Source organism: Xiphophorus couchianus, chromosome 4, assembly GCF_001444195.1.
Source record: "Xiphophorus couchianus chromosome 4, X_couchianus-1.0, whole genome shotgun sequence".
In the NCBI taxonomy this organism is placed as follows: Eukaryota; Metazoa; Chordata; class Actinopteri; order Cyprinodontiformes; family Poeciliidae; genus Xiphophorus; species Xiphophorus couchianus.
Window position 1 is genome coordinate 2,909,317 of NC_040231.1, and position 282,776 is coordinate 3,192,092.

At 38.2% G+C, this 282,776-nt stretch overlaps 19 protein-coding genes and 1 pseudogene across 28 annotated transcripts; 11 read left to right on the plus strand and 9 right to left on the minus strand.

Annotated features, from left to right (window-relative positions):
- Positions 1-9,908: 9,908 nt before the first annotated feature.
- Positions 9,909-47,791, plus strand: adamtsl5 (ADAMTS like 5). Of its 2 annotated transcripts, none has more exons than XM_028015027.1 (13): positions 9,909-10,029; positions 24,670-24,745; positions 29,753-29,925; positions 30,108-30,168; positions 30,879-30,984; positions 32,082-32,209; positions 35,299-35,422; positions 36,781-36,867; positions 37,269-37,432; positions 39,168-39,375; positions 42,896-43,024; positions 43,538-43,609; positions 43,966-47,791. In XM_028015027.1, exons 1-13 carry the CDS (start codon positions 10,010-10,012, stop codon positions 44,304-44,306), a joined length of 1,689 nt encoding a protein of 562 aa, XP_027870828.1. In that variant the 5' UTR covers positions 9,909-10,009; the 3' UTR covers positions 44,307-47,791. The 2 variants fall into 2 exon arrangements, with proteins under 2 accessions (XP_027870828.1, XP_027870827.1); XM_028015026.1 differs by lacking the exon at positions 9,909-10,029 and adding an exon at positions 11,453-12,183.
- A 1,271-nt stretch (positions 47,792-49,062) lies between these two features.
- serinc4 (serine incorporator 4) lies at positions 49,063-78,901 on the minus strand. Of its 2 annotated transcripts, none has more exons than XM_028015029.1 (11): positions 78,747-78,901; positions 62,865-63,032; positions 61,635-61,813; positions 59,501-59,580; positions 59,173-59,266; positions 58,183-58,394; positions 57,773-57,868; positions 52,775-52,901; positions 52,568-52,680; positions 51,482-51,635; positions 49,063-50,162 (listed from the first exon to the last, which is right to left on the minus strand). In XM_028015029.1, exons 1-11 carry the CDS (start codon positions 78,828-78,830, stop codon positions 49,955-49,957), a joined length of 1,515 nt encoding a protein of 504 aa, XP_027870830.1. In that variant the 5' UTR covers positions 78,831-78,901; the 3' UTR covers positions 49,063-49,954. The 2 variants fall into 2 exon arrangements, with proteins under 2 accessions (XP_027870830.1, XP_027870829.1); XM_028015028.1 differs by lacking the exon at positions 78,747-78,901 and adding an exon at positions 70,580-70,699.
- A 988-nt stretch (positions 78,902-79,889) lies between these two features.
- Positions 79,890-82,679, plus strand: LOC114142453 (THAP domain-containing protein 6-like). 2 transcript variants are annotated; one of them, XM_028013743.1, is made up of 5 exons: positions 79,890-80,060; positions 81,012-81,204; positions 81,290-81,400; positions 81,506-81,989; positions 82,371-82,679. In XM_028013743.1, the coding sequence occupies exons 1-4, from the start codon at positions 79,981-79,983 to the stop codon at positions 81,713-81,715; spliced, it is 594 nt and encodes a 197-aa protein (XP_027869544.1). In that variant the 5' UTR covers positions 79,890-79,980; the 3' UTR covers positions 81,716-81,989; positions 82,371-82,679. The 2 variants fall into 2 exon arrangements, with proteins under 2 accessions (XP_027869544.1, XP_027869545.1); XM_028013744.1 differs by lacking the exon at positions 82,371-82,679 and adding an exon at positions 82,094-82,364.
- A 570-nt stretch (positions 82,680-83,249) lies between these two features.
- Positions 83,250-86,146, plus strand: hypk (huntingtin interacting protein K). The gene is made up of 4 exons (XM_028014277.1): positions 83,250-83,482; positions 84,117-84,172; positions 84,282-84,333; positions 85,926-86,146. The coding sequence occupies exons 1-4, from the start codon at positions 83,321-83,323 to the stop codon at positions 86,019-86,021; spliced, it is 366 nt and encodes a 121-aa protein (XP_027870078.1). The 5' UTR covers positions 83,250-83,320; the 3' UTR covers positions 86,022-86,146.
- Positions 86,141-91,361, minus strand: mfap1 (microfibril associated protein 1). Its single transcript, XM_028014265.1, has 8 exons — positions 91,158-91,361; positions 89,568-89,784; positions 89,348-89,486; positions 89,076-89,263; positions 87,927-88,196; positions 87,701-87,860; positions 86,610-86,699; positions 86,141-86,532 (listed from the first exon to the last, which is right to left on the minus strand). Exons 1-8 carry the CDS (start codon positions 91,237-91,239, stop codon positions 86,353-86,355), a joined length of 1,326 nt encoding a protein of 441 aa, XP_027870066.1. The 5' UTR covers positions 91,240-91,361; the 3' UTR covers positions 86,141-86,352.
- Positions 91,362-92,188: 827 nt separating this feature from the next.
- hddc3 (HD domain containing 3) lies at positions 92,189-94,500 on the minus strand. The gene is made up of 4 exons (XM_028014276.1): positions 94,327-94,500; positions 93,528-93,583; positions 93,211-93,451; positions 92,189-92,779 (listed from the first exon to the last, which is right to left on the minus strand). The coding sequence occupies exons 1-4, from the start codon at positions 94,436-94,438 to the stop codon at positions 92,649-92,651; spliced, it is 540 nt and encodes a 179-aa protein (XP_027870077.1). The 5' UTR covers positions 94,439-94,500; the 3' UTR covers positions 92,189-92,648.
- A 185-nt stretch (positions 94,501-94,685) lies between these two features.
- On the plus strand, positions 94,686-103,311 carry vps33b (VPS33B late endosome and lysosome associated). The gene is made up of 24 exons (XM_028014261.1): positions 94,686-94,822; positions 94,891-94,992; positions 95,391-95,471; positions 95,563-95,624; positions 95,715-95,764; positions 95,960-96,027; positions 96,338-96,383; positions 96,465-96,559; positions 97,028-97,132; positions 97,223-97,313; positions 97,390-97,467; positions 98,168-98,241; positions 98,315-98,401; positions 98,489-98,579; positions 98,670-98,744; positions 99,799-99,863; positions 99,959-100,013; positions 100,099-100,145; positions 101,696-101,828; positions 102,155-102,228; positions 102,315-102,416; positions 102,499-102,574; positions 102,708-102,818; positions 103,073-103,311. The coding sequence occupies exons 2-24, from the start codon at positions 94,897-94,899 to the stop codon at positions 103,150-103,152; spliced, it is 1,842 nt and encodes a 613-aa protein (XP_027870062.1). The 5' UTR covers positions 94,686-94,822; positions 94,891-94,896; the 3' UTR covers positions 103,153-103,311.
- A 221-nt stretch (positions 103,312-103,532) lies between these two features.
- prc1b (protein regulator of cytokinesis 1b) lies at positions 103,533-113,770 on the plus strand. 2 transcript variants are annotated; one of them, XM_028014262.1, is made up of 14 exons: positions 103,533-103,693; positions 103,925-104,057; positions 105,312-105,434; positions 105,634-105,867; positions 106,704-106,874; positions 106,996-107,145; positions 107,805-107,952; positions 108,027-108,163; positions 109,216-109,311; positions 109,393-109,539; positions 109,617-109,727; positions 109,797-109,910; positions 110,947-111,117; positions 112,769-113,770. In XM_028014262.1, the coding sequence occupies exons 1-14, from the start codon at positions 103,683-103,685 to the stop codon at positions 112,838-112,840; spliced, it is 1,818 nt and encodes a 605-aa protein (XP_027870063.1). In that variant the 5' UTR covers positions 103,533-103,682; the 3' UTR covers positions 112,841-113,770. The 2 variants fall into 2 exon arrangements, with proteins under 2 accessions (XP_027870063.1, XP_027870065.1); XM_028014264.1 differs by having other exon boundaries at positions 110,947-111,049.
- Positions 113,771-114,699: 929 nt separating this feature from the next.
- On the plus strand, positions 114,700-117,665 carry ptpmt1 (protein tyrosine phosphatase mitochondrial 1). 2 transcript variants are annotated; one of them, XM_028014274.1, is made up of 5 exons: positions 114,700-114,993; positions 115,144-115,224; positions 115,389-115,580; positions 115,788-115,866; positions 115,958-116,210. In XM_028014274.1, the coding sequence occupies exons 1-4, from the start codon at positions 114,847-114,849 to the stop codon at positions 115,815-115,817; spliced, it is 450 nt and encodes a 149-aa protein (XP_027870075.1). In that variant the 5' UTR covers positions 114,700-114,846; the 3' UTR covers positions 115,818-115,866; positions 115,958-116,210. The 2 variants fall into 2 exon arrangements, with proteins under 2 accessions (XP_027870075.1, XP_027870074.1); XM_028014273.1 differs by lacking the exons at positions 115,788-115,866; positions 115,958-116,210 and adding an exon at positions 117,162-117,665 and having other exon boundaries at positions 114,701-114,993.
- Positions 117,666-118,408: 743 nt separating this feature from the next.
- Positions 118,409-123,628, plus strand: ndufs3 (NADH:ubiquinone oxidoreductase core subunit S3). The gene is made up of 7 exons (XM_028014268.1): positions 118,409-118,547; positions 118,822-118,887; positions 119,846-119,943; positions 120,089-120,238; positions 121,867-121,992; positions 122,071-122,190; positions 123,362-123,628. Exons 1-7 carry the CDS (start codon positions 118,493-118,495, stop codon positions 123,524-123,526), a joined length of 780 nt encoding a protein of 259 aa, XP_027870069.1. The 5' UTR covers positions 118,409-118,492; the 3' UTR covers positions 123,527-123,628.
- A 1,079-nt stretch (positions 123,629-124,707) lies between these two features.
- On the minus strand, positions 124,708-150,933 carry c1qtnf4 (C1q and TNF related 4). The gene is given in 5 exon segments (XM_028014278.1): positions 124,708-129,357; positions 129,464-129,495; positions 129,498-129,636; positions 130,809-131,170; positions 150,677-150,933. Coding segments are annotated over 4 exon segments (1,014 nt in total). The 5' UTR covers positions 131,166-131,170; positions 150,677-150,933; the 3' UTR covers positions 124,708-128,871.
- Positions 150,934-180,221: 29,288 nt separating this feature from the next.
- Positions 180,222-185,261, plus strand: LOC114142688 (low choriolytic enzyme-like). The gene is made up of 10 exons (XM_028014081.1): positions 180,222-180,295; positions 181,601-181,649; positions 181,808-181,873; positions 182,020-182,050; positions 182,663-182,803; positions 182,898-183,018; positions 184,120-184,298; positions 184,489-184,570; positions 184,661-184,785; positions 184,870-185,261. The coding sequence occupies exons 1-10, from the start codon at positions 180,222-180,224 to the stop codon at positions 184,890-184,892; spliced, it is 891 nt and encodes a 296-aa protein (XP_027869882.1). The 3' UTR covers positions 184,893-185,261.
- Positions 185,262-186,272: 1,011 nt separating this feature from the next.
- Positions 186,273-189,986, minus strand: LOC114142803 (high choriolytic enzyme 2-like). Its single transcript, XM_028014272.1, has 9 exons — positions 189,889-189,986; positions 189,665-189,730; positions 189,330-189,360; positions 188,621-188,761; positions 188,388-188,508; positions 187,547-187,725; positions 186,943-187,024; positions 186,729-186,857; positions 186,273-186,629 (listed from the first exon to the last, which is right to left on the minus strand). Coding segments are annotated over exons 2-9 (738 nt in total). The 5' UTR covers positions 189,719-189,730; positions 189,889-189,986; the 3' UTR covers positions 186,273-186,628.
- Positions 189,987-192,002: 2,016 nt separating this feature from the next.
- LOC114142799 (low choriolytic enzyme-like) lies at positions 192,003-194,737 on the plus strand. Of its 2 annotated transcripts, none has more exons than XM_028014270.1 (9): positions 192,003-192,217; positions 192,353-192,380; positions 192,462-192,512; positions 192,737-192,874; positions 192,983-193,103; positions 193,763-193,941; positions 194,033-194,114; positions 194,290-194,414; positions 194,538-194,737. In XM_028014270.1, exons 1-9 carry the CDS (start codon positions 192,164-192,166, stop codon positions 194,603-194,605), a joined length of 846 nt encoding a protein of 281 aa, XP_027870071.1. In that variant the 5' UTR covers positions 192,003-192,163; the 3' UTR covers positions 194,606-194,737. The 2 variants fall into 2 exon arrangements, with proteins under 2 accessions (XP_027870071.1, XP_027870070.1); XM_028014269.1 differs by having other exon boundaries at positions 192,005-192,217; positions 194,535-194,737.
- Positions 194,738-194,955: 218 nt separating this feature from the next.
- LOC114142800 (high choriolytic enzyme 2-like) lies at positions 194,956-199,392 on the minus strand. Its single transcript, XM_028014271.1, has 9 exons — positions 199,254-199,392; positions 199,025-199,055; positions 198,907-198,948; positions 197,885-198,022; positions 197,655-197,781; positions 196,917-197,095; positions 196,735-196,816; positions 195,491-195,615; positions 194,956-195,393 (listed from the first exon to the last, which is right to left on the minus strand). The coding sequence occupies exons 1-9, from the start codon at positions 199,305-199,307 to the stop codon at positions 195,365-195,367; spliced, it is 807 nt and encodes a 268-aa protein (XP_027870072.1). The 5' UTR covers positions 199,308-199,392; the 3' UTR covers positions 194,956-195,364.
- Positions 199,393-202,785: 3,393 nt separating this feature from the next.
- On the minus strand, positions 202,786-207,273 carry LOC114142802 (low choriolytic enzyme-like; annotated as a pseudogene).
- A 1,882-nt stretch (positions 207,274-209,155) lies between these two features.
- LOC114142689 (uncharacterized) lies at positions 209,156-224,922 on the minus strand. Its single transcript, XM_028014082.1, has 28 exons — positions 224,796-224,922; positions 224,576-224,683; positions 224,379-224,406; positions 224,243-224,293; positions 223,458-223,586; positions 223,149-223,269; positions 222,888-223,066; positions 222,447-222,528; positions 222,206-222,330; positions 220,013-220,067; positions 219,832-219,901; positions 219,575-219,605; positions 219,440-219,487; positions 219,126-219,260; positions 217,767-217,893; positions 215,773-215,951; positions 215,546-215,627; positions 215,321-215,453; positions 214,311-214,326; positions 212,766-212,819; positions 212,603-212,682; positions 212,120-212,150; positions 211,987-212,037; positions 211,400-211,537; positions 210,893-211,013; positions 209,869-210,047; positions 209,542-209,623; positions 209,156-209,335 (listed from the first exon to the last, which is right to left on the minus strand). Exons 2-28 carry the CDS (start codon positions 224,636-224,638, stop codon positions 209,200-209,202), a joined length of 2,526 nt encoding a protein of 841 aa, XP_027869883.1. The 5' UTR covers positions 224,639-224,683; positions 224,796-224,922; the 3' UTR covers positions 209,156-209,199.
- Positions 224,923-246,933: 22,011 nt separating this feature from the next.
- On the minus strand, positions 246,934-259,973 carry LOC114142792 (NLR family CARD domain-containing protein 3-like). 3 transcript variants are annotated; one of them, XM_028014258.1, is made up of 13 exons: positions 259,767-259,973; positions 259,574-259,669; positions 259,365-259,475; positions 258,504-258,617; positions 257,947-258,054; positions 257,554-257,679; positions 256,659-256,740; positions 254,405-254,618; positions 252,463-254,242; positions 252,203-252,376; positions 249,544-249,717; positions 249,372-249,418; positions 246,934-248,298 (listed from the first exon to the last, which is right to left on the minus strand). In XM_028014258.1, the coding sequence occupies exons 2-13, from the start codon at positions 259,660-259,662 to the stop codon at positions 247,730-247,732; spliced, it is 3,588 nt and encodes a 1,195-aa protein (XP_027870059.1). In that variant the 5' UTR covers positions 259,663-259,669; positions 259,767-259,973; the 3' UTR covers positions 246,934-247,729. The 3 variants fall into 3 exon arrangements, with proteins under 3 accessions (XP_027870059.1, XP_027870060.1, XP_027870061.1); XM_028014259.1 differs by lacking the exon at positions 258,504-258,617 and having other exon boundaries at positions 259,767-259,972; XM_028014260.1 differs by lacking the exons at positions 258,504-258,617; positions 259,365-259,475 and having other exon boundaries at positions 259,767-259,971.
- Positions 259,974-261,422: 1,449 nt separating this feature from the next.
- Positions 261,423-268,023, plus strand: atp6v0d1 (ATPase H+ transporting V0 subunit d1). The gene is made up of 8 exons (XM_028014266.1): positions 261,423-261,630; positions 263,015-263,186; positions 263,940-264,118; positions 264,204-264,283; positions 264,417-264,494; positions 264,611-264,787; positions 265,798-265,875; positions 267,639-268,023. The coding sequence occupies exons 1-8, from the start codon at positions 261,504-261,506 to the stop codon at positions 267,798-267,800; spliced, it is 1,053 nt and encodes a 350-aa protein (XP_027870067.1). The 5' UTR covers positions 261,423-261,503; the 3' UTR covers positions 267,801-268,023.
- A 2,252-nt stretch (positions 268,024-270,275) lies between these two features.
- On the plus strand, positions 270,276-275,015 carry foxr1 (forkhead box R1). 2 transcript variants are annotated; one of them, XM_028013846.1, is made up of 7 exons: positions 270,276-270,517; positions 270,716-270,808; positions 271,036-271,259; positions 272,645-272,707; positions 273,505-273,632; positions 273,928-274,160; positions 274,310-275,015. In XM_028013846.1, exons 1-7 carry the CDS (start codon positions 270,397-270,399, stop codon positions 274,336-274,338), a joined length of 891 nt encoding a protein of 296 aa, XP_027869647.1. In that variant the 5' UTR covers positions 270,276-270,396; the 3' UTR covers positions 274,339-275,015. The 2 variants fall into 2 exon arrangements, with proteins under 2 accessions (XP_027869647.1, XP_027869646.1); XM_028013845.1 differs by having other exon boundaries at positions 270,277-270,517; positions 274,244-274,395.
- The last annotated feature ends 7,761 nt before the right edge of the window (positions 275,016-282,776 follow it).

The following is a 282,776-nucleotide window of genomic DNA, read 5'->3' on the forward strand; positions in this document are numbered from 1 at the left end:
TTTTTTTTTAAAAAAAAGGTTACATACTGTAGCTTTAGAGAGGAGAGGCAAAAGCAAATGAGGTGGATTAGCAGTGGTTGCTAACAATGGCTGTTGTCATCCCGGGCATATTTCTGTGAAATATCTTCTCTGCTGCCCAGATATTGAGCTGCTAGCATGTCCTACAGTCTTCAGTCAGAGGCCTTTTCAGATTTGTTGTGAGACTGACTGCTACTGCCGGCTGAATAAACGGGACAATGGACCCAAAACGCAGCAGAAATCTTACAAAGAAACAAATCTGGTCAAAAAAAATGTGACGAAGCATGTTAATGCTGTGAAATAACGGTAAAAGAGAGAAAGTTTCAGTAATCTCAGGTTGGTTTGTGCGATGGAAGCGTATCCATAGATACCGGTGCTTTGTGTAACCTGGACTTTATTTAGCAGGAACTTCTCTGACCCGTTCCTGAGTCTGGAAGTGGTGAATGCAGCGGAGCTGTCGCAGCGCTAAAATTAGAGTCAGATGGCATCAATCTGGTGATGGATTCCTTCTTTCTTCCACCTGGAGGGCAAAATCAGACTCTTACTGTTAAGAAATAAGTAAAGTTTTATTTAATCACTTCTTACAACACAGGAATGCTCATCTATCATATAACCATTTCAAAACGTGCTAATTATTTATAAATCACAGATTGGGTTTTCCAGGAATCTGCTGTGAAACATTTGTTTTAGTTTTGTCATGAAGAAGACATTTGGTTCCCAGTAACCGTACATTCTCAGCGTGACCGGAGTAAAGCCAGGCAGATGGCCAGTGTGGGCTCCTGGAAATCAGCCAGAACTCGTTTATCAAATGGAGTCTGGAAGCCAGTTCCCAAAACAACAAAAAAAAACATCGCTCAGAGAAACCAGAGCGAGGGAGAGGAGGGCAGGCCATGATGGCGCAGAGCTGGAGGCAGATCAGGATGCCAGGCTGGATAATTTGAAGGTTGTGTTGGTGTGAGCGCTCTCCTCCAGGTTCCCACCGGCTGGGGGTGGGCGGCGCTGCCCACCCGGCAGACACTAATGAGGCTCGGGAAGCTGGTCCCGGTCTCACAGAGCGCCGCTTTCAGTCCGTTTCACTGGTTTTTAAGACAGTTAGGCAGAAAATGTAAAGGAGTGAGGAGGGGAGTTTTACCATGAAATACACATATGGAGAGTTTATTGAATAAAATAAAATGGACTCTACACTTTTATTTTTCTTAACAATACACAATAAAAAATCTAGAATAATTTCAGAAGGGCTCTTCTTCAATCCAGATGGAAAAAAGTGGGTGCTGTAGCACTACCTAGTGGCCAACTGTGCCGCTACAGTATGGAAAATATGGTGTAAAGTCAAAAAAGTCAATTTTACATAATATTGCCCCTTTAAGCATATTTTTATTTAATAGATTTATTATATAAAGATATAATATTTTAATATTAAATGTTGTGTTTTCATCAGGGAGAAAATAATTATTAGCAGAAATAAAAGTTTGAAAACTTCAGTTTGGGTGTAATTGTTACATTTATTGTGTTAGTTTCAACTGAACTAAATTCCCTTTTAAAATATATTCAGATTTTCTGTCTAGCACTCTAGTCCTTTAATCCTTTAAATGTTCTTCAGGTGATAGAAGGCCGACTTTGTAACTGTCTTCATGTTACTCTGAAGGTTAGGGTCAGAGTTCATCATGACGCTCAGCCTGATCTCTGGTAGGTAGCTGTAATAACTGAAGATTGTTCCTCTTTAGGTCCAAACATAATAACTTCAGTTTTGTTTCTGTTCAGCTGGAGAAACCTCTGACTCCTGAAATGATTTGTTCTAAGCATCTGTTCAGTGATTGGATGGATTCTGAGTCACCTGGTGACATCATAATGTAGAGCTGGGTATCATCTGCATAGCTTTGGAAACTTATAACCTGAGCTTGTGGGAGCATACAGATGTACATCGTTCTCATGAGACTTCTGGGAACGTTGTAGCTGGCAGCCATCTTGGTAGGCAGTTGCTATGACAACAGTAAACAAGTCATAAGCTTAGAAGTAGCTCTCATCACAACTATTACTCAGTTACAATATTTGAGTACTCTATCCACCTCAGTGTAATACCAAGATAAATATTTGTGATATTTACTGTAGTACTTACTGCCGAACTAGCAAAGTTAGCTTAGCTAATATAGCTTTTATCTGCTGGATAAGACGGACATGTAGCCCTCATGTTTGTAACTACATGTACTTACTCTGCCAGCCACCAGAACTTTGTTGTTCACACGAAGAGTTTGTACGTCTTTTATAAATCTGTTTAAACATTGATTGTATGCAGCCATAGATTTCACATTTCGTGTTCACCAAGTAGTAAATTATGTTATAGTAGCAAATCAGAGGCAGCTTGTCCGCATTGTCTGACATGTTTCCATTTGGGTCAGTCCTGACGGCGGCCATTTTATTGATGTTTTTCTCTTGCTCATCTGGAGTGGCCATATATTTTCTTTTAGTTGGTTTTGAAGTCATTGTTCCACTATGCATTGCACATGCCTACCAAGATGGCGCAGATCACTTCAGTTTCAGACTTGTGGGATCAATGTACTGAATAAGAGAAGTCCCAGGACTGAGCCTTGGGGAACCTTGATGGTATTTTTATTGTTGTATAGAGGTCTTCACAACGATTCTTTTTTTAGCTACATTTTTAAGCCGCGAGTTTCCTCGGCCACCATGCTCCGTCTTTCTCAGATGCCCACAGAACTACCCTCTGCTCTTCTGGTGCTTTATGACTTAAATAGATAAATTCTTCAGAACAGCAGCAGGATCAGAGCAGAAATGACTAAAAACAAACATTGTTCCCAGAACAGCAGGAGCTGAAGCCTCTGATCTGCGGTCTGCTTTGTGAAGGGACTTCGGATGTGGTTCATGGCTTTGGCTTTTGTTTACATGCTTTTGTGCCCTCCTCATCCGACCGCTGTGAGGCCCGATTCTGCTCAGTGGGAACATCTGACAGTAATAAGTGGGTCAGAGAGAGGATCTTGTTTGCAGAGAGATTTTCATTCAGTAAACGTGAAGCTTTGGTGCTGTAAACTTTCTGCTGCAGCTGTTGGTGTTTGCGCTGCGACGCGTTTCTGTCTCTCCTGCGTCTGTGCAGGTCGACTGTTTATCTGTGTTTGATTTGTTTTGCTTGGAGTCGAGTCGCACTAAAGCAGGGAGACGTCCAAACGGTTTCTCACGTGTGCCAAAACTGTTGACTCAAAAGTTGCAGTTGGCCAAAAAAAAAGAAGAAACCCAATTTTTTTATTTTGTCAAAATGGATATTTATTGGAGATCCAAAACATGAAAGGGATTTTTATGATAATGTTTTAGGGCCATTGCAAATAAAAAGAACATAAAATAATTTTATTTACAATAAATTAATTGTAAATAAAAACAATAATGTTACTGTTTTTATAAAACACAAAAATTAAATAATTTTAATTATTTAGTTAAATTATTAATTATTTAAATAATTATGTTTTTAGATTGACATTAAAAAAATCTAAATAAATTAGTAAAAATTGGTGGAGTACATTTCCACCAAAAACTAAAGAAAAGAAATTTAGTGATTGATCTCAGAAATTGAAAAAAAAAATAAAAAAATGGGAAATTTTCTGAGTTTTAAAAGTAAAAAAATGTTCAATGTTTTAGTCAGAAATGTTTAAGTTTTTTGTGACCAGAATGTTGTAGATTTTGAACGTTTGTTGTATTCAAAAAGGTAGGCGTCGGTTTTAGTTGCATTCGGTTCTTAATCTCCAAGCTGAATTCTTCTTTGCAAAATAACTCAAACTCAGTCAGATGGGGTGAGCCTCAACTTTCAAATTTTGCCAAAAATTCTCAAAAACATTTAGGTCTGGACTTTGACTAGGCCGTTGAAACTCATAGGAACGCTCTGATCCAATAGCATAATTACAAAACAGTTGGGAAAAAAAAAATCCAAATCAATTCAATATAAAACCTATGAACTTATAAGACCAGCTTGTCCTTCTTCGTGTTGATCTGTCACATGTTGCCGTACCTTCACAAAATGTGGAAAAGTCAAGGGGTCCGAATACTCATCCAAGGCTACAACAAATCTATTTCTCTTATGAATTTTTTTTAAAAACTTTGTTACAGTTTGCATCAAATTTTTAAGTTAACTTTTCATCCCAGCAAACATTTCCTGACAGCATGATGTATTTGTTTGAGGAACAGACATGATTCCTGCTACTTAAACAAAGTTTAAGCAATATTTAGAAAAAAAGCAAACAATGTTTTGCCGTGGAAAACATTTGCTCCCGATCTAAAGCCCAGTTTTCTGCTGATAGATTCCCTCAGGCTGTTTGGTTTCTATACATAAACTCCTGCTGCAGATGCTTGTCCTGCTGAACCGATTCCAAACGGCTCTGTTAGTGTAATGGATGGTATTTACTGGAGGTTTTAAGTGGCTTTTATTTCTCTTGTGGGAAAGCTGTTGGTAGTTTTCATTGCCGGTTGTGTGTAATGAACTGTGGGTGTTATGATGAATTGGGGAAAGCATCTAACTTCATGTCTGATGTGATGGACAAATTTGACTGCTGCACACACATCATCTGGAAAGAAACATGTTTGTTGAGGATTTCCCTGCAGACGTCGCCCTCCTCCCTCTGCCAGCCGTAAATTTAATGTTGGTGATTTCTTCGTTCAACCTTCATTTATTAACTTTGAACACTCTAATGCAGATTTAAACAGTGTCATCAGTTTTTTGTAATTCTGTAATTGTGGAAATTCACGCAAAACTAAGTAAGTAGCTATTCGCGCAATGCAATTATTTGTGAGTTTATTTTAAAATGTCCTGCTAAAGTAGTGAAAAACATTGGTGATTACTAACTCCCATCTGCAGGTGGCAGTATTTCTTACTTCTGCTACACTGCTGCCTCAGCTTTACTGGATGTCTAAAGTCCTTGATCAGTTTGGCGAATAGCAGAAAAGTCACATTTACTGTCATACATAAGAGGAGAGCAGAAACTTATGAAAATATCACAAAATTCCTTCCTAATATTTCTAAATTTGCAACACAAAATCACTAATCGTGTTTCCATTGACCATAAAAACTATGAAAATAAATTTGCTGAATGGAAACCTGCCAGTTTTGAAAAAAACTCACGTTTTGTGATGTTTCGTTAGATGACATGGTTTTTCAGCCATATTGAAATTAGTTTTTTCCACAAAACTGCAATGGAAACTTTTTTTTCTAGTCACATGATCAAATAACCAGACGTTTCTGCTGGCGGAAATGACAAAGAAGTTGACAGGAAGTAGAAGGAGGATGATGGTTTGTTTTTGGGGTTTTTTCAGACACTGTGCAGCTCACAGCATCACACGGTTCATAAATGGTTGTGCATCATTCCAACGTGTTGAATCCATAACTAATCTGTACAATGGCCGACTATAATTCCCCGCATACGTAGCCGCTCCCAAGTAGGCGGGACTTGTCGCTATGATGCCTCAATAAGACACCGATGTCTCCTCTGATTGGCTGACAGATTATGAGCGCCAGCCAATGGCTGCCATTGAGATTAAAGGATTTCTCAAACATGCAAGAAAGAATCAAGGCAACACTCCAGGTAAGCTTTTGATGAGTTAATAACATATAAATGGCTTATATGTTAGATTTCATTGCCTGTTTGTGTTTAATGAACTGTGTGTTGTGATGAATTGGAAAAAACACAAATTCATATCTGACTCAAAATCTGATGGACAAATGTGACTGCTGCGCACACACCATCTGGAAAGAAACGTGTTTGTTGAGGATTCCCCCCATGCCGCTCTGCTGGCCGTAAATTTAAAGCTGCTGATTTCTTTTTTCAACTTCCTTCATTTATGAACCTTATGAACCTCATAAATCCCGACCTGGGGAGTGTGAGCTCCCTTCCTAATCCTGCTGGAGCCATTAAAGCCACGCCACATCCAGATCATGTCAGAACATCACAGGGGATGTGCTTTCAGGTGACGGTACGGCAGGTTGGGATAAAAGCAGGAGGAGTTTTAACTGGATCATTTTTCATGTTAAAACAGACAAAATTGTACAGGCCTCCACCATCATATTTAGGTAATTCTAAATTATCTGTAAAGGAACATGTAAACTTTTTGTCCTTGTTTGTCCTTCCGATAGAGGACAAACAAACGTTTTGTGCTAAAGGACAAAAAGTTGTTAACTTTTGCCCAAGTTTGCTAAACTGTTCATGTTTTTGGTGCTACTTTAGAAATATTAGTGACTGTCAAACGAAGTCGCCAAGCAGCTGAGTAGGGAATCATTGTTGACACACCAGCTGATCAAAACTTAAATCCAAGTTGCACTTAAGATGGTTTTATTTTTATCAATATCTTCAAAAATCCAAGGCAGAACATCAGTGGATAACAGACACCCAAAAGCAGCATAAAACTGATCCGCAGGTTTAAATGGTGATCAAAGACGAAAATCAATCAAACTTAAAGCGGTCAGCAAAAGTAGACTTACCTGGTCACTAAAGTCCAGGTATCAAAAACAGCAATTACTATCCACAAGTAATTGCTGTGGATAGGCCACAGCAATTACTGGTTGTGGCTTATCCACCACAACAAGTAATTGCAAACATGTGCTTTTATCTTGATTTGTGACAGAACTGGTGAATTTCTTTTAAACAGATTGGTTTTCTGCCACAAACCTGAGTTATAAACACCATCCTTCATCTTTAAGTTGAGCTTAAATGTTTGGTACATTTCAGCAAAAGGCAGTTTAAAGTACTTCACACCAAAAAACCAAAACGTAATAAAGTAACTTCTCATGAAACAAGCAATAAACATTGCATTTTCTCAAATGCCATAATCAAAATCATCAAATAAATACAAATCAAATATATTGATCAATGTTCCAGTTACTACTAAACACAGCAACTCTTAACAGGTGAGTTTTAACTCTGATTTAAAGGGACATTATTATGTAAAATCTACTTTTGTGAGTTTTATATCATGTTATAAAGTTATTCCCTCATCAAAAACATACCTGGAGTGTTGCCTTGATTCCTTCATGCACGTTTTAAAGATCCTTTAATCTCCATGGCAACCATTCAGCTACAAAATGTATGGGTGGACCTAGCTCCGCCTTCAAGGCACAGCTCCTCCTCTGAGCTTTCGTCTCCAAGCTTTACTAGCGCTCATCACCTGTCAGCCAATCAGAGGAGACGTTGACGTCCCAATCAGGCGTCGGAGGGACAAGCCCCGCCTACTTGGGAGCGGCTACTTATGCAACGTTTTGGGGAAACTGGGTTAGCAATCACTTAAACCCAATGTTTTTGGAGAGAAAAAAAAACAGGTGGAATAAATTCACAAATATCTGGATTAACGTGAAAAAAACAAAGCAGGAATCGGTTGATTTTTTTTTGTGTGAATTTACACAATTAGAGTCACAAAAAAGCTGGAGGACTGGTTTTTGGTTTGCCATAAGAAGGCTGAGAGTTTGAATCTCGGAATAGTCTTTCTGCATGGAGTTTGTATATTCTCCCTGTGCATTCTGGGTACTCTGGCGTCTTCCCAAAGTCCAAAAACTTGACCGCTGGGTTATGTGGTTACTGTAAACTTGCCTTTAGGTGTGTGATGGGCGTAGACAACAGCAGGATGGAAAGTGTCTGTATATGTTTTACTGCGTTGCGCCACAGTTGAGCCCACAATTAATCGGTTTTCTTTGTGGTGGGATCGCTCCCAATCCACACCGCTCCCTAACATCATCCTAAAGACGCCCTTTAGCACAGAGGCAGACATGGAAAACCTGCAGGCTGTCGCACACAAAGGCGGCCCTGATGGCCTCGCATGCTAGGCGCACAAACATGAGGATTACTGTAAACACTCAGCTATCAGTGAGGAGGCTCAGCGGAGATGAAGTGTGTGTTGGGGGAACCTTAAGGAGGGCAGAGGAGAGGCTGGCTGACGGGCCGGGACATGTTCACCCAGCCCACAGCTACAAACTAATCGTTATTTATGGCAAGAAAGAACCTGGGAGGGAAGCAATTTGTAAGTTAAGCTGAGGGCTTCATTTGAGTTAACAACACAAAACTCAAACAGAACTCAAAAACACAAAAAGATTTAAAGGGACAGTATCGGGTAAAATCTGCTTTTTCAGTTTTACATGATGTTATAACGTTTTTCCCTCATCTAAACATACCTGGAGTGTTGCTTTCATTCTATCATGCATGTTTGAAAAAATCCTCTGATCTCCATGGCAACCATTCAGCTCCAAACACCTGGATGGACTTGCTCCGCCTTTGATTTGCAGCTCCTCCCCCTCTCAGCTCCTTCAGACTAGCCAGCAGCAATTAGCAAACACCTGATGGAACTGCTTAGCTCATTATGGGAGCTGCTTCTCAGTGCAACCCTGGTAAAAACATTGCTAAAGGGTTAATAGAGGAGCCATGTTGGAAGGCAGAGTGTCAGAAAGAGCAGGAATTTCTTAAAGAGACAGAGGCCTGATTTTAAGGCATTGAGTTAGGAAGTAAATTTAGTTTTAAGTCATATTTGATATATACAACATTTTTATAAAGGTAGCATAGTTTGCTGATTCTGCTATGAAATGCCACTATGTGCCTGGAAAACACATAATACTGCCCCTTCAATGTTTTTTGGTGTCCGGAAAGTTAGCCGTTTCAAAAACCTCCAGAACATAACTTCACCAATCAGCACGCCAAGCCCATTACCTAGCAACCAAAGATGAGCCGTGCCCGTTTGGTCAGCGGGTTTTACCGCTGTGTGTCTGTACAATGGCTGCTGGAAAAGACAAGTGTCCAGTTGATGATTTACTATCCAGAAACCACTTGCTGCATTCTTATTGGTTGCACAGAAGGCTCCACTTCTGCTTTTCAAAGATGTATACCTGTGCATCTGTTTGTGTAAACGTAGAGTTGAGGGGTCATGGCCAGCAGCATCTAATTTGGATTTAAAGTGACAGAGAGGAGGGAATTCTCTGCTGTCACATCTGGATCAGGTACCTGCCGTCTAACTGGTGTGAAATGGCGGCGAAGAATAAAACAAAATGAGAATCTGACCATGAACCGTGACACATTAGGTCCAATAAGCAGCTGCTAATGCAGGACTCATGTTCAGCTAAACCTGTTAATGTGCTGCTGATCCTCCAACCCGTCTGATGAAGCCAGTGGAGAGAACGCGGAGCTTTTTGGAGCCGAACTTTGTTAATCTCAGTCAGACTCAGACCGGATGGCAGCTGATGATTCACTGCCTCTCCGACTCCCGCAGCGAGAATGTCGGCCTTCGCTGCTTTGTCATGTTTCTGGTATTTTGGATCTTCAGATCTGTGCAGCCTGCTTTCATTAGCCCAACATGCTAAAGCTCTCCTCCACGCTGGAAGGTAGGAAATGTTGCTTGAATCTAACTCTTGGCCACTGAGTTTAGCATCCCTGTGGTTCTGTTTGGAGATACAAACCCGATCTGGTTTCCTCTGTTGTGTCTGTAAATCTCAAGGTTGCATGTTGAAACCTCCCGACTGAGGTGTGTCTCAGCTGCAGCTTTGCATGAAGGGAATGAGGCAGACTGAGGAGCAGACGGAGGTCGCAGAGAGGCCAGGTGGTTTCTTTCTGCACCGACAGATACCTGCGTTGGTCGGCTGCCGGAGCTCGGTGGAAGATACCCAGCTCTAACTACACTTACTGTAGAAAACCTTTCGACTTTCCAAACTCAGAAAATTCCCCCCCAAAAAATCTAAACTAAAGTAAAAAAAGTACTTTAATTTCTGGGATTAATCTAAAATTTTTGACTTTTCAAACTCTGAAATGTCCAAATATTTTTCTAGAAAATTTCTGCGATAAATCCAAATATTTCTGACATTTTTTTCTAGCAAATTTTAAACTTTTCAATCACAGAAATTTCCAAAAGTTTTGTAGAAAGTTTGGGTCTGGACACCCTGCAGCGACGCCGCGCGTCACAGCCGCGTCGTTTCACATCATGATGCTGCATCAGAACCGAACCCGTCCATTCTAACCCAAACGGATCCAGCATGACCCCAGCGCAGACCAGGTGAGACAAACTGGCAGAGTTGGGTAGTAACTAGTTACATTTGCTGCGCTGTACTTTTTACTCTTACCTGAGTACAGTTTTGGGTTCCCTGCCGCCTCAGACGGCCGCTGAGGGAAACCGGAGAAGCTGGCTTCGTTCACCGCCGCAGTAGAAACGTCTGCGGCTCGTCAGAAATGAAACGCAGGCAGAGAAAAAGCAGATTCAGTGAGACACAGGCAAGAAGAACGACACAGAGGAAGAGGTGATTAACCTGGAGCGGCGTCTGGACACTCAGATGTTTGTTTTCCTGAAAATCAGCTGTCGCAGACGCTATGTTCATGGGTTTTTCCACCCAATTTACAAAAAAAAAGAATCTCCTGAGTCAAAATTCAAACTTTTATGCGAACCCCCTGAGAGTTTGGCACCACTAAGCAGCGGATTAGTTTGCTTATGCTTTGGGCCGGCTCTGTACGTCATATAACAGTCTTCAGTCAGAGGTCTCTTCAGATTCGCTGCAAGACTGACTGCTACTGGAGATCCCTTGTTCAATTCTCCTTTGGGATAAATAAAGTACTTTGACACTTAAAATATTAAGTTGCATGAACATAATTCAGTTTCTTGTTACCAATTTCAGCAATTTATCTAATCAACTATTTACCTTTTTTTCAATGCAAATCAGACTCTGATGGACTTTCTTGACTTTTTAGTTATTACTAAATGTAAAATATCTGCTAATCGTGTCCATTTTACATGTCTCCTGTCTTGAGAAATTTCTAGAAAAATCTTTTAGAAACTTTTTCAAAACGTTTTGACTTTAGAAAATTTTTCTGAGTTTCAAGAAGTCAAAAAAGAAATTTCCAAGTTGCATCTAGAAAAATTCTGATGTCAACATTTCAGCTTTTTTCTCAGATTTTCAACTTTTGAAACTTAGGAATTTTCTAGAAATTTTCTGTTTTTTTCTGGCAAATGTTTGACTTTTGAAATCTCAAAGTCTTTTCTAGAAAAAAATTTGGAGTAATTTTAAAATGTTCTGTTTCTTTTCTTCCACATTTTCGAATTGTGAAAGTCAAAATCTTCTAGACATTTTCTGAGATTAATCTCAAAATTTGATTGAAAAAGTTTTTTAGGCAAATTGTCGAGTTCAGAAAACACCAACTTATATTTTAGCTTATTTAATTAATTTTAGAAAATTTCTTATTATTCTCAATATTTTTTAATTTTATGGCAGAAATTTACTCCTTTTTTTGCCATTTACAATTGCCCAAATGCGCCGTAATAAAAACATGTTCATCACATTTTGATTAGATGAAAATTTGTGAAAATCTGGTCAATCTGCCTTTTTTAACTGCTGGTCCAGCGCCGCACAGCTGCGCAGTGGAGACGCTCCTCTGCGTTGTGCGCAGCTGCTGCGCTCTGATTGGCGCAGAGAGGCGTGTTCCCCGCAGGAATGCGGCGCTCAGGTGGAGGGAGAATCACCGACTCAGAGCTCTGCGCCCCACAGCTCGCAGGACGCTCCGCGCTGCGCACCGCTGCTCTTCTTTGCGCACTTTGAGCGGACAGATCAGCCGCAACCTGCTGCTGATTTGACTTGGAAACTGAGTTTCAGTTTATTTCTAATTCGGACGGATTTTCTCATGACTAACAGCTGGAAAACTTAAAAGTCACTTCTTGCACCAGGACTGTCCTCAGGAAGATGCGTTCATGTTTTCCGCGCTCAGCTTTTCCCAGAAGGACCGAAGGGATGTGAGGCGCTTTGGGAGCCGAGAGCGCAGCTGCTTGGATGGATCTTCCCTCCAGCTGAAGGAGAATCAGCAGAAATAATAGAAACTATTCCCTACAGGGTGTTTCTAAAGGCGGGCAGGACCGGGGCAGGACCGGAGCAGGACCGGAGCAGGACCGGGGCAGGACCGGAGCAGGACCGGAGCAGAACCGGAGCAGAACCGGGGCAGGACCGGAGCAGAACCGGGGCAGGACCGGAGCAGGACCGGAGCAGGACCGGAGCAGGACGCCCACAGCCAGCAGACCGGACATGGGTTCCGTTTTTGGGTCTGGACACTCTGCAGCGGGGCCGCGCCGCGCGTCACAGCCGAGTCGTTTCACGTCATGATGCTCCATCAGAACCGAACCCGTCCATTCTAACCCAAAAGGATCCAGCATGACCCCAGCGCAGACCAGGTGAGACAAACTGGCAGAGTTGGGTAGTAACTAGTTACATTTACTTTAGTAGAAGTACTTTTAGGAATATTTTTAAGACGCTGATAACGTCATAATGTTATGATGCTTTTCTACTCATACTTGAGTAAAATTGGTGGATTTTCCACCTACTGAATGAAAAACAAACGCACCTGCAGTTTCTGTTAAAGTTTCAAAAGTTTTACTTTGAAGGAAACTGATTCAAAATATATTAAATATAATATATTTTTGCCTGATTTTGTTATTTTATGTTACTTATTATCATTTTAGTCCTTAAAATACAAAAATGTCCACTTAAGTTTATATTTTGGTCGGTTTGATGATGCAATTTTTAAATCTTAAATGATTGATAATTTGATCAGTTACTCAGTATTTAGTAGACTTTTTAAAAATACTTTTATTACTCTTAGTTGAGTAAAAATATGTTGAAGTGCTTTTACTCTCTCCTGCTTTGGGAAGTGACACATTCCTCCGACTGCATGTGCAGCGACTTTAAATATTTACCTTGAGTTACTTTTTTTCTTGCAAGGAACTGCAAAGGCTTGAAGATTTGTTGAAGAGGGAGGCGACAGATTCCAGACAGTTTGACTTTCTTCCTTAGCTTGCTTCATTTTCTGCAGAGATTTTATTGATTCATATTTACTAAAGTTCTCAATTCATCATTTTCTTTCTATTCCTTCACAAAATGCTCATAGCAACACCACAGCATGATGCTGCTACCACCATGTTTCATATGCAGCATTTTGGAAAAAGAAACAATGAATTTAATCTTTAATCTCAAAATAATGTCAGAGCTTTATGTCAGAATTCTGACTATTTTCTCAAAATTCTGACTTTAATCTCATAATTATGACTTTTATATTTAATTTCATATAAAAGACTCAAATTTACCAGGAAAAAATCTGAAAAGTTGAAAATGTTCAACTTTTGAAAGTCAGAAATGAAAAGAAAAGTAGAAAATATCTTGGAATAATTGAAAAATTTCAGATTTTATTTTTCAATTTTTGACTTTCGATAATCAAAAATTTCCTAATTTTTTCTAGAAAATGTCGGATTCATTTCAACATTTCAGAGTTTTTTCTAGAATTTTTTTCACTCTTCAAACTCTGAGTTTAAAAAAATCTGGAAAACTTCTATGGTTAATCAAATTTGTTTTGGTTTTTTTTCTATAATTTTTTTCCAACTTATTAAATTAAGAAATTTTCATGTTTTTTCTAGAAAATTTCTGGGATTAATCTCAACATTTCTGAATTTTTCTTGAAAATTTCAAACTTTTCCAACTCAGAAATGTCCATGTTTTTTTCTCAAAATGTAAGAGATTTTTGGTGGAAATTTACTCCATTTTTTATTTGTTTGAAGTGGCCCTGGTATGCCGTCGTAGTTTGGAGGTAATCCTGCTTCCGTATCAGGAACGTTGCCACACGTCGCTCTGCTGTTATCTCCTCTGTCACCAGCTATAAATACGCTGCTCATATTTTGTCTGATCTGTCGCCGCTGCAGAGAAATCCGGGCTTCTCCTATTCTTCCTCCTGAATGCAAACCTTTGCATTAAAACCTGTTTCTGAAACTCTTTTACAGCGGAGAGTAAAATGTTTTCAGTTGGTTTGGAGTGAGATGTGACTCCTGACTCTGGAGACGTTTGGCCCCTGGCGCTTCTTTTCTGATGACTCTCAGGAGGAATGTGTGTCAGATCCAGCCGTCAGACTCATGAACACATTTAATCTGCTTACCTTTGGAAGACTGAGCAGATAGCTACAGAACGAGCGCTCTGATTGGTTCTTACACATAGTGATTTCATTCCTACAGGGAGGAATTTGGATGCACCAGGTATCAACACGAGTTTCTCTGGGAAGAAATTTGTTGTTAGCAAGATAACGTAGCTCAGAACAGCGAAAGGTTTAATCCAGCTCCGGTTTTTGGATGAAAACATCTTAAAGTTTTACAGAGTTGCAGTGAGGAAGTTCATTATTCTACAGCAGGAGTCTCAAACTCCAGTCCTGGAGGGCCGCTGTCCTGCAACTTTTAGATGTACCTCTCCTGCAGCACACCTGAATAGAATAATTAGGTCATTAGCAGGGCTCTGGAGAACTGATCTACACAAGGAGGAGGTCATTAAGCTATTTCATTCCAGGGATTTGGAATGAAATGGCTAAAAACTGCAGGACAGCGGCCCTCGAGGGCTGGAGTTTCAGACCCCTGGTCTACAGCCATGCACTGTAATGGACGCCAGAAGGAGGGTAGACATAATACTACCAGAGATTTAGCCTAAGGAAGCACAAAGTGAACCATAAACTTCATGAACTCTGATTTTTGCTATAAATAAAACATCATTTACACCTCAGAAGTGTTGGAGAAGTAATACTGACATTCACACCAGCCCCGTTTAGTCAAATTTAATCCAGTCCGTTTGTCTAAAAAGTCCAGTTCGGTTGAAGATGTCTGAACTCAAACTCTGGTCCGCCTACAAACCTCAGTCTGGGTTCGGTTGCAGAGGACAAAAGCACCGGGCATTCTGGGTAAATACAACCAAAACAAACATGCTAGCCTAGCAATAGAAGGAAACATAGCTTGTGGTTTTTAGCTAAAGGCAAAAGAGAAATCTTAAAACCGCTAAAATCTCATGCCACTGCATTTTTGTTAACATTTTGTGAAGAAGGAAGTTGTGCTTTGTGTCTTCAGACGTTTTTGTGTCGTTTCCTTCAGTGGTTCTGGGTTTTCTAGAAAAAAACTCAAAAAAATAACTTGAAAAGTCCAAATTTCTAGAAAACACTTATACTTTTTAGATAAATTTCAGAAATATTTCAAAAAATAATAAAATTTCTGAGTTTGAAAAGTTGAAAATTTGTAAGAAAAAACTTGGAAATTTATCAGTTTCAAAAGTAAAAAAAAAAAAAAAAAAATCCACTTTTGAAACCAATAAACTTTCTAAAAGTCACAAACTTCTCAGTTCTTTCATACAAATTCTGGAGCTCAGACATTTTCATGATTTTTCCAGAAAATTTCACAGATTAATCTGAAAATGTCTGAGTTTTTTTTTGACAGAAATGTGCTCCTCCATTCTAATTTTTTATGTATAATTGTAACGTTAAAGCAAAATCAGCCAGAACCCAAAGCGCAGCCAAAACAAATGTACGGTTCACCAAAAGTTTTATTACAAAAATGATGCAGTAGAAGGGGATCCACAGGGTGTGGTCACACTGGTAGGTCAGGAATGGGGGATCCACAGGGGTCGGGAATCCAGCCTGGGGAGGGTACGGCGAATGGACAGTGGGAGGGCTTGGGGGCTGAGGGGACAAACAGACGACAAAAACAAAATCCACCAATCAGAGGCTGAGTCGTTGAATCCATCCAGGGTCATGAATGGCAGGGTCTCATGCAATGAAAGTCCAGTAATCAGAAGACTGGAGGCAGGCAGGGGTCAGCAACAGGAGGTCAGAACTTTTCCTACAGCAGAAGGACTCGGCAAAAATCTGTGGTCAAAAACCAGGCAGGATCAGAAACCAGAAAACTCCTAAAAACAGAACAAGGTTTGAAAGCTGTGACTGGGGCAACAGAGGATCTGGTGATGAGCAGCTGTTTAAATGGGGAGCAGCACAGAGCAGGTGAGGGTAATGAGTAATCAGCACAGTCAAGGCAGAACTGAAGAGCTGAAATCATGACCATAACGGCCATAACGTCACATCTTAGTGCCTGGAAATCAGTTGATTTTAATCTAATTTTCCAATTCTGAAAGAAAAAGAATGGTTTCCATTCATGCCCAGGAAGAAACTCCTGATGCTTTCATGTATCATCAAACAGACCAGAAACACTTAATTGTCTAATCTCTGGACTCGTTTATTATATTTACATTTGGCTTTCTGGTTTAAACCTGAGCTGGGCCTTTTGGATCAGGTTTCCACATTCTTGTTTCGCATGCAGCTTTGGTTAGCTTGCGGTTTAAACAAATAAGATAAGCTTTGAGTTAAGAGACCTTTAAGCTCTCTTTTTATTGGTCCACTTCTCCTGCAAACTCTTTTCCACTTGCAGTTATTAAATGTATTTGAGTAACTTGTATTTTTAACTGTCTCAGCTGTAAAATGTATCGTTCTTGAATAAAAAAGCTTTTTCCATCTTTGAATCGAAGGGGAATATTTTGTTCTCCAATTTAGCAAAAAAAAAAAAAAAAAAAAAATGCAACAAAGAATCAGTTTGTGTTCCTTAAAAAATGACAAACATGCAGCGACTTTCTGCTCCCAATTTTAAATGTAATGTATTCCTGGCAGCTGCAGTTTTATTGTTAGAAAACAAGAGTCTTTAAAGGCAAAAATGGAAAGTTAATTAACTAACTTCAGTGATTCTGAAGGTTCAGACGGGGACAACCGGGTCCGACCTGACAGCAAAACGTACAAGTGTTCAGGTGACTCCAGCTAACTCTACAAAATAATATCAGTTAGTGATTATAATAGTAAAACTCCTGTTTCAAGGTTCACTCAGATAAAATTTTACAGCTCTGTGTTCGTGTTTCGTTGCACAACTCTAACAAGTCGCTGATTTTACAAATCCAGCCTGGTAGTTTTTCAGTGCGACGTTTCTTTTTGACGCCTTCTTGAGTTTTTTTTTTTTACGCTGGTATTTGTATGTCTCGCCGTGTCTCATGTTTCAGAGCCTGATTGCAGATGACCTTGGAGGCTCTGATTCAGTCAGAGGCTGTGAGAAGATAATCTCATAATCCCTGAGGTATGATGGTGCACCAAGTCTCTCTGTCATGAAAGAAGCAAATTAGCCAAAGCGAAGGAACAAAAAAGGGGAACAAATCAGAGTTTGATCTCGACATTTTGAAAACAGGGAATCTACATTTGTTTCCTTCAAGTTTTTTATTCCAAATTGAAAGTTTCTTCTCAATCTAGAGTTCCTTTCTGGAGATCCTTTAAAGTTTTTCTCTAGACTTTAACTGAATTTCACCTCAGTGTCTGGTGCAGCGCCCCTACAGGCGAGGAGGGGAACAGGTTGGCTTGTGTGACTCAGTGCAGTTCTGTGAACCACAGCAGCTGAAAATGTAACAAATGTCTATCAGTTTTGAGTTAATAATTCCTTAATATTGATTCAGGTTATTTCACTTATATTTAGTACTTTTTAATCAATATTAAAAAATTATTTATTTAAAACAAGCTGCTACATTTAGCTGAAAAGCTACTTGTAAGTTAGTTGTCTTATTTCAAATGAACTAAGATATTTGCAGTAGAAACTAGACCAAAAATACTTAGTAAGATTTTGCGTTTTTGCATCAAGTTACAAGTGTGTGACCCATTTTCAGACTTTTATCACAAAAAATCTTTAATTTCTTCAGAAAACTCACGTTTTTAAATGTAGCAGACAGTAGTTGTTGTTTAAAAGTCGTCTCTCTGCTGTTTGTCAGTAAAGCAGCTGCGAAGGCACAAAGCTTCTCCTCTGAGAGCTTGTTTTGTTTTGTTAGCAGGACCTGAGCAAGGCCACGGCGCCTCGTCAACACAAACAAGGGGTCAGAGTTCAGCGCCGACCTCAGACTCAACATCTGCTCCCATTCAGCAGCGCGCTGTGCGTCGCCCGCAGGACGAATCCCAAACACGGACAGACCTCTGATGGGGTCGCAGGTCAAAGCCAGGTCCTGCTTCTCTGGGTCACCATGTAGAAACACTCCAGTCAAGGTGTCTCCCACCTTCTCTGGGGTCAAAGGGCACATGGGTGTGCGTTCACAGCAGAGAAGTGGATTGCAGTTTGTTTGTGCAGGGTGTGAATGTGAGCCTAACTGTCGCTCAGGGTGTTTGAGTTCAGCTGCAACACAGAGACTCTCCTCTGCATTATGACGCTGCAGATGCAGGAGCGCCACCTGCAGGTGGCGCTGTTTGGGGAAAGACAGCACAGATTATTAAATTAAACCCTGACTGATATCACCGGCTGAATCACGATTACTTTATTGTGCTTTTAGAAGCATGAAGCACACATCTGACTGAGGGACCTTTGGGAGTAAATATGTCTAAATGTGTTTTCATACCTGATAGTCCAATAGATTTGGCTTGATTGGGAACAAAAGTTCAATTCACCAACAAACCAAGCCATTAGAGCAACCTGTTCCCCTCCTCGCCTGTGGGGGCGCTGTACCAAGAACTACAGAAGGAAACAATACAAAGACACTGAGCGCAACTTACTTCTTCATGAAATGTAAACTAAAATGAAGTGGCATCAGATTTTAGAGGTTGGAGGATTTCTCTTTTATCTTGGCGAGGCTAGCATGTCGGTTTGGGTTGTATTTACCCAGAATGCCTTGCACTATAGTCCACTTCCTAGTTATGGAGCGGTTTCCGGTCTGCTTGGTGTTTACATTACATATGCATTCAAACCGAACCAGAGTTCATTTCAAGAGGCAGAGGATTTGTATTCGGACCAGAGTTCACTTTATTGGTCTGATTCACACGTCTCCAAACAAACCGGACTTTCAGATCTCCAAATGGACTGGAGATCTGTTCTGTTTAGTCTGCTGTAGTCAAACTCCAGTCCGTTTGTGTAGAAAGTCCGGTTTGTTTACGGAGGTGTGAATGCGTAATCAGACCAATAAAGCAAACTCGGTCTCGGTTTGGTTGGAGTGAATTCTGACGAAGTTCAAATGCATTTTTTAAAATTTACTTATAAAGTAAAGACTTACAGAGACATTTTGTTCATTTGCAAACAAAAAGGTAAATGATAGAAGACAAGTTCAAGTGTGTGAAAGAATTCAAAAATATAAGGCATAAATAAAAAGCTATGGCTTGGCTTTTAAATCATTCTTCAGTTAAAGAAATAAGTTTGAGGACATTTTTATCATAACAGTCATAACGTTGGTGAAATTTAAGGTATTTGGAGATATGAATGAAAAATGTCCCAGTAGTATTTATAAGAAAGTTTATTTGAAAGGAAGCAGAACAGAGAGCGCTCCAAAAGCAGGAAGTGATGTAAACACTATCACAACACTAAAAATGATCCAAAGTATGAAAGAACTAAAACTACTACCATAACTAATGCAAACTAAACTAAAACTAAACAACATTTAACTAATATTAACTACTAAAATTAGCAAAACGCACTAAAAACTAATTAAAACTAACTGAATTAGACAAAATGTCTCAAAATAAAACTAAACTATAACGAAAAACCCAAAACTATCTTAGACAGACAGACAGAATAACAACCAGACACACAAATCCAGAACATCCAAAAAAAAAAAGTACACAAACTTTGAGTCTGAAATGTTTGCATTTTTAAAATATCTTTCCAAACTTGCTGGTTTCCGTCTGGCTGCTGGTTCTGTGCTTCGCAGACAGAGTTTGGTTTCAAACGGCCGTCAGTCCAAACAAACAGGCAGTCTTGTGTTGATTAAAGACATTTTGCTCCCCTGTGCCCTGGAGTTATTCACTAATGTGCAGCTATAGTCTTAATGAGAGCAAGACGAGGCAGGCTGACCCCTGCTGACCTCTGGACGGGCCCCTCAGCGAGGGGGGCCGAGCAGTCGGAGTCCAAACATGAGCAGAAACTGATGAATTACTTAAATATGTGCATTTCATTAAGTTATGGTGGGGAACTGTCTGTGCTGAGAGGCTGAAGTGAGGACCCCTCGTTAAGAATGCCTCCATTAGTTTTACGGCTGTTCTGGGTTCTGGGACGCGGTTTGAGCTCCGAGGTCGTAAAACTCTGAAGAAAAGTCGGGATAAAAAAAGAAATTAGGAGTTTTGATGTGGTTTCTGCTCTTCTTTTTTTTTTTTTTTAAATTAAGAAACAATCACGGTTGACGGCGACTTCATTAAATTCACCAGATATTCACACACGCTGTGAAAAAGGACATAAACTTTCATTTAAACTACACCTTTCCTGTTTTAGGTTTAGGGTGGGGTCTTTGCCAAATAACGTATTAAAGCGCAACATCATAAACACAACGATGTGACATCATGGGAAAATTGCTGAGAGATTTGTTTTCCTATGTGAAACGCATGATTTTAGATTATTCTGTTATAATCTAAAATCAAATGCAGCAGATTTTGCCCATAAAAGGAGAAATCCAGTGCAGGTTCGCTGGTGGAGGTCTAACTGGAGGGATTACCGGATTATCTCCACTAAAGCACCAACGCAGATGTTCCCTCTTTATCTGATTTCCACCAAACCTTAAACAAAACCAGGATCAGAGGACAGGCAGCCTATTGATGCATTTACAGGCCAATAAACAAGTGAATGAAAAGAGAAAAAAAATCAGATTTTTCTCTACTTAGTCTCCTTCATCAATGTTATCACTTCAGCTAATCAGTAACGTCTATTATTACAATAACAACCAGCAGGGTCTTGTAGGTTTTATGTCTGTTTTTAATGGATGACATACAGAAAACATAGATTTTGTTTGTTAGTATATTGTTTCTTTTATGAAAACCTGTAAAAGTCACCAAAAGGTCACGGAAAACCCCGAGATACTGAAGATCGAATAAACGTGTGTGAGAATAAAAAAGGCCTTTTAAGTCCTTATTTATGTTCTGTTAGCCTCTTTCAGTCAGTGTGACCCTCTTTGTTCCCCTGATAAGACCTCCCCCATGTAAGGCCGGGACGGCGGCGCAGCGCGGCGCGGCGCTCTGCTCAGCCGAGTGTGAGGGAGATGTGCATCGTTTAATTGGACAGGGCAACTTACTGACCTGGGACCGAGCCAAAAGCCAACTCCAAAAGCTCAGCGTCAGCTCAGGGTTTACGGCCCTGGAGAGAGATAAAAGACACAAAAGAGGCTGAGAGAGATGGATGGCAGAGAGGCGGGATGGAGGGTGAAATGAGGACAGCAAAAGAAAAAGGGATGACCGGGTTGCTCTAATGTTTCCTCCAGAAAACTCTTAAATTTTCTTGAAAGAACAAGAAAACTTCTGAGCTCTGAAAGAAAAACATTGCTTGGAAAAAGAAACAATGAAATTTCACAGTTTGGAAAGTTAAACATTTCTAAAAAACAAATTGTAAAAAAAAAAAAGTGGAATTTTACAGCTCCAAAAGTGGAAAATTTGCAAGACAAAACTTTTGAATGTAATTTCAGAAATTTTCTGGAAAAAAAGGAAATTTCAAATGTTGAACATTTTTGACTTCTGAAACTCAGAAAGTATTCAGAAGTTGAAGATTTTCAACTTTTCAAACACAAAAATTTCCAAATATTTCCTAGAAAAATTTCTGTGATCAATCTCAGACTTTCTGAGTCTCTTAGTGGAAATTGAGCTCGTCTTTGGTTGCTAGGTAACGGGCGCCGGTGAGGTTGCTAGGTGACGGACAGTGCCTGTTATTTTGTGACGTTACATTCTGGAGGTTTTGAAACGGCTCATTTTCCAGACACCAAAAGAAATCTTTAGTTTACTGCCAAAAAAACCCACTGAGCAGTTCAGACCCAAATGGAAGAACAAAAGCCTGCAAATAGGACATTTTGCTCAATAGGTCTCCTTTAAAATGCAATCAGTTCCGGCAGGGTTGCCAGATAAGTGGTAACAAAAAGCAAAGCAGCGTCTCAGCGGAGTCCCATAAAGCCTTGACGCACTGCAGCTGTCACCAGAGAGAGGGGCTTTCCAAGAAAAGCCACTCGTCCCTCCGTGAGTCAGACGGAGAATCTGTTGCCTCGCATCAATCCCCTGGAGAAACAGAGGAGATGAGGCCGTTTGTAGAGCAAACACACACACACACACACACACTCAGAGCTCCACGGAGATGGCAGCTGTGATTCAGAGTGTTGGTGCAACAGTAAGTGCATTTGAGTCAGGATTGATGCAGGAAGATGAAAACACATCCAGAAAAAACGAGTTATTTATCTTACAGTCTGGCGTTTACACAGAAACCAGGTTCTCCTCTGTTGCCCCGTCCAGAGCAAAGCCAATAATTAGATGACTAACTTTGCTTCCACAGATAACTTTACCTCCTGACATCGATGTGATGGACTGAAGCGACTGAAGGTCGCAGAGATCTGCACTGTTTTTAACTTTACATCCATTCAAATGTTTTTGCATCAAACTAAGACTTCAATGATTAATAAAGATTTTTTAATTTAGCATTTTGCAGAAAAACTTATCAATTGCCTCGCTGAATATTCATGTTTTACACCAATTATTTGAAATCATCATATTTCTGCAACAACCACATTAATATAGGTTCAGTTTTATTTCTTGTACATTTTAAATACAAATTCAATACTTTATTCATCAAAAAGATGAATTAAATGCTGTTTAACTCATATTACACACATTATTATTATGTTTTATTCCTACAGACGTCTTTCTCAGGCAGTTCAGCCTCTTTAAGTACTTGGTTCTGATTCTGCTCCGTCTCTTTTTGTAAACATTTCACCTGCTGCGTTTCTGTTCATTAGGCAATTGAACAAATTGATAAGAAATATTCATTTCCTGATGCAGTTTTAACATTTTAACTCAGACTTTATGCATTAATTTAAAGAAAAACGTCACCATTAATATATATTTTCATAAATCATTGCCACCATACGATGCCTGTAGTTGTCAAAGATGAGAACTTTTTGCATTGTGTAGAAGACTGTATAAATAAACTATACCGTCTGCTGAAAGAAATTTTGTTTTCTTACAAGTTCTTGATCCATCCATCCATTTTCTAACACCCTGGTCCCTACTGGGGTCAGGAGGTGTAAGCTAAAGTTTTATATGTTTAAAAGTTAAAAATTCTTCAAGTTAAATCACCATGTAGCATCACTGCCTGTGTTTCCATTGATGACAATTGAATTATGAAAATAAATTCACTTAATGGAAAAATGCCAATTTCTACAAAACTCACATTTTTTGATAAAACAATTGTGCGCTGAGATTGGGTGGATCTCGGACGTATTAAAATAGATGTATTTCACAAAACTGCAATGGAAAGTTTTTTTTCTCGCATCACGAGTCACGTGATCAAAAACCAGATGTTACTGCTGGCAGAAACGCCGAAGAAGACCACAGGAAGTGGTCTTCTTCGTGGTTTGTTTTGTTTTTATGGACAATAGGCAGCTGGCTCCATCAGAGCTGTCACAGCATCACAGTTCATAGAAAGTTGTGTCGTTCCAACGTGTTAAATCCAGAGCTCTTCTGTAAAATGACTGACAGGAAACGCTGCATATGCAGCCGCAACATCAGGTTTGTCGCGCCAAAGCCTGAATAAGACACCGACGTCTCTTCTGATTGGCTGATAGATGATGAGCGATAGCACTATGACCGAATTATGAACACATCTCATGCATTTATATTCACGCTGACATGATTTTGAATGACTTGTTGTGTGATCAAGCTTATTCATGTGTGATTTTAACACTGCAGTTTTGAAATTCTGCTTCTTTGACTTTAGACAAAGATTTGCGTAAATTTGTAACGAAAGCGCAGCTTGTGATTGATTTGATGCCTCACCAGCTCAGGTTTTCCCTCCATTTCTAATGACTTTCCTGCTTCTGCTGTGTTTGCAGCTGACAAGATGGCAATTAATTACAAATGCATGTAAAAACAGGTGCAAATAGCTCCTGATTGCAGGACTTGGTGGGTTTGTGTTTATGAATGCATGGATTTATTACAATCTATTTGGTGAAGGTGGTGCAGAAAAAATCCAAAGGTTTATTTTGCAACATCAAATATGTTCCAGTCCAGTTTTAATTTTGGGAATGAGGAGGAAAAACATTCATGTAAATTCATGCAGGTGCTTCTTTGTACACTAAAAAACAACAACAGGTGATCCAACTTAAAAAAAATGTAGTTATTTTGTTAAAAATAAGTTTATTCAGGTAAATACATTAAGCTGTCACATGAAACAACATAAATAAATGAAGTTTTACTAACTGAATTTGTTCACATGTAACAAATTAACTAAACTAAAGCTGTAGCTTCGTTCTCTCTCTCTTTTTAATGAATTGTTACATTTTTATTCACCGGTTAATGTATACAGAACAACCACTGAGGTATTGATCTACAAAATAAATAACTGCATAAGAGAACGAATAACAGCAACAAAAATAAAATCAACAAAAAACCATGGAGGTATGTATCAACAGACAAAACACAAAACAAACAATAAAACTGTTTAGCGTATCTGGGTCAGGATACACTTTTTTTCACTTTATAATTTTCTGATTTGAATTATTATCATTATTTTCTTCCATTTTCTGTGTAGCATCCTCTTGTATGCCAGGGTCAAGGTTGGGTCAGAGGTCAGGAGTTCAGTCCAGCAGGAGGGTTCCAGTTCCAGGAGTTATAAGCGTCCTGAACTCTTCTTCTCTTTTCAGTCGAGTCATAACAACGTTTTCAAAGTCCTCCAAGCTGCTATCACAGCTTCAACTTTAAGCTGTGATAGCAGCAACAATCCAGAAGCAACAAAATGTGTTTACACTTCTCTCTCTCCTCCTCTCTCTCTCTCTCCTCCTCTCTCTCTCTCTCTCTCCTCCTCTCTCTCTCTCTCTCTCTCCTCCTCTCTCTCTCTCTCTCTCTGCAGGAGGCTGACTCTGAACCGGGTCGTGACCTTTGTTTTGCTGCTGTTCTCTCCCGGCTCCCTCGCCTCCCTGCAGAGCGTAAGTCCTCCTGCTCCCACGTCTCCATAAATCACAGCCTCGGCCTGAAATAGCCGCTGCTCAGCTGAGAATAGCCTGTCACCTCAGCTTCCTTTGAAATGAACAGAGTTTCCATCCAACAAAAAGGCTTTTAAAGTGAAACTAACTGGAACCACAACTAACGTCTGGTTTAATTATTAGCAGCAACAGTTTGGGTTATTTTTTAGAAACAAAGAAAATAAGATTCATTTTACAAAGTCATATTTTTATCATGTTATTCATTCATTTATAAATATCACAATTTCAAAGTGTAGTTTTAATTAGCAAGCTAAATGTGTAACTTACAAACTAAGGTAAATATTTAGACTACTAACTAAATATTTAGTTCAGCCAACTCAAGGTTTAATTTGTAGATAAATATTTAGCTTAACTTAATTTAATTAACTTAGATTAATTCAGCTGTCATAATAAATGTTAATATTTTTAGTTTTAAGGTAAGTAATTAGCTTCAAACTAAACATTTAGCTAAACTTGTTTAGTTTAGATAACTTAATATTTAGTTTGTAAACTAAATATTACAAACTAAAGATAAATATTGAATCAGTACACTAAATATTTAGCTTGGAAATATGACATTTCTAAATTAATCACTAACATGGTGAAAATCTGGCTTTGAAAAATGAATTGAAGTAAATTTGCTTGATGTAAACAGGGCAGTTTCTGTTTTCCGATAAAAGGTTTTGCCGATCGGGTGAGGTGGGTTTTTTTTCCGAATGAAAATTGGTTTAGCTCTCCAAACTGCAACCGAAACACTTTTTCTGCATCACGAGTCACATGATCAAGAACTGGACCTGGCAGAGACAATGAAGAAGAAGACGACAGGAAGTGGTTGGAGGATGATGGCACAGCGTGTTTTTAATCACTTACAAACAGACATTTTAATTAATAGAAACACCATAATTGTGTTTTTTTTTGACGTTAGCAAAACATTGACAAGGTTTTGCGCTCATTTGTGATGGACTGTTGGTTACTGTTGGGTCCCGTCGCTGAATAAACTATGAAATGGATCCATAAGCGATGGCGGCCATTTTTAAACAGAGCGCTGCTGTGATGTCAGCGTTCTTCTTCTGCAGGTTGTAAGCTGTTCACACAGAAGTCTGACTGCAGTCACATCATTTAGTAGTATGAACAACCACTAAAAAATAAGAAAATAAAAACTGATCAAGACCTGGTGTGTGAGCGTAACCTTGGTGACCCCAACATGCCTTTCTTTGCTGCAGTTCTTGAACGGTTAGCCCAGTGTTTTTACACACTTTGCCATTTTCTTCATTGTTTGGGAAGATAACCTGAATCCTCCTTCAGCTCTGTTTGTCACAGTTTCAGTTGTTTTAAATGTTCTAGTTATTCCTCAGACTACATATGGGCAAGTTTAGGTCAGTAGCTGCTCTCTTCATTTCTATATCAACACCTGTCTGCATAATGTAAGGGAATGTTTTGTTGTTTTTCTGATTTTGAAGTGTTTGCCCTTTCAGTGCCATGTTTATTCTAATAGTATTTGTGAAAAGATGAGTCTGGTTCAGCTGTTTGATCTGAAGCATTTACCTTTGCTCTCGTTTTTTGCCCTCCGCTTCGCTTCCTATATGAAGTTTCTCTCTTCAAGCTGAGGAGGAGGGAGAAGGAGTGTACTGCTAAGGTCAAAGGTTGATTTCACTAATCTAGCAGGCCAGCTCCCCCGCATCTCCAACTGTTATCAACGCTAATTTGAACGGGAGAACACTAATGAGGGCAACCTCAAGAGACCCTGCCAAGAAATTATGGGGAGTCGCGGCACAAGTTGGGTCTCAGTGTGTTTGTGCAGAATGAGTCACAAAGTCAAAGAGACTCAATTAGTTTGCTTCTTTCTTCTGCCTGTAGCTTTAATTTCAAAGGTCAGATGAAGTAACTTTTTGTTCTGCACAGATATGTGGAAATTAGTGTTTTAATACATGTGGGGCACGATGACTTAAAGGGGACCTGCAATGCAAACGTCACATTTTGGATTATTTTTTACTTCCATTTGGGTTTCTGTTGATTCAATAAAAAAATAAAAAAAACACCCAGACGGTTTTAGCAACAAGTTCATGTTTTTTGGTGCCCGGAAATTAAACCGTTTCAAAACAACTCAGGAATGTCATGTCACAAATCAGCAGCCACTGCCTGTTACCTAGCAACCCCAGCAGAGTTCTGCCCATTACCTAGCAACCCCAGCAGAGTTCTGCCCATTACCTAGCAACCCCAGCAGAGTTCTGCCCATTACCTAGCAACCGCAGCAGAGTTCAGCCTGTTACCTAGCAACCCCAGCAGAGTTCTGCCCATTACCTAGCAACCCCAGCAGAGTTCTGCCCGTTACCTAGCAACGAAAGCAAAGCTCCAGCATGTTTGGTCAGCTGGTTTTACCGCTGTTCAATGGCTGCTGGAAAAGACAGGTGTTTTGTTATCGACTTACCATCCAGAAACCACTCACTGGATTCTGGTTGGTTGTGCAGGAGGCTCCACTTCTGCTTTTCAAAGAAGTATGGTTGTATAATTGTGCATCTGTTAGCAGGCATTTTTACATGTGACAGTAAACGTTGAATTGGGGGCGTGGTCAGCAGCAGCTTATTTGAATTTTAAGTGGCAAAACAGCTCATTCTGAAAGGAGTTCAAAAAAGACCAGAAAATCTCATGATCTAAGAATGATTTAGTGCGAAAATGTAATGGACATGTTTTGTAGCCTGTATGCATCTCCTGACCTGTTGAAGGAAGTCTAACAGGTCACATTTAAAGCTGAAAGATGTTTTAAGGTTTTCTGAAGTTCAGTGGTGGTGGAGGAATCCAGAATCAACAGTTGGTTTTTCAGTAAAAGTCTCTGTCGTATTTAACTTTTTCCACTGTAAGAAAACCACATCATGTATAACTTTACCCTGGTTACAAATAAAAAGACTCCATCAGCATTTTGGGGCCGCAAAAAATCAGTTCAAGGGCCACAAATGGCCCACAGGTCGCACTTTGGACACCCCTACTTTAGTTTCTACCTTTCAAATGAGGAAATTCAACTTGCTGGGGCGAACGTGGAGTGGATTCAGTCCGTAGCTGCATACTGTTACAAGTGTGTGCAAAACTTTGGCAATTTTCTGATAATGTCGATAAAACACAATTATGGTGTTTGTTTTAAATAAGAAGTGCAATTAAAATCACGTGAATATGTTTGTTCACATGATAAGTTGTTAAATAACATCATCCTCCTATCACTTCCTGTTGTCTTCTTCTTCATTTCTGCCAGTAGTAACATCCAGTTGTAGAAAACCGCCTCATCCTGGTGCAAAAACATTTGACCAAAAATTCTGACTTCTTTTCTTTTTTTCCAAAAGTGGCATTTCTATTAAGTGAATCAAAATGTAGATTTCATTCATAATTTCAATTTCATAATTCCAATTTGTGCAGTTTTATGGTCATGGAAACGGAGCTACTGTTGAGTTTTGCACTTTGTGCTGAAATGCTGTTGTACTTTGCATTATTTTTGGCATTTCCTCTTTCAGGAAACAACATACTTTTTATTTAGTTCATCAAAGGGCGTGTTTAAATGGATTTACCCAGCATTCAGTGCAACATACACTTTTATAGTTGGGGTCTGCAGGAGTTTATAAACTGTTTGCTACTTTTCACTGGTGTGGAGGGAATTAGAGGTTTGGATGAACTGCATAGCCTTTTTATCAGTTAGCACCCTGCTGGTTTTGTTGATTCCTGGCCTGGTTTTCATTGTTTGGATTCCTCTTTTGACTCCAGCTCCTCCTGCAGCAGTCTTTGCTCACGCAGTGAGCAAAGAGTTAAATGTGTGTGTTCGTAGCGCAGCTCCTGTGTGAGGATCTGGTGGGACGGCTGCCAGTTTCACTCCTCCTCCAGGGCACAAACTCTGGAATGTGTTTGAGGAGAACCACAGAGATTTCTCTAATCACTTTTATTGTTTTGCTCTGCTGATCCTGATCCATCAGCCTCACAGGGCCGCTTTGTTATTTTTAGTCCCATCCACCATTTGAATAGATTTATATTCCCGTCAGATTCCTGGAGAAATATAAAGAAGGCTTTGTTGGAGCTCCATCCATACCATTTCTCTTTGACAGAATGACATCCCATCAATCTGTGCCTGGTGTTTTCTGAGCAGTCGTTACAGGCTGATGACAATAGCTATTTGCGTCATGACAGCTTTAAACATGCAGGATGTCTCTGCAGATTGATGCTGCTGAGAGACTGCAGCTGTTAGCATGCACAGAACAGAAAGCAGGAAGTAAGACATGAAAATGTAGCTGTTGTTGACTTTTGACAACGATTGTCTTCCATAAATGCCAACTTTGTAACATGTCAATACTTTCCTCCACCTGAGCTGAAAATATCTGCAGCTCCTCCAGATGAGGAGGAAATTCTTAAGATAGTTGGATGTGAAGCGTCAAATATCGTATTTGAGAAATTTTATAGAAAAACCTCAGAAGCCTTTGAGTCTGAAGAGATTTTCTTTCAATAATCGATCATTTTTGACTTATGAAATGTCCAAGTTTTTTCCTGGAAAATGTCTGAGATTCATTTCAAAATGTGAGTTTTTTTCTAGCAATTTTTTCTTTACTTTTTAAGCTTATAAATTTTGTTGTTTTTTTTCTAGAAACTCTGAGATTAATTTCCAAATTTGTCTGAATTGTTTAGTGAAAATTTACTCCTCATCTTTTTTTCTTTCTTTAATTATCTTTCCCTTAATATGCCATCATAGTTGAATGGCATTTTATATTATAATGTGTAAAATATATTCTGCAAACCTGGTGATAATCTGAGAGAAAGTAGACAACTAGCAACATGCTGGATGATTTTAATATTTTAATATAGTAAAATATCAAAATTGGGCAGAACTGACTCACCTTTTCTCTAAATTGTCGATTCAGACTAAATAGCGTAAATGTTTCAACATTTGTCTCATGCTTTATTTACCGTCAGTGTTGTGTTTGGGCTCTCTGACTGCTTCAGGCCTCTTGGGGTTCAGAGTGGGGTCCATCCAGTGACGCCTCGTCGGGGCGTCCACCGCGCGCCCGACGGCAGCTGCATTTCAGGAACGAATGGGCGGCGTGGAGCGGCTGGTCTGTTTGCTCCCGCAGCTGTGGGGGCGGAGCCTCAGTGCGAACTCGCACCTGCATCACCAGGTAATGATCTGTCATCTGGTCTTCAGGGAATTTTCTGTTGGCATTTTTAGTAAATATAAATTATTATTATCTTTGACAACAGAACTGATCAGACTAAAATCTCATTATCCAAGAAGAAGTTTGTGCAAAAACATGTAACCAAAAGTGCAATATTTTTGTTAATAAGTAGTTTTTGTGTGCAGGAACCCGGTGGGCGGACCGTGTGCTGGAGATCCCAGACAGTACAAGATCTGCAACATCAAGGTCACTGCAGAGAAACACTGTCGTTTTACAACAATGGCCGATGTTTGCTTTACAAATTGGTCTTATGGGCGTGTCTGAGAGGTTTGTCAGGGTGTGAAGTTTCACTGCTGCATCAGCCCGAGTTTTCACTGCACTGAGATTTCACACAATCAGACAGTCAGATGTGTTTTAGTTGTCTGAGGAGGCCGCGGTGTGTGTGTGTGTGTGTGTGTGTGTGTGTGTGTTTGGACAGCCGATCCTGATAAGGAAAAACTAACAGATGAGTTGAAACAGCTCAGAGAGTTTTTCTCTGATATTACAGAAAAAACACATCAAGACTCAGAAGAGTCAGAAGAATAAAAACAAAACTGGTCAAAGGTCAGATGAAGGTCAGGATGGATGGATTTTTGTCTCTGGTTATGTTTTATGTTTAAAATCAGAAGTCATATTTTTTCTTCTCTGTCGTACTTAGATGTAAAACTTCTGAACCTTTCAGGAATTTTTCACACAATCAATCAGTCAGATGTGTTTTATTTCTCTACTTTAGTCTAAAGTCATTATTGCTCATCTAGAAACTAAACTGAAACATTAAAACACGAGGAAACTTTTAACCAGCTGTAATCAGAAGTTCATCCACATCCTCTAAATATGACCTCAGCGTTTTATAAAATATATTTTTCTTGTCTGCAGGTTAATTCTGAAGATGGTGTTGCATGTCTGTGTTTGTGCAGGGGTGCCCTCCTGGCTCGGAGGACTTCAGAGACATGCAGTGTGCTGCGTTCAATGACCGGCCGTTGGTGTCCGGAAACTCCTTCAGATGGACAACGTTTCACGGAGGTCAGCAGAAAAATAACGACCTGAGCAGCCATCTTGGTTTCCATCGAAATTCTATAACTTCTGCAACCTAAAACTAGAATACAGCAACTTAAACTGTCTTCTGATTGGTCCTTAGATTTGTTACCGTCCAATCACTTGAAAGCATAAAGATTGATGTTATACACTGCAAAAATGCAAAATCTTACAGAATATTTTTGGTCTAGTGCCAAGTGGAAATGTCTTAGTACACTTGAAATAAGACAAAACTAAATTAAAAGTAACTTTTCAGCAAGAAATCAGATCTTGTTTGAAGTTAATAATTTCTTAATATTGATGAAAAGTATTTGCTCCATATACAGATTATTTCACTTATGGAAAAAAATGTCTTAAGTGAAATAATGTGACATTGCACTGGAAAAACTGAGTTAATTTTTTACATGTAATCAAAAATTAACAAATTACAAAATTTGGAACTCAATTTTGGAATTGAGTTACAAAATTAACTAAATATTTTTAAGATGTATCACCTGTTTCCCCGTTTCAGTGTGGAACTAGTACTTTTTCATCAATGTGTTTTTAAATTTGTGGTTTTTTTAATGATTCGTTGAAGTGGTTTGCACTTCAGAGCCTCCGTAGGATTCAGATTTTCCCAAGTTGAACAAAACTGAACTGTTTCTGCAGATATAAACATCTTTTTTAAATTTCCAATGCGCATATGAATAATTTCTACATGTACAATCCTTCATTTCACAACTGTTTAGTCCCACTTTACCAGCTTGATTTACAAGTACAAATTAAATTTAGCACAAACCGTTCTGTCTGATACCATCAGTCAGCGATAAAACGATGCCTCAGCGCTGACTTCAGATTTGTGAAACATATTTCTGCGTTTTGCTGCCTTTTATTGCAGCTGAGAAGTCTTGAAAGCTCACAGGTGTCTCCTGCTGCAGGTGTTATTGTGATTTTCTACCATGTCTGCCAGTTTCTTCCAGATCTTCCCCACTTCTCATTCCTATTTCCTGCATTTTATGTGTCTCTCTCCCCCAGTCCTGTTTCCTTTTATCATGTCTTGTTCCATAAAGACGAATGATTTACTGACTGCAGCTTTTCCCCGCCAGGCTCCAGCCCCTGTGATCTCAGCTGCCTGGCGCTGGGACACAACTTCTACTACAACTTTGGTCACGTTCTGGACGGTACGGCCTGCGACCCGGAGGCCGGAGCTGTGTGTGTCAACGGACGCTGTCTGGTAAATGACAACAACACCTGGATGCGTGTGTTAGTCACAGTTTAAAACGCATCATCAGTGTGGAAAGTTTCACACGTTATTTATCAAAATAAGCATCATATAAACCAGTCAAAAGTGCTCTGGGCTAAGAAAATAAAAATAAAACTAAAATCAAGCATAAAAAGTAAAATATATTTTTTTGTTTTTTATAGGAATAAGGACCTTGCATGTTTCCTATTTAAAAAATATATATATAAAAGGATTTGGGTCACATTGTTCTAAAATGCTTTTTACATTTGGCCAAGTTTCTATTAAATTAAATTATTTAGGTGCAGCAAACGCAGCTTTCCTGTAAAAATCTTTGAATAAAAACAAAAATATTTAGTTTTTTTACTTAACATTTTCCATTCTAGGATAATAGTATTTATAATTTTACCTAAAATAAAAATAAAAAGTCTCCATATGCATAAACCATCTGCACAGGACAGAGAATCTTTGCTTTTGTCCTGAAGCTCTGCACTGCAAAAACACAAAATATTACCTTTTCTTTTTCTTCTAGTTTCTAATGCAAATATCGGACACTGGAGAAAAGACAAAACTAACTTAGAAGTAACTTTTCAGCAAGAAGTAAGAGCTTGAACTAACACTTCGTTAATCAATATTTTGGAACATTTGGGGCCCTTTAAATATTTGTCATATTTAAAGTTTAATTAAGATATTTGTACTAGAAACTAGACCCAAATTGCTTGATAAGGTTCTGTGCTTTTGCAGTGTGTTTTATTTTAGCATCAGTTTATTCTTTGCTTTAGGTTTTATTTAAATATTTATTGATTTTATAACTCAGATTGTTCGCTTTAGAAATAAACTGCAACTTGACCGGTTAAGAAAACCATCAGCTACATTCAGTTTTATTTGATTTTTCTCAGCATTTCATGCCTTTGTCTGATCTGGAAAGGCTCCATCTGTGACTCACCTGAGTGAAAAATAAACAGCTCTTCTCCTTCTGGAGTTAAATGCAGGTTAAGTTTGGGAAACGCTGGCCTTCGCTGCTGTAAAGGTATAACTGATGCTGACCGCTCTGGCCGGAGCTCTCAGGAGAAGCGAGTCCCACGCTGAGCGTTTGGGCCAGAGTTCACTCATCAGTGTGGACTGCAGCCTTCAGGAAGCATTACAGCTCAGCTGAGTCTGCAGCAGGTTATTCTCACACAGATGGAGGAGGCTGGAGATGAACACGCATCTGCTGCACAATATGTAATACTCAGGAGAGACGTCTGCTAGTAGAGGGGTCACTCAGCTGAGCGCCGGGATTATGGAGTCTCTGTGTTTACGTATGTCGACGTGTGTGTTTCTGGGCATGCTCTCTATGGCGTTTGGTGTAAATAAGCGGATTTATGGGTCGTGGTGTCGGGCAGGGAGAGGTCAGAGCAGCAGAGGCTGAAACGGGAAGCAGATGCAGCCTGCAGCTGGTGTTGAGGAGCACAGGTCAAAACGTGAGATCAGCCTGAAGAACACATGGCTGCTTCAGAACGGCTGCAGTTCATCCTCAGCAGGGCAGCCGAAAAAATGTCACCTTACGTCCTCCAACAAGGACAAACTTCAGTGTATTTTATTGAGATTTTGTTTTGTGAAAATCATATATTTTGCGATTAAAAACATGAAAATAATGTGTTTTATTGAGCTCATTTTCAGTCTCTAGAAGTTCAAAGCATTTAGAGGAGCATCGTATATTGGATATACTGTCCAATATACAGTATATTGGTCAGTTAAGTTTATCAATTTTGCCTGATAAACCTAACAAGCAAAACAGTTTTCTTCTCAATTCAAAGAGTTTATTCCACACTTTCAGCTTTATCAGCCCAGATAATGAACGTATGCTCACCTCTTAGATGAGTTATTTTCTGGTTTGGTCGCTGTTTTTCTGAGGCCCAGTCTGCTACTCTGCTACTGTGTCACAAGGAGCTCATTTCCTGTTGTCTGTGTGAGACTCTCAGGGTGTTTTGTATCTTCAAAGCGGCTTTCTGAGGATGATTACAGGTTCTCTAGATTGTTGCTCTCTGGCCTGCGAACCTCCCCTTTGATTAACAGAGATGAAGGCGAACAGGGAAAGCAATCATCGCTCCTGCTGCAGGATGCTCCACAGGCTATAAACCATCCAGCTCATCCTCTTTGTCTTTAGCTTTGACATTTTTTATGTTTTAAAAAACAACCTCTCCAAACTCTTGTTCCCCTATGAGCCCCAGAGACGCTGTTTTCCCCCAAATGTTAGCTGGAGACGAGGAAATACAATATCAGAGAGGCAAATAAACCGAGCCTGAGGGGAGGATTACTTGGCAGAATCAAAGCTGAGTGCACTGTAAAAACACAACATCCTACCAAATATCTGCTGTAGTTTCTAGTGTAAACATATAGTGCACTTAAAATAAGACTAAACTAACTTTCTAGTAACTTTTCAGCAAGATATACGAGCTTGTTTTCACTAATAACTATTGAATATTGATTTAAAAGTACGAGTTCCACTAGTAGATTATTTTCGCTCATAACAAGACATTTTCCCGTGTTTAAGTGATAAAATCTGCCGGTGTAACTAGTAATTTTTATTAATATTTAAGAATCATTGACTTAAAATACGCTAGTATACAAAAACACAAAATCTCACCAAGAATTTTTGGTCTAGTTTCTTCTATAAATATCTTAATACACTTGAAATAAGACAAAACCAACTTGGAAGAAATTTTCAGCAAGATTTACAAGTTTGTTTTAAGTCAGTAATTCCTTAATATTGATTTAAAAAGTGTTAGTTTTCTCTTATAACAAGACATTGGTCTACCTTTTAGTGGAAGTATCTTTGTACATTTGAAATATGATAAACTTAACAAGTAAACTCAGTTTGTTTTACGACCAAAATTCCTTAATTTTGATCTAAAAGTATTTACACTGGCGGATATATTAAGGAATTGTTGCCTTAAAACAAGCTCCTCTCTCACTAAAAAGTTATTTTTGTAAGTTAGTTTAGTCTCACCTCAAGTGTACTAAAACATTTACAGTAAAAACTAGACAAGACTTTGTGTTTTTGCAGTGATAAAAAGGTTTCCCATTTGTGTATCCTGCAGAAGCCCGGCTGCGACTCCATCTTGGGTTCGACGCAGCGGGAAGATGCCTGCATGGTGTGTGGAGGGCACAACACCACCTGTCTGCTCCACAAGAGTGTGTACCAGAGCAGCGGGCTGGAGGCAGGTAGGACACACACACACACACACACGCCTGCACACACACGCCTTCTTACCACTCGCCATCATGCCTTTCTGTCTCAGGAATTCGGTGAAGTGGTTTCAGAAAGCCGGTGTGAGGATAATTCCTGCTTCTAGTCTTCCTTTCACACCCAACAGCTATTAGTCATTCAGGCTTATTTAGCAGAGTGTTATTACCCGACTGAGTGAATATTAACCATGGAAACAGCTTTGCAACACAAAGGTGATTGGCTGCTTTCCCAGAAGGGCTCCAGCTAACAGCAGATTTAAAATGACTGTGGTTAAGATTTCAGGGAGGAGGAGCAGAAAAATCTCCCAGCAGTTCTGGCTTATTGCCACAGAAACATTTTTACCTCCACTGGCACCTGCAGGTTCATAGATAATATAGGGTCTGACTGCATGCAGTGGAGAAAACTAAATGTTTTTCTTTCCTTGTATCCATCTGCAACAAGCTTTGTACAGGAAATAATAGCAGCTTCAGGCAAATACTGACGAGTGATTGGAGTGTTATCTTTTACAAGCTGAACGCTGTAAATGTTGTAGCGCCTTGTAAACCGAGAGAAATCATTGTCAACATGACAACATTGTGTGATGATTATGTATTAACTTATTACAATATTAGGATTATTTTTCTTTTTTAAGTTGCAGTGATAAGAACCTGCAGGGTTTTGCATCTAGAAGCTGCATAAGTTTTAGGTTTTTGGGGATATTTAGAACGGTGTCATCTGCATAGAAGTGATTGTCTTTGCCTAACTGAGTCATGTTGATGCGTTTGTGAAGAATCAGAGGCAAAAATATTCCAACTTTCATTCTGTAGCTAAGTTTCTACAAACACCATTATCTGCTGGTATGTTTTTATTAACTTCACATTTGTCCCAACAACCTCAAGTTTATTAAATCTGGTTAATGTTTAGATCATCCATCAGTTTGCAACTATAGGGAAATAATTTCTTCTCTATTCCAGAAGCAAACAGGGATTTGAGAAGCTGCCAGTGGATGTCCTAAATTTACTAAAGCAATTAATAAACAGTTAAACCAAATATTAATATGAAGGTGCATAAAAATTTGGTTTTAGGTATATAGAAGGGTCAACAGTATAGAAATGACTGTTTGTCTGTAAACATATAACTGGTAAGATTTAGTCACACATGATGTTTGCGATGCTTCAACGGCAAAAATAAAAAAAGTCAAAGTTAAACGTTTCACAGAAGCGTTTAACTTCCAGATCTGGGAAGCACAAACAGGAGCCGTATGTTGTTAAAATGATAAAGCTTATCATCATAATGAAGCATTGCTTCTGCTTCAGTTTTGTGAATTACTAAAGCTTGTGCTTTGATTTGCCAGGCGGGCCGTTTGGATACAACGAAGTGACGATGATCCCGGCTGGAGCCACTCACATCCGAGTCACCGACAACAGCAGGAATTATCTGGGTAAGAGATATCTCTGCTCCCTTCACACGCTTTAAAACTTATTATTACATCTGTTCCCCAGAGACCGGCGAGCGGCTCACTGTCCGTCTGCTTTCTGCACCATGCTGCTTCTTTCCGAGTAACATAATCGCTAAGGTTATCTATTCTCATCGCTGTGTTGGCGACGCAAATAAAACAGACCCAGAATGGCACACACTGTGGTTTGGTAGGGATGCAGAGCAGGTGGAGGTGCCTGTTTTCATCTGCTGCTATGGAAACCACCTTAAATAACCACAGGATCATTTGTTCCTCTGTCACCCTGAAATCTTTAACAGTTTAGCCTGAAAAATCCAACATCAGAAGCATTTGAATCGATTTGTACGAATACTCAGTAACTCCATTCACTGTTATTGATCGCACAGCGCTGCAGAACGGTCGATCCCAGTTTGTGATCAACGGAAACTGGAAGATCAGCGTTCCCGGTGAGTACAGCGTAGCTGGGACCAAGCTGCTGTACCGGCGCTCTGCAGACACCTGGGAGAGCTTTGAGGTGCCAGGACCGACCCAGGAAGACCTGCATCTGATGGTTAGAGCTGTTTCACTAAGCAAGGCATTAGTAAACATAAAAATCAGGGATGCACTGATTTATCAGTACCAATTTCCTTAATTTTAGGAGATCAGTGATATTTAGATTCACTGATAATGAAGCCGATCTTATCTACCTCAGCAAAGGTATTTGGTGTGAAAATAAAAACACTGTTAAACCAAACTACAGAACACAAACAGTTAACGGATTAAATGTAACTATAACTATTATTATTAATAACAGTATTTATTTCTTAGGTAATTTACTTAATTCTGAATGAAACAGCTCTATATTCTTGCTAACAATAGAACAGAAAATACAACGTAAGAAAAAAATTGTCCTTGTTGTCCCTTTGTGGGGAAGTTCAGGATTATCAGCAGTGAAGTAACAGGAAGAATGGAAACATGCCGATTCACACGAAGCTAAAATATAAATACAATAAGACTCTGTACACCAGGAACAAATTTACAACATCACAAAAAAACTGCTTAGTCTTTGAAGTTGGCATATTCAGATTAAAAACAATTACTGTCATAATTATTGGTTTGCTGTTTGGTTTCACTGATTGGTTGGTTGGTTGGTTAGCATCATCTGCTGAAGTATCAGGTCCCATAAAGCGCCACCAGAACAAAGAGCTGATTTTATCCGGGGGATTACAGCAGGCTTATGGGAATTAAGGAGAATCTGTGGTGAGCAGCAGGTTTAAAACTCCAAAGTTAGCGTAAAGTTTAGTCTGCTTAATTCTAGAACAATGAAAACGCTGAGCTTCCTTCTTCTCTCATCTCCCTGCTGGTTTTTGTGAAATTTAACACACCAGTTTAGCTCAAAACTGTCAGTTTCTCCCATTTGTTGTGGTTTTTATAAACACAAAACGGAGGTCAGCTATACCAGCATTTATACACTATACTGTCTATATTAAGACATTTGTTTGCAGATGATTTGAAGAGAGAAAGCCATTTCCATGCACCGCTGTCCTCTATGGAAACCATTACTGGAATTGCTTTGGAGGAAAAAAATCATACAAATGCGAACAACATTAAAGTAACTTTTATGAAAAAAATATTTTTTTTTACATATTTGTTAAAACTGTCACTGTAGTAACAGTTTAGTATGAGACAAATAATCTCTGAAAAAATCTAACTCTACCTTCCCCCAGTGCTAAACAGAAATAACCAATCAGAGCTTGGAGGTGGGTCTTAGTGCTGTCAATCATTCCTGTGTGCGTGCTGCTCATGATACAGCTTTTCCTCGTTTCTGCTCAGGCTAGTTAGCGTAGCCACAGATGATGGCGTATAACCAGGTTTCTTGTAATAGTAAGTTGTTTTTCTGGCAATAGCACATTTAGCAGCATGTTCACAGGATTGATTAACAGCGATAAGATCCTCCTGCTGGCTCTGATTGGTTGTTTCTGGTCAGGAGTGATGTATTTCTTTATCTTCGCTCAGTCTTTTCGCAGATTATCTGTCTCATACTGTCACAACATAGCGACAGTTTTAACAAATATGCAAAAATATATTTTTTATAAAAGTTACATAATTAAACCCTTTAATTTGAATCCATTTCAATCCATTATACGAAACCAGAAACACCAATGTAAACACTACCAAAGATCTAAGCTCTTAAGAAAAAGTTATTGGTTAGTTGTTTGGTTGGTTAACTAATATATTTACTAACTAGTAACTGATTTGTTGATTGTTTTTTTTTTTTAAACATAATTCTGTTTTCTTGTGTCCAGGTTCTGGCGACAGACAGAAACCCAGGAATCGAGTACGAGTACTGGCTTCCACCGGACCGGTACGCCCTGCACCACGGCAGGAGGAGCCCTCTGCGACAGGCACACCACACAGCCAGCTACTTCCCCAGAGGCCAACCCACCACTCCAACCACGACCTCTGCCACGACCTCCAGAGCACCGCCCAACACCGCCCGGAAACCCCACTGGTGTGAGTTAAGATAAAGACATGCATGCTCTCACTAAAGTAGAAAAAATGTATTAAAAACTGAAAAATAAGAATAAGATACGATACAGTGAGGGCAAATTTACAAAGTAAAGAAGTATTTTACAGTTATTAAAAAGGTATTTTCTAAAGAAATGTGCAGAAATGTAATTTAAAGCTGACCTACTATGCAAAATGCAGGTTTTGCATGTCTTTATACTTCAATTTGGGCCTTTACTGCTTCAAAACACAACCCAGCTGCTTAAACAAACCATCTGACTGGTTTTTGGTGTCTGGAAAATGAGATGTTTCAAAAACTTTCCGTCACAAATCAGTATGTACTGCCCCTCAACTAGCAACCCCAGTGAAACCTAGCCCGTTAGTGTTAAGAAAAAATGAGTATTTTAGTGCTTAATACAGCTAATCATGCGGCATAGGTAAATGTTAGATTAAAAACTCTTATTTAAAACAGGTTTTGTGTGACCCATTGGGGAGGGGCCCGAAGGAGACAAGCAGGCGCCTCTACAAAAGCCATAAAATTAGCATTTCCATGGAAACGGCGCTGGCGTGGGGGAAGAGACGTCAAGACTCCAGGGGAATCTGCGAGATTTATATCAGGACTTCGGTGCTGGGGACATTCGTACCCAGTACGCCCAAGATTAAGTGTTCCACCCTTCTTTGCTTGGACAGAAACCAGACACTTTGCCGTGAATGGGGGAGTTTCCGAGTTTCTCTGGAGGCCGAGGCAGGTCTCTGATTGGTTGAACAACAGAAACGCCTCTTGAGTATAAAGTCTCGCGTAGCGCAAAAATATACAGAGAGTTTCCATTTTTCCAGCAAACTTTCTCCAAGGGCGCGCCTTTGTCATTTCTGTCTGTCTTTGTGTTCGTGTTTGTCTGTCTTTATTTTATGAAAATGCATATCTTTGTACCTCTGCATCTTTGTTAACTGATACATGCGTTGCTTTGTATGGATTAAACTCTGTGATCTGTGACGTCAACGCGCAGCGTTGTGGTTTTCACTTTAGCTGCAGCTTCCGCCTGCTGAGAGAATCCGGGGTTTTAAGGAAGAGACGAGCCAAACGTTTCGTTCAAAGTTAAAATAATTAATCTTCCTTTTCATTAGCTAGCAACCCAAGCTGAGTTCTAGCATGTTTGGTCAGTTGGTTTTACCAATGTATGTTCTGAACAATGGCTGCTGGAAAAGACAAGTGTTTTGTTCTTGACCTGCCATCTAGAAACCACTTGCTTCATTCTTATTGGTTGTGCAGGAAGCTCCATTTTTGCTTTTCAAAGTTGTATGCTTGTATAATTGTACATCTGTTTGCAGCCATTTTCTTTATCCTTATCTAAAAGCACAACAATGTATTTTTACATGGGCTAAGGACCACAGCTGCCAGCAGACAGATGAGATCCACAGATTTTCGAGGCCACCACTAGAAACACTAGAAACGGCAAAATATAACAGTTAAAAGACCAAATGTACCTGAATGTGCATTAACACGGACCACGGAAACTGTTGTAGCGCTACAACAGAAGGTAACATCCAGAAATCTGCCTTATTTCCACTGGCTGTTAGGGTTACAGCCAATCAGCACTAAGGAAAATGAATGCCGCTCCTGGATTGGCTGCTTTGCAAACGCCAGTGCCCAGTAGCATTGCACCAAACTTCCCAGGCTAAATTTCATGATACTTCAGCAATGCTCTATGTAAAAAGCTATGAATTGGCTAATTTTACACAAATAATTTGTGGTTAAGTTCCACAGAAAAACACTTTTCTTTTCCAGCAGCCATTGTACAGCGCATACAGCAGTAAAACCAACTGACCAAAAGGGCTAGAGCTCCACTTGGGTTGCTAGGTAACGGATTAATCTTTGCTGGGGTTGCTAGGTGACGGGGACAGCGCCTGCTGATTTCTGACATTAAATTTTGGATGTTTTTCAATCGGCTCATTTTTCAGACACCACAGAGCATCAGCTTATAGTCAAACATCGACTGGATGTTTGTTTTTTTAAGCGCTTGTGTTGTTTTTAGAGGCAGTTGAGACCCAAATTGAAGTATAAAAACTTGCAAAATGTGAATTTTGACTAATACATCCCTCTGTAAGAGCCATTCTTTGATGTCCACAGAGCAACTTTCAGCTCCGGAGCTGCAGGTTGATCTTTCTCAGAGGAAACCACAGAGCCAAGATTAAATTGGTTCCAATTATTGTAATTGCACAAATTAGAGCGAGCCCATTTGGGTTCAGTGAGTGAAAACATCTGTGGTGATTCACCTTTACCCCGCTGCTGATCGGCACACTGACCTCCCTGATTCAGAGGAACACAGCTGCTTTATCTGGATTACAAACACGTTGTTCACCTCCCTAATGTTCCTGAACCACATGGAAATCTGCTCCCAATCCAAAGACTTTCGATCCATCCGATGAGGCCATGAATCTAAGTAGCTTCTTGGAAAATCCTTTTCAGCTGGTGGATCCCAGCCAAACTGAACCCATCTCAAAATGTTGCCAGAAAACGTAGAAAAAGGTGAGATTGGAGGCGGATTTATGATGTTGGATGGTGCAGTCATCCTAAAGTATAACTCTGAGTTGAGAAAGCTCTGCGAATCCCTAAAAACAATCAACACTAAGAGCTTTTGATTTTTAATGTTTCTGAAATGCCCATGTCTTCTTCAGTAATACTTTTCTTTTGTTCTTTATTTCTTGCTTAAAAACATCTGCAGTTAAACTCTGTTTTCAAAACGTGTCCGGCCATATTAGCTTGTGACGCTGCTGTCATAAAACCTGCCAGTTGGATAAATTCCCTCTGCTGCTGCTCCTTAAAGCATGTTATTTCAGGACAGTCCATATATTTTATGAATTCTCCACAGATGAATTACTTTTATTTATTATGTGTTCTTTCTGTATTAACCATTTATATCTGTGCAGAATGGTTCACAGCGACACAAAAACAAAAGTATTCCTATTTGTCCTACAGAACTTCAGACTTTAATGCTTTATATTGGGATTTCTTGTGAAAGACCAAAAAAAAAAAAACATACTAACAAAGTGGAAGGAAAATATAAAATTTGTAACTTTTTTCATGGGAAGATTGGTGTCAACAACAAAACACTTGTCTTTTCCAGCAGCCATTGTACAGTGCATGCAGCAGTAAAACCAGCTGACCAAAGTGCTGATGTTCTTGGGTTGCTAGGTAACGGGCTGATCTTCGCTGAGGTTGCTAGGTAACGGGGCAGTGCCTGCTGATTTGTGAAGTTACATTCCGGACTCGGAGGTTTTTGAATCGATTCATTTTCCAAAAACCAATGGATAGAAAAAAGTTGGGTGTTTTTTTTAAGCGCTTTCATTGTTTTTAGAAGCAGCTGAGATCCAAATGGAAGAATTAAAACCTATATAAAGTATGAGAAATTTTTGCTCCTTTGTTACCTAAAATTCCAATAAATTGCATTAGTATTTGTCTGTGACAAACTTTAAGAAGATCTGCAGTCTGTAGTTCACACAAAACTGTTTGTTTTCTGTCTTCCAGTTTTAAATGATCTAAATCCTCACCGTCACCCGGCTCCCGGCCGCCACCCGCAGCGTCTTCAGCAGCCAATCAGCCGCCTGGAGCGCGAGGAAAGCCACAGAAACCTCCTTCCTCAGGCTCCACCCGGAAGTACGAGCACCGCTTCCACAGCAACTCTTCAAAATGTTCTGCAGAAACTCCTATGAAGCTCAAACATGGGCTACACAGTGTAAAGCTACACAGTCAAAAATGAACAATATTTGGGTTATTCAGCCTGTCATAAGAGAAGAAAACATCATTTTAACCAGGGGATTTATTTTAAATGTCAGCTTCAAACTAAATATTTTTCTCCAAAGTCAAAATTTAATAAATTCATGAATAACATGATGATAATATGACTTTGAAAAATGAATCCCCATTTTTTCCTTATTACAGACTAAATAAGCCAAATTATAGCTGTTGATTTTTACTGTGTAACTTTATAAACAACATCCCACATCAAACACTCAAATGCATTTAAAGAGAGGAAATACTGATGTAATCTTTCATTGTAGACATGTTAGTTTATGAATGTTCAGGCAAACAGCCCTGAAGATATTCTTATCAACGTTCCTTATGGCCTTCTGACTTTCTAACTTTACTTCTTCTTGGTTTATTCTTTAGAGAATTGTGGAAAATGTCAGAGAGTTAAAGGACGAAGGGAACGCCAGAGACAGTATTGCAAAAAGGACTTTGGTAAGGACTTTTGGTTTGGAGTTTATGAATTATTTAAAACATTTCTCAGTAAAAACATCAGACAGATGATTCCTTCAGTAAGAAAAGCCTTAAAAACATTTAGAGGCAACAGCTTCGTTTGGTTAATGGAATGGAAAAGTGAAAAGATTTCTTTCCAAGTTCAGTTCCGTGTTTAAGCACCGAAATTAAAAATAAGTCCTCAGTTTATTTAGATGCTAAAAGTTCCTCTAACTGACATCCATCAGCTGTTCTCTTTCGGTAAGATACTGACTGAGGCAGCTACTCCACACAACCCCACTCTGTATGAACGGAACTATCCAATAGAAGTCGCCGTTTCTTGTTTATTTCTGTGGCAGTGTTTCGTGGCAGAGTTCTGGGGAAGCTGTACCGGGGCGAGGAGACGCGCTACGACGTCCAGATCATCCACACGTACCGAAACCGCTTCCGGCTGGAGCACCGCGAGTTCCTGTGGGTCCCGAACCTGTGCGACTGCCCCGACCTGCAGCCGGGGAAGCAGTACGTCCTGATGTTACGGCGCCACATCAACTACGAGCGCACGCTGAACCGCATCCTGCTGGAGGAGGACAGCTACGTGGTTCCGTACCGACCCAGAGAGGACGAGCTGCTGCGGCCGCTCCAGAGGCTCTGCAGCAACAGAGGGACGAAAAGTCCTGCAGAAATAGACGAGGCGGTGTGAGGCTGTGAGCGCCAGGTGCAGACTGATGAGTCATATTTCATGTGTGAACTTTAAAACTGAAGACCTGTTGAGCATCACTGGAGCAGGAAACGGGAACTTTTCAGGTTTTAGTCTGAAATCTGCAGGGCTGGTCCAAAGCAATGCGAGTTGAGGGCTGATTGGGGCCCGCACACCACCAGGGGCTGCCAAGAGCACCAAGATAGCATCATTAAAAATATATATATTTAAAATAATACAAACTAAACTTTATTACATGTGGAAAAAAAATTTTTTGGGTCAATATTGTCCTGTTTTCTGCTGCCTCTGTTGGGGAAATATAAAGTTCAGTTTGTCAACTTGTTTGCTGTAAATTTAGTGTTTGTCAGCTGGAGTTTCTTTTAAATAGTTAAAATTTAAGACACACCTAAATACACTGCAAAAACAAAAAAATCTTACCAAGTATTTTTGATTTAGTTTCTTGTGCAAATATCTTAGAACACTTGAAATGAAGCAAAATTAACTTTTCGGCAACATATCGGAGATTGTTTTAAGTCAATAATGCCTTAATATCGATGAAAAACTACTTGTTCCATTGGCTGATTGTGTCATTTGTAAAATGGGAAAAAAGTAAAATAATCTGCCAGTGGTACTCAAACTTTTTCATCAATATTTAAGAATTATTCACTTGCTGAAAAGTTAGTTTTGTTTTATTCCAAGTGTACTAAGATATTTGCACAGAAACTAAACAAAAATTACTTGATAAGATTTTGTGTTTTGCAGTGTACAACTATGCATTTCAAAGTCCATGTAATTTTTTAGTTTGCTCCTCCTGTAAGGTTCAAATCAACAACCATAGTGACACTGGTATGATTTAAGCTAATTACAAATGATGCTAATGTTAGCAGCACAGGAGTAAAGAATCATCTGATGCTGACATGTTAGGTACGGGAACTTCCCAAAAGAAAAATCTGTTTAGGACCCTGAAAAGTCTTGGACTGGCCCTGGAAATCTGACACATTCTGAATGCAGAGAACGAACGCCATGGTTATTTAAGAGACTATTTAAAGCACTTTAGGTGGGTGCGACGCCACGCCCACCTTAAACAAAAACCAAAGAGCAGGACGGTTGTGACTGAAAACAACCTTTTTCTCACCAGTGTTTTTCCACAGCAACCTCTTAGTTTCCGTTCTGTACAGTATTTGTCTCGTTATCCACTTTTAGATTCAGCTGCAGTTAATTTCACTGAGTTTCCTTCCTGTGACACATTACAGATGTTTTTCTTTCTCACTTTTTTTGCAGCAAATATTTGTAGAATAAGGATAAGTCTGGACGTTTTAGACAGTTTTTACAATTCAGCATTTTTTGGCTAATTCAAACCAAACAACAGATTTAAGATTTATGGAAAAGGTTTCTGCTGACATTCATGAGGCTGAAGATACTTTAATATGGCAGAAATGCACTTTGTTCCACTCTGATGGATGTTAGTTTGCAAACTGATCTCACTTTTAAAAAGGCTAACGAGACCCAGATGACGTCCACTCGTCCTCTTCGGGCTTCTATTGATGTATTTGTGGAATGATTATAAAGAATTGAGCTGCCATTACTTTAAAAAAAAAAGAACTTGTGCAGAAATTAGATTTTATTGCAGTTTTTTTGTAATCCCACACAGGCTCAGCTGCGCCTTGTCCTGGCTGGTGCCAGCGGTTATAAAATGTCTTTTAATTTGACGAGGTGAGACGTTTTAACTTCAGGTTAACAATCACAATTGAGTGTACTTGATTTTTATTTTCTTTGCAGCATAAAACTGATGGAAAAGTTCAATTCAAACAGTTAAGCTGCTGGGGGGGGAAAAAAAAAACAAGCATCCAAGAAGATGCAAAACACCAAAAAATCCAGATTGAAATCTGCAGCTGCATAAATGGAGAAACTAAATATCTTTATTTCACTTAGAACAAAATATTTCCCCCACATTTTAAGTGAAATAATCTACCAGTTAATCAATTTTAAGGAATTATTGACAGAAAAATTCTTGTTGTAAACATTCAACGTTCATGATGATGTCAGATATGGACTGTTAATAACCTCTCATTATAACTGAGTTTTCTCTTTAAGAATCAGGAAAGTGACCTGGGAGTTTCTCAAGAAAATAACTTTCATTGCACCTTATTAAGGTTCTTTATGAAAGCAAACAGATTCATTTATTGCATCTTTTACCAAAGATTTCACTAATTCTCAACTCGACTTCCTTTTTCCAACAGATTTCATCTCAAACATTCCTCATTGAGAGAATGATTGTCTAAAAGACTGAATCCATTAATCCTGATTTTTACAGTCTAGCCAGAGGAACCTGCAGTTAAAACTTTTTCTCATTGTGGCCTTAAGAGTTTCCATCATTGCTTCACTTTTTTTACATGTTCAAGAAAGGCGACAAAACAGGAAACAACCATTTAGTGAAATGTGAGCGTGGCTTGTTGTGGCTGCAGCAGTGTTGGCTGCAGCAGTGCGGCGCTGGCTGCAGCAGCGCGGTGCGACTCATTCTGGAACAGTTCTGTTAAAAACAAAAAGTGTATTATTGAAGAGATTTACCACAAATTAAAATTTGTTTATGTTTTTCTGGTACACAGTGTATTTTTGTATGAATCTGAACACATTATTTCTACGTCACTTATGTAACGGTGTTCATACTGTATTTTGCTTATTTGTGATATTATTTTATGCAGTAATATTTTCTGTGTTGCATTGAATAAGTTGAGCTATGTGATGTTTTACATGAGATATATATTTAATTATACAGTATTTTTAATGTGTGGCACTGATTAGCTGCAGTTTTAATCAGATAATTAATTAATTATCTTAAATTGGGGTGTAACGTTGGGCCTTGTTTTATAGATCTGTAGCGACTTAAAACAGTGCTAAGTGTTTCTTTCTCTGCATTACTATGTTACTGAAATAGCAAAAACAAATATTGAGTGCCAATGTAAATAGTCTTTCAGAAAATCCAACATGTGTTAATGTTCTTGTGTTGTAAATTTGAGATTTTGGACCTGCAGCATAACTCCCACCAGCAAATCAGAAACAACAATCATAAGAAAACATTTTATTTACAAAAATGCTTTGCATCTACAACAAATAAAAGACTAAAATCAACCTGTATGATTCCTGCTCATCAGCAGTAAAATAAAAAAGTCATTGCAGACATTCGGTTCAGTTTCCTTTCAGGAACGGAGAAATGACGGAAACCAGTTGACTGTAACTTCTGTGTGAACGTTTCTATGAAGAAGCTGTTTCTGCTTTGTTAATAAGACAAATTCAGGAGGCAAAACAACAAAAGTGTAATCTACCTCTGGAGCTCATTTTTATTTCTTAAAAAACTGTTTTTCAATTCATTCTGTTCATAAAGTTTTTCATTTACAGTTGTAAAAATATATGTAAACACGAAGTTTTCCCGTCTGTATAATGAATAAAACTGAAATATACACTATAACGCAATATTAACGCAAACATGACTTTTATTTTACCGTTTCTTTCATTGTATGTTTCCGTTTAGCTGCCTCTCTGTCGATCGGGTAAATCTCTGAAGCTTTTACTAAATGCAGGCCAGTGATGCTGAACATTTTAAGGTTTCATTTAAAAATATGAGCTTTCTTTGGCTTAAAGTCAAAGATGTTAGAAAACGTTATGTTTTTGACCAGGAGCTGCATGAATGAATTTGTATTCAGTTTCTATTCAAAAGCTGAAATTTCTGATGGGAATTTATTGTATGAGGGGAAAAAAGTCGCAGGTTATGCGTCGTCCATATCCTGCAATTGATCATGAAAATTTGAATAAAAGCATAAAAATAAATGTGTCTAGATCTTTAACAGTTCTGGAAAACAAAAACAGTTTCAGTGTAAGGGCTGGGCGATGAATTGATTTTATCAATTAATTGAATATTTGTTTTTTTTAGATTTAATTGAATTTTTCAGCACGTCCATTTCTACAACTCTACAGTCAGGCTAAGATGTTTTTCTTTTTTCATTACAATTACAAGAATACAGTTGTAGTAATACAAGAATAAAGTCAAATGACAATAAAGTCAAAATAATATTAGAATAAAAATTTTATATTACCAGAAAAAAGTTGTAATATTAGGAGATTGAGTTATTTTATAAGAACAAATAAAAACAAAACGTTTTTTCTCCTTAAAGTCACTTTTTTCAAATAATTTTCAGATATTTTCTAGTAAAATTGCATCTTTATTCTCCTAATATTTTAACTGTTTTCTAGTAATTAATCAGAAATGATTGTAGCCCGGCCTAAATACTCCATCGTACAGCTCAAAGAAGAGATGATTGAAATAAAATCTACTTTCTTAAAATGTTTTCTGTCCTGTGAAATTTCTTCTGCAGAAAATAATGTGATAAAAAATTTTTTATTTAAAATTGGATCTAGTATAAAAAAAAATTTAGATTTTAATTTTAAGCAGAGTCGCTCAGCCTGGTGTTAGTGTTGACATCATCGTTCATTTTCGATTGAAGCGCAGTCTTCCACCAGAGTGACGGGATTTTCAAATGAAGCAGCTTATCCTCACAATATCCTGCACAGGTTCCAGTTCTCACATTTTTAAAAACTCTTTCTCTGCTGTCTTTCTCGTTTAAAAGCTCATTACGTTTGATACAGTGACATCTAGTGACAAAAACTGGGATTGCAACAGTCATACCACAGTAAAAAGAAGCGCACACGTCCCAAAATTGTTCAGAAACGGTTTGCTGGAATGCAAAGTGGATACAAACAGAAACACGTTGTTGTATTTACTGATGATGTCTTAACAGATGTCTTAATGTAAGGGACTAAAAATACATTTCTGATGACTGTGAAGTGTGTGGCATGAGGTGGAATGAGTTTTCACAAGATTTCTACATTATCAGATGATCAGAGGACAAAAAGGCTGAATAAAATCGGCTCAGTGTCAGAGTTTCTTCCTCGGCTGTCATGTTACAGCAAACAGACACTGCCTGTCTAAATATTGGAAAAAATGATCATAAAAAAGTACTATCACATTTCAACAGTAAAGATATAAAACGTGCACATTTTTTCAGATCCTTAATGTCATCCTTAATGTCATACACTGCAAAAAAACAACTAAATCTTACTAAGCATTTTTGTCTACTGCAAATATCTCAATACACTTACACTAACTTACAAGTAACTTTTCAGCAAGATATAGGACTTTGCTATAAGTTAATAATTCCTTATTATTGATGAAAAAAACTAGTTGTATTCTCAGAAGACATTTTTCCCCTGGTCTTAGTGAACTAGCAGTCTTTCATCAATATTACATTTAGTTATTAACTTTAAACAAGCTCCTATTTTTGTCTTATTTCAAGAGTTCTAAGATATTTTCACTAGAAAGTAAACAAAAATACTTGGTAAGATTTTTTGTTTTTTCAGTGTACGGTCCTTTCCTCCGGCTCCCTTTGGCAATTCATTCTGCGAGTTTGAAAGTCACAATCACGTCCCTGATTGTGGTTGAGTGTAGCTCCGGTCCCTCTGGCCCGGCGCTCGGCTCTCACTCTCACTCTGTGAGTCTTTGACCCCAGCGGCCTCCAGAGCGCCGTGGCCGACCCGCTTCGCTCCGCCCTAGTACGGCCACGTTGGGGCGTCGCTGACGCTGTCACACGCTGACGCTGTCACACGCTGACGCTGACGTGGCGGCAGGATGCGGAGCGGCGTTTGATGCGGGAGCGGCGCGGCCTGGACTCGTTCTGGCAGCTGCACAGCGGGCCCAGCAGCAGCCACAGGTAGAGGATGACGCACGCCCAACAGGACGACATCTTCACCCAGAAGGTGGACCAGCAGCCGTGGGTGAAGGTGGTCTCCAACACCGCCGACTCGTAGCTGCAATAGGACGCCAATATTCAGAACAGGAAGTCATGACACAATCAGGTTAAAGGCGACCTGTTTTACTTTCTTGAACAGGTAAAGATGGGCGATATAAAACATGTTATTGCCTTTTTTGGACAAAATCATTCTGAGATTATTTTGACATTATTTTGAGCTCCTTTCAGAGTGAGCAGTTTTAGTACAACAGTGTATTAGGGCCACTGTAAATTGAAAATGAAATGGAGTAAACTTCTGCCAAAAAGCTCAGAAATTCTGAGACTAATTATTGAAATTTGCTAGAAAAAAAATTGGAAATCTCTGAGCTCTAAAAGTGGAAAATTTGAAAGAAAGAAATCTAAAATTTTCAGATTGATAGCAGAAATTCTCTTGAAAACAGGAAAACGTCTGAGCTCTGAAAGTTTAAATTTAGCTAGAAAAACATTTTGAGTTCAACCTCAGAAATGTTCTAGAAATGACATTTAAAGTTCTGAGCTCAATGAGTCGAAAATTTGTGAGAACATTTTTTTGAGATTTTTAGATTAACATCAGAAATTTTCTACAAAAAAAAAAGAAATTTCTGAGTTTGAAAAGTCAAACATTTATGAGAAAAAACCCTCAAATTTTGAGAAGAATCTACAGAAAACTTGGAAACTTATAAGGTTGAAAGGTTCCACATTTTCGACTTGGAAATTTCCAAATTCAAAAATTTTTACACTTTTTGAGTTCAGACAAGTTCTGAGTTTTGTCTAGAAGATTTCTGAGCTGGATCTCAAATTTCTTTTGGAGGAAATTTACTCTTATTTTTTTTTCTTCTATTTATGGTGGTTCTAAATTGTTGTTGTATTTTTAGAGTGTCCTGTCAATTTAAATCCAAATAAATTGCTGCTGGCCGCGCCCCTAACTCAACACTTACGCCTACATGAGAACATTTCTGCAAACAGATGTACAATTATACAACCATACATCTTTGAAGAACATAAGTTGAGCCTCCTGCACAACCAACAAGAATGCAGCAAATGGTTTCTGGATGGTGAGTCAACAACAAAACACCTGTCTTTTCCAGCAGCCATTATACAGCGCATACAGCAGATAAGCCAGCTGACCAAAAGTGCTGGAGCTCAGCTTGCGTTACAGGTTGCAGGGCAGCTGGTTTCTGATGTTACATTTGGGAGGTTTTGAAAAAAAGCATTAGCTTATTGTCAAGAAATGTTTCTTCTTGGTGCTTGGACTGTTTTTAGAAGCAGTTGATACACAAATGGAAGTAAGAAAACATGCAAAGTGTGAATTTGTGCACAACACGACCCCTTTAAAAACAAAACGGTTCCCTGTCTTACCTGAACCAGTTAGTAAGGGTCATCATGACATACAGCGATGCCAAGAAGAAGACGAAATGGAAGAAGAAGTAGCTGTACGCCACCCGCTGCGTCTCGTTATGAATAACCTTCTGACAGCCTTTGTTGTCATCATCAACCACAAACTCATCTTCAACTGGAAAAAAAAGACAAAAATATCAAAATTGTAAAACCTCTGCAATAAAATATTGAAACTGCATTAAATCTAATCATTGAATATGTTTTAAATGTGACCTAATGGTGCAACAGATTAGATTCTGGCTGAAACAAAGACACGGTGAAACCTCAGGCTGTTAGCATTTAGGCTGATTTCACACATTTTTCAACAAAATATGCATCGATGTTTATGAATCTGTATCTCAATAATAGAGTTTTTTAATGAGCAGCTTGACAGGTTCACTAGAGACCAGATCAGAAATGGATCAAACACGTTTCATGTTTGCAAATATTCGGTGTGAAAACGGTTGTTGGTCATTCATCAGTTTTTTTTTGTTTTTGAAGCTTTTCTCTGTTTGTACTCGACTTAATCAGGTAAGTAAATAATCTGCCTTACAAACAAAATGTTTAGTTAGCAAGTTAAACAGTTTGCCAGAAAACTAAATATTTAATTATCAAGCTAAGTATTTAGCATATTTAGCATATTTGTACTATAAATATGTAAATACAAACAATATATTTTGTTTGTATTTACTATACAAACAAAATATGTTATTAGCAGGCAAAATATTTGTTATACAAAACTATGTATTTTATAACCAAACTAAAAATTTAGTTAGAAAACTAAACATTTGCCTAGTAAGCTAAATATTTAGTTGGAAAGGTAAGTATTTGGCATATGTTTTATTACTAAGTTAAATATTTAGTCTAAATAAGAACTAAATATTCAGTCAACAAGCTAAATATTTAGACTGACATTTATAAATGAATCAGTTTTTTTCTCTTATGACCCAAATTTTTGCTGTTAGTTTTTGACTGTGTAACTTTACAAACGGCAGCTGAGAGTTAGTTATAATTAAACTAAAACTGGCTCGGGGTTTTAGTTCCATTGAGGACGACAGTAAATCCGACCTGCTTCTTCCTCTGGGCAGCAGAAGCAACACGTCGCTTTCTGGAACTCATAACGATAAACTTTGATCATCCAGAACGGACCAAACACCTCGGCCAGATACGAAGCTTCATTACTGCAAAAAAATAAAAATTAAAAAATGAAATTAAATAATGATTATGTGACAAGGAAAACTCAGATGTTCTCTGAGGTGTAAAGTTTGGACTCACCAGGCAAACAGAACGCAGCAGTACATGATGGCGGCGCCGATGATGGCCACAGCGTTGCCCTCGTTCTTCACTCCATCTTGCCCCACACTGGGGTAACAGACGGTCATGTTCATGCCCTGGTACACCACTGACACACAGAACAACAACACAGCAGGGTTAAGTGCAGGGATGTTCAAATTGCGGCCCGAGGGCCATTTACGGCCCTCTGAAAGATTCCGTGTGGCCCCCTTGATTCTAGACTGGAATAAATCTGGTATGCAAGTGGGTGTGGTTGCTGCCTTTTCCATCCTTTAGGGAAATATTTTTTACAGACAAATTACATTAAAAAATGAGGTACAAAAATAGATTCCCAATAAGTAACAATGTTTTTACTTTCGTTTAAGCTTTAGAGAAACAAGAACCAAACATTTCAACACACTTTTACTGAAATCTACAAATAATAACACAATCAATCCCAAAATGCTTGAAACTGTTGGGGTATAAAACCTTTTTATGTTTTGCATCGACAAGAATGTTTTCAACAAAAAATCTGACTATGTTATTGATTTAAATCCAATTTTACATTTAGTTTATTATAGAGCAGCTAAAATTTGAAAAGGCAGAAAAAAATAGTTTTATGTTACTATTTATGTTGTGGTGACTTCCTGAAGGAAGAGCAGGAGTTTCTTAAAGAGACGGAGGCGTTACATTTCTTTTAAGTCATGTATGATGTATGTAGCATTTTTATAACAGCTGAAGGTAAAATAATTACTGTATGCGCTACAAAATGACACAATGGAGATGGAAAACATAATCATTTTTGTGGCTCTGAAGTGCCTTCAACTTAATAATTTCGTCCATCATGGCAAAAAGTTTGGACACCCTGGTTTAGCAGGAAAAAGGTTGTAAGATGGTAGCAAATGTGTTTTTTATCGTAGCTTAATTGAAGAGCAGACAAACTGCAGCACAGGGTGGCTTTATCGATTCGTTCTCCGTTTAATTCGGGTGAAATTCCTTTCTTTCTTGTAAAAGGGGCCTCAGCTGTAGCTTCCCCGTCACACACGCCCTCTGACACTCGTAAACATGCTTACACACACACACACACACACACACACACACGCACCCACACACACGGTTGGGCACAACCCAAACTCACAAATACTCCGACACTAAAATCCAGAGATCCCATTGAGTTTCACACAGATTCCCCAGGGAAACGAGAAACGTAGCTAACACCGAATGTTTGTTCAAAATTCAATCTTTGCCTGATTTTCAGCCGAGCATCAATAATTGCTTATATCATCTAATGATTTATTTTCATAAAGTTTATTAGAAGACCAGGATGAATCATTCGCAATTAACAGCAAAGCCCTGAAAGTATCAGCGAAGTACAGAGGAAGAATCCCCACAATCAGCATTTAGAAAAAAACATATAGAGGTGAAAAACTGACACAAGAACTCACCTGGAAAGTGCAATAATGTGTGTACACTGTAAAAACACAAAATCTTACCAAGTATTTTTGGTCTAAGTATAGTGCAAATATCTTAGTAAAATGGAAAAAACACAAAATTACAAGTACATTTTCAGCAACAACTATGAGCTTGTTTTAAGTAAATAATTACTTAATACTGATTGAAAAGTTCTAGTCCACTGGCAGATTATTTTACTTGTAACATGGAAAAATGTTTTGTTGTGAGTGAAATAATTTGCCAGTGAAACCTGAAGTTTTTTAGCAATATTAAGATTTTTTTTTTTTACCTAAAACAAGCTCCCAAGTGGCTGAAAAGTTACTTTTGTCTCATTTCAAGTGTAACAAGGCATTTGCACAAGAAACTGAACTAAAAAAACTTGGTAAGATTTTATGTTTTTGCAGTGTTGGGCCAAATTTCACCCAGTGAAAGCAACTACTGAGAGTGGCTGTACTTTCTTCTTACTTTGATTTTAATGCTCTGGCGCTCTTAGATGATATTTGGCACAACATTTATAAGATATTTGTAAATTAGAAACCAGACCAAAACTACCTGGTAAGGTTTAGTGTTTTTTAGTGTGTGTTAGTAGCTTTGTGAGCAGCTTTAGAAAAATGTTTTTTAAAAGGCCTGGAGCGTACATATTTTCCCCAACATGTTGCTGCAACGCCCTGCGCTGCTGACACACACACACACACACACACTCACCTACTGTACGTACAGTCACTGATTTCCAACATGGCTCAGTGTGTGGGAGTGGAGGTGAAATGGTTAAATTTGACCCCAATTTCAGCTAAAATGAGTCTGCTAAGATATTTGAACTAGAAACTGGACTGAAATATTTGGTAAAATGATGTGTTTTTGAAGTGAATGAGTAAAATTATTTAGTAGTTGACTAGCATGATAAAACTACTTCCTCTTTCAATTTATGGATCTGAATCTCTAAAAATAATAACGTTATTATTTGATTTTTTCTTGGGATTAGTGTAGGTTTTAGTGGAAATGTCTTAGTACACTTGAAATAAAACAAAAATACCTTGAAAGTGATTTTTCATTAAGATAGAGGAGTTTTGTTTTAAGTTAATAATTCCTTAATATTGATGAAAAAGTTCTAGTTCCACTGACACCGTTACCTAGCAACGCCAGCCAAGCCTGTCACCTAGCAACCCAGTTCTAGTTCCACCTGCAGATTACTTCACTTGTAACAAGGGAAAATGTCTAACAAAGAAACAACATTTTTACCATGTTATAAGTGAAATAATCTGCCAGTAGAACTAATACTTTTTAATCAATATTAAGTAGTCGTTACCTTAAAATAAACTCAAATATTTGCACTTGAAACTAGAGAAAAAATATTTGGTAAGATTTTGAGTTTTTGCAGGGTAAGTATAATATTACTACTGATTTTTATGCACAGTCTGGTCATATTAATGATTTTGCTTATCTTGTTATGTAAGTGACACAAAATCTGTTTCTGCTGAGTGAATCAAAGCTTGATTATATTTATTTTGGTACTTATGTACAAAACATTGTAAGTCACATTAATATGTTTATTACTTAAGCTCTGTAAAAAACAGATCTTAAGTCTGTTTATTACCAAACTCAGAACCAGGGATGAACAAATATAACAAGCAGCAGATTCAGCAGCTTTAAAACACTAAATTTATTAAGCATTTTTCTCCTGTAATCCACACGATGTTTATCACTCTCCTCTTCATCGTGACACGCTGTGTAAGAACGCGTGTAATGACACTGCTGGATGTTTTCCTCTGCTATTACCCTGTCAGTGGTTTGTCAGAGGAATGTGAAACAAACATCTTTCCGTCTGCGCCGCTCACAGAAAGCCTGCATGTCGCAGCACATCTCAGCCCGGTTATCTGTGCTGGTGTCTGTATGTTTGCATGTGATGAAAGTCCAGATAAGATGGGCGGGGGGGCCTGTAACCGGCGGCTGCACTTACGTCGTCATCATTAAAGAGCTCTTTGTCTCTCCTGAGGCCAGCAGGTGAGAAGAAAGAGAAAACAATGGCGGATAACTGGGTCTTTATGTGTTGGTTGTGTTTTTTTAATGCTGAAGTAAAATATTAGATCTCAAGAAACAACTGAGAATGAAATTAGGAATTAAAAGTAAAACTGTTTGACATGCAGCAATGTGGAAAATCCTCACATGTAAAGTTTGGTAGAGAAAGTGTGATGCTGTGGGCCTGTTTGTTTGTTGAAATGACTGTTTAAAAGTGACTCGTTATGCTTCCTTGAACAGGTTAAGATAAATCTATGACGGATACAAAACACGGTCATTACAATTTTTCTATAAAATGGTGAAAATGGCTGCAAACAGATGTGCAACTAAACAACCACACATCTTTGAAAAGCAGAAATGGAGCCTCCTGCACAACTAACAAAAATGCAGCAAGTGGTTTCTAGTCAACAACAAAACGCTTGTCTTTTCCAGTAGGCGTTGTACAAAAACAGCAGTAAAACCAGCTGACCAACTCCATTTTGGTTGCTAGGTAATGGGCGGAACTCTGCTGGGGTTGCTAGGTAACGGAACAGTGCCAGCTGATTTGTGAAGTTAAATTCTGAAGGTTTTTGAAACGGCTCGTTTTCCAGACACCAAGAAATATTAATTTATTAACAAAACTGTCTGGGTGTTTTTAGAGCAGTAGAAACCCAAATGGAAGAACAAAAATGCACAAAATATGAATTTTACTCAATAGTTCTCCTTTAAGATGAAAACCTGATGGCATTAGAACAGATGATTGAAAATGAGTCGACTTTTAGGAGAATAAAGGTCTAAAACATTTGACAAAATCAACACAAAAATGGTTCAGCAGACACAAAATCATCTTTTTCCTACAGCTTTCTCTGTTCCAGCACCTAAATACTGTAGAAAAACTGAGAAAAGCGTAAAAAAAAGCGGTATGGTTTTTTTTTTTAGCTACTATGCAGTAATACCCATTTCTGTCAGCAGGTGGCAGACTTTAACCTTTCAGTGAGTTTATAGCTTTTATTTCTCAAAATTGAAAACTAATCAGTTGTAGTTTATCAAAAAATATTAATATGTGAATAAAAGATTATGTTTTTCAAAAAAGAAACAGATTCAAGTCAAGCAAACACCTTAAAACAGTAAAATATGTATTTAGTTCCAGGGGTTTTTGTCTTTGTTGGGTCAAATGCTGGTCCACAGGTTAAACATTTTACCCAAAAGGTCATAAAGAAATAACTAAACATTAACCCTGATCTCTGACCCTTTTGAGATAATAAACTGACAACAACAAGACATAAACAGAGACTGAATCCAGATGCTGGGAAGATTTTGTTTTACCTGAGGAGCTAAGATGCTAACAATCAGCTAAAAGAACATGTAATGCTGAACAGATCTGCAGAGACAGGAGCCAGAAAATAATTTGTTTAATAAACTTTAATGTGCAATTCTGTGAGTCATTATTGATAGAAATTGGCGCAGAAAGGATGCAGACCCTCGTCCATGTGTTTCTGCTTTAGTTTTCTTAAAGAAAGAAGCTTTGAACGTAAGTGTTGGCGACTTCCTTACCTTTCTCTGGCGGACGGCTGGACAGAGCGGAGAACGTGAGATACATGACGTAGCAGCTGATGATGGAGGCCTGAAGCAGCCCAGAGCGAGGCTGTTCTGTTTAGAAAAAACATTTAAAAAACCCTTTAAATCATGCAGACGCACTCATTTTAATAAATAAAAACCTAATCCTGCTTATATCAGGTGTATTGTTTATGTGTATTGTTTTGTCTTATTTCAAGTGCACTAAGATATGTGCACTAAAAGTAGAAAAGCACTTGGTAAGGTTTTGTGTTTTTGCAGTGAATCTGACCTAAATCAGTAACCAGTCTGATTTAATGTCAGACAGTGAAGGAACTATGTAAAAACATGGCGTCTGCTTGGTTGCAGGTTTGAAGGTGTGGACGGTTTCTTTCCTCCAACAGACTCACTCTGCTTGACGCACGGCGTGACGGCGATGAAGGACATGAGGCTGCAGAGCCCCAGGTTGACCCACAGCAGGACCTTGTTGAAGTGGCAGGCGATGGGGTGTGTGTAGTACTTGTACATGAAGGTGAAGGCCATGGTGGCGATGGTGTAGAAGAAAAGCGTGGCACACATCACCGCCAGGTACCAGCGCTTGTTTTCTGCCGCTCCGGTCAACCTGGCGGACAAATTACAGGAGGAATTCAATTTAAATCAGTGCCGACCAAACTTTTTATCAAAACCCCCCGACCTAAAATCAAGCAAATGAAATAGCCCAATTTTTTGTTTGTTTGTTTTGAAATGGATATTTATTGTAGATCCAAAATGTAAAAGGGATTTTTATGACAGTGTAGTAGGGCCCTTTTAAATAAAAAAAAGAAAAAAAAAAACTTATTTAAATAAGCAGAGTAAATTTCCACCAAAAATGTCAGAAATTTTGTGATTAATCTAAAGAATTTTCTAAAAAAAAAAATCACTTGGAAATTTTCTGAGTTTGGAAAGTCAAAATTTTTGACAATTTCCAAAAAAAAGTTTGGAGAAAATTTCTGAGATTAATCTCAAAATTTCTGAGTTTTTTGTGGAAATGTAATTCTGTTGTTTTCCTCTATAGTATGACTGTGGCTCTGTGGGTAGAGTGGTTGTCTTATGATCAGAAGGTTGTAGGTTAAATTCCAGCTTCCCCCTGTGCAAGGCACTTAACCACAAATTGCCTACCGACCTGCATATCGGTATATAACAGTGTGTGTGTGTGAATAGGTGAATGTCAATCTAATGTAAGGTGCTTTGAGTGGTCTACATGATTAGAAAAGCACTATATAAGTTCAGTCCATTTACAATGATAATTTTGCACGTTTGGCTGCTTGAAATTCAACAGGTTTTTTTTTTATTTCTGCATCTCTGAGTTTCTATTTCCCAGAATGAAAATTTCTGCTGCAGCTCAGCTCGTTCTGACTCACCAGTTTTTGTTCCAGGTGTGAGCAAACGCCGTGATGAGGATGAGCTGGATGAGGATGAAGGCAAACCCTCCCACCACACCGACATAATGCCAAGCTGGGAGATGAAATCAGAGGAAAACAAGCGCTTAGCTAATTTATGGAAGCGATAACATAATTCAGCTCTGATATCAACCACATTTATGGTTTCCAACAGAAGGAAAAACACGCTGGAAAGATTTATGATCCTATGATTAATTCCCCTCAGCGGATTCTGAGCGCAGATCACTGCTGCCCTCTGGCGGCGTTTTACAGGAAGCGCATCTGGATCAAAATCAACACGTTATCTCACCGTGCAGGAAGGACTCTGTCGGGATGAAGAAGGCAGCAGTGCACATCCCAAGCAAGGTGATGAACTTCAAAAACCAAAACCTGACAAAAAAAAAATAAAAAATACAAAAATCACAAAACTTCAAGAACTGTATAGTGGTGCTGCATATTTTAGCTGAAAAATTACAATAAATGTTATTCAAGCATTTAAATAAATAGAGAAACAGACAGAGAGGTAGACACTAAGTAAATCATTTTTTAAAGAAATTAATTAATAGTTTAGAGTCATAAACATTCTCATTTTGGGACATATCAAAATTATGAATCTTCTCAAAGCGTCGGTTGTACCAGAATGTATCGATAAAATCCATCAACTGCTAAAATATTAAAAAAACAGCGGGGGTTTTTCATTTGATAAGTAATTTTAGTATTCAATAACTTATTTAGATCAAATAATATTGAACATCTTTTTCAACAGGCAACAGTTGTTGACTGTATGGTATTTTCTTCATAACTTTTGTGTTTTTATGATGTAAAGCGCTTTGAACCACTTTGCTGCTGAAATGTGCCATACAAATATACCTGATTGATTGATTAATTGATTGATTGTCAAATCATTCCCTTTTTGTGATTTTTTTCAGCCAAAATTACTGATTTTTTGGTGCTAATTTAGAAATATTTGCAAAGAATTCTGCCACATTTTGCCACATGGGTCACAGACTATAAGGTGTAAAAGTAAGAAATACCGCCACCTGCAGGTGGGAGTTTACGACGGCGTATTGGGGCAAATGTAGATAGAGAAAAAACTCAGAAATTTTGACTAAGGCTAATCTTTAAATTTTTCACAAAAAAATACATTTGGAAATTTCTGAGCTTCAAATGTTGGACAGTTTTTACTTTTGGAAATGTTCTGAGATTCAAAATTTGACAAAGCGTCGAGTCTGAAAAGCTTGTTGACTTTTTAAACTCGGAAAATTTCTTTTTTCTAGAAAAATACTGAGATTTTTTGGCAGAAATGTACTCCTCCTTTTTCGTTCCCATCTTCAATGACCATGATACGCCGTTGTAGAAGTTAGCATCACTTAAACCCAATAATTTTGAAAGTTTCTGTAGAAATTCGGCAATAAACTAAAAATTATGCAAAAGAACAAGAAAGTGTGAGGATCTGTTGATTCTGCATAAATTTCCACAACTGTGGAATTGCAAAAAACATTGAAGTGATTGATTAATGTAAATCTGCATTTACAATTACTAATCTTAACATGGACAAATGTCATTATAAGTGAACTGGAACTTTTTCATCAATATTAAAGAATTATTGACTTTAAAAACTCCTTTATCTTGCATAATAGTTACTTAAAACTAATGTGTGTCTTATTTCAAGTGTATTAAGATATTTGCACTTGAAGCTACGTAGATAAAAATACTTGGTAAGATTTTGTGTTTTGGCAGTGTTGGGCCAAATTTTCTCCAGCTACTCAAAGTGGGTGTACTTTCCTTTTACTTTCTACATTTCTACCAAACATTCAAAAGCAGAGGATGAAATTTGATTTGCGTGGCTCCAGGGTTCTGGGCCTACTCTTACAGACCACTGCAACCTGCCAAAGACCCTGCAGCCTTTTCACCGAGGCTCCACTAAGACTCTTATTCCAAGGAGCAGCAACAATCCAGGCTGTCAAATCCTAATCCGTGCTGCGTCACAGCACTAATCGAGCGCTCTGCAATGGAAAGTGCAGCAACAAAGAGCTTTAAATAGACGTGCAGGTCTGGTCAGGTGAGCTGCAGGGAATATTTTCTCCTTAAAGCATGGAGGGAAGTATTTAAGGACAAGATTAGGACTTATTCTTGTTCAGACAAAGTAAAAGTGATTACTTAAATGTATTTGGTGAAAAGGCATTGGGTTATGGTACAGGATTAGGACGACTGAAAAAAAAGACAATTCTGACTTTAATCTAAGAATTCAGATTAATGTGAGAATTTCATAATTAAACCAAATCAATTTCTTTCAAACTTATGAAACTGTTAACAAAAAATGCAGGTGTGCATCAGTAGTAAAAATACTCATAAAAATAATTTTTTCCCAAAGGTTACTCATGTAAATGTAGCTAGTTACTTTGCAACTCTTTTGATGAACAAAACCAAATGACGGGACCGACCCGTTGTGTATGAGCGCCCTGAAGTCCTGACTGGACTTGACGTCGATGAGGAAGATCGCCATCATCAGGTAGAAACAGGAAGTGCCGAAGCAGACTCTGTAGACCGCTGAGTATCCCACCAGCATCTCACAGTGGCCTCCGCCGTGCGCCTGGTCGCACACCACGTTGAAGAAAGGCACCTGGAGCACAAAACGCAGCTTCATTAGACTCCGGCTTCACTTTCTGTCCACTTCCCTGAATCAGACGCACACATTTGGAATGATTTCCATTTAATTAAGTCAGAAATACACACTACACTGCAAAAACACAAAAAAGTAATTTTGTCTAGTTTCCAGTGCAATCATGTTAGTACACTTTAAATAAGACAAACCTACTCTTAAGAAAGATACAGGAGCTTGTTTTAAGCTAATAATGTCTTAAAATTGATTAAAAAGTTCCTAGTTCCACTGGCAGATTATTTCACTTACAACAAGACATTTTCCCCAAGTGAAACTAGAACTCGTTAATCAATATTAAGGAATTATTGACTTATTGACCAGCTTTGACTTCTTGTTAAAAAGTTACTTGTAAGTTAGTTTTGTCTTATTTCAAGTGTATTAAGACATTTGTACTGGAAACTAGACAATAATATTTTCTGTTTTTGTGTTCTTGACAGTTATTAGTTGCTAAGAACATACTGAATAGCTCTAGCTATATAGGAGTTCTAGTTCAAAATAAAAGGCATTTAATTAGCAAGTAAATTATTTATCTTCTAGCTAAATAGTTAGAGTTGAACAAATATTTAGCTAGCAAGCTAACTAGTTTCAGGCTAAATATTTAGTTAGCAGCTTTCAATCTTAAGATTTAGCTTCAAGTTAATTATTTAGTTAGCAAGCTAGCTGAATGTTTAGCATTTAAATGAATGAATAATGGTTTTTCAAAGGCTTGCAAGTTGCAACCCCTCACAGATTGAAGGTAACTGTCTGATGTGTTTCCTTTTAAACATAACATAACCTGTATGCTCCAGTACAGCTAACCTGCTTTTCTGAGGCAGCTAGCCCTGCTTTGCGTGATTATCAAATCAAATAATTTGATTTTACAGCATCTGGTTCCGTGGAAACAGTAAATATGTAATTAGCTTACACGGTTTTGCGTAACATCTTTGTGTTTTTCTTTTGCTACATGCTCGCATATGAATGAAACCTTTGAATTCAAAGTATGTCTTCGCTCCTTATGCTATATTAAACTCACATTTTCCCTGACTAGCTCAGAGACGGTGCGGGACAACATGAGGCAGGAAACGGCGCAGCTCATGATGTGGAAGAAGGTGTACATGACCCGTGTGCTGGTGGACGATTTGACAGGAGGGCAGAAGGCACAGCAGAGCGAGCAGGGAGCCGGTCCACAGCAGCAACAAATCTGAGGAGCAAGGAGGTTCAGAATCAATCAAAAACTGAAGGAAATGAAGAAAAGAACAACACTTTGTGTTTAAAGATGACCTGCTCTGATCCTTCAACAGGTTGGAATGGGTCTATGGCTGACAGAAGAGGTTTTCATTTCATTGTTTGCACAAAATCATTCAATATGACTGATTGATGAGATTTTAGTCTGCTCTGGTCATGTTTACACTCATATGTGAAAATGGCTGTGGACAGATGCATAATTATACAACCATACATCTTTGAAAAGCAGAAGTGGAGCCTCCTGCACAATCAACAAGAATGCAGGAAGTCAACAACAAAAGCTGGCCAAAGGTGCCGGAGTTCCACTTGTGTTGTTAAGTAACGGGACCGGCCCTGCTGGGGTTGCTAGGTAATGGCACAGTGCATATTGAATGCGATGTAACAATAGGAAGGTTTTTTGAAACGGCTCATTTTCCAAACACCAAAAACATCAACTTATTGTCAAAAAACAGCTAGGTGTTTTTTTAAGTGCTTGGGCTTCTTTTAGAAGCAGTTGAGACCCAAATGGAAGTACAAAACAAAATGCACAAAATATGAATTTATATGAATAATAGGTCACCTTTAAAACTTTACAGATCTGTATTTGAATATGCATATAAATAAATTAGTTAATTAATAAATTAGAGATGTGTTTCTGAGAATGAGATGAGTCCACTTGTCAGAAAGCCTAAACCAATTCTCTGCTTTATCTTAATTAAATTTTAATCAATCAATCAATCAATCAATCAATCAATCAATCATTCAAGCATTCAAGCATTCAATCAAGTGTATTTGTGCAGCACTTTACAGCAACAAGGTAATTCAAAGTGATATTTAGCTTCTAAAGCTATCTATTTAGCTTATAGCTTAATGCCTAGTTTGAAGCTAAATATTTAGCTAGCAAGCTAAATAGTTAGCTTGCTATACTTGAAACGAAATATTTAGTTACCAAGCTCACTATTTGGTTTCAAACTAGGTATTTAGTTAGCAAGCTGACGGTTTAGCTAGGCTAAATAAACAAAATATTTAGTTAGCAAGCAAACTAGTTGTTTCAAGATAAATGTTTTAGTTTGCAGCATTACAGTCTGCTTAGCTTCGAACTTAGTGTTTAGTTAACAACCTCTGGATATTTTGCATATAAATGAATAAATATGGTGGAAATATGACTTTGAAAAATAAATGAAAACAGGTGAAATAACCCAAATCATTGCTGTTATTTCAGAACCTCATTCTGAAATGACAGCGAATGAAACTCTTTCATTCAACTCAAATGAGTTCAACACAGATTCAAAGCATCAACCAGTCTGTAGTTGGGTTGTTTAGCATCAGATAACCTACATTAACCAGACTTGGCAGCGGCAACATTGGAGACAGATTAACCTAATGAAACCAGCAACATTCGGATTCTGACGGACGACTGGACGCAAGCCTGTCTCCGCTGATCCTGAACTAAATCTTAGGAGGCGTGCACATCTGTCTGGTGCCACAGTGAACTCTGGAGTCTGGAGGTCAGCCTGGTTTATTAGGGCCACAACATGACAAGCGGGACAGGAATAAATCCTCCCAGCCATCAACTGGAGCTGCATTTTCTGCTCCTATTAAAGAACAGTTTATCTACAGGGAGCGCATCCTCCATTAGTGGAGGGATGTGCAATTTTATGGACTGGATTTTGGAACGGTGCGTTCTGATGAATTATTATTCATCAAGTGTAAATCATAATCTGAAGAACAATGCAGAGATTATCCATCAACATGAGGACTGGAATAAACCTTAATCAGTTATGTTTTTCCAAATTCAGTCACTTTGAGGAGACATTTTGCTCAATAAAATATATGAAACATTCATAGATCTTTTCTAGATAATAATAATTTTTTTTTTTTTTTTTTAATTTGGAATGATCAAAATGTTACTTGATTTTAAAAACTTTTTCTTTGTTTTAAACCTTCTTAAGAGCTTATTTTAATCTTACCTGCATGTCGCAAGATGCACATCTTAGTTTTGGTTAATTCAGGGTTGACCAAAGTGTGGTCTGTGGGCCATATGTGGACCCTGGATTGATTTTGTGTGGCCCAAGTTTGGCCGCCAGCACAGGTAGTTGATGCAGCAAGAGACTTTTTGTTTGTAATTGGGGAAAAATTATTCTAAAGAAATTAAAGTGTGATTATAATAAAAATGTTTCATCCAATAAAAAGCATTAATATATACTGTATATATGGTATATTTTTGCATTCTTTTTGGTTTTAAAGTAAACAGGAACACATCTACTTAGTGACTTTTCCTCAAAAGCAGACTGTGGTGCACCAAAATCTGCTTTTGATTAATTTATTAAACATTGATAAATATATGAAATTTTATCCCAAAAGAGACAAAAAGACTTTTCCCTTTTTTACCCCAAAATGCACAAATTGAATACCTTTATTTTAATAAGGCATTGAAATTTTTAGGTATCCAGTGAAGTCATTCTTACAAAATGTCTGACTATTTTATTTTAATTATTACATTTAGTTTATTGTTGAGCAGGTAAAAAGTTTTAAGAAATTATATATGCAGCTTGCTACGGTGGCCCTGAGGTGCAAATCACTTCAGCAAATTGAAAACACAATTACAAATTACAAAAGCACTACAACATTAACGAAACGGAAGAGGTACTGTATGTCCCAGTGGGAGACCTAGGAAATCGCTGATTGGACTGCAGTTCGTTTTGATTTTGAACCGGAAGTTACTCTGGTGTGCTTCGTTTTAATGAGAAGCAAAGCAAGCGGGAATAAGGTCACATCGCCATGTTTTGCCCAAACTGTGGAAAAGAGCTGGTTGAGCCGACACCAAACCTTTGTAGCAGTTGTGGCAAGAGGCTTTGGATCACCGAGAACATTCATGTTTTTAAAAAACACATTAAAGCCAGAGTAACTTCCGGTTCTAAAGTAAAAACGAGCTGCAGTCCAATCAGCGATTTCTTAGGTCTCCCACTGGGACAGACCTCTTCTGTTTCGTTAATGTTGTAGTGGTTTGCACCTCAGGGCCACCGTAGCTTGCTAACTAAATTTAGCTTCAAATGAAGTACTTAGTTAGCAAACTAACGGACTACAGTGGAAATATGACTTTGAAAAATTAAGCTTATAACAGGTTAAATAACCCAAATTATTAGTGATATTTCAGAACCTCAATCATTCGACTCAAATGAGTTTAACACAGATTCAAAATATTAAAGATCAATTAGTCTGTAGTCAAAACAGTCAAATAACAGTTAGCAAGCTGACTGCTTAGTTGCAAACTAAAATATTTAGCTTGAAACTAGGTATTTAGTAGCAAGCTAACTGTTTAGCTTGCTAAATAGGCTAAAAAGTTACCTCTGAACAAAATATTTAGTAGCAAGCTAACTAGTTTTGGGCCTCCAAGTAATTCTGACTTGAGAAATTTGGCCCCATGTGACAAAAAGTTTTGACCCCCCTGGGTTAGTTGGTGGGCCTTTTTCCTGAGACTGAGATGCTAATGTTACCCTTCACTTTCTGAATTAAAAACTTAAAAGCCTTTGGAGCAAAGAGGAACTTAATATTAAATATGTTGGATTTCATTATTTTTCTGTGCAAGAGTTTGAGCTGACGGTGAGAACTGTTCAGATCCTGAAACTTGGTTGCCTCTCTGTGAGGGACAGGTGTCTGTCCTGTGGCCCAGTTTGAGGTCCATAATACAGGATTACAGATCGCTGAGGGAAGCTGCTGCAGCGAGAGAGGGAGATTATCTTCCATAAACACAGAATGATCGCTCAGATTTAAAAATAGCCAAATTACACTGGCAGTAATGCACAATAATCACAGTTGAGGAGAGAATTATTAGCCCCAGCCTGTGAAAACATCATTGTTTATAAAGAAGCAATGCTTTTTAACACGTTTCATGGTTAAGAACGCTTACATTATATTAATTTCAACTCAGATTAAATTATTCCACAGAAAGAGAAATATTGTTAGCCAGCTGATGCTATTTATGTACATTTTAACCTGAATAAGTTGCAGTTAAAGTCTCCGACTCGTCTTCTGATGAACCTTTTGCCATTTTTTCTTCCAGCAAATCTCTCAAGTTTCTTCTGATTTTGCAGAATATTTTTGTTTGGAATTCAAGTTGAAATTCTTTACATTTCAGTCAGTGATGTTCACTCTGGTTTTCTGGAGGGGATTTTTCACCAGAACTACGTTTTTCTTTAAAGTTCTCAAATATCCTTCTCTATTTATGGTTCAAAATTCAATTCAAAAATACTTTATGAATGAATAACCAGTAAAGTTGTTCTCACTACTTTTTTTTTTTTGCAGCATATCTGAAATATTTTGACGTAACTCTGCAAAGATTGTTCTGGGCTTTGATTTAGTTTTTTGTAGTAATTAAGATATTCAAAATCCAAACTGATTCTTTTATTTTTGGATGCTCAGATGCTCACAAGGTGCATAAATTGAGATGAAGTTCTTCAGTTTTTAATAGATTTTATAAAAAGTCATGGGGGTTTAACACAAAAATGATGTTCAGCTGCTGCTTTCACAAAGTGTTCACATTAAATAGATCCTATTTTGACATAGAAATTTAAATAATACTGAAAATTTCAGTCCTGAATTTTTTTTTCTCACTTCAAATGGTTGGAATTGAAAGAGCTGTCAGAAACTTTCAGAAAAAGTTTACAGAAACCTTGTGTTTTGTTTACAGTGGGAGTAATTTTAAACAATGGCCAACCTTGTTTCTCAACGAGTTCACCCTGAAAACAGGCTGCAAGATGCTGAAAGAAGTCTAAACCCTCATCACTGGACTCAATATGAAGGTGCACAGCTGTTCAAGCAGAAGGAAACTGCACAGGTTTGACTATTATTCCAGGTTTGCATTGAAGAAAGGTCAGATTATGTTTTGCCATAAAGAGGAAAGACAACAACCAGAACTTCAGTAATAATATTATTTGTACAGATAAGTGTAAAACTTAATTATTTAGACAGAAAACCTCATGCCAACTGTGAAGCATAGAAGTGGAAGTGTCATGGTTTGCAGATGTGTTGCAGTAAATCAGTAAATCCAGAGAACTGACTAAGATTTAAGAAATATGAAGTAGTGGAGTGGATTCAAAGCTCAAATGTAGTGAAACATGGTAGAAACTCGTCAAACCCCAGAACTTCAGTCTGAAGTTTCACAAAATGGGTTCACTAATAAAAAGCCATTTTAACCGCAGTAAAAATAAAAAGTCTCTAATTTACAGTAAAATACCGGCAGACAGAATTTAATCATAAATTAGAGATGTTTTTTGTTTTTTTACAGTGCAACAGTAGCTGTCAGGTGAAAGGTGTCCTCATTTTTCCCTCAACATGCTGATATGTTTTGGTTAACAGGAACCAAGAATATTTTTTATAATTTTACTACAAATGAATCTATTATAAAAATAAAAATCAGTATGAGTCAGTGTGTGATTTTCTTCAGAGAAATATATTATAAAGAGGAACTTTGACTCATCAAGAGTTTATTTTTTTTAATGTTTTGGGCTCCATCCAGTCAAAGCAGATTCTGGTTTTGTTTTTGATTTCTGGACATCCAACAGTATCTGGTATGTTAAAGTAAAACTAACTTACAAGTAACTTTTCAACAAAACAGAGGAGCTTGTTTTAGGAAAATAATTTCTTCATCTCCATGAAATAGTTTTAGTTTCCACTGGAACTAAAACTTTATTTTACATAAAACAAGGGAAATATTTTTGAAAAAGTGCTAATTCCACTTGTACTTTTTCATCAATATTAAGGAATTATTGACTTAATGTTGCTCTCAGATGCTCTTTTAGCATAATTCAATATTTCAAATAGATTCTGTTTAAGAAATGCTTATGTGTGGCAGTAGGAAATTACTGGTGTGGCTATTAAAATTAATTAGTTTTAGTTTAATTAATTAGTTTAGATCAGTTTGGATAGATTTTTGTTGTTGTAGTTAATTAAATAGACATTTGAATAAAAAGCTGTCACTTAAAAATGATAAAAGCAACAAGAAATGTATAAGGATGCAAATACTTTTCCTCGGTGCTATAAATGATGAAAAGGACAAAAAGTGTCAGAAGTCAAGACAGTAGCTAAAAACGGTCACTTTTTAGAAATCAGTCCATCTCCAATCAGTAACTGGCCCAAATCCTTCTGACTGATGAACTTTCTAAAGTCCTGAGTACTAATAATCTGGGTCATAATCTGGAAGCAGCAAAACGTAATTTCAAAATAAACTGAATGCAGGAAGGCCTCACAAACAGAGCCAAAAATAAATAGAGAAATTGTCCAAGAGCCAAGAACTCACTCAGAACTCCAGAAAAACTCAAACATCCTAAACTCACTGCGTAGCACTCCACTGCTGAAGAATAGGGCTAAACTTGTGTAAAGTTTGACATAGAAGGAACAACAAACAGGGAACTTAGACTTTTCAAACTCCTGCAGACCTAAAATGTGTTTGTTGTTCTGAATTGTAGTTTTCACTCATGCAGAACATCAAGACATCCCAGCAGAACATTTTGTACTTTTTGCACAGAGCAGCTTGACTCTACTGTTACTTTTCAAAATGTACTTCAGATTAGAAATCACTTATAAAAGCGTCTTCAACAGAACGCATCACGATTGGATTCAGTCAGCAATATTAATATAAACTCATAATGACCAGATTAAAAAACGGGCTTTTCTTCCTTTTCTTAGCTTTTCTTTTTTTACTTACATGGCAGCAACACTGCAAAACACAAAATATTACCAAGTATTTCTGTTGAGTTTCTAGTGCAAATATTTTAGTTCACTTACAAGTAATGCTTCAGCAAAATATAGGAGCTTAATATTGTAAAAGAAAAGAATGTCTTGTTATCAGTGAAATAATCTGCCAGTGGAAGTGGTACGTTTTGTGATAAACTACTTGTAAGTTAGTTTTGGAAGGCGACATATTAGAGTTATTGTAGATAGAAGAAAATGGAGTTTGATGCCAAAAAACTCAGAAATTTTTAGATTTATTTCACAGTTTCTAGAAAAAACATTTCTGAGTTCAAAAAGTAAAAGAAAAAGTAGGAAAAACTCAAATGTTGAGATTAATTTCACATATTTTATAGAAAAAAACGTTGAAATTTTCTGAGCTTGTAAAGTGGAAAATTTTCAATCTTTGTAAATTTTCTGAGTTTCAAAAGACAAAACATTTTGACTTTTGAAACTCAAAAATTTCCACATTTTTTAGAGAAAATTTCTGAGAATAATCTCAAAATTTCTGAAATTGTTTTTGGCTGAAACTTACTCCTATTTCACACCTTTTAAGTTTTGTTTTGTGTAAGGGTACACGCTAGAAAGACCATAAATGGTAACATTTTGTTCTTTTGCAGTGAAATCTTTTACATCTTTCGTCTTCGGGAGCTTTTTGAGTCAGTCATGTCAGCCAGGCTTCTACTCAGTAAAATCCAAGTAAAAACAGAGAAACAGATTTAAAATCTCCTTTCTCTGTGGTTTTGGCTCAGCTGTGAAGTTTCTCCTCCTGGTCTGCGGCTCCTCAGCTCTCACCTGATAGGCCACCATGTTGAGGAAGTAGCTGTAGACGCTGGTGCGGCTCATCCCCTGCGTGGCCGACATCGTCCCTCTCATGTGTTTGTCGTCAACCACCGAAGCTCTACATTTGGCCATGAACTTCCAGCACCGGCAGCTTTTTCCCCAGAGAGAGCGCCTCACATCCTCCAGGAGGCCAGAGCCCTCCGGCAGGCCGGTCAGAGGATTAACGGTGGATCCGGTCTGGCTGGGCCCCCTGCAGCCCAGAGCCTCAGGCCTAGCCCCGGCCGCACCGCCTGGCAGGAGAACCGCTTGCTTTGTTGCCCATGTCCTGAGTCAGTTGGCTCTGCGGCTGTGTCGGCTGCTGCCAGGAGACAGGAGAGGGAGAAGCGGAGGCAAAACCCGGCGGCCTCCCTCATCCCTCGCCCCCCCCCGGACCGGTCAGATTAAAGGAGGGAGGGGAGTTTGACATGGACCATGTGTCCGTCCCATCTGTCCGTTCTGTCCCTTCCCCCAGCAGAACACCTTCCTCTCAACATGAAGCAGTGGATGCTTTAACCCTCCACAGGCCTCCAGCAGAGCTGCACTGCAAAAACACTCAATCTGACCAAGTATTTTGGTCAAGTTTCTGCTCTAAATATCTTAGTTCACTTGAAAAAAGACTAAAATTACTCTTCAGCGAGATATGGGAGCTTGTTTTAAGTTAATAATTCCTTTATTAATTTATGAAAAAGTTCTAGTTCCACAGGCGGATTATTTCACTTATGCACTTTAAAAAAGTCACTGTAGAATTTACAGTAACTTACTGGCAGCAGGGTTGCCAGTAAGTTACTATAATTTTTGCAGTAAAGAAATTACAGTAACTTTACAGTAGCCTTAGTGTAATTTTATTACAGTTTTACTTAATTTTTTATTACTATATTACTGTAATTTGATTGGTGTTACTGTAATTTCTTTAAAATAGCACCGTAATTATATAACATGGTTACTGTGATTTCATCACATTTTTATCATAATAAAATTACAGTATCCTGTAGTAGAATTACAAAAGTTGTCATTTTACAGTAGTTCGTGAAACTGCATACTTTGCTAGCTTCTAAAAGTTTAAATGTGAACTTGCAACTTAATTTACCAAACTCTCAAAAAAATGTTTTATTCTTTTAATTAAAAAATCGCTTTATTTTATTGTCAATTTAAATCTGACAAACTGAAGCAAAACAAAATATAATATTTTGCAACAGCAATGTTTGCTTGTTACATAGAAATCAAAGTATTGCAACCAAAGTGAAAAATACTCTGATCTAAAAACATAACTGATACATTTACCCTCATGATAATATGACATTGAATACAATGAATTAAATAATGTTTGCTAAAACGAAAAACTGTAATCTCAGTCAAAATTGAAATTACAGTCAAATAGTATAATTGATTGTAATGTTCTAGTTAAATGTTCTAGTGCAAATTAATGTCATTTTTGGGATTACAGATGGAAATTAGCATCTTGCTAAGTCTGGGATGTTTATTAATATGCAATGTCCTATTGAAATAAAATCAGTCAGTTTTGCAACATTTGTTGGCCACAGAAAACTTGTTTTCAATCAATCAAAGTGCTTTAAAATTTGTGAAAAAGGGTAAAAAATTAAACATTTGCAGAGTTCAGGTCAGTGCAGATTTCAGAAATGAAACTTTTTTTCTACTTGTTTTTGTTGCAACATAACAGAGAAAACTTTTCTACTGTTTTCACATTTTGATTCTGTTAAAGCTGAATGTAAAACCTTTGCAGTCTTTTAGATTTACATCTTTTATCTTGAGCTGAGTTTGGATCTGAATGTGTTCATGGAAACGCTCTGTGGTCTGAATCGGCGGTGAAACGCCACGCTGTAGAGCAGTGACGATGATGACGATGATGATGAGCTGGAAGAGAGGGAGCCAGATTATATTTGAGTTAGTGTGCGGCGGGGCGAGCAGCGGGATAATCCTGGTACTGCTCAGCCCTCCTCTCCATCAGGATGACCTTCATCGGCCCAGGCCAGATTTTAAAAGCTGCGGCCTGTTTCTCAGAGACGGTCCGGCGTGTTTCACCGCATTTCATCCTCTGAGCTTTGATCCGACTGTAAAATCAACCAGAACCGCCTGGTTCCCTTTCCCAAGCATTTCTGTTCTCACATCTGAGACTTTTGAATATTTCTTTGTCATTTTCACTCACTGGCTGTATCACCTAGAGGATTGTAAAGTACTCAAGTAAGAGGAAAACTACTTCAGCATATTTTTACTCAAGTAAAAGTCAAAAGTAGCCATCCATGAAATTACTCAAGTAAGAGTAAAACAAGTATTTACATAAGTACTGAGTTACTGATCAAATTATCAATCATTTAATATTTAAAAATCCTCAGACAGACCAAAATGTAAAGTTAAGTGGAAATTTTGGTATTTTAAGGATGAAAATGACAATAAGTTATATGCGTAACAAAAAATATCAAAATCAGACTAAATAAAAATTTTCCAAATCATTATTTTTCAATATAAAACTTTCACAAAAACAACAGGTGTGTGTCTGTGTCTGGTGAATTTTTGGTTAAAACATGTTTGTTTTTCATTCAGTGGGTAGAAAATCCAGAAATTTTACTCAGATTATGGTAGAAATACTTCATAATAAAATGATTCAAATAAAAGTAAAAAGTATAGTAAGATACTGCTAAAAGTCAATTTTTTTCCAAAACGTTACTAAGTAAATGTAATTAAGTAAATGTAACTAGTTACTATCCAACTCTGATTACTGTTATTGTCTTGAAAATGATTTTTTTTTATATATAAATGAGGATTTCTGAAACTTTCTGAAATTTAAAAGTACTTGAATCAATAAAATCTGTAATTTAATCCGTTAATTCATGATTCAGCAAAGGGGCAGTTGCTTTTTTTATTAAGACCATAATGATTTGGATTTTTTTTCTCCTTAGTGAATCAAATTATTATTTACTTTTATTATTAACAACTAATTTGCTGCAGAATGAAGCTGATTTTTGATTTTTTTAATTTATTTTCTGCCCCTGCATTTGCTTTAAGATTCTTGTTGCTGTTGTTTTGTCTGTGCTGTAAGAGTCTCAGTGGGTCCAGATTCACTTTCGTGGAAGTGCCGAACAAATAGGAGGTTAAATAAGAGGAAAGCATCAGAGCTTCACACTCAGCTAAGAGGCTTGGACTTACAGACCCAGTGAACCAAGACTCTCCCAGAACCTTCTAGCAAATCTGCAGCCGCAGGATTACAGGCCTGACCCGGATGGGAAGAGAGCGACGCGACAACCTGACGTGTCAGAATTTAGCATTTCGTAGAACTGACATTTTTACCAATTTTCATGCTCATCAGATTTTATTACCAAAAGTTCTCTAACGGATGGAGTGAAGAAAAGCCAATCACACAAACTGAGACGTGGAAATCAAAAAAAGAAAACAAAAAACCAACAAAAGACAAACCCGATAGAAATGTGTATGACGGTGTGTTAGGGCCATTGTAGATAGAGGGGGAAAAAAGAGTAAATACACAAACAAAATCTGAAATTTTCTAGGAAAAGCTTGAAAATTTTTTAGCTTCAAAAGAAGAAAATGTTTGAATCTACAACCACGTTTTTTCTAGAGAATATGTGAAATTGATCTTAGTATTTTTCTCAAATGTTTGACTTTTCAAGCTCAGAAATGTCTTTTCGGAGGGGAAGTTTACTCCTTTCTTGGCATAAATACTCGATCACACAGAACTAACTTGCATGAAACTTTTCAGTAAGTTATAAGAACTTGTTTCATGAAATTTTGAGATCTCTAAATTTTTTAATTAATCTCAAAGATTTGCTCAAAAAAAATCTAAACGTTTTTACTTTTGAAACTCAAATTTTCAAAAGTCATAACTTTTTTAATGTAAAATCAGAAATATTCTTCTGATAATAATCTACACATTTCAGATTTTTTTGGCATAAATTTACTCCATTTTTCTAGCTACAATGATCTGAATAAGCTGTGAGTATCTGTAAAATGAGCCCCAAAAAATGCTGAATGACCAAACTATAAATCCAGACCACAAAACAACTGTAACATATATAGAAATGACAAATTTAAATCATTGGAAAGAACTGCAAAAATATTTTATATCAAACCTACAGATTCAAAATGGCCACAAAGAAATTCAAAATTAAACTCAGAAATTCAGACCAAAGTCACACCAAAATGAGAATCCAAGGAACCGCAGAGACCCACTTCACAGCGAGAAGAACCGTCCAACACGCTTCTATGTCCGTAAGACGTTCTCACCAAATGGACGTTCAGATTACCTTCTCTGACACCAACATTCACAAAGATCTAAAAAAACCAACACGACTCCAAAAGGCTCACAAAAGTGGTCTCAAACAACAGCAGAGAGGCAAAATTAAACTCAGTTTGGCAAAAAGGATGTTTAAAATACGTAAATAAACAGATATACTGCTGAGACGTTGGAGGGATTCGGTTCAGGGATTCAAATAAAGACGGGGCCTGAGTTTGGATATTTAAGTTAAATGTGTTTATGAAGCGATTTTCTCTGCATGTGAAGCAACAAAAACTTGCAACTACAAAAGATGAAGCATCTGGTAATTAATAAGTGACCCCTCTTCCATATTTACTGCAGAAACTGCAAGAAACACAAAATCTTACCAAGAAAAAACTTGGAAATGTTTGAGATTCGAAAGTAGAAAATTTTCTTCTTCTGAATCTTTGAAATTTCCAAAAGTCAAACATTTTCAACCTTACAAGTTCAGAAAATCTCCTAGATTTTTTTTTAGAAAATTTTAGATTTTTTTTTCTCGCAATGTTTTTAATTTTGAAGCTCAGAAATTTTCATGCTTTTCCGGGAAACTTTCTGAAATTAATCTCTTTTCTATCTAAAAAGACACTAATACACCTCCATACAAAACTAACTAAAAAGTAACTTTTCATCAAGATTTAATTGTTTTAAGTCAAAAAATAATTTAATATTTATTTTAAAAGTACAATTTCAACTGGAGGATTTATTTCAGTTGTAACAAGACATTTTGCTCATGAAAAAGTGAAATAATCTGCTAATGAAACTGGCTAGTGAATTACTGGTTTTAGTAAACCAGTAATTCATACTGGTTTAATTCATTAAACCAGTAATTCGGGTTTAATGAATTACTGACTTAAAACAATGTCCTGTGTCTTACTGGAAGTTACTTTTAAGTTATTTTAGTCTTTTTTCAAGTGTACTAAGATATTTGCACTAGAAAATAGACCAGTATAATTTGTAAGATCTTGTGTTATTGCAGTGGAAACATATTCATGATAAATGACGCAATAAGAAACATGCACCTTTTTGCATAAATCAGCAGGTAAAAGTAATTGCAACGTTTGTTTCCAGAAGCGTCTCCTCTGGCTACAAAAGCAGCCATTGTTTTACGTAATATGATTTGTTTGCTGCAGCCTGAACTGGGTGTAAAGCAGCGATTCCAGGCAACAAACACGTGTTGCTCTGAGTCCGGTCTGCAGCCCGGCATTCCTGGGGGCCCGTTCGCTCACGGATAATTGCTGCTGCCTTGTAGGAGAAGAGGAAGTGCCAAAGAGAACAAACAAAAACAAATTAGGAGATGCAAATGGCCGCATGAGTGAACGCGCTCGATCTATGGTTTCAATAGGCTTGCGTAATAATAGCTGGATGCAGGCCAAGCCTTGTTTGGGAAACAGGAGGAGGAGGCAGGAAAAACGATGCATTCATTATGCATTAAGTAGTATTCCTAAACGGGATTATAACTAACGGTTTTGTTTTTATTTGTTTACTGTGAGTAAATAAACAGCAGAGTAAATAACCAGTAGGAACAGAAACCCAGTGAGCCCATTCATGACGTTGTCCTCGTACTCTGAGGAAAAACGTCGTTTTATCTGTGAGTTACTCAACACCCTGAAGACAATTTCAAACCAGTTTCCGCTCTTTCATTAGTTCCTTCAGAGGATTCTTAGCTTGTAACTATTAGCAAGTTTTCACTCAACAAAAGTCAGATTGTAAAAAGTACAAAGCTTACAGAACTACAATTATCTATGATATGAGTTTTATTATAATTATAACCCCAAACTTCCAGATATACAGGGTAAAAGATTTCAACTATTTCTCCAAACTTGCAACTACAAAAGATGAAGCATCTGGTAATTAATAAGTGACCCCTCTTCCATATTTACTGCAGAAACTGCAAGAAACACAAAATCTTACCAAGAAAAAACTTGGAAATGTTTGAGATTCAAAAGTAGAACATTTTCTTCATTTGAATCTTTGAAATTTCCAAAAGTCAAACATCTTGACTTTTGGAAAGTCTTCTTTCCAATTAACAAAACTTTATTGTGATCTTTAACAGCCTTTAATTTTTCTTGGTCGTTGTGATGTCTTCTCCTACGTGGAGATAAAAGGTAAATATATTTCTAATTGGGCCTAAATTCACACCAAATGTCAGCAACAACCCAACTGATCCACATTTATGAATGAATCAAAGTAAATGAGTCCAAATTAGTCAAACGAAAATATGACCATTTTACCCGGTGCAGCTTTACAATTAAAATAATCTTTTAAATTTACCAACATGAATCTTTCTTGAAAAAATAAAAAATAAAATGAAAATAACATGGCATGAAAATAAGTTTGGTCATTCATGTGCCCAGCGATGGTAACATGAATGTTTTCAAATGTTGTAAACATTTGGGTGTAAATAATGTCCATTAGTTTGGTAAAACCAGGTGCAAGACGTCACTTTCAAACTTACCTACAACTTAATGCCAACCGAAGCAAAGGGACTTCGGAGAACGAAGAGAAACCAGAAAATCAAAATGTGCTGTTCTGGTACATGTGGAGCTTCATTAGCCAACTCCGCAAGTCATAAGACCTGACAGACAAGAACGGTTCCCTCAGTCAGATTAGAAATCTTTAAGACTTTTCTGACTTCTTATACATTTTCTAGACTTAAATCTATAATCTTTAACCATTACTTATGTAAAAATATCATGGTTCACCAAAACTTTTAAGATTGTTTTTACAGAGGCTGTACTTTTTAACAACAGAACCTACATAGACGGATCAAAATATGTATGTATATATATATATATATATATATATACAGTATATATATTTCTATCTATGTATAGTAGATCTTCACTTATTCATGGTTTAGTAGATGTAGATTATCACATTTTTCTAAGGAAAACATTAACTCCAAATTATTCATGAAAATTTTGCCAATTTGCACTTTTTGTTGAGCATATCTAAAATATTCAAAGAAATTCAGCTTGGAAAGCTAAAATTCAAACGCATAATGCTATTGGCTGGTACTTTCAAAGCAGCCAATCCAGGAACGGCATTTATTTTCCTTAGCTGTGATTGGCTGAACCTCGAAGAGCAGAGATAAGGAAGACTGTGGATGTTAGCTTCTGTGGTAGCGCCAAGGTTGTTTCCCAATGTGTGTATCAATGCATGTTAACGTATATTTGGAGTTTGAAATATTAAAATAGACAGTTGTAAGCATTTTTAGAGAGGGTCTCATCTCCTCACCAGATGGACAAAACTTATTTTATTTTAGAATTTTTTAAAAATGTTTATCATGTTGACAATGGGACAAGGACAAAAGGATGGAAGTACAAATACTTTTTCATTTGGAGGAGTCAAGGTGACAGTTTTAAATCTAAAAACCTGTTTCAACTGTCAAGCCTGGTGGTGGCATCATTATGATGTGGGATTCACATGGAACAAGCTACTAAAAGCCTTCAGTTTCATTTTTTGGAATTTAATGAAGACTCATCTTTTGAAGGAATATATCTTCTTCTGCTTCCTAGCATACAGAACTCTTTCTTTGCATTAGGGAACATGATGTAATTTGTACAATTTCACACAAAATGAGTGATAACTGGAATGTTTCTTGTCTTGGAATGGAGGTGTGTGGATGCAGTTTGTGGCTTGACAAAGAACACACTTGGCAAAGAGTTTATGTGGAATAATCCCATGTGACCTGCTGCACTTTATAAGACACTACAACTTAAACAAACAACTGATTAGGTTCAAAGGACTGGTGGGCCAAAATATAAAGCAAAGGAAGGAAAATACCTGAAGTACTGGAACTTTTGTATGAAGATAGTTTCTTAAAAATGAAAACCTGAGCGGAGTCAGCCTCACCTGAGCTCGAAACAAGCGTCCGGTCATCCTATTCCTGGGGCCAGGAGTAATGCAAGTTCCAACAGTCAAACAGCCATCAGTCATAGAGCAGGATGAAGGGGTTCGTACAACGACAATGACTTCTCAGGGGACCTGGTGCCATTTCTCAGGTCCCTCACCTCCACGCACATCTCCTGAAGCACCAGGCCAAAAGAGCATTGATGTGGTTTTCAGTCCTGCTTGGGGCATTCAACTCCAACAGGTTTCTCTTTCCTTTAATCTCATTAAGACGGGTGGATTGTTAAAGCTCAAGTACATGAAAGACCTAAAAACGTCTGGAGGCAGGAAATCTGGGTTGCAGAACAAATAAACCTCTTAAAACAGACAGGAATAGCACAGGGAGGAACACAGTGTGACTCTGGTAATCCGGACAGTCAGCGGGTCAATCTGGTTACTGCATTTTCGTCATCAGTCCTTAAACAGATAACAGTAAAAGAAAAGATTTGTGGTATTTTGAGAACTTACTGATTACTGTTTGACTAGATACAAAAAAAGGCTGAACATTTAAACAACAATCCTTTGGCCATGCGCCGCAGGGCGGATTGTACCTATGGCAGCACCTATGTAGATGTTTACACTTTCATGTAAATTCTTACATGAAAATGTAAACATAAAAAAAGTTGATATTTGTAGATACACTGTATGGCATGTTTTAAAATGTTATGTAAATATAGTTGTCTTGTAATTTTATAAATACATAGTATGATCTTATGAAAGTAGTGTACTTTTACAAACCTTTAAAAAGAAACAATTTAGCCTAAAGAAGTATTAAATTAGTATACTTTCTAGTACACTACGAGTGCATGGTCCATAATATAGTTGCTACACTTATAATATACTTAATAAAATTTATTATATGTATGCTACTTTTTATTCCCAGTTGCCTCCTAAAATTATTTCTGACTTTAGAAAGTGCAGCGATTCAACTTAATGTTGATATTATATTTAATATTGTCAGTCTTGATCCGATGTCCTTTTCATAAAAATTGTTACTGTACCAACCTACATTCCCATCACAAATAGCTGCATTTTTCTACTTTGAATTGAATGGAAGCGTCAGATCATGTGTTTCCGTTTCCCCGTGGAGCTCTCCTCCTCTACGTACGCGTCCCCGCCATATTGTGAGTGGCCTTGCAGCCGTGGGAAGCCTCGAGAAGAGCACTTCGCGCTAATATTTTAAACTTTTTCGAGCAAGATGCCTCATTCGTGTGCTGCGCTGGATTGTACAAAGCGCTGTACGGTCCAGACCAGAACCTCGGGCGTCACCTTTCACAGGTGAGGCTGAATTATCACCGTGTTTGGACTGTTTTGATGGGTTGACGTCATGAACAAAAGTGTCAACTTCCGCGCTCAAATTCCAAATATTTCTACTCATCTTTTGATTTGATCGAGAAGCTGGCGTTCTCTTTGATGCTGTCTATGAAAACTGGGCTTTTAGAAAAATAAATCTATGTGCCCGTTTCAACTAGATGTCCCTGAACTAACCAGCTGTCCTGGACGACACTGAAGTTAGCATCCTCCTTAGCTTCAGAAAAAGGGCTATTCCGCTGCATTTAACGATTCTGGACTACCTTCGTTGCGCTTTAGAGCTAAATATAATATATTTAAAATGGTCAAATCTGGACTTGATTATCGTATAATAATTGTGCATTCTACAACACACAGTCTACAATTGGTAGAACATTTACTCAATGCCTAAAAACTTATAAAATGGAGATTTTAAGAATTTCTTGGGGGATGAATGGGGCGGGGGTGTTTGCAACTTTTCATGGGATCTGGGTTTAAATCTCTATAATATACACAGGTTAAACCTAGAGAGAACCAATCTACACCAGTCGTATATTCTAGAAAACATAACATCAAGAGCAATTTTTTAAATCCAAGCCCACATTAAATTGGACTAAACAATATGAATATACAATGATACAAATTGTTATTGTGAAACTCAAATAATCGTTACTTTTAAGGCTTAACTATCTTATATCTGAAGGTAACGCTTTTAATTTAGCTCTGATTTGTTTTTGTTTTTCTGGACTTTTATTTATATGTTTTTCTGATAAAGTATTTTTAAAGTTGAATTGAGTATATGGTCAGCTCAAACCTGAACATAACTACTTTATGCCTATAAAACAGAGTTTGTGATTCGTGTAACCTTGATTCATTGATTAGAAACTGTCTGGGTTTTGGTGTTAGCTGTTTAACTGTTTTTTTTAAAACACTCGATAGATTCCCAAAAGAAACAAACCTGAGAAAACGATGGGTGAAAGCCATCAGGAGGAAGGGCTTCTCTCCCAACACATCCACCAGGCTCTGCAGTGAACACTTCAAACAGGAGGACTTTGACAGGACGGGACAGACTGTCCGACTCAGAGAGGGAGTTGTTCCTTCAATCTTCAGTTTTTCGACCCCTCCAAAAAAGGTAGTTGCATCACTTGGCTCTAAGGGTTGAAAATGTTTTCAATTAGTTTAGCAAAATTCTTTGAGTACTTTGTGTTTCAAATCAGCGACGGGCAGCTAAAACAACCAAGGCTTTACCCAAGAAAGCAGAGAGCCAGGAAGTGGCGAGTGCCCCGCCTCCTCCACCAAAACAAGAACCTCCACCCTGTCCTGATTTAGTGAGTTCTGAGCATTTTCTTCTTTATTAACCCTCACAATCAGTGGTCACTGCCTGTCTATGTCTGGTGGTCGTGTTACCGTGCTTGATCCTTGTGTCTTACTAGGACCACTCCTATGCACTGCCTCCATCTTTGGGCGATCTGAAGGTAAAACTCTGCGAGGCGTTGGAAAGAGTCGAGAGTCTGGAAAGAGAAATGAGGAACGCCAAGGATCGGGAACGGAGAGCAAAGAATGCGTTGCACGTTCTGGTGGAGGATCTGAAGGGGAAGAACCTGATAAACGAAGAACTAAAACAAAGGCTTGAGTTATCATGAGATGTCATGACAATATGGACTTGGTGAACATTAATTTAGGTGTAATACACCTTGATAATTCTCATCTGACTTTATAGTTATTATTTTAAATGATTCAGTATTATTTTAAGCTTTAATTTATATGTATAGAAAAAAAAACTTGCCTGTCGTGGAGTTCATCACTGATACCCAGCTGCTGATGATGCTGAAGCATTTTCCATATCAGTGATGCTTCTCCTCCCAGGATGGTAGCCAGGACAGCTTGGAGCGCCACTTCAGTTCAATGAGGCATCAGGTATTATTTATCCTGTTATTCATGACTGTTTTTAATGCTCATTTCTTATGACTTTGTCCTGAAATTTACTGTGGTAACGACCTTGATTTTTACTCTGCTCTTAGAATGATAGCCATGGTGACCCAAAAGGGTCGACAAAATGCAAACGTCACAATGGAACAACAAAACCGCAATGCAATTACAATACAATTGGCACAATACAACAACGCCACAAGGTCAAGCCAAAACACAAGAAAAAAGGCACAACAATCAACACAAAGAACCACAACAAACTTTTCTTGTAATATAATTTTTGCATTTTGTTGACCCTTGTGGATAACCATAGAAAACAGTCATAAAACATTTTCCTCTTTAATAAAAATATATGTGTCTGTTTTTCAGGGGGTTAATGAAACAACCAGTCTGGTTTGGTATCTCTCCAAGCAAATCTGGAAAACTAAAAGCACAGCACAAGACAGTCTGCCTTCCTTACTCAGCTACCGCCTACTCCATCAGCAGAAGAACAGTTTCCACCACTTTCCTTCAACATTTCTGTTGTCTTTCATTTGCAACTTGGTGCTTGATTTATTTTTTTTTCTGTTCAGAAGAATTGTGTTCACCTCAACCAGCAAATCTGAGAGGAATCACATTTTTGGTACTGACATGCATATAAACCACGGTGTTGTCTTTTCTTTATAGTTTTTACTGATGTCCTTGGTTGTCTCTCTTTCACCACAATGCCAAACTAAACATTCTTCAAGTTTATGGTGGACATGCAAAACACTGAAAGACCTTTCTGCTGCAAGACTTTAGTGGAGATGCTGTAGATCTCTGGAGTGTGTTGTGATGCTGGAAGTGAGGCCTTAGCAGCACAAGACACAAGTTTTGGCAAACAAAAGGATTTTTAATAAATTTTTTGATCTAGTCCTCTTCTTCATTTTCCTCATAACTCTGACATTTATCAACTTAAACTTTTCTGGATTTTAGTCAGTGGATTGCACTGCTAACCTGCAGCAAGAGGATGTGGTGTAGCCCTGTGATGGATACATTTATTTCGGTCCAAATGTAGTAGTTCTGCAGAAACCAGTTAGTTTTGGTCCTTATTTACTATCAGTTTATTTACATCATCTTAACTTTAATCAAAAATGCAAAAAGAAACAATTTTACAGATAAAATCTTTTTAAATTGCTCTTTATATTCGTTTATATTTTCTGTTTAGATTTTTTTACACTCAATAAATTAAAAGCTCGGTTTTAAATAAATTAGAGAAATTTACTTCCTGTGTAACCATGTTTTTCCTCCGACGCGTAGCGTAGCGGAACCTTTCTTTTTGATCCGGCTAACCATCCAACATGGCAGCGGAGGGAGACGTTGATTTGGACCTGGAAGCCGAGGAGAACTGCACCGGGAAACCGGTGGAAAAGCCTCGGAAACATGACAGCGGAGCCGCAGATTTGGAGCGAGTCACGGACTACGCGGAGGAAAAAGAAATCTCCAGTTCGGACCTGGAAACGGTGAGAGCTGCGGGCTGTAGCCGACGGGCCGACCCAGAAACATGCGGCTGGAGCGGCTGCTGCTAACCGAAGAGCCCGGGTTGTTTGTCAACGGTTCTTTAAAATCGCTCGCTTTAAAATCTCTATAAAGTCTTTCTAAAAATGACCATTAAAACAGTTTAAATGTTGTGTAATCGTCAGACATTTACTGTTAATTAACTAGATGTTTCTAAGCTAAAGTTAAATATAGCTTTGTTGAAATCCTTTATGACTCCTATCAAAAGTCTAGTATTATGCCAAGTAAAGTTTGAAAAATATTTTTAAAGTGTATTGAGTACACTTTAAATATTTACACCTGCATCTTTTTTCTTTATTTTTTTTACTAAGTCATATTACACATTTTGTTTTCCATTAATTCTAAAGCAATAGAAAAGACAGCTAACATTAACTAGCTGTTACTGCAGCTTTAAATAAGTGAAATTTATAAATTAAATGGTAGCCAATTAAATGAGGCAGAAGTGGATTAAATAGCTGTAGAAAAAAACTAAATATTAATGCCAGAAAATAAACATGCCTATAACAAAAGTTTAATTTTCTTTGATGATGCCGACTGGTTCAAATCAAACCAAATAAAAACTAACTGCTATTCTTTCAGGCGATGTCGGTGATCGGAGACAGAAGATCCAGGGAACAGAAAGCCAAACAGGAGAGGTAAGATAAGTGCTGATACGATCCATTATTAAATCCGTTTTATCCTGAGGATTCAGGAAAAATCCACTTTAATTTGCCTTGGAGATGAACTCGTTCTGTTTATTTTCAGAGAAAAAGAGCTGGCTAAAGTCACCATCAAGAAAGAGGATGTAGAGTTGATTGTAAGTAGATTTAATTTTCCAGTTAAGATTATATTGCATATAATCAGTCAATAGTTAGCTGGTTTACATGTCTTATATGAAGGTGTTTCAATTTAATTTGTTTTTAGACAAGGACAGAATATTTGGTTTTATGTTTGTGTGATCTGGACCCCCATACTTGAAGCTCTGCATTTTATGTACTATATAGTAATAGATACTGACAAAAAATAACTTATGTTAATGATAAGTCTTCATTTTCCAGTTACTCTAAGATGTATGTTTTTATAGCTGCCCATGCGTTGTCTATAAACTCTTGATTTGAGTCAGGTGAGTTAAGATGTCTCAATGTACAACTTTACCTAATAAATACCTTGGTTGCAGTTTTTTTCCTTTCGGTTTGCACCAAAATTCTTAAGAACAAGATGCATAATGATCTGATTTGAAAACAAATATTTTTGTTGCTGTTACTGTAGAAGAAAAGTAGCATTTGGCTGATCTCCTTTTTATTACACTGAGCTTAATTAGTTGATATCTGGCTAATTAGTCAGGCTACCTGCTCAGGTAGCAAGCCATGGCTTCTTAGCAGGCACGATGTTTTCAGCTTGCCAACTGTTTTAATGTAAGTTTAACTCGAATTTGAAAATTCAAGGTTTTTTTATTATTAAATATCAATCATAAATGAAGAGAAACTTGCATATATTACATAGTTTGTTGTTCAGAATGAATCGTCTGTGTGGCCAATAGAAGTAAGCCAGTGGCGAACATGAATGCATTACGGTAAATTTACACTTACCCGTGGTTGATGCAAAAAGCAAGCTAACTAGCACGGGTATGTTAACAGCTAGTCAGCGTTGGCCTCAATAGCTTCGAGTCGTAATAAAGATGTTTGCGCACCGCTCAGACGTTTGCCCGACGTTGAAGTCCAGCGAAAAATAAACCAGACGATAAAATAGTCATGGCACCACAAAATGTACGACCTGTGATTAATGTATTTCATGCTAATTTATATTTTCCTAGTCTTGCCATTACCTTCCTGTTCTATTCCGCTCGATAAAAATCTCGCTTCTGACAGTTCTCCCGTTTACTTTAATTTCCCCGGTCTAATTTTTAAGGGGCCAATCAGAACAGGAGGTGATCCCGTGAACGATGACGTCGTTGTTCTGCGCTGTTGTCATCGTCTGTAGTATTAGCAATGGCAGCAATTTTGAATCTTGTTTGCATCGGCACTTCTCTCTTAGCAGTGGATGGTTGTTTACAGTGCAGGCAATTTCCCTACGTCACGGTCAAACGCATTTGGGTAATATTTAAAACCTCAGCAGAGTCCAGCTCCAGGAAGTGAGATCTATTTTTTCCAAAAGAATTTAAGACGTTTTAAGGATGCATGGACACCCTGGAAGTTATTGCACTAGCGTTGCACTGCTTCAGTTTTAGTTACTGCTTTTATTACGACTATAAATGGATCAGAACTGTAAAAATGATCTTTTTTCAAAGGAAACGTATAAGGATCTTATTTCAGCCAGAATTGCACAGCAATTCTTTTTGTTTTAATTTGTGTCAAATCCAGTTTGTTGCTTGTGTTATAATTGTAACCTTTGCCGTTTTTTGTCGTGCAGATGTCAGAGATGGAGATCTCGCGGTCGATGGCGGAGCGCAGCCTGAGGGAACACATGGGGAACGTGGTGGAAGCTCTGGTGACTCTGACCAACTGAACACATTCTCACACTGGACTGTTTCTCCCCACCTTAAACCTCACCGGATCAATCCAACGGAGCTGATCCAACCCAAATCCTCCAGTTTTTTTATTTTCAAATAAAAATTCACTATTGTGTAAAAACAAGTGTGTTTAATTCAAATAGCTGTACTTGAACAGACGCCACTAAAACTAAACTGGTAGGTTATTTACAAAATTACACAAATCCAGCTGCTTCCTTAGACTTATAGGCCGACTATGCCAGGTGAAACAAAGTAGGATGATCAGTTCATGTGTTTGGAGAAGGATTGGACATCGCAGGCTTCCCTCCAGCGCTCACCAGGATCTTCTTAGGTCTTCCTCTTCTTCACGGTGGGCCGATCGAACACATCCCTCACGCCGGCCGCCTTCTGCTTAAAGAACTTGCTGTTCTGAGCGCTTTCCTGAGCCCAGGCCGAGTCGAACGACGTCGTGTCCTGGTCCACCAGGTGGGTGTACTTGGTGCGACCCGACCGGCCAAAGTTTTTCACCTGGTCGGAGTGAAAACGGTCAGAAAATAAAAAACTGAACCTGCATAATAAATTCCAGGTATGCAAGCGGATCTCACCTGCATGACTTTGGGTAAGATGGTTTTGTTGAAGTGATCTTCCAGAGTAGGAGCGCTGAAATCTCTCTTATACACATCCTCCTCCTCATTCTGGGACAGAGAGCAAATGTTCAGCACAAAAAACCACAACAGGTGTGTCTACACTGCCACCTAGTGGACCAAACGAGCAATGAAAAACAAAGGGGCAGTATGCGTTTTCTAAGCACAGTGCCATATAGCAAATATGACTTAAATTTAATTTTACATTATATTTTAATGACTTGAAATTGAGCCTCTGTCTCTTTAAAAATTCCTGCTCTTTTTTAAACTCCATGTTCATGAAATCATCACAACATGGCTCCTCTATTAACCCTTTAACAACGTTTCTGCCAGCGTTGCACTGAGAAGCTCCTAGAATGAGATCGGCTGATGTGCAGCTCCACCAGGTGTTTGCTAATATCTGCTGGCTAGTCTGAAGGAGCTGAACAAGGGTTGCTTTGTGTGCCAGAAGCTTGGAAACCACAGCTTCGAGGAGGAGCTACACCTCGAAGGCGGGGCTAGGTCCAACCAGGCATTTTGCACAGCTGAATGGTTGCCATGGAGATTAAAGGATTTCTTAAACATGCATAAAAGAGTCTAAGCAAAACTTCAGGTATGTGTTTGATGAGGGAACAATATAACATAATGGAAATTGATTTGACATGATACCGCCTCTTTAAGAAAAGTTTCAGATTTTGAGCTAAAAGCTATGGAAGCACTTAACTGCTGGAGTTTGGAAATAAATTCAGAAGAGAGATCTTGTTTTAACAACTTTTATATCACGTTAAAACAAGAAAACTCAAATTTTTTAAGATTTACATCTGTCTAAAACTAAAATATGCTATAGTTTAAAAAAACAGAATAGCAAAATGTCTTGGGATGTTTAGGTCTAGAACAGGAGGAAAATTCATTTTCATTTTGGTTCACATCAAGATCGAGAATGTCTTTAAAGGGCCGGTTGTAGCAGAAAGTATCAATAAACTACCCAATAAGAAATTGCTAATATTAATAAATATTTAATATTATATTTATATAATATCAACTTATTTGATGAGAATGTGCGTCCTGCTCACCATGAAGAACGCTCCTCTGTGGTAGTACTTCTGTAGGAACTTGTATTTGCCCTTCTGGGCTTTGTTGGTAACGACCTTGCCGCTGTTCCGGAGCTCCGCCCGCCGCTCCTCCTCCGTCAGGTTGTGGAATCGTTCAATCTCGGACTTCTCCTTCTCCATCCTGAAGACAGACCCAATCACCACCCTGCTCTGCGTCTCACCGTCTCCATCAGATCTGTTTACTCACGTTTCTCGTGTCTCTCTGTCCCTCTTGATGCGCTTCAGCTCTCGGACCTTCCAGGCCTCGTACTCGTCCTCCTCGTTCTCTCCGTCCGTGTCCAGCGCTTCCAGAGCGGCCAGCGTGCGCCGGTTCTCCTCGAACTCTTTCTTGGCCTCCTCCTCGACGATTTTCAGAGTGTAGCGGCGGCGCTCCTCCGTCTGCCGCTTGGCCTCGGCCTCCAGCTCCCTCTGTTTCAGCTCCTCGGCTTCGCGCTCCGCCACCGTGATTCTGTCCTTCCTGTCCACCAGTTAGTTTGGCAAGTTATGGACTCATTACTTCCTGACATTCAACCAAATGTTCAGAATAATTTTAAACAATTTGAGTAATTTTACTTCTGTTTAAGTAATAAGTGAAATGTCACTTTTTTAAAAATCTCACGTTTTTCGATAAAGTTTTTGCATTAGGATGAGATTTTTTGTCTGTATTTAAATTAGCATATTTCACAAAATGGAAACACTTTTTGTCATCATGAGTCACAGGATCAACAACCAAACGTTACTACTGGCAGAAACAACAAAGAAGACAACAGGAAGTGGTTGGCTGGGGATGATGCTGCATGTTTTCTAGGGATTTATATTGTGAACAAACTTATTCACATGTGATTCTAATTGCTTCTCTTATTTAATGGAAACATCGTAATTGCAAAGTTGTGTTTTTTGACATTAACAGAATATCAAACATTTGTAATAGAAACAAAAATACTGATAAATTACTGATGCATTTATTGCCAGAAATATTTTCAAACTGCTAAAACAAAATTGTAGTTTTTGTGCCAATAACTTATTATACTTCAAAACTAACTTACAAGTAACCTTTCAGCAACATTTAGGAGCTTGATTTAAGTCAATAATTCCTTAATATTGATAAAAAAAAGTTCTAGTTCCACTGACAGATAATTTCACTTAGAACATGGGAAAATGTTTTGTTATAAGTGAAACAATCTTGCCAGTGGAACTAGAGCTTTTTCATCAATATTAAGGAATTATTGACTTAAAATAAGTTCTTACTTGTAAGTTAGTTTTTTTATTTGATGTGTACTGAGATATTTGCACTAGAACTTGGACCAACATGCTTGGCAAGATTTTGTTTTTGCAGTGCAGTTTTCAGAGTTCTTACTTGCGGATGAAGACCGGTTTGAGTCGCGGCTCCGCCTCGTCCTCGCTGTCTGTGTATTCCTCGTATTCTGACTCAGACTCGGACTCCTCCCCCGACTTCACCTCCTCCTCCACCTCCATCACTTCCATCTCCTCGTTCTTCCGCTCCACCGCTCGCTGGCGCATCATCGCTCGTCGCCGCTCAATTTCCTGCAGAACGATAATCAGACAATTAGAATTTAACCAACGTGATGGAAAGGATTAAAAACCCAGACGTGTTTGTGTAATGCCAACCTCATCATCCACTTCTTCCTCCTCCTCCTCTTCTTCCTCACTGCTGTCTTCGCGCTCAGGATGCCACGTTCCCTCGTCCGAGTCCTCGCTGCTCTCGGCCACGACTTCAGGCTCAACGATCTGCCTGTGCCTCGCTAACCTGAGAACCAACAAGTGAGAAACGTCTTCACTCTCCAGAATTCACTGGTAGTTTGAGTTACAGCTGAGCGCCGGGCGCTACCTCTCCTCCACATCCTCGGAGGTCCGGTTGAGCAGACGCCGGAGACGCGGGTCGGAGACGTCCTCCTCCTGTGGCTCCACCTCCGGCTCCGCCTCCACCCCCTTCTTCACAAACTTGAACTCCTCATCTTCCTCGTCTGAAGACTCCATGGGGGCGTAGTCAGGACGCTTACCGGACACATAGCGCTTCACCTTCACCTTCTCCATGGTGAGCTCACCTGCGTGACGCACATCAACAAGATGGCTGACATCAAGTTAATCTGAATACAGTCAGAAGTTTTCGTTTCTGGTCTCAAACATCCACAGTTAGAGATCAGAAATCAACTATAGACTGTTCATTAGTGATCTAATCTTTAACCACAAGACTACAGATTCCCTTGGCTTCTTTTTGCCTTCCTTCACACCACAGTGAAAAATCTCAAGAATTTAAGTCAAAATAATTATTTTGGACATTAAATTATTGGTGCAGAAATGCATCAGTTTGTACAACTTTAAATCTTTCAACTTTAAACAAAAAATCAACAAAACTCAAATCTTACACTTCCCTCAACACCTGTGAAGGTTTACCAACATTTATTTTGTGATTTTCAACTGCATTGTTTACTGACTTATACAAATAAAAACAGCATATAAAACCAAACCTTGATGTAAAAGCATAACTAAGATAGAATCTCACTTGAAAACAAATATAAAATTACACGAAACATGATTACAATTCAGCAAATCCAGTTTATTTAAGTTCTAACGTCATACTTAATTAAAAGTTGTAATTGTAATATAACTTTGTCGGCTTGTGTCTGTGTCTTTAGACCTGAAACATTACTAGACATACACATATGTCATCTCTTGTTAATGCTTTCTTACACAGAAAACAGTAAACTTCATAACAGGAATCAACTACAGACGTAGCATGAACAGCTACTGACATTTGTAGAAGTTTGCATTTGGCTGATCTCCTTTTTATTACACTGAGCTGAATTAGTTATAACATATATATGATATCTATAAGCGGTTGTTTACAAACATTTTTGATATACTTAACAGACCACGAGGAAACTCCTAGTGGAGATGTTGAAGGATTTTTTGGTGTTTTTTCTTCTGATTTTTGGCGCTATGTGGACACGTGATAGATTAATAAGGTGTCTGACATCATTTCACCACATGTATAATTAGATGCCTAAATTGCAAAAAATAAGCAACGGACGTACCACCTTAAAATTCCAAATAAAAGCATTAAATACTAAAATGAGCAAATTCTAAGCTTGACACTCAGAAATAACATCAGACGTGTATTTGACCACATCATTTGTCATCCTGACCACAAAATAATTGACCAGCCTGTTTGCAGCCACCGGCACTGTGCTAAAATATGGACATTATAACACTTTGGATTTTCTAAGGCCTAAAATCAAAATGCTCAAATTTAAGACATAAAATTCAAATTTCTTTTGCTCTTTATAACAACTTATCTAACATTACGTCTTTATTTAACCAGTTCTAACACTGTAACTTTTTCATTTCGTGTATTGTGTGCCAACAGTGACATTAGCTGATGCTAATGTAGCTAAATGGCTAACCCACAAAAGCTCACCTTTCTCGTTCCGGATCGGAACGGCACCGGCTGTGGACTGGATCGGTGGAAGCTTCATGTTGGCGGCTTCGTGACTAGACATGATTGCCTGGTCAACGATAAACGAGCCGAAGAAAAATTAAAACGATATTCCAACTAGCTATTCTAGCTCGTTGTAGCTGCTGTGAAACGGAAGTTCAACAAAACGCGTGGACGGACAGGAAGTAGAATTGTTCCGACTAACGTTTCCGCCGCTTCCGGAGCACACGTAGCTTCACATTAACATTTTATAATTAATTGTTTTGTCCTAGTGGCGTGGAACATGAATCTTTAAAATATTCTATGTATCTTAGAGGAAAATCTTGAGATAAAATACTCAATGAGAGAATATCAGTTCTCTCATTAAAGAGAGATTTAGTAGATTTAGTGCAGATTTGCGCCCCCTGTGGTTGTTGAAAACAACGCAAAAGAAATCAATCAAACAATTATTTTTTCCTGGGTAAATAGTAATATTGATTAGAATATACAGTTGATAATGATAATAAATGGAAATATTACTATTACTATTAGTAGTAATATTCCATTTTATCAGTCATACATACCAATTAAACATTATTTTTGCTATTAAACATATTTTCCACCTACATTCTTCCATGTAATAGCAAACAGCATAAATATAGAGAACTACATTTGGCAGGTCACATAAATGCATCTGATTTAATATCAGAGGTCACTTTGAAGTGAGTTTAAATAAATGGAGGTAATTTATTTTTTACATTTACATAAGATTGCAGAGTTGGATTCACTAAATATAACTATGCTCCTACTTGAATAGAAGGAAATAAATAAATGCAGAAATAAATGATCTATTCAAGGCTCCTGAGCTCAGGACCCTCAAGGTTCAACATGAAAGCCAACTATTAACTGTTAGATCAAAATTCTTTCTCTTTCTTGGAGGTATTGATATTAGCCTTCTTAAATGCTCACAAAGATTATCAAAGACATTTGTGTCAACTTCTTTTGGGTACCTGCAAAATGACTTAATTTAAACATTTGTTTTTACATCTTTTATTGTTCACCTTATAACATTAGCAAACAAAACAACATCCCTGAACCATGTAGAGTAAAATTCCAAGTAAGTCTCCCAGTATACAGTACTTGTTTCTAGATGGTAAATTCAAGTAATTTTATTTGCAATTCTTTAATATTTTTGCCCCCAGGATATATGTTAACTTCCCTCTGTGCCAAAAATGAATGTTTATTTTTTAGTGGCTGATACATTAGGTTTACAATAAATAGTGGGGAAGTTTGATGAAAGAAAAGAGCCAGGAAAATGTTGCTTTCTTAATATTCAGAAATAAAATCACAGTTACATGATGTCCTGAAAGTATACAGCAAACATAACACCCAGCACAAAATAAGGAAAAAATATTATTTTTATGGCTTGTAAATGATATTGCATCTGATTAGTGAATCAAACAGTCAATTCTCCAGGGAGGTGAGGCGGTTCTTTCAGAGCTGGACTCCTCTCTGTTTGAACTGATCCTCCAGCTTCTCCTCCAGAGCCGAGTTAGTTCCTTTTAGACCTTTAACCACCTCAGCGGCCCAAACAAAGTACTCCTGGACCCGCTCAGCCGACCAACCTGCCAGAGAAATAAGAAGAGGGTTAACGTGAAAACTGAATATAGAAGCTTTGATGGACATGAATGTGGATGTTTTGTGTTTTAACTTTAAAGTTAAAAAAATGTTTTCTGGACACTGAAACTGCGCTTGGAGTGAGCATATGGTTTCGCTTGGAGTGAGCACTGTATTTCTTTTGGGTAAATGTCTCTTCCACGTTTGCAGACCTTTGTGAGAGCTTTGCTAAGTAGATAAATAAATATTTCTACATGTCAGATTGGAAGTAATGAGGGTATTTTAATAACGCTGGAGAGCTGAGCAGCAGAACAGAATTGCAGACAGTTAGGAATCTTGAAGTGTTTGTGCACTAAATCTGCAACATTCACTTTAAAAAAGAACGACAACAGCTTCCACAGATAAAGATTTTTTGTTTTCAGTGTAGAGAGGTGCTGACCGACAGGCGTGCAGGCGTTCAGGTCCCTCAGGTTGTACAGCTTGTCAGCCATTTTCACCAGTTTAGCTTGTCGGCTGCAGTGAGGTGCATGCTCCACCTGCAGGCGCTTCCTCTCGTGCTTCGGCAGACTTTTGTCATCAGTCACCTCCTGGACAATTCGAGCTACGATTGGCCCGAATCTGTCCACCAGCTCCTCCGGAGTGGTGTCTGTGTCCTCTACGGTGTCGTGAAGCAAAGCTGCCTGCATGTCACAGGCAAAGGGCTTAGCATGGCAAGAAAGGCCGAATATATCAGAGAGATGACGGATGAGAACGTACTTGTAAAACCTCGATCTCTGTGACTCCTCCCTCATAGCTGAGGATCCTTGCTACACCTGAAACACAGAAACATCAGACATGTTAGAGCTTTCAGTTGAAGGAGAAATATAGTAAACACAAAACTCTAACAAGTGGCATCATCATTGCAATTATCAAGTATTGATCTTGCATAAGAGAGGCATTCTAACTGCAGATGTATAGATATAAATTATGCATTTATGATTCCACATCCCATATTCATTGAAGTTTGCAGACGTTTAGTTTTGTGCAGCTTCCTATAAGTTCCTATAACATCATTTCAGTTCCTCTCTTAAATGTTTTTATTTAGCTAATAATTTTTCTCTCTGTAGAATAACTTTAAACAACAGAAGAGAATTAGGGTCAAAAAGAATTCAGATTTTTAATGTAAGAATTTTGACACATATTTGTCATTAAAGTCGGAATTATGAGATTAAAGTTAGAATTTTGAGAAAACAAAGTCACAATATTGAGATTAAAGCCAACATTCTACGATTTAAATCAGAATTCCATTTTTTTAGTGGTTCTAATTCTCTTCCGGTTTGAACAGCACGGAATTTGATCCTTACTGGATCGGCTGCAACAGTTTTTAAGATGATTGCTGATGTTTTTCCGTCTTGGGATTTTGTTGACGCACCCGATGTTGTTATTGAAAGGACGGGAATTTGCCATCAATTAATATGAAACTAAATATTTTTTTCATAATGGTCTTTTTCGGTTATAGAAGGTGAATTTTCACCAAATAAAGTTAAACTCCCCTTGTAATAAAATTCCTACCAACCGATTGGATGATTAATGTACGGCGTTTCTTCTGGATCTTTACGGCGTTGTTTACGATGTTTTTCCGCAGCAAAATTAACGGTTTCTAACAATAAAGCCGCTTCTGAATTCATAGCTAAATGTAAATACAGGAATTGGTTGAGTTAGCACAGGTCCGCCCTGTACTGGGTCCGGACGGAAACAGCAGCTCACATGATCATTTCCGCCCTGTCATCTAAGGGAAGTCGGTGGCTGCTCCACTCAGATAGATTCACTTTTCGTATATTAAAAATAAAAATACAACTTTTTTCTTTTGCCTTATAGATTATTAATTAAGACATTGCTTATTATCCGTATTATTGTTTTTACGTTTCTGGTTAGCCTTGTAACTCAAGCTGACAGGTCTGTTTTTAGCCAACAAGCTAACCTTGCAGGAGCTTTACGTCAGCACTGATTTCTTTCTATCAGCAACATCTGTGAATATACTTTTTATATTTCTACACTGGAAAACCTAAAAGGTAATATATCAAAATGTTATTTATACATTTATGTTCTTCCTTTAGCTCAGTGGTTTTTGTTGTTTTAGCCCAGAATGGCTCACAGTGCCAGGAGAGACTCCCCGGAGCTCCCAGACTTGTCTCTGCTGAAGAGGCTGGTCAGAGATCAGCTGATCTACCTGCTTGAACAGGTGGGAACACGATGCACACAACACTACACCTGAGTAAGAGTTAGGCCCAGCTGGATGCCACCTGACACATAGGTGTGTCATCTACTTTTTCTCCAACACAAGTTAGGATGTATTTTTGATTTTCCTCAATAAATACAGATTAAAAACTATACACACCGGGGCTCAAGTACAAACACAGTCAAAGCTTCTTCTGGCTCTTGCGTTTTGTAGTCATCCTCAAACTTCTGGGAACCTTCTGGCTTAAAATTTGACCATTGTTATTAATTGAATTGTTATATTTCATGTAAATTGGTGTGTTTCCTGGTACAAAGCTGGTTTTTAAGAGTAATCCTCAGAGGCTCGGTGCTGGCCTGATTTATTCATTCATACTGACATACTAACCTTCTGTTCTCTCACAGCTGCCGGGGAAGAAAGACCTTTTCATCGATTCGGACTTGATGAGTCCGCTTGATCGAATTGCGAATGTTTCAACATTAAAGGTAAACAGTATTTACTCCTTTTTTGATCTCATCAAAAACAGCTTTTATCTCAAATTCTTTCAAAAATAATTAACATGTTACATTGTTGCAGCAACATGAAGTCGACAAACTTTACAAAGTGGAGCACAAGCCAATAGTCAGCATCTCAGATCAGTACGTTCCGCTCCTTGTTACCGGTGGATCTCTGTTTTTTTAAAATATTTGGACAGTTATCAGTTATCTGATTTTATCTCATTTATTCAGGATCTGCTTTCTGATTCGACCACGAATACAAACCGTGAAGTGGATTTGTGGTAAATAAAGTTGATTGTTTTTGCCTCACTGGTGGAGCAAAGTGTTTCTCATGCAATGCATCTGTAACTTCAACTAAATATTCATGTTTGTTTATAACTTTGGTTTAAAAGTTTAGTTCATCTTGCTCGTAGTGATCTAGATTATAATTGCTAAATAGTGGGCGGTGTTTTACAACTTATGCTCCTTCCTTTCAGATGTAGTTAATGCAGACAAGGCAGCGGGAAAATTTCGACGATACAAGATAATCTTCACTCCACAAAAGGTTTGTTCTACTATGTCAAATACTCGTTTGTCTCGTATGTTTTCATTATTTCATAAGTTATTAGATTACCACCAGTTTTCAGGAATATGAGAGAAATCACCTCAAGTAAAATTATTCCAGTTTAAATCTGAAATCCCCTTAGGATCAGTCTCAATTCAGTCCAGTTTGTTTAAAGGTTTTATAGAGAAAATTGTTACACTGCTTTTCAAAATAATGCAGTTCTGACTTTGTTTGATGAAATGTTCTCTACATGCTGTTTAAATTGTGTGAATGTTGACATTTACTCGCTGCCTTTCTCCGTCCTGCTCAGTTCTACGCATGTGAGGCAGTTCTGGAGGAGCAGGGAGTCTTTGGTGGTCAGTTGTTGCTTTGGCTTTTTGGACAGTCAGCAGTGAAAGGTGACAGGGAATGCTGAAATTGTGTGTGTCGTCCTGCAGATGTGACCACTGATGAGTGGGCTTTCTACCTCCTTCCTCTGGACGAGGACATCATCAGCCTGGAGCTTCCAGAGTTCTTCAGAGACAACTTTCTGGTAAATTTGGAGTCTAACTTAGACAGTTAACAAATTCTTTTAATGATTAACCCTCATAATTACTACTAAGTTTGTATTGACAGTGTATGCAGGTTTGTATGTAGCCTGGAAAAGTTTGGAATTTAAAAAGAGCTGCTTCTCCAGACTTTATCTTATTCTTTAGGTTTTGTTTGTCTGTCCGTCCGTCTGTCCGTCCACCCTGTGTTTGTTCAGTTCAATTACCAATGAATTCCTTAATGAATTTTTTTAGTCAGATGTTGTAGTTTTTAGTTGCTGCTTAAGACTGGGTGCTTCAAAAATAAAGCAGCCTAAATGTTTCAGGGATTTAGACCTCAGATTTAGTCAGAAGTGAACAAATTAATGTTGAACCAATCTTGGATACGAGTATGTATGGACACGTCGTCTTTTTGAGGTTATATGAATCCATACAGACAATAAGTTTAGCTAATGAACCTTTTATTTGTACAGGCAGGAGACCAGCGCTGGGTGAGAACAGCTGGGAGCGCTCTGCACCTCCTTCACTCTCTCTTCGGACCGTTCTCCAAGGTCTACGGGATTGGACGCTGTTCCAAGGTCCAGAATGATCAAAGATCAAAAATTTCACGTTCAGATCCGGTGGCTTCATCAACGTTAAGACGTCTGCTGCTGTCTCTTTGTCTGCAGATGACCTACGAGTCGTGGAGGGAGCAGGTAGAGCAGGGAGAACAAAAAGCTCGGCACGCTGAGATCGGGAATGTTTTCCTTATTGATCGAGGTGAGAAGCTGCGGATCATCAAACTAGATTCAGGCTGTGTTCTCGTTCCGCTCTAATGTCACTTTGTTTTTAACAGATGTGGACTTTGTCACTCCTTTATGCTCACAAGTTGTCTACGAGGGGCTGGTGGATGATATATTTAGGATCAAATGTGGTGGGTATCTGACTTCAGTCAACAAAAAATGACAAAATGATGTTTTTAAAAATTACCACAAACCCAAAGACTTAAAATTAAAGAAATATCTTTAGATTACATTCCTTAAGCAATCCCTCATTATAAACTTTATCCTCACATTTCAGAAAATGTAGAAGTTTCTTCAGTGCAACAGAAACGTGTTAGCTAAATGGATTATGCAAAATTCACATTTTCCATGTTTTTACACTTCCAATTTGGTTTCTACAGTTTCTGAAACAGTCCAAGCGCTTTAACAAAACAACCTAGCCATTTTTTTGGCAATAAGTTAATGTCTTCTTGGTGTTTGGAAAATGAGCCGTTCCAAAAACTTTCCAAATGTTAAGTCACATCCCACCAGCACTGTGCCGCTGCCGAGCAACCCCAGCAAAGTCCAGTCTGTTACCTAGCAACCCAAGCAGAGCTCTAGCACATTTGGTCAGCTGGTTTTACTGTATGAGTGTTTTGTTGTTGAATTACCATCCAGAAACCACATTCTGCATTCTTGTTGGTTGTGCTGAAGGCTGCACTTCTGCTTTTCAAAGTTGTACGGTTGCATAATTTTGCGACCGTTTGCAGCCATTTTTATGTGCGAGTAGCTAAAAATTCCTGTTTATTGTCCAACAGTCGGACTCTTTCTGCAGGTTTCTTTGCCGGCTCAGCTCTGCATCTTGTTTTGCAGGATGTGTGGAGTTTGGACCTGAGGTCACCTCCTCTGACAAAAGTATAAAAGTCATGCTGAACTCTCAGGATAAGGTAGGACTGAAGTCAAAGGTGTCCATCTGTTCTCATCTGGGACTGAAGGTCAACGTTTGTTCACTTCTCTCAGGTGTTTAATGAAATCCGGAACGAGCATTTCTCCAACGTTTTTGGGTTTCTCAGTCAGAAAGCCAGGAACCTCCAAACTGCGTATGATGTGAGTGAATGTTGAGACGGTAACCGAGGTGACCGACAGAGTCAGAGTGAATGGTTTTAATCCTCCTCGTTTCTTGGCCTCCTGCAGAAGAGACGGGGGATGGACATCCAGCAGATGAAGACGTTTGTGTCGGAGGAGCTGAAAGGTTTGAAGCAGGAGCATCGGCTGCTTAGCTTACGTGAGCGCTAACTTCCCACGCTGCACTTCCAGAGGATTACTACACATCCAGAATCACCAGCTGCCGCTACTGACAGTGTTTCTCTTTCAGACATCAGTGCCAGCGAGTCCATCATGAAAAAAAAGACGAAGCAGGATTTCCAGGAGCTGTTGAAGACTGAACACTGTGAGATTAATGCATGTAGTTTGTGTCTCATTGTAGGCTTTTATTTGTGATACAACTTCATCTTCATTGTGAAATACAGATTTTATTCCTAAATTTAAAAACCTACCTTACACACAGGATTATTTCCAGAAAAGTTTTCATCCACATGAACTCACACAAATCCGCCCCTGAGCATTGTTTTAATCATGCCAATCCAGTAGGGGGCAGTGTAGCCTATGTCAGCCAATCAGATTACTTCTAAACCACCACAACTTCCTGTTAGGAATTAAATATGAACAGATATATGAGTTAAAGTACTTTTAAATAGCAGAAGATGATCTCTACTGGGAATCGTGTCAAACCAAATGTGTGGACATATTGGCGCATTATTTGTCACAGACTACAATATGTGGCTCCCTAAATCTCTGTTTTTCCCATGTACACACACAAATACAGAGTTTTCACAAATTTCCACCTTGGTTGGAGCTTTTATAAATAATAATTTTTAGTGATATTAAACAGAGTTTTTGTGTGGACAAAAGGCAAAGACACAAAAAAATAATTGTTCTTCTGGATTTTCAGCTATGTGGGGACTAGACCTTAAGTACAAATACATTTTTAAAATAATATTTTAAATTTAGATTTACACATTTATTCAATTTTTGGGGGGGAATATGCTTTTCCTTATTTTTATCCGTGTTCTGGGTGAGGAATTCAGGTTTTTTTATGTTTATTATGAAGCTCCAAATGGATTCTTTCTAGTTCTGCAAGTAGAGAAACTGTTATTAAACTATTAATTGTTTCCATCTTCCTCTTCTGTTTTTTGGACTTCATGCTTTTTCTCAATGGGAGAGAGAGTATTGCTATTATTTAACAAATAAAAATATCACTGTCAGTTTCCCTTTTACAGTGCTACTACGCTAGTGAAGTAGCACTAATCTGCTACTTCATTTTGTGTTTCTAACATTTTTGACTATCAATATTTTATAAGCATAAGAAAATATGCTTATAAAATATAACTGTCCGTTGTATTTCCCAGTTTTTTATATATATTAATGTCTTCGTGTTTCCTCAGGTTTACTTGAAGGATTCGAAATCCGTGAATGTATTTCCTTCATCGAGGAGCACATCAACAGACAGGTGGGCTTTGCTTGTCACAAGTTTTGAATAAAGGAAACTTTTAAAGCAAAAACCTTCTGAGAAAATCTCAGCTTTGGTCTCTGTTTGGTCCTCAGGTCTCCATGATCGAAAGTCTGCGGCTGCTGTGTCTTCTGTCGGTCACGGAAAACGGTGAATTCCCGTTTGTGATTCAAAGCAGGAACGTCCGTTCATTTTGATGTTGTGAAGACAATGTTTGTGACTCTTTCTCTGGCAGGACTCCTGCCGAAAGATTTCAAGTCGTTAAAAGCACAGTACCTTCAGGTGAAAGGACACACACCCCCACACACACACACATCTTCCTCTGTTTCCCTGAAACTCTGTTAGAAGCAGAAACACAATGAATATTTCAGAATCACACTTGATGCCTTTTAACCTATAACCACTGGTACAGCTGCCTTAAGATGCTGCATGAGTCTCTATTAAGCAGAAAATGACATTTATTTTGGTTAATAGAGATGAGAACTATAGCAGACTCTAGTTTCCCAAGAACTCACTCTTTAGTCATGAAAATGTAAATACTTCAAATTCAGATAATTAAAAACAAGTAAAGTGGAGTTTAACAACTTTCAAACACTGCAAGAAAATCAGAGGATTTATTTAAGGTAACACACTATGGTGTCATCTCCAAATAGTGACACTCTCTGGTACACACGTACAAAAAAAAGTCTAACTTTATGTCAGCTTTGTTTGTCACAACTCTGGAAGTTTTAAAGCTCCTGGATTTTTGTTGTTAATTCAGATTTGGACAAATTTACCTGAGTAGCCACTTCCTGATGTATGAAGATCAAGACATTCGCCTTGATTTGGTGTCATGTTCTCTTTTCTTTCCCATTTTAGAGAGTTTGTAAAAGAAACAGGCTTCTGTCACATTATAAAATATTAAAACATTGAACTCCTTGATTTAAAATTTATTTAACATTTAAAACAACTTAAAACAATTTCAATATTTGTGAAATACTTTATGCAAGTTTCTCCAGCTTTTGCTAAAATTATTGAGATACAGTTTTAACACTAAGTCAACTGAATGTTTATTACAATTTAATTTAGGTTGTCATAGATAACAAAATATGTCATAAATTATTCTTTGGATTGCTTTTTGTCTAGTCCTTGGAAAAGAACACAAAATATTTTCTTCTGTAACAATTTAAATTTTATTGTGGATGCAAAATAAAATTAATGGCTATAGTTCAAACTTTCATTTTCCTGTTTGATGTTCTTAATATTTAAAACAAAAAAACTGAGATTTTCCAGTGAAAATAACATGGAAGTTTGACATTTTTTCAAATTGAGCTTCTGGCTCCTAAAACTAATGAGAGCCTCCAGGAATGCTGAGGATAAATATCAAAATGTATATTTACAAAATATACATTTTGTAAATATACATTACAAAAAATATACACTACAAAAAATAAAAATACTGATACGTTTCCTTTGATGGTTTCAAAATAGATTATTTAAAAAAGAATTAAGTTCTTTAAGATTTCAAATATTTTCTATAATAAAGTAGAAAATCTTCATAAGTTGTAACTTAATTTGAACCCTGCTCACTTGTTCTGTTATCAAGTTAACATGAATGGTTCAACCTGTAAGCTGTGTGTTTAATAAAATGTTTTTACAATCTCCTGCCAACCATAAATTTGACCTTTGGCTGCAAAAAGGTGCAGAAATGTTTGTGCAAGAAGCTTCTCATTTTCTCTTAATGGAAACAAACTTTCTGGAACGTAAAGCTGTAAAAACGCTGACATGATTTGATCAGTGATCCCACAGCTCTGTGTTTAATCCGTCCCGTTTCCTGTGCTGGTTTCCGTCAGAGCTACGGCGCAGATCACCTGCTGACGTTCTCCAACCTGAGGCAGCTGGGGCTGCTGGTGGAGCAGCAGCCGGGGGAGACGCTCACCGTCATGGAGAGCAAAGTGGGCAAACTGGTCAATGACAGAACTGCAGGTAAAACGGGTTCAGTTCAACAAAATCAGACAGGAAAATAAACAATGATGTGCATTTTTTAACTTGTTGCATACAGAATGAATCAAATAGTGTTCTCTTTTTCTTGTGGGCTCAGCTTAAGCTGTTTTATTGTTTTCTGCATTTCAGGTTGAAACATTCTGAAAACGGTTGTTTTGTCTCTTTAAAGTGTTTCTGAGACATTCAGATAAACACATTTTAACACGTCCAGTATTACAGGTTCTTTGTGGTCACATGTTTAGCTTCTGAATTCGCAGGCCGGCCAGCCCAGCAACTGTACCCTTAAATGCTTTTGTTTTGTTTTGTAGTGAAACTGACCGACGCCTTTTCTTCTCTGGCCAAGAAGAGCCACTTTAGAGCCTTAAGTAAAAAACTCAACCTGGTAAAGAACAAAGATCATCCCAAATATTTAAATTTCCTATTCTCTCATGAGGAAACTTGTCATTAATAAGTTGATTTTGGATAAAGGTACCAAAGTCGGATGAAGAATATGACCTACGTGTTCCTCGGGACATGGCTTATATCTTCAGTGGCGCCTACATCCCTCTGAGCTGCAAAATTATAGAGCAGGTGAGTCCTGTCACTCCACCGAATGGGAATTTATTTACAAGAGTAAAACAAAATGTTCCTATTTTCTCTGGTTTTTACCCAGGTGTTAGAGCGGGACAGTTGGACGGGGCTGGAAGAAGTAACCAGGCTGATCAACGGGCATGAATTCGCTGTAACAGGTAAGATCCCTGGGAAATTTCTTGTAATCTAAAATGTGAAGGAGCTGTTTGTGTAATAAAATCTGTTCCAGATCTTTTTCATTGATTTTAAAATTTTTTTTTATTTCTTTCTGTCCAACATCGGGCGGCACAGGTGCTGATCCCAAGTCTAAAAGCGATGCTCAGCGGATCATTCTGGTCATGTTCCTTGGTGGATGCACCTTCTCTGAGATTTCAGCTCTCCGTTTTCTGGGAAAAGAGAGAGGTACTGTAACTTAAAATGCTTGAGATCATGAGGTTAACAGAAAGCCACCTTATTGTTGCCTAGTGGTTTAGCTTTATTTTTTCTGTTTTGTGCAATTAAAAAAATGAAAGGAGGCTTAACAGGAAGTAGGCCTCCAAATAAATACCTGCCCAAGGCCCCAGACAATCTTGGGTCGCCCCTGCTGTATTTCTTGCCTTAATATTTTTTCTTAGTGAAAAGCCGATTAATCATGACACTGCTGCTATGTTTTCCAGGTTATAAATTCATTGTGGTAACAACTGCAATTACAAACAGTTCGCGGCTCCTGGAAGCTCTGCTGGACAACAACGTTTGAAGCCATCGAGGAAACTTTACTTTTTTTTTATTGACTGGAAGAGGACACATTCCTATCGCCTCATGTCATACATTCCTGTCAGCTCAAACTGTTTGCTAATGCTTGGCCACCTTTATCAGTACAACTGTAAAAATGTGAATAAATATGTTTTTTTAACAACAGTGTTCATTTTCTTTAATATTAGCCACATTTATAGCCGTTTCGGGCAGATGTATTTTAATCTCTCTAATTTAATAACAAGGCACACCCACTATGGAAGTAGTGTATGTGTGTTTTTAACATGGGCGTAAGCAAAGCGGTTGGAGTGTGGGCGGTGAACAGAAGGCGCTCCCGGCGGTTCGTTCCGGTTTGCTGTATCAAGCGCCCCCACAGCAAGAGCCAATCAGAAGCCAGAAACCTGTGGAACGCTTATTTTGAATTGCTGTGACCAACGGACTGAGGTGAAATCAGCCAGAGCGGAGATCTTCGTCGTCTTGTTTTCTCGAATAAAAGCGTTTGTATAAACTTCTCTGAAGCTGTGGGATTTAACAATGAGGAAGAGGTAAGATTCAAGCTTTACATCTCGGTGTTTAATCATTTATTCTGACGATAAAATGAAGTTTTAGCGAAGAGTTGTACTAGTTGGCCAACAGCCAGTCTGGCGTTAGGATAACGTTAAATCCAGAATCTCAACTTTTGCCAGTTTTTTTAGCCTTCTTGCTATCTGGGGCTCATATTTAAATGATTATTTAGTGTTTACGGAGCTCATTGTTGTATGTTCTGACTGCCGTAGCGAGGTGCTCGCAGCAGAGGCTGTATCGTGTCTGAACAAGTCGCTGTGCCACCTGAAGGACATTTGGGAAGAGATCGGCATCCCGGAGGACCAGAGGCTGCAGAGGACTAATGTTGTCAAAAACCACATTAGGGTGAGGAAACAAACTCCTGTTAAAATGCCATTAAAAAACTAAAACTGATGGATCAGCTGAGTGCAGTGTAGCAGATCACTTCTGGTAGAAATCTGGAATTTAGTGGATTAGCTATTTTAACTTCCAGTTCAGCTAAATATAAGTCACTTAAAACCCCAAATGTTTGAAAAAGAGACAACTTCTGGGTTTGATAAATATCTACAATAGGAAATCTGTTGTCATTCTTAAAGAGCAAGCATTTTAGTCTTATTTTTAGTTTTTTTTGGAAAAACGTGTTTATGTTTTCTGCTATTGTGAGTTGATGTTTGCACATAGTTTCCAGTCTAATAACAAAGAAAAGTATTCAGAAAATACGACTACTGGTATTTTTATTATTTTCTGTTGAAATTCAATGCAGTTATTTTGTTAAAAATCGGCTAAAACGTAAATTTGTTTAGGTTGCTGCCTAATTTCTGGAACATGTAGACCAGGGGTGTCATTTGTGGCCCTTCGACCATTTATTTTTTCTGTATTGCAGTTCAGAAATGACTCATTTGTTCATTTAAATTATTATTTTTAATCAGGGAACCATTATTGCTGACATAATTGTTTTGCAATGGAAAATGTTAAGTACAACACAAATGATCATATTTTTACTACTAAACCTTTATAATAAATAGAAGCATGTTTATGCAGAGACTTGAGCTGAAAAGTTAACGTTGCTGCACCCAAACTTTTATTTAACTTATTAAACCTTTTTTTAAATCTGAGAATAAATGTATTCAAACAAATCTGAAAACTACACACCTTTCTTTTAATAAAAACAAATGTGCAAAATCACTTTAAATGTTTGGATCTACAATGAATAACATTCATTTCCCACAAAAGAAACAAATCTAGTCTACTTTATTTATTGTTTTGCCACATTTACTTTTGACTAGATGATTTTGGCCACGATGTTTGGACACCGCTGATGTAAATAATAAAACGCATCTTGGTGATTATTGTGTGTTTAATGTCCAAAATGTTATAAACATGTAGAAATGTTTGTCAGACAAAGCTGCAATTTTAAAACAGTAAATTTGTAGAAGTTGTGTTTAGTAGGATTTCAAAATAAATGTAAACGTTTAGCATGTTCAACAACAGGTTACACTGGGAAGTTTTTAAATAAATGCCAGAATTTCTGCTGGTCAAAATGGTTTTTAATCAGACAGCAGAGAACGTCTGCGTGTCCACTGAAGGCATCTGCTGATTTCCCTGTGATTTGTCCTGCAGAACCTACTGGAGATGATGGTGAAAGAGGAAGAATCACTGAAGAAAAGACTCGTAAGCAGCATCCAGACCTGCAGGACAGAGATGGAGAAACTCTGTTTAGAGCTCCAGATTCCTGTTTTTGAGGTAAAATAGTCTTTTTGTCATTCCAACAGGTTATTACCAAAATTACCAACAGGTAATGACTGAGTGGATCAAAACTTTGATACGTAGGAAGAAAATCCACTGCATGTCTAGTTTTTGCAGATCTACGCCTCTTGGTGCTGTTTTGTTAGTAGTGAAAGTGGCTTTATTAACCTTCCATTGATAAATCTTTTCTGTGCAGGAGGAAGATGGTATTAGCATGCTGCAGCAGGAGAAGAACATCCGGACTGAGGTGCAGGCTCTGATGACGGAGCGGAACCGGCGGATGCAGCAGCTGAAAGCTCTGCTGGATCAGGACCAGGACCTGTGCGACGTTCTGTGCTCCATGCCGTACGGCGTTGCGGCGGATTGCGTCCCCTCGCTGGAGCAGCTGGAGAACTTCCAGCTGCACATCGCCCAGCAGAACGAAGAGAAGGTGGGAACTGTAGCCGTTTTACCGCTAACAGGAAACCGGCTTCTCTGAACCGCTCTGGTTCTCAGGCCAGATTGTGGATTTCTTTTTTTTATCACTACATCCTTCACTCTGGCCAGAAGCAGACCTGAACTGCCTCTAAATGACAGACAAAACAAGTTAGGACATCTTAAAACAGTTTTTAAAATTCATCAATGTTTTAGAAACTGAAAACTGTAGAAATGTGAGCTTAAAGGTTTGGTGCTGAATTTGGACCCAACCATTGGCTTGTTGTTGATGATTTCTGCTTAAAGAGGAAAACGTTTTTCTTTAACAAAGAGCAAACACGAGAAGTGGAATTTCAGATAAAACCTGCTTTTACATGCTGGAAAACTTTAATATACAGTTTTGCCGACAGATAACAACTCAGGTTCATGGTAAACATTTTGTCCACAAACAGCTGGAATAATCTAAATACTGCAAGAAAGAGCTCAGTGTAATTTTTTTAAAAATAAAAAATATACAGGAATCCTCTTTGCATCTTTCAAACAAGATTATAAAAAAAATGCTTGTTGCAGCTGAGACGTCTGATGGCTGGAGAGTGGCAGAGTCACCGTAACAGAAAACCTTTGTTTGTAAAAATGAAACCAGGTACCACCACATTTCTCATATAAAGTCACATTTATTCCGTTATTAAAACGTTAACTGAAAACTAAAATAGACGAGTTCAAATTGTCCACTTGGTGTCATCCAGCGTAGTGATGGCTGATGGGTAAAATCTGTTTCTCTGTGGAGAACATAACGGTTGTGATTTGAGTGAGCCGTACCGTGACGCTGTGGCTTGTCTGTCCTCCTGAAAGGCGAGGAGATACTCTGAGTTCACGGAGCTGAAGAAGCAGATCATTCTGCTCATGGAGGAGCTGGACCACTTACCAGAGACCAGCTTCGAGAAAGACGTCGTCTCTGAGGATGAGGACGCCTTCTGTCTGTCCAGGGACAACATCACGTCTCTCAAGCTGCTCCTGTGTCAGGCAAGAGCTGTTCACTCCACAGCACAATGTGGAACGCTATAACATTTTACTTAAAGCTTGTAAAGGGTCAGTCTGGGTTTACTGGATTCAGTTTTGGTGTTCCTCCATGTTGATGCTGCAGCTGGAGGAGCGGAAGGCGGAGAACGAGGCGATCTGCGAGAGCCACAGAGAGAAGATCCAGCAGCTGTGGGACCGACTGCAGGCTCCCCAGGAGGAGAGGCAGCTTCTGAACGAGCACATGGTGGCGTCCAGGAGGAGGAACCTGGAGGCGGTGAGATGACCTGCTCTCATCATTAAAGGGACAGTATTACAGAAAATCAAAGTTGTTTAAGCTTTACGTCACGCTGTGTTATTCCTTTATTAAAACATACCTGGAGTGTTTCCTTGATTCTTTTATGCATGTTTGAGAAATCCCTTCATCTCCATGGCAACCATTCAGCTGTGCAAAACGCCTGGGAGGCACAGCTCCTCCTCATAGCTGCAGCTGTATAAACTTCTTATAGCTCTTCCGCCTCACAGAACAGGACTCCCTCACTCAGCTCCTCCAGACTAGCTGGCAGCAATTAGCAAACACCTGGTGGAACTGCTGAGCTCCTTATTGAGTCTACTTCTCAGTGAAACTCTGGTTAAAACTTTAAAGGGTTAATAGAGGAGCCATGCTGTGATGACTTTCTGAAGGTGGAGGTTTTAAAGAGACAGAGGCCCAATTTCAAGATGTTAAATTATGAAGTCAAGTTTCTTTTAAGTCATATTTGATATATTCAACATTTTTATAACAACTGATGGTAACATAGTGACTTGATTGTGCTATGAAATGGCACCATGTGGCTGGAAATACAAAATACTGTCTTTAACTGTGAATATCAGAACCAGATGTTAAGTTTTTCTTTCCATTTATTTTATTTTATGTATGTTGTTTTTTTCCTGCAGCTACAAACAGAAGTGCATCGCTTGGAGGAGCTTCAACTACACAACATCCGAAACGTGACGGAAGCCATTCGATCAGAGATCGCCGTGTTTTGGGAAAAGTGTTTTTTCAGCATTGACCAACGACAGGATTTTGCACCATATTTCAGTGGTAAGTTCTACTGTTAGAATGAAATCATCTTGTGTTTTCATTTTCCCTGGCTCATGCTGCATTTATGGGTTTAGAGGATTTTAATGAGGAGCTGTTGGCTCTGCATGATGCTGAGATTCAACGCCTAAAGCAACATTATGAGGATCACAAAGAACTCTTCGAGGGAGTTCAGAAGTGGGAAGAAAGTTGGAGGCTCTACTTGGAACTTGAAGTAAGTTTGAAAAAGGAATCTTAAATTTTTTGTCTGATTTCTATTGTTGAGAGCAGAGACTACAGATCAGTAAAGTCACTTTTATTTTACCAGTATTATAAAAAAAAAAAAGCTTGTTCTTCTCGCTGAGTTGTTTGTTTCAGAACCAGTTTCCTGCTTTGAGAAGTTTTCAAAACACTTTAATATTATTGAAAGAACCCAAATAATCAAGCAAGTTATTTCATAAAATCTGTTGTTGAACTTCGGCGAAGCAGGTCAGAGCAAAACTCCGGGTGTTTTTGGTGGTTATTATATATTAGAAAAAAATTAAGAGGATCAAAAGAGTTTTAAACTCCTAACATCATAAATTAAGATGTAAAAATAACTGCTATGGTAAAACATGACTCATGCAAAGCTAAGGAAGGATGATATGATAAAATATAACATATCACTGAATAACAAACACAAAGTAGCATCATAATAGGAAACATGCCGTAACTCAGAATAGCATAGCATTAGCCTAGTATCACTTGCTAGCATAGTACAGAATTAGCAGCAGATGTAAAATAGTGTAGGATTACCTAACATCATTTGCTAGCATTATTGTCCAGCATTGTAGTAGCAAATGTAGCATAGCTCAGAATAATGTAGCATAGCATTAGCTAGCATCAGAATACAGCATTATAGAATAAAAGTTTAGCATATCAAGGCAGCAATAGCAAACACAGCTTAGCTCAGAACAGCTTAGCATTATTTTAGTAGCAAGCATAGCATAGTATGCTATGCTATGTTTCACTATGGTGAAACATCAAAATAACAAGTGTAGCTCAGAATAACAGTACTTCTCTTCTTAGCATCATAGTGCAGCATTATAATACTAACAAAGGTAGCATAACTCAGAATAGCATACTATAGCATTGCATGGCATCATTTGCTAACATGATAGTAGCAAACACAGAATAGCTCTTAATAGCGTAGCATTACCTGAAGGATATATTTATGCACAGCTTCCACCTCACAATGCTACTCAGCCAGCATCTATACTGTAATGTGGATTTCTCTGTCATTTGTAGAGAAAAGCCACAGATCCAACACGGTTTGCTAACAGGGGAGGAAATCTTCTTAAAGAGGAGAAACAAAGGTCAGAGCTTCAAAAAAACCTCCCAAAGGTAAGAAATGACGTCATTAATTATGTGAAATATGTGAAATCTGACAACCATTAATACAGTGGTGTGTGTTTGTGTTCCAAGCTGGAAAAGAAACTGAAAGCCCAGATAGACGCGTGGGAGGACGAGCAGGGCCGGGAGTTCCTGGTGAATGGTCAGATGTTCCTGCAGTACGTGGCAGAGCAGTGGGAGCTGCACCGGATCGAGAAGGAAAAGGAGAAACTCGAGAGGGTGAGGAAGGTTTGACTTGAGCTTTGGTACAAGTTTAAGAAGTGTGTTAACTCTTCCTGCTGATGAAATCCTCCCAGCACCTAAAGAAGAGCAAACAGACGGAGGAGGACATGCTGTACGGAACCGCAGTACGAACCCCAACCAAGCGAAGGTTCCTGGGCACCACAACGCCCAATAAATCCAGAAAGGTTAGAACCCCGCTTCTTTAAAACCTGAACCCCGTTCAGCACTAACACCTGTCCGCCTCCCTCTGCCAGCTGAATGCCACCTCCAGCATGTCCAGTGGGGCCTCCAACAGCACCATGCGCTCCGTTCACTGCGGCACCGTCTGTCGCTCGCCCTTGCCTCGCCTCCTTCTCTCCGCTAACAAGGTTAGGCTAACGCATCAGCTGCATGTTAATCTGTCAAAATATTATAAAATATTTTAATCAGACTTCTTCTGATGGGAATAAATGAACAAGCTTATAGAATTTTTTAAAAAATGTGTTGTTTTTCTTTTGTAACAATTCTCCATCTGCTCTGCTGTTACTGTAAAAAATGTAAATCTTATCAAGTATTTGTGGTCTAACTTACAAGTAACTTTTCTGCAACATATCAAAGCTTGATGTTCAAAGTAAACAATTTCTTAATATTGATTTAAAAACTACAAGTTCCTCTGGCAAATTATTTCACTTACAACACAGGAAAAATGTTTTACTATAAGTGAAATAATCTGCTGGTGGAACTAGAACTTTTTCATCAATATTAAGGAATTATTGACTAAAGCAAACTCCATATCTTGATGAAAAGTTAATTATGTCTTATTTCAAGTGTACTAAGATATTTGCACTAGAAACTAGTTCAAACTTGGTAAAATGTGTTTTTAGAAGTGTATACATATCTGAATTAGTAAAGATTAAGTCCTTTTTATTTGATTTATATTCAGATTGCATAATTTTTCTTTAATTTGCCACATTAAAACTTAATTTGGTTTTGAGCTTCATGGTCAGATTTTGTTTTTTAACTTCCTTGATTTTAAACTTTGGTTTTAGACCTAAATGGGTTAAAACAGAGATGTATGCATTTTTGTATATATATATAAAAAAAAATGTAACGTTCACGAATTGCACTTCAAAGAATCTGTCGTGATTTGCAGAATCTTATTGTTGGTTTTGAAATGAAGCTGATTAGAGTTGGTTCACATGGAAAAAAGTACGAAAATGAAATTGGCCACACAGCCAAATCAGAAGCCGTGTTCAATATTGTTTTAGTTTTTTATTATTTGTGCATCATATAGAAGAAGAAAAAAAACAAAGGTTTCTTAGGTCAATATTTTCATCAACATTTCATCCAGAATGAGACAAACCGAAGTTTGTTTCTGTAAAAATGCAGCGTTTAGGAACTCTAACTCGATCTGTCCGTCTCCAGACTCCAGCGGCTCGGACGCCGGGCGGCAGTAAGCCCCCCCACCCCAGGACTCAGGACTGCAACAAGGAGAACGAGGCCCAGGGCAAGGCGACCCCCGTGAGTGGTGCGTTGCAGACCCCACAGCGTAACTTCAGCATGGCTTCTGTAGCCAGCACATACTCAGAGTTTGTGGTAAATTAAACTTTTCTCTCTAACATATCTTCTCCCTCTGTTTCTTCATTTGTCTCACTGCAGTTTTCTTTAGCTTGTTGGGAGAAGTGGTGATTAATGATGTTAAACTTGGTCAACACTGAATCAGTTCAGTCAAGATCTGTTGGGAATCCTGAAACCTTTCAAAGCTCTAACTAATCCCTGTTTAACTGCATGCTTCAGATTAAAACAAATCTCCTCCCTGCTTGTGGTTCAGGTCCTGAAAGAAGCAGGAAAAATTTAACTTTAGGTGAAGCACAAACATTATAAATGTGAATTAGCAGGAACTGATGCAAAATGATGTAATTATATAATTCAATTCAGTTTATTCTTATAGCTCTAGTTTACAACAAATGTCTTAAAGCTCTCTACAAAATAATGTTATTTCAGTTGATCTTGCATACATTCCAATTGATCCCAGTTATCAAATAGAACATTTAATGAAGCTTATTATTCAAACTAGTTTCTAAAGAACCCAGTAGATTGGACTAGCATGTGGTGACGGTAATAAATCCCTGGCATCGTCGTTGACTTTACAGCATCAATCCTTCATACCGAGCATGCATATAGCGACAGTGGAGAGGAAAAACTTCCCTTTAACAGGAAGAAACCTCCAGCACAAACAGAACCTGAATTGGTACAAGCAGCCATCTGCCAAAACCAACTGGAGGGTTTAGAAGACGGAGCAGATTCACCAAAACCAGATGAACTGATGCAGGATTACTTTCTATATTGATGAAAAGTAAAATGTTAGTAATAGGAGTTTCAACATTATCTCAGCAGAACCCCAGACTAGATTTAGCTTCTTTGGAGAGAAAATAACTGAGTTGAAATGACAGCTAATGATGCAAATTGGAGAGTAGTAGGAGAAAGTGGCAGAGCGGTCAGTGTGTCCTCCAGCAGTCGAAGCTTATAGCAGCATAACTACACACAGAGAGAGCAGGATAACAAAACATAATTCAGTTTGATGTGAATCAGTTCAAATAGTGACTTCAAGAGAATTTAAAGGGGCAGTATCAGGTAAAGTCAACTTTTTGAGCTGTATATCATGTTATTCCCTCATTAAAACCATACCTGGAATGTTGCTTTGCTTCTTTCATGCATGTTTGAGGAATCCTTGAATCTCCTGTGGCAACCAGTAAACGCTTAGTTACAAAGCACCGCCTTCTGCAAATCTTTGTCTCGAAGCTTCAGTCTCCAACCGAGCTTCAGCCTCACAGAGCATCTCTTCCTCACTCAGCTCCTCCAGACTAGCGGCAGCAACAATTAGCAAACACCTGGTGCAACTGCTGAGCTCACCATAGTAGTGAAACTGTTAAAGGGTTCATGGAGAAAAGCTGTTGCGATGACTCCTTGAAGGCGGAGTTTCAGAAAGAGCAGGAGCTTCTTAAAGAGACAGAGGCCCAATTCGAGGGTGTTAAATTGCAAAGTCAAATTTTTTTAAGGCATGTTTCATAACAACTGGAGGTAACCGTTATTTGAATAGCACTGTGTGGCTGGAAGACAGAGTCCTGCCCCTTTAAATGATTTTTGAGCGGCAGCTAGATGTTAGATGTTTTCTGACGGCTGTTTTGCTTCTAAACATCTGCTGCCTTCATGCTGACGTTCTCACGCCTGCTGCTGTTTTCCACAGCGAGATCTGTCCAAGTCCTCCAACCCCAAGATCCAGCACAACATCCTGAACTCCACCACCTCCAACCACTGACTCTCCCACTCTGAGGGTCACAAAATCCTTAATTGAAAACTAAACCTGCTCCGGAACAGAGGAGGGTCACTACTGTTCACTGCTTCTTGCTTTTATGGATAAATGAAGGTATTTATATTGAGTGTAAAGTGAGGGAGGAAGATGATGTTGGGAACTGAAGGTGCTGTCCATTCCAAATGAAAATATAAATGAACACTATCTTTGTTCTTGGATGTCTACAGTGGTATGTGAGGACAATTGTAGAAAGTAAATTTTCTGCAAAAAACTCAGAAATTTTCTAGAAAAAAACTTGGAAATTTCTGAGGTTTTTTTTGTCAATTTTCTGAGATTTAATCTCAAATTTTGACTTTCATTCAAGCAAATCTTCAACTTTTCCAACTCTACCGAAAATCTTTGTGCCGTCGTAGATGTCTACCAGTTATTCAGATGTATAAAGTATTTTCTATTATAAACTGCACAATTTTTCATATTATTTAGATGAACTAGTGTTAAGCTTTCTGATTTTATGCAGACAGGGGTTACAGTCCAAATGTACTATAAATGCGGTGCACTTTTTGTTGAATGTTTTGCAGCTTGTATAATTTTGTGCTCACACTGTTATTTCTTTCCAAATCAGTTTTGTTAATTGTGTGCATTTATGTATATGCTCTTTCCTGATGATTTTAGGCCATTAAGACTGTTGATGCAGCGCAGAAATTAACTCACATGGCTTCAGTATCATGGCTGATTTGGAAAAAGTTGGTCAAAATAAAATAAATGTTTTTTTCAATAAATTACTGGATGTCAGTTTTGTAGATTTGTGAACTGAAGCAGCATCAAACCTCCCACCGGTTCTGTCAGGAGGAACGAGCCAAAACCTGAGCTAAGAAACTGTCAGGTCAGACTCTCAGCTGCTTCTTGTCCTTCATAAATAAAGTGGAGACGGTGTTACCTCAGCTGTGACTTTTTACAAATAAAGCCAACACTGTAGGACCAAGAAATTGCTTCAGATTTAAATTCTGTGAGTTTACTTAAAAATATTCTTTTGCCTTCTTGCACATTTTTCTGGCTTTTAGGAAAAAAATAACTGATCAAAAACTGACAGTTTAGTCTGATTTACTGCCAGAACAGTTTTTCTTTTGTAGCTTGTATGTGAATTTAACTGTAGGTTTGGACTTTCATGTTAATGTGCATTGATCTAAGTTACTCCACTTTAGCTCTAGATGTATGTTTAGGGTTGTCCTCTTGAATCTTAAGTCTTTTGCAGCCTATAGTGCAGCGCACGTTTCAAACTCGAGGCCCGGGTGTAAAATCCAGCCTACCAAAAGCAAAGAAAAAGATAAATGCAATACAAACTGCTAAATCAAAAATTTATTGAATTATTTAGTTCAGAAATGTTTAAACGTTCAAGATGAAAGTAGTTGTAGACCATGAACATTACATTGTTCTTAAATTTATTAAAAGTGCAAAAAACCATTTTGCATCTTATTTTTGCTTTACTTTCTCAATAAAATTAAAAACATTTTATCAGAGAAGCAAAACCTTTAGAAGTTTTTATTGCAGATCTTGGCATGTAGAAAATTGTCTTGCATGTCTGCACTGTTAAATTAAAAAAATATTTATCTGAATTTCTTGTTTTTTGTATTTTCCGTTAGAAAAACAGGATATAGGTCAGATTTCCTAAAACCTCTTGTTTTATTCACCCAAGTCTGCATTTAAGCAAAAGTAACTAAATAATTGTAAACGTTTTATATATATCTATATAGAGAGAGAGAGGGAGAGAGAGAGAATATAAAAAGCTGAAGTTAGTTTTTTTCTTTTTCTCTTTCAATTTTTTTTTAAGTAATTGGTTTTATTTTTAAAGGGTTGACTCCGGAAGTCGAAGAGAACTTCCGGAGGGTACCGGAAATAAACACGCAGCCCTGTGTACTGGCTGTAGTTCTAACGGACAGAACCAGACTCTTATGGTGCAGTAATGCAGAGTTGACCGTGTTTAGAAGCCGTTGGTGGTTCTTCGGAGCTCCACCATGTCCGCAGCGTTAGCCAGGCTGCTCTTCTACCCGACTCTGGCCTACAATGTTGTCTTGGAGAAGGTTTCCTCCAGGAGGTGGTTCGACCGGGTGGACGAGACGGTCATCCTGGGGGCGCTGCCGTTCAGGTCCATGACCAAACAGGTCAGGACACCGATGAGCAAAACTTTAAAAAAAAAAAGAAAAGTAGTTACATTCATTCAATAGCAAACTCATATTTATAGATTAATTACACACAGATTTTGATTTGAGCAGATGAATATGAACTGTTGCTGGTTGTTTGTTGTGTCGCAGCTGGTGGAGACAGAGAATGTCCGGGGAGTTGTCACCATGAATGAAACGTATGAAACCAAATATTTCTGCAACTCGGCCGAGGTGAGTGGGATCCGTTAGTGGAACATTAAAGCCTGTTACTAAAATCATTTCTGTGCTTTAAAAATAAAAGCCCTGGATCAGCCTGAGAACTGACTTCTGTATTTAAGGTTAAAAATGTTTCAGACGTGAGGCGCGGAGTGTAAGGATCTGATGTTTGGGAGCAGGAGTGGCGAGATGCAGGCGTGGAGCAGCTGAGGCTGAGCACCGTGGACCTGACCGGAGTCCCCACCCTGCAGAACCTCCATCAGGGGGTGGAGTTCGCTCTGCAGCACAGGCGGCAGGGGACCAGCGTCTACGTCCACTGCAAGGCAGGGCGTTCCCGCAGCGCCACGCTGGTCGCTGCGTACCTCATCCGGGTCAGTGCGAAACATCAGAGAAATGTTGTTATATTTAACTCTAGATGGCAGAAGCAGGAAAATACAAACATATAATACAGATGTTACAAAACAGCCTCCTTTCCAGTCTGAAGTGCAGTTTGTGTTGTTTGAATAATATGGCTAGGTATTTGAATAAAGAAAATACAACTAGCTGGTAAAGGTGACCTTTTGTGCTTCTTTAAACAGGTTAGGATTGATCTATTGCAGGAGTGTTAAACTCCAGTCCTCAAGGGCCACTGTCCTGCAGTTTTTAGATGTGCCACAGGTAAAAAACCCCAAAAAAACACTGGAATGACCTCCTCCTTGTGTAGATCAGTTCTGCAGAGCCTTGCTAATGACCTAATTATTCTATTCAGGTGGTGCAGCAGAGGCACATCTAAAAGTTGCAGGGCTGTGGCCCTCCAGGACTGGAGTTTGACACCTGTGATCGGCTGTGCAAAACTTGTTCATTACATTGTTTGCATAAAACTGTTCTTAGATAGTGAGATTTTAGTCTGCTCAGTTCTGTCTATGTTGAGCTCTTTTCAGAACAAGCTGTTTTAGGGCATCTGTCACTTTAAATCCAAATTTAAATGAAAATGGATGTAAACAGATGTGCAAGTATACAACCGTACATCTTTGAAAAGCATTAGTAGAGCCTCCTGCAAAACAAACAAAAATGCAGCAAGTGGTTTCTGGATGGTAGGTCAACGACAAACACTTATCTTTTCCAGCAGCCATTGCACAGCAGATCCAACTGATCAAATGTGCTCAAGCTTAGCATGGGTTGCTAGGTAACAGCACAGTGCCCGTCAAATGTGACTGAACAATATATATATATATATACAATACAGACCAAACGTTTGGACACACCTTTTAATTCAATGAGTTTCCTTTATTTTCATGACTGTTGACATTGTAGATTCACACTGAAGGCATCAAAACTATGAATAACATGTGGAAATATGCACTAAACAAAAAAGTGTAAAACAACAGAAAATAGCCCTTATATTCTAGTTTCTTCAAAGTAGCAACCTTTTGCTGTGATTACTGCTTTGCACACACTCTGCATTTTCTTGATGAGCTTCAAGAGGTCGTCACCTGAAATGGTTTTCACTTCATATGTGTGTCCTGTCAGGTTAATAAGTGGGATTTCTTGCCTTATAAATAGTCATGAAAATAAAGAAAACCCATTTTAATTAGAAGGTGTGTCCAAACTTTTGGTCTGTACTATATATATATATCTATATATATATAGATATATATAGATATATCTATATATCTATATATATTAAATGGCTGGAGATGGGGTGTTGTTAGAAGCAGTAAAGTTATAAAAACATTAAAAAAATTAATTTGACAAAATATGTCTCCTTTAAGCAGAAATATGATGTTGCATCCAGTTGCATATAAAAATATGACTGCATTCATTCCTGTAGTTCATACATTTCTCCCCATCAAGTCAGGAGAGTTTCTGTCAGCGTGTGGTCTGCAGGATGCAGCCAGAATAAAAATATTTCAGACCTTTTTTGTTTCACTTTTTAAATTGGGAAACGTCTGAGGTGTTTTTTCTCCTGACAGCTCCACAGCTGGACTCCAGAGGAAGCCTGTCAGCGGCTGGCGTCCATCAGGCCGCACATCCTGGTGCGCTCGGCTCAGCTGGAGATGCTCAGGAAATACTACCAGGATGTGTGTGGGGCTTCCAGCTGAGAGACCGGCCCGGCGGCGGGTCAAACATTCACATTCAGGAAGACAACTGGGCTGAGAGAAGGTGTTGCTGTTGTTTTCACACAATCTCAAAGTTATCCATTTTCACCTGTTCTTGTATTTGTTTTGAAGTCAGGGTTTTGTGTGTTTTACATGGAAATTGTTTGTTTTTGCAATTAAAATTACAATTCTGTTTTGTGACTCATTCACTTTTTACTTTCAACTGAAAAGTGGAACAATACTATGGAAAATAGAATTGGTAATTTACTACAGCAGTCACTTCGCAAACTGGAAAAGTTTTATTTTATTATTATATTTGTTAAAGGATATAAAAATAAAGCAGATGAAAGCTAATAAATATTGTAACTAAAGTATTGACCTGTTTTTTGTTGTGTGCATTTAATGCTTTACTTGGAAAACTCACCAGTCAAAACTTTTAAAAATGCATTTTCAAACCACAATATTCCTTAAAATGAGCACATTGTGAGTTCATCAGACCACACATTGTTTCATCGGATCATCTGAGAACAAATTCAAGGTTTAAACAAGTCATATAACTAGTTGATTTATTCTGAAACTGATGAGAGTAATTGAATATTCTTCCTGCAGGACATTACACTGTAAGAGACATAATTTAAAGTTTTGCACTTAAGCATTTTGTTTAAAATGCAACCTTTAGTGGAATCAAGTACAACTTATTTCAAGCACTTAAGTTTGTTTTGAATCCAAAATTGGAAGAAACATCTTGTACGTTTGTTTTTGTTCATTCAAAATGACAAATTAGTATTTGAACAATATTTTGTATTTGTCCTTTAGGTCCATGTGTTTCTTATTTTTAGGTGACATTGTGAAAAAGGAAAAGACATGGTCCCACCTTAAATTTCACATATATCCCATGTCGTTCAAGTAGCTTAATTAAATGAAGAATAAACATGTTTTAATAAAAAATGCAGCAGACACAAATCTACAGTTTATGTTGAAGTGAGACGTCTTATTTGTACAAAAGGTTTGCTGAGTAATTTCTGGGATGGCTTCTTCTTACTTTATTTGCGCAAAAATATATTAAAGTTCTCCTAGTTTACTTGAGTACAATTTCTGGTTACTCTACCCACTTGTTTATGAATTGTAATTCACTTGCCTGCGTTTTCTCCTCCCGGCCTTTAGGGGGCGACTCAGAGTCTCTATGTACAGGGCAGAGTGAAAACATGGCGGCGTCGCTAGTAAGGTTTGTCCGTGGAGGTTTCGGACGGAGCTTTAATCGTAAGTTGACTTGAGAACTCATTTATGAACACAGTCTGTGTGCTGTTAATTCCATCAAGCTGCTTTATTTAATGTGTTAATTTAACTGCCAAGTTTGGTTTCTAACCGCTAAATCTCCGACTGACCTTCGATCTAGCTAACGCAGCACCTAAACAGATGTTAGGAGGTTCGCTATTGTAACAGATCAGAGTTCTCTGACACATCAGTGGGGAATATTTATCGGTTTTATGTGGTATCAGTGTTATAGTTTGATTTTCCCCTTTTCTTCCCCCAGTTGCCCGAACTTCTTGTCTCCTGCCGCAACAGATCAGACCGCAGAGCTCCACCACTGAGACCAGCCGTGAGTATCAACACAGAATGTAACGAATCAGCGAGCGGACAAAACACAAAGCCTTACTCTGTGATTTTAAACATTAGGGTTATTTACTGGTGCAGCAGTTCCTACCTCAAAGTTCTGGTTAATAATTTCGTTTTTGCAATTTTTATTTTTTGTGTGTGTTTGTTTTTATTCAGTGCCAGTTCACACCGTCATCGCAACACAAATTCAAAATACAAAAGCAACAACACAAAAACTTGCCAGCCATTTTGGGTCTAGTTTCTAGTGGATATATATTTGTACAGTAGAAATAAAACAATGCTAACATACAAGTAATTTCTCATCAAATTATAAGAGCTCGGTTTAGGCCAGCCATTCTTGAATATTGATTTTAAAAGTAGTAGTTTCACTGGCAGATTGTTTCGCTTATAACACGGAAAAAATGTCGTGTTAGAAACGAAATAATCTGCCAGTGGAACAAGTATTTTTCATTCATTTCATTAAGGAACTATGTATTTGAAACAAGCTCGTATAACTTGCTAAAAAGTTACTTGCAAGTTAGTTTAGTCAAATTTCATGTGAACTAAGATATCTCATTAGAAACTAGACCAGAAATATGTGGTAAGATTTTGTTATTTACAGTGAAACTGCAGGTTTGTATCTGGATATACAATCTAAATAATTCTAATCTCAGAGAGATTCAGGTTAAAATCCAGCGGCTTTAGAGGTAGATTGATAATGTTCCAGCAGATTTATTACCTCTGCTTCTGTTTGCTGCAGTTATCAGCCTCAGTTTAGTGAATCTTCTTGGATGAATAAAAAAAAAACTCAGGTTTCAAAAAACTGGTTGAGTCCAGCTTAGATGTCTCTAAGATTGAAACAAAAAGATGTTAAGATTAAGCCAACAATAAGTCAGCACAGGTGTTTTGTTGTAACTTATCCAACAATAACCAGAAAGTTTTTCTCCTCTGTGTGTGAGCAGCCACAGTCAGGCCTAAGGATGCTGTCACCCACAACCAGCTGGCGGCGTTTGGAGAATATGTGGCTGAAATGATGCCAAAATACATCCAGCAGGTCCAGGTCAGTCCAGTCTCATCACAGTGCTGCTTCCATCCACAGCCACCTGGATTTGTGATTTACGGGCCACAGATTCACTCAGAACGCTGCAGGTTTTAAATTGATTCATAAAAATACCGAATAAAAATGTTTTTTTTTTCTGGTTTAGGTGACGTGTTACAACGAGCTGGAGGTGATGATCCACCCGGACGGGGTCCTCCCGGTGCTGACCTTCCTCAGAGACCACACCAACGCTCAGTTCAGGAACATGATCGACCTCACCGCTGTGGACATCCCGTCACGGCAGAACCGCTTCGAGGTAGCCGCTCACCCACACACACTTCACACCACAACATTCACACCACTGAGATTAACTTTACTCAATCTGAATGGAATGAAAAACATTACAGCAGGAAAGGCTTGGTGTGTGAGAATAAGTGAGATGAGAGGAACAGTGAGGGTCCTGAAGGTGGATGCACATGAGGAAGTGGACATAAGGAGTTAAAGAGTGGAGGCAGGTTGGATTGGTAGGAACCAGAGTTAGTGGTAATGAGTGACAGGACAGCTGACTGAGGTTAACAAGAACCTGGTGAGATCTGCTGTGATGTACGATTTGGAGACGGTTGCGCTGATTCAAAGTGATGAGGGAGAGCTGATGGTGTTTGGATTTTTATTGGCTGCGATCAAAACTGACCGAATCAGAAACGGTTCAAGTTAAACTGTTTGGAGGTTTTGGCTACATTCAAGCTTTATAATCAAAACTGTATTCTTCTAGAATAATTTTAAAATCATTTTTAAATGTAGTTTTTATATGTTTTTTTTCTTATGGAAATACAAATTTGTATTTTTATTATACATGTTTACTGTAAATCACACTACTTTTATCTACATGTTAAAATCTGACATAAATCATATGATGTTATGCATGTTAATTGTATTTTTATCCCTTCCATCAACTTGCTGAGGGATTACAGATGAAAATTAAATAAATCTGACATTCATGTTGATTAATATGCTTTGTCTCTGAGCACACTGTCTATGTGTGACGTTATTACGCCCTCTAGTGCACATGCAGGACACTTTTAGGTCGTTTGCAGTTCACACTGGAGATCACATACAAGTTGCATATATTTGGAAATGTGAAGGATCACAGTAAAAAAAATAATTGGATTTAAGGCTTGCAGTGAACAAAGCCATAATTAGAGATGGTTTGGACCTGAGCAGAGAAAGTATTGAATAAATGTTGGATGTGGAGCTGCTGGGGAAGAGGAAGACCACAGATTGGTCATCCGCTGCTAAACATAACAGTTAAAGAAGAAGAAGAAGAAGAGACAAAACTGGCTGCTGCTTTATTTTAATACAATTTTTCATGTGTTGCGGCTCTTAAATTGTTATTTTAAAGTTTTAAACCTACAGTAGGTCTCACTGACGCTAAATAAAAGTTTGACTGAGCCTTTTTATAAATAAATATGCAGGTTTTCTGTCATTTGGTGTTGATTTCTGCAAAATTGAACAATATGGTACTGAACATGTGATTTGTTTTTTGTAGAAAATCCAGTATGAATGATTCTTTATAGAGCTGGGAAATGACAGAAACAAATGTTATGATTTCAGAAGAATTTGGTTTTCCCGGGGTTTTTTTAGGTAAAAAGAAATTATACCAGTTTATATTTATTGAAAATCTGTGGAGAGATTCAGATTTTTAGATATATGAAGGTTTATTTACAGACTACATGATACTGAGAAAACCAGGAGTCAGTGAACTTTTTATGGTTTATTTAAACTAGTGTGTTTGACCATTTTGTGCTCCTCTAATGATCTGAGCCTTTAGTTCTGGAGCGTCGTTAGGCAGAGACTAAAGGGCAATGATTCACATTCCTGTTAGTCGGAGACCCTGACATGGCTGGAGATCACTGGGTTTGTTTGACTAAATAAAATCTTTTACAGATCGTATACAACCTGCTGTCTCTGCGCTACAACTCCCGTATTCGTGTGAAGACGTACACGGACGAGCTGACGCCCGTGGACTCCTCCGTTTCTGTCCACAAGGCCGCCAACTGGTACGAGAGGGAGGTGAGTTGCCGCGGCTTTGCTGACGCTGGAGCTTGGAGGCGGGTCGGCAGCACTGACTGGGTCTGTGTGCGGAAACAGGTGTGGGACATGTACGGCGTGTTCTTCGCCAACCACCCCGACCTCAGGCGCATCCTGACTGACTACGGCTTCGAGGGTCACCCCTTTAGGAAGGACTTCCCTCTGTCTGGATACGTAGAGGTCAGTTCTGCCATCAGCATTTCAACAATTCTTTCAATGTATATTTTTGACATAATAGATAAAGTGTTGTTTACAACAACAACAAAACAGAGCCAAGCAAACGCTAAGGACTCCAGAGTCTGGTTGGTTTGAGGAGGTTTGAATGCAAAATCACATGAAAACTGTGAACTCTGGTCCACCTACAAACTTCGGTCTGGGTTCGGTTGAAGGGAACTCTGGTGCAGTTCGACTGCATATGTGAACGGAATGTGGATCGGAGACCGCTCCAAAAGCAGGAGGTGGACTATAACACAGGGCATTCTGGGTAAATACAACCAAAACAAACGGGAAAGTCTAGTGTTAGCAGGAGAAATGATTCTTAGTCTTTTAAAAATCCTACCACTGCTAAAATCTGACACCACTCCATTTCTGTTTACATTTCCTGAAGAAGGAAGTTAGTTGTCTTCAGAGGTTTTTGTGTCATTTCCTTCAGTGGTGCTTGATGCAGTGCCCCCTCAGGCGAGGAGGGGAACAGGTTTTGTTTTTTTTGGACAAAGTTTGACATATTGCAGTTGAAAATGTAGCAAATGTTGCGACTTTGGTTCCCAATAGAACCGAGTCTATGGGCCATTAGGTGTGAAAACATCCTGTTAGTGTTCTGATGAAGTTGATTTCATGTTTATTTTTTTTTCTGCATATCTATTAGCATCATTGACCTCCAGCAACACAAAAGCAAAAAGTTAATCCAACCAACAACGATGGTCGCTGCAGAACTGAATGGGCTGTTAGTTGAAAGTAGAGGATTTTATTGTGTTGTCTATTGTTATTATAAGAATTTAGATTTTTTTTATAGTTATTATTTTTTGTTGTTGGTTTTTAAACCCCAGAGGTGACTTCTATTATTTTCTTCACTTTTTCTTCTGGTTCTGTGGTTAATAATCAGTATAGATTATTAATAATCTGTGTTTAAGAATCAATGTAGATTATTAAACACAGAAGTTGGTGGACATTTAGAAAGGATCAATGGTTGGATGGAGTTGGTCTTTGTTTCTTTCAAACTATATTTTTCTCTAAATTTATCGAATCGTTTCCCAGCGTCACTGGGAATCGCTCATAAACGCCACATGCTCTGTAAAATAAATAAATAAGATGATTTTAAGTCATTTTCCCGTTTCGTCGTTTCGCTCCACAGGTGCGCTACGACGATGAGCTGAAGCGGGTGGTGGCGGAGCCAGTGGAGCTGGCGCAGGAGTTCAGGAAGTTCGACCTGAACACGCCATGGGAAGTGTTCCCGGCGTACCGGGAGCCCAAAGAGGCCCCGCCCAAACTGGAGGCCCCGGCCCCAGAGAAGAAGTGACGTCTCCTCTGTTCACTCTAGTTTGAGCAGTTTTCTGTTTGACCAACCCGTCTGGAATATTTATGTAAATAAAAGCTCCTAATAAAACCACCCTGAACCTGTTTTATGGTGCTTTGAGTTCTTTTGCTTCTGATCCGGAACTCCTCTAGTGACAGCAGAGGTAAAAAACTTTGTTTTTTTTTATCTCTAGCTTATAAAAATGGTTTAGTAGAAATGTTTTTATCTACTCTCCTTGGTGAAACTCAGCAGCGGATGTTTAATTTGTGTTTGGTCAGAAGTTTACGTCCTTTAATTTTCACAAATTGTATTTTTTATAAATATTAGAACTGTTTTTCTTCAGGGTGAAATGATTATGATCATTGTCACAACTTTAATGATTAATAATCACAAAAATCAGATCCATGTGTTTGAATTTTCTCAGATTGTTCCTCAAATTATAAACTCAAGCTCAACTACATTGCCTGAATTTTCCCCGTGACATGTTTCACTTTTATAATTGCTTTTACAAATAAATCAATCAAAATAGTTTTTTGTGACCCTTTTAACATAAACAAAAACAATTAAATAAAAATATGTGATATAAAATAAGTGATATTCACTGCCTTAAATCTGAATCAGATTTAGGTTCAGATTTAAATTCATAAAGTTTTCAAAAGGAAACCAGCAGACTGGATCATATCCTGCCATCAGTTTTCCTGACCTGCAACTTTTTCTAGATTAAAAAACATTTAAGTAAAATAAATAGTAAAATAACTTATTTTACCAGGATAAGAAAAACTATTTTTCAGGGGAGTCCTGGCCAAGAAGCAGCATCAAGTAAACTAAATATAACTGTTTACATGTTTAAATATAAAGCTGCAATTTGGTGATACAGTTTAAATATATTTGTATAGTTTAATGCTTTTGTTAAGACTTTTTAAAAATAGTCTCAAGTAATAAAAGAAAAACAGTTTAATAATAGACAGTTATTCAGCAAACTTCAGTATTTGACATACTTTTCTATATTTGTCTTCAGTTTTCCACTGCATGCCCTAAAGTTTTTGTTCCTATCATTATTATTATTATTATAGTGTGAGAATTTCAAAATAATATATTGCTACTTATTTACTTTTGGATTTAAAAGCAATGCAGGAAAGTCACACAAACGCCAGGTGGCGCTGCAGGATAAAACCAGGACAGTCCAAGATGTTTGTCCTTGTTTATTTCAACGAATGTTTTTTTTCCCGTCGCATTCACTTTACATGTAAAAATCCGTTTAACATCTCAAATAGTTGGGGGCAGACTACAGAAGACAGCAAAATATCACCCAGGGGGTTTTTCTGACCCGACAAAACTGTTTGGAAAACTCTAGAAATTGGAATATATATATATATATATATATATATATATATATATATATATATATATATATATATATATATATAAATGAAATTATTTTTAAATACACAATTTTTGACCTAAAGCATCAGAAACAGGAACTGTACACATAACACACACAAGCTGGACATGCGATCATGAGAAAGCATTTCTCCTCAGATGTTTTGTTTTCAGTTACATGCATGCATAACACAAGTCTCTGAGCGCTGCACACGCCAGGGGATCTGGATGGGCCTTGGAAGTTCTAGATAAGTTCTGGAGGGTTCTGGAAGTTTTGCAGGGGTTCTAGGTGGTTCTGGATGGGTTTTGGAGAGATTCTGAAGGATTCTGCAGTGTTCTAGATTGTTCTGTAGGTTTGGAGGGTTCTGGAAAGATTCTAGATTGGTTCTGGTAGGTTCTGGAGGGTTTTAGATGGTTCTGAAGAGGTTTTGGTGGCTTGTAGAGGGTTTTGGATGGTTCTGGGGGGTTCTGGTGGGTTTTGGATGGTTCTGGAGGGGTTCTGGTGGGTTTTGGATGGTTCTGGAGGGGTTCTGGTGGGGTTTGGATGATTCTGGAGGGGTTCTGGTGGGGTTTGGATGGTTCTGGAGGGGTTCTGGTGGGTTTTGGATGGTTCCGGAGGGGTTCTGGTGGGTTTTGGATGGTTCTGGTGGGTTCTGAAGGGCTCTTAAGGGTTTTGTAGGGCTCCTAAGGGATCTGGAGGGTTTGGATGGTTCCGTATGGGTTCTGGTGGGTTTTGGATGATTCTGGAGGGTTGTGGACAGAACAAACATGATTTCCTGAGCTGCATCGGGCCGGTTGAATCGATCTGGGCCGCTCTCACGCTGAGGCTGAGATGGAGGGAGCTTTCTTCTGAGACTAAAGGAGAAACTCAGAGTTTACTGGGAGAGAAAATTAACCGCAAGTTTGTTTCCTAAAAGTCGCTGCCGCCTTAAAGCTTTCGAAAGCAGCAATCAGTGAGACAGGAAAATTCATATTTTCAGGCTTATCATTATCTTTAGACATAAAGATGTTTTCATGTTTAGTCCACTTCCTCTGTCAAACACATCCAGAGGAAATGAGTTTTCAGTGGTTTGCTTTGCTAAAGTGTTCCTGCCTTTACGGTTTCTAACAGAAATCACAGCAAGCGCCTTTTTCCAGCCTGATTTCTAAATGGCGTCTCATTTAAAACTGGGTGAGATTTGCATATAGAGCAAACATTTTCAAACAGTTTCCTGCAGATCTGTGGAACGCTCTCCCAACATGTTTCCCCGCTGCTGATTCCTAACTCTAACTCAGTTTTCTTTTGCCAAATACTGACTGACTGGAGTAAAGTCAAAGGTTTGCATCTCATAAATTTTCAACCAATGTCATCAAAACATCTAAACGTTCAACAAAACTAAAGTTGAACCCCTGCGGTCCTCCAGAGGATCGGGTTGTTTGATAAGGGAAGGGTCCATGACAGTTTGAACTGTATAATCTTATTCCTAGCGGTGTGAAATTAGATATGCACATCACTGCAGCCTGGGAGAAGCAATTCAATTTTCCCCACAGTGGGCTCTGTCTGAAGACGTGAAATAAATGCTGCTAGAATTAGAAATCAAATTATGTCCCAGATCCCCGCAGGCTCGGAGGAGGCGGGTGGTCAACAGTTGTATGGATACGGAGTTGTGCTCTTCTTCCAAATCTGTGTCAGTTCTGTCCTGGAATCCTCCGCTCCCCCTGCGACCGAGAGACAACATCGAGCTCCCAAATATTGGAAAGAAAACACTCATTTTGACACAAAAGCCCAACACGGTTCACAGTAATTTACATGCGGTAAACAAGTAAAACAAGTAAAGAGACGTCTTACTTATAAGCAGAAACACCAAACGTTTGACAGGAAGCCAACACTTCAAGGAATATTTCAGTAGAGAATGAAAATTCTGATTATCCGTGCTTATCAAACCACTGAAGGTTAAATCGATTCGAATTACTTTGCAGAAATGTTCAGATCAAACGACCATTTATGAATGTCCAACTCTTTGGTAAATCTATTTCACAGAGAAATGCTTTAATTTTACAGCATTTTTAGCTCATGATTCAACCAAACTTGTCAATGAACATTAGCTTAGTTGACGTTTTTGAATTAAGTCCACATTAGAAGCTTCTAAAATAAACTACTTTATATTTTATTGTACAGTTGTGGATAGAGTCTGTAAAAATTAAGCATATCAGATGATTATCATTTTAGTGTCACTTAAATTTTCTTGGAACTTAAAAACTTCATTTGTTGTTTTGTTGACAGTTATTATTGATCCGTTATAGAAAACTGCACCCAGACTGGCTTCAGTTTGTATTTATTTAGACTGGACCTGACTAATTTAACCAGAATTAATTATTTAGTAAAGTGCAGATAGATGATATTTGTGCTAACCAGTGGTGGGCACCCTTCTGCTAATCTGCTAATAGCAGATCTGATGTTTCATTTAGCACTTTTGCTAACTTTGAAAACATTTAGCTCACTTCCCCTAAATTCATTTGTCCATATAGATTCTAAAGGGATAATTTACTTGGCTGTTTGGGAAAGTTTAGTTAAATAAAGTTCAACATGTGTTGAACGTTAAGTCACAGACAGTTTAAAACTCTTCAAGTAGTTAGACGTTTATATTCATGCTCTTACTTTGAAGTGGGCGAAAACTGTTTACGCAGCAACTGTTTCCTTTCCTCAGGGTCAGTTTCAACCCCTGCTCCAATAACTTTATTTCAAACAAAAAACATAGAGGAACAAAATAAAAACGGAACTTGAGAGAAAAATATAAACATAACACAACGTATAATTACAGAATATGTAAATTATAATGTCATATTTAATTGGTGGTTTAGCGTTGTAGTCTTTCAAGGGCAGATATAATATGAATTGACGTTAGCGCTTTAGCATTAGCTCCCTCTAAATACCATGTTGGTGTAGCACTTCACCAATAGCAGAAGGGTTATGACTAGCCCCTTAGGGTTAGCACAGCTAACATTTTAGCTAGCGGTGCCCACCACCAATGCTAACACTTTCTCTTGATCTCATTGAAATTATGCTAGCAGGTTATTTTGAAGTGGGGCTAAATTTGATTTTCTTACTTTTGCAACGTTTGTGCATAATCCAACACGTAGTGGAACTTTCATTATAGAGTGAAATATTCACACTCAAGTGAGATGGACTCCTGACATGGGAAGCCATTAGCTATAAACTAAATAGATTCTCTCTGAGGTTCTGAGTCCAAAACTCCTTTGACTTTGAGAAGGAATTATTCCTGATACCCTCTGTGACTTTCACTGCAAAAACACAAAATCTTACCAAGTAGCTTTGCCCAGTTTCTACAGAAAATATGTTAGTACAGTTGAATTAAGGCAAAATTAATTTGCAGGCAATTTTTCAACAATATATAGGAGCTTGTTCTAGGTCAATAATTCACGAATATTGCTTAAAAATAGTACAACTGATGGATTAAATGTCTTGTTTGAAATGAAATAATCTGCCATTAGGACCAGAATTTTTTCTTCAATATTAGAACAGAATATTCTTTTGCTGTCCCTTAGAGGACATTTGTCATGAACTCAAGTGTGTATATTACATAGTATCAGCTGTAAAGAGACAATTTTCATATAAACAGTTAGAAATGTAGACTTCAGACAACAGAACATCAAACTTATTTCACATCTTCCATGGCTTCAACATGTTGTCTATTTAAAATTTAGATTCCAAAGTTTGATGAACGTAGTGCAAAGAAGTACATAAAATGGTTCCATTTAAATTTTTGGGATTCCACATACAGGGAATTATTCCACATATTACGGAAAACAAGCTACCTATTTTGCTGAAAAGCTACATGTAAGTTAGTTCTGTCTTATTTCAAGTGTAATAAGAAACCAGACCAAAACCTCTTGGTAAGATGTTGTGTTTTCGCGGTGTGAACATGAATCCCACCCAGGATGCTCAGTCATTTGCCACCCAGCTGCAGTTAGGGCCTCTTTGCGGCTTCTGATTGGCTGGTGGTGGCAGTGGTGGGGGAGCTGGGGCTGATGTCGGGGTAAACCAGGAAACCGGTGAAGGTGATGTACTTGGCGTGGTTGCTGTAGGCTCCGAATCCGTCTCTCTGGTGGGAGTAGAGCCAGACGACGTCGCCTGATTTCAGCGCCAGCATCAGGCTCTGGCTCTGCAGGGCCTTCTCGCCCTGGCTGTCGTCGTAGATCATCGCCTGGACCTCCAGGCGGTTCTTCATCAGCTTCACGGACAGCGTCTTCATGGGCAGCTTGCCCACGTTGAAGGAGAAGTAGTACGCCCCTGGCACGCGGCAGGTGAACACGCCCTCCGTCACGTTGAAGTCCTCGCCGATGTTGACGAAAGCCGTGTCGAAGCTGATTGGCCGGTGCTGTGGTACCCCCACCTGGTCGATTCCCAGGATGCTTTGGGTGCGGCCCACGGAGAAGGCGGATCTCCCGTCGTCCTCTTCGTCATCATACTCCTGGCTGTTCTCCTCCTCCTCCTCCTTCTCGGTGTCTCCTGGCCTGGACTTGGCGTCCTCTGTATCCTGCTGAGGGTTATAGATGGGCTGGTGCTGGTGGTGGTGGGTCTGGTAGCTGTAGGTGTCGGGGTAGATCAGGTAGCCGTTAAAGGTGGTGTAGTGCCCGGTGTTGCTGTAGAGCGCGTAACGGGGGTCGCCATGGAGACGGAGCCAGACGGTGTCCCCGAACTCCAGCTGCAGCATGACGCTCTGGCTCTGCACCTGAGGATTTCAGCAGATGGTGTTATCGCAGCTGGGGAGGCAAATCCAGAAACATGATCCAATCACAGAGGGATAAGCTCTATGACTCATCGGTTCCCGTAAACATAAACGCAGAAGGCCTTAACTGAGCGCTGACATGATGGAAGACGGTCAGAAACCATAAAGGCAGTATGCGTTTTCCAGCCACATAGTGGCACTTTATAGCTTAATCAAGTAACTATGTTACCTTCAGTTGTTATTAAAAGGCTCTATGTGTCAAACGTGACTTAAAAGAAATTTGACTTTAATATTTAACACCTTGAAATTGGGCCTCTTTCTCTATAAGAAGCTCCTGCTCTTTCTGACACTATGCCTTCAGGAAGTCATCACAGCATGGCTCCTCTATTAACCCTTTAATGTTTTCACCAGAGTTTCACTGAGAAGTAGCTCCTATAATGCGCTCAGCTGATTTACAGCTCCACCAGGTGTTTGCTAATTGCTGCTGGCTAGTCTGAAGGAGTTTAGTGGGGGAGGAGCTGCACCTCAAAGGCAGGGCTAGGTCCACCCAGGCGTTTTGCCCAGCTGAATGGTTGCCATGGAGATGAAAGGATTTCTCAAGCACTCTCAAGGCCATACATGTTGATGTTTTTTACGAGGGAATAACATTCTAACATGATGTAAAGCTCAAAAAAGTCGATTTTACGTGATACTGCTCCTTATGTGACCTATTATGCTTCCTTAAACATGTCGGGATAAGTTTATGGCCTATACAAAACATGTTCATTACATTTTTTTTGTTCTGCACAAAATCATCCTCAGTCAATGAGATTTTAGTCAGCTCAGTTCTGCCTACAAATATCTCCCTTCAGAATGAGTCGTTTTAAAGCGTCTTGTCACTTTAAATCAAAATCAGCTGCTGCTGGCCACGCCCCCCAACTCATCGTTTATACTCACACATGACAATGGCAAAGATGTACAACGGTACATCTTTGAAAAGCATTAGTAGAGCCTCCTGCTCAGCCAACAAAAATGCAACAAGGGGTTTCGTACATTGGTAACACCAGCTGACCAAACATGCTGGAGCTCAGCTTGGATTGCTAGATTTAAATTGAAAATGTGGGAAGATTTTGGGGCTTAAATACAGTTTCTGTTTACACCTGTAAACTGAAAGTGAGCTGTTCTTTCCAGCCAACCTTTCTCTCCTCTCCGGCGTTCTCCTCGTAGACGATGGCCTGCACCTCGTTCCTGTTCTTCATCAGCATCACAGACAGGTCTTTGTGGGGGAACTTCCCCACCGTGAAGGAGAAGTAGTACGCCCCGGGGATGCGGCAGCGAAACAATCCCGCCTTGGCATCGAAGTCTCCGCCAATGTTGACGTAAACCATGTCAAAGGTCACGGTCATTTTCGGTCCACCTTCCATGCTGTTGGTGCGCGACACGGAGAAGGCCGAGCGCAGCTCTGCGTGGTCTAGCAGGCGGGCCAATCCCCAGGCGCCGCCGGGCTGGCCCAGGCACAGCAGGCCAATCAGAACGCTCGAATGCAGCAACATTTTACCTGGAGAAAAGGTAAACGGGGACAATTATTTAGAAGAGGAGACACACGTTAGATTTAGCGTTTAGGATTCCCTTAGAGAGCTACTAGGTGGAAAATAAGTTGTGAAAATAAATAAAGTTTTTCATTATAATTTGGGTCCCTGATTATTTAATGAATCTCACATCAGTTCTCATGTTAGTCGCCTTAGAGATGCTAAATGCTTTTCCTATTTATGTATGGTATTGTTTATTAGAGAATATTTTGTCATTACATCAGTAAGTATGTGTTGAAAACACACCACATTTTTAAACTAAAGACGTTTCCTATAACTCTTCACAGGAAAAAAACACAAAATCTTATTTTATATTTTGGTCGAGTTTCTAAAGCAAACATCTTAGTTCACTTAAAATAAGACAAACCTAAACCTATTCTACACAAAATCAGGATGTCAATAAATAAGTGGTAGAGATAATTACACTGGCATATTAGGGTCATTGTAGATAGAAAAAATGAAAAAGAAGAGTAAATTTCCACCAAGAAACTTTATCTCAGAAACTTTCTATAAAAAACAAGGACATTTCTGAGTTTCAAAAGTTGAACATTTTCAACTTCTGTAATCTATTTTTTTATTTTATTTCAGAGATTAACCTCAATATTTCTGAGATCTTTCTAGAAAATGTTCAACTTTTAAAACTCACTAATTTCCATGTTTTTTCACAAAAGTTTCTGAAATTAATCTCAAAACTTAAGAGCTTTTTCTAGCAAATCTTTGACATATTAAACTCAGAAATGTCAAAGTTTTTTTCTCCAAAAATTCTGATATTAAGCTAAAAATTATGGAGTTTTTTCTAGAAAATTTCTGTAGTTTAAAACTCAGAAATTGGCATGATTTTTTTGCTGTGGCCCTATCACGCCGTCAGAAGCTGAAAATATTACTTATTTTACTGATAAAAGCAGTAGCAACAGGAAGCATCAGCATTGGCTATAATTTCACAAGCATAACAATCACATAAGCAGACAAATGTACTTTATTGGATTTTAATATAAATGACAGAACAGGAAGTACAAACACGCTCATTAAAATTCACCGAGCCGCATTAACTCATTTAACCACATGGCTCTCAGTTGAGGATGTAATTATCCGTCTCTCTCTCTCTCTCTGTCTCGTTGTGCTGCTGTGATGAAGCAACACAGAGCAGATGGGTGGAGGTGTCAGCCCCCCACCCAAACAAAGAAACAAGGATTCAGCTTATCGTGTACTTTGTGACGCTCCAGCAGAGTTCAGCCGATGCTGCAGCTTTCAGGGCGGTTTATCAGTCTTAATTAGCATTCTGTGTCATACAAAACCCTGAATGAGGCATGAGAGCGAACTGCTCATTAAGCAAATTAAAAGAAAATAACATGTCAAAGAATCATCCAGCTGTGTGTCTCATGGATGAAAAATGCATGTGAAAGTTAGCTGACTGCGCTAAATATGAGTTTAAGATGCATTTTGAGTTATAAATGCACCGTAATCTGAACCTTTGCAACCATTTGTCTTAAAGATGCACATATATCACTTGTTGACCAAGACAACAGGATTCAATAATCATGTTAGATTGGTGATGATTATGTTTTTAATGCATCACAGCAAGTTTAGATCCAGACGAATCTAAATTTTGAATGAAGATTTTTGGAGATTCTGACTTTAGTTTGTTAGATTCTTGTGAGTCTGAAAGTCTGCAGGCACCACAAAACTGCCAGCTTCAACAGTAAACAACAATATGCAATATTTTAGTAAAATAAATGGTCATTATTGATGACATGGGATATCTAAACTGTTCTAGAAAAGTTTGCAGATTTGCATTCTAGAAAGAAACGTAAATAGTTTAAGCATTTTTATTGTGTTGGTGTTCAACTGCAGGATTTGCGTCACTCCTTTTTTGAAAATATTAGCTATATTTAGTCAAATGTAATGAAGACAGACGTGGAAACCAGTCGCTGTATTTTTGTTGTTCAGAATAAAAAAAATCATACACATTTACTCAATAATCTCCATCTGTGTTGACTGAACAAAACTGTAAAACCCAGGATCTGTTGAAATCAGATGGTTTGTATTTTGTTTTACGAATGTTTTACGAATGGTTTTGACAGATTCATAGATTATTTATTAATAATATTAATATATCACATGTTGAAAGGAGTAATTTTTTCTTCTCAGGACACAGTTGACATTTATCCCAGTGTTTGTATCACAAACAGTGCTGGCCTTTTAGAAAATGAAGCATTTTGCTTAGGTTATAATTTATTTAAATATACATAAATAAAAGTGGATTTTCCATTAACAGCACTCAAAGTAGTTAAGTTAAATATGAGATTGCTTGCTGAATTGGCTGCACATTCTCTAATTTGAACACATATACTGGGCAAAAAAAAAACTTTTTTGAATTTGTCCCTTATTTCCTTTCTATGCAATAATGTCATTGGATGAAATTAGTTTTGTCTTGTCATGAAAAGCTTTTAGCCTGAAAATAACTGGATGGTGATTAAGAAACTTCCTTTTATTCAGTTTAGATTCCTAAAAATTGCTTCTTTTACAGATTCAATGGGACTAAAGAAAACACAACTGTGTGATTTATATTTCATTTGAATATTTACATAAACATGCATGTCGCAGTTACAGAGCAGTGAAGTCATTAGCATGATTTATCTATTGTCTGCGGCTGCTGGAGCCTGTTTGACTGAGCTGGGAAACGTGTCACAAAACCATGAAGTGAGAAGCTTTAGTGGTCATGATTTGTTATAAATTACTTTCTGCTTAACATTCTGGATGTCTAACATTCTCTCACATCAGCTTTTGCTGTAAACTGTTAAATAATGTGTTCTGCTTTCCCTCCAATAACCTTGAGTTATTTGCACTTGAAACTAAACGCTTCTCTTGTATGTTTACGCAAAATAAACCTCTTTAAATAGAAGCTAATTATAGTTGTTAATTATACCTAGGGCACTGAGTTTCAACTGATTGTTTTTGTCTGATTAGCTGTCCCAGATCAGCAGAGGGAGAAATCCATGCAGCGCTGCAGATCGAGCTTGTTGCAGATTCTGCCTGATAGAAAAGGTGCGGGATGCGGACGCAGCTCCTTTGCATAATGGCAGCTCGCACTAAGAAATAGTGTCTGTTTGTCTGTGTAATGGCAGCAGCTTTAACTGGCCGTGTCGACAGAGCGCTCCGCAGAGAGCGGGTTGCTTCAGGTTCAAACTGAAATGAAAGAATAGATCAAACAAACCTCTTCCATAATGAGCACCCAGGGGAGGACGGAGGAGAACAGAGGAACCCTAAAAAAATATATTGCAGTGGATTTAAACTCCCCTGCCCAGTTGAATAGTTACACAACCAGTCAAATTACTGCAAACTGGGAAGTTTCTATGTTTACTGGGTTGGATTCCCAGTGTCAGACCATTATCAGCTGCATGTCTTCATATTGTCTCTCCACACTCTGTTCAATACAGGCAACAAGAGGCAACAGAATGCATATCTAGTAGCAGATATTCTTTTTAGCACTAAGTAGAAAACAGTTTGTTTAGATTTTAAATGAAATGATCAATAAATCAAATGAGCTCAGCTTTATTTTCCAATGTTAAGTGGATCCATTCACCACAGGGAACAATGGCCACCAGCATATTTCACACCGATATTCACCTTAATCACAACAACAGCTATGAACATACAGTAACCACACTGTATGAAAACTTCCCCAATAAACAATACAGTACAGATTCTTGTTTCGCTCCCTGAGATCTGTCCTGTATCCATAAATAAAAGGAAGGGAACGGTAGATGTGTCCTCCCTGTGGACAGATCAATAACCAATGATGGAGACGACCTGAAAAGGAGGACAGCAGGAGGAAGGGAAACAAAAGACACAAAAACAGAGGAGTGTTAATGAGAAGCCAGATGAAATGCAGAATTTCCTGTGGGAAGGGATTTAATACAAACCATGAAGGTGTACAGATGTCTGTGTGGCCTATATAACTTTATTGTGTGGGTGGAGATGAGTGTTTTTCTGTTGTTTTCTTACTGCGTAGGCTGCTTTTGGTGTGTGTGTGTGTGTGTGTGTGAGGAAACGGGTGTGCGTACATGGCTATTTTTGTACAACTGTGAGTTTACATTAATAACTTCTTTACCCTGAAATCTGAACATTATGTCATTTTCTAGGTTGAGGAAAATGTGCTTTCTAAACTGCATGTTCATTCACGTATCAGCCAGAAGAATGTTGAGTTTTAGATGGATTTGATTGTTGGTGTAAAATGCACAACATGGAGGTTACTGGGTTTTTCAGCTTCTGTTGTTAGGAAACAAACCTGCATCACTGCACCAGCCTGCAGCTCTCCAAGAAAAACAGGCCGGAAATAAAAATACGGCAGCATTCTAGCTAAACGTGACTGGAACGCACCCGTTTAATGTTCTGACTAAACTTGTGCTGTTTTCAGGAAACGTAAGAACAAAACTTATCCACAGCAAAAACTCTAAATCTTACCAAGTATTGTCCAGATTCTAGTCCAAATATCTTTGGACTATCTTACTTAGGTCTAAAACGTTTAGGTCTAAAACTAAGGTTTAAAATCAAGGAAGTGGACCTAAAGTTAAAAAACAAAATCTGACCATGATACTCAAAAAGAAAAGTCTTAATGAGGCAAATTAAAGAAAAATGATAAAATTTAAATATAAATCAAATAAAAAGCACTTAATTTTTACTAATTCAGATTTATATACATTGCAAAAAACACAAATTTTACTAACTATGGACCAGTTTTTTAATTTTTACCTGAATAATTCCTTTAGTATTGATGAAAACGTATTGGTCCCCTGCTAGATTATTTCACTGACGTTGTAACAACATTTTTTTCATTTTACAAGTGAAATAATCTGGCAGTGTAACTTGCGCTTAGTTAGATTTGTCTTTTTTTAAGTGTACTAAAATATTTCCACTAGGAACTAGACCAAAAATACTTGGTAAGATTTTGTGTTTTTGCAGTGCATTGACCGTTGCCATATGTTTTATAGCACTAAAGCAATGAAACAGTTTTTCGACCGATGCATAACGTTCCACGCCTCTCGCCCAGTAACAGCTGGATCTTCATCGCCCGCTGGATTAAAAACGTAACCAGCTGTTTATCATTTTTTTATTTCAGATTTAAAATGTATTAAAACCGTCATTAAATCCATCGTTGAATACAAACTGAGGTCCAACACATCTGAGACATTCTCTCTTTCTAATGTGCCTTCTCACACTCTCACACTCTCACACACACACACACACACACACACACACACACACACACACACACACACACACACACACACACACGCACACACACACACGCACACGCACACACGCGCGCGCGCACGCACACACACACACACACACACACGCACGCGCACACACGCACGCACACGCGCGCACGCACACACGCACACGCACACGCACGCACGCACGCACACACACACACACACACACACACACACGCGCGCCTCCTTTTATTTTAAGTAAACAGATCCTGCTAATGAAAAGATCTGTGTTTGCTCTGCTGGGAGTTTTTCATGTAGGAATATGTATGTAGTTTGTACCTGTCTGTAGGTGTGTGTGTGTGTGTGTGTGTGTCCTGCATGCTGGGCCATCTGCTGCAGGTGATAACAAACACATTAGCTCTCAAACTGAAGCTCAACAGCCACCCTGCAGCTCTCACCTGCTCTGTGAGGATTTTCTACTTTCTGCTAACTTTATTTCTTCTCTTGGAACATGATGTCGAGTTTCCGGCGGCTGCAGTGAACTCGCTGAAGTTTCCTCATTTAAATGTCAAAGGAGTTGATTTAACTGCTGTCGAATTTATCCCACAGCTATGATTGGAAATTTTAAGTCTTCCGCTTGAAACTTCGGTGAAATTTGTTGCAAAATAACTGACCTTGTGTGTGAGCGTGTGTGTGTGAGGGGGAGGAAACTATGTTGCAGGAGGTTTCATTTTTATTAAGAAAGCTGTTATAAAACAGCCATCATTATTATTTTCAAATTAGAAGCATTAATTGAAACACTTAAGGATAATAAATGGTTAAAATTAATTACCACTTTTTCTAAATGTTTTTGTTTCTCACCAAATGATGCTGCATTCCAGTTTTACTCAGAAGTGGGAAATTCCAACATCTGAGTCTAAAAATATCAACTGTAACGTCTGCAAACGTTGGATTTCCCACTGGGAAACTGGAAGCAACTCTGAACCCGAGTTACGTTTCAATATGGCCGCTGCTCGCATCATCAGCAGTAAGATGTGGTGGAAACATTTTTATTTTACACATAAATAAGAATGTGTCTAAAATCAATGTTATGTGTGACGCCTGCAACTTCAAACTAGCCAACTTAAAAATGGTGTATGCTTGAAAGAAAAGCTTAAAATGCAAGAACACAAAATCATTCCAAGTAGTTTTGGTCTATTTTTTAATGCAAATATCTTAGTGCACCTGAAATGAGACAAAATTAACATAAAACTAACCTTTCAACAAGATATAAAAGCTTGTTTTACGTCAATAGTTCCTTAATATTAATGAAGATGTACTAGTTCTACTGGCAGATTATTTCATATAGAGCAGAAACATTTTCCACATGTTACATATTTACATATTTCACTTGTAACATGAGGAACATTTTTTTTGTTATAAGTGAAATAATTTGCAGGTGAAATTAAGACTTTTTCCTTATTAAGGAATTTGTTTACTGAAACCCAGCTCCTATATTTTGCTGAAAAGTTATTTGCACGATTATTTTTCTTATTTCAAACACATTATTTGCACTAGAAACTGGACAAAAATACTTGGTAAGATTTTACGTTTTATATTTCATGCTTCATTAGAAGCTCCTTAATCTGTTGCACCTTTTAGCTGCCTTTTTCTTGAATTTCTGCTTTTCTCCCTTTTACGTCTTCCTAAAAAAAAAAAAAGGATGGAAATGACTCCCACATATTAAAAAATAACTTATTTTTAACTCTAGGCCTTCTTGAGATCAGCTTTCGCAATTCATCTAATAATAAGAAGTTATGGCAAAGTTTTTTATTCAGAAAACTAAAGAAAAAAACCTTTTAAATCACTTTGTACAGTGAGCTGAAATCAAATCCGTCCTTGGATGAGCTGCTTCAGTCTCTTTGTGCCGTTTTATCTCTTCTTCTCTCGCTGAACAATCTCCCACTCCGCTCTGTCGCCCCTTTCTCTCTCATTAGATCAAAGCTTCACACAGATCTATTGTTGCATTGTATAGACGAGGACGCCAGCCTGCACAGCATAACAAAGAGACACTCATCACACACACACACACACACGCACACACACACACACAGACAGGAGTTATTGTTTTCCATGCTCCTCCATTTACATGAACTATGATATTCCAGCTGTTTGGATGATGAAATCATTAGCAGATGGTTCTTTAGCTCTCAGAATATTCTTCATTCAGCTTTTACTTTTACAGCAGCAGAGGTGGCAGAGTGGCCAAAAATACCCCAGTGAGAGTAACTCTACTTCAATATACGTTTGTTCAGGCAAAAGTAAAAAAATAAAAAAAAGTTTACAAAATGTTTGTGGTGAAAATGTCACTGAAGTTCTGAGTAGCGAATCATAAACAATCTGATTTAATATTTTATCACCAAACTGACAAAATATAACAAAAATATTAAAAAAATAACACTCAAGAAGAAGAAACGCTTCTTCACATAGATCTATTTTTTCCTAAATATTAAATGTTACATTAAATTAATAGTAGATAATGTGTACATGTTAGAAAATAGCCACTTACTGACTTTGATATTAGAATTTGTACTATAATCTTAAATTTCTTTTTTCTCAGAATTCCGACTTTGATCTTAGACTAAATGTTTTCCCTGTGATCCTAATCCTGTTCCACACCGTAATCTATTTCCAGTGACCATATGTAGAGTTTACTGTATCTTATTAACCTCCAACAAGCTCAGCAGACAGGAAATGACATCAGAAAAACAAATCTGGTATAAAAACAAGACGTCTCACGCATATTTGGTTAAAATGTTTATAAAAGATTTTTTTTATTGGATAAATTATCCAGAAATTTTTACTAAAGAGTAGAAATAATTAAGAACAATATTACTCAAGTTAAAGTAAAAAGTACATTGGAGTAAAACTACTCCTAAAATTATTTTTTTTCTAAAACATTGTTCAAATAAATATAACTATTTGCAACCTGCCTCTGTATAACAGCCTGTAGAGCCTACTAATGAAAATATTCTCTGTTTTAGCTCAGATTTAATGATTTTCACAGCTGCATGTTTTTAAAAAATACACAAAATTGCTCCCTGAGTGTTTTTTATTTAAAGATTACAGTCCTACAGAGTGACCTGCTAATACCAGACAGATTTGGATTTAGTAAAAGCCAAAAACTGTCTTTGTATCCATTTCTACTCCTTCACGATTGATCAAGGTGTTGCTGTGAGTTCAGTCTTCTGCTGTGCGGCGCCGGTTCAGGCTGACCGGTTCCGTTCTTCCATCCTCTCAGCAGTAAGGCGGAGGCAGGATGGGGTCTGCCGATTCCTCGTCTCCCTCTGCCGTCGGAGTAAAGAGCGCCTTTGAAAAATGACTTTCAGTGGAACGGCAGCATGCAGCCATGAAAAGCAGGCAGGCACAAAGGCAACGACGGGCTGAGATCATCTGAGGGGAGACGGGTTCGGTCCAGATGAAAAATAATCACTCTGTGTGAAGTGCTGTGGGTCGTCTTTCAGTCATTTCAATAAACAGAAATATTAGCTGCTGGAGCTGCAAAAACACAAAATCTTAGCAAGTACTTTTGGTTTATTTTCTAGTGCAAATATATTAGCAGACTTGAAATAAGACAAAACTAACTTATAAGTAACATTTCAGCAACATAGAGGAGCTTATTTTAAGTAAATAATTCCTTAAAATTGATAGAAAAGTACTAGTCATTATTTCTTGTTATGAGTGAAATAATCTACTTTTCTCAAAATCATTATTAAATTAATTGGCTCTAGTTACATTATTCAAGCTTCTATTTCTTGTAAAGTTATGTGTAAATTAGTTTTGTCTCACTTCAGTTGCACTAAGATATTTACACTAGAAACTAGAACAAAACACTTGGTAAGACTTTATTTTTGCAATGTGATATTTAGCGGTTAAAAATAATCAATAAATGGATAAATCCAGCCTTAGATTATTTACTTCACTAGTAGTTTCTTTGCTACCAACTCTTTGTTTAAAACTTACAGTCTGACCTACAGATTAAGTGTTTTGGTGCCATGTTACAAAGTTCAGACACCTAAAAATCCACAATACAGAACTTTCATGTTTTAGAATGGCCTAGTCGAAGTCCAGAATTTGATCTGAAAATTGTTAATTGCTGATACGACCCACGCAATCCGACAAATAAGCAAAAATGTTTATTTGTCCAAGTGAAAAGTTTGTAGAAGCATTTTGATATGTATCCCTGTGTTGGAAAATTGTAAAACTCCCAGTGAAATAGTCTGAGGTCTGTGATTCTATCTGCTCTGCATCTCGTTATAAATATGCTTTCATAAAACTCATGCCGAGTTCTTAGCAGAGTGGGATGTTTTTTTAATTAAAGCTGCAAATCAACTGGAGACGGGGCAACAGTTTGCATATTCTGTTCCACATTTAGGAAAAATCATTTTTTACGATATGCATCAGGATATTAGCCACTAGATGCATCTGTACCTGAAATCAATGCTTCTCTATGCTCCGCACGTTTTCATTTATTTTCCTACTTTAGAAAATCATTGAGCTTTATATTTCTGTAAGCTCTTACAGTTCATCATTTATGAGTTGTAGTTTAACAGATGGAAATCTTGGTTGCATAATATTGAATTATCAGGCAGCTGCCTGGAAGAGGCCGACAGGAAGCTGAGGAACTCGTTTGTTTCTTTGTCGTCTTTTTGTGCGGTAAAGTGAAATCTGCTCAGGTAGCAGGAGTTTGTAGAAACAGACAAGAGAAGTCGGCAGTCTGCAGCCTTCCTCTCCTCTCCGCCTCAGACTCTGTTTTATCTGCTTGTTTATTCCAGGATGTATTTCAGATGTTTCTCATCTGACCTTGATTTTTTTTATAGAGTAACTGGAAACTGTTGTGATAGCAACCGTAACTAGAGAAAATGGTTCATGAAACGAACAAATAGAACAAAGCTGAAGATTTATCCTAATGTAATAAAAACTTTTGCAAGTTATTGGAAGCTGTAGGGTGGAATCTGAACAATTAAAGCCAACAGAACAGGGCCGGTCCAACTCTTTTTGGAGCCCAAAGCATGTTTGCATTTAGCATTCATTAGCAACATATCGACACCAGATTCCTGAGCTACTGTAAGTGTGTAACATACAGCCTTTGTATTTAACTTGCATCATGTTATTATGGCTACTGAATTTAAACTTACAGGAGTAGCAAACAAAAAATAAATATTTTGAGAGTGGTATTTAACTGTGCCACATTATTTCAATTATTTGAAAATGAACATCAGGTGATAAAAATAAAATTTGCAGAAAACAATTTCATAAATATGATATCTTACATTTCTCCAATGGTTTAAGCAGCCAATAGCAGGAAGAGATTAATGTATTATTTGAGTACCAACTACAAAAAGTTGGCTTTTTCATGTGCAATTTATATATTTTAAATAATTTTTTTATTTTATTTATCATGCTAGCTTTTGCTCTTTGGGCCCCCCTAGTGGTGTGGAGGCTCTTAGCAGCTGCTTAGCTTGCTCTGAATAATAACGTATTTATTTTCTTACTTTCCACATTTAGTGAAAATTTATAGTTCTGCTGCTGAGGATGTTTTGTTTCCAGCTGTCTTTTGTGTGCCTGACATTTTCAAACGAGGTCAAAGAAAAGATCTCACAGAGGACATTCTTTAATTAATCACAACCAGGCCTCTGCTTGGTGGCTTCAGGTCGGGTTCAGATTGGTGCGTGCCATCGCTCTGAGCTGCTCTTTTAGACGGGATCATGAGGAGGCAGACAGGTTGTACACAAACTGGAGACGAGAAAAACCCAAAGAGAAATCAAACCGAACATTATTTCCCAAAGTGTCTGCTGCAAACAAAGATGTCAATAATTCATGCTCTCAGTAGATAATTGGAGGTTGTGTTGAGCCTCAGGATTTCACGTCTTTGACTGACGTGAAATGAAACGTTATGGGATTTTACCTGCCAAAACAGAAAGCTTCTCACAAACTTTAGCAGAAATTTTAAGGCTTTTATTTTCCACGAGTGATTGCTAGGAATGTTGCAATAAGCCATAAATCAGTTAATCACATGATAAATTAAAACGAGTTCAATAATTTCCATGTGCATAATTTATTGTTTTTCTCTCTTTCTTTGAGAATGTGTTCTTGCATTATTATTATTATTATTATTATTATTATTATTATTATTATTATTATTATTATTATTATTATTATGCCATCACCATTATTTTACTTTAAAATGGTCTCAAAACGACATTTTTATAGCAATAACAAATGGGACAATTATCCAGTTATTTATTTCTTTGTTGTTGTTACAATCGTATTTGCCACATTCATATGGAAAATCCTTTTTTCAAAGATGAGTGTGAAAATTGTGTTCTTGCTAAAAAGTGACCTATAAGTTATTTGTTTTATTTTAAGTGCATCAATTGTACTGTAAAACAGACTGAAAATACTTTGTGTTTTTGCAGTGCGCAGCTGCATTTCGTCAAGTTCAGTCCTCTGTGTGATGCACATATGAAGCATCGCCTCCCAGTGACCTTTCAGATCTGACCAATGAAACATTTTTAAAAATTGAATGCAAAGAAATCAATATGTTCAACCATCAATATGGCTGATTTCAAGTGAAAAAAACCAAACATTTAAACTTTTTTCAGTTTGGTTTGCTCCGACATGCTTCAGCTCACATTTCCCGATAGAAAGATCCCTGTAGTTTATTGTTTCCATAACGACGGAGGCTGCTGGTGTGTGTTTGAACGCTGCGGAGTGTGACTGATGTTCTGAAGCCGCCGCCGTCGGACAGCGGCCTGCTGGGAGATAAAAATCCGGGTGCAGTGATCTGAGGGAGGGCGCATGCGAAGCCCCTCTCCTCTGGACTGAAAGTCAAAATGAGAAGAAGCACTTGGACTGAGGCTGGTCATCAAAGCGTGCAGCGGAGCGTGAAGCTTCATTATCAGGACGAGAAAACATAAAGGTGATATAAGGATGTGAAGCCTGGGAACCGCAGGTTGAATAATTACACTCTGAGCTTTTTATGGAGTAAAGATTTCTGTTGCAAAGAATAACTCCCATTTACATAAGCAGAGCAGAAATAATTTGGAATTTGTGCTGAATAAATTCTACATGAAATTCAAACAAATTTCCTGAAGAATAAGCAAACATGGAGGCTTTAAGAGATATTAAATGGGGGATTTATGTAAAATATATCATGTTATAATTTCATCCCTTCATCAAAATTATACCTTTGATTGTTTTGATATTTTTCTTGCATGTTTGAGAAATCCTTGAATCTCACATGGCAACCATTCTGGGTGTCTAAACGCTTGCTCTCACAAAGCTCTGCCTATTTCCACAAAACTCCTCCCCTTCAGCTCCTCTAGACTAGTGGCAGCAGCAATTAGAAAACTTCTGGTGGAACTGAGTCTAATGAGTTGATTATAGAAACCACTTAACAGTCCCACGCTCCTAAGAACAGTTGCAAGTGGCAGATTGAGAAGCATTGCTGTAAAGAGCAGGAGCTTCTTAAAGAGACAGAGACCCAATTTCACAGCGTTAAATTGCAAAGTCTGATATTTACAGCATTGTTCATAACAACTGAAGTTAACATAATTACTTGATTGTGATATTAAATGGCACTAGGTTACTTGATACTTAATACCGCCTCTGGACTTGAAACGCAGACAAGTTGAACTGAATTTTTGTCTTTTCACTCAAATGTACATTTCTAGTTGAAAATGTTTGAGTAAATATGCAGAAACTGTGGTAATTTTACTTAGGGTTTTCATACATTGCAAAACTCAAAATCTTTACCAAGTATTGGTACTGACTAGTTTCAAGTGTAAATGTCTTACTATACTTGAAATAAGACAAAACTAACTTAAAAGTAACTTAGGTTTCTGTTATAATTAAATAATTTCTTAATATTGGTGAAAAAGTCCTGGTTCTAAGTGAAATAACACATTTCAACTTATAACAAAATGTCTTGTTCCATTTTCATGCTTGATAAGAAATTTGCTCTAGAAGGACAAAAATACTTTTTTAGGATTTTGTGTTTTTGCAGAGTTCCTATCCTGACTGTCTTCCTGCAGCTTTTGTCTTTTCTCATACAGACAACAAAGGGAAAACATTTTGGGTGTCAAACCTGAGAACATGAGTTTCATAAACACTTCCTGTTCCTGTTTTCTTCCTCTGAATTTAGCCTTTTCTTTATAGCACTTTGAGGTCTGATGCCATGTATCGTTGCTTCTCCTCCTTCCTCTCCAAACGCACAAAGAGGAAACACACAAACGGAGCAGATCTGCAGAGGGTACTGAGCATTTCCACCCCAGACACGCAGCAACAAGCTGCAAGCTGGCCACTCGGGACCGGAGTGAAAGGCAGCTGAGGGAGCGGTTATCTGGAGGTGCAGTGACAGACCCCCGCTGCTGCTTTTCCGCTCATTAATCCCTCCCTCGGCCACTTCTCGTCCTCCATCCTCAGCATGTCACCATCTGACAGCTGCAGACACCAGGACCTGCCTGGGGACGGCCTGCATGGCAGCAACGCGAATACAAACAAAAAGAAACATGAAAGACAAGACGCTGAGGTGTAAGCCAGGACTTACAGCCGGAGACCCACTTCTGAATGCAAATCCGCTTTCTAACTGTTGTTTTCATCAAAGTCAACCTGGAGCAGAATCAGGTTTTCTAAGGCTGTTTTCACACTTTATGATGAAATAGACTCGGTTCTATTGGGAACCAAAACTACAACATTTGCTACATTTTCAGCTGCTGCGGTTCTCTCCCTCTCTGCACGGAGTCAAACGATCCGGACCTTTTGAAAAACCTGTTCCCCTCCTCGCCTGTGGGAGCGCTGCACCAAAATAAAACACAGTAGAAAGCGACACAAAAACCTCTGATGAAGACACTGAGTGCAACTTCCTTCTTCACATAATGTCAGCAAAAATGAAACGTGTGAGAAGTGGATGATGGGAACACAAGTTAACTTGTAGAATTTTTCCTTTGTCTTTGGTAAAAGATCACAAGTTATTTTTCCCATGCTAGACTAGCATGTTTGTTTTGGTTATATTTACCCAGAATGCCCTGCGTTGTGGTCCACGTCCTGCTTTTGGAGCGGTTTCCAGCCCCCTTAGCGTTCACACAGGCATTGAAACAGCACCAGATTTCACTGAACAGAGACCGAGGTTTGATCACACCTTCCCAAACGAACCACTTTCTAGACAAATGAACCAGAGTTCGATTACAGCGAACTGAACAGAGCTGGTGTGAATGTACCCTAACTGTTTATAGCCATGGCTACAGCATCTGCGTGAGAGTATTGTTGGTATTCTCAGTGCTAGCATGTAATTCAAAGCAAAGATCCTTGCAGAGCTGCTGGCGTCTCTCTCAGGCTTTCACTCGTTTCTTTCTGTCTTTCAAGGTCTTTCAGTTTGCTTTCAGTCTCTGGAGAGCAACGCTGCTTCAGTGCTCCTGTCTCACTCTGACCATCCAACATACTGTATGAAATATAAACCTCATATATTCTCCAGATCACAATTTACAAAGCACTGACTTTAAAATCCAACATTTTTAGGTGGATTCATCTTAAAAACCACTGGGTAACTGGATCTCTGAACTCGGCCGAATGGTCAACATGTGTTTCTCCGTTTGAGTTATTTATTTGAATTTTTAGAAAGCACGATAATAATCAGATGTTTGACAAATACAAGCCTGAATCAGGAGTGAATTAAAGGCGTATTTGTGTCTCTTTCTTCTTTTCTTCAGCCATGCGTTTACATTTCAATCCTGCACTGCCTCTTACATGACTGGTGTGTGTTCGGTGGTTGTAATCACACTCGTAATGAGCCAGAGCGGCAGTCATGGAGTCCAGTCTGCTGCCTCGCCGTGTCCCGTCTGTCACGGATGGATCAAACCCTGCTGTGTTTGCTGGCAGGACACCGACTCTCTGCTATCCTCTGCTTCTTCTCCTTCTGGCTTTGCAACATCGATGAATGAATGAGAGCTCCGACACCAGCCCAGTTTAGTACGCTTTAATCCAACTCCAGTCCGTTTGCCCAGATAGGCCGGTCCACTTGGGGAGATGTGAATGTGAAATCGAACTCTGATCCGCCTGGGTCTCGGTTCACTTCAAGTGAACTCTTATGCGGATGCGTCAAAATGCCCTGCAGTCTAACTACACCGCAGGGCATTCTGGGTAAATACAAACAAAACAAACACATTAGCTTAGCGGCAGAAATGACTTGTGGTCTTTACCAAAACAAAAGAGAAATCCTATAACCACTAAAATCTGACGCCACTCCATTTTTATTTATATCTCATGAAGCAGGAAGTTGAGCTCCGTGTCTTCAGAGGTTTCTGTGTTGTTTCCTTCAGTGGTTCTTGTTACAGCGCCTCCACAGGCATGGAGGGGAACAGGCTACTCAAAGGGTTTGGTTGGTTTGTGAAAGAAAAATGCAGCAGCTGAAAATTTAACAATGTTACAATTTCGTTCACCAATCAAACTGAGTACCTGATTTCTCTTTTGTCTTTGGTAATGGACAACAAGGCATTTCTATCGCTATCGCTAATTCCTGCTTCTAGAGCAGGAAGTGCAAACACCAGTCCGCTTGCTGTTTGCATTCAAACCGCACCAGAGTTTGCTACAACCACACCGAAGTTTGTAGACGAGCCAGAGTTCGATTATGCATTCACACCTCCCAAACAAACTGGACTTTCTAGGCAAATGGACTGAAGTTGGACTAAAGCGAACTAAACAGTACTGGTGTGAATGAAAACTAAAACGTCACTAAAACTTCTCTGCTGCTATCTGTACCAGGACCTGGGAGTATTGCCTGCTGGTTCGTTGCTGGATTTGTTTCTTTTTGTTCTTATTTGCACAATGTGCTAGAAAGGCAGCATAACGCTCTGGTCCAAGTCGATGACCCAGCTAAAAGAAAATCACAGGATTTCTTTTCATGTAGTATTGGAGGCAGACATTTAGTTTCAGGAAACCGTGTGTGTTATCTTCAGGATGTTGCAGGAGCCAGATTAGTGTAGCACCGAGGGATTATCAGATGGTGACAGTGTGTAGCTCAAAGCGTCCTCCGCTGCAGCACAGTCACCTCTTCCTGCTCAGGGTTTACTCTCACTGATCCAAACCTCAAGGTGTGAAGTTTAAAAGGATCCAACTTGTGTTCCCATCATCCCATGGGAGTGTGAGCACTTCATGCTCACACTCCTGCTGCCTCCTGTTTAAATATGTGCTTTCCTGAGGCTGGTCAATAATCTCGTTCTGGTTTCAGTCTGCTTTTTTTTTGTCCTGTGTGGGATCCACTTTGAGCTTTCAGGCTCGGAAAACTCGGAGCGAACTGCTTTGAGTGCTCAGTTTGCTGTTTGCAGAGTTGTGCTTGACATCAGCAAAAGCATCTTTGCAAAAAAGAAATAAAAAACATCCACATTCAGCTTTATGTGGAGCATGTTGCCAGAGTAACTGTTGCTGGTTAAACACGACTTATTGTCCGAAACTTCAGAAAGTCGTGCAGCAGCAGCAGCAGCAGATGAAGCCCTCCATCACACCAGTTGTTCAGATTATTGGATGTTCATGAAGAAACTCTTGACGTTGGATAAATGTTACGTTGAAACCCTTCACAACACAATTAGCTACTCCTCTCGCTGCGCTCAGCACAGCATATTTTTTTGTGGTAAAACTGCAAACAGACGTGAAAAATCCCTGAACAGGGCAGAATCTCTGCTGATTTTCAGTAAGTCACAGCAGCATCCAGATCTCTTTGCCCAGTAGATGATAATGAAGCAGATATGAAAGCTCCTCTATGATGGCTAAAAGCTTGACAAAACACACTTTTGCTCGAAAGTGCCCCGGCACTTTTGCCCCGGCAAAACAAATATGGTGACACACATGGCATTATGTATGTTTTCCTGCAAACATGTTGAAGGAAGAGAAATCTGAAAAAGATGCACTGCACACAAAATCCTTCATTCAGAATGTGAAACTTTTGACTAAAGAACATTTTAGCAGAATGTGCTGCACAAATATTGGGAGATAATCAAATTAGCTCTTATTAGACCTTTCCCTGTTTATAGTGAGGAAAACGTGAGTTTTCTTTCTCATTTTGACAAAGTGTCACAAATGATCAGTTTTTGTATAGAAAACACATTTCTATGTTTGCTTTCAACATCTCAGTGACTCTATTAGTGTTTTTAAGTATCAACATGATTTGGACAAATCCAGAAGTCCAACAATCTTCACTATTTATGCAGTTTTTTTCATTAAACCAACAGTTTAAGTCAAACTGTATCTGTCGCTTTCTCAGGGTCTCTTGTTCAAGCAGCGGGATACAAAAATAAAGTTAAAGCTTTACTTCTTTTTTTAGAACAAAGCCTCGTCCTTCTTTTGATCAGATGTTTCTGCTACTTTTATGTCTGCGCCGGATTATGCACATTTTTTCCGTCTCTTCACAGTGCCCTCGTTTCATGCCTGACCATGAAGCAGCGGTTCGTTCCATAATTCAAACTTTCCTAAGTGAATGTATTTTACACTATTCACTCTGTTTGGGTTGTTTGAATAGTCAGAAGAAAAAAACCATGTTTAATTATAAAGAAACAATCAGTTTTGAAACAATCTGATCTGAAGTGGGAAAAGCTTGGCTCACTTTTTCTTCCAACGTTGTTTTATTTCTTTTTTGAGGTTCACAGAAGATTGTTTCTGTTGTCTTAAAGCCACAGTAAAGAATTTCTACGGTTGGTGGCTGAACTTGACGGCCATCACCTTTATTATTTCATTTTTATCCCATTTTTGTAGAGTTGCAGCTGTTTTTTGGATCATTTCCCAGCTAATGACCATGGAGGGGAGCTGGGATCACATAATGAACGCTGGAATACTCTGGTAGTTCAAGGTCGACTCAGTGACAGAGAAGTGGCCTGGTCCTGTGGCTAAAAGCCCAAAGCATCACTCACTCAGCGCCGTGCCAAGTTTCAAACTTGGAAAACTTCTTTGAATGATGAACGTTTAATTGTTTAGAAATGCCCTTACAGCCCTTCCCAGATTGATTAGCTGTAATCATTGCTTCTCAAAGGTCAAGTTTTTCTGACTTGGGAAGCAACAAGCCAAACCGTCTGTGTTTATACAGGTGGTTTTATTTACATTAAACAATAACTTTGACTGAAACCATCTGCTGCTACTTTCAAACCGAAGCTCCATGGAAGCAGCATGAATATAAAACATATTTCTCTTCTATCACATATTATATGAAAAGAAAAATCTACATCAGCTGCAGGTGTTTTCGTCTGGATTATTCAGAATCACATCTTGTACTCTCAGGTGCTGAATATAAGTTTATTACATCTATGCTGTGTGTGTGTGTGTGTTTTGTGTCTCATAAATCTTGGTGTCTTTGTTTGCCCTCATGGCATGAGCAGCTGCCAGCAGCCCTCAGTAAGGGGCTTCAGAAGCACCTGGATGCACACACACACACACACACCCACACACACACCTACAGATGCTGTTAATAAGACAAGCATATGTGCTTACAAATGTGTAATGTGACACGGTGAGCCGGATGATTAGCACGCGGCGCTAACACTGATGTGGGTTCAGAGACTGGATCTGCAGACAAAAGGAGAGGAACTCCCGCCTGGAGATGAGGGACATCTCTGCACCTCAGGATCACTCACAGGGATTCTCCGATGTCTCCCCCATGCATAATGATTAATAATCCATATGTTGATTAATAATCCATATGATGATTAATAATCCATATGATGATTAATAATCCATATGATGTCTGATCCTGACACACAGAACTCTCTATGCAAGGTTTTCCTCAGTCAAGAGGAGGAAATGTAAAAGATGTCCGTCTGCTCTCCACTCACACAACACTTCATCACTTCAACAATCATCCCAGATATTAACACTCTGAGGACATGGCGGGGTGTACGAAGCCCCCCTGCCCCCGGAGGGGCATCGCTGCTTCTGGAGATCGGTGCAGATAAATAATGCATGCTGCTCCGACGCAGCACGACTGCTCAATCCTCACAGCCAGCATTATGCTTTGTGTCAGCGCTCACAAAGGACTAAAGAAAAGCATCCAGGAACACAACAGCAGAAATCTGGAACATCTCCTCCTTCACTTCTTAAATCAGAGAAACGCTGCATTCCTGCACACCCCCATGTCTGATCTGACCCAGAACTTCAGCGGATCAACGTTCACACCTGAACCTGAACAACTTCTGCACCCAGAATGATGAAGAGGACGAGGAAGAGGAGGAGGCAGCTCACCTGTTAGTGCTTTCTGTCCTTCGTCCTGGCTGTGTGTGGAGCGCGGAGCTGAAACTTCTGCGTTAGTGGATGGATCTCCCCACCACACACACACACACACACACACACTCCCCTCTCTCTATCTGCTCTCCCACCCGCCATGCTGTGTTTTTTTTGGATCCCTCCCCATCACCGTTTCTTCTCCATCTGCCTCACTCTCCCTCCTTCAGTGTCTTCACTCAACCTGCTGCTGATCCCGGCTTTGAAGATTTATGAACAGATCCCCAAAGGCTACCTAAACACACACACACACACACACACACACCATGCACGCACACTTCATGCATGTTGATGTCTGTACGTTTAATCAATGAGGTGCAATGCGCAGCACTGCAGTGGACGCTGCAGGCTAGATGCACTTAGATACAACGCTCTGCTAACCCAGATCCAAGTGTGTGTGTTCACCTGTGTTTGGTGTGTGTGTTTGTGTGTGTGTTCTGTTAAATTGGCGGGGAGGAGCAGCCATGCCATAAGCAGCGTTCTGTGTAGACGGGCTGCCAACTTCCTCCCTCCTGCTCATTGTTGGGAGTCATTATCTCACCTCTGGGAGGCTGCTGGGTGAAATGAAGACACACACACACACACACACACACACACACACACATGAAAGGCAAAACATGTAATGCTCTGAAAACTGAAATTCATCCCACTCGGTCTTCCTTTTATAATCTTATTCAAATTCCACAGTCTGTTGCTCACTCATATTTAAATGAGCACTTGACTAAATCCCTCCTGTGCGTTTTGCTTTTCTTGGCCAGCTCTCGGCACACTGCCGCGCTCTTTGTGCCGCGGCCAGCGTGCAGATATAGAGTTAAAAGAGTGGGCAGCGCGGCGGAGCTAAACACGGCTAATGTCAGCCGGGTGGCCTGCGTCAGCTGCGGCCGGGACGGTAACGGACCGGGCAGCCAGCAGAGCCCAGGACTCTGGCGCTGAGAGAAGGTTCTGTTTACTCATTTCACTCATTCAACCAAGAAGAAAGAGAAAACAGCCAAAAGGATAATCTTCTGAATAAAATCTACTCTCTAGCAAATCATTTTGAACTTTCTGAGGTTTTAAGGATTAAAGAATTTACTCTATTAAGTTTGTCTTCATAGAATCTGTGTTTATTCGCTGTCTGAATGTGAAGCTGCTGTCAAACAGTCTGTTGCTGCGTTGAAAAGGAGATTACACCGGTCTACATGTGAGGATAGACCCTTATGTCCTAAGTATCAGCGCCAATTTCTTGAATTTTGGGAAATCGGTGATTGGCCGATATTTACATGTGAAGCTGATTTTATCTACCACAGCAAAGACTTAAAAATCAGCCTGTCCTCCTCTGCTCTGCAGCAGACCGCCCCACCAGGTCATGTCTGCATGTTGGCAGTTAACACAACACTCACCCCCCTGTTGCCAACTCAGCGACTTTCTGGCTTTATTTAGTGACAAATCAGACAAAAAAGCATCATTCAAAATCGGAAGGCAGGTCAGGCTTTTTAAAGATCGTCAATCGGCGATCAGCCAGAAAACTGCAATCAGTGCATCCCTATATGGAATACAAACATATTTATAACATCCTTCAATTAAATTAATTTCTCTTGGGTGTAATTACAACAGCTAAAAATGTTATTTATATTAGGTCAGTCTTTCTCACCTGTGAATGTTTACCGGTACTGGGCTGATTACACTATTACAACTAAAAACCAGCAATCAGCCCGAAACCTGGGAGTAGTGATGGACTCTGACCTGAACCTCCAGAGCCACATAAAGACAGTTACAAAGTCGGCCTTCTATCACCTGAAGAACATTTCCAGGATTAAAGGACTAATGTCTCAGCCAGATCTAGAGAAACTCATTCATGCATTCATCTTCAGTCGTATTGATTATTGTAACAGCGTCTTCACAGGTCTGTCCAACAAATCAATCAAACAGCTGCAGCTGATCCAGAACGCTGCTGCTCACGTTCTGACTAAAACCAGGAAGATAGAGCACATAACACCAGTTTTAAAGTCCCTACACTGGCTCCCTGTAGCTCAGAGAATAGACTTTAAAATACTGTTGTCAGTTTATAAATCACTGAACGGTTTAGCACCACAATACATTAAAGATCTGCTGTTGTTGTATCAACCTTCCAAACCTCTCAGGTCTTCCGGTTCTGGTCTGCTCTGCATCCCCAGAACCAGAACCAAATGAGGAGAAGCAGCTTTCAGCATCTATGCACCACAAATTTGGAACAAACTTCCAGAAAACTGTAAAACAGCTGAAACACTGACTTCCTTTAAATCTCGACTAAAAACCCACCTGTTTAGGATTGTATTTGAAACGTAATCAATTACAAATTTATTGATGTAACTTGACTTAATGTCATGTTTTGATTGTTGATTCTATGTTGAAATTGCACAAAAACCCGTGAGGGACGGTGGAGTCTCAGAGCGAAATTCCATAAAAGGTGTATGGAGCCTTGTGCCAGAAGCCCATTAAAATGCATCTACATCGTTTTAAACTGTGTGAGTGGGAATAAAAATAGCAACAGGTATTTTGTTCCATATAACACAGTAGGAGTGTAACAGGTAAACCTTCTATGGATGCAAACTCGACTAAAATCCCACCTGTTTAGGATTGTATTTGAAATGTAATCAATTACAAATTTATTGATGGAACCTGACTTAATGTCGTGTTTTGATTGTTGATTCTGTGTTGCATTGTGTTTCTGTGTTTGATATGATGTGAAGCACTTTGAAATGCCTTGCTGCTGAAATGTGCTATACAAATAAAATTTGATTGATTGATTGATTGATTGATTGATTGATTGATTCTGAGCTTTCAAATAATTTTAATGACTCTTGGAGAAGTTTCACGTTCTGTTGGTGTAAAAATAATATTTGCTTTAAATGATCATGCTGAGCAGCAAACAACATATCGCCAACTTCAACTTTGAGTAGCTCACTGATATATTAATAAAGTAGCCATGTAGCCTGATGTAAAAACATTTTTGCCAGACTGTGTCAAACATTGAGAAGTTTTAATTCTTGTTATCAACCGTTATAAAGCAAAAATACAAACAATAAAACCCCCCCGCCCCTCAGAAATATTTAGGGCCAATCACAAGAATCAAGTAATTTAAAGTTAAAATTTCATATAAATACAAAGAGGCTATCATAAATAGTATAAATGTTTGGTTGTTGAACTGGACTTTTCAAGGTCGCTATTAAGCTAATTTTCTATTAGCAGTTGCACAATCTTTTTGATAAACATTACATTACCACATAAAAACAAACCTTTATCTTGACATTTTTCTGTTTTCTCGACATCGTTTTGCTTCCTTATCTTCCACGGGAGTTTAGAGGTTTGGATGAACACCGTGCACCGCGGCCACCAGGGGGAACCCAAGAGCACTTTATTTGTTCTTTTTGCCCATATAAAGAAAAATTTCTACATGATGAAATATAGGTTATTGTAAAACAAAATCACAACTTTACAATGAAAATGTGTGCTTTTGTTAATATAATCATAGATATCATTACTATTTTATTATATATATGTATATATATATATATCTACACATTGCACAGGGAATTCTGAGTTAATACCCAAAACAAACACATTAGCCTATCGCTAGCAGGAGAAATGGCTCGTGGTCTTTTGAAATCCTGGAAAGTTGGCCCAAATCTGACCTTCCAGACCGGAGTTATTGGCACTTCCTGTTACATCGTGAAGGATTGGTGAGGACTTCCTGCACCAAATATAAAAAATGTGTGCTTAAAGATAGAACCAAATGTTGGGAAATGTCAGAAATGGTTCTGGATAAGCGCCGTCTGGAAGTCTGTAAAAGAAGCCGTGTTTGGGGATCAAAAGGGATTTTTCTACATTTGGGTTGAGATTCTTCCAGATTGGTGCACAGATCCGTTCTTTTTGATGCATAAAATATTCCTCTGTTGAGTAAAGCCAACGTCAACAGATTGTTTCTCTGAAGCAAAACTGACATTAGGAATTGCTGGTAGTTTTAGCTCTGCATGCTATTTCATGTTGATATTTCATGTTTTATTCGTGCGTCTGCTAGATTTCTTCTACACTTCCCCAAACATGTGCATGTTAAAGGGTTTACGTGGAGGAGTAGGGAGTAAATGTGGCTGTTTGTGTCTCTGAGCAGAACATTAGATTAGGGTTTGTGTAATCTGAGAGCATCTGAATGTGAGACGTCTACATTCTCACCCTGGTTACTTTCCTGTGACTGTGACATCTTGCAGAGGAACAGTTTGACAAAGAACAAGTCGAGACAAATCAACAGGCACAAAACTGCAAGAAAGAGGCAAACAATGATAATAAAAGCAGCAACATTAAGAAATGGGATCATTTGTAGCAACCATGTTGATGTTGATGCAATTCATCCTCATAAAAACACCAAAAATGTTCTACAATATGGAAAATATTTATTTTTATAGATTTTATTCCCATCCCTCAATCTTCTACTCTGTGCAAAATTTAATTTAGTTGGAATTTTTTGCAGTTATAGTGAGAAAAGCTGTTGGTTAAAAGTTTATATTATATCATATTTCATCATAGTGATTGTACATTGTACAGACCCATTCAGTAAATTAGGATATTATTGAAAAAACAGCTTAATTTAGGAACTTTATAACTAAATGAACACATTATATAGATTAACTACACAGACTACTCTATTTCTGTTAGTTGATAATTTTCCAGTTTCACTTGACATTTAAAGTATAAAATTACATCATACCAATAAAAAACTATTTTCAAAAACAGAAACGCGGGTTTAATAAATAAACCTGCTTAAAAACGAGACTCATTGGGACATATTTTCTAATTTATTGAATATGTTACACCTTGTAGTTTAAATGTGGATATCGTAACATTTCTTTAATCCATCTCACTAAGTTAGGATTTTAAAATGAACAACAGATTCAGAGATTTGTTCACAATTAGAACCAAAATGTTGTGAAAAGTATGTGACTCTTTATTGTTTTTTTTGTTTTGTGCTGCACTTAAATGTTTCCAATTGTCAAACAAATTTGAATATGAGACAAAGAAAACCTGATTAAATACAAAATAGTGATGAGAAAACTATTTCAGATCTACGTTCTATATACTCGGGTTATCTTTGTGTAATGATATTGAAATTCTTTTATTATTTAGGACATAAAAATGTGGCAAAAAGGGAAAATGACTATATATACTGTATGTATGAATATTTTGCATTCTACTCATTAAAATCCCAAACCATCCTGTCTGTTTTCATTTCTCCCACTTGGAGGATTAAAAATACCCGTCTGTCAGTGATGACACTCCACATTACACTGTTTTTAAATGATTAATTAGAAAAATATAACAGGAACTGAATCAGCTCTAATGACCGTCTATTTCTTGGCTCTTTTTTCTGCCATCTGTCACCTTCAGCAGGTGTTCCTCCATCCTGCTCTATGACAGCGGCTTACAGGACCGACCAGCTAATGACCCAGACCCGCTCCCACTTAATGATGGGAGAAGACGGTAAATTGGTCCCAGTGTCCCCCTCATTCCTCTCCTGTCCCACTCAACATTATTTTTAGTCTTTTACTCTCTCTCTCTGACTTTTCATCATCACAATCCCTCCATCCACATGGGAATCAGCCAATTAACCTATAGCTTGTGTACATGTGCCAGGCAGAGGGAGGAGAAGCGGCAGAAACTTGCTCTCTCTACTTGTAAGTGTGATGAAGCGAGAAGATGCATTTCTGTTGAATGTCAGAGTTGTCTTCACTGGCATTAATTAGAGAGAAAAGCATCTGCTGCAAATGCAGCGGCTGCCTGGAAGACCTTTGAAATGTGTGCAAACAGGCTGTGTTTATAAGCAGAAATGGGAGATAATTTATCATCAACACAAACAGAATCATTTTACTTTTTAATTTACCAGTATTAGAATTAAGATCTTTTCTTAGACACATTGTGACGGCATGGAGAGCAGCTCAAGGCGGGGTCTTTATTAAACAAAACGTCCGTCTCATCTGCAGAAATAGAGATGAAGCGATGCAATGACATCTTAATTTTCTTCACATTATGTTGTTACTGCTTGGTGCCGCATGCAGACAAATATAGAGAGGAGGAAGACGGATGGATCATTGGATGACAAGAAGACAAGGTGCTAACTATTAAAGTGTAAAACGTAGGAAGGGAAGATGGCTGAAGGTTCTCTGCAGAACATATTGCATCATTTTTGAATTTCATACCAAAATCATGTAAATATGAGCTGGTCTGAGAGTAAAGTTTGTACTTCTTATTACTTTGTTTATCTTTGTGTGAATCTGCATGTCTGTCTCTGTGTGGATGATGGGTATTTCTATTCTATTCTGCCTGTTAAAGACGGCTAATATGAGGCTTGTTGTGAATGTATGAACTACATTTAAAAGTCGACTGGCTAGAAATTTAATGGTAGAAATTATCTTCTTTGCTACATTTGTATCAGAGGCTTGCAAATGGAGCCAGTTAAGGGTTTAAATTAATAAGTAAAAACCAAATATATCATGACATTCATGTTTATGTAGCGCTCTCTCTATATACTGCGCTGTTTTATATAAAAACAGAAGATTTGTTTGGAACTTGTGAGAAAACAGAACCTGGAGACATTTATTTCTCTGTTAAGGAGGAAGTCTGTATAACCGAGTCAGATGACTCAGACGTTCGCATCCTTCGCGTTTGACTTAAGTCTCTGTGGAAATGTGTGCAAATATGAATGTGAGTAGATGAGTAAATGATTGAGTATTCCTCCAGCGCTGTGCTGAAAGAGTCCGGTTTCATTAAAGAGATGCTGATTTCTCTCTGGTTAATTATTCATCACAGTGATCCAGCAGAACTCACAGCCTTCACATTCCGACCCGACCTCTAAGGAGCCGAGGCACGGCTCCCACTGCCCTCACTGTCTCAATTATGGAGATTTTATAAAGTCATTTCTCCTTTGCTTTGTCTTTGCACTTAATGTTTCACTATTTGATCATTTTAAAGATTTTTTAATCTGTGAGCTGCTTTTTTTTTTTTATAAATTCTGGCTCTGAATCCAGTGTCTCATCCTGCGTTTCTATAAAACGCAGATGGCAGCCAGGTGTAAACCGGACCCTGTGGAAACCTTTTTGACTGTGTTTGCATACTAAGCAGTGGTCATGCTGCAGCCATAAATCATCTTCTGCCTCATAAATATGAAAACGCGATGAGAAAAAGATACAGCCTGCGTCTCAAATGAAACATATTTTAACTTCCATGGAATCCTCTGCTGCTCAGAAACCCTTTTTGCTGTTTTAAGCACTAGTTATTATTAACATGAAGGGCTGTGGAGAGCATTGCTTCAGGTTGAGCAGGGCTCTGCAGCCGTGGGCTGCCCTAGTTTCATCATTTGGTCGTTTTTTTTATGGAGAGTTGGCAGTAAATATAGCTGCAGAGGATTGAGTTTCCCTGCAGAAATGACAAAAAAAACAAAAACTCTGTTGCTTCTTTTAAATTCAAGGATCGCTTCCAATAGAAAACAACATAATTCCTTCTTTCAAACCCAACCATTTTAAAATAATCACAGTTATGAATTATTCAGGTTTTTGAATTTTAACACACATTTCTTGAGGCTAACTGGGTGCTAATGAGCAGTCTGTACGTTTCCTCAGAGTGACTTCAGTTTGTAGAAACCTGTAATTTACTGAAGCCAATAAAGGTTACAGGAGACGCATCAGATTGGTTTCAGTTTTACCGACTCATTTAAGCTTCTTCAAAACAGTTGTTTGCTTTTCTCGTGGAGTTCCACAGGTTTCTGTTCTTGGCTCATAACGTTTCCCTTAGATATACTTTCATTAGGAATTATTACTGTTTCATTTATAAGAGTGGAATAGATTCATTTCTATTGCAGAGCTGATGACACTTAAAAGCCTGATGACTTAAATCAAATGTTCTTAAGAAAACCTTAAGAACATTTGAATGTTTTGCTTCTAAATTCAGAAAAAAGCATATTCTGTGTTTTTAGGTAGTGGCATTTTATAGTGCAATCAAGTAACTATGTTACCTTCAGTTGTCATAAAATGTTATATCAAACATGACTTAAAAAATCGACTTTATAATTTAACGCCTTTAAATTGGGCCTTTGTCTCTTTAAGAAACTCTCGTTCTTTCTGAAACTTTCTGAAACCTTCAGGAAGTCATCACAACATGGCTCCTCCATTAACCCTTTAGCAACATTTTCACCAGCGTTGCTCTGAGCAGCAGCTCACCTACTGAGCACCAGGTGTTTGCTAATTGCTGCTGGCTAGTCTGAAGGAGCTCAGTGGGGCAGTCACCGGGATGGCTGCTCTGAGAGGCGGCAGCTTGGAAGACCGGACCTAGCTCCTGGAAGGCGGGGTTAGACCCACCCAGGCGTCTTGCACAGCTGAATGGTTGCCATGGAGATAAAGGTTTTCTCAAACATGAGAGAATCAAAGCAAGACTCCAGATATGTTTTTGATAAAGGATTTTACACGGTACTGCCTCTTTAAGTTGTTTATACATCTTTAAATTAGTTGATTGCTTTTCATTCCGTTGTCTGTTTTTCTGTTCATCTTCCAGTTACTGTATTTTCCGGACTATGGAGCGCACCATACTATAAGCCGCACGGACAAATTTTTTAAAAAAAGCTGGAAATGTACATATATAAGCCGCTGGTATCTCCGCCGCTCTCGGTTTTCCATGAGGACGCAGCGGAGGGCTGCGTCATTAATAAATCTGCTGGATTTATTAATGACGCAGCCCTCCATCTCCAACGCCAAACCGTGGTTTCGTTCACGCCAAGTTTACGTTCAGCGTTCACCTCCTGTGCTGCCAGATCGACAGCCCTCAACTTAAAAACTGCATCATATGAGTTTGAAACCATTTCTCCGTCGTGTCTGCGGCTAGCATGTGCTTGTTCTAAATTAAAATTAGCGCTTTCTTCTTTGATTTCCAATTTTGACTTCCAATGATTCACTTCCTGCTAAAGAGCCCCCTGGTGGTTGAAGAAAAATCAATAGAAAAGCTGCACCGGGCCGTAAGCCGCACGGTTCAAAGCGTGGGAAAAAAGTAGCGGCTTATAGTCAGAAAAATACGATACTTACAGAATTTGTCCTTACATATGTTCGTTTGTTCGTTCATCTATTTCTCCTTTCATTCCTCCTTCCATTCGTTCATCTGACCAGCTGATGTCTGGTCTGCTTGTCTTGGTTTGTTTCACCATCCAGTCGTTCATCTGTTTGTCTGTCCATCCGCCTGTTGGTTGGCCGTTCTTCCATTTGTTGGATCATCCATTTATTCTTTTTTCCATTTGTTCATTTATCCAACCATTTGTTTGTTTATCTGTTAATTTGTTTCTTTCTTTGTTCATTTGGACGTCCGTCTGCTTTGAACAGACATTCATCCATTTGTCTGTGGCTCTGTCCGTTCCTTCATCGCTTTGTTGTTTCTTTCATCTTTTTAATTATGTAGAAGCAATAAAAACAGACTGTAGAAATATATTCTGTGCATTCACTGGGAAGTTTTGTATTTATGAATTAAAAAATTAAGGACTGAGGATAATAGAGATCTATGTGGAAAAATGTAACTGTAAAATTTAACAGTGATTAATTTGACTCAATTTCAAATGTTTTTTTCCATTCAGTCCAACCACACATTTATTATTTTTAACTTTACTGCCTCTATGTAGGGCTGAGTGACTAACTGATTTTATTGATTAAGATAATCAGAAATGTTGGGCCCCAGGCGGCCATCTTGTTTGACAAGCATGTTTTACAGCTTTTATTTATTTGGACTTTGACTTCAGGTCAACTCAGTAATTAAACATTAGGGCCAGTCGAAGATTTTAAGTTTGAGAATGCAGTCATAACAATAGGAGAATAAAACGTTAATATTACCAGAATAAAGTGGTAATATTAGGAGAATGAGGTAATAATTTTATTCTAACTCCTTCACGAAAAGTACAAATGAATTAAAATAAGGAACGTTGACTATTTTGTGAAGTTATAGTTTGGCATCAGTTTCATAGAAAAGGAAACTTTTCTATGAAATAGGAAATACTTCATCTTTTAAAACATCAACATGGAATTGCAAACGACTGAGTCTATTTAGAAGAAAACCACACATCCCCATAACTCTGGGAAGTTTTTTCCAATTAAAATGACTTTTCTTGCCATTTTAAAATGTTTTTCTGGTAGAATTGCGTTTTTACTCTGCTAACATTATGACTATATTCTAGTCAGTAAAAATTCTTGCATTATAAAACTCAGAGGTAAAAGCAACTTTTTGAAAATATTTTGCCGTTTGTAATTTCTTTGTTTTTTGTATATTGATTAATATCAGAAAAAAGACCTGGTATTAAAAAAAAATTTGAAATTTTATATTTAAACCAAACTGCCCAGCTCTACATGGAAATCTTGGGAATCTTTCTGCATTTGTTTTTGGACACAGACTGACTTTAAATCACTGACCTGTAAAACAGACTCCCTGGGCCTGCAGCCGAGTCGATTCGTGACTCATGTGAGCTGTGAGTGACAATAAGAAGCCGACAGAAATGGAAATTGTTTCCGTGGAACATGCAATCTGCTGTTTGTCACAGATCATGCATTTTAAAAACCGGATGTGTCAATTAAAAGCAGATTATGTGGGCTCATCCACGGAGATGGCTGATGAATTCGGCCCCGTGCTGAGAGTCACTTTCCAAAATGTTTTCAACGTGACTTTCAGAGGTTTTTTTTTACCCACTTCATAGGTTTTATTTTTCTCGCTTGTAACTATAATCCCATTAAAGCAGGTTGATGCAGGTTCAGCTGGAAATCCTGTCGGTTTTTATACACCTGTCCTTGACAGACATGGAGTTTCTTCCCGTCCTTTTTGTCATGCCGGCTGCGTGTTCAGTCATCCCGGCGGTGGGCGGAGTTACTGCCACAGCGTGAGCGCAAATATCCCCGATGCTGACGGCAGGCAATCATGGCATCACACAGGTGGCAGTAATCTCTCCGCGCTGACATGACTGCCTCAATCTGCCTGGATGTCCCGAGGCCTCCATCGCAGACGTGATTCAATTTGCCTCCATCAAAATGCAATTTCTCCGCTTCTCCATCAGTGCTCACCACTCCTCCTCCGTCCCTTCCTTCTCTCCTTCTTCCTCATCCCTTCATTTTTTCTTGAATATGTTACTCGTCCTTTTATTTCACACCTTTCTGTTTCGCCGCCATTGACTCTCTCACTTCATCTCTCTCGCTTCCCGTCTCAGGTGAGATCCTGATATTTCCCCCGGGCTTCTGCCAGGTTTTTATTTTTTTGCGTTGTGTCTCTGACTGATCTGACAGCAAAGAGCCAAATGGGATTTGGCGGCAGTATTATCCTCACTCTAACACACACTCGGTCTTAGACATATTGGAGTTTAGTGATGATGAGGGTATTAAGGAAAATGAGAGTGGCCTCCAGCCTCTACACGGCCTCCGTTGCACTAAATGGATGAAAGAAGATTTGGACCGGCCAACTGATGGACTTCATTACAGAGGTGGATGTGGATGCGGATGGAGAAGGCAGAAGACGTTGACTTGTGCCTGCAGGGAGTCAGGAAGACAGGGCATGAGAAGTGAGGAGAGCTTAAAAGAGGAATTTACGGTTCTGCGTAAATGAGTGTGTGAAGAGGCTTTGCTTGAGGTGTTTCAGCAGAAAGGCACGTTTAGGAACGAGATGTTCAGAACAGCTGAGGCTGGCTGTACCTGCAGCTCATTAACAGTCAGGCGGTTCTTAAAAGAGCATGAGTTATTATAAAGTTGGAAAAAAAAGCTGGTTTGAAATAATTAAAGAAACAAACAAAAAGAAAACATTGTTTAAATGCTAACTTCTTTTGCAAAGAGCCATGGCTTCCAACTCTGGTTGTTTTCACACTAGACTCATTTTGATCAGGGACCAAAATCTCAACATTTGTCACATTTCCAGCTGCAGTGGTTCTCTTCCTCACTGCACTGAGTCAAACCAACCAAACCCTTTGAAAAGCCTCCTTGCCTGTGGGGGGCGCTGCACCAAGAACCACTGAAGCAAACGACATGAAAACCCGTGAAGAAGACACAGAGCCTAACTTCCTTCTTCACAAAATGGACTAGCTTCAGATTTTAGCATTTGGAGGATTTCTTTTTTGTCTTTGGTAAAAGACGAGCAGACATTTTTCCCGGTAGAGCTAGACTCTTGTTTGTTTTGGTTGTATTTACCCAGAATTCCCTGCACTATGATCCACTTTTTACTTTTGGAGCGATTTGCTTGCGTTCACATAAACATTTGAACCGCACCAGAGTTCATGTTAATGGAACGGAGACAGAGGTTCACTTTTTTTATTCGATTCGCTTTCACACCTCTTGGCACGAATCAACTGAATAAATGTACTTAAATTAAAGATCCATTTCTTAATATTTCTTACCGTGAGAGGATGCTACAGGATAACTTGATTATATATTTATACATTATTTATTTAAGCTAAGTGGAATACTAAAAGCATTTGTAGACGTTTACCAGACCTGCATCAAAATGGTACAGGGTGAATGTCGTTTTTAAAATATCAAAGTATTTCCTAAATGCAAAGATTTTAAGCTTTCATTAAGTTGGAGAACAGGAGGAGATAATATCTGAAACTTAAAGCTTTATAGAAATAATAACATTAGCCTTTAAGATGTGAGTAAGTTGAATATCTGTGCATTTTGTCTTTTTGTGTGTTCTGGAAACAGCAGGTGTAAAGAAAGCAGAAACCCACAAAGGTAGGCATGAAAACGAGCAGCGATTTGGAGCGTGGAGTAGATTTAACATTCTGCAGGTCTGCTGAAGAAGTGTTACACTAACTCTGTCCTCACGCTCGGGTGGAAATGCCAAACGGGATGAAGTTCAGCATGTTGGGACCAGAGAGGAGCAAAGACGCACGCAGAGTCTAACATATCCGCAAAAAACAGATTCACAATGAACAGGGGCTTAAAGTTAGATAAAAACTGATCACATCATGTTGAGGCATTAAAATGATTCGATTTATTTCGAGTTGATAAGCTGAGCAGATGTCAGGCTTCATTAACAACAACAGTCTCCAGGTGTGTTGGATCCTGAACCAAATGAACTTTTACCTGTCTGTCTGTCTGTCTAGCAAAAGAATCAGATTTGGGTAGTAACTATAGTTACATTTACTTCAGTAACTTTTTAGGAAAAATGTACTTTTCGGAGTATTTTGATTACTTTGTACTTTTACTTGAGTAAGATGTCTGTACCCTCTACCCACTGTGAGTAACTTCAGTGAATTAAGATTTATCATGTTTTGATCAAACTGTCAAGAGTTTTGATTTAATTAGAAAGAAGTTGATTTTGTAATTATGTTAGCTATATTAATTATTGTCATTTTGATCTTTGTAATACCAACTTTTCCTCATTTTGATCTGTCTGATCAAAATTTCTAAAATAATTTTTTTGATCAGCTACTCTGTTCTTGAGTCACCTTTTTACCAAATACTTTTTTTACTCCAAAGTAATTTCTTGGAGAGAAACTTTATAATTAAGTAAAAATAAGTTGAAATAGTGCTTCTCTTACTGGAGTAAAAGAGCGTATAATAATGCTACATCACTCTCTCCACAGCCATTGTTCTATAATCTGCAGCTGATTGAAAGTGTGTTAATATTCAGCAGCACACAGAAACTGGTGCAGAAAAGTAAGGAAGACATGAGAATGTGATGTTGTTAGACCCGATTGGATGTCGAAGCATTCCTGCAGATCTAAATCCTGTTCATGAAGCCTTTGAAGTCCCAAACAGCTTTCCATGGACATACTTATCCATTTACTGGGTCTAAAATAAACTCCTTTCATCCATCTGCCACGTTTCTGTGCATGTTGCAGGCAGGATGGTGTTTGTCTCCAGTGGTTGATGGGAGAAACACATTCTCCTCTCAGTCAGTCAGAAATAAACATCATCTGAAATGCTAATATTCAAGTTTACAAAACGGCATGACTCAGTAAACCTTTACTTAGAGTTTCCTTTTAGCCCCAAGTGTGCTGCTTCAGCATGTTAGCAGAGATAACGCTGCCATGTAGGGTTATTGTTGCTTAGCTACCGTTAGACAATTTATATGAGCAAGGATTTTATGAAATAGTGGATACATGTCTCTCTCAAATCTACTTCAGGATGATAAATTCATCAAAGGCTTCCGAGACGCTTTGGCAGAATGCATGAAAACAGAGGAAGGAGCAGATCCTGACAGAAATCATCAACAGGAGTTAAATTTACTCTTCCTGTCAAGGTCGCAGCGTTCATGCCTCTTAGTGTCATTGAGCAAAGACTCGGCTCCCACGCTGTTCTCCAGGGCCTCTGATAGGCTGGCTCACCTTCACCATGTTACCATGAGAAAATAATGGTAACAAAGACAGGAAGTTTCAAACGGTGCAATAAGGGCTGCTGCTTCATCCTGACACAAACACAGAGCAGCCACCCTTCACATTAAGAGCTTGATCCTGGGCAGGCCGCCATCACAAGACAACATGAGCTGGGTTTCCAGGAGCCATAAAAAATTATGCAAATTGAAAATAAATGTGCTTAATGGAAATATGGCCATTTTGAAAAAAACACTCTATCCATCCATCCATCCATCCATTTTCTGTTCACCCTTGTCCCTAATGGGGTCGGGAGGGTTGCTGGTGCCTATCTCCAGCTACGTTACAGGCGGGAGGCGGGATACACCCCGGACAGGTCGCCAGTCTGTCGCAGGGCAACACAGAGACATACAGGACAAACAACCATTCACACACAACACACACCCCTAGGGAGAATTTAGATAGATCAATTAACCTAACAGTCATGTTTTTGGACTGAGGGAGGAAGCCGGAGTACCCGGAGAGAACCCACGCATGCACAGGGAGAACATGCAAACTCCATGCAGAAAGACCCCGGCCGGGAATCGAACCCAGGACCTTCTTGCTGCAAGGCAACAGTGCTACCAACTGCGCCACTGTGCAGCCTAAAAAAAAAAACAACAAAAAAACACTCTATCGATACAAATATATTTTGCAAAACTGCAATGGAAACATTTTTCCGCACCACGAGTCACATGATCAACAGCCGGATGTTACTACTGGTGGAGACGTTGAAGAAAACGACAGGAAGTAGCAGGAGGATGTTGGTTGGTTTTTTTGTACAATGTGCAGCAAAAAGTTGTGCGTTGAATCCATAGCTCTTCTGTAAAATCACACACTACAATTTTCCTTTTTTGCAAAAATTATCACCTTTTTTGCCAAAAATATAAATTCGAAAAAATGACCTTGGTTATTATTTTACGAAGGAGACAATTTTTCTTTCTGAGCAACAACTTCATCCGTTTTGTTTCTGTCATATTTTCAGTCTCTTGTTCTAAAAAACACCAAAAACAAGACATATATTTTAGATGCTTTACAAGAAATTATGAAAGCAAATCAGAATTTCTCTAGAACTCTTATTGTAATAAAAGACTCCAAAAGACAAAGTTTATCCAAGCAAAACAATTCTGACTTTTTAATCATTTTTTTGGCCATTTCACTCTAACTGGCAGGAGGATAAAAAACAAACCAGTTTTGGTCTCTATTTTTCGTCTATCAGTGTCGCTGACTTTATAATAAGTGTTGCAGGTTGCAACTTTCTTCAGATATGAAGGAGATATTACTTGTTTTTTTTTCAACCCACAGAGCACAAACCTGGACAAGCAAAAACTTCAGCCGATATCACTGGAAGATCACCTAAAGCAAAAAGTGTTTCTCGGGAGACAAGAAATAAATTCTCAAGTTGAAACTCTGCAAAAGCAGATATTGGTTTTCCTGATACTGCCTTAACCTGTGAAGCTCAGCGCTGCCCTGTTCGCCGGCGTTCTGCTCCATCACCCTGATCAGAGCTGACAGGGACACAGAAAGCTGCTGAGCCTCGGTTCCCAGCAAGTCTCACCTGACAGGTCATCAAGACTGTCAGGCACCTGAGCTGATTCTAATGTGTAAATGCAGCAAAACGCAAAACCCGACACTGTGGCCCTGGAATCCTACGACAGCTTGTTAGGGCCTTTCTAGGTATAAATATATAAAAAAGAGGAGTAAATTTATGCCAAAAAACTCCAATTTTTAGATTAACCTCAGACATGTAGAAAAACTTGAAGATTTCTAAATTTGAAAATTTGCTAAAAAAAAAAATCAGAAATGTTGAGATTAATCTCATTATTTTTAGGAAAAACAAGGAAATCTTGAATTTGAAAAACTGAAATTTTGCTAGAAAAATTAAGATTTGTTTTTTATTAATCTCAGAAATCTCCTGGAAAAACTTAGAAGTTGCTCAGTTTGAAAATTAAAAAAATAAATTGCAAGAAAAAGTTGGAAATTTTGCGATTAATCTGAAAATCTGTCTAGTTTTCTGAGTTTCAAAAATCAAAAACTTTTGATTTCTCAAACTCAGAAATTTCCAAGATTTTTCTAGAAGATTTCTGAGTTTTTGTTCTAGCAAATTTGTGACTTTAGAAACTCAGAAATTTCCATAAGTTTTTTTTTTTAGAAAATCTTTTGCCAAAGTTTACTCTTCCATGTTTTGGTTTTTCTTCTGTCTTCAAAGGCCCTACATCATTGTATAAGTCTCACTAAAGAGCAAATTGGCTTTTTATTGAGCCCTGCAGAAGATGAGGGGTTGCGTTGTTGTCCCTGTTATGTCATACAGTATTTTGCAGAGAGCTAAATGATTACAGTAAAGTTTAAAAAAACTTTCTGAAAGGTTTGCCACAAAATCAGTCATTTTATGCTGCAACAATCACAAAAAACATCACAGATCCTGGAGGGTCTGATTATTGGTCTGGATTTTCAGAGAGTATTGAAAACTTTCAGTGTATTTTTGCTTTTCCATTTTACTTGCAAATTTCAAATATGAATATAAACGATGAAGATAAAATCTTCATAAATTAAATGCTGCAGAAATGAAGCTATATCCTTTGCCCATGACTGGAGGCTACATTCATCAATCATGTCATGATCACAATCTATTAATAAGATTTAGACTCTGATGAAGAACCACACAAATCTTCAGCAAGGTGAAATGGGTCATTAAGGCGAAGTGAACTTGTTTTACTGAAGCAACGGTTTGGTTTAAAGGAAAACTCAGTAGAATACATGTTGCACATATCTACAGAAAACTGAGTTTTACTTGTTTGTAGACTTATGGAGAGTTTCTGTCCCTGTACTGGATGTGACACAGTGGCGGGTGGACAGGTATAGATGAGAGTGACAGCGACTGTTCTGCTACTTTTTATGGAGTTGCAGGCAGTAAAGAAAAAAAGGTTTTGCAGTAAAGTTGAGTCTCAGTTGCTGGAATTCATTGGAGCAACGACTGCAGGAAAGAGACCAAAGGAGATGATCTTGAAGATGAAAAGAATTAGCATTAACCGTTTGCAAATTAACCAGTTAATATTACAATTCTTAGTTTGGAGCTCAGAAGGTTAAAGCCAGAATTCAGAAGATATAAAAAGGATAAAATAACGTGTTTTCTCTCATGAAGATTTTCAAGAGAATCCATTTATTCAAATTTATTCAAGTGAATTTTCAGCTCCTTGCTTGTGAACCTGTTAATTAAATCAATTTAATCATGTGAAATGTCCATAATTGAAATTTATTTTAATTTAATCGCGTCTTTGATTGTGCTGCAGGACTGTGCTGCTCCACTCCCCTATTATTGCTCTTATTTATCAATTTATCCAAGACTATTCAGGCATTTTGTTGCTGTGTTGATTCTGAAAAACATCAATCATCGTCATGTCACAAGTAGGTTATGTCTGATTGCTTGTCTGCGTTCATCACACCCCACAGGAGTAGTTTATGTTTTTTTGTGTTTCTTACAATCGAAATCAAGCAGCTACAATTTAATTTGTCCCAGATCTCCAACATCAGTCATTTTTTCCCTCCCCAAACAAATTGCCTTTAAGCTTTTTCCCTTTATTTTGCTTTGCTGGTGTTATAGGTCTGGGCTCAGTGTAAGAACCAAATGTTTGTAGGGCAATGTATTCCTTTTTGGAGCATAATCTGAAGCCTGTGGGCAGATCTCCTCGCTCCTCTGAGTCCAATTATACAGCGTGTTGTGTGAGCAGACGGGTGGTGGTGCAGATTTAGCCCCAGATCGAGTCGGCACCAGCCACCTCCTCCCAACCTGCTCTGACAGCCTCTGACTTTCACATAAACTCAGCTTCAGAAAGGCCTGGACACACACGCCCACACACACACACACACCAGGCAGAGGATTCTGTTCAAATTTAACGTGTGCCGCTGCCGCTTTGTTTATACTCTCAGACGTCTAATTAACAAAACTGAATTTATTTAATCATGTGGCTGAAGCCGGAAAATTATTCTCGCTGCGGTTGCGTTTTTGTATTCGTTGCTTCCACTGCTTAGCCAACAGTCTTATCTCTGCACAAGCAAAACAAATATTCTTAATTCAATGTTTTCTACTGCAAAACCTTCAGATGAGATTTGTCAGCTGAAGCTACCGACTAACCATGCAGCTTATTTTAAAGCTCACAAATCCACCGTGCAATGTTTAGTTTCATGCTACAAGATAACACATCCACTATCTGTGAATATCTATTATTGAAATGTCCAAACAACAACAAAACTGGACAGTAAGTACAATGAACTACATCAAAAATATCAGGACAAACGTATTTATTTGTTTATAAAAAATGAAAACACCCTGGTTTATGAAATTAAACTGACTCATGGCAAATCAACCAATCATGTCGACTCAAGTGGGTCTGCATCCATGTTAAAGCTTTATTGGAGCAACAGAAGCTCCAATAAAAACATATTCCAGCTAAATATGTTGAATAGAGTCAACTGGTGCCAATTCTGTCTGCTGAGAAGAACATCAACGTTTCCACAGCAGACCGTCTGCTAGATTTGGTCCATTGGGGACCGAAGTTGCAACATTTGTTACGTTTTCAGCTGCTGTGGTTCGCTTTCACACTGCACTGTCACACCAACCAACCTAATTAAAAAACCTGTTCCCCCTCGTCACCTGTGGTGGCGCTGTAATAAGAACCACTGACAGAAACAACACAAAAACCTCTGAAGAAGACACTGAACACAACTTCTTCATAAAATGTAAATAAATATGGAGTCAGATTTTGGAGGATTTCCGTTGTGACTTTGGTAAAAGACCACCAGCCATTTTTCACGCTAGAGCTAAACCTGCATGATTGTTTTGGTTGTATTTACCCAGAATGCCCTGCGAAGTAGTCCTGTTTTCGTAGCGGTCTCTGGTATGATTGGCATTCGAACATCGCCAGAGTTCACTTCAACCAAATCGAGACTGACACTGAGGTTCGCAGGAGTTCCTGAGTTCAGTTTTTGATTACACGTTCACACCTCCCTAAACAAACCGAAATTTCCATGCAAGCAAACTAGAGTTCGATTAAAGCGAACCAATCAGGACTGATGTGAAATCTTCCTAAGATTCACCAAAACTGGAAACCAGATTGGAAAAATGTTGCCTGGTCGGATGGTTCTCAATTTTATCTGCAAGATTAAGACATTGATATAAACTGCATGAAACATGAATCCATCTTGCCTTGTCTTAATGCTATACAGGAGAGTGATATTTTCTAGGGATACTTTGGACCCTTTATCACCATTTCCATCCCTTTATGGTTACAATGTACCATGCACCATGCTTAAAGGATCAAATCATCTCTAACTGGCTTCTTTAGCCCCTTCTACATGTAGAAGGGGCTAAACTGGTTCTTCCACAGTCAGCACTAGTCAGATTTGTCTGCATTTGCAGTGACGTGATTGGCAGGAGTCAATTTGTTGATTGGCCCTGTAGATTTACATCACCAGATTTTATGGCTTTCAATAATTCTATGTTTTAACGCCCTTGAAACTCTGTTATATCATTATTTAGTTTATGATTTCCTGGCAAACTATTCCAGATCTGTCATGTTCTGTGTTTTCTGTGTATTTAATTAGAGTTTTCTGTGTCCCCGAGTCTTCGTGTTGTCCTGTCTTCCCCTTGATTGTTTCCCAGGTGTTTCTCGTTCCCTAATTACCCCGTGTGTATTTAGTGTCACCTGTGTCTCTGTCGGGTCCTCGTCTCATTTGGCGTCTAGTGCATTCCTATGCCTTGTTGCTACCTGCGTTGAGCCCTGGATTCTGCTCAGCAGTGCTGCCTCGGTTTTTGGACTGTGTTGGATTTTTGTTTGTAACTCATTAAAACCACCATTTTTACTCCGTACCTGGGTCTACAGTGTCTGCCTCACCACCTCATCCACCCATTCATGACAAGATCTTGCAGATTATTTCACTTGTAAAAAGACATTTTTCCCATGTTAAAAGTGAAATAATCTTCCAGTGGAGCTGGAATGTTTTCATCAATATAAAATAAGAAATTATATATTCAAAACAAGCTCCTGTATCTTGCTGAAAATTTGCTTGGAAGTTAGTTTTGTCTGCTAAGATATTTGAACTACAAAACAGACTAAAAATACTTGGTAAGATTTTGTGTTTTTGCAGTGCAGCTACACTGTAAGAACTGTTTTGAGCTTCTTGTTAGCAAACCTTCTGGTTTCCTTCCAAGAATGTTCTTTTAGCCGTCCCCCAGTGGGAGAAGGACTCTTGGCAGAAGCAGGACTCGCAGGAGAGATTACGTATCAGGTCTGGCTTGGAAATGCCTGGAAGCCCCCTGCTGTTCTGCAGATCTCTGTTCAGGATGTGACTCCCACTCTCTGGTGCTCGATAGGTGGTGGAAGAAAATTTTCCACAAAAATCATCAAAAACGATCAAACACTCACTTGTTGGTGGCAGGATTTATTCTGCTGCCTCAGCCTTACATGATGTGATGTTACAGTCCCTGATCAATAAGGTGAGAAACAAAAAGTCATGTTGGATGTCACACATAAGGGCAAATACCACAAAATTCCTTGCAAATATTTCTAATTTAGCACCACAAAATGTTTATTTTGATTGCAAAAAATAAACACAACCAACAAAATCCTGGAGGCATTGACCAATGTGAGAATATGTTTGATATTATTAATGTAAAGAAGTAATTATCGAATGCAGACACAACTATTCATTAATATTTGAACAGTTTGAACATTCGAGTCCATTTGGATTTGTGTCAGAATGTGAACATTTGTTCTTCCGTGAAGAATCTGCTGTCCTTCAAAAGTTAACTAATGTGAAAACTTATAACACCAGCATGTCTTCTGTTACCGTATTTGAGGATTAACCGCCTGAAGCTGCAAAGGGACAAAGGTTGCAGAGGATAAAAGTAAAAACAAAGGTTTATCTTTCTTTTGTTATTTACACGCGTCATCATTGTGTATTTTTGGATCAGCTTAACAGCGTGAGGCCCTGTGGAGTCTTTAAAACCACTGATCAGAGGCTGAGGCTGTAATGACGCCCAGTGGGAGGAAGATGATGCTCCGTGCCAAAAAACCTTCCTCCTCTCTGAACACATCTGCTGATCAACCTCCTTCCGCCTTCCCCTCTTTTCACTTTGATACCCAGCGTCTCTTTTTCTCCTCCTCCGTCCCGACCAGCGCTGTTCATCATTCAGCGCTTCCTTCCCCTTTAACAGATGCCTCAGACACCATTTAACAAATAGCGCAGCGCGTTTTTGACAAATTAACAGAGACTCAGAACACAAGCCTGTCATATATCAAGGTCTGCTGCCAAGGCATTTAGTAAATCATTGTCTGCTTTTCAAAGCAACAGTTCAGAACAAAATTATTAATACGCCCTGCAGATAAAGATTATAAGAAGAAGTTTGATTATTTGTTGTAGGAATGGGATGCAATTAAGGTTTATGTGTCAAAGGAGGTGATCTGATATTTTGGGTGAAAAATGGCCAAAATTCACTTTTGGGACAAAATATTTTCCAAATTTATTTCATAGTTCATCTGGTATTGCAGTGTAAAGTCTAAAACGACTTGAAGACGTTATTTCTCTTCTTGACATTTTTTGACCGATGCGACAAATACTCTGGACCAACGTCTAGTCAAGAAAATAAAGAAAAACGGGTCCAGCAACATTTGGATCATTAATACTAATTCAGATTTAATGCTATATTGGACTATAGTATTTTTCAAATGGCTCTTCTTGGATCCTGGGACAAACAAAATTATGTTCTCTTGACTTTCCTATTTTGAAGAGCAGCCAAAAGAAATCGTTCTTTATTATTATTTATCATTATTTTATGTTAGTCATAAAGCATAGATTTCTTCCAGTAAATGGAGAATTATTACCTTTCTTTTACAACCAACATAAAACAACAGAATCAACAGAACAAGGAGAAACTAAAGAGAAAAGGAGGAATAAAGTCGTTATGGTTGCATCTTCACACCACGATGCTACAATCAGATGTCCAGTGCAGTGACAATATTCCTGCAGAGCAACGTTTGAGATGTGTCAGCTGAAATTTAAGTGAAGCTGTTGCTGCATTTCAAGTAGCATGTGATCCAGACGGAGGGAAGTCATTACTTTTCACCAGCAGGAGAGAAGCAGTCGAAGCTCAGACAAGTCAGCTTGTCTCAGTTCAGGCTCTGATTTTTGTTCAGACATACCCTGAAGGAGAATTATGGAAAAAGACGACGTCTGTAAAGCTTCCAGGATGGTTTTTATTACACCTGACAAAAAGACATTTATTACTATTTAGTTCTGAAACGTAAAACCTGAGAAATTAAACTAGATGTACATAAAATAAAAATATATCCAGCAACGCAAGACAAAAATCAGAACATTATAGGTTCAAATGATTCATTCAACATTTTGCTACTGATTTCTTATTTTAGGGTGTTTTTCACACCTGATTGTCTGGTAGACTCAGATGGATTGGGGACCAAAATTGGAATATTTGTTACATTTTCAGCTGCTGTGTTTCTCTTTCACACTTCACTGTGTCAAATGAGCCAAACTGTTTTACCATCCTGTTCCCCGCTTCACCTGTGGGGGCGCTGCAACAAGAACCACTGAAGTAAACGACACAAAAACCTCAGAAGAAGAGACTGAGTGCAACTTCTTTCTTCAGGAAATATAACTAAAAGTAGAAAAGGGTCATATTTTAGCAACCATATAATTTCTCTTTTGTCTTTGGTAAAAGTCAGTGAGTCATTTCTCCCAGTAGCGCTAGACTGTTGCATTTGTTTTATTTGTGTTTACCCAGAATGCCCGGCGCCGTAGTCCACTTCCTGCTTTGGAGTGGTCTCTGGTCCGTTCGGTGTTCACAAATGTATCTGAACAGCACCAGAGTTCACTTGAACCGAACCCAGAGGAAGATTTGCAGGCGGACCAGAGTTCTCATGTTTGGTCCGAATCAGAGTTTGATTACAACCTGAAACAAACTGGACTTTCAAATGAACTGGAGTTCAATTAAAGCGATGTGGTGTGAACAGGGCTGGTGTGAACACACTCTCAGACTCTCCCAGTTAGATCCTTCGAGTTTCCTTTATCTGCAGCTTTTCTTTTGGTTCAGTTTTTTATTTCTGCTTTCAAAGAAAAAACCGATCTATATCAGATCGAACTCAAGACACAGATCATTGCTGCAGCCGCTCTAACTTCACGGCACCCACACTTCGCTTTGTTCATGAAAGCCGCTGAGACTTCCCCGTCTGTCCATGTGCCTTTTCCCAGGTGACGCCAATCCCATTCACACCCTGCAAATAGAAACACCTCAGAGGAGATGTGTGTTTGTGGGGGTGAGACGGAGGCAGACTGACTGAACGGAGAGGCTGGGTCATGGAAGAAACAGGAAGTCCAAAGGCTTCCACTGCGATGTGGTACAGAACATGATCAGGACATTGGCTGTAAGTCCCAGATAAACACGGATACTCTTGTTTTTAAGGAGCTCAATGCAGAGGCAGAGGTCTCTACAAACAAACTGAAAATAAATGATATTTTTTCTTCCCACATTTGATTTAAGAAGTGGCCAGACGTGCCCCAGTTTCACTCACGGTTTGTTAACAGGATTACACCGTCAGCCACAGGCTGCAGGCAGCTCTAAAAACTAAAACCTTCTAAATGTGCTGCAGCAACTTCAAGCAGAAAGAAATGCTCCCACATGGGGTTCACCTGCATTTCTCACTCAGGAGCTAAAAACAGATCAGACCTTCCTGAACCCTGCTCTCTGACTGACAGGCCTTTTAACGCATCTTATTACTTATTCCTTCTTGGTGCAATGTTTTGAATCTGATGTAATTTTTAACTGAACATGACTCTATTTCTGGATCTCAATAATTTCTTTGCTACTTATATAAATTTTACAGCTGCTACGGCTCTAAAAGTTGCATTTGTTGTGAAATACATGGTGCAAAAATGTTGCTGTGATTTTGTGATTTGGAACAGAAAAAGGAAACTTCTGGAAGATTTTAAATCTGTTTGGGAGATCAGAAAGAAACACACTGATGCAACATAACATCACAAAGTTTAAATGAGAGGTTCTGGCAACAAACCAACCCGTTACATATGCACCTTCTGGTGACTGAAGGCGTGTGTGTGTGTGTGTGTGTGTGTGTGTGTGTGTGTGTGTGTGTGTGTGTGTGTGCGTGTGTGTGTGTGCAGACTCTCGGTAGTTTGGTATCCTGTCTACTATCACTGAAGCATTCTCCCCTCTCCTCCGTTAACGTGCTGTTGCTATGATACGAGCCGCAGATCTTTACTCCCCCACTCACAAACAGGCTGTGTTCGTGTGTGAGACATCTTTTCCCCAAACACACACACACATACACCACCCCCCACACACACACTTCTATAAATCATAGCTTCACACCTCAAAAGGTCACCTGTTCTGCAATGTGTCTGCAGACCTGTTCCCGCCTCTTGAAACCTGCAGAAAATGTAAATATAGATATCAGTGTTAAGCAGAGAGCAGCTGGAACGATTTTAACAGCGACATCTTTTACTTGTTTTAATAAAAATCCTTATTGGTTTGTTATCTTTATGGTAGGAATACATTTCCCCTGAGGTTTAGGAAGTGTGGAAGTGGGCAACACTTTGGGTTTCCATCTGCCATCTGTCCAGAGACAAATCTGAGGCTTAAATGTTTTCTGAAAGATTTTTTTTTATTTGCCAAATGCAAGAATAATTAGCAAGATATTTGCATAGCAGAGTTCATCAACAAGGCAGTTCCAAGTGTTTTACATCATAAAAATAATAGAGTAAGTAATTATATGAGACAGTGATTGAGAAGAGAAAATCAACAGACTGTAATTGTTTCGAATGTTCTGATGCTCAAACTGTTGGGATCCTGAGTTGTGTTGAAGTTTCTTATTTTTTGTTCTTTAGTCTTTGATCAGTTTTGTTTCTGTTTTATTTTAGTTCAGTCCTTATTATTTACAGATTAAGAAAGTGTGGAGGACTGAACTTCCTCCGACTATATAAGTATCCCTGACGTTGCTTTCTTGACACCTGCATGTTCAGTTTTACCCATAATTATTATTTTTCAACACAATCCTTCAGTAAGCTAACTGTAGCGTCGCTGTTTGAGCTGACGTCACGGCAAATCAGCGGTTGTTTACATGCAGTACCTTGCGGACCACTAGGGGGCGCCCACGGACCACCAATAGTTCCGGGACCACAGTCTGAGAAAAACTGTTCTATACTAATGTATTTTCCTTAAAAAACACTGTAATCAACATTAAAGCAGGTAAAAACCAGTGTTTATCATTTTATCTAAACGTTTTATGGATTTTATGTGGTAGAAATAAGTGAGTGAATGTGATCAGATCAGTCAGTAACAGGTGATGGTGAATACTGCTGCTGTTCTGTACACAGTGGTTCCCATTGATAATAAGTAAGAATGCATGCAGCACGTTAAATTAAACTGACACCTCTCAGAATAAGCCACTCTGTCTGCCGGATTTAAAAAGTCTCCTAATTTTAGTTTTGCCAGAGAAGAGATGAGAATTTGCTGAGCTCGAAGACGGGACGGAATGAGAGATGACTCACTCGAGTCAAATAAACTGCTGAGAGGCGAAGAGACTGAGAAGCAAACAGAAAAGACAGAGACTTATTATACAGTCAGTCCAAGAACCAGTTGGAAGACAGAGACATAAACAAACCCAAACCGTGTGTTTTATCTCATTACAATAATGAGATAAAACATCTAATTTAAATACACATCACTACAAGTCTGGTCAACCAGCGTTCAGACTTGAAACAGAGCAATTAGAAAGTAATTCTTTTTGTTCGGGAATGTGGTTAAAACAAACAAAATGCCTCCATTTATCACCATTGTAAACATCCATCCATGAGTCTGTCCATCCGTCTGTCCATCCATCCATCCATCCGTCCATCCATCCGTCTGTCCATCCGTCCACATGTTTGTCTTTAACAATATCTAAAATATACGATTATAAATTGCACCCTGGTCAGAGAGCCATATCATAAATTTTAGGAATTGAAACTGCTTGATGTTATATTATATTATATAATATAATTCCTTATAGTGTTCACACCAGCTTAATAATGTCAGTGTAGTAAGATTTCATATTAATGTAGTCGTATTTTCTCAGCCTCATCATGATTGCAGTAAAAGCAAAATCAATTAAATTTGACTATTTATAATGTAGACGTCTTCACTTGTCCATTGGCAGCTAAAGTAAAATATTGCAGCTACTGTCTGGTTGTTCTTCAAAATGTCACATGGGATTTAGAAAAGTTAATGGAATTTTTTGTGGCATTTTTTTCTGTTGTAAGTTAAACATTGTTTTGTCAGGAAATGGAGGGAAGGCTGATATTCACATTAGTAGGCACACAGTAGAAAATCTATTTTCAGTGTCAGTTTGCTCCAAGGCAGCACCTGATGCAATTATCCACTGCACCTGTTTTCATTGAGGCGAACTTCAGGATCCCCTAAAACCAAGTCACTGCTCCCAACCGCAAATTCACCAAACATTTTAGAAAATGGCTGAAATGATTTGATGCACAAATCCTGACATTTCAAAAGACTGAAGCTGAAAACACAAGAGTAGTTGTTTGTTATGGTTCAAGGTATAAAGAACCAACATGTTGGAGATGCTGCTGGAAATTATATCAAAGCACATTACACAAGAAATAGAAATGCTTACATTTTGAGTAACTTGTGGGAAAATGTAAGCTTACAAACAGACAACTGAGCCCAGTTTTGCTGCATAATCATCAGTTCCTTATGCTAATGAGCTTATATTATTCAGAACCATGAGATGAGAAGTTATGCAGCAACATAAGTAGGAACAGATCTGACTTTTGGCTCATTCTGCAGCCTGAAGCTTGTTGGTGCACTCAGTAAATAAAGCTTTCTTGATTCACAGCAAATTTCTCTCAATAAATCTCTGAGTTAAGAAACATTTAAATATGTTTTTTTTTTATCATTCTTGATGCTAAAAGGGCTATTGTTCTGGTAAACCTCATTTCAAAAATGGATTCCCATCAGGTATTTTTCCCAGAACAAGTACCAAAATAAATGTCTCTAAATACACATCCATGCCACACTTTTTAGATTTTTTCTTTCAATAAATGGTTAAAGCCATGAAATCTTTTACTTTCACTGATTTGTGTGTCTTAGTCACATAAAATCCCATTTGATTACACTGTATTTGTTCTTGTGACTTAAAAAAAATGAGAAAATGTGTTAATATAATGAATATTTTTCAAAGCTCTCCACACAGAAGAACAGGCCCAGATACATACATCTATAAATTCCTCCCTGTAGCAGTAACTCCTGACACACTGAGTCAGTGTCACCTTTAGAAAGTGAAGGTGGGAAAGTATGAGCTGGTGTGATGCCTGGAGGAAAAACAACGAGTAGAAATTAAATTCAGAAAGGCGTGACTGATGAAGAGTTTGCCGTATTTGAACACGACACTCCCACTTAAGTACATTTTATGATCCAGTAAATGTAATTTTTTCCACTAATACAATTCCAGAGGGTTGTTTATTTACTCTAATTTTCTGACAGCTGCTTTAGTTGATCATTTGTAGCAAATGTTTATGGCGTGTTACATCCTCTGCTTCATCCTCAACTATCACAAAACTGTGTAGAAGGGAAACAGCGGAGCGATACTGCCTCCTTCTGGTGGAAAGATGGATGTTTAAAGAGAAGTGTCAAACAAGTACAATGCATCTGGTTATCTAGTTATTAATCAGTCATTAAATTCAGTAAATTAGTGAAAATACTAATTTTCTCAGTAACTCAGTTATCAAAGTGAAACACATTCATTTATCACAAGTTGATGTTTTCATTGGTTCCATGATCTGGAGCACATAACACCAGTTTTAAAGTCCCTACACTGGCTCCCTGTAGCTCAGAGAATAGACTTTAAAATATTGGTTCTGGTCTGCTCTGCATCCCCAGAACCAGAACACAATGAGGAGAAGCAGCTTTCAGCATCTATGTACCAGAAATTAGGAACAAACTTCCAGAAAACTGTAAAACAGCTGAAACACTGACTTCCTTTAAATCTCGACTAAAAACCCACCTGTTTAGGATTGTATTTGAAACGTAATCAATTACAAATTTATTGATGGAACTTGACTTAATGTCATGTTTTGATTGTTGATTCTATGTTGAAATTGCACAAAAACCCGTGAGGGACGGAGGAGTCTCAGAGCGAAATTCCATAAAAGGTGTATGGAGCCTTGTGCCAGAAGCCCATTAAAATGCATCTACATCGTTTTAAACTGTGATTGTGAGCGTGAGGGGGAATAAAAATAGCAACAGGTATTTTGTTCCATATAACACAGTAGGAGTGTAACAGGTAAACCTTCTATGGATGCAAACTCGACTAAAATCCCACCTGTTTAGGATTGTATTTGAAATGTAATCAATTACAAATTTATTGATGGAACTTGACTTAATGTCGTGTTTTGATTGTTGATTCTATGTTGCATTGTGTTTCTGTGTTTGATATGATGTAAAGCACTTTGAAATGCCTTGCTGCTGAAATGTGCTGTCAGCAAAACTCCAGTGAAATATATTTTTTGTTGCAACCAGACACCTGAAACCTGGTACCAAATTCGGTCAAATTGGTTCATTAATAGAAATATAATTCAGAACACGAAGCTGAACATCAGAACTCAAATTTAATCAATGTGTTTCAATGAACTCAAGACCAGAACTCAATCAGATTAAAATGCTGCTTTAGAAGAAGCCTAATCTTGCGACATAATTTTTCAATTTCTACTTCTGCATTTTGCTGCAATGGCTTTAACATGAACATCTCTTCTCACACCTACAGAAACTAAGTGTTGGCGATGTTCTGGGAATTGATGTTGCTTCTGTATTGCATGCATCTAGTGATGAAAATGTGCTTTGTGGTAATGAGATTAGCACGGGCTAAGATAAAGCAAACCAAGTTCCTCCAAAAGATAAAATCAACTTCTCCATGTGAGCTTCTTTAAATGACCCTAAAGAAAGGAACATAATCTAAAAAAAATGAAACAGAAAATATTGGCTGAGTTAATAATGCCAACTTGTTGATAATTTGAATGGATTTACTTTTAAAATACTACTTATACACTGAAATGGATAACCATTCGATGGCTAAAACCCGAGCCTCCCACATGGATCCAGAACGTTTGGGACATTTATCTGATGGAGGAAATCACAAACCGTACTCTTTAAGGTTTTAAAAACCAGCTTTCAGATACAGAGGAGCCCAGTCATGGCCTTTTTAACACAGTAATACTCACTGTTCACTTTATGAGCAGAATGTGTGAACTATCTTACCACAGAAAGGATTTAATTATTTGTCGTTTTATCTCTCCTTATGACTGTACTGCAGGGGCGATTCTAGGATCTGACCTTTAGGGGTGCTTAGCCCCCAGCAGGTCAAAGACCCAAGAGGATTTATTCATTAGTACATTTTTCTAAACGTCACTGCTTATTAACATACATTCACATAAGAAATTAAATAGTTTTGTCCAACTAAAACTGTTAACAACTACATACAGGTCTGGAAGAAATTAAAAGCCCACTGCTCTGGACCCCATTGAAAACCTCCTGATTATTCCACCAAATATTGATTTCTGAACTCTTCCTGAGTTAAAACATTAGTTTTGTTGTTTCTAAATGAATATAAACTTGTTTTCTTTGTATTATTCAAGGTCTGAAAGCACTGCATCTTTTTTTGTTATTTTGACCTTTTCTCATTTTCTAAAAATAAATACTAAGTTTTTGCTTGGAATTTCAGAGACATGTTGTCAGTTCAACAGTCTTCATTTTACTTAAACATGTACCTAAAAAGAGTAAAATCAGAGGACTGTATCATCCAAACTCAACGTTCTAAGCAAATAATCAAACCGTTATTGTCTACTAAAAGCTTTTTTGAACTGTTTTGCAGTTTTCTTGTATTCATTTGCTGTTTGCTGCTTAAAGAGGAAGTTCCATTAAATCTATACAAAATAATAATTTAAAAAAAACTTGAATAATAATGCAACACTTCACACTTGTCTTGGTTATGAGACTTAAAAAAAAAAAGAAAGCTAATGGAGTATTGACCTTATAAAGAAATCAGATTTAGATAAACAATACGTTTACTTATGTCAGGAAAATTTGCAGTATGAACAAGTTATGACTTCTTCTTTTAGATTTTTTTTCCTTAGATTATGATCAGGTTTTGGTTTTTAGATAATCAAACTGCATGTTTATTTTCTTGCATGTTGTGAAATTAATCTTTTGATGATTACATTTAGGATAAGCTTCATATGAATATTCACTTCACTCCTCTAGCTGTTGTTGATTGGTGACATGAATCTCCCAGCTCTGGTGATGTTTCTGGTTGTTGGTGTTAATTAGTTCACTTTATATGTTAGTTCCTTCTTCTGAAAATTTGGAGTTTTAAAAATGTTTCAAGCCTGTGAAAACCCCAAACAGTCGAGTTCAGCCACTCCCCGTGAGCTGCATAAAAACGGAGAAGAGACGAACCTGAACTCCATCCTGCATCAAACTCCTGCAGCATCTGGAAGGTATCAGCTTTTTATCCTCACAGCATAATAATGTTACTGAAGTGATGGTTAATTTAAACTTTTTATGCATATTCTTGGAAATGCTTCCTCATTTTGGATGCATGTTTGTAATTTGGCACATCTTTGTAGATGAATCTCTGTTTGTGATTTGACTTTAGGTCACCTTCATCATGATTCCAGCCGTCCTCTTCCTCCTTTTGTTCTCAGTGACAAATGTCCTGCTGGTAAGTTGGAAATAATGAGGTAAAGCTCAGGTTTATGCTCAGTGAAAGTATAATAATCATTGAAAATGATTGCAAGACTCAATTAAAATAAACTAGCATCTGAACTTGGGAATGACTCCCTAATGAAATATTTATATATTTTGCAGAGCACACCAGTTGACGACGATGATGAATCTGGTGAGTGCATCGAACATGAATACTTAAACAATATAAATGTTTATTAATGTAATTCCTTTTCTTTGTTTTTAGTGGCATCATGTCTTAATACATTATTAAGAGAGAGAATGTTTTAGCTTTGCTAAATGATAAATATACAGGTTGTTATTGTAAATTAATAACCGAATATTCACAATTTAAAGAAACATTCTGATGAAATCATTGTGAAATTGCTCAAGATTTAGGCTGCCTTATTTGCGTTGAATGTTTGGTTTGCAAACATTGGTTGGTTTGGTTTGCTGGATAACGTGAAAACGGCTTTCATATTATCCAAAATGTAGCAAACACAGATGAAGACGGCTTCACGTTTAATGAGTTGAATAGTTTGGTTTCAGGGAAGATATTAGATTCAAATTAATTCTGAAGGGAAAGGTTATGGGAGACAATCTAATCTTAAAGAAGACAATAGGAGAAAACAACAAAACAGTGCTAAAAGGTAAGTATAACTTACATAAATGTGTATTTAGGTAGACATTTCACAATCATGGTGTAATAATGTGAAGCAAATTTGACATTTATTGTCATTATTTTAATATTGATGTAGATTTTTTGGATGTTATGTTTGATTTGCAGTGGAAAGCCGCCAGCTGCTTGATGACATCTATATCCCCGACACTCGGAACAGGAATGCGGACCCATGCACTGCCATAGGCTGCAAGTGGCCCAAATCCGGAAGCTTTGTTAACGTGCCCTACGAGATCTCCTCTGGCTTCTGTGAGCAGAAGCGATTAGATAATTAACAACACTGTCATAATATTTATTTAATATTATTTATGTAAAATTTCCAATTAATTCAACGTATCTGTAGCTCCGACAGATCGCAAGTTCATCACTGATGGCCTGGAGAAATTCCATGGGCGCACCTGCATTCGTTTTGTCCCAAAAAGTGTTAAACATCGTGATTACATCCATATCTATTCAGGCAATGGGTATGAACACACGCAGACACACACACAAACGCACACACACACACGCAAACAAACTGCTCCAACGTAAAATGCAAAACCTGTTTTGGAAGGAATATATATATATATATATATTTTTTTTTACCCCTCCAGGGGGTCTTTTGTGGGCTCTAGTGTCCCTTATATGACAGCAGGCTGACAGGAAACGGGGAAGGAGAGGGGGGAGGACATGTGGCAAATATCGTCGGGTCCGGGAGTCGAACCCACGACGGCTGCGTCAAGGACTCAAGGCCTCTAAATATGGGTCGCGCTAACCGCTACACCACCACGGCACGCCCGAAGGAATATATTTTAGCACATTTTAGTTTATTTTATTGTCCCCAACTAATTACCTTATGGAGGCCAACAGGTGCAGACATGCAGCAAACAGCCGAACACATGGATGATGCGGACTCCAAAACACACAAACATAAAAAAGAAACAAAAAAACAAATGCAAAAATCACTGCAAAAACATCCTGCAATCAAAACCAGTGGATCTGGCAAAGAACGGATTAAACTTATATTTATTTAAGCTGTGGTGGTGATTACTGAATAAAAGTCTCAGAGGACTCAGACCTCTGAGTTGCAACAAATTGCGACATTTGTTACATTTTCAACTGGTGGGGTTTGCTTTCACACTGCACTGTCACATCAGTCAAACCAATTGGAAAAACATTTTCACCGCCTCGCCTGTGGGGGTGATGCACCAAAAAATACTGAAGGAAATTACACAAAATCCCTCAAAGAAGACATCAGCAAAACTTTCTACTTTACAAAATGTAAACAAAAGCGTCAGATTTTAGCGATGTAGGATTTCTTTTTGTCTTTGGCGAAAGATAATGAGTCATTTCTCCCACTAGCGCTAGGCTATCGCGTTTGTGTTGGTTGAATTTACCCAGAATGCCCTGCGCTGTAGTCCGCTTCCTGCTTTTGGAGCGGTTTTCGGTCCGCTTGGCGTTCACGTCTGCATTTGAACTTCGTCAGAGTTCACTTTAATCCAGCAAAGACCTGGGTTTCTAGGGGAACGATATTTAAACTGAAAACATGTTTATTTCCTGCCGGTGACTCTGTGTATACCTCCCAGGTGTCGGTCCTTTGTAGGTCGTCAGGACGGAGGACAGAAATTGTCTCTGCAGAAAAACGGGTGTTTGTACGGCTCCACTGTGCAACACGAGGTTCTTCACGCTCTGGGCTTCAACCATGAACAGGTCCGCTCCGACAGAGACAACTACGTTTCTATTCACTACGAGAACATTGGGGAAGGTAAGATTGAAGTCAAAAGAATCCCTTTCATTATTCTGTACTTCATTTATATAGAAAAAAAAAGATTTTAAAAATATAGCTGCTTAGTTTCAGCAAAATTGTTTCTTAAAAATACTTGTGAAATCACCAGTCACACAATTATGACTGTTACAAGTTCTCAATATTTTCTGTGGTCTGATTTCATGAATAGGAATGGAGCACAACTTTGACAAAAAGAAAACTAACAACCTGGGGACTCCATATGACTTCACATCTGTCATGCAATACCCCAAGTGAGGCTTTCTGAGCATGCATGCAGTAATAAATTGTAAAGTTTGCTCTGCTTTAATCATCTTCACTGTATTTGTTTTTGTTTTTTAAAGCGATGCCTTCTCCAAAAATGGGAAACCAACCATCGTTGCCAAAAGCGACCCCAAGATGAAGTTTGGACACGCCGCACAATTGAGCGTCAATGACATCATCCGTGTCAACAAGCTTTATAAGTGCTGTAAGGAAAAACAAATATATGTATTTTAAACATGTCTGTATCTAGATTGAAGATTTCTTATTGTTTTTCATGTTTGCTTTTTAGCCAACAAGAAATTCATGTTTTGAAGATGCCGGCCTCCAGAAGCTGCAGCTGGTCAGAAGCTTCATCACAAACCAAACTGAGCTAGCATAAAAAATAACGTCTGCCTCTTTTCTTTTCTTAATAAACAGCTGGAAATTATGGTTTGGTTTTGGAAAATGTGTTTTGCCACGAGGTGGATCACTGATAGCCATTTAGACATAAACAGCGAGCATCGCCACATTTATGTTTCTGCTTTTTTTGAATTTGCTTTGGTGTTTAAGTAATTAATAACTTAAATTAATTACTTAAATACTGAGGGAAATGTTACAGGAATAAAGAAAATTCTTCTTTGCAGTGATTACTTATGCAGCAATGTAATTAATTTGCCTAATAAAGAAGCATATTTTAAAAAACGTTGTGGTGAAATTATTTTCTTGAATAATTTTCTGTGAATTGATAGATTATTTTAATATCCCCACACTTGGAAACCATTGTCATCTATTGATGTTTTATGTGATATATTTTACAGAAAGATTAAATAATAAAATTTCCTAACGTTAGTCTTTAAGGCAAAATGTGCTGTAAATTTTGAAATAGCTGTAATTTCAAGTTTATTTATCAAAGTTTTGCTACATAAAGTAAAAAGATCTCAACTGTTTTGTTAATGTAGCATCTATTTATATTTTTATTTTCTGTGTTCTTACTTATCAAAACTCAAATTAGTTGCACTCTGTCAAAGCTTTTCTACAGTTTCAAATAAGCTATTTAGGTAGTTTGGGGTTTAAAGAAGCTAACAGGAAGAAGAGGAAAACAGGAATACCTGGAGGTTTCACAGCCAAGGTGGCAAATAAGATTCAGAGTCAAACACAGGAAATTCCAGGTAATTCCAGGTAAATGAAAAGGCATCAGCTAAATTTTTAATTTAAACCTAAGCTGTCTTGACTTGTGCAATCCAGTGAAAAGATGACAGACCTGCCTAAACCAAGAGGCCAAAAATATATTGGATTTCTACAATTTTATTTAAAAGAAGTATTTTTCCACTGTTGCCAAATATTTGTTGAATAGGTTTTACTTTTGTACCTAAGAACAATTTATATGTTGTACTTCTCTTTTCTTTTAAACAGGTAAATAAGTATAATCAGTGTCTGTCTGAGTGTTTTGACTGTCATGCAACTATACTCAATCACTGAAGTAAATATACATATTTACTCATACATGAGTAAAATCTTTGTCTTTAATCTCTCATAATCTCTCTGAGATTAGTTAATTATGTAGAATATATGTGTGTGTGTGTGTGTGTGTGTGTGTGTGTGTGTGTGTGTGTGAAAAGATATATTCTGCATATATTTTCAGAGCCTAGACAGGCTCTCATCCTCTTCTGTATTTCAAACAAAAATCCAAACAATAATTCCACCATAACCATCTTTTCTTTGAAATATGCTTCTTTATTATGCAAATTAATTATATCCTTTGATGATCAAAGCATAAACATAAAAGCAGGGAAATAAATGTAGCGATTATAGATAGTATATATGCTTGCTGTTTATTTCTCAGTGGTTATCAGTACTAAGGCTGACATGCATTAAAATTCTGATCCACCTGGTGACAAAAACTTCTTCCAGAACCAGACAGGACAATGATTTCCACTTGTTCATTTAAAGAAAAGGAGAGAAGAATATTATATATTTATGCCAGCTCAGCTTTTTGGTGTGAGGCCTGAGATCAGCAGCAGCAGCAGCAGCAGCAGCAGGAGGAGGCCGACCTCTTCAGCCTGTGCAGTTCTGGGTAAAAAAAAAACAAACAAAGAAAGAAAGATAAAAGATAATAAGTTATTTCATCTAGATAAAGAGTTGTTTATTATATATCTTTGTTGTTTTTACCAGGAGCACTTATAAAGCCGGTTGACACGGGCGATGTCATTGACGCTCAATTTTTTGGCGTCTCCAAACTTCATCTTGGGGTCGCGTTTGGCAACGATGGTTGGTTTCCCATTTTTGGAGAAGGCATCGCTTTAAAAAAACAAATACAGTGAAGATGATTAAAGCAGAGCAAACTTTATTCTTTATTACTGCATGCATGCTCAGAAAGACTCACTTGGAGTATTGCATGACAGATTTGAAGTCATATGGAGTCCCCAGGTTGTTAGTTTTCTTTTTGTCAAAGTTGCTCTTCTCTCCTATCCAGGGATTCAAAACGGAGAAAACATTCAGTCACAATTGTTAGTTAAACTTATGGTCAAGTGATTGTTGCAAAAGTTAAAAAAGCGAATCAAGTGCACTTTTTTTCTCTTCTCTTTGTTATTTTATTTAGTTTCTATATTACAAATGGAACTAAAATGCTATTAATTCACACAAAATCTGTAGTAATGAACTTCTTGGGTATTTAATATTTGTTTTTATGCTGTATACTTAATATTATGAAAATATATACGTACACAATTTCTGCTAAGCTGTTCTATTTTGCACATTTTGAGCAAAAATATAAATTTTACTGGTGATTCTGTTTCCATCACTATTTTGTTTACACATCTAATAATTTCTACACAAATATTTGAAACTTTTTGTGGGAATGTAATGTTTAGCAATCCTCTGGACCTGAATAAAGCATGTTTTAAAGATACAAATTTCATAAAGATTTTATTTTAATCATCTATATTAGTGAAGTACAGAAAAATGAAAGGGATTCTTTTCAATCTTGCCTTTCTTGATGTTCTGGTAACGAATCCAGATGTATTTGTCTCTGTCGGAGCGGACATGTTCATGGTCGAAGCCCAGAGCGTGAAGAACCTCATGTTCCACAGTGGCGTCGTACAAACACCCGTCTTTCTGCAGAGAGAGTTTCTGTCCTCCGTCCTGACGACCAAGAAAGGACCAACACCTGAAATATAGGCAATATTTGAAACGTATTTTTAGGAAATAATTTCATTCTCAGGCTGGGACCCAATAAAAGTTTGATTATTGTTTCTCGTGTGATAATTTGTGGTTGTGCTGCTAAGCTGTTGGCTGAGTTTCAATGTGACTTCCTGTTTTGTGTTTAGCTGTTTCATCATTGTTTACCTAAAATAAGCTTCGATATAGTGCTGAAAAGTCATTTCTAAGTTATTTTAGTTGTTTTCCAGTTATTTGCACTAGAAATGATAAAAAAACCATTTGGTTTTTGCAGTGTATGCTGTGTATTCTCAAATCCCCAGTCGGTTGTGGTACACTGGTACTGCCAAACGTTTCTTCCCTTTTAAAGAGTTTTTATTTTCACTGTTTCCTCATTAATGCTCATTATGAGGGATTTTTGCAAAGTCGATAAATACACTGAACGTGTTAAATGTGCTTTGTTTTAAGCAGAGAAGCCACATTTAGAGGTATGGAGTGAATTAAGTTTGTGCTAAGGTTAGGCTTAGGAATAGACCAGCAAAGGTTAAGGTTAGGGAAAAGGTCTGGCTTAGGCATAAATACAGCTACTAAACTGGATGGTAGTTAAAACAAAGTCCACAGTATGGATTTGTATGCGTGTGTGTATGTGTGTTTGCGTGTGTGTGTTCATACCCGTCGCCTGAAATGAAACGGATGTAATCGCGATGACGTGGTCTCTTTGGGACAAAACGAATGCAGGTGCGCCCATGGAAGCTCCTTAGGGCATCCATGATGAACTTGCGGTCTTTCTGAGCTACAGATACGTTGAGTCAATAGAATATTTGACCAATTTCAGTTGAATGAAATCAATATTAAGGCAACATTGTTTGCTTCATGGAAATAATTATCCAATCGGCTCTGCTCACAGAAGAAAGAGGAGATCTTGTAGGGCACGTTAACGAAGCGTCCGGATTTGGGCCACTTGCAGCCTCTGGCAGTGCATGGGTCCGCATTCCTGTTCCGAGTGTCGGGGATGACGATGTCATCAAGCAGCTCGGGGGTTTCCACTGCAAATCAAACACCCAAAAATCAACATCAATATTAAAATAATGACTCTTTTAATTGTGCAATGTCTACCCAAATAAGCCCAAACAACAACTAACTTAGATTTTCAGGTACAGTAAGTTAGACTTAACTTTTAGCACCGTCTTTGTGTTATTCTCCTATTGTCTTCTCTAAAGCTTAGATCACTTCACATTAAGCGTGAAGCCGTGTTCGTCTGTGTTCATCTGTGTTTTCTACACTTTGGATAATGTGAAAGCTGTTTTATTCTTCCTGCTGCAAACCAAACATCCAACGTAAATAAGGCAACCTGAATCTTGGGCAATTTTGCCACAATTCTCAATGACTTCATCGAAATGTTTCTTTAAATTATGAATATTCAGTTATTACGTTGCACATTTATCTTTTAGCAAAGCTTAAACTTTCTCTGTCTTAATCATGTATAAAGACATGAAGCCACTGAAAAAACAGAAAAATGGTGACTTTATTTAAACATTTCTATAATTAAAATATATATATATATATAAATATATATATATATATTTTTTTTAATGTAGATTTTATTTAACTCACCAGATTCATTGTCATCATCAAGTGGTGTGCTCTGCAAAAAAAGATAAAAAAAATTAAAATGACAATAATTTTTCTGCTAAAAATGTTTTTCAAGGTTAATTTTAGCAGTTTTTCTACTAAGAGCAGAATGTTCTGTTTTTCACCCTGGATTTCCCTTTCACTAAATTTACAATATTTTTACACTATTAGTTTCATTCCTAGTTTCAGATGCTAGTTTATTTTAACTTAGTCTTTCGTTTCAAGAATTACAATAGTAAGGTTGAAGTAGAGTTCAACTTTACCTCATTGGCTTTAATGAGGTAAAGTTTAGCTTTACCTCATTATTTCCAACTTACCAGCAGGACATTTGTCACTGAGAACAAGAGGAGGAAGAGGACGACTGGAATCATGATGAAGGTGACCTAAAGTCAAATCACAAACAGAGATTCATCTACAAAGATGTGCCAAATTACAAACATGCATCCAAAATGAGGAAGCATTTCCAAGAATATGCATAAAAAGTTTAAATTAACCATCAATTCAGTAACATTATTATGCTGTGAGGATAAAAAGCTGATACCTTCCAGATGCTGCAGGAGTTTGATGCAGGATGGAGTTCAGGTTCGTCTCTTCTCCGTTTTTATGCGGCTCACAGGGAGTGGCTGAACTCAACCGTTTTCACAGGTTTGAAAAAAATGTGGAAAAGAAAAAAAACTGTGAAAATACAATTTTCAAAACAGAGAACTAACAATGAAAGTGAACTAAACTTTTCACCCGAAACTAGAGCCTTCACCAGAGTTTGGACATGTCACCAGAATCATTAAGATTTTTAGGGGTGAAATTAATGTGATCAATGTTTACGCTTTTCTATGTGTAATCATCAAAAGATGAATGAAAATAAATGCTACAGTTTGATGATTTTATGAATATTAAAAAGGATATAGTCTAAAAAAACACACTCTAATTACATAAGGTGAAAAAAATCTAAAGGAAGGAGTTAAAGATCGTTCATCCTGCACATTTTCCAAATGTTGCTGTACTGTAAGAAAATATTTTTTTCACCTAAATATAATTTCTTCTAAGGTCACCGCTCCAGAAATAAAACATGTTAGATTATCCTTGAAGTTTGTTCTTTCATGCTAATATGCTTGGTTCTGTGCAGCTTTAATGCCACTTCCCCTTTAAATGACCTGCAAACGAATACAAGGAAACTGTACAATAAGGTTCTGTTCAATGCAATATTTCTGAATCAGGACAAAATTAAAACATATAAGCAGTATTTTAAAAGTTATTCCTTTCTGGAGATAAAAATGGACACCACCGATGGTTCTGTCACAGGTAGAACATGAAGGAAGCTAATAGGTCATCAGAGGGTCGACTTTGGTTAAAATCAACAATAATAAAATTCCAGCCGTAAAGCTGTGTGACATTACCTGAATTTAAATAATTTTAAATGAATTTATTCTGTGCATGTATCAGATCTTACCTGTGTAATATATTTAGGCCTGCAAAATGAATGAATGTTTAAATTGTTGGTGTTTGTGTTTGTTACAGACATGAGCAAAGTCAGTGTATAAACTTACAACATTTCTGCTCTTCCTGAGTATTTTTTGAAGCAGTTCTTTGTTTTATTTTTAGCATACCAAATAATTGTGTTTCTTTATGTATTTCTACATGCATTTCCTTCTGTGCAGCTTCTTTAGAACTGTCAACATCAAACAGGAAGCTGCATATGAATAAAGAACTAGAAAAAATAGTTACACCTCCAACAGTTCAATTAATTTTATCTATCTAGACCAACAACTCACAGCTAGTGTCAACTGGAGGCATTTAATATATATATATAATTTAAAAAGCTCACTGGTAACTGCTGAACATGTATTTAAATACATTCAGCCAAGAACAATTGTCCAACCAAACTATTTCTATAGGTTTTCTGTAGAGAGGAAAATTACAGAATAGAAAACTACTGCACAAATATTCTACCAAAATGAATACAATCTTGTAGCCAAACTGAAGGAAGTGCAACATTTTGAGGAGAAAATTGTTCTGTAAAGAATGCACATGGATTAAAAAAAGACATTTTTATTTGTTGGACGGTCCTTATACCACCAAACACCCTGAGCATCACAACGGCATCAACAACATTCAGGTCAAGCCTCTTATGATGCTGAAATAACGTTTGGCTTGAAATGAGACAATTCATGCAGGAGCTAAATCAACTTTCTGTTTGGTGGTGATGAAACAACATGGCCGACATGAACGGTTTAGATTTTTAACTTCTTAGCAGAAATGTTTCAGATGCCATGATGCATGCTGCTATTACTGCACAAAACAAACATGTTCTGAACTTTACCAATGTAGTTATGGCCAATTTTCTTTGTTTTAGAAAAAAAAGACTTGTATTTGTCTGACATTAAAATGTGACTTTGAGTTGTGAATAGTGCATAGAGACAAGCAACCTGGAAAGTATAGAAGTCTGGACTGTAAGGACAGAGACACTTTTTTGCTGCTGCTAGAATAGTTTGAAAATTATTGAACTTTAAAAAGCCATATTCCGGGTAAAGGTGAAGTCATATATATTTCAAGACCTCAACATCCGGGCAAGATTCTTGCAACAGCACCATTGTCTTACTGAGGTTTTACATGTTGTGGGTTTTAACTCAGCCTATCAGAAATAAAGGCACAGACTGATTGGCCTTAAATGGTCTGTGTTTGATTTGAGTGAACGTCTTATATGGAGGAGAGCTTATAAGAGCATCAGCTGCACAGTTTCAGACTTCTGTTCTTTTTAACTCCCTCACTGCAGCATCTCTTCCATCACTGCTGAGGTTTTGGCTTTCAGAGTCACCGTCATGACTCCAGCTCTGCTCTTCATCCTCATCTTCGCAGTGGCAGATGTCACTTTGGTGAGTTTAGTTCTGCAAAGTTTAAAATTTGATGCAACCAAAAGCACTTAGGAACTTTTAATCTGTTTGATGTTTTAAAAGAAAGTGATCTGATAAAGTTTGCATTTGTTGAAATTGCTTCTATTTGTGTTGCAGAGTGCACCAGTTGACGATTTTAAAAACGGTGAGTGCAGTGATATCCCAGACATTTGATGCATTGATCTTTAAATCTGTAATCTTTTTTTTTTTACTTGTTTCTATCCAGATGAGTTAGTGGGTGATTCTGAAATCGTTCCAAGACTCAAAGCTGACTTCAGTAAGACAATTTTTCAAAACAGAAAGTCAAAATAGTCACAATAAAAAGAACCCGATTGGAGACGTAAACACTTGCTTAGTCAAATTTGTAAATTTTTGGTTTGGTTTTATTTAATAGTACATGTTGCAACTAAAAAGACCAATTTTTCACAACAGGCAGACACAGTGCAAACCATTCACACTTCCCCATAATGCATGTTGCATTTCCTTTTTGCTGTGTTGCAGACGCAGCTGTGCTGCATGGTGACATCGCAGTGCCGAACACTTTGAGCAGGAATGCAGATAAATGCACCGAAAGAGGCTGCAAGTGGCCAAAATCAGGAAGCTATGTTTACGTGCCGTACTACATCTCTAAAACTTTCTGTAAGGATCTTTGGTTTTACCGTCGACTCATGAAAACAAATATATAATTAGCTCTCTTTGTCATCATATAACTTTACACAAAGTTCCATGTTTCACACCGGTCTGTAGCTCAGGAAGAGCGTGATGTCATCATCAGAGGAATGCAAGGCTTCAACCAATCCACCTGCATCCGCCTCATCCCATGGAAGCCTGAGGATCGTGATTACATCTTCATCGAGTCGAAGGATGGGTAGGAACACACACACACACACACGCACACGCACGTACACGCCCACGTTTGTGCAGCTATCTTTGCACAAACTAACCCTAACCCTAACCCTTCCATTGACTTCCATTCATTTCTACAGCCTAAACCTAACCCTTACCCTTATCCTAACCCTACCCATTACATACCTAACCCTAAACCTACCCAAAACTCAATTTACACCTTAGTCCTAAATCTGACCCCTGACCCAAAAACAACGTTTCCCCTTGTGAGAACCGGGCTTCGGTCTCCACAAGGAGCAGTGGGTCCCCACAACGTAGTATGTGTCAAATGGTCCCCACAAGGTATTAGAAACAAACGCGCACACACACACACACGCTTAATAATAGAAACTACAGGACCAATACTGCATCACACACTATAAAGTAAAATAAACTCTACATTTTTAATTTTTTAAAAGATTTTTCTTATCACTAATTAAAACTTTAATGTAAAACTTTATGTATTTAGAGTCGGGTAGCAACTGGTTACAATTACTTGGGTAATTATTTTAAAAATGTACTTTTAGAGGAATTTTGTACGTGTGTGATTTGATTGTGATGTATCGCCTTCTCGGTTCCTCTTACTACTGTAGTACTAAACTTTGTGCCACTGCAAATATTTAGGTTTTTTTTACATTTTAGGTGCTGGTCCTATGTGGGCCGTCAGAATGGGGGACAGTACTTGTCCCTGCAGAAAACAGGCTGCGTGCACAATAAAGTTGTGCAGCATGAAATTCTTCATGCTCTTGGCTTCAACCATGAGCAGGTCCGGTCCGACCGAGACAGCTACGTCAGGATCCTCTTTGACAACATTGAACCCAGTTAGTTCACAAAGAAAAGCTGCAAATTGGCTCACATGTCTGTGTAAAAATGATGCGTAAAGGTTTACCTCTGCTCTGAATTCTAGTATAGATTTTAAATTTGCTTTCGAAAAGAAGGAGACGAACAACTTGGGGACTCCTTATGACTTCACCTCTGTCATGGAGTACAGGAAATGAGTTTTTATGACAATGCATTTATTACTTTATGTGAATATAAATGAACTTCTTTTCTCCTGCTGTGTGTAGTTGTTATGCCACATTTTTCATATAATTAGAGAAATTTGCATAAATGTGAAACAGTAAACTAGTTTGATAATTGTCATTAATAACCGAAAGCCTTATTTTTAGTGATGCCTTCTCCAAAAATGGAAAACCAACCATCGTTGCCAAGTGTGATCCAAACCTTAAGTTTGGAAATTCAAAGAAAATGAGTGCCAATGACATCATCCGCATCAACAAACTTTATGAATGCAGTGAGTAAAACATACTGCATAACATTCAACAGTTATGCTGTTGAATGTCAACAGCATAACTGAATCATGCTGTTGACATTCAAACATGCTAATGTCACCTGGTTCTGTTTCTTCCCTCAGCAGGACTTCCTGGGTTGAAGAGGTCGGCCTCCAGGCCTAAACGTCCTAAAAATGAACAACTTCCCTTCTAGACATAAACGACATGCAATCAGAGAAATATATCACATCATTTTAATGGCTTCTAATGCATTTTCCTCTTTCATATTTCCTTTATATCATCTATTCTGTACAAATTACTATTAAAGCCAAAGCATTTGCATCATTTCTTTGGTTTTGACTGTTTATTTAAAGCATGATTCTGGCTGGACGTTAAGCTGCTGTCGGTTCCAACGATGCTTGTTGAGTTTTTAAACATGCTCAACCTTTGGAGGAAGGTTCAATCATGTTTTACCACTGATGTCATTTTTTTGTTCTACATTATTAAACTCTTGAAAATACCACTTTAATGTTGACACATTTTTATAGATGTTTATAGAGTCACTTTAAACAATCATATATTTTTTTAAAAAAGCACTTAAAGAGCTTTAGAGTTGTTATGCAAAATTGTATTATTCCTTTGTACAAGATAGCAAAGATATACAATATTTATGCTGGCTATATCATTTATAAAAGAAAAAACAAAACCGTTTTTATTCATTAATTTGGCAGTTATTTATTAAACCTTTTACTTTGACTAATCCATTCCTGTTGAGCTACAGTATGCTGTACCATCTTTGTCCAGCAGGGGGAGCGCGCATATGAATCTCTATTGAAACAACTATTATTTAAAAGGCCTCCCATAGTTTTTCTTTATAAAAATGTGAATGTTAAAAAACAGACTTTGAAAAATATTTTCTTCTTAAACTTGGCAGCAGCGTGGCTCCATATTTGGTGCTTTGAGACGTTGTGTTTCAGTAACGATACCGCCGTCGAGAGGTACCTGGGTTAAATGACCGCGGAAAAAAATCATGTTCATAAAGAAACAAGAACAACAAATAAGGAGAATGCACACTGCTTCTTTTTATTTTTTTACTTACTGCATTTGTAAAGCCTGTTGACACGACTGACATCGTTGGCGCTCATTTGACGGGCGTTTCCAAACTTCTGTTTAGGGTTTGATTTTGCTTCGATGGTTGGCCGTCCGTTACTGGAGAAGTCATATCTTACAGAAAACAGGAACAGATGCAAAGTAAGGCCAGGAAAAAACAACAAAATGACGATGATTCAACAAAATGAGCAAACTAAAATACATACAAACACAAGAAAAACTGTCTGAACCGGGGAGACAACGCTACATTAATAAAAGAAATAAAACTGTTTGAGTTAAATGACAATGTAAAAAAAAAAGACGGTTTTTAAATGGGATTTAAAAGATAAACTCAGCCTCAAATGAAATTGTGGAATCTGGGATTTACAGGTTAACGGTTTAAAAGTATAATATGTTCAAATATTGTTGTCAAATACAGAGATAAAGGCATGAGTAAGTTTTTAGTTTCCTTTAATGTAAATAAGATTTAGTCCTTTTAGCAATCAAACAAAACAAAAACCTGATAGTTGTCCCCATTTGTTTTTACACTTTAATCAAAAAATGTAAAACAGCTGAAGAGTTGAATCATCTTGGGGTTTTGGTAATGAGTGATGGAGAGATGGAGAGGAAAACAGACAGACAGACCGGTTTTGTCAGGATCCGTGTTTTTCTCTCTGTTTATTTTCAGTTCCTGTGCCTCTGAGTCTCCGTGTTGTCCTGTCTCCGCTTGATCATTCCCAGGTGTGTCTCGTTTCTGTGATTATCCTCTGTGTATTTAATGCCACATGTGCGTCCTCGTCATTGTATGTTTAGTCATGTGCTGTCTATTCTGTCCTTCGTTTGTCCAGTGCTACCAGTATTGAGCCTTGGCTTCCGCTTAGCTGTGCTGCCTGGATTGTGGACTGTTTTTGGATTCATTTGCACTATTATTTCGCCATTAAAACCGTCATTACTCGTCTCATCCTGGGTCTGCTGCGTTTCCCTCACCGCTTCCACCACAACTCATGACAGGTTTGGCGTTTTGTGTTGCTGTCCTGGAGTCGGGCTAAAATGCACCTTTTCAATTTTCTGATTTTATTTGTGACTCTTCAAATTCTGTATATGCATGATAAATCTGGAAACCCTCTCAAGAGAAACCGAATCTAACTTAAAAGAAGAAATCTTAAAAATTGAAATATCTTTGTACATGAAGATATTTGTTTTTAAATTGCGCTTTTAACAGACAGGGATGTAATTTAAATCTGCAATACTCACTTGCCATAATGCATGACCGAGGAAAAGTCGTAGGGAGTTACTAAGTTGTTCGTCTGAACTTTTCTGAAATTGCCCCTCTGTCCTGTTCATGAATCAGGAGACAATTTTGAAAGAGTTACAGAATTTAAAAGTATTATTACTCTACACTTTTTAAATAAACTGTTAAAACTTTAACTGCTGACTTTGCTGAATGTTGTTGAAGAGAATCCGGACGTATTTGTCTCTGTCGGAGCGGACCTGCTCATGGTGGAAACCCAGAGCGTGAAGAATCTCGTGCTGCACAGTGGAGTGGTGAACACATCCTCTTCTGTCCAGCGAGATGTACTGACCCCCGCTCTGACGGCCGATGTTGGACCAACACCTGCACAAAGACACCGTTACTTTTATATACCATCTGTCTAAATGTAAAAGCTTTAGGTTTTTACATTTAGACAGGCAGAGAGAGGTTTCAACATTGCAAGCTGAGGGCAACAAAAACAATAAATATTTAACATTTAAATTTGCACCGTTATGTCATCAGTGTTTGGTTTGTGAACGAGACACAAGCTGCGTTTCCTCGCAAATATCTGAAAATTGTGTATATTATTTAAGACACAAATAAATTCACATGTGAATAAACTTGATTAGTGTGATAAGTCATTAAAATCATCCTCCAACTACTTTCTGTTGTCTTCGTGGTTTGCTCCAGTAGTAACATCCGCTTGTTGATCACGTGACTCATTTGATGTGGTAAAAGTGTTTCCAGTGTTTGCAAAATACAAAACTGCCGTGTTTCCATTCAGCCAATTTATTTTCCTTATTTCAGTTTGCACCATTTTATGGTTAATGGAAATGCGGCTGTAGCAGAGCAGAGACAAAGGATGGAGCCGCCTCCACCCGCAGCAGCAGAGTTTAAATGAACAGTAACATTTGTTTCCTACCCTCCGTTACTCTGAGAAAAGAAATGGATGAAATCTCGATGACCGGAACGTTTTGGGACAAATCGAATGCATGTGTCCTGGTTGAAGCTCTGCATGCCTTTAATGATGACGTACTTCTCCTTCTGGGCTACAGACAACATAAAAATTACACCCATTAACACTTTGCTTCTGTAAATAACTTAACAGGTTTGATCACATTTAGTTTGTAAATTAAAGCTGAAACTGCTTACAAAATTTAGAGGAGATCTGGTAAGGCACGTAGACGTAAGGGCCAGATTTGGGCCACTTGCAGCCTCTGGCCGTACACGGGTCCGCATTCTTCAGAAAGGCGTTTGTTACGGCGACGTCTCCATGGAGAACGAGATTTTCTACAGTAAAAAATAGAAACAATAGATTAATGTACATTTTGGTACAACTGAAAATTTGAAGTAAAAATAAACACTGGAATAAAAAAAAATCTGTAAAATGGTAGACAAAGACAAAGAAACAAATCCAGCGAGATCAGCTTTGGTTGTTCGACATGTTCACCGAGAAAGCAATTGATTTGTTTCCATTAAATAAGGAATAAGATGGTAAAAAACATGATTCCTGGGAGTTTGTTATGGTTATTTATGGTTCACAGTTTTTGCATTGTTTGTTCTTTCGGGTCTGTTTTTATAATTGTTCTGGTTTTCCTCTTCCTGTTTAGTTTCTGTTGGTTTATTCTAAATTAAGTCTTTTCACTTTCTGTCAGTTTTTCTTTCGCTCCCTGCTCATCAGGTTTTTTCTTCAGCCGTGATTTTTAGTTTTTCCTTTCTTCTGTCAGTAGCTGCATTTCCATTGACGACATAATTGAGCAATTTGATCATTCGAAAATAAATTTGCTTCGTGTAAACATGGCAATTTTGAAAAATGTAAACATTTTGTAATTTGATTCTTCAGAGCTATTGGTGCAACGACACTAAACGGACAAATGAAGCCAAACTAAGCATGTAATTTAACTTAGTAAAATCAACGCCATTATAAGAATTGTAAGCATTTTTATCTAATATGAAGAGTTTTCTTTGCCCTCATCAGAAGCCTAAAAGCAGAAATGGGGCCTTTGCACTTGTCATCCTAAACAAAATTAAAAATTAGTTTTTTTAAGTGAGAGAAATGTTTAAAGCAAATTTCTCTAATTATCAGTGCTGGAAGTTTTATTCGCTTTCTCTCTTTAAATGTTTCTCTGATTAATTTTGTGCATTTTAAGTTTTATTTATAATCTGTGCCTTACCTAAGTCAACTTTGGGCCTTGAGACGTCGTCCGTGAACTCGTCTGAAGGAGAAATCAGCAGATCTTTAGGTTTGAAATATTTACGTTTTACATGAGTAAAGCTTCGTTTTCAACTCACCGGTTTTATTGTTCATTTCAGCTGGAGCACTCTGCAGCACAAACACAGATTTACACATGAACAGCCAGTTAATGAACCTTTGGTGGACTAATCTGCTTTACTGTTTTCTTTCCGGTTCTATAATAAGGAATGTATTTTTTAAAGAACGTATGTTTGTCAATATTTGCTTTTTTTGCTTCACATTGGTCTCTGTCAGCTGAGGAAATCAAACCAGAAATCCCAAACTTACCCGACAGACATCCATCACTGAGAGGAAGAAGAAGAAAATAAAAGCTGGAGTCATGATGATGGTCCTCACAAGTTTTATGTTGAAGTAAAGAAACAAAAGAGCTGCTTGTCTGAAGAGCCAAGAGTCAGAAATTAGCTGATCTTCATCTCCTCTTGGTTTATAAACTCATCTGAAAATGTCTTAAGGTCCTTTTAAGGTCATTCATAAATCCAAAACGTTGTCTGATGGGAAGAGTAAAAATAGGAAGTAAACTAGACAGTAATGCTGTTATTGACACGCAGGAGATGATGGCAGAATAAATTACTCACAGTGATTCATCTAATTCATCACATGTTTCCTAACCTTACACTATGGTCTTTGCACGGTTTGTAAATGTAAGGTTTAGATTTTTTCTCTGTGTTAATTTACGTTTTTGTTTCATTTTCAGTTAATTGAGTCTCTGTGTTGTCCTCTCCACCCCTGATTGTCCCCAGCTGTCCCCCCTGATTGTCCCCCTGTGTATTTAAACCCTCCTGTGTTCCTGGTTCTTCGTCAGGTCCTTGTTTAACCGTCTTGTTGTTGTTTTTTGTTCATTGTTCTGCCAGTATTGAGCTCTAAGCCTTCTGCTCTTTCTGTGCTGCCTGGATTTTGGACTTTTGTATTTTTCATCATCATTAAAATCGTCACTTCCCTCATTTCAACCTGGGTCCACAGCGTCTTCCTCACCACCTCTCACTGCATTCATGTCAGTAAATACACTCCCACTCACAAGCTAACTTGATTCTTGGGGATTTTTTTATCTGCTGTCTCATCTGAAACTCTCTGATTGTCTCTTTTTAGACAGTTCCAGAGAAAATGAAACACATGCAGCACATGATGATTTGTTTTGGTCATATAAGCCTTGAGCAACATTTCCACCCCCACAAAAAGCTTTTCTTTTGACGACAGACTTCACCTTTGCATTATTACTTCCATATTTAAATTATTGTGGAAGAACAAACAGAGATTATCTCAACAGGTTTTAGATACAGAATTAGTACACATATACAGAAACACTTAAAATTATCTGTTTCTTTGATTTTACTTTTTATAGTTATATGTTTGAGTAAAATGAACATTGTTCTTTTATTCTATGAACTACTGACAACATGTCTCCAAAATTTCAAACAAAAACTTTTGTATTTATTTGCAAAAAATAAATGGTCAAATTAACTAAAATGATACAGTGATCTCAGACCTCAAATAATGCAAAGAAAACAAGTTAATATTAATTTAGAAACAACAATACTAATGTTTTACCTCAGGAAGGGTTCAGAAATCAATATTTGGAGGAATAACCAGGAGGTTTTAATGGGTTCAGTGCAGTGGGCTCTTCATTTTTCCAGAGCTGTACATCTCTTCTTTATTACGGAGCCCCTAAGTACGGAGCCCCTAAGGCAGGGGTGGGCAACTCCAGGCCTCGAGGGCCGGTCTCCTGCAAGCTTTAGATGCATCTCTACTTCAACACACCTGAGTCAAATAATGAGGTCATTAGCAGGACTCTGGAGAACCTGACTGCACTTAGGAGGTGATTCAGCTGTTGGATTCAAATATGTTGGACCAGGGAGACATCTAAGAGTTGCAGGACACCGGCCCTCGAGGACCAGGATTGCCCACCCCTGCCCTAAGGGGACATGGAGAGAAAAAAAAAGGAAAGAAATCCCGACTTATTATCTCGAGATCCCGACTTATTATCTCGAGATCCCGACTTATTATCTCGAGATCCCGACATCAGTACATAACGACCTAATCACAGTGATGGAGGACACCCACCCATGATTTTTATTTCGAGCTTGGGCTTGAGTATAAACACATTAAATCAGTGCTTGACAGCAGACATGGATTTAGTATTAGTGAGAGACATCTGAAGAGAGTTTTCAGAGCGCGGGGACTCATTCGGCGCAAGTCCTTTTCCGACTTGGCAGTTTTGGTAGAATTCATTAATAACCAGCTACAGTCCTCTGGACAGCTTCACGGTTACCGATGGTTGTACGCTAAATTGCATGTGCATGATATCCTCCTCTGGGACATCTCTGGTCCGCAGAAAATGATATAAGTCGTCCTCCATAATCAATGTAGACACACTCCCCCACGTTTACCGCATAAAAACATGCCTTTCCCCCCAAAAAAAGTAACTCGTGATTTTTCAGAAATGTCGCGGGATCTCGAGATAATAAGTCGGGATAATAAGTCGGGATCTCGAGATAATAAGTCGGGATCTCGAGATAATAAGTCGGGATAATAAGTCGGGATCTCGAGATAATAAGTCGGGATCTCGAGATAATAAGTCGGGATCTCGAGATAATAAGTCGGGATCTCGAGATAATAAGTCGGGATTTCTTTCCTTTTTTTTTCTCTCCATGTCCCCTTAGGGGCTCCGTACTTTATGGCTCCTGTTAGCGGCTGGGTGATTTTCGGCAGTAAGTTTGACATTTTGTCCTCAAAATTGATGTGTTAGGAGCAGGGAAAATGAACAAGCATGAGGCTTTGAGGAAATTGGACAAAAATCAAACTGTGATAACCAGAGTACTGAGTCGGATGATCTCCAAACCTGCAGCTTTCTTTCTGTATTGATCAAAAATGGTCCAATAAAGGAACAGGGGGAAAAGACTGCAGGTCTCCAGGGTTGTTCCTGAAATATCCTGGAGTTTCCCTCCAGCTTCAGGGCAACAGCACCGACACTGTCAGACACGCCACTGCTTTCCTCCGAGTTCTTGGTATTTTCCAATTTTTTACAAGATAAAGGAGGAGTAAATTTCTGCCCCAGAAATTTAGAGAATAATAGCAGACATGTTCTAGAAAAAAACTAGGACTAGTTTGAAAAGTCAAAAATGTGCTAGAAAAAAAAAAATTCAGATTAATCTCAGAAATTTTCTACAAAAAGAATTTTTTTAAAAGTTTAAATTTTACAAGAAACTCAAATTTCTTTTAGATTAATCTAAAAAAAATTCTACTAAAAAGTGAACATTTCTGAGTTTGCAAAGTTGAAAATTTGCTAGAAGAAACTCAGAAATTTTGTGAATAATCTGAGAAATTTTCTGTAAAAAACACTTGGAAATTTCTTTCTTTTTTCTGTCTGCAATGCTCCTAATTTGCTGTTTTCTCCTGAAAACCACCGCCGCCTGCGGTTTGTTTGGGCATCATGTGTTTATGAGTCAGAACCAGAAAGTCCCTCTGGACCTTGATTTGGTTTCCTAGTTTGACTGAGAGTCTGAAATATTGACACTCGTTTCCTGATCAATATTTCAGTCATTTGGTTCTGGTGTGAACGTTGCTGTTATGTGTTGGACTTCACCTGGTCCATTCTTGCACATGGTGTTTAGCAGAAGCTAAGGCTGAATTCGTGTTTATATCTTGTTCTCCATTGTCTGTGTTTTTATGTTTTTCTTGTATTTTTCTTGTTTGAAAAGGTTTTTGGGGATAAAACAAAAAATGCGTCACTAACTTCATAATAAGAGCGTAAATATAAACGTTTACTTTGTTAGTTCTTAACAGTCAATGATCGAAACTTCAACACAGATGTTGAACTTTATTCAACTGACAGCTTAAAAAACAACCAGCAAAAATGGATTCATTTTATCCATCTCTAGAAGCCTTTAATTCTGTAATGAAGATAATACGCCCGTCAATAAAAACACATACAGTTATAACCAAAGCCATGATTTCATTCCAGCCTCTCTGCAAAGCAAAAAGCAAAAAGCAAATTCAAATCAAAACTATTTATGAATCTGGGTGAGAAACCTCCCATTAAGAGGAGATGCAATGCAAGCTTTGACCAGCAGGTGGCTCCAGATCTTTCTAAAAATGCGGCCAGGTTTTATTTTCTTTAACAGATTAGAAAATATTCTTGCAGCAGAAAGATTCTTGGCTGTTGTTGAGCTGATCTCTTCAAGACATTTTATTCTGAGAAAAGAAAGAAAGTAGAGACATTTCAAGACAACTAAAACAGTTTCAGAGATTTTTAAGACTTTTAAACTCTATTTATTATTTTTAGTACTCACTGCATTTGTAAAGCTTGTTGACGCGGGCGATGTCGTTGACACTCATCTCAGTGGCTCGCCCCCAGTCCCACTTAGAATCGGACTTGGCAACGATGGTAGGCAACCCATTTTTGGAGAATGCATATCTGAAACAAGACACAAATATATCCTTAGAATTAAGTAATTCTCGAAAATGATTATGCTGTTTATTTCAGTATGACACTCCAGTTAGGCCTTCCTCTTCCAAAAGTTTAAAAAGCTGTCCAATCAGAAAAACTAAGAAACTGTGCCAGGCTAAACCTCCCAGCTTTTGTTTGAGTTTGAATGAATCACATCGAGGGAGGGAAGTTTCCTGGGACTCACTTTCCGTACTGCATGACGGACTGGAAGTCGTAGGGAGTTCCCAAGTTGTTGGTCACTTTTTTTTGGAAATTGTGCTCATTTCCTGTGCAACAGTCAAGAAAAAGCAAAGTATTTATCAGTTATTTTCAAACATTTAACCATAAATATTTTCTATCTGTAAAAACACAATCTGGAAAGTCGACCTGACTTGATGTTTTGGTGATAAATCAAAACGTAACGGTCTCTGTCGGAGCGGACCTGCTCATGGTTGAAACCCAGAGCGTGAAGAACCTCATGCTGAACTGTGCGGCGGGACAAGCAGCCATCTTTATTCAGGGAGATGAACTGTCCTCTCTTCTGATGTCCTATGTAGGACCAACACCTGACATGTTCCCCATGGAGACCAGAAAACAAAACAAACACAATGTTCATGGTGAGGCGTTTCTGTATTAATCCACTTACACTAGAAAATTATTCTAAATGTTTTCCTGCAAAATAAAGAGCCTGAAATTTGAACCTCTGACCTCCCTAAGACATAATACTTATGATTTTCTTCTTTTTTTGCTGGTTATGTCAGTGAAACCACATTGTCTAGATTTAGACACATTCTTATTTTACACACAAAAAAGGTAAGAAAAACAATAATAAGGCGCAGCTATAAGTGTGTTCAGGAGACTCAGTCATGTGATTCTGAAGCTCATTCTGCCGTTTCTAAAGGTTTGTTTGTTTTGATTGTTTATAGGTTTTTTTGTGATTTATGCTTAAGGAATAGTCTTAAAGGTTAGTGTCAGACAAAATGTCTGAGTTAGGCATAAATGCAGTTACTAAAATGAGTAGAAGTCAACACAAAGTCATTGGTTTCCATGTAAGTACAAGGATTTTGTGTGTGTGTGTGTGTGTGGGTGTGTGCGTGTGTGGGTGTGTGTGTGTGTGTGTGTGTGTGTGTGTGTGTGTGTGTGTGTGTGTGTGTGTGTGTGTGTGTGTGAGAGAGAACAGTGTGTTCCTACCCATCCTTTGAGTCGAAGTAGATGAAGTACCGATCTTTGTTCCTGTACGGGACGAAGCGAATGCAGGTGGTCTGCTCCAAGCTCTTCAGTCCTCCAAGAATAACGTTGCGTTCTTCCTGAGCTGCAGAAAATGTAACATTTATATAAACCATTTCATTTCATTCTGGACTGATGAGAAACTAATAATTGGGAATAGGCCGGTAACTTGTGTCCAGGTGCATCAAAGTTTTTTTTTAAAATGCCAGCAGAAAGCCAGAAAACATGATAACATCAGTTTCTTACTCTTTTAATTTTATGAAGAACGGAAAAGGTACAACGGATTATTAGTGCCACGCTAAGGCAATAAAAAAATAAATACAATTATGAAAATAAACTCATTATATCACAAGAATATTGAGTTTATTACGAGAATAAAGTCAGTATCGTACAACTTTATTCTCACATTATTACGATAATTCTCGTTTCAGTTTGACTTTATTCTCATAATTTCATGATTTTGTTTGTAGTTTTATTTATTTATTTATTTTTTTAGTATAGCCCTAGCTCTCCATTGTAGACAGGTATAACAAATAATTATTGAAAACTATTTTTTACTTAAAAGTACATGTCGTTTAAAAGAAGTGGGAACAATTGTTGCTTTTGAATCAATAAATTAGATCATGCATCCTTTCTTTCTTAAATGTTTGTATTAATAGTACCGTAAACATATGGATTGTTTTATTTTATACATTTAGAATATAAATATATATATTAGCATGTCTGCTAATCGGGACAGAAGCGCTTACTATAGTTAGTAGAGATGTAGTAGGGCACACGGACGTAGGATCCACTTGCAGCCTTTCAGAGTGCAGGAGTCGGCATTCCTGCTGGTAGCTTTAGGAACTGCGATGTCGCCTTGCAGTATGAATGTTTCTGGAACTAATGAAGACTCAGTTTAATTCAGGTTAATGATACAATACCAAATCACAACATGTCACTTCACGAAAAAATACATTTCAATTCAATCATGCATCCATTCTTATTCTAGTTTTCCATCTGCGGGAATCCTCAGATGGCGTTGAGTCATTGGCTTTACGGCAGCCCCTCCTGCTGAGCATGCATGTAGCAACAGTGGAGAGGAAAAACTCCCCTTTAACAGGAAGAAACCACAACCTGGCTCAGTGCAGGCGGCCATCTTCCACCACTGACAGGAGGTTTGAGAAAACAGAGCAGAGAAAGAAACACAAAAACTGATGTAAAAATATTTTCTATCTTAAAGAAAAGTAAGAAGCAAGAGGAGGATGTTTTGTTGCTGGCAGCATTATGTCAGCCAATGCTATTTTACTCTTCATTTAGTGCAAGAAAATGGTCCATAGATCACCCAATAATGAGAAACAATTAAGTCTTGATGTATTTTTCTTATTGCAGAATTTATAATTTAAATAATTAGTCTTACGAAATTGAACTTTGGGTCTTGGGATGATTTTGAGGCTGTTGTCAGACTTATCTGGGAAACAGAATACAAGGAGTTTAGGTTTGAAATGTCCCTCAGTGAAATGCAGAAGAGAATCCATGAACTGAACTCAAGTAAGAATAAAATTACTTCAACATCTTATTCAGATAAAAGTAAAAAGTATCCATCCATTATCATTCATTTAATATAAAAAAAAAAGAAAATTAAGTGGAAACTTTGGTATTTTAAGGACGAAAATGACAATAATTCATATAAGCAACAAAAAATAACACTACAAAATTTTTAGTTTATTTCCACAAAAAACCTACGAAACTTTAACAAAACCTGGGGCTGTTTGTCTGAGTCTGGTGAGTTTTTGGTTCAAACATTTTTGTTTTCATTCAGTGGGAAGAAAATCCAGAAATTTTACTCAAGTAAGAACAGAAATACTTCAAAATAAAACTGTACTAAAAGTAAAAAGTGAAGTGGAGTAAAAATATTCCTCAAAGTTCGTTTATATATATATATATACAGTATATTCCATATATATATATATAAAGTCACTCAAGTAAACATAACTAGTTATTACCCAACTCTGGTCAAACATAATGATATGTAATAATATCGGATTTGATTCAACTCACCAACTGGATCCTGATTTTTAGCTGGTGCACTCTGCAACACACACAGTCACACAATGTTTCATTTACTCTCTTAATCTATATTCCTTAGCCTTCCTATTCTTAAGCCAAAACACACAGTTATTTTTAAACTAATGCTATTTTCCTTATTTTATGGCATCTCATGCCCTCGCAGTGAGAGCAAAACATAAGAATACAAATATTTTCCTTAAATTTTTGTTTCTTTCACTTTTTTCATTCTAAATTTTCACACTTTTAACAAATTTTAACATCACGTTGTCAGAAATCCCAGAGTAAAACCCACCAGAGACATGTCGGCCATCAAAAGAAACAGCAGGCAGGAAACATTTGGAGTCATTGTGGAGTTTCTTTATAACTCAAAACCTGATGAAATAAAACTAAAACAGTTAAATTATGTTTTGCTTTGCCTGTAACGTTCAGATCCCCAATGTGCAAATGTGGAAGATTACCTGATGAGAGACGAAGTCAGAGAGGAGTTCACCTGAAGAAGTGGCTGTTTGACGCTGCATGAAACTGATGCTCTGCTCTTTATAACCAGTTCTCCCACTAGAAGTGACCACTATCTTTTCCTTTCAAGAGAAATAACACCTCCTCTTTATTTCAGTGACAGGAAATGTCACACTTGATTAAAAGTCAATTCTGACGTTATAGGTAATGTCATGTGTTATGGAAACTTTCAGACTTGCAGAAAAGGTGCTGGATATGTTTGTGCAATGCTGCTGTAACACGCAGGGTAATAAACAAAATCCTTATTTGAAACTGACCAATGTTGATATTGAAATGTTTGCAATAATCTGAAAAATGTAAGCAACCACATCAGTTTTAAAACAGAGACTGGTGACAGAGTGTGAAGTGTGTCAGTTTGTGGTTAGAACTTTCTGATTCACCTAAAACCACAAAGATGAATTCAAAACATCGCCTGATCTTATCTGCAAGCCTATTGATACACCGAGACTTAAACAGAAATTTAATCAGAAATTTGAGGTTAATTTGAAGGCAATATAAAAACGGAAAACTACAAAATAATTTTCCTCTGTCTTCAGTTCCTGTGTGGGTCCATCAGATAAAAGCTAATAAAATACCATGTTGGTTTGCTACCTGACAAGGGTTTGTCAATGTTTTATTTTAATTTTAGAGACACAAACTAAAGCAACTTGACTCTAAAAGTATTTAGCTGTCGACTGGTTGCCATCAAGCATTTATGATACGTGGCTAATCAATATTGATCCAGTCGTCTTTCTTCTTTAAATTCTTTTAACTGAAACATATTACAAGGTTTCTGAGCATCAATGTATCAATGTTCTGTTTAAGGTTATGCCACAACAAAATTTAGTTTAAATCTGGACTTTGACTAGGCCACTCTTTGTTATTCACACAACATACATTTTCTAAGCCAATTCAATGTGCTGATCACTGCTTTGGCTCAACCGCAAACCGTCACTCTGCAGCCGTGCATCAGTAAAGAAGAAGCATGGAGAGCAGCAACCACATTCAGGAAACCATAACAGGACAACCTGCAGAGAGAAACTAAAGCAACGATTCAGTGAAAATATGCTAACAGAGCCAGTGACAAGCATAATATGGCTACACCTTCGATAGAGTTGCTTTTGATTAGGAACTTTGACCAACATGTCAGCTGCAAATTTGGTTGATGATTTTGTTGATTGCTTGTTTGGTGACTGATGAGATAAAGCACTTTGAGCTGCCTTGTAGCTGAAATGTTCTGTACAAATAAACTTAAATAAAAAAATAAATAAAGCCAATGGGCTGGTCTATGGGCCACTTATTCACTCACAGCATTAAATATGTGTGATTGGTAAGGTCTGCAGACAGATGCTCTCATAAGCCAGTTTGTATCTGGTTGGTAGTATATATTTTAGACGTTTTCAGCTTTTGTCCCTTTTACCAACAAAGCTGTTAACTTCCATCTTGTGGACCTTTGTAATGGAGTCGTCTGTGAACTCTGAACTTTAGTGAACTGAGGGAGAGAAACAGAGGCTATAACTTGATTTTTGTGACACTACAAGCCGGATCTTTATGAAAAGGCAAACACAATTGTCAGGCAGACTGCCCTTGTCCAAGTATTCAATGATAACAATTTAAATATGGATTGTGGAATAACCACAGTGTTTGTAATGTTGGAACTCATATTAATGAAATGCATATAGCTTTAATCAAAATGATCATTTTATTCTTTTACATACAGGCTCCATGTAAAGTAAAAAGCAGCAGGCAAATTCAAATCAAAGTTGCAAGAAGTTGACTGAGGAACCTCCCATCAACAGGCGATGCAATGCGACCTCTGACCAGCAGGTGGCTCTAGATGATCTTTTTAAAAATGCGGCCAAGGTTTTTGCTGTTTAACGTTTTATGAGCTGATAATGTTCTTGTAGTAGACCAATTCTTGGCTGTTGGCGGTTGTTGAGCTGATTTCTTCATGTTATATTAGTCTGTGATAAAAAAAAAGGAGACATTTAGAGAGTACTATAGCAGTTTCAGAGATTTTTAAGACTCACTGCATTGGTAAAGCCTGTTGACGCGGGCGATGTCGTTGGCGCTCATCTGAGTGGCTCGCCCCCAGTCATAGTTAGGATTGAACTGGGCCACAATGGTAGGCAGCCCATTTTTGGAGAATGCATATCTTAAAGAAGACATAAATATATCCTTAACAGTTTGATTAATTCATCAAGATGTTTTAACTGTTCATTTGACCGTAGAATTCCCGTTGAGTCTCCCCTTTCTGAACTTCAATCAGAAATACTTAACAACCATGGCAGACTAAATCGCCCTGCAGTTTCATAAGTTTGAATGAATCACATCGTGGGAGAGAAGTTGCCTGCAACTCACTTTCCGTATTGCATGACGGACTTGAAGTCGTAGGGAGTTCCCAAGTTGTTGGTCTCTACTTTTCTGAACTGGTTATCTTTTCCTGTGCAACAGTCAAGAAAAGACAAAATATTTATCCGTTGTTTTCAAACACTTAATCTGAAATACTTTCTATGTGTTGTAGTTTGAAAGCCGTAGTAAAAAGACTTCAGCAGTAAAGCCGGCCTGATTCAATGTTTTTAAAGATACACATTTTCTAAAACTAAAGAATATTGACATATGTTCTATTTTTATCTGTGAGTGAAGTACAAAATTATGAAACTTCAAATTATGTAACTTCAAACTTACCTTCCTTAATGTTTTCAAAGAGAATCTTAACATATGCGTCTCTGTCAGAGCGGACCTGTTCATGGTTGAAACCCAGAGCGTGAAGAACCTCATGCTGAACTGTGCGGTGGGACAAACATCCAGGTCTCGCCAGGGAGATGTACTGTCCGCCATCCTGACGTCCCATGTTGGACCTACACCTGACATGTTCCACATGGAAACCAGAGAAAAACAAAAAGAATGTTTATGATGATCTTCTATAACTATAACTGGCCTTGAGCTCAAGCTGAAGCATATGATGGTTTCATTTAGTAAAAAAGTTTCTGGTTTGTGCTTAGCTTGTAATTTGCGTACTTTTACAAATTTCAGCTAATAAACTTTAATTAAATGCAAATGTTGATGACAAATAGTCAGATTTTGTTTATTAATGCTTGCATAACCCTGATGATTTTGATAAATTAGGCTTTATTTGTACTTCTGAGCTCACTTGACTGACTTTAAAAAGCTTCTGAGAGCCTTGAAAATAGGTTAAGAACGTGATAATGTTCAACTAATAGGTATAATTATCTTATTGGGCAAGCAATTATTTGATTTAGTATTTAGAACAATTCATTTGGTTTATGGCTAAATATGTGCTAAAACTACTTCATTGTTTTATTTCATAGATTTCTGTCATGATAATACCCCTTTAAGAGCGACACAATGCATGATGGGAGTTAAAAGTTGAAAAAAGAGAAAACTACACACGCTGATTTTGTTTAATGAAGTTGCACAAAAGCGAAAATCTATATGAGTCTCTTTAAGGGTGCAACACTTGTTGGGAGACCCGATTCGCTCACTGTAATTTTGCAGTGAAGCTCCGTGTTGATCTGTGATCTTTATGAAATGGTAAAACAATTTGTTGTAAGCACATCGTGGGATTTATTAAATGGTGTGAGTGAATAAACTGAAACTGGATGATGCGATGAAACACCATGAAAATCAACCATTGATGGATGTGGTCAAGCGATCTCCGTGAATGTGTGTGAGAGGTGTGTGTTCCTACCCATTCAATGGTATGAAGTAGATGAAGTCCCGAGTATTGTAACTATTCTGGACAAAGCGAATGCAGGTGGTCCACTGAAGGCTCCAGAGTGCTGTAAGAATGATGTTGCGTTCTTCTTGAGCTGTAAAATGTTTTTATAACATTTATTTAAATCTTTTCAGTTCATTCTTGAGTAATGAAACATGAATAAGTGGGCGTGGCTCGGTTACTTCCAAGGGTTTTTAAAACCAAGTGTCTTCAAAGGAGCTAAAATGTTCCTTCAATTAGCTTTCAGAGAAACTGGCATTTTTAAAAAATTATATTTTGTAAATCATGAGCGTCTGTTAAGCAGCCAAGAGAATGTCTGTAAACACAGCAGCAGAAATACAGTAAGAATTTAATGAAGAGCACAACGGTAGCTCTCTTAAGTCTCTGTGTTAACACTGTGATACCTTTAAACCATTATATTTCTTATCTTATACTAAGTTAACATGTGCATTTAAAAGCTTTCCAAGCAGAACGTCTTACTATAGTAAGGAGAGATGACGTATGGCACATTGACGTGGCGTCCATGTTTGGGCCACAGGCAGCCTTTCACAACACATGGATCTGCATTCTTGTTTGTGGTTTTCGGTACGAGGATGTCTCCCTGGAATATGTATGATTCTGTAACGATAAAGACAGAGACTCAAGGACAACAGCAGAAAAAACTATAGTATCACCAGGAATGATGCAAACGGTTGTGCAGAGGCCTGGCAGTGAACTTTTTAAAACCAGGAATCGTCCGAGGCCTTCGGAGCTGATACTGAACAAACTGTTGGAGCTCCAGCAGAACTAGCTACCTGCTCTGTGTGTGAATCACCTCTAGGACCTTAAATAACATCAAACTAAATGTTACTTCTTCCTTAGACACCACCCTGGGAAAATCTTTCAACATTTAAACTCTAGACGTCTTTATGTGAAGGTCAAATAATCTTTTTCTACCTCAATCTTCCTCTTTGATTTTCATTTAAGTAAATGCTCCTTTTATCATTCAGTAAAAAAAAAACAGAGTAATTGTTGACGTATATTTTGTCTTCTTGTTACAGAAATTATGATTTGAAAAATAATCTCACCAAAATCAATTTTTGGTCTCGGGATGACTTCCAGAGAGTTGTCCGTTTCATCTGGAAAACAGATTACAAGACTTTAGATTTAAAATATTTATCAGTCAAATATAACATAAAAAATGGTCTTAATCCGACTCACTGACTGGATTCTCAATTTTAGTTGGAGCACTCTGCAACACAGACACAGAGTTACAAAATGTCTCAGTGATGCAAAATAAAAACAGAAGGAAAAGAACCAGTAACCTAATGGACCAAATTCATAAAACATTATTAGCTTGATAGTTATGTGTTTCTTCTAAGAGCTGAGCTCTATAAGGTAGATAAATAAATACACATTAAAACATCTTTGTAAAAGACAGGAGCAGATTTGTTCTGTCTACAATGGCCCTAATGCATTATTGTACAATAATGCTGTGTTTTAATTTGTTTTGTTTATTTATCTGCCTTCGAGTGCTTATTTCTAAGAAGAAACACACAATTATTAAGCTAATAATGTGTTATTATTGTCAACTTAACATCTTAGGCTACTGCTTCATTTATTTCATTTCCTTTTTTCTATTTATTCTTTTCAAAAATGCAAATTTTAACATCATACTAATAAAAATCAGAGAGTAAAACCCACCAGAGACATGTCGGCCATCAAAAGAAAGAGCAGGTCGAGAACATTTGGAGTCATTGTGGAGTTTCTCTGCAGCTCGACACCTGAGAAAATAAAAGTAAAATTATGTTTTTCTCAGCCTGTAACATGCAGATCCACAACGTGGAAATGCTGAAGGTTTCAATACCTGCAACTGATGAGATGAAGTCAGAGAGGATGAAGCAGCGACTGAAGCTGCTTCCTTTTTATAACCAGTTCAACCAGTAGAAGTGACCACAGCCGATCTTTTCTCACAGGATGAGTTTCATAATTTTAGGTGCAGGAAGTCATGTCACACTTTGATATAAGTAGATTCTCACAAATAAGATAGGAGTTACGGAAACTTCCAAACTGATCAGTTATCATCAAATGGGCTCCAGTTTCTAAAGCTACAAACCAAAAATTAGCATCTATAATTTATGTTATTTAGCCTGTTGTAGAATAAAAAATGTGGGCTCATTTTTTAGTCATATTTACACCATACAGTCATGTCACAGTTCCAAACTAAACATTAAAATGGCAAACAAAATATTTAGTTTGTAAAAAAAGAGTCTTGTGAAACTCCATAAAACTTTCCTATTGGTAAATTTCCTTTAAAATTTCTCATCGTATGATTGAAGCTGAAATGATATTAAATTAAATAATGACATTTAGATTTGGATAGAAGTTCATCTGCAATGGTTTGAATCAAATCTCATGTCAAATTTCATGTGACAAACTTTTTGTCACATGGTCCAAAACAATCGAGTCAAAAGTACTTTCAGACCAAAATGAAAAAATAAATAAAATCAAACAAATAAAATGGCCTGTTTTTGTATTTTATTTTGATTTATTTTATATTTTGTAGGGAAAGCATGTTAATCATTGTAGATTCTAAGGTTTCTTGAACTAACAATGGTACCACTTTAAATTGACTTCTGCACAGAACCTTAATTTTAAGCAGAGACCAGATAAGATCAGGGGAAGTGTTGAAATGACTTTAGGGTTTTAGAAAAAAGGGTAAAAACACAAACACAAAGCTATCTGTTACCAATCTTTGTTTTGAAATTGTTTTGTTCCAAACAGCTTTTTTTTAGCACACTTAAATTTTCCTGATAATCAGATAAAATGTTCCTGTCCAGAGGTAAAAAAAAAAATAGATGAAAAAGGGACAGAAAATAAAACTTGTTCTTGTCCAGAAGAGGAGGGTTGCTGGTGTTGCAGGTTTGGGGCAGAACTGGCGGTACCGTTGGTTCAGAAGGAAAATAAACACTATTGTTAGTTTAGAAATCATTCTCAGGTCTTCTGGTTGCAGAGCAGAATCAGAACCAAACAGTCAGAAGCAGCATTCAGCTTCTATGCACTACAAATCTGGAACAAACTTCCAGAAAACTACAAAACAGCCGAAACACTGAGTTCCTTTAAGTCCCGACTAAAAACCCAGCTGGTTAGAGCTGCTTTAAAAGGAACATTGCCCAACATAGTTGATGTGTAACGATGATTTTAATGACGACACCTGACAAAATGTAATGCCTGTTATTAGTTTCCACGACTGTGTTTTTGTGTTTATGATGCTTTTTATGCTTCCATGATGTGAAGCACTTTAAACTGCCGTGTTGCTGAAATTTGCTATACAAATAAACTTGATTGTTTGATTGAAGAAATCCTATCCTAACCCTGTTGAAAGAGGTTAAGCAACAGAACAATGAGTAACCTGCTGAAGCAAACTGCTGAAGCAAACAGAAACCAAAATAGCTTTTATCTGCAAAGATGCTATCAGAGGCAGAGGTGAGAATGTCATGCCACACCTTTCAGGAAAATATGATGCATTTCCACTGAATGTAGCTAAAATAAAGTGCGTGAGAATCACAAGATGTGTTTGTTCACACAACTCTTCAAAAGAAATCTATTTATTACATTAAATATATGCAAAACATGATATTTACTTCAGGCTAAAAACAGAAAAATAATATATGTTTTTTATTTTCTGTGAAAAACTGTTGAACTGTTGAACCTGCTCAATTTAAAACAGCATTAGGAGAAAGATAAACTCAGATTAGAGGGGCAGAGTTCCCAAAAATTGTAATCAAGTAAGAGTAGCACTATCTAAAGATATTTTTACTCAAGTAAAAGTAAAAAGTAGCCATCCCAGAAATTACTCAAGAGTTAAAAAGTATTTGGATAAAAAGTTTACTCAAATGATTGATAATCATATTATCAGTCATTTTATAGTTAAAATTACATCATCAGACGGTCAAAGTATAAAGTTAAGTGGAAGTTTTGGTATTTTAAGGATGAAAATGACAATAACTCATATTTATAAGTAACAAAAAAATCAGACAAAAGAACATTTATCCAAATCAGATTCTTTCAATAAAAACTGCAGGTGTGTGTCTCTGTCTGGTGAATTTTAAAACATGTTTGTTTTTGAGACTCCATAAATTTTATTCAAGCAAGAGTAGTGATACTTCATAATAAAGTTACTCAAGTAAAAGTAAAACGTGCAGCATAGTAAAAAAATGCTAATAAAAGTAAATTTTTCAAAAACGTGACTCAATCAGACATAATAAAATAAATGTAACTAGTTAAAGATAAAATAACTCCTGGTTTCTGTAAACTAAGTTTGATCATTTCTGGTTCACACTGACATTAAATGATTAGTGTTAAAAGCTTTCTGTTAGAATGTTGTTTTGTTTTTGAGAAATGTTAAAAGTTTATGCTTTAGTTTTTCCTGCAGTTATAAAGTTTGTTGACTCGGTCGATGTCAGTGTTGCTCATTCCGTATGAGTTTCCAAAGCTGTGGATTTGATGAGACCTGGCAGCGATGGTTGGCTGCCCGTTTTTAGAAAAAGCATACCTGCAAAACAAAGCAAAAAGTTCATGGAAAATATTAGTGTCAGCATTTTTTCTTTTTAAATAAAAAACCCTCGCATGATGGGAAAGACTTACTTCTTGTAATGCATGACAGAGTTGTAGTCGTAAGGAGATCCCATGTTGTTGGTTCGTACCTTCCAAAAGTTAAACCTTTGCTCTTTGTAAATGACCAAAAAGGAAAAGTTCATGTTGTTATTACATTCTGAATACATTTAACAGAAACGGGAGATACAACTAAACTGAAACCAACTTTTTGGAATGGACCATCTGTGTATGTTTATATGGAAACAGATGTTACCGACCTGGTTTGATGTTCTGGAATAAAACGCGGATGTATTCGTCTCTGTCGATGCGGACCTGCTCATGGTTGAAGCCCAGAGCGTGAAGGACCTCGTGGCTCACCGTAGAGGTTCGCAGACATTTATTTCTCTCCAGAGAGATGAACTGCCCTCCTCCCTGACGGCCAATGTAGGACCAACACCTGAAATACAAACACAAGCACACACACAGCTAACGGCTAACCGCTAACTGCTAACTGTTTCTGCTGTCTTTTCACCATTATTATCTGTTAACTGTTTGGTTTCTTGGCTATATCCAAAACAAGTCAGAAATCTAAGAAGCTTATTCTAGAACAGGGTTCACCAAAGTGTGGCCGGGGGCCAGTCGTTGTCCTTGGATTAATTTTGTGTGGCCCTGACTGCAATTCAAGAAATTTGGCCGTCCAACGATTTGTCAGTTTTTAGAATAATGTTTTCAATGCCAAGTTTATATCTTCTTTAACAGAAAATGTTGACAATGGCACAAATATTTTATTTGAGTTGTTTTTTTTCACAACTACACATTTGTAATAAGTAGAACCACGTCTATCTGGAGACAATCCAGATAGACTCAAATCCTGAAGAAACTGAAAACTGGATGATTTTTTTACACAGCAAACATGCAAAATTTGAAGTTTGTCATCTACAATAATTAACATCTATTTCCTACAAAACAATCAACGAAAATGAACCTTTCAGGAACCTTTATTTGCTTGATTTTATTTATTTATTTATTTATTTATTTTTGCCTGTGATTGCTTTTGACTTGACAATTTTGGTCCAAGTGATAATTGTTCGTCATAATCTTACCTTTTGGAGAATTTGGTTCACTGTAAATAATTCTCTGTTGATGCTTTTTGGTGTAAGTTTTTAATATTAAATATTCAATATTTAATATGAAAGATTTTATTTAATATTTGAAATAAAATACATATTTTATTTATTTACAGTTTCTGCTGTTTTCTGTGTGAGTCTTATTCCAAAATGGTGCCAAGAACTAAAGGGTAAAGTTAATTTTATGTATATAGCACATTTTCAGCAACAAGGCAATTCAAAATGCTTTACATTAAAATTAAAATGAAATGCAAACAAAGTAACAAATCAAAGGAAAGAGCAAAAGAAGAAATATAATCTAAGATTGATTGAAAGTATTTAAACTCGTATCCTAAACCTTCTCTCTTGTTACAAATAAAACTGTGAAGCTGTGAAGCAAGAATGAAGCAAAAACAGGAGCAGGAAGTGAAGCAGTAGGACAAAACGGAAACATTGTCTCATCTTTCTGTGTCCATCTGGCCTGAGAAACATTGATAAGGAGAATCTGAAGAAGATCATAAAAATGCCAAAGATCACACACAGCAGCTTTGTTTGTAACTGGAGGATTTTGGACATGAAGTTTGTGACGCAACAAAAGAACCTAAAGCTAAACAGGCAAAGGGATAAATAAAGGCAAAATCTAAATGAAATAACCAAATCAAAAGCCAAAATCTAAGTGAAATAAAATAATAAATTCAGAACAGAATTTAAACAATAAAGAGACAAACAAAACAGGAAACGAGAATGCTCAAATGAATGGGGATAAGAAGGTGCGTGCTTGTGTGGGGTGTGTGTGTATGTGTGTGTGTGTGCGCGCGTTTGTTTCTAATACCTTGTGGGGACCATTTCCTGACATGTACTACGTTGTGGGGACACTTCTCCTTGTGGGGACCAGGCTTCGGTCCCCACAAGGGGAAATGCTGTTTTGAGTCAAGGGTCAGATTTAGGACTAAGGTGTGAATTGAGTTTTGGTTAGGGTTAGGGTTATTATGTAATGGATAGGATTAGGATATGGGTAAGGGTACGGTTTAGGCTGTAGAAATGAATGGAAGTCAATGGAAAGTCCCCGCAAAGATAGCTGCACAAACATGTGCATGCGTGTAAGGGTGTGTGGGTGTGCGTGCGAGTGGGGGTGTGTGTGTGTGCATGTGTGTGTGTGTTCCTACCCTTCATTAGGTCGAGTATAGAAATAAAGGTAATCAGAATTCTTCAATTTAAACGGTACAAAACGGATGCAGGTGGACTTGTTGAATCGTTGAAGAACTGCAAGGATTTGATGTCGTTCTTCCGGAGCTGCAAAAAAAAAAGCTTAGTACCTATATTACTAAAAATACAGATAAGATCAAAATTATTAGGCATCCTATGAAATTCTAAGTCTTTTTCAAAGATTCAAAAATGTGTTTTTAAATACAGCTTTTCTATTTATTTTGTATGCTTATATTTATTTATTTATTGCACACAGAAACCAAATTCTTTCCTGAAAATCAAAACCTTCCACAGTCAAAATGAATCGTTGCTCTGATGCTAATATTAAGTCATGTTTTCTAGTCTGTTGCAAGTTTTTGTGTCTCTCCAGAGGAATCCTCCAGACTTGATGGTCTTCTCTCATGGGCTCTGCTCTTCAATGGGTCAGGGCTTTGACTAGCCCAGTCAGGAACGTTCTGCCTGGTCTTTTGGACGCAGCTCATGTTTCGCCTTGTTATTGTGTTGGGAGACAAAGTGACAACCCAGACCCGGTTCTGCTGCTGACTGCTTGAGGTTTTCCTTCAAAATCTTCAAACATCGTTCTTTCTCCATCATTCCCCCAACCTTGATGAGATTCCCAGTTCCAGCAGTCACACAGCATGATACTTCCACCACCGTGTCTCACAGTGATCTTCAGTCAAACTCCATGTGGCTTCAGTATCCATAATCTTTGTCCAGATTGTCCTTGAATGCGTGTCTTTGCAGTCCTTTTCTATACAGAGCTCTACTGATGTTTCAGTGGTTGTTCCAGGAATTTTGGACACATCTCTCACTTCTTTTCTTTCTTGTGCCAGACTTGTTCTGTACTTTGTGTCTCTCTTCGAGTTTCTTGACGACACGTCTCACTCCATTTCTTGACACTTGGAAACTGTGTGTTAACTTTAGATTTTCTTCTCCTGCTTTGTGAGCATCAACCATTTCGTTTTCTCAAGTCTAAACTGAATTCTTTTGCTTTTGGCATGAGGCTTTCGCAGGTGACAGCTCAAAGCCTTAATCAGATTTTTATTGTTGATTGATTGAATACAAGTGAAAGCACATGATTTCACAGCAGTGGTTTGCGCTTTGGCTAAATAAAAAGGCCAGTTCTTTAGGGGGGTAATTATTGGTTCTTGTAAGAATCCAAAATAAAAACTAAGATGTTTGTGAAAGTCATACTGAAACATCATTGATCTGTTTAACAGCACTTGAGAAATCTTTGAAAAAACTTAAAGTTTCAGCACAGTGCATAGTCATTTTGACCTCAGCTGTAAGTATTTTTGCCTTGTCCACATGACGCTTACAGTAATTAGTGTCGATGTAGTATGGTATGTAGACGTGCTCTCCAGATTTGAACCACTTGCAGCCTACGATGGTGCACGGGTCTGCATTCCTCTTAAAGATTTTTGGCATAGCAATGTCATCATATCGCTTTGGCTCTGCAACAGGAAATTACACGCCAACACAGACAGGAATGCAAACACAAGACTGCAATTTTAAATTAATCTGACATCAAAAACATGCGTATTTGTTGTTATTTTAAGGATTAGTGTTGAAATAAAAGAAATTCTCAGTATTATCTGCTGGGGTTTTTTTGGTTTGGGCTCTTGTGTCTCACCTTTGTCAGCTTGTAGTTTTGGGACGCTTTTAAAGATATCCATAAGCTCTTTTGAGAAAGAAATGTTGCCAGAACCTTTGGTTAAATTTATGCATTTGATGTGTCAGATAAAATGCATCTTTGTTTCAAACTCACTGGGATACTGAGCAGGTTCTACTACAGGACTCTGGAACACAGATGTAAGAAAATTGCATCATTTTGGTACACGCTTCGCTGCATGTTTGTTGGCAAATGAATCAAAAAAACATTTTGCTCTAAATCTTTTAGATGTTGAAACTTATTTTTGAAAATAAATACAATCAAAACCAAGCACAGCCTTTCATAAATCTTCAGTTTTATCTAAGCTGTGAGGTGAATCAGTAAAACGTAGTTTAATCCCATCATAAACTTACCACGTTAACAGTTTGCACTGAGTTGAAGAGAAGGGACAGAAAAACCGGGATCATGATGAAGGTCCTAAAGCTTCAACATCATAAAAATATGTTTTCTTTTTGTTCCATTTTAAAAGCCGACACATGTAAACATGATGAAGAAAATAAATGAGAGTTAAAGAAGAGTTGGAGAGCCGTTTACCTGAAGGAGCAGCTGAGGCTCAGATCCTGTCTGACACAAGAAAATGCTGACCAAGCTTTTTATATCCAGATGGGATAAATCCAGAACTAAACAATCTGTTCCTAAAATAAACCAATGCTGTTACAAGTTGCCGGTGAAATGTATCACTGTTTGCTCCGGTCTTTGCACAATGTAGCAGTTTTGAACAACATGCAGCTCATGTGAATATAGAAGCACATCTTTTTTTTTTATAAAGTCACTGAATAAAATATAAAATGGAAAAGAAACAGAATCAAAACAAAATGCTTTTAGCTCTTCCAGACAGGTGAGTAAAATAAATGTTTGGCTGTTTTCTTCCAGAAGTTTGGGTGATTTTAAATCTCTTCTGAAAACTAATTTGTTTTCCTTTGCTTTTAATTCGTGGAGCTGGAGGATTATTGCGGTTATGTAACTATTTTGTCTGCTTTTATTGCTTATTTTATCTTGTGTCATTGTTATTTTGCCTTTTCTTTTATTGTACTTAGTAGAGCTGTTATTGACTGATAAAATTCCACCACTTTTGTGCAGGGAGGGCATGATATCAACCATATACAGAACAGAAATATGTTAATATGATCAGGCAAAGCACACTGGCATTTTGTGAGTCAACCTTTCTGTATCTCTGCTAGCAAATTAAAAGTTACATCCTTTGTAACAGGAGGATCTGTCACAAAAGTTTCAGTAACTCATCACTTAAAGCTCCAAAATGTAACTTTTATATAAAAAATATTTTTACATATTTGTTAATATTATCATTATGGTCTGACAGTATCATATAAAACACATAATCTGTGAAAAAATTGAGATCCTGTGCAGAAGCAAACCACTCAGTTAAAAACAACCAATCAGAGCCAGGAGGAGGGTCTTAGTGCTGTCCATCACTCTCATCCACTTGCTTTTTACTAAGCTACAGCTGGTTCACCACAACACAGCCTGCTAGTTAGCATAGCCACAGATGACGGCAGATAAACTGTTTGTTTCTGTAAATTGTTTTTCCACCATTAGCAGATTGAACAGTGTACAGGAGGTTGATTAGCAGCGCTAAGCCCCTCCTCCTGGCTCTGATTGGTTGTTTTTGACCAGGAGAGGGACATTTCTTCAGATGGCAATAGCAGGAGGAGATAAAAGAGTTAATTTTTTTTTCATTGCTCATCTGTCTCACACGTCACAACCATGTTACTTTCAAAATAAAGTAATAATTAACATTTCATTGTATTTAAACTAATCTAAAACTCTGATTATGGTTAGTATAAGTGCACAAATAAAGGCTATGCATATATATTTTCATTTATCTCATATGCTTTACATCATTTTAGCATTTATTTTTAAAACAACTTCATACTGTATGTGTGGAGGCTTTTATTTTGTGGTGGAGGTGCAGCACAAAGGAAACCCAGATCTTTGTCCCTAATGTCCAACTGTTACAGAGAAGAAACAAACATTGATGTTGGAATGAACAAATTTTATTTGGTACTTGATTGGATGGATTACAATAGCATTAAATCTCAGAAAAAAAACATGTTGGTCACAAGAATAAAACATGTTGGATGAGATTTTGTAACATTATGTATGTAACATTTTTTAGGCTAAATGTGATTGAGGAACTTTTACATTCCCATAGATTGTACATTCTTGAATAATTGACTTTTATTGAGACATTTTATACCAGTCCAATCCATCTTTCCATCTTGCATTGTTTTTATGTCACAACATAATTTACTTAACCAAAATTCCCCTTAGATTTGTCTTCAATTGAAACATTCCTTTCCATTTTTTATAGCAGATGCAAAACAAAGCCAACCCAAACCCAGAAGAAAAACTTTTTTGATAAGAAATCCTTCACCGATAAACACCAATATGTATTCTGCCGTTAACAGATTGAGATGTAATACCACGCTCGTCCAGCAGGAGAATCTGCAGTATATTTCTTTAAATTTGATGAAAAAATCTTTCTCTTTCTGTAGGGACAACTGTATTCAGCAGTTATGTAGTTATATAGATATGCAGTAAATGAGACAGCAGAGGAGCAGATCAGAGCCGATCAAGGGTGACGCTGGAGAGCTGAAGTTTCTCCTTTATTCTGTTGGAATTTAAGTTGAGAGAAAAAGTACCGTAAGTGATGGGAGCTGCTGGAAATGCTAGATAATTTTTAAAAAAGCTTAATATTTTTCTCACAGCATCTGTAGAGCCTGTTGATGCGGGTGATGTCGTTGGCACTCATCGATGTGGCCGTTCCAAAGTTGAGGGAAGGATTAGCTCTGGAAAGGAGAGTCGGTTGGCCATTTATGGAGAAGGCATACCTGGACGAAAGAGGAAGTGATGAACAAAATGCATCTGCACTCATAGTCAGACTGAAAACAACAAGCTGTGTGTAACACAGTAGAAGGTACTTTTGAAGCCACAGACAAAGACTCACTTGTTGTAATGCATAATGGAGTTGAAGTCGTAGGGAGTGCCCAGGTTGTTAGTCGGTATCTTAACAAAGTTTTGTTCTTGCCCTGATTAAGAAAAAAAAAACTTTTTAAATTGTCACTTTATTTAGGAAAATGTCACTTTTCCATTGCAATAGATAAAAGTAGAACATGAGGGAATGTGATCTTACAGTTTAAATGTCAGTTTCCAAACTTCCCACACAAAAACCACTGAGGTCATTTGGAAAGTGTGAAGTTCCCTATGAATTGCTGAATGGATTGGAATGCAAATAGTTTTTTCCCATTTCTGTCCAAATGTGTAAAATACAGAAATATATGACTTGTTTAAAATACTTTCGTTTTCAGATCTAACCATCTGCTCTTCTCATTGCTGAAGATGTTCTGCAGGTAGAAGTATTAAGCCACGGTTGTGTGAGTGAGCCGACCTGGGATGATGTTCTGGGTGAGGACCCTGACGTAGGAGTCTCTGTCAGAGCGGACATGTTCGTGGTGGAAGCCCAGAGCGTGGTTGACCGAATGCTGCACCATGGAGTGATACACGCAGCCATTTCTCTGCAGAGTCACAATCTGCAGTCCGCCCTGACGGCCCAGGTAGGACGAGCACCTGACGGGGAGATCAGGAGGAAATCAGTGGAAATGTGTGGAAGTAAAAGTCAGAGTGTGTGAGTGTGTGACTGCGTTCCTACCCGCTTCCAGGGAAGAAGTAAAGGTAGTCCCGATGGGCTGAGTTTTTCCAGACAAAGCGAATGCAGGTGGAGGTGTAGAAGCTCACCAGGCCATTGATGATGATGTTACGCTCTGCCACGGCTGCAAAACAAAACACAAAACATTTTACACCAAGGTCCTAACTACAAAGCATGTTTGGCATTTAAACTCTAACACAGATATCATCTACTGATCCCTCTGCCTTCTGAAATAAACATGAAGAAACATGTAAAAGTTTGCATGTATTTTAAAGTCTTTTGTGTATTCATTCAGGCGCTGGTTGTGCTCACAGTATACGGGGGAGATGTCGACGGGAATGTAGACATAGCTTCCAGTTTTGGGCCATGTGCAGCCGGTGGCCGTGCATGGGACTGCGTTCCTATTTTTGTTCGGAGCAATGTCACCGTAGATCAGTGATTCTGCAGAATCACAAAACACACAAAACATTTATCCTTATGACACAAAGCATTTTTTTATATTCCTATTCCTTTGACTTCTGCCTCTTGAACAAGACATACTGTATTAAACTGGCCAATGTAAGCACTCCAGTAGGCTGGCTGTATTCAGGTCTCAGGAGTGTACAAAGTCTTTACTATTACTTATTCTTATTCAACATGAGGAACCAATATGTAGTTTTATACTTTTACCCTTTTGTCTCTTTTTAGTTTTGTTGTTTTGTTTGTGTTTCCTTCTAATTCATGTAAAGCACTTTAAACTGCCTTGTTGCTGAAAATGTGCTGTATAAATAAAATTACTTTACCTTCTCTTTATGACAATATTTTTAAAATGCTATGCTATCCTGGTAATAAATTGTACAGATTGCAAATGAACAGATTGATCACTTTTTTATGACTTAACTAGTGAAATGTAGACAGTCTGCAAACTTTCCCTATGCAGATGAAAAATACCCGGTTTCTTATTATGCTTGTAGATTTGACAAAGACAAAACATTAAGCTAATTTTTGAGAAACAAATCAGTCGATTTATTAATAGATGATGATTCTTTTTTTTGTCTTGACTTGTAAATATGAAATTACATTCGAAGTTGTTGGGTTGTGTGAAATTGCTGTCTTACTTATGCCAGCGTTTGCTTTGGCGATGACTTTTGAGACATCCGCGGTCTCATCTGTGTGAGGAAGGAAAGAAATCAGCATGTCAGAGATTTCAGTTTCACTTCAGGGTTTTTTTTTTCTTTCATTTTTTCTACTCACTGATTTGGTTTACACTGCCAACTGCTGTCTGCAACACAGACAGAGATTTTAGCATTTTATGACAACCACGTTTCTTCTGTTTCATGACAGTTTGGATATTTATGATGCTGCATTACAAACCCAATATATCTAAACACATTAGCCTTCCCTGTGTTGGATGAAACAAATTAGTTTTATTTGTCTCTCTTCAAACTTACCACAGGAATAGCCGCCATCTCTGCCATCGGGATGGCAAGGAAGAAGAAGAAAATTGCAATCATCTTGCTTTTTTCTGTAGGGAAGTTTCTGACCTGAAAAATCCAAATCTAAACAGAGTTTTGTTATTGAGATAAAAAGAAATAAAAGTCTTGGAAAATAAAAGCAATTTATTAAGACAATAAGAGAGGAGATGAGTGTGAGCAGAGGAGAGGAGGCTACCTGTTAGTCCAGGAGTCTGAGGCTGGATGCAGAAGGAGCTCAGCCTCTCGCCTTTTAAACGCTGCGAACACTGGGTGTGCCTCAGGGCTCATTGTTTGTGCATCAGTCACCTGTCATGTATCTTAATGATCTTGGACCAAAATAAGAACACAGGGTGTTTTCCATCACAATAAGGAATTTGTAAAATTTTCAGTTTCATACAAATGTTTACTTTGCTACTTGAGTTATGGTTTTGAAATGGAAAGGTGTAATAAAATTTAAATGCTTGGAAAAAGTCAAATCTACTCACAAAAACAGAAAGAGCTAAAGAACAACCTGGACTTTTGATGTTTAGTTAAATGTTAAGTAAATTTTATTGAGCTTATATTATTATTTTCGGTATAAATAATCCAAGGTTGAAATTTAATTGACCTGAGAATAAACTTGAAGTGGATTATAGGAGAAGCTTTGAGCTGAACAGTTTGGACTTTAATGATCATAAATTTCACAGAATGAATTCAGAGTGCGGCCCAGTGGCAGCACTTTTGGCAGCCCTCTGAGGGATTTTGGGCGGCCTAGATGGAGCAAATCCGGCCTGCAAGCAAAGACGGTCGATGCAGATAGAAGCTTTTTCAACATTTTTAACATCTTCATAAAACAATATTAAACAATAGATTGAAATTTATTAATTAGATTTTGCATTTATTTTAATTCTGGAGTAACTAGAACCACAAGAATTGACCTACTTTTTCTCAAAAGAAAATCTTACTTCTCATTTAAGAAAACAATCAACCCAGGAAATTCAGAAACTTTGGGCCTTTTTATGTTTTGTATCTACAATGATTTACATATCAATTTTCTTCAACAATCTGACCATATTGCTCATTTTAATAGTTTATTATTGAGTAGCTAGAATTTAAAAAATGAGACAAAAGTTTGCTTTGAAATGCTATCAAAAAACACAAGTTTTCTGATTTTTTCATGAAATATTTCTTTCATTTTTTTCTTTACATGAGTTTCTTTTTCTTTTTAAGTATGTCATCATCATGGCCTTCTTATCAGTTGTTTATGTTAAGATTTGCTCTCGCCTACATAAAGCATTGTTGAAAAAGAAAGCAGAGATTCTGTAAATCAATAAGTCATATGAAAATAAACACGGATGAGTTTCAGATAAGTGAGGGTGAATAGATGACACATTAATCTGCATGTACAAGAAAAGGCTGGACGGGAAACCAGGAAATGATAAAAATATGAAGTGAACAATCAGGTCAGTAGATTATAGTTCAGTCAGGTAAACTCCATTTATTGTATGTTTGATGGATTTTCAAAGTATATCTGACAATAATCTGAATCTTGGCTTTATATGTTTTTTATTTTAACCTTTTGTTGGTATTTTGTCTTTTTAGGTTTGTTGTTTATGTCCATAAGGAGTGTAGTTTTACTGGATTAAACATTAACACCTAATATGACTGAAATATTAGGAGTTAGTGTTTAATCTGGCTCTTAAGTTCACAAGAAACTAAAATGTATTTTAAGGAATACAGGAACTTCAACCACAAAAGAGAAAGAAGCCTGTGAAGTCTCTGTCACGTTTACCAAATGAAAGCCTCCTTTCATGTGAACTATTTTAGAAACAATAAGTGGAGTCACCTGGAACAGGTGTGCTTGGAGTGAACTCACACAACTGGAAACCTGGTTAATTAAGATGGCATGAGGAAAAACTTTACACAAAACTTCCAGGAACAACTGATTTGATTTTTAGTTCACATGTGGCACATAGACCATGAGAGTTCGTTTCTCATAATATAATGGTACCATAAAGTGATTCTGACTTGAATTATTCAAAATTTGCATTGCTGGGGGATATTTATAGCCTGTTTTTTATAGTTTTGGTTCATATTTTGTAAATATGGTTCCAAATCCTTGACAAGTAATGATTTTTGTCCTTGTTTCTATGCTTCTTTCTCGCCTCAGTGACTGCAAACATATTTTCCTGCCAGTTTACAGGAAAAATGCTAAACATTGACACAAAAACATCACCTGCAATCTGGTTCAGGTTTAGTAAATCGCATTACGGGTGGTAAGTCATTGCATTTGCATTTTCTCCTCCCAGTATTTTTCACTTACTGACTTACACGTTGCGTTTTCGGCAGGAGGCAGACAATAGATTAATTGCGCCTGCAATTCTCCTCATTTTGCCGGCACAATCTTATTCACCATTATGATTACTAAGTAATTGAATTTCATTTTCTGAAAGAAAGAATTCGCGTTAATTACCAGTTCTCTATAATACAACCAACCGTTTCTGGAATAGCTCTTTCCTATGGGTAGATATAATCTAAATCTAATCTCTAATCCCAGATTTCCTACCATACATAAGAAATCTGGGCTCAGGCTGATATGAAGCTTTCATTCTGTTCATTCTGCTTTTCATTATGCTGATATTATCATGTATTAAACTATGTTTTTTTAATACCTTCCTTGTTTTTTTCATCAACTTTAACTACCAGTTTCTGTTATACTGATCAAAGCCAGACACAGTTTTATGTTTAAGTGTCAAACAACTTTGCTAACAGTATCTTTAGTTTCCATAACAAAGACAACCTGAGCAAAAACAAAAAAATGGAGTTCATAATTTTGATTAAATCTGTTTAATCAAAGAAAAAAAAAAACATCCAGATTTTCCACCAAACCTGGAAATATCACAGCAACACCTGCCTGCTGGCATTTTTTACCAGCTCAGTAAATGACCTGCTTAAAGTCATGCTGCTGCAACTCAGGTGGATTAAAGTTCAAACTTTGACTAGGCCACTCTACAACCTTATGTTTTTACTCTGTTGCCACTAAGAGACTTTAGGAGTAATTCTGGTAGGTAGATTACTCTGGGGAAGTTTTATCACGTCGAAGGTTTTCTCCCTTTGTTTGTCATTTTTAACTTTCTCTGGAGTCCAAAAGCCTTAGAGATGTTTCTCTGACCTTCAACATAGTAACAATAAATTTATTTAAAACAGTTCTTCAATTCCTTTGGTTCAGGTTTTGTTGTTTTGTGAAGATTTCTTTGCCTCCATGTTGCCTTGGAGATGGCATGTTTAAATAATTATGTAAATTGAGCCGAAAAGGAATGTTTATTTAGGAATGGTCTGACTGGTTCTGCTGGGTTCTGCTGGATTCTGCTGGCAGCTTTTGTTCTGTTTAATCATAAATGTCTCAATGTGAACACGTCTTTATAAATGTTCCTCTCTTCTTTAGCTAATGCTTCAATGACTCAACATTCGATCATTAAAAGATTAACCCAGAAAAAAAATATAAAAACAATTAGTAACTTAAATAAACATTCCTTTTCTGCTCAATTTACATAATTATTTAAACATGCCATCTGCATTTTGATGCTGATGTTGCTCCATAGTTCAGAAAGTTGACCTGATTGAGCAAAACCAATTTTTGGATTCAGAGCATCAAAATGACCCTAAAACAGCTGAAAAACCACAGACATTTCTTGGCTGTTGACCAGCGTTATATTTATGCTCTGTTCTTTGTTTGTTTTGATTTATCTTAGATTATTGTCAGACTTTTTCCTTTTTAGTTTGTAGATCTTTTAGTTCAGCTCTTTGTGTTGATTAGTCTCACTGTCTCTGTTTTCCACAACTTTACCACATTTCCTCTGAGTAATTCATCTGATGTCGTTTTTCTCCTCTGCTTCAGTCATTCATCAAATTTCTGTTTTTTCATTATTTATTCATTTATCTCTTCACTGCCTGCTCTGTCTGCAGTTTCTCTGTAGGTTGTCATTATTTTATTAAAGCACTTTGTTTATAAAAGTTTGTCTCTGCTTTCGGGTTCTTTCTAATTTCAAACAAGACTAACACTGATAAAAGATTCAACCAAAACCCAGAAATAACCAAGAAAGTCAATACAAGGAATGAACTAATAAGTAAAGTTCATTAATAAACAACAGAAAACACAAACACCCATCATGATCAGTTTTCACTTTTTAAAATTTCATCAATCTATCGTTTCTACTTGTTCTTCACGAGGTTGTTGGGAGCAGATTGACGGAGAAGCGATCCATCACAGAGTGTGAACACACACCAACACACTCCTGAGTGACCTGACATGTAGGTTTTGGTTTTGTTTTCTTACTGTGGGAGGAAGCCGGAGTACCCAGTGAGAATCTGCAGACTCCAAACAGAAAAGCCTGGTGGCCTGGAGCCAAAACCAGCATCGTCTTACCGTACATCATTCATCACAGAACAAAAGGTCTGCTGTCTAAAAGCAATAAAGAAAGTTATTTACTGCAACAACGGCTGCTGCTTATGGGAAATGGAAGAATTATCACATATCTTCCTTCATGCCAGGCTAATCAGCCATCAGTTGCATTGAAAGGCAAGTTTTTTGTCAAATTAATGAAGAAGGCAACTCAAAAAAACTTTCTAAACTTTACAAAGTGTAAAGTTTAACATTTAAAAAATGTTAAAATGCTGATTAAATTTGAAATCTGGTGCTTCATTAACTCACCAGCAATTAGGATAAAGTTAATTAGAGAGACTGTTTTCAAAAGCTGCTGAAAAATAATAATGTTTTTATTCCTCATTTAAAGAACCCATCAGTTTCTGAACAACTTGTGTTTCCAGTGAAACCAAAATAAAGGAAAAACTGAAGCAATTCTTTACAGCCTGGGATGAAGAATCCATTTTAATAATGTTGGTTTAGATTGTGGCAGCATCATGCATGTTCACCCAACACAACAAAACTGCTAAGGGGATATTTATCCCTATTTCTACAAGAAGGATTGTCTACTAATTAACAAACATGAAGCAAGATGATGATGTAAAACAGTTCATCATTTTGATTTAATCTGTTTAGAGGAAAAAACATCCAGATTTTCCACCAAACCTGGAAATATCACAGCAACACCTGCCTGCTGGCATTTTTTACCAGCTCAGTAAATGACCTGCTTAAAGTCATGCTGCTGCAACTCAGGTGGATTAAAGTTCAAACTTTGACTAGGCCACTCTACAACCTTATGTTTTTACTCTGTTGCCACTAAGAGACTTTAGGAGTAATTCTGGTAGGTAGATTACTCTGGGGAAGTTTTATCACGTCGAAGGTTTTCTCCCTTTGTGTGTCATTTTTAACTTTCTCTGGAGTCTAAAAGCCTTAGAGATGTTTCTCTGACCTTCAACATAGTAACAATAAATCTATTTAAAACAGTTCTTCAATTCCTTTGGTTCAGGTTTTGTTGTTTTTTGAAGATTTCTTTGCCTCCATGTTGCCTTAGAGATGGCATGTCTAAATAATTATGTAAATTGAGCCGAAAAGGAATGTTTATTTAAGTTGCTAATTGTTTATATATATTTTTTTCTGGGTTTATCTTTTAATGATCAAATATTGAGTCATTGAAGCATTACCTAAAGAAGAGAGGAACATTTATAAAGACGTGTTCACATTGAGACATTTATGATTAAACAGAACAAAAGCTGCCAGCAGAATCCAGCAGAATCCAGCAGAACCAGTCCGACCAGACATGGAACTGCTGGTGAATCAAATATAGAAAGATGGTGTGCTCATCACTCATAAGCCAACAAAAGACATGCTAAGTCATAGCTTTCCAACTAATTAATAAGCTTTCATACCTGCAAACAACCTGTCAGATCACTGCAAATGAATGAAAACAATCCAAAGGTAATGACTCTAGATGATGATCATTAGAGTCATCTGAGTTTTATTTAGTATTATTTGTTATTTTTACTTATCTTGTTTTCTGGTTTCAAGAGTAAAAGTCTCCAAATTCTCTATTCTGTTTGTTTGCTTTCTGTTAAAACCAGAGCAGAATTATAAAAACAAAAGTTCAAAAGTTAAATGCACAGATAGTTCAGTCAATGGCCTGTGTTAGATTAGAGACACGGTTAAACAGATAATGCAGATTAATGACGCCGTCTATAGAAAGAAAAGAAAACACAGAGACAGAGCAGCTGAATCGTTTGAACCGTACATCAATCATCACAGAACAAAAGGTCTGATGTCTAAAAGCAATAAAGAAAGTTATTTACTGCAACAACGGCTGCTGCTTATGGGAAATGGAAGAATTATCACATATCTTCCTTCATGCCAGGCTAATCAGCCATCAGTTGCATTGAAAGGCAAGTTTTTTGTCAAATTAATAAAGAAGGCAACTCAAAAAAACTTTCTAAACTTTACAAAGTGTTGCTGAAAATGAATGAAAATTTTTAAAAAGCTGATTAAATTTGAAATCTGATGCTTCATTAATTTACCAGCAATTAGGATGAAGTTATTTAGAGAGACTGTTTTCAAAAGTTGCTGAAAAATAATTATGTTTTTATTCCTCATTTAAAGAACCCATCAGTTTCTGAACAACTTGTGTTATTAAATGAAATTATTAAATTAAACTAACTTGTCCTCTAGGTTTATTGTCTGCAACTTTTTGCAGAAAATATAAATTAAAAGATTTATAAAAATGTGTCTTTAATTCTTATCAATAATTTTTCCTTTGCTTTTCTAAAGGAAACATAGACCTGGATTCTCAACTCGCCTACATTGTGAAGCAGTTTCTAGATTCTTGCAGAAAGGAACCAAATTTTGTTGTATTTATTTAAAAGTCTAGTTTTTCTATTGAAAGCCAAGATTTAAAATTTTAATGAACAAAACAAACGTTCTGTGGGTGATTTTGTTTAATTGTTATTTAATGTTTGTAAACAATTTTATATGTATCTGGAGTTTTGCTGACACACTTTGATTTCATTTTTATTTAATCAGATTGCTAAATGCTGTGACTGCACAGTGGAGCAGTGGGTAGCACTGTTGCCTTGCAGCAAGAAGGTTCTGGGTTCGATTCCCGGGAATAAGTTTCAATCAATCAATCAAATTTTATTTGTATAGCACATTTCAGCAGACATTTCAAAGTGCTTTACATCATTACAAACACAGAAACACAATGCAATATAGAATCAATGATCAAAACAAAGCATTAAGTTTTGTAATTTTTTTAATTTGTAATTGATTACATTTCAAATACAATTCTAAACAGGTGGGTTTTTAGTTGAGATTTAAAAGAAGTCAGTGTTTCAGCTGTTTTACAGTTTTCTGTAAGTTTGCATGTTCTCCCTGTGTATGGTGGGTTCTCTCTGGGTACCACAGTCCAAAATCATGACTGTTAGGTTAACTGGTCTTTCTAGATTCTCCCTAGGTGTGTGTGTGGGTGTGTGTGTGTGTGTGCGTGTGTGGGTGTGTGTGTGTGTGTGTGTGTCCTGTGACAGACTGCCAACCTGTACAGGGTGAACCACACCTCTTGCCCGTAATAACATTTGTTTATATTTAGAGTTTAGAAAAAGGAAATCATAAAAAACGTTTAAAATAAATTGCTTTGTGCATAAAACTCTTTTCTATGGTTAAAGTTCAGAACTGCCCAGACGCCTGCAGGATTTTATCGGAGGGCAGCAGCACCTGCAGCTGAACACACTCTGCGTACCTTGAGATCTTCCTTTAAGTAAAAAAAATAAGAATAGTTTCTGAAATTTTACTATTAACAAAATTGTGGAGAAAAAAAGATATTTTGTGTCAAAACATCTTGTACGTAGCGCACATCTGTGTGAGTCTGTGGGGGTCAAAGGGCACCCAAAGCCTAAATCTTTATTTGGTGGCTTGGCGCCTTTTCTGTAAGGTAAAAATGAATGACAGGAGTTTGAACCTCCCGTAGTTCTAAGAGCGGTCGTTTGGATCCCAGCAGATCATTTTACAGTGTGCGGTTCTGGCGGGTCGTCGGTTCTTTGATGTTTCTCGAACTGGAGTGCTGATGGGTCAGTTGTCGGCTGACATCTGCTGCTCTTCCTGAGCGTCGCGCTAAGACTGCGGGTTAAACAATTTAATCTAGTCGAATTTAATCTAGCCAAAGTAGAGTTAATTAAGCAAATATTGTTGCTTCACCTTCTTGTCCTCTAGACTTCTGACACCACCTGAACCTGCCATCATCACTCTCCTCTTTCCGTGAACCACAAGGGAAGGCTTCGCTTCCATGTCTTTATTATTTAGCATAGGCTGAAAAAAAATGTCCGTTGCTCTTTAGGTTTGTGCTGATTTTGTCTGTATCAAACAAGTAGCCCTTCGTGTTATTCTGGACCCGTGAAGTAGCTCCCAGTCTCAAAAGGTTGGTGACCCCTGGTGTAGTGTGTATGATAAATATAATCTGAAACCATCCATCCATCCATTCTCTGCTCACCCTTGTCCCTAATGGGGTCGGGAGGGTTGCTGGTGCCCATCTCCAGCTACGTTCCGGGCGAGAGGCGGGGTACACCCTGGACAGGTCGCCAGTCTGTCGCAGGGCAACACAGAGACATACAGGACAAACAACCATGCACACACACACTCACACCTAGGGAGAATTTAGAGAAACCAATTGACCTGACAGTCATGATTTTGGACTGTGGGAGGAAGCCGGAGTACCCGGAGAGAACCCACGCAGGCACAGGGAGAACATGCAAACTCCATGCAGAAAGACCCCGGCCGGGAATCGAACCCAGGACCTTCTTGCTGCAAGGCAACAGTGCTACCAACTGCGCCACTGTGCAGCCCATCTGAAACCATGTTATGTTATTAAACTAAAACTTAAGGCCTAACAGATCCCTGTCTCAGTACGTTCCTTGTTTTAAAGTGAAGTTTGCCATGTGAATAGATTCACTTCACCTTATTATCACCTGCTCAAACAAAAATCTGAATGGCAAATGTATCAGAATCATTAATATGTTTTAATATTGACCCTTTGTATTAATCATTGAAAGGACATCAAGCTTTACCTTGCAGTGCCCCATTCGACCCACCAGAGGGCAGAACTTCCCTCTTTACCAGAGAAGATGGATTTCCTTCCATCACGTTTCCAGCTCATCATAAAACAGCAGAGTTTAACCAAAATATCCTCTTTCTATTTCAAAATAATTTTTAGTGTTTCATTTTCTAAAAGACTACAACAGAAAAAGTTGCAGTTTGTCTTTTTTAAATGGTTTGCAGTTATTTTTGTGCTTTTTGTTTCAGCTCCTTCTGTGTTTATTAATGTTTTACTTTGTCGTCTCCATCAGCTGTTCAGTTTTTCCTTCATTAGACTCACCCAGTTTCAGTCATTAATCTCAGATTTTCTGTTTTTTCTTGCTTACTGCTGGTTTCTTTCATGGTTTCCTTGTCTTGTTCTCCTCCTGCCATGACTGTAAATTTGTGTTTTCCTCTCATTAAATCTTTCATCGCTCCCACAGACCTGCTACAGCCTCACCAAACAACAAAAAGTTGATTGATAAAATTCTGTCTACCATGTAAAATAATAAAAAATATATAAATAAAGCAGGAAAGTACACAAATACAGATAGATATGGATGTTTTAACTTTAACAAGACAACTTACTTAAGCAATTTAATTACAATAAAATATGTGAGATTATATTTGAACATCTTATACAAATCTAATTTATTTTTAAGATTTTTTTATAACTGAATTGTGCAGCTAGAAAATCTTTTCAAAACCTATCAAATGATTCATTTCTTTTGTTCTGAAAAATCAGTCATAACTCATTTTTGTTCACAGTAGTAATTAGAGCAACAAGTAATGTGGGATTTTGCTTAAAGGCATTAAAAATGTCTCGCCTGAAAGTGTCGCTTCAATTAAAGATCGTCATATTTAAGGGAATAATAGAAATGCCAAATAAGTCAGAAAACTTAAACATAATTTATATATGCAGCAAAACTCAATTTTAAAATGTTTTCATTGTTTAAAATACTACAAGGTGAGGGAAACAATCAACCTCAACATGAATGTATTTGAAGTTTATTGTCTTTGTATTAGAGCTGTATATTGTTGTGAAAATTATTTTGTAGCGTTACTGGTCAGATAAGGCTGACTGGGTTTCACCTTAAATGAGTGAGTGAAAACTAAAAGAAAATGTAATTTGAAAAGACATAAGAACAGATTTATTGGAGATAAAATAGTTTTCTTTTTTATTAATGCAGTGTGAATATATCTAGATGAGTCTAAGAATTTCCAGAGGTTTTAAAATTCTTACCAGAGATTTCTCTTTTTCAACTTTAAAGAGGTTAGTTCTTTAAATATACAACATTTCTACCTCAAGTATTCTGTCCTTACTATTATCTTCAATATATTACCAAGAAAGAAACAACTCAAACTTCATCAAGTTTCTTTAACTCGATGAATCTTTTTAAATATTTTTAAGCCATCAGCTTGTATTTGATGTTAATGAATGTTGTCTACAATATATCCCAAATGTTGTTGCTGTGAGTCTTTTGTTTCTTTTACACTGCAAGTGTATCTGGATCTCTCTTAAGTATTTATATCTTCATTTTCCTCTAACTCATTTGAGAAAAGCGTAGATTAGACCTTCGCCCTTCCAGTCTGGATTACCTCATGGCGCCCCCTTGTGGATGTTCACAACAGAAAAGTGAGGACAAAATTAAACACAATTTATTTCACCCAGAAAATGTTGCACAGCTGATGAATTTATTCACACTAAACATGTGACATTGAACTACAGTCGATTATAACTGCATTAACTTTGAAGGAATTAATTTAACAGGAATTATGGGCAACATAATAGATAATTTTTTCATTTGATTCTACTGACTTTATTCTATTATACCTGAACTGGTGACTTGTAAAAACATTGCAGAGATTGATGATGATGTTTAAATGTTATTATTTTAATATGTGTATACACCATTACCTTAAGTTAAATCTTAAGTTCTTCTTTTAAAGTAAATGCAGGTTGTTCTTTGTGATGAATAATGAGATTCTTGTTTAAAATATAAATGTTTGAACAACATTAAAATTTTTCTGTTGTAGTCTTTTAGAAAATGAAACACTAAAAATTATTTTGAAATAGAAAGAGGATATTTTGGTTAAACTCTGCTGTTTTATGATGAGCTGGAAACGTGATGGAAGGAAATCCAGCCTCTCTGGTAAAGAGGGAAGTTCTGTCCTCTGGTGGGTCGAATGGGGCACTGCAAGGTAAAGCTTAATGCCCTTTGAATGATTAATACAAAGGGTCATTATTAAAACATGGAAAATTAATCAATCATTCAATCAATCAAATTTTATTTGTATAGCACATTTCAGCAGCAAGGCATTTCAAAGTGCTTTACATCATTACAAACACAGAAACACAATGCAACATAGAATCAACGATCAAAACACGACATTAAGTCAGGTTCCATCAATAAATTTGTAATTGATTACGTTTCAAATACAATCCTAAACAGGTGGGATTTTAGTCGAGTTTGCATCCATAGAAGGTTTACCTGTTACACTCCTACTGTGTTATATGGAACAAAATACCTGTTGCTATTTTTATTCCCCCTCACGCTCACAATCACAGTTTAAAATGATGTAGATGCATTTTAATGGGCTTCCGGCACAAGGCTCCGTACAACTTTCACTGAATTTTGCTCTGGGACTCCGCTGTCCCTCCCGGATTTTTGTGCAACTCTATGGTACCTGTTAGTGTCTAGAATTTACAGAGTTTGTGTTATGCGCAGTGATCCTCAGTCACTCGCCGTTTTTCTTCCGGCACTAGGCTCCGTACACCTCTCACGGAATTTCGCTCTGGGACTCCGTCGTCCCTCACGGATTTTTGTGATTTTCCAAATTTGTGGTGCATAGATGCTGAAAGCTGCTTCTCCTCGTTTGGTTCTGGTTCTGGGGATGCAGATCAGAACCAGAACCAGAAGACCTGAGAGGTCTGGAAGGTTGATACAACAACAGCAGATCTTTAATGTATTGTGGTGCTAAGCCGTTCAGTGATTTGTAAACTAACATCAATATTTTAAAGTGTATTCTTTGAGCTACAAGGAGCCAGTGTAGGGACTTTAAAACTGGTGTTATGTGCTCTATCTTCCTGGTTTTCTTGTCACCTGGTGACATCATAATGTAGAGCTGTGTGTCATCTGCATAGTTATGGTATCTAATATTGTTTCCTGTTATACCCTGAGCTAGTGGGAGCATATAAATATTGAATAAAAGGGGTCCTAGGATTGAACCTTGGGGTACCCCACATGTGATCTTTGACCTCTTTGATGAGAAGATTCCAATTGAAAGAGGGCGTACCCGCTCTGTGGGCTACGCCTCCCGGGTGTTGCAAAACTCCATCCCGAAACTGGGATTCCGCTGTTACCCAGTACAGGCAAGACTTTTCCTTAGGTCTTACCGCATTGCTGCCCCACCCGTCCACCTCAGTGGTGTAGTAATACATATCTGAGCAGCGTACCCCATCTTCCCTTGGTACGTCCGGTAAATCCACCACAGGAATTGTGCCGTCATTGATGACTTCCAAAATCAGATGTGCCCAGGTGGTCAGCTCCCAGGGGCCTGTCCAACCCCCATTAACGGCTTGGTCTCTGGCGTCATCTGGGAGTGTACTTAGCCCCTCAGCTGATGGTTGGTACGCATGAGGCCGATGCACCCGGAAGATCACAGGGGAGTGGTTGGTATTCAATGGTGGAAATGACAGGGATGCTCCAGCAGCTTCATATGGCCAGGCGGCATGAACAGAATCCCACAGGACATCATGGGGCCCTTCTTCCCTCCTCCACACCCATGGATCCGCTTCTTCTGGGGTGTTTGGGGAGCTGAAGGTCCTGGTAATATTATCGGTATGGGGCTCCCATGGTTTGGTTGTACTTGCCCATATGTTCTGTAATATCGCAGTGAGCTATAAAACCTCGTCACCTGCCATCCCTCAGCCTGACCTGTCAAAGTCACTTCTCCTCTCCCCAGCTGGTCTTCGCAAGTAGAACACCCGGCAGTTCCCACAGATGGTGTTGTTCAAAACCGTAACCGGAGAGACGCGGAGATGTTGTAGCATCTCTGCGGTGGCTCCTTGTTGCCTGGGTTTCTCACGGCCCGGTCCCTCCCAGGTGATGGGGAGTGGGTTGTTTACTAAACAAACCGGACAGCGACTTTTAGCTTTTGCCCACATCAGCATTTCTCGCTCCTCCGACAGGACTCCCTTTTTAGCCCAATCCAATTTCTTCAGGGCTCGTCCTGCCCAAATCCCTGAAGGTGTTCTTCTAATTACAACCACCCCTTTCACGGTGGCCAGTCCGATATAGGGTGGAATGGTACATGATTCACTGGCCATTTCACCGGCTTCTGTTTCACTTTAGTCAGGAACTGGCTTGAGCTGCTCAACTCCTTGAATCCCTTTTCTTTTCAGCAATACTGTGTTCCTATCCAGTACTTGCTTGACGATGTCAGTGGTCTCAAACTTGGGTTTTACTGCTGCACTTACAGGTTGCTCTCTTGCTTTGACCCACACGCGCTGTCCCTCTCGGAATGGCACTCTGGGCGTCAGCTTCTCCTTTTTGTCGCTGGAGCTCCGCCCCACTTCCTTCGTGGTGAACGGCCGTTGGTTGAGCTCCATTGCAGGGGCGGGCCTCTCGGCTCTGCTTCTGTCGTTCAGTGCCTGCCCTATTTCCACCGCCTGTGTGCTCCAACTATTGGTGTTAGCATTTTTAGCTATCCAGCTTTTCACTAACCCTATGGCTCGTTCCACCACTCCGTTAGCTTGTGGGGTATAGGGTGGAGAGTAAACTCGCATTACTCCAAACTTCTGACACCATTGGTCAACCTGTGAATTACGGAAATGAGTCCCATTATCCGTGCGCAGCTCTTTCGGGATTCCCAGGGCACTGCATACTTGTTCCAGCATGCCGACAACACTATTGCCGTTTGCTTTCCTGGCTGCTTTTGTAGTTACAAACCCCGACATAGAATCCACCAGCACTAAGAGGTACTTCTCACCTCTTCTTCCTGTTATCCCCATGGGGCCTGCAACATCCATGCAGACTGAACCCCAGGGGACCGTGCTTTTGATGGATAACCCCTCCATCCGCTGCCCTCGGCGACCTGCGTTGTATTGTCCACATACTTCACAGTCCCTTAGCACGCGTTGGACTTGTTTCACTGGGATCCAAAGATCTTGCTCCTCCAGCTCCTTACGGGTAGGTCGTACGCCTGCATGTCCAAGGGCCTCATGCACGCTCCGCACGACCTCGACCACGTATTCTTCTGGGACCTCCCGTCCTCTGGGAGTGCTGTCCCACTTCTCGGTACCGACAAAGACGATCTTTCTTTGCTGGACATAACAGTCCACTTCATCATTCCCACGCCAATGAGCTCCCTCATGCGTGTGTGCTTTTTGATGCTCAACATCTATCTCCAACTGTAGTTTTAGCTCAGCAATCTTTTTCCACAAGTCTTTGTGTGCCACTGGCTTGCCCTTTGCTGTCTCGAAACCATTTTCTTCCCAAATGGCCAAGTCTTCTCTAAGGGCTTGAGCACAGTAGTAACTGTCGGTTACTAACCTGGCACTCTTGATTTTCCTTTTCACCAGCTCCAGCAATCCTTCCAGTACGGCCGTTACTTCTCTGGCCTGAGCACTACCGGGAGCCTTTCCTTTCTGACGGCATTTTTCCTTGCCGTCTTGCTTCAGAATAAATCCCCAGTATGCCGACTGGTCGGACCCCTTTCTGGATCCATCGGTGTAGATTGTCCATTCCGGATGTCCTGGCTTCTCAGGTTTCTCTGGCGGTTTCTTCTTACTGGTGGGTTGTGCTGGCCCAATTTCAAGCTCCGGGTCTAGTAGGATGTCCTCCCATCTTCCCCACCGTGTGTTAGTTGCTTTAGTACTTTCCACGGTACTTTTTCTTAGATACTTATGAACTTGGCTCTGTGTGATGACTTTAACTGGTTGTCCCTGTGCTAGATCCTTCAGCACACCCCAGTAACGAGCTAACACCGCTAGCTCTTTCTCCTCCTGCGGATATTTCTTCTCAACAGAAGTCAGGGTGTAACTCCACAGGGTAACCAAGCCTCCATTTTCGTTATTCACTTTGATCATGGCATCGTCATTCTCACAGCTGATCTCTGCCACCAGTCTTTCTGACAAACTTCTTGGCTCCAGTCTCACAGCTGCTTGAATGGCTTTTCTCAATTCTTCCAGGTTCTGTTGATTCGCTGCTGTCCAAACCCAGGGTCTTTTTCCGTCCTTCTCGTCCTCCTCACTCTTTCTCAGGCATTTGTACAAAGGTTTGGCATGCTTCTGATAATTGGGTACGTGGTCCCGGACATAGTTGCATAGTCCTAATATTTTCTGTAAGTCATTCTCTGACTGAGGTGGTTGAATGTTCGTCAGCTTTTCTCTGTACCCATCTGAGAGTCCCAAGTCCGACGTGACTTGGAAACCCAGATAATTTACTTGGAATTGTCCAAATTGACATTTCTTGAGGTTTAGCTTCAAGCCTGCCTTGGTGAGGTTTTCTACCACTTTTTGTAGCCTTTCTAGGTGTTCTTCTTCTGTGTCATCAGCAATAAAGACATCATCAATGTACACAGTTGCACCTACGTCCCCCAGTACTTCCATCACTGCTGACTGGAACACGTTTGGGGAGTTCTTGTATCCCTGGGGTAACCTTTGCCACACGTAGCTCTTGCCTTTGTGGGTGAATGCAGTTTTACCTTGCGATTGTCTGGCGAGGCGTAGAGAGAAAAATCCATTGGCTAGGTCGATGCATGACTTGAACTTCTTGACTCGAAGAGTTTTCAGCGCTCCTTGGGGATTGATTAGACTGGCTCGGTTTGCTATTGTTCTCCGATTCAGGGCCTTGAAGTTGATAACTGGTCTCCAACCCCCTCCAGCCGATTCAGGTTTCTTCACCGCCTGGATGGGGCTGTTGGTGATCGGGTTGAGCTCCTCTCTGATGATTTCCAGGGCGCTCAGCTCCTTCACTATCTTGTCCATCTCCTCGACTGCTCCCGGGTTCAGCGGGTACTGCCGGACAGGTGGATGAACCCCACCTTCGATGTGATGAACAAACTTTGGACCCAAATCCCCACAATCGTTCTTGAACCGTGCCACTTGCGCTGTAACGATGATCTCACGCAGCTTCTCTTTCCCAGCCGGGGAGAAGTCACTCTCTGCGAGCTTCTGTTCTGTCACCGTCGGTATGTCAATCGGTTTGTACCAGTCCTGCTGCCCGGATCCGGTTTGGGTCGGGCCGACTTTCACCAATCTTGCTTTCAAGCTCGTCAGCCTTCGCTCTAGTCGGCGATGTGTGCCTTTCTTTTTACTGAGTTCGTCTAAGTCTTTTACTGTGAGGAGATTGTAGGGACCTTTCACCCACACTACTCCTTTCCAGGTCCCATATGGCATTTCTTCTATTTTTCCATTAGCAAACTGAACCTTCAGGTGTCCTGCTGTTTCTAGGTCTTTGCGGGTCATAGACACCTCCGCTCCGGTGTCCACCAGGTAGGGTACTCCCTCCACTTTAGCGTAGATTTCGTCCCCTTCCCAGTAGGCATTTTCTAAAATGACCCGCGACCTGGACGTCATTACTTCGGTGACCCTCCGGCCCCGGCTTTACGGGACTCACGGAGGGCCGTCCTCTGTTCTGGGCTCAATTTCCTATACTCCTCATCTGTCAGGAACTGACCTTTCCCTGGCTGGTTTTGTGAAGCCGGCGGGTTGGTTGGTCTCCCTTGTGGTCCTGGTGGTTTCTGCTGGAACGGCCGGTTCTGGAAATTGGATGGTGGTGTTCCCTGTTGAAACGGCCGGCCCTGGAAATTGGATGGTTGTGTGCCTTGCGGGAACGGCCTGCTCTGGAAGTTGGATGGCTGTCTGATGTTGACCCTTCCAGGTGGCTTTGCTGGTTGGCTAGCCTCCTTCTTCCTCTTGTCCTCGTAGTACTGCTGCTCCAGGTCGAATCCCTGCACTGCCACATCCATCTGGGCCACGGTTGTGCTTCTCACTGGCAGTTTCACGAACACAATCTCTCCTCTTCGTCCCTTTGTCACCTCACGCAGTACCTTCACATACCTCGCGGGAGAAACGGTTTGCTTTAGTGTGTGCCAAAGCGGTTCCAACCGGCTTCCTTTGTCCAACCGTCCTCTAGCTCTCTTCACCTGGGACTCTTCGTCGTCCATGTCCTCCAACACCAATCTCTCATAGTTGCTCTGTGCTGACTCTGTTCCAACCATCGGGTCCGCAGTCACGCTGGTCAGCCACAACTTTTTGGCCCCTTCGTGGTTGGTGGTAGATAGCACGGTTGGCCAAACATCTTTCAAATACTCCTCATTATTTTCGTCTGCGTTTTTACTCCGAATCACCAGCCTTAGATTCTTTAGTTCTGCGTATGCATCTTGTCCAGTAGTAGTGGCCGGTGGTTGGGCCGACACCCCTTGTGGTCTCCGCGGGATCTGTGGTCCTGGCTCTGAAGACGTCGCCTGCGGCTCCTCTTCATCAGCCGACACCTCGTCCAGCCTCTGTCGAGTCTCCCTGGAGTACTTGTAGGCAGCTTTCTTCAGTCGTCGCAGCATCACATCATACATAATTCCCATGTATGCATTCCTGAAGTTGGTGGTCAGGGAATAGTGTGCTGTCAGGGTAGAGCAGGAAGGTGTCATCAGGATGTTAGCCCACTCCCCGACTGTCGCTTCTATCTCGAGCAGCACCTTGTCTCCCAACCTGGTGGCCCATCCCGCTGGGATCTGGTACTCAGCTTGACCGACCTCTGGTACATACGTACGCCGTCCGTCTTTAGCCTGTACGGGACCCCAGGTCACGTCTCTCGCCAGTCTCTCAGAAGAACCCTCGATGTCAAAGGTTTCTATCTCTTTCTTCTTACCTCGGTGCTGTCCTGTTCGGAGCGTCTTATGCCCTGTCGGTGGTGGCTTTGGGTCGGAGAAGATGCTGCCGTGATCACTCTCTTCTTCTTCTTCAAAATGTTCGATCTCCTGTTACTCTTCTCCGTCCTCCGAGTCGCTGATGTCCTCATACTGTTGTTGTCGAAGAGGTTCCCTCCTGGGGGAGTTCAGCGGTTGAATCTTAGCTGGTTTCATCGGTCCTACTTCTCTCTGGACCATCAGCTGCTCATTCTTGACTCTGTCTGTGTTGGGTTGTCTCAGTTCACTGCTGCTTCCCTCAAATGAGAATTCTTTGACGTATCTTGCTGCGTGGGACTCTGGTCCGACTGGTGCTTCCCTCAACTTTATCCTGAGTGGCTCCATAACCTTGGCTTTGCCAGTCTGGGTGGTGTTTGAAACTTCACTCTGGGGTATTTTTAAGGGATATTTCTTGATCTCCTGTGCTGGGTGGCTGATGCGGCATTGTTCCTCCATCTCAGTTGCCATTCGTACACCTTGCTCCGTACGGAGTCGATGCATACGGGGGTCAACCACCACCACTACCTCTTTGAACACAAAGAAATGACTGTTGGTCTTGGCTATGTTCACCACTCCGTTCTCTGTGACCGACCTGGCGGTGTCCCCTGGCAAATCTGCCGATCTTAGTCCCTGCACGCTCACCATCACCCTTCTCATGCTTTCGTTGCTGGCAGTCACCAGGCCCCTTTCGAGTCCGTGCCACATCTTCTTCCGATACTCCTCCAGACTCTCTCCTTCCTTGTAAACATCAATTGGGACCAGGATTACGGCACCATAAGGAAGACTGTAGCCCTTCATCATCACTACGTCTCCTTTAGTTTTTACACTGCAGGAATCCTCCAACACCTTTGAATCTTTTTGGTAATATTTCCCAGCTTGGTTTTTAAGGCTGCGTCGGAACTTTCGATTGTGGATCTTGTATTTGTCATTGGTGAACACAATCAGCCCGTCACCTTCAAGGTCCCATATTCCTCCAATAAACTGATAAATCATGAGCCCGGATTGCAGCCTTAAGCTGATGGTCTCTGATGGTATTTTGGCCAACTCTCGGGCCCTCCTCCAAACATCCGACTTCTGGGTCTTCTTCTTAGGGCGGCCGGGTTCCCACCGCTCCTCATCCGATTCCTCTTCGTCCTCGTCGGAACTGCTGCCCGCTGGAGTCTCAGTAGGTGGCGGTGGCTGCCTCCTCTCCGTGCTGTGGACTCGGGGATGAAACCCGACCCCCAGACCCCGTTGAGGGGACCAATCCCTGGCCGCTTGCTCCAACTGCTCCTCAGTGAAACCGTCGATGAGCGATCCCTCGTGATTTTCCTCTTCTGACTGCTCAGAGGGGATCTCGTCGTACCGCCATGATCCCGGTAGAGCTGGGATGTTATCATCGCCGCCCGTCAGGTCTATCAGGTCCTGCTGAGCTTGCTTCGGCTGGTTAGTCGGTGTTGTGGCTCTGCTGGGCAGCCGAGAGGGGGCCTCAGCCACCTCCGATTCCGCCTTCTCCGGGGCTCGCTCCTTTCCTTTGATGCCTTTGTAGGTCGACAGTCTCTGCAGGGCTTCTTTACACTCTTTGTATTGACTTACCCCTCTAGCTAGCTGGTTTACCAGGATCCCGTCGATGCCCGCTGCCAATGTAGCGGTCTTCACCACTCCGTCGTACTTTCCAGAGGGGCTGTAAACAATCCGCAACTCACCAGCGGTCCATCTTTCAAGGAGCTCGGCGAACCATTCTAGCCACTCTTTAATCTCCAACTTCTTAGCAACTTTCACTGGGCATTTGACGACCCCCAGTCGGTGACCATCGTTAAGTCGGGAGCAGTAGTATATCTGGGTCTGTATCATGTAGTTCATTGTGTCCCGAACCTTGTTCTCGTTGGTACTATAATGAGATTCGAAGAGAGTCCTTTTCAGTGTCCCAGTCCAGGAATCCAATCCATCACCGAGTAATATCAACATTACAGGAAGTTGTGATATAGTAGTTTGGGAAAGACGGTTCTGATGACTTTCCCCGTCTTGGCTGATGTTGCTTGCCCCTTGCCCCTTTGCTGGCTTTGGCAGGGGATCCAGTTCCCCTCTTTCTTCTTCATTCATAGTTGTCTTTGTCTTCGAGTTGCCTATCCCCCAAAGCCTCTCTTTGCGCTCTTGAGAGGGATGGGTCCAGGCTGTCTTGGCTACTGGCTTCACTGTCTGGATACTATCTCTTATCCTCAGTAGAAGCTTTCCCTCACCTGCATGCTATACAGTTACTGCAAGGGTTGTGACTGACGGCCTTATCAGTCACGTTTAACTCTATCCTCTAAGAGTCAACCATCCAAGTGAGCTATTCAGAATCACACATTCTGTTTTTACTGACCTGGTGTATTAGGGCCCGCCTACTTGGCACCGCCCCACGTTGGGCGCCATGTCCGTTATCTTGCAATAGCTAGCCCCGCCCACTTCATCACAACCCTCCGGGGCTGACTACTGACCAGTTCTCTGTCTAACAGGTCCGGAAAATCTCTAAGACCTGGGTATTACCCTAAATGAGATCTATAAGAGATAATCTATTCAAACTGGTGTCGAAAGCGATTCGTCTAGCTCTAACTACCTCCAATCCAGAAGTTACGACCCTTTTCAGTTAAGAAACAATCAGCTGAGTAGCCCTCACAGCTGCATAATTCCAATAACCACTTCTGTTAACGGTAGCTCGCTTTCTAAAATATAACTCGCTCTTGGAACCGGCTAGACTAAATTTAGTGACTTGGATGTAAGTCCCTGGGTCATTATTTTACTCTCACCAAAGGAAATTATGAAGCCTCCTCTTTACTAGAACCATGTACATTAGTTTTACCTTTATTAGAAGAACTGAAGAATGATTACATGACTCGATTAATTCCAATGTCCACCAACCTCATTAGAATTTTAGAGTATGAATTTTATTAAGCAAGCTTAAGCAGGAATATGTGACATACAAATCAATAATCAATTGTATATAAATTTGAGAACAGTATAATAAGGTCCACATGTATAACTATACCATGCTGTCTCCTTTCCCTAACCTATGTCACTGTTTCTGAGATGGAATTTTATGGAGCAGAGGCAACTCACACCCGGTTGATGGTGAATCTTGGCAGCAGAGACATCCAGATTCCTTGGACAGAGTCTTTATCCTTGTGCGGGAAAATCCTCCTTAGAATAGTAGCAAAGTAGAACGAGTTTAAATCCTTTAAAAACCCAGCTCTTTATCCCTCCGGGAACTTTGTCTTTTCTCCAAGTCTGTTGCAATGTATTCGGGGTGGAGGCAAGACCGATGGCCGAATCAGGAACTCGGGCTTGGGCGTCCGGAACTTGTCCCTCCTTGGCGGCGCTGAGTATCAAGTCTCCCGTGGTTCCAGGGTGCAGTCTGTTGCTGTTTCCTCTGCTTCCCCGTTTCGACTCCTTCAGCGCCGCGGACAAAGAACAAGAACTTCTCCTTTTTCGTCTGCTTTTATACGTTTCTCTGCCATGTATGTGTATGGGGAGTTTTAGTTTACGTGGTTTCCTGAACATCTGCTGATTTCACGGAAACCCCCGTCGGCCCCTCCTGTCTGCTGACTGGGGTGGAAAGTCCCGTCCTTCCCTCAGCGTGTTGATCTTAGCCAACCATACCGCACCACCCATCCTGTGCGGTCTGGCCATCTGTTCAGAACTGCTTGCGACAGCAGGGACTCACAAGTTCCCCTTCTCTTTTCACTCACTCTTTTCTCTGATTAATTATTAAACACAGTCAAATATTAAAAACTATTTGCTGATTTTCATCAAGCATTAATCACCTCTTTCACTTATTATAAATCATCAAACATAATCATTTCATTGTTGTTATATCATTACAGATCATTATTCATACATTTCAGAACTTATACACAGTCATTTTACCAATTGTACTCATACATGTCCAACATAATCATTATAAATCAAAACACAAGATTGCTTTATTTCTTTCAGGCCTTCATGCACCTTTTTCTGCGTGTACCTAGATAGATCTCAAACCCTATACCAGTTTTCTCGACACATAACATGGCATCAGACTATATTTATCATACACACTACACATTCCAACACATTAGTGGACATTTACAAAGAAAATGTCACAATAGTTAGCATATAAACACTTTAGAATTGCTAATAAAATTACAGCAGATAATAATCTGATCAAATAAAAACCAAATCAAAGTGTCAGAAAAACTTCAGATACATAGAAAACTGCATTAACATTAAATAAAAATTAAACAAAATCACCCACAGAATGCTTGTTTTGTTCATTAAAATTTTAAATCTTGGCATTTAATAGAAAACTAGACATTTTTAAATACGTACAACAAAATGTGGTTCCTTTCTGCAAGAATCTAGAAACTGCTTCACAATGTAGGCGAGTTGAGAATCCAAGTCTATGTTTCCTTTAGAAAAGCAAAGAAAAAATAATTGCTAAGAATTAAAGACACATTTTTATACATCTTTTAGTTTATTTTGTCTGCAAAAAGTTGCAGACAATAAACCCAGAGGACAAGTTAATTTAATTTAATAAACTAACTTGACAGCGCTGTTGTTAGTGAATCCTTTAGTTTTTCCTTTAACTTGAAAAGTTTGTTTAAAATTATTTGTTTTTTAAACATTATCATCTTCATAACCTGAACCTGAAGGTTTGCTGTCATAAACAGCCAGTTTAGCTTTTGAAGATTTAACTTCTGATAAGTTCATAGTTGTTGTCGTTCTTGATATTGAGACTTTCATTCACACACAAACATGGTTAAATATAATCAATGTTGTTTATTAAAGTAAATTTTAATGTTAAGGCTTAAATAGTTCATTGTGAGCAATAAATGAAATCAAAACAAATAAAAACAATAGTTCTATCAGGATGGATTACAGCAGAGGAGAGGCTGGTGATGGTGCTTCTAGAAACCTGATAAACCTTCTTGGTCTGAAGCTTTGATGTTCTCCAGATGTGCAGGATTTTCTCTGGGTAATTCAAGTTAAGCAGGTTTGAGTTTCTAGATTATGTGTATATGTGCATGTGTGTGTGTGTGTGGGTGGGGGATTTTTGTTTGATATGTTCTCTGATTATTATCTTTGCAAATCTTTACATGTTGAGAGTTCACATCTGAACTATAATCTTGTTGTATTCGATAAATACATACATGAATAGATTATCTGTCCACCTGACTTTTGAGTGCTGCTGAGTTCACTTTGCGAAACATTCTTCTCCAAAGGATCAGGCCTCATTATTCAACTTGAATCAGGGAAACTGAAGAGGATTCATCCTGAAGCTCCTGGGTTTGTTCAAACCCAAATGCAGCATAGAGTGGTTCAGTGAATGTTGTCTCAAACGTATGAAGGTGAATCTTTTTTATGGAGGAAACTATGCCAGGAAGTGAGTAAAAGGACACAGTGCCTGCAGACCAGTTCAAATACACTGCCAGCCTGTTGGAGTTGGTCTTTTCGAGCGGTTTTATTTCTGTTGGTGTGTTGTTGTGCCAGGCAGTGAAACTCTGAGGACTGCATGAAAGAGCCCAGGACTGATCATTCCCACCAATGCAGCACTCATCATCCTCCCCCTTCCTCCTGATTCCTTTGTATGACAGTCCTATTCTGACTGTCCCTATCCATTGGACCTCCCAGTAGCAGCGACCAGTCAGACCATCAGTGCACAGCACCTGCTTCCAGGTGTCAAACCTCTCTGGATGGTCGGGGTACGGCTGCTCCTCTTTCACAGCCTTCACATGTTTGTTGTCCGGTAACAGCACCAGATTTCTGTTTGCTGTGTTGGGATCCAGTAACTGCTCAAGGAAGACTGATGAACGACAAAAGACTGGAGTCAATACACATTTTTCATTTCATAAATCCATATTTGTCTCATTATTTCATTTTGGCTTTATATAGAAGAGTTTGTATTGTCTACCTTAATTACTTATTTAGAGGTTCAAAGATAATGCTTTGTAATCATATTAATCTCTTTTTTCTCAAATGTCTTAGCCAATAACTTCAGGTTCTCTGTGTGCTTTCTCCATGGAGGGCAGAATTGATAGACATTTTAAAAGACTTTTCTTACCAGAGTCATTGAACACTTGCCAAGATTTCAGCCCTGATCTATGCTGCATCAAGTCGTTCCAAAATCATACATCAAGCCAGCAATTCTCTGGACATGACAGTTTTTCAAAATCAAGCCAGTAGGACAGAATGAAAGGACCTTTGATGTGGAGCTCAGCAAGCTTGATGAACATGTTTCTACATAAAATGAATTTCAGAAAACTTGTTTAACACAAATTTAGCATCTGGTTTCAGTTTTATTGTCAATGTTACTGTTGGAAAGGCAGTTAATTAGAGCACTGAGAGATATTTAGTTTGCATTGAATGTCTCATTTACTGTGTTAAGGTGTCAAGAGACTTCTGGTGGCCAACATTGGTAAGTGCGCTCTTTAGTTAAAACAGGTTAAGCAAGATAAGCAGCTCTAATTGTGTGCCAACATTGACAACACGTAAGTTTAACATAATAAGAGCTGCATAGGCAATTGTGTGTTTTGTCACTTTAGATACGCCACGTTTAGCTCAGGTTTGATATTATTGGTTGGTTGTTCTGTAATATTTGAGGTTGTTTATGGCAGGAGCTACATGCTAATGCTAACCACACTGTGGTAATGTTTGCTGTGTAATCTCTGCTAACCATAGGTTTGAACAGCACCTGATTGTTCAACAAAACATACAGACTAAATTAGGCTGTCTTTATAACCTTTTTGGAGGTTTCTCTTAATGTCACTGAATCAATACAATTTGAATTGTATTGGTATGAATTTGAATTTCTGTAAATAAACTGAACTGAAATGGACTGGAATATAGAAAGTAGGACACTAGAAAGATTTTACTTACATCTTTGGGGTGATGGATTCAGGCGGTGTTTTCCACAATGATCTGCCCTGTATAAGAAAGAGGAAATTTAAAGATGTTGAACATATTCTGTGAATATGTAGAGTTGAACAGGTACACATAGTAATCTTTCTGTGCTGAAATTATTCATCTGGATGAAAATAATTAAATGTACTTTAGAGTTTTCAGTTTCCAGTTTGGATCCTGCAGCCCAGCGGAAAAAGCATCGAGCCCTGATTCTCCTGGATGGTTGAAGCTCAGGTCAAGCTCTCTCAGATAAGAAGGGTTGGAGGTCAGAGCTGAAGCCAGATAATCACAGCCTTTCTCTGTGACCAGACAGCCTGACAAGCTGTAAATATTCATCAAGACATATTGTTACATCAACAACTTATGAATAAATGTAAAAATCCAAGTTATAAAAACCATACACTAAAAGAATTTGCCTTAACACGTGTTTTTCTTCAGAATGTTCATATGTTGGCACCAGGATACTTTAGGTCGCAGTTTGATGATTGACTTTATTGTCTTTTTTATCTGATTTGTGGCCGAATGTCCCGAACATTTGGGTGAAGTGGTCAACTGACCACTACTTGGTGGTGAGTTGACTAAAATGGTGGGGAAAGATACCAGTCAGACCTGACAAACCCAAATGTATTGTGACGGTTTGCTGGTAAACATCTGGCAGAGTTTCCTGTTGGATTGTACGACAGCTCCAACCTCAGGCGCAGCTTTGAACCCATCCTGGAGGAGGCAGGGACAGAGTTAGAGTGGGCAGTTCTGTGCCTCCATTGTCAAGGCGGCTAACTGGAGCTGTTTTTGTCCTGGCCGTGGATCACTGGACCAGCGCTACACCCTCAGCAGGGTCCTGGAGGGTGCATTTAAGTTTGCCCAACCACGATGGGTTTTGTGGACTTGGAGAAGGTGTTCATCTGTGTTTCTTGGGGAGTCCTTTGATGGTGTACTCTGGGAGTATAAAGTATCCGGCTCTTTGATAGGGGCTGGTAGGCTGCTATGTGAGGAATCCCAGAGCTAAGTCTGCATTGTCAGCAGTAAGTCAGGCTCATTTACAGTGAGTTGGACGCCGCCAAGGTTGCCTTTATGAACAGAATTTCTTGGCAGAGCCAAGGTGTTTAGGGAGTTTGTTTTGGTGGCCTCAGGATGACGTCTCTGTATTTTGCAGATGATGTAGTCGTATTGGCTTGAGAGCTGTTGTAAATAATTATTTTAGTAATTGAGTAATCTATTGATTATTCTGACAATTAATCGAGTAATCAAATAAAAAAATATACAAAATTATATTGTTAATACTGCCAGGACAGCAGTGCTAATATTGCCCCAAATTTTCATATTTGTGGATCCCTAACAATTACTTTTCTGTAGTTTAAAAAATTAACTAGTAACAATAATAGCTTGTATATTAAGTTAATCTGGCCAAAATGATACAAAAATGAAATTATATTCAGTTTATTAATAAAGCAGCAGGCTCACAAAGACACATAGAAAATTATGTTTATGAATTCATATTCATTCAATTTAATAGATGAACTCTCACTTTGTCCAGCCATTTATAGCTTTTGTGTACATGTACGCAAAGGGATTTGGCACCTTCGTCACACACAGAAAAACACATCAGCTATGTCCTGGTGTGCTCCGCCATTCCTTTGTCGCGACAAAGATGGTAATGTAATTATTCTCCGATTTGTCTGTAAATCTCTGCTAAGCAATCAACTACAGCAGCCTGCTGTGTTCCATCTATATCTTCTTGAGTCTCCTCTGCACCTGTATGCATACACCCACCTTCTTTGGGTCGAGTCTTTGGGTTTGGGAACAGCTTCTGTCCCAAGTGGAGGAGTTTAAGTATCTTTGGATCTTGTTCACAAATGAGGAAAAAAGGGGAATGGGAGATGGACAAGCGGACTAGTACTGCACTTGCAGAAATGCACACTCTGTGCCGGTCTCTTGTGGTATAGAGAGAGCTGAGCCAAAAGGCAAAGCTCTCAGTTTATTGGTCGATCTATGTTCCTACCCTCATCTATGGTCAGAAGCTTTGGTAGCTTCTGACCATAGACCAGGTGGTCAAAATAAGTTTCCTCCATTGGGTGTTTTTTTTTTTTCTCCGAAGAGTTTTTGCGGCGCTAGTGGCTTGTATTTTTTGTGACAGTAGGCAGACAGGAAAGAGGGCAGAGGACATGCGGCAAAGGTCACCGGGACTAGGAGTCGAACCCGCGACGTCCGCGTCGAGGACTAAAGCCTCCAAACGTGGGGCGCGCTAACCCCCTGCGCCACCACAGCATGCCCCCCTATCTATCTTTATCTATCTCTATCTTAGAGATAGAGTGGTCAGATGTTCATCTGGGAGGGGCTCAGACCAGAGTCACTGCTTCTCCACATTGAGAGGAGCCAGTTGAGACGGTCATCTGGTTTTGATCCCTACCTGGTGAGGGGTACTGGGCATGACCCATGGAGAAGAGACCCAAAAGAGACCCAGGATTCACTGGAGGGACTATGTTTCTCACCTGACCTGGGAACGCATTTGGATTCCCCCAAAAGAGCTGACCCAATTGGCAGGGGAGAGGGAAGTCTATGCCCCTCACTTAGGCTGCTTCAGCCATGACCCAACCCGATAAGCATAAGATGATGGCCGGACAGATGGATGGACGGATGGACGGACGGACGGACGGACAAATGGATGGACAATAGGCAAACGGGCCCTTCTTCGTCTTAGGAAATGGCCAGCTCTCAGTTGTTTCAGTGATATTACATTTTCTTATTAAAAATACAAAGACTGGAACAATAATGTTATTGTATATTTCCTCAATCTTCCAAATACTCACCTGAGAACCTTCAGTCTACACTTTGGACTCCTGAGTCCAAAAGAAAGCAAGTCTACTCCTTCATCATGCAGGTCATTGTCACTCAGGTCCAACTCTCTGAGGCAAGAGTTCTCAGCGGTTAACACTGGCACCACATGTATACTGCTTCTCTGCGACAGGTTACAGCTACACAGCCTGAAAGATAAGTTCCAAATAATTACTTATTTTCTTTATCTCTTAAATAAATAGTCACATTTTCTTGAACTTTGTGTGATACATACAGAGACTTTTTTGATGCTTTCACCACTGGTGCTAGCCACACAAGGGCCTCCTTTGATTTAGAGAACTTCTTGAAGTCAAAAACATCAAGCACTTTTTGTGAAGACAACAAGACAAAGATCAGTGCTGACCACTGAGAAGAGGTGAGCTCTTTTTCGAGGACTTTTCCACTCAGGTACAGCCGTATCTCTTCCTCTAGAGAGTGGTCATTCAGTTCATTCAGCCAGTGAAACATCCGGATGCTTTTCTCAACTGAAGGACAAACCCTGATATTTTTTTTGATGTGTTGGACAAGCGTTTTTTGAACCTGTGGAGCGTTTTTGGTCTTTTGCAACAAGCCTTGTAGGAGGTCTTGGTTAGTTTTCAGTGAAAGCCCCAAGAGAAAGCGAGTAAACATGTCCAAGTATCCATCTGGACTCTCCAAAGCCTTGTCCACTGCACTCTGGTAAAACTGTTTAAATTTCGATTCAGGTTGCAAAGCACTGCGGCTTCTTCTCATCAGATTGTCCCCAGTCTTCATGAACACCAAGAAGACATAAAGTGCAGCCAGAAACTCTTGAATGCTCCGATGGACAAAACAAAACAGCCTTTTCCGGTTCAGTACGCTTTCTTCCTTGAAAGTCTCTGTAAACACTCCTGGGTAAGCCGAAGCAGTGTTTATGTCAATGCCATACTCTTTTAGGTCCTCTTCATAAAAGAGCAGGTTTCTTTTTTCCAGCTGCCCAAAGGCTAGTTTTCCAATTGCAAGAAAGATTTTCTCAGTCTCTGGATTCCAGATGGCATCAGTTGTCAACACTTTTTTGTGATATTTTTCATTGTCCTGACTGACCTGTACAACCAAGAAATGGATATACAACTCAGTCAGGGTTTTGGGCATCTCAGTTTTCTTATTTTCTTTCAGGACCTGATCCAGAACTGTAGCAGTGATCCAACAGAAAACAGGAATGTGACACATTGTATGGAGGCTTCTTGATGTCTCAATATGAGATATGATCTTATTGGTGTGTTCCTTGTCTTGGAATCTCTTTCTGAAATATTCTTTCTTCCGCTGGTCTGTGAAACCTCTGATTTCTTTCTCACTGTCAACATACTGAATAGGGATCTGATGGACTGCTGCGGGTCGTGTGGTTATCCAGAGATGAGCTGAGGGAAGCAGCTTCCCTCTGATGAGGTTTACGAGTATCGTGTGGACTGAGGACGGTTCTGTAACATCTATCAGAACCGGAGTGTGGTGGAAGTCCAGAGGAGGTTGAAGTTCATCCAGACCATCAAAAATAAACACAATCTGGAACTCTTCAAAGCTACAGATTCCTGCTTTTCTTATTTCAGGAAAGAACTGATGAATGAGTCCCACTAAGGTGATGCTTTGAGATTTCAGCAAGTTGAGCTCTCGGAAGGTGAATGGGAAGATAAACTGTATATTGCGGTTGGTTTTACCTTCAGCCCAGTCCAAAGTGTACTTCTGTGTCAAGAGTGTTTTCCCAATGCCAGCGGCACCTTTGGTCACCAGCGTTCTGATTTGCTCATCTCTTCCAGGTTTAAAAATGTCCTCACAGCTGATGGTTGTTTCTGGATCATCTGGTTTCAAGGATGCTGCTTCAGTTTGCTGAACCTCATGTTCATTGTCGACCTCTCCTGTCTCTTGCTCTGTGACATTAAGCTCAGTGTAGATCTGATTCACAGGTGTCAGTTTTCCTCTCCATGAATTACCTTCAAACAAGTACTGACACCTTTTGGCCAGGCTGGACTTTAATTTCACCTGGCAAATAGCAGCTTGAGTTTCTGAAACAACAGAAAACATACGAGCTTCTTGTGAATACTAAGTAACTACACAAAATGAAAACCATCTGTTCTAAGCTCGGGATTACTTTATTGATCCAGCGGTGAAAGCCAAATCACCATCATGATACATTAATAAACAATAAGAATGTGATAATTTCTCACTATTTTGTAAAGAATCAGCCAGCTGCTTCTCATTCCTTCTCTTCAGGAAGTTCAGTGTGATTTTCAGGAATGCATCTCTGTTATCACTCCTTTGCTCTTCATTCCCAGCTGTTTCATCATCCACTTTAGGGCAACTTGAGCCCTCTGGACTCAGTATGTTCTTCATTTTCTGCAGTTCAGTTCTTACAAAACTGATAATGTCATCCTCAAGCACCTGGAAAAGCACAAAAATCATATGACACCCTTTTTTCAATAAAAACTTTAATGATGTTTAATAGGAACACCTGGGCACCACCTTGCAGAAATGAACAAAGTATGAAACCATAACAGCTACTGGCGTCTACGTGCTATGGAAGATGGTGCGGGTGGTGTGACAACTTCAGCAAACACCCAGCCCTGGTCTATTTAAACATGGCTGCTCCTCATACTTGGTGCTTTTCTTTCTCCATAGAAGGCGGTCTGGGTATCATTTTTCATCTTAGTTTTCTAATGTTTATTTTCTGAAGCCATATTATACTCCTATTGTTGTCACATTTCATGCAAAATACATCTTTTAAATAAAGAACATTATAAGATGTTCAAAACTGTGTGTTGGCTGCTTGAGGTCTGAGGAGGATGAATCCTTCATGCTATGATCTCAGCATCTCTAGACGGGTCATAACACTTGTTTTTTCTCTCCATAGTAGCTATGCCTGGTCTGGCATTCTGCTTGGCTGTGACACCATCCTGGACAGAGTCATTGGCTAAGATAATACTGCCAACAACTGAACATTTTCCATTTCTGGCTGTTCATTTTTTACTTTTCATTAAGATAGAAAGGACTCCTTCATCGGTTCTTCTGTTTGTTTTCTTTTGTGTGGATCAGCTCTGTCTTCTCGAAGAACTAATTGGTCGGTGGTAAATGACCATTGTACTGAACCAGGTTCTGGTTACCAGTGTCTGGTTCTGCAGGAGATCTCTTCCTGTTAAAAGAGTTTTTCCTCCCCAGTGTTTTTCCTCTCCAATGTTGCTACATGCCTGCTCAGAATGAATGATTGGTGTGAAGTGGATGACACAACTCAAGCAATTGTCTACTGTTGCCGAATGCTCGTCCAGGAGCAGTGAATGCTGCAAGTCAATGACTCGATGCAATGTTCTGGGTTTCCTTGGAAGGCTTTTTAAACTAATTTGAATAATGAAACAAAGTTGATGCACTGTTTCATATCTAGGATTAATTGTAATGTATGTATGATTTAACTGAAGTGACGTTTGTTGTGAATTGGCGCTACATAATAAACTGAATTTAAATTAATTTAACTTAATTGGGTTTGTTTGTGTTACACTAAATTTACACATTTATGTTGCATCCACACCAATTGCAAATAATTTGATGATTCTCCAATGCTATGTGGGTTAATTCTTTATTTTGGCTCAACTGAAGTTAATTTAAGTTAAAAAAAAAAACACTAATTGACTATAGGAATCAGTTTGTCGTCTACTTTTTAAGTATTCTTGAGCAGGGCTGTGACACTGTGAGCATTTGATATTAAATAATTAATATTATTTAATATTAATATGATTTAATATGATATTAATATTAAATAGATATTTAAATATTTTCTTTTTAAAATATTTTTTGGCCCTGGTGATTTTTATCTACTGATAGCTTTACAGGAAGAAGGGCAGAGCAAGATGGACAAGACATGCAGTAAATGGCCAGAGGGCTGGGAATTGAACCCAGATGCACATGATGCACCCGCTTTACTGCTGAGCCACCTGGTACCTGGCTTCATATAAAGTGAACACGTACAGAGTGAGAAGCTTTTTACTGAGTCAATTGAAATGTTTTATTTCATGACCAAAGACTGATTGAACTCTGTTTCCTACTTTTCACCTGTTTTCTTTGGTTATTGACTGATTATGACCAACAACTCATTATCAGTTAAGCACCTCCTTTTCCTACACTGTTGTTGTTGTTATTGTATTGACTGAAACTAAAATTAGGTCATCTACAAGCTGCGTCTGCCAGTAAACGCCAACAATGTGAACAAACAGGTTTTAAGTCTTTAAAAGCTTGGGACTTTCCTGATGTGAACCAACTCTTTAAGGATTATTTCCTCTAATTGAAATATAAAAAGTTATACCATCTGAGAAAGTTTATTTTGCTGCTCTGTAGACCATCCACAGTTTGTCCTGAACTCAACTGAAGCTAAGCTAAAAGAAAACCAAAGACAAAATGTGTGTAAGTCCTGAAGAAATAAAGCTGGACTTATACCATACAAACAGAATCCAGGTGTTCCTTAGGGTCTCTAAAAGCCTCTGATCTCTGGTTAGAGAAAGTCGATAGTCGAGCCAACCTGAGAGAAATGAAGAAAGGCCACAGCAGATTACAGTCAAACTTTATTCCACTGCAATCACATTCACTGTGATACAGCTTGGTGTTACCAAGGCAGTTATCTATTTGTTTTGAAACCTTTTTCAGCTAAAATCAGTTTACATGCATTAAACTAATATGAAAATCTTTGCTGTTGATTAAAATATTTATTTTGCTCATTTCCATTTTACTTGTTTAAAAAGAGATATAAGAACATTAGTTTAACTAATAATGATTTGGTAAGATTGTAAACATTTTTATTACAGTGCCTAATTTATTATTCACCTACTTCAAAATATTCCTTATTTCTCTTTGTTACCTGCTACAAGAGGTCACTGCAGTGCAGGCTGTCTCCAGCTCAAGTAAAATGTGACTTTATATTCAACAATGAGGAAATTTACAGTTTTAAAGATCTTGATTCTTAAAACAAGGTGAACAGAGAGAGGACCTCTACGAAGCAGAACTATAAAGTATATCTAAAAAAGCTTAAACTATTGTATCTTCTCATTGTTTTGGTTCATCTATGAATAGTTTTTATAAAAAGCTACAAGCCTGGTTTTCATTTGTTATATTTTTATTTCTTCTCAGAAACTACTCTGACATTCCTTGTTTTTTTAAACTAATTTTGATTCAAGAGCAGCCATGACATTTCATATTTGTTGCCATGGCATCCTTATGTTGTACTTTCAGTCCTTATTATACACAACATAAACATTCATTAAAGTTTTTGTTTATGTAATGAATTTGTGCTATAATCCCAATTCAAAAGGCATTAATATTTGTAATAAAGTCTTACATTTCAAGAAGAGAGGGGCGTCGTCTCTTGGGTTCAGTTGATTCATCTTTAGATTGCTCAGTACTCCCAGCAAACATGGACACACAAGTTGGTTGAGGTGGTTCTGGTGTCTCCAGATCCATTTGGCTTCAAAACAATATTAAGATTTATTAGTTATATTTAAAAGTTAAAGGTAGTTCAAATCTATGTCACACATAAATTTGAAATTCATTATTTTAACTGCTGGTAAAAGTCCACAGCTGCTACATTGTCTTCACAAAGGTTGACTTTGATAAATCTGGTTTCTGCAAAAACATTTGGTGTCAACATAACATAAAATTTAAATATTCAAAAATAGTTTCAATTAATACTTGTTCCACAACTTAAAAATCCCCTAATAAATTATTGTCTCACTTTTTATTCCCAGCGGGTTCTCTTTCCTTGAATTGAATTGGTTCGTCTTTACTTTGCATGGACACACGGTTTTCCTGGGAAGATCCTGGTCCGTCCTGCTTCATTTGGCTTAAAACAAAGTCCACATCAAATTTAGCTTTTAAAATGTTTTGCTTTCATGAGAAATATGTTTTTAATCAATTATTTCAGAATATTCTTTGGTAAATTCTTAGATTTTGTTATAAGAGGAGATCAGATGATTTTGGTCTCTTCTGAGCCCTTTGAATTCAACTCAATATTAAGATTTATTAATAACTAAAGGCAGTTCAAATTTATTTCACAAATCAATTCAAAATTCATTGTTTTAACTGCTGGTCAAAGTTCATAGTAACAACATGGTCCTCACACAGGTTGATTTAGATAAAGATGGTCTTTATACATGTAACCATTTAGATTGTATGTATTGTATTATATACCATATAAAAGCTGAATATTCACATATAATTTTGATACTTGTTCCACAAAGAAAATGTCAGATGCATAACACTTAAAATGTTTCCTTTAAAAATTAGTCTCACGTTTTATTTTCAGTGGGTCCTTTATTGAACTCAACTGGTTCGTCTTTAGACCAGTGATTTTCCATAGACTCAGGTTTTCCCTGGGAAGATTCTTGTCGGTCCGGCTTCATTTGGCTTCAAGACAAAGTGTACATCAAAATGAACTATTACAATTTTTTGTAATTTGAATTTTGGATGTTTGAATTTAAAATGTGTTTTAAATTCAAACATATTTAATCAATTATTTCTGAGTATGGTTCTGTAAAGTCTTATATTTTATTATCAGATAAGAGGTGACAAAGTGATTCTTGTCTATTCTGAGCCTTTTGGATTCAACCCAATGTGAAGATCTACTGGTTTTGTTTCAAAACTAAAGGTAGTTGAAATTTATTCACCAAGGTCAAAATTGACCAATTTAACTGCAGGTTAAAGTTCATAGCAACTACGTGGACGTCTACACACAGGTTGACATAGATAAATCTGTTCTCTGGAAAGCCATTTGGCGTCAACACAAACTAATAATCACAAGCCATTTAAATTAAAACTCGTTCCACAAATAAAATGTCAAATGATTGACTACCACTTAAAAATATATATTTTCAGAGGAACCTCCTTCCTTGAACTCAATTAGCTCAACTTTAGGCCGGTAAAGTTTTTGTTTTAATGTAAAAAAAATTTTTTATCAATATTCCTCTGAGTATAGGGCAGTAAAATCTTAAGAGGTGATCAGGTGATTCTGGTCTCTGCTGGTCCATTTGGTTTTGACACGACATAACATAAAACTGGTCACATGAAAGTTTTAGTTTTGAGTTGAACCTTTTTGACAAACCAGTGCACTTTCTACTAGCTGAGTAAAATCTTATAACAGTTAAGAAATCTTACATTTGACTTTCAGATGAGAAATTGCTGAAATCAACTGGTTCAGTTTTAGACCTTTCAGTCGCCTTGGAAACACAGCTTAAATCAGTTGACTCTGGTCTTTCTTCTATTTGGCTTCAGTGCAAAATGAACAGACAACATTTATGTTAGAGCAGAACTAATAGCTGAAGAGTCATCAGTAAAAGACAAAATTCATATTCTTATTTTCTTACCTGTAATCTGTAGCCTGTTTGTTCATTTGTGCAGACACAGCAGCTTTAGGGGAAGAATTGTTTTCCTCCATTTCCTCATTTGAAAGCATTTCACACCTTTGGAAATATCAGATAGAATGATTTGTCATTGTAAAAATAAAAATAAATACATTACAACTAAATACAAACAGTTTAAGCAGTTAAGGATTCCTACCTGTAAAGGTTTAAACGGCGTCAGAACGATAACCAGTAAAACACACCATAATTTTCCAGAACAGTGTGTGAGTCTGATTTCCTTGTCACTCTGGTTAAACCAGTCAGTCACAGGGATTTTTGCCTGTTTGTGTCTCATAACAGGAAGCATTGTCAACGTAATTTGAACACTGCCACTTACTGACTGGAACATAACCAGTTACCAGTTAATGGTAGGTTTGAGCACTGGTTGTTCCTGGTTCCTTTTTGAACTTGCTAACATTTCTTCTCCATCTGATGGTGATAATTTGGGTCAAAGTTGACCCAACAGAGTGTTTTAACAGTGCAATGAATCAAACACTTATTAAAGCTGGCTGTGGGATAGATAAATCAAGCAAACATTAAACCAACTTTGTTCTTATAAAAATTTTTTACTTTGCTTAAAAACACAAAGACTTGCTAATTATTCAACTATCAGTGGGGATGTATACAGACATATTTAATAAATTAGAATGTCATTGAAAAGTTTATTTATTTTAGTAACTCAGGTTACTGAAACATTATACAGGATAATTACACAGTGATTAATGTTTTCAATACTTTATTTCTATTAATTATGATGATCTTCTGCTTACAGCTGATGGAAACAAAACATTTAAGATTAGAATATTACATCAGACTAATAACAAAACAGCATATGAGACGTAAAAGAAATAATAATATAAATATATACATTTTATATAAATCAGGGCTTACACAGAAGTTGTGTTGTGTAAAATCATTCTGCCATGCACAAATGATGGTTCAAATAAATCAACTAAAGTACAAAATTAATGTGACATTTATTCCCATGATGAGTGCATTTAAATTTCTACCAGAACTTTTCCAGATCACAGTGGAAGCAGAGAATTCATGGAAATTTTGATCTTGAAGAGAGAGTTATTTCACCTGATGATTTTATCTTTATGTTTTAGCTGTAGAACATACAGCTAAAACATAAACATACTGTGGTCATTTTATTACATCCATTGCCACTTCCTTGTGATTTTTTACATTTATTAATTATTAGATAATGAATACACCAATCTGCTTTGTTTCAATAAGTTTCAGCATTATAGCCCCATTATCGTTATCTAGGGTCTGACTATTCATACATCATATATTTGCATCTTCTGTACCGAATGCATATACAGTACAGACCAAAGGTTTGGACACACTTTCTCATTGAATTCAATGAGAAGGCGTGTCCAAACTTTTGGTCTGTACTGTACATAATGCAGTATGTAACTTCATGATTCCTTTATTATGACATAAGTTAAAGACTGCTGTTGAGTGTCTAAAAAAATGGTTAATGGCTTCCGGAGGATCATCAACATGAGACTGAGGCAATTTTGATTTTGAGATACTAAGTAGGTTTTAACAAATTCTGTGAATAGTTTAAAATCTCTATTGATTATATGTTTTTATGATTATTCTCTGTTTTATTTACACTTTAATTTTCCAATCATGTTCAAAATAAACAATAAACTAAACTAAATACTGTTTATTTGGCCAGCACATGCTACTCGAAAACATGGCAGCGAGCAGTGAGGACATTATTGCCACCTACTGGTCGATCTGCGTCACTGCCTCTTTACTCCAAGTTACGCACGAGCAGGTGACGGATCAGATGACGGTCACGTGGCTCAGTCAGCTGATGCTAACTCTTAGCAGGACTGACGGTTCCCCAGCGGCAGTGACGGTCTGACGGTCGGCCAGGATGCCTTTCTCCGAGCTGTATTTTAACGTCGATAACGGCTACCTGGAGGGCCTGGTCAGGGGCTTCAAAGCTGGAATACTGTCTCAGGGCGATTACTTAAACCTGGTTCAATGCGAGACTCTGGAAGGTGAGATAAAGGAGACCGAAGCTAACGGCTAAAAGCTAACATCAGCTCTCTGTGAGGAAATTAAGGCTTTTAACTGCAGACATGCAACATGCAGAACCCAATTGTTACTTATAATAGTCGATAAGCATCAAATAATAATAATAATGTGGACTGAAAATATTAAACGATTGAGGAACTTCCCGTTCGTCGATGCTAGTTAGCATGTCTATGTTAGCTGGCTAGTCAGTAAATGTAGGAAATTGTTCCCGAGATTATTGGGCTTTTTAGAGGAAGTGAAGCAGCTTCTTTCTCCACTGCCATGACTGTGTTTCTGTTCAGATTATAAATAAATCCCTGTTAAAGCTTACGTTCAGATATTCAGCTCTTATTTACAATATTACAATTTCCAAAATTATTTCTTCGTTTTTATTCCTAACCAGAGTAGATCTACTAATTGAATTATACAGTATATGAATTAAATGATGAGGAAGCTTCTCTAATTTTACAAGTAGAGAAGCTTGAAAAGTACTTGAGATTTTATGCAGTTATGTCGGTATGAATTAAAAGTAAGATTGTGGATGCATTATGCACTTTTTCACTGCTAAAGCAAAGCTCTGAAATTGCAAATTTTGCAAAATACTAATCATGAAAAGTCATAAATATGTTTCTTAATCCAGGAAGGATTCCCCTGGCCCCCCAATTTGTTGGTAGCAAATTTCAAAATGAGGTCAAGCTAAATATTTTTAATATGTTTGGTATTTCCTCTTTATTTTTTAAAATAAGTACAACTGTTTTTTACCCATTGCTGATTGTTTTTGCATCCTTGTGTTTCTTATTGTGCTTACCACGAGAAACCTTGAAATTTGATTCATCTCAACACTTACTGGATTTAATTTTTATTGTTGTTTATTTTATTTTGGAAGATTTTTTTCTCTCTTTTCAAGTCTGTGTTTTATTTTCAAACTGCAACCAGTTTCATATATGATTTTTGGTTGTCAAAAGCATAAAAACATTTATTTTCAAGCAAATAAAGCCTTTTACTTAAGAATCTCTGTATTTCCAGCAGAAGGGTAAAATTCATAATAAAATGTGTTGATAGAACTCCATAAAATGGAAAATACAATAAAATATGACAAAAACTTCAGTATTGTACAGGAATGTAGGATTAATATAGATAAGTCACATTTTGAAAAATCTCTAACAATATAATTTTGTTTCACATCAATTTTACAAGTAGAGAAGCTTGAAAAGTACTTGAGATTTTCCTGAAGTCAGACTTTCTTTTGCTCTGAATAGATTTTTATTAACATCACCTTATTAATTATCTAAATGTTTTCATGTAAGCACATTCTCGTCCCTCCCATTACATGTAAATCTCATTATTCTGTCTTTGTTCTCGCTGCAGACCTGAAGCTCCATCTGCAGAGCACCGACTACGGCAGCTTCCTCGCTAACGAGGCGTCTCCGCTCACCGTGTCGGTCATCGACGACAAGCTGAAGGAGAAGATGGTGGTGGAGTTTCGCCACATGAGGAACCAGTCGTACGAACCTCTGGCCAGTTTTATGGATTTCATCACGTAAGTGGAAATCCGCCATATTGAATCTGTTCTAACAAAACCTCTCACTGTTTCCTGTCTCACATTATAATGCATTTTCAAATTCAAAATGACTTTATTAATCCCAAAGGGAAATTAAGTGTTGTTAATTTAAATTAAATTTAATCATAAATTTAATTTAAATTACAGTTCTTTTTAAGATAGATGATCTAAATGCTCTATCACATTTAAAAAATGTGTTTTAAAATCCCAATAATCGCTAATTATTGATAATTAGAATGATTAATTAGATAGAAATTTGGTACATTCTGCAGATTTTTCCCTGAAGCTTTTTCATACAATGTTAGAAATACATTAAAAGATGCAAACAAACAATTATTTTTTAAATATGAAGATAAACATTTTATTGCCTGAACGTGTCATGATTTGCATCAAATGATGCATCTTTTTGCATCAACATGTGAAAAATTAAAGTACTTTCTGCTTGACTTAACATCAATACAATGTAGTTCTGATCTGTTGGGGTTTTCTAAAATTACCAATTAATAATTTGATACAGACAACAGAATTTTTATCTTAAATGCAAAATGTACATATTTATATGCAGCTTTGACTTAATTACTGCTCTGAGTGTTATTCTGTCAGCAAATTAGTTTTTGTGCATCTAAGCTCCAGTTAACAATTAATTGATTACTAGTTTACTTGACAATGATTTCAGTAAACGATTAATCTGATTAATCGTTTGATTAAAGCCACATTTCTGGTGCTGTGCAGGTACAGCTACATGATTGATAACGTGATCCTGCTGATCACCGGCACGCTGCACCAGAGGGCCATCTCTGAGCTCGTCCCAAAGTGTCACCCGCTGGGCAGCTTCGAGCAGATGGAGGCGGTCAACATCGCCCAGACCCCCGCCGAGCTCTACAACGCCATCCTGGTGGACACGCCGCTGGGTACGTGAGGCGGCGTTAGCCCCGGACTGGAGGCAGGAACACAGACGAGTCTCATGTTGATGGATGTTGTTGTGTTTTTGTCCAGCTGCCTTTTTCCAGGATTGTATATCTGAGCAGGATTTGGATGAAATGAACATTGAAATCATCCGTAACACTCTCTACAAGGTAAATCCTCTTGTTACACTGATGCTTTATTTATCATGCACTGAAAACTTTAGCTGAGTGTGAATAAACAAAATATAATTCCTGTGTTTATTTCTGTTTATTTAGTTCCTAAAAGATGTTTGTGTGTTTTCAGGCTTATCTGGAGGCTTTCTACAAGTTCTGCTCTAATCTGGGAGGAACGACCGCAGACACCATGTGTCCGATTCTGGAGGTCAGTGTTTACTTCACAGAGTAATCCAGCATCCAGATATGTGTCGTTTTGCCACTAGTGATAGAAAGTACAGTGTTTGGTTTCACTTTTGTTTTTTGTTCCCGTTTCTGCTGCAGTTTGAGGCTGACAGACGAGCTTTTATCATCACCATCAACTCCTTCGGCACAGAGTTGTCCAAAGAGGACCGAGCCAAGCTCTTCCCGCACTGCGGCAAGCTTTACCCAGAAGGCCTGGCGCAGCTGGCCAGAGCCGACGACTACGAGCAGGTCAAGGCGGTCGCTGATTATTATCCTGTAAGTCCAGAAACCTTCAATACGTCATCATCTGTTTGTTAAAGTCATAATGAGATTCACCCAGTAGGTCTTATTTTCCTTATCAAAGCAAAATCAACTCTGGTTTTCTAGTTAAAACTCAAAGTCTGACTGGTGAGGAAGGCAGAGACCCAGAAATGGTAGCACTACTTCAACCTGCTGTCACTCAAGGAAAAGTAAAAAGTAACCATCTAAGAAATTACTCAAGTAAGACAAAAAAAAAGTATTTGGTAAAAACGTTTACTCAAGTAACTGATCAAATTATCAATCAGTTAATATTTAAGAATTATATCATCAGATGCACCAAAATGTGAAGTTAAGTGGAAATTTTGGTATTTAAAGGACCAAAATGACAATAATTCATATAAATAACAAAAAATAACAATCAGGCAAAATAAATATTTTTTAAATCAGTTTCTGTCAATAAAAAAACTTTTGAAACTTTAACAGAAACAGCTGGTTTGTGTTTGTGTTTGGTGAATTTTGGTTAAAACATGTTTGTTTTTCATTCAGTGGGTAGAAAATCCAGAAATTTTAAACAAGAATAGAAATACTTTATAATAAAATGACCTAAACTGCAACGTAGTAAAAATACTCCTAAAAGTAAATGTCTTCAAAGAAGTTACTCAAGGAAATGTAACTGGTTACTCTTTTTTTATTTAATTTTTTTTTTTTTTTGTGAAAAATAAATAACCTAACGAAGAATAAGATGTGAATATATTCAGTTCATTTAAATCATTACAAAAAATATAATTGGCAATAAATAGATTACAGAGTAGTTCCACCAGGGGGCGCTGCCTCACTCCACACGTTTCCACCACATTCAAGTTTTTAAAATGTTTTTTTTCCACACATCTAAAGGAGTTCTTAATGTTTTTAATTTTATTTTCTCAAATCGCTGCTTTACTTTTCATCCCTTGATTATCAGAATATCCCAGTAAAAAAAGCTCAGATCTCTGTCTGACTGTTTTTGATTTTTTTCCTCTTTCCAGGAATACAAGCTGCTGTTTGAAGGCGCTGGGAGCAACCCAGGAGATAAAACCCTGGAGGACCGCTTCTTCGAGCACGAGGTGAGTCACTTTTTCTGACACATTATTCCTGCGTTTAACAGGAGCTGGCTCGGTCCGAGAACCTCTCTTCACTCTGAGTCACAGTCATGGGACACATTTCACCAGGAGGAGGTCATTAAAGGCAACGGGACAGCTTTTCGCTCGTAAACACGCCATCATACGCAGCTCTTTCATAAATCAAGGAAGTAATCTGCCAGGTATATTACTCATAAATAGCAACATTTGATCTGAATCCAGAATGATAGGAATCAAATTTATCCAGAAGTAATGTAGATTTAACACTAGATTTTAATCTAAGTAGTCATAAATAAAATTACTACTAATTACAGAAATGTGTCCCTGTTTCTTTCTGTTGCTTAAACGCCAGAAACAGTCACATTTTCCAGTGAATAAATAGTGATTCCATAGTGAATCCTAATGGTGGAAACAGGTCATATTATTTAGAGCGATTTCTATTTAACTCAATATTTTGTTGTTCTGAGATCAACATTATTTTTCTGTTTCTTAGCTTCACTTTATGTGACATCATCAGTTTGTGTCAGACAGACACTTTAATAAGAGTGATAGCTGCTCCACTGTCTGGTTTTTGAGGTCTGACACATTTTAAGATGAAAATATGTCTCTGTTGTAAGGGAGAAAGAAACAGAGCCTTCTTTCAGCCAGCTGAGCAGCAGTGCACACAATTTTCTAATAAAACAGAAGAAAACTTGAGCCACTCAGCAGTTTTCTGTGGGAAATTGTTAAAAGAATTTTAAATCTTAAACATTAGATTGATTTTATTGTATTTAAAACCTAAACTTGGCATCCCGGTTTAGGTTTTTCCAACTGCATTTGAAGCTTTCACACTGATAACTGGTTCAAACAGCTTCGACCCGTTTAGTTTAGTCTAGTCAAATCCTGATGGCCTGGATCGTCTCAGCATCTGGTTCTGATGGTTTGTGTTTCCAGTGTTTTTGTTTTGAAGATGTAAAATATTTACAGTCTTGAATACAATCACAGCTCTGAAATATTTGTTCTGCTGTCGCTGGGACATTGACCTGCGATTCTTTAGGACCAAATGTTTACGGGCTTTGGTCCAGGTAGTTCTTTATAGTGTTGAACACAAAAAAACAAGAAACAAAACTGCTTCATGATGCCTTCTGATGAAACTCTGGGTGAAACAGACTCTCTGTTTCCCTTCATTCTGGACAAAAACAATGAAAATGGCCCAGACCTCAATGTTTACCTGGATTCAGAGGAGATGCATTTATTATTCTCACAAACTGCCATCAACACGGCGTTTGATTCCTCATGTGTTACAAAGTAAAAGAAAATAAAAGTCTGAAAATAATTGTAACCAAATCTGTTACAAAATCTGACATTTAATGTAAAACCGAGGAAAACTGTTTTTATCTCAGTGTCAAAATGCAGAATAAACCGTAAAACTAAGCATTCTGCAGAATAATCAGCATATTTTTACAGAGACAGCATGATGCATGTTATTCATGGTTTCAGCTGTGTGTGGCTTTTCTTTTTGATTGGGTTTTATTTTGTGCATTTAAAATGAAGGTCAAATTTAAATGTTTATTTATCTCTGAGACAGTAAACTTTTATTATTACACATTATTATTATACCTGAAAATAGTCTCAAAACAGCAAAAACATCTGGGACAATTTATCGTCCAGCAAAGTTTGTTGTCGTGGAAAGCCTACTGTTGCAGTATAATACATTTCTATATCGTTTTACAGGACGTTTTCATTTCCTTGCTGTTTGTTTCCTGCAGGTGAAGCTGAACAAGCTGGCTTTCCTCAACCAGTTCCACTTTAGCGTCTTCTACGCCTACGTCAAGCTGAAGGAGCAGGAGTGCAGGAACATCGTGTGGATCGCAGAGTGCATCGCCCAGCGGCACCGCGCCAAAATCGACAACTACATCCCAATATTCTGAGCACTCAGCTCCACCTTCCTCCCATCGCCCGCCCTCCCGTCATTTCATCTGGTCTCAGGGTAAAACCTGGATCCAGAATTGGCTCCGAAACGTTCGTCTAGATGTAGGTTGGTTTTCTATGTGGTACATTTTCTGCTCTGCACTGAAAAAACTTAACTTTTACCAAGTAATTTAGTCTAGTTTCTAGTGTAACTATCTTAGTTCAACTGAAATAAAACAAAACTAATTTACAAGTAACTTTTTAACAAGATATAGAGACTTGTTTTAAGTAAATAATTCCTTAATATTGATGAAAAAGTTTTAGTTCCACTGGCAGATTAATTAACTTTTAGATGGGAAAAATGTTTTGTTTTCAGTGAAATAAATAATCTGCCAATGGAACAGTATTTTTTCATCAATATTAAAGAATTATTGACTTAAAACAAGTGTTTAAATCTTGTTAAAGAAGTTACTTTTGAGTTGGTTTTCTTATTTTATGTGTAATAAGATGTTTGCTCCAGAAACTAGGTTCCATTGCTTGGTGAGGTTTAGTGTTGTTCAGTGTGAAGAAATCAGCCGAGGCGTTTTGTTCCTGTTTTGAACCCATTTGACTTTCAAACACGTGTGTGTGATTGTCTAAACCTTTCCGAGCTCGTTGTCCTCCCAGTCCTTCAGCCGCTTAAATAAACTCCAGACCAGATTTGCAACTTATTAAAACCAGGATGTAGTTGGCACGCATCAGCTTCTGATTTTTCTTCCTCCAGCTTAGATAATCACAGGATGCGATTCTCACCTCCCATCTTATTACGTTACTTAAAATAAAAACCCAGAAATCTGAGTTCCTGTCCAGCTCACAGCAGAAAACATTCCTCTGCTCTGTCCGTACGTCAGAGCTCGTATTTATTTCTGTTCTGGTGTTTCGTCTGCATGTCGGTCGTTTGTCTTTTCCCAACAAAACGACAAGTAAAACGAATGAATCTGATTATTATTGTTAAATATTAAAATAAGAGCTGAGCTGTCACGTTTCTGTACATGAACAAAGTGAATGCTTGTGGTTAAATGGAAAACCTTAAAAGATATATAGATATTTAAAGATGATTGTATGATTTTCTGTTCTCATGCTGTATAAAATTTGATTTCTTAATGTTTTTCTGTTGTTGTGAAATGTGTATTATTAATGTGACGGTAATAAACAGTCTGAAGAAACGGATCTTTTTTATTCATTCACGTTACATCAACCAATTAAAAATGAATCCAGCAAAGTATTTTCAGTAACATTTGCTCTGATTTAAATACATAGATTTTCTTAATATTTCCCTCCCAAGCAGTGATATTAATCGATAGCTCTGTTTCCAGGTTTTCTCTGTGCATCATTAACTGTGCCATCTTAGGACTCAGCTTTTTTCAAACCCAAAGATCTAATTTAAAAATTATTTTGAGCCTCCAGAGAAAAAAAAAATATTAAACTGTTTAGATATCAGGGCCCTTATAGATTAAAAATAAACAAAAAACATTTCTATCCAAAAACTCAGATGCTATTAATCTGAGAAATGTTTTAGAAAAAACAAATTTCTGAGCTCCAAAAGTCAAAAATGTGCAAGAAAAAAAGTCAGAAATTTTTAGATTCAACTCCAGAATTTTTTTTTTAATAATTTTTTGTATAAAGCACCAAAAGTTGATTAATGTTAAAATTTCTGATTTTTTCTGACTTTTCAATCTCCACAAATTTTCCTTTTTTATTTCTGGGAAATTTCCCAGATTAATCTCATAATTTTTGACTTTTCAAGTTCAGAAATCTCCAAGTCTTTTCTAGATTAATCTCCAACTTTTTTCAGGTTTTTTTCTTGCAAGTTTCCAACATTTGGAGCTCAGAAATGTCTTTGTTTTTTTCCTAAAAAATTTCTGAAATGAATCTCAAATTTCTGATTTCTTTTTTTGCTTGAAATTTGCTCCTTTTTTTCTTTCTGCTTCGGCTCTAATGTTCCATCGTAGAGGAGGAAATGTTGCTAAAGTCCAAAGCAAAACTTAAAACTCTGTAGATCTAGAGATGTAGCTTGGAAGTTTAACTTGAAGAAATGAACTATAACTTAACAATTTTACAATTTATGTTGATAAGAATGTGGTAAATGTTGGACTGTTATATTGTTTGATACTTTACGTGACCCAACTTAGTTTATCCTTGAATAATTTAAAAACATGTTTATGAAAAATTTCTGGAAATTGTTCGCTCAGACCAGGAAAGTTAAACAAGATGATTTGGTATTTGAACTCAAGGACTTTTCTTCAAATGTGTCAATAAATTCAAATCAACTCAAATCTTGTTTCAGTAAAAGCTGTTAAATTCTCCTCAATGGAAAAATAAAGTTTTATTTGACTTTTGCTACAACTAAACCACACAAACCAGAAGCTTTTCACTCAAACTAGATCACAAATTAAATGAACGTTATATAAAACAGCCACCCTCACGTTGTACTGTCTGTTCTGGACTGGCTGCTCTCTATTAGACCTGATTGGGTCCAATCAGGCGGTTCTGCTCCAGCTGCTGAATCAACAGCCTGCAGGCCTCACTTTCCTCCTCCTCATCAGGGAGGAAGGACCATGTGAAGCAGGTCCAAGCATGACGTTCCAGCTGAAAACCAGAGGCCGGTTCTGTGGCCTGCACTGCTCTGTGGGTCTGACTGACTGGGACATGGACAAAGAGCTCAAACTGGCAACAACCACTGACCAAAACTGTAACGGTGAACATTTTTATTATTGTTTTAATAAACTGCAGCTGCCATGCAACCACTGACTGGAAACAGTGCAGATGAATATTTGATTGTTTATGCAACACAGAGAGAAGTTCAGTGAGAATCTGGAGCTTGATTTGTCTTTTCTTAGTGTGTAAAATGTCATTTATTCATATGTGTGTCAGTGAGGTTTGTCTACTCTGACAGAAGACAAAGTGAATGATCAATATTTGGCCCAGAGACCCTCTGCAAGGGCCTGCAGAAGAAAGGATGAGTTCATTTGGTACGATAAGACATCAGGTGAGTTCACACAGAGAGAAACTTTATCCAGCTTCCCTCAATCTGTCCATTATGAATCTGTGAAGTAAAATAAGCTCAGAACAGAAGATTCATGTTCTGAACCAGCAGCTATAAAATATTTGTTTTGTTTTGACATTCTATCATTTTTCCCACTTTTGCCTCTGATGAAAGTTGCAGATTTTTTTAATGCAACGTGTTGATCTTTTTTTTTTTTTTCTCTCCATCAGACACATTTGTGAAACCGAACCTGTGGCTGTTGGTGAATCCCAACATCGCCTGTCCGGTCCGATATGTGCAGACGGACGCTGACCTCCAGCCTGAGCCGGGTCATGCCGACCAGCTGCTCCAGCTGGAGCCCGGGGACGCGGAGGGCCCGTCCACATCCGATCCGCAAACCTGCCCCCATCAGGAGGAGCTGATGCTTTCTGCTTCCTCCACAGAGAAACACACGGTAACAAACTCTCACATTACTGTTTGAGAGAATCACTTAAAAAAATAAAAAAACTGAAATCAAAGCACCACATGTGGATTTTAGCATTTATCAAACACATAGATGCATAAATTAAGGGTTTAGTTTTGTAGAAAAATAAAAAAAAATCCAAAAGATGCATGAAGAACTGAAGATTACCTAGTTAAATAACATGCAACCTTTTATTTTAATTTATTTTTTTTACATATACTACACTGCAAAAACACAACATTTTAAGTATTTTTGCTCTACTAGTGGAAATATCTTAGTATACTTACAATAAGAAAAACTATAACTTTTCAGCAAGATGTAGGAGCTTGTTTAAAATAAATAATTCCTTGATGCTGATAAAAACATATTAGTGCCACAGGTAATTATTTTACTTATAACTAGAACATTTTCATAAATTTTAAGGAATGATTCCCTTAAATTAAGCTCATATTTCTTGCTGGAAAGCCAACTGTAAGTTATATGGGTCTAATTTCAAGTTCACTCAGATATTTGAACTAAAAACTAGACAAAAATACTTAAAATTTTCATTTTGTAGTGGCAAAAATAAACCCTTTAACATGCAGTAAATGTTTATCATTTTCTTGTCCTTCATTCATGATGGGATTTAATCCCAGGTGAGATTTACATTTTCAGAAATTTATACTTGCATGTGTTTTTTTTTTTTGTTTTTCTTGTGAGAGTCACAAAGTCAAATTTCTTAAGCAATCTGCAAAATTAACATTTTTTTGTGTGGTAAATATGGAGCATCAGCTTTTTCTGTATCTTCTGCAAAGAGAATAATTTCAGGCTGCAAAGAAAAACAAAGTATAAGTAGAAGAACTGTGCAAATTATAGCTCTGCACTAAAATGATGCATCAACCAAGTCCAAAAGCACTCAAAGGTTTTCCTGGCAAGTGTGAAATATTTGAACAAACCTGCAGCTGTCTGGTTTAAATTTTGACGGTTGTTCCTGTGATTGATGGAGCTTTATGAGCTTTTATTTCCTACCTGATTGGAGCAGAAAATCAAATCCATTCTCATTTTCAGCTTCCAGCCGCATTTTCTCTCATGAATAAAATTTAAGTGGAACAATACGTTGTCAGAGTGCATGCAACGGAAACATATTAATTGGTGAAATAAATTATTCCACTAAGTCAGACCAATTTCAGACTAAAGTGTCATTAAGAAGCTAGTTTTTAATTAAATAAAAGCAGAGACTTGCACATCAACACCATCTCTATTCTGCTTGCTGTAAAAACAAATGGCAGGATTATATTTGAATGTTTCTTGTAGTTAAGGCTCCTAAATGTTCATTTGAGTCACGATAATTAGTTTTAATGTGGATTTCTTTGTTTATTCTCATCTTTAACTCTCAGATACAAGAAGATTCCAGCAAACCAGTCCGGACCAGACGGAAGGGGAAGATCACAAAAGTCGTGGTGAGGAAGAACGGCAGAAAATTTTCTATTTCAAAAATAAACATGCCAGTTTCGAAAAACTTTTCTTGGTGCAATAATTTTTTATTTATTTATTCATTTTTTTCCCATCACCTGAGTCACATGATCAACAACTGGATGTTGCCGCTGCACAAACCGCGAAGATGAATCATGCCTCAGCATGTTTTGCTTTTTTTGACTTGAGTGGACAAACTTATTCACCTCTGATTTTAATTGCTTTTCTTATTTAATGGAAACTCCACAAATGTGAAATTGTTTTTCGACGTTAGTGGAATATTGGCAAAGTTTTGTGCATATTTGTAATGGAAACGCTGCTGCTGATAGAAGTGGAAATTTTAGCTACTGGTGTGTTTTCTACAACGGCTTATTGGAGTAAATTTTAGCCAATAATTAAAAAAAATTTAAATTAATCTCAGAAATGTTCTAGAAAAAACTTGGAAAGCTGAAAAAATTTACATTTTTTGACTTTTGGAACTCTAATTTTCAGACTATTTCTAGAAAATTTCAGATTAATTTGTTTGGTTTTTTTTTTTGCAGAATTGGCATTTTCTGTTTACAATTTCACATTGTATTTATGCTTTTATTTTAAACTTTCACAAAAACTTAGAAATCAATTTAGAATCGTCATGAGCCAATCAATCTGAACTAACCTGTTAAACTTCAGACTAGCACCATTTTCTGAAGACCCTGAGGAACATGAATGGGATTCTAACGTCATTCTGTAAATGTAAAGTTGACACCAAATCGATCTTGTTTGGTTTTGTCCTCCCGTCTCTCAGGACCTGAAGTCCCTGAAGCCGGGCTGCTGGCCTCGTCCGCCGGTGAATTACTGCGTCCTGGTTGCTCTGGCACTGAAGAGCAGCCAGACGGGGAGCCTCAAGGTCCAGCAGATTTACAACTTCACCAGGTCAGAACCAAAGAGCTGGTGAATGCAGACACACTGGTTCCCTTTAAAAGTAAATGAGCCGTCTTCCACTGCCACACTTTGTATTGAGAAGGTTCTGCTCTTTTGAATGGGAGTTTTTATCTTTTAGACTGGGAGAGGGGGATGGACACTAGAATGGGGGCGAAAAAATGAAGCCATTTCTATTGATTTTTAAGAGAGAATCTACACTAATTGATCGGGCGTCAGTCTCTGTCTAGAAATGTGCTGGAAAACATTTCTGGTTTGCATTGTGGTTCATCTTCGTTTCCTCTTCCAGAGAACACTTCCCCTTCTTTCAGACGGCTCCGGACGGCTGGAAGAACACGATCCGCCACAACCTGTGCTTCAGCAGCAGCTTCCGTAAAACCTGCAACCAGCTCTGCAAAGAGGGGAAGAGGAAGTCGTGCTTCTGGCACCTGACGCTGGACGGCCACCGCCGGCTGCAGGACGAGCTCCACACGCTGACCGGCGAAACCCTAAAGATGCTGGAGAGGAGCATGTCCAACCCAGGTCAGCTCACAAAGTCCTCATTCTGAAAAAAATCTCAATTAAGAAAAAAATCTGATTTTATCTCCTTTTTTCTGAATTTCTAGCCAGCCTGGCAGAAGTCATTTGTGAGATAAAAGGTTAAAGTAAATGCTTTTCTTTTTGCATTTCAGATGTAATATGGAGTTTATTTAAAATGTGATTCCTGCAGGTTTCAATGCACTTAAAATGATGCATAATAAAATATGCATATCATTCAGTTGAGTTGTCTTTAAATGTGGTCTTTTTTTATTTATGCAAAGTAAAAACAACTTTTTGCTTACATCTCTATCATCTATCGGCGCTTTAAGCAATCTCACTGCAAGTTAAATAAATCTACAGATGTTGAGGTAAAATGATCAAAGACTTGCTGACATGTTTTCCAGAAAGATGGAAGAAAATACTTCATATCTGCTCCTTTGAAAGTTGAGATGCAACTTCTACGTTTGTCGTTTTATACTGTGACTTCACCAAACTGAGCTTTGGAGTTCCTCTGGGACGTGTGCTCAGTCCTTCTGCATTTACCTGATCGGCGGCGTAGTACCACATAAATCAGCAGGTTGGGATTACAGAGAAGTTTCTCCTTGAATCTTATCGTCACCCACCTGACGTCCCTCAGGAGGCTGAAGCAGGAAATCTTGATTCAGCAGCTGCAGCAGTTTCACATGCAAACTGTTTGAAGGGAATAAAACATTTGTGATGAGGCGATCTGACTCTACTTTTAATGTTTGGTCTTTAGTCGTCTGGAGGAAATCTTTGCTCCACCGAGTGCTAATGGGTTCATATAGATGCTTGAATTTCAAATGGAGGTTTTCAAGGTTTGGAAAGTGCTTGATTTCTATGTAAAGTTCTTGATATTCAACCTGCAAACTTTGTTATAAAATGCAATCCAACATTTGATTAAAACCCTAAATTTGAAAAAAACATATTGTGGAAATTTAACAATTATTGAAAAAGAGGGAAGATTTTTTTTATAGATAATTTTTATTAAATTAGCATTCTGTTTTCAGACCAGTCAGGTGTATTGGTGGGTGTGTCAAATATTTCAATAACATTAGTAGTAACAGTAATAATTATCATATTGTGAATGGAAACTTTTTTTTCTGGTTGTATTTTTATCTCCACAGTGTGCTGCTGGAAAAGGTTGGAAACATTCCTTGAAAATGCTTCAGTTTTACCGTTACTGTCCCAAATAACTAGAATGTGTTGCATTTTATTTCTTAGGTGACACGGTGGGAGATTTACACACTTTTCTATGAATAAGGAAAACATATTGTCTATAACTTCAAATTTAAATTTTGTCTAAATCTAAACAGATGCTCAGGATGTCACTACTTTGTTTATAAATGCACTGCAGTCTATTTTGTCACACTTTCCTTTTTAAATGAACTTTACAAATAAAATAAACCCATATTTTTAATTTTTTTATTAAAGGTCAGAATTTATAAGCCAGAAACATTGAATTTGATTCAAGTAAACCTCAGTAAGAACCGACCTCATGTTATTGGTGCTTTGCAGAAAACAGACACCTTTTGGGTCATTTGCCTGCTCCTCCAAAGCTTCAGGGCTAAATGGTTTTGTCGTTTAGGTCTGCAGGTAAATCTATCCTTCATTTGCCAGAAGTCAAATGTTTTCTAGGTCTGCAGGATTAAGGTGGGTGTGATGGCTGCGTTTAAATCTCTATAGTGAGTGTCGTAAATAACACACGAGACGGGAAGAAGCTGCTAGATCCTCAACTGGAAGAATCAGGGCAGGTAATGGCACCGCTTAAACACATTCATACTTTAATTAGTTTAATTTGAATCTGATGGGGTTCACACTGCAGAAAACCAAAATCTTACCAAATACTTCTGGTCTAGTTTCTACTGCAAATATATTTGTAAACTTGAAATAAGACAAAAGTAACTTTTCAGCAAGAGATGAGCTTTTTTTAAGTAAATAAATCCATAATGTTGATGGAAAAAGTTCTAGTTCTACTGGTAGATTATTTCACTTATAACAAGACATTTTCCATGTTATACGTTCATTTATTTGCCAATGAAACTAGAACATTTTCATCAGTATTAAGGAATTATTTACTTAAAACAAGCTCTTATGTCTTGCTGAAAAGTTGCATTTAACAGGATATTTGTGCTATAAACTAGACAAAAACAGTTGGTAAGATTTTCTGTAGGTCTTGAACTGAATTATGTTCATTTCGATATTTAGTTTTTCATGTTCCCTAGTAATGCATTTGGTTCATGTCTGATCAGAAACTCGCCTCTGAATTAATTCCCTGCTTTATTCGAAGCAGGTTTCTGAAAACAGAGTTTGAAGATGAAGAGCAGCCTCTGTGACCCTTTGATTCTCCTCCTCATCCTCGGCAGCAGCGGTGTTGTAGACGGCCTGGGATCTGTGGTGGTCATTTCATACAATCACATTATATATCCTTTAACCTGGGAGCGTGCCCAAAGCTACTGCAGGAGGTAAGATTCCTGATGATGCATTTACTCAACGTGTAAACGAGGAGTAGCTAAAGGAACGCATATTCTCATATTTACTGAGTTGTGACTTAAGAATTAAGATTATCGTGAATATTCAGTGTCTGACCCTTATTTAAAAAATCCCATGAAAATCACATGTGAAAGTCACATGTGATTACATGTGGTTCACACAAATGTTTACATGTGAAAGATGTGAATCACATGTGAAAGCATGTGTTTTTGTGTGATTTTGGAACGTTTCGTGGTAAAATCCTGTGATTCACATGCGATTCACACATTTCTACATATGGAAATGTGATATAAATATATATAATTATTATATATACAATTATAAAATAATGGGACCACCTTATTTACCATGAAAATGTCCAGTTTCTTCATATTATTCACTTCTCACGATGAATATGAGGTCACATGTCAATCTCATATAATTTTCCAAGACATAACTGCAAACTAAAGTAAACTTGTATCTAGGAATCAAGACTTCTAAGACAAGTAAATATGTACACAAAACAACAATTTATTTACTTCTGTTTGAAACTGTTGAGAACCAGAAACAACTTTTAACATTTGACCATGACATCATGCAGATTTGCCCCAAATTAGGTCCAGACAATAAACATGTGGAAACCAGATGTGTAGAAACGGGTTTAATACCATCAGTGCCGGTCCAGAGAGGGAAAACAGAACCTCAGCGCCTGGTCCTTCACGTTGTCTCAGGAGAGACTGTAGCATTCAACTGTGATCCCTCTGAGTCTCCTTAATGTATTCAAGAGTGGTTAGAACACACACACACACACACACACATGTTAGCTTGCATAGGGGTCTTCTTATATGTGTCAGTAACCACAGGTGAAGGTGCTGTGGGTCCTGATGCTCAGGTGGGGAGTTTTCCTTCTCCAGTGCTGAAGGTGATGAGGTCTGGCTGTTCTGATGTGTTGCTACATTCATTCCTCATCTGAGCTTCACTGGACCACTGGCCTCCAACGAAATGTAAAAATTAATAAAACAAAGCTCTTATGATCATGACTACATTTCATGTACGCGCCCACGCCCACACCCACCCCCACGCACGCACACACAGCAGTGTGTGCGTGCGTTTTTACATCAGTATGTAATTAACCTACTGCCAATGAAAGTAGGTTAATTACCTACTTTAACCTACTTTCAGTATGTAATTAACCAGAATGACTCTGATCTAAATAAAGCAGCATAACGTGACGTTGTGCTGTCAGGCTAAAAAAACACTTCAGTTGATAAAACTATGATTCTCTTGGCAATTAAAAGAAAAATCACTCAGTGTTAAAAACAGTAACAGGTCAATTTATATTTTTCAACTGGAAGAACGTCATCGTAATGGCAGCTCACACATCTGGACGCGCTCCAGACATGGAGGGAGAAATGGCCGTTTTATTATAACGGTCCTCACCTTTAATTTTGACTGAATAAACAGCTGCCGTGTGTTGTGCCCTCCATTAAAAAAATAGCCGAGGTAAAGTTTAAGTAGTGAAGCATCCACACTAGTTTGTTTTGGGAGCTGATAAAGCCTTCAAACTGTAAAATCGGCCAGCATTCAGTTAACGTTTAGCTGGCTTAGCATGACTTCAGTACTAAGGAAAAGTTCACCAGTACATCACCATCAGTACGCATTACTTTCCAGATTTATATTTCTGTGTAAATTCAAAACAAGTAAAACATTTCTTACCTTTTGTTCGGGGAAAAAAAGCCACTTCGAGTCCACTTTATCCATAAAAAAAGAGAAAGAATGCGCTCAACTATCTTTTCTCTTTTTTTTTTAACCGTCCTCAACTTACGGAAGAGGATTAGGGCCACCGAAAAAAACACACAAAAAAAAAGAATTCTGACTTTAATCTCAGAATTCTGACTTTAATCTCAGAATTCTTTTTCTTTTTTTCCGGTGGCCCTAATCTTCTTCCGTACATCACACTATCAGGTGTGAAAATGCTATAAAATAAAGTCCTCCTGAAATCTGCAGTGAATTTCCTTCATCACTGAAATGGTTGCCTGTAAAATTCTGAATGTGGTACAAATAAAATAAAATGCCGATTGAATAAAGGTCTAGAATGTCCTACTTACTAAACTTACTGCCTGTGAGAACATTGCTCTAAATCTGCAGGTTTACTCATTATTTCCATTACTGTAGAAGGTGTTTTTTTTTTTTTTGCTCTGAATTGTTTCTCCTCTGGATTTAGCTACCTCTTTAATTATGCAACACTGGTGCACTACATTCTTACCTCTTTAAAAAAAAAAGCTTTTACTTTGTTTTGTTTCATCTATTCTTTAACTGTGTTGTGCTTCTCTATCTGCTATCATTTTTCAGTCAAGAAAGAAACATATCTACATAATTTTACTTTTTCATGCACTCATACATTTTAAAAGTTAAAATGTCTTCTGCAATGTCTCCTTACAAATCCATGATTTAATTTTTTTTTTCCTGCAGTGAATTCACTGACCTGGCCACCTTCTATTCACTGTCGGATGTAAACGCTATCAGCTTTACTTGGTATTACTCCTGGATCGGTCTGCACAAAGTGACGACTGTGTCAGACAACAAGTGGGTCTGGTCTGACTATCAAACCCACGATGTCAACTGGCAAGACCACAAGGAAAACGCCGTGGGAAACTGTGCTTTTATCACATACAACGACAAAAAGTAAGAGACTCAAAGCGATTCAAGTCAACATTGTCGGGTAAACTTAAAGCCTTCTACATTAAATAAATGTTTCATAATTTTTTTTGCTAGATTTTTCACTAATTACCATCCTCTTCATTGTGAGAAGAATGGTAAGATGGTAGAAATATCATCTTGGGTTCAGGCTTGTTTATCACAGCTCAATTTTACATTGAGTGTTAGTTTTGTTTGTGAAACCACCTTTATGTAGTAAGTCATTTTAAATTTCCACCTTCCTTTCTCTGGACACATTTATGTTGCCAACCCTGAACCCTTAGATCTTTATTGTAACAATAAATCAAACATGACTTAAAAGTAACTTGACTTCACAATTTTATGCCTTGAAATTGGGTGTCTGTCTCTTTAAGAAGCTCCTGCTCTTTCTGACACTCCACTTTTAACCCGTCATCACAACAGTGCTCCTTTGTTATGCCGTTTACAGCCGGTTTTAGAAGCGCTGGCTTCCTAATATCAGCAGATGAGCATTTCCTCCAGGTGGAAACGGCGTCGCTTTGTGGGAGAATCAATCAAGTTTACCTTGAATCGCAGTTTAAGCTGTTCTACGTATTAAAAAACATAAAATTACAACTACTTTTCTGCCACCAAAGATTCAAAGACTTCTGAAACGTACACAAAAGAATCAAAGCCCTCCAAATATATTTTTAATGAGGGATGAACATTGCAACACGACTCCCAGAATCTTCTGTTAATCTTGTTTTCTCAAACGTTGATGATTCAGTAAATGTCGATGTTGTCTTTACAGGGTTTACGTCGGAGACTGTGAAAACCGTCTGTTCTTCACCTGTCGGAGGTCTAGTGGGAGTTACGTCTTTAAACCCGAGGCAAAGACTTGGTCAGAAGCGTCGGAGTACTGCAAGTCAAACTATTACGACCTGGTCAGTTTCTCCAGCAACAAGTTTGACGACATCTTCTTTGACCGGGAGATTCCCACCTGGATCGGTCTGCACAGAGACGGTAAACGGTCACTGCTGAAACCAGACTCATGATTTCAAAAAATATGATGATGTTGAACCGATTCACTTCTGAAATATTTACAGTGCCAACCCAAGCTTTGGTTTCTACTGCAAACCTTTAGATTTTTCATTGGGATTTTATTCCAAAGAAATACTAAATATTGAGCCAGTTATAATAACACTTTGATGTAGTAATAATAATAATCTGAGAAGGATTGGAAAGAAACCCATTGATCCGCCCTCTGCCCCTCAGTGAGTCACGTTTAAGTAAATCAGGAAACCTGCTTGTTTAAACATTTGGCTGATTTGCAATTCAAACAAAAAAGTCAACATGAATATCATTCAGTGTGACTTCCTGGTTAAAAGCTCTTTTTCATTTGTATATTTTGCAGGAATAGATTCTTCTGAATCGTTATTTTAAATTAGTCTCATTGTTTCTCAACCATGGCTGTTTATATTGTTTCTTTGCTGCCACATAAATAAATGTTATTGACAAACAACTGCAGTTTTTAACAACCTGCAGTGGGAAAATAATGACTGACCTGATCTCATAATCCTTCCCAAACTTCACACCTTTGACACCTTTAATGTTCTTGCAAATGTTTAAATTTTGTTGCTTCGTTGTTTTTTTTCTTTTTTTTTTTTTTTTGATCAAAATGATCTGAAATGTGTGGCATGCATTTTTTATTCAACCCCATTTAGTCAACAGTTTCAAACATTTAGAGAGCAATTCTGGTTTAAGTTGCAGAGTTGGTGCAGGATAAAGAGTTTAGGGCGTTTTTAGGATTATTAAACAGAACCGTGCCAATAAATTTCCCACCTCTTTTTCACAGGAGCATCGTGGAAATGGAGCTGGGGAGACTCCGAATATACTAACTGGTTGGAAGGAGATCTGAGTGTCGGCAGTGGCTGCGGCTCGCTCTCCTCAATGAAGAAGACGGCGCCCCAAAGCTGTGATACTCTTCTCCCGTCCCTCTGCATCGCAGACAATCTGGTCCTGGTGAAGGAGAAGAGGAGCTGGGAGGAGGCGCTGGAGCACTGCAGAGGCCTCCGCTCCTCCAGCAACAGCAACCGGCGCTACGACCTGCTCAGCCTGCAGCCTGCAGACAATCAGGACTTCATCAAGACCAAGGTCATGCAGGCCGACACCGAGGAGGTGGGAGGCAAACATGAATGTAGAGGAATGCCTCATAAAATATCATTTTATGAGACATTTGCATTGTTAATGTAAGGTAAACGAGAATAAAAGGTGTTCAAAAATTAGGAAGAACTTGATTTTAATTTTAAAACATCAAACTCGATTCAAAAGAAGTCAAATGATAAATAACGTAGATTTGGGCCAAACTAACTGTTGGCAGAAAAACTGTAAAAGTAAAAAACACTCGATGAAGATTAATTAAAAATACAGGAGTAATACTTTTAACCACATAAAATGATGGAATAATATTTATTCCCTTGGTGTTATATGGAAGCTTATATAGAAAAAGCTAATTTTATAAATGATCATTTTACACCAGCACTCTAAATATTATTAAAGGTTAAAATGGAGCAGCAGCTCAGGTTTACCAGCTGGGAGGAAAATTTAGGATGAGAAAACATTTTCTTTAAAAACACAACTTTTATTTTTCACAGATCTTGTTCAAGTCTTAATTTCTTATTCCCTCATAAATGCAGATTTTAAAATAAATAAATATTTAGTTCTTAAAATGTGGCTGAGGGGCATTACATTCAGCAAAATGTTTAATTTGCAACTTGTTTCAAGTTTAAGTTTAATATTTAAACTTGAAGCCAAATTCTACAGAACTGTAAAAAATAATCCGTTGTTTCTGCAGGTTTGGACCGGCCTGCGTTTCCTGGCTGGTGATTGGCTGTGGGTGAACGGAGCAGACATGTTGTACACCGATCTGCCCTTCTGCCCCGCCCCGTGGCAACACTGTGGGATCCTGTCCAAAAGCAACAGCAGCATGGAGACCAGGGATTGTTCAGAGGGAAAAAACTTCCTGTGTTACAGTTACACACCTGTGGTCTAAATAAAGGTCTTTAGAAAAATCTGTTTCCCCTGGCAGAAACAGATATTAAAGTTTAGCAAATACCACAGATTATCTGTTACATTTAGTTTACTTAATAGGCATAAATATTTAATCAACTTTTATATATCTTTATTTGGCCATGTTTTACTATTTCCTGTGTTTTATAACTATAATTCACCACATTTCTGGCCTTAATTTCAAAAGCCACACCCAGGCCTAATTTAAAGTCAGACATTTTCAATCAAGAAATTACTAAAATGGGACCATCTTGACAACATGAAGTAGACCAAAGGATCTGAAAAAGCATCGGTTCAAGTCGTCAGTCGGTCTGGAAAGGGTTTCTAAGACTTTGTGACTCAGGAGAAACGCAGATGGAGAAAATAAGGAAACGGTGGAGAAGTTGCTGCAACGTCGACTCATCT

Bases quoted from the DNA above. Each gene is read 5' to 3' on its own strand.
- adamtsl5 (XM_028015027.1), top strand. From the start codon at position 10,010: ATGACCCCAGCGCAGACCAG. The intron at 32,210-35,298 runs GTAAATGACAAC...TGTATCCTGCAG, and splicing joins GTGTCAACGGACGCTGTCTG to AAGCCCGGCTGCGACTCCAT. The intron at 37,433-39,167 runs GTTAGAGCTGTT...TCTTGTGTCCAG, and splicing joins AGGAAGACCTGCATCTGATG to GTTCTGGCGACAGACAGAAA.
- serinc4 (XM_028015028.1), bottom strand. From the start codon at position 70,699: ATGGCCAAATGTAGAGCTTCGGTGGTTGACGACAAACACATGAGAGGG. The intron at 57,869-58,182 runs GTGAGTCTGTTG...TTTTCTAAACAG, and splicing joins CACGCCGTGCGTCAAGCAGA to AACAGCCTCGCTCTGGGCTG. The intron at 50,163-51,481 runs GTAAGACAGGGA...GTCCTATTGCAG, and splicing joins ACCCTTACTAACTGGTTCAG to CTACGAGTCGGCGGTGTTGG.
- LOC114142453 (XM_028013743.1), top strand. From the start codon at position 79,981: ATGCCTCATTCGTGTGCTGCGCTGGATTGTACAAAGCGCTGTACGGTC. The intron at 81,205-81,289 runs GTAGTTGCATCA...GTTTCAAATCAG, and splicing joins TTTCGACCCCTCCAAAAAAG to CGACGGGCAGCTAAAACAAC. The intron at 81,401-81,505 runs GTGAGTTCTGAG...GTGTCTTACTAG, and splicing joins CTCCACCCTGTCCTGATTTA to GACCACTCCTATGCACTGCC.
- hypk (XM_028014277.1), top strand. From the start codon at position 83,321: ATGGCAGCGGAGGGAGACGTTGATTTGGACCTGGAAGCCGAGGAGAAC. The intron at 83,483-84,116 runs GTGAGAGCTGCG...CTATTCTTTCAG, and splicing joins CCAGTTCGGACCTGGAAACG to GCGATGTCGGTGATCGGAGA. The intron at 84,173-84,281 runs GTAAGATAAGTG...GTTTATTTTCAG, and splicing joins CAGAAAGCCAAACAGGAGAG to AGAAAAAGAGCTGGCTAAAG.
- mfap1 (XM_028014265.1), bottom strand. From the start codon at position 91,239: ATGTCTAGTCACGAAGCCGCCAACATGAAGCTTCCACCGATCCAGTCC. The intron at 89,487-89,567 runs GTAGCGCCCGGC...GTTGGTTCTCAG, and splicing joins TCCGAGGATGTGGAGGAGAG to GTTAGCGAGGCACAGGCAGA. The intron at 88,197-89,075 runs GTAAGAACTCTG...ACTGGTGGACAG, and splicing joins AAACCGGTCTTCATCCGCAA to GAAGGACAGAATCACGGTGG.
- hddc3 (XM_028014276.1), bottom strand. From the start codon at position 94,438: ATGAATTCAGAAGCGGCTTTATTGTTAGAAACCGTTAATTTTGCTGCG. The intron at 93,584-94,326 runs GTTGGTAGGAAT...TCTGTGTTTCAG, and splicing joins GTACATTAATCATCCAATCG to GTGTAGCAAGGATCCTCAGC. The intron at 93,452-93,527 runs GTACGTTCTCAT...TGTGACATGCAG, and splicing joins CAGAGATCGAGGTTTTACAA to GCAGCTTTGCTTCACGACAC.
- vps33b (XM_028014261.1), top strand. From the start codon at position 94,897: ATGGCTCACAGTGCCAGGAGAGACTCCCCGGAGCTCCCAGACTTGTCT. The intron at 95,472-95,562 runs GTAAACAGTATT...ACATTGTTGCAG, and splicing joins CGAATGTTTCAACATTAAAG to CAACATGAAGTCGACAAACT. The intron at 95,625-95,714 runs GTACGTTCCGCT...TCATTTATTCAG, and splicing joins ATAGTCAGCATCTCAGATCA to GATCTGCTTTCTGATTCGAC.
- prc1b (XM_028014262.1), top strand. The intron at 106,875-106,995 runs GCAAGAGCTGTT...TTGATGCTGCAG, and splicing joins TCAAGCTGCTCCTGTGTCAG to CTGGAGGAGCGGAAGGCGGA. The intron at 108,164-109,215 runs GTAAGTTTGAAA...TGTCATTTGTAG, and splicing joins GGCTCTACTTGGAACTTGAA to AGAAAAGCCACAGATCCAAC.
- ptpmt1 (XM_028014273.1), top strand. From the start codon at position 114,847: ATGTCCGCAGCGTTAGCCAGGCTGCTCTTCTACCCGACTCTGGCCTAC. The intron at 114,994-115,143 runs GTCAGGACACCG...GTTGTGTCGCAG, and splicing joins TCAGGTCCATGACCAAACAG to CTGGTGGAGACAGAGAATGT. The intron at 115,581-117,161 runs GTCAGTGCGAAA...TTCTCCTGACAG, and splicing joins TCGCTGCGTACCTCATCCGG to CTCCACAGCTGGACTCCAGA.
- ndufs3 (XM_028014268.1), top strand. From the start codon at position 118,493: ATGGCGGCGTCGCTAGTAAGGTTTGTCCGTGGAGGTTTCGGACGGAGC. The intron at 118,548-118,821 runs GTAAGTTGACTT...TTCTTCCCCCAG, and splicing joins TTTCGGACGGAGCTTTAATC to TTGCCCGAACTTCTTGTCTC. The intron at 122,191-123,361 runs GTCAGTTCTGCC...TTCGCTCCACAG, and splicing joins CTCTGTCTGGATACGTAGAG to GTGCGCTACGACGATGAGCT.
- LOC114142688 (XM_028014081.1), top strand. From the start codon at position 180,222: ATGGCTAAAACCCGAGCCTCCCACATGGATCCAGAACGTTTGGGACAT. The intron at 181,650-181,807 runs GTATCAGCTTTT...ATTTGACTTTAG, and splicing joins ACTCCTGCAGCATCTGGAAG to GTCACCTTCATCATGATTCC. The intron at 181,874-182,019 runs GTAAGTTGGAAA...TATATTTTGCAG, and splicing joins CAGTGACAAATGTCCTGCTG to AGCACACCAGTTGACGACGA.
- LOC114142803 (XM_028014272.1), bottom strand. From the start codon at position 189,718: ATGATTCCAGTCGTCCTCTTCCTCCTCTTGTTCTCAGTGACAAATGTC. The intron at 188,762-189,329 runs GTGAGTTAAATA...TTTGATTTGCAG, and splicing joins TGATGATGACAATGAATCTG to TGGAAACCCCCGAGCTGCTT. The intron at 186,858-186,942 runs GTGAGTCTTTCT...GTTTTTTTAAAG, and splicing joins TCTGTCATGCAATACTCCAA to CGATGCCTTCTCCAAAAATG.
- LOC114142799 (XM_028014269.1), top strand. From the start codon at position 192,164: ATGACTCCAGCTCTGCTCTTCATCCTCATCTTCGCAGTGGCAGATGTC. The intron at 193,104-193,762 runs GTAGGAACACAC...TTTACATTTTAG, and splicing joins TTCATCGAGTCGAAGGATGG to GTGCTGGTCCTATGTGGGCC. The intron at 194,415-194,534 runs GTGAGTAAAACA...TTCTTCCCTCAG, and splicing joins CAACAAACTTTATGAATGCA to CAGGACTTCCTGGGTTGAAG.
- LOC114142800 (XM_028014271.1), bottom strand. From the start codon at position 199,307: ATGACTCCAGCTTTTATTTTCTTCTTCTTCCTCTCAGTGATGGATGTC. The intron at 198,023-198,906 runs GTAAGGCACAGA...TTTTTACTGTAG, and splicing joins AAGGCCCAAAGTTGACTTAG to AAAATCTCGTTCTCCATGGA. The intron at 195,394-195,490 runs GTAAGTAAAAAA...CATTTAACCCAG, and splicing joins CAACAGGCTTTACAAATGCA to GTACCTCTCGACGGCGGTAT.
- LOC114142689 (XM_028014082.1), bottom strand. From the start codon at position 224,638: ATGATTGCAATTTTCTTCTTCTTCCTTGCCATCCCGATGGCAGAGATG. The intron at 210,048-210,892 runs GTAGGAACACAC...GGAACATGTCAG, and splicing joins TACTTCATACCATTGAATGG to GTGTAGGTCCAACATGGGAC. The intron at 209,624-209,868 runs GTAAGTTTGAAG...ACTGTTGCACAG, and splicing joins CTTTGAAAACATTAAGGAAG to GAAAAGATAACCAGTTCAGA.
- LOC114142792 (XM_028014258.1), bottom strand. From the start codon at position 259,662: ATGCTTTCAAATGAGGAAATGGAGGAAAACAATTCTTCCCCTAAAGCT. The intron at 254,619-256,658 runs GTATAAGTCCAG...GTGCTTTTCCAG, and splicing joins ACCTGGATTCTGTTTGTATG to GTGCTTGAGGATGACATTAT. The intron at 248,299-249,371 runs GTAAGTAAAATC...GTCGTTCATCAG, and splicing joins GAATCCATCACCCCAAAGAT to TCTTCCTTGAGCAGTTACTG.
- atp6v0d1 (XM_028014266.1), top strand. From the start codon at position 261,504: ATGCCTTTCTCCGAGCTGTATTTTAACGTCGATAACGGCTACCTGGAG. The intron at 261,631-263,014 runs GTGAGATAAAGG...TTCTCGCTGCAG, and splicing joins TCAATGCGAGACTCTGGAAG to ACCTGAAGCTCCATCTGCAG. The intron at 264,788-265,797 runs GTAAGTCCAGAA...TCCTCTTTCCAG, and splicing joins CGGTCGCTGATTATTATCCT to GAATACAAGCTGCTGTTTGA.
- foxr1 (XM_028013845.1), top strand. From the start codon at position 270,397: ATGACGTTCCAGCTGAAAACCAGAGGCCGGTTCTGTGGCCTGCACTGC. The intron at 272,708-273,504 runs GTGAGGAAGAAC...CCCGTCTCTCAG, and splicing joins GGAAGATCACAAAAGTCGTG to GACCTGAAGTCCCTGAAGCC. The intron at 274,161-274,243 runs GTCAGCTCACAA...CTGAATTTCTAG, and splicing joins GAGGAGCATGTCCAACCCAG to CCAGCCTGGCAGAAGTCATT.